General features: G+C 39.6%; 2 protein-coding genes across 4 annotated transcripts; both read left to right on the top strand.

Annotated features, from left to right (window-relative positions):
• The first annotated feature begins 17,398 nt into the window (after positions 1 to 17,398).
• Positions 17,399 to 46,462, top strand: Eif3e (eukaryotic translation initiation factor 3 subunit E). The gene is made up of 13 exons (XM_051159540.1): positions 17,399 to 17,551; positions 21,556 to 21,670; positions 23,817 to 23,934; positions 26,164 to 26,206; positions 26,978 to 27,082; positions 31,913 to 32,038; positions 32,593 to 32,717; positions 35,920 to 36,046; positions 36,665 to 36,766; positions 38,081 to 38,190; positions 44,557 to 44,659; positions 45,250 to 45,384; positions 46,276 to 46,462. Exons 1-13 carry the CDS (start codon positions 17,462 to 17,464, stop codon positions 46,312 to 46,314), a joined length of 1,338 nt encoding a protein of 445 aa, XP_051015497.1. The 5' UTR covers positions 17,399 to 17,461; the 3' UTR covers positions 46,315 to 46,462.
• A 93,270-nt stretch (positions 46,463 to 139,732) lies between these two features.
• On the top strand, positions 139,733 to 285,596 carry Rspo2 (R-spondin 2). Of its 3 annotated transcripts, none has more exons than XM_051159538.1 (6): positions 139,733 to 140,074; positions 140,450 to 140,714; positions 213,555 to 213,743; positions 228,143 to 228,286; positions 230,198 to 230,386; positions 285,129 to 285,596. In XM_051159538.1, exons 2-6 carry the CDS (start codon positions 140,621 to 140,623, stop codon positions 285,242 to 285,244), a joined length of 732 nt encoding a protein of 243 aa, XP_051015495.1. In that variant the 5' UTR covers positions 139,733 to 140,074; positions 140,450 to 140,620; the 3' UTR covers positions 285,245 to 285,596. The 3 variants fall into 3 exon arrangements, with proteins under 3 accessions (XP_051015495.1, XP_051015493.1, XP_051015494.1); XM_051159536.1 differs by having other exon boundaries at positions 140,450 to 140,735; XM_051159537.1 differs by lacking the exon at positions 139,733 to 140,074 and adding an exon at positions 140,144 to 140,332 and having other exon boundaries at positions 140,450 to 140,735.
• Positions 285,597 to 288,358: the final 2,762 nt, after the last annotated feature.

Here is a 288,358-nt window from a genome sequence, read left to right as displayed (position 1 = left end):
AAACACATGAGTCTATGGCAGCCATTCCTATTCAAACCACCACAGGATATGGGCCAGTGAAGTTCAGCTGCATTTGCAGGCCTAGACAGACAGTGTACACAAGAAGAAATTGAAGACAGTAAGGGTTAATTTTGGTTCGTCGTCTCATGGTTTGAGGGTACAGCCCAATATGGCAAGGAAGGCATGACAGCAAGAATATGAGGCAGCTGGCCATATGGTACCCACTATCAGAAACTGGATAGGCATGCATGCTTATCTCACTTGCCTTTTTCTTCTTTTAAATTTTTATTTCTTTTATGTAAATGGGTGTTTTACTTTCATGTGTGTCTGTGTACTACATGCATGCCTAGTGCTCACCAAGGCCAGAAGGCACTGGGTTCCCTGGGACTGGAGTTACAGAGAGCTGTGGGCCACGATGTGGGTATTAGGTCCTCTGGAAGAGCAGCCACTACTCTTAACCACTGTGCTATCTCTCTAGCATTCCTTTCTATTCAGTCTGAAATCCACACCCATGCGGTGGTACTATATCTTCTCTCACTCAGTTAGACATCTCTGAAAATGCCTTCACTAGTACTCACAGAGGTGTGTCTCCCAGGGAACCCTAAATCTAGTCAGATTATCATCATAGGTCCCTACTAATCTTGTCCTCATTTCTTCTTAATCCATTTTTTTCCTTTGTTGTTTTCTGTTTTGATTTTTTTCCCTTTTTACTTTATAGAGTACACAGTATTATTACATGGAAAATATGTATATGCACATAAGACATGTTTAAGAATACCACAAATTTACTTTTAAATATTAATACAAAAATGTTTAAATTTTACATACCCTAACTTAATAACTTTAATTTTAGTAATTCATGGAAGGAGAAGAAGAAGAAGAAGAAGAAGAAGAAGAAGAAGAAGAAGAAGAAGAAGAAGAAGAAGAAGAAGAAGAAGAAGAAGAAGAAGAAGGAGAAGAAGGAGAAGAAGAAGAAGAGTTATAGTGGGCCAAACCATGCCCTCCTATCCCTCATAAAAATGTGTTCATATCTTAATCTCTGGAACTTGTGCTGTATTATAAGGTACAAAAGTATTTAAGATGTAAAGTTAAGGATCTTGAGGTGGGACAATCAGAGTAGATTGTCTAAGACAGTCTATTGGGCCTTAAATTCAATGGCAAATGTCCTTAGCTGTCTGAGGCTGTGGGACAGACTGTAATAAGAGGTGGAGAAAGCAATGTAAAAAAAGATGTAGAGACTACAGCAACATGGCCACCAGTTAGGGTGTCATCATCCACCACACTTAAAAATACAAGATACTTTGTATCCCCTTGAGGTCTCAGATTAGTGTGGCCCTCCCAAAATTTCATATTTCAGTCTCCAAACCTATGAAAGAACATATTTCTTTTGTTTATACCCATAACATTTACAGTATTTTTTAACAGAAGTCACAGGAAAGTAATGTGGTTTTTGTCCTAAAATCATTAAACATAACGAATCTAGTTTCACTTATAGCAAAAAAAAAAAAAAAAAAAAAAATCAAAACACATTTGTAAGAGAAAGATCATTATCAATTATAACACTATAAAGGATATAGGTCTTATAGCAATGTGAATATTCCAAACATATTAAATGAAAAGGCATTTTTAATATATATCTTGAAGGGTAGCACCCAGTAAAATGTAGCTGTCATGAAAATAGGTCAAAGATACTTCCTCAAAAAACAATTAGAAAGTAGGTATAGTGATGCACACCTACAATCCCATCACAAGGACAGCTGTATGTGTGGAGTACAGCTGGATCAAGGCAAAAGAGCTATGTGTGCTGCAGCCCCAGGAGCTGGAAATGCAGGGTTACCTAAGCCCTCTGAGTGCTGAATGATCCCATCATCAATCTGTAATATCTGACAGGGACCTGCAATATTAGGAGTTTCCCATCATGCTCTGGTGCAAAGATGCGTTCCTACGCCCCCATTCCTTTAAGTAATGGGAATGTGTACTATGAGCTATTACTTGTAGAGTTCTACAATTCGTTTTTATTTTATAGATGCTCATTGCAAAGAGAATGCTTTGAGTCTCAGATGAGATTATGGATTTTGAACAGTGTGGATACTGTTTGAATGAGAAAAAAAGAAAAGAAAAGAAAAGACACGAAAGTTCCTGGGTATGGTGGAGGAAAGGTTTAGTATAAATCTAAGGGAAAAAGCAGCCAGAGGCATCTGGAAGGGTCCAAACTGAACTATGCCATGAGATGGGGGAGTAGGGGGTTAGTGAGAAAGAAAAAAAGAAGATCGAGGAGGAGCCAAGATGCCAGGAGGGAGCCAGGAGACCAGCGCATTAAGACAGCCAGGCATCTAAATGGCTGATTTATATAGGGATTGGAAAATTGGGGAAGAGGAGCACAGGCTCTCACAGGGAGACGTTTAGGGTAGAGGGCAGGGTGAGAAAGGCTCTGAGAAGCCACAGGTACTGAGTGAGCCTTGTCCTGGGTTTCTTTGAGATCTAACATTGTAGCCTTTTTGTTGATGATAAGGGGCGACCAAATTACTTCCTGCTGAGATTGGGGCATCTTTATTGTGGTCCAGGAAGGCAGGAATGATGATAAAAGAAAAGGATGGGTGGATCACAGGCTGGAAGACATCTGTTTCGATCACTGCTCAGGTTCTGTGGGACCACTGGGGGCTAGGGAACTACAGGCCACTTTGGAGCCATCTGACACTTTTCAGGCAGTTTTGGGGTAGTCTGCAGTTGATTGAAACCTAACACTGTTAATGTCTATGGGGACTTTGGAAATTGGAATAAATACCTCTGTCAACATGAGATGGCCGCTAAGCTTGGCAGGAGGCAGGCAGAGGTATAAATGGTATGATTTGAATGTGAACCCTCAGCCCCAGGCTCACTGTTCAAAAATCCAGACTCTCCTCTGAGACTCAAAGCAGTCTCTTTGCAGTGAGCATCTGTAAAACACAAAACCACATCGCATAACTCCACAAGTAATAGCACATAGTGCACGTTCTCATTACTTAAAGGAATCGGGGCATAGGACGGCATGATTGCACCAGAGCACGACACAAACTCCGCATCTTGCAGGTCCCTGTCTGGCATTAGAAATTGGTGATGGAATCAATGTTTTACATTCAGATTATATGCTGTTGCTAGTTTGTGTATTTCCTTGATATTAATCTCTAAGATATATAGGCTCATGGGTTTGAACACTTGGTCCCCGGGGTGGTTGGAATGAAAATGGCACCATAGGTTCACAGATGACTGGCAATATTGGGACATGTGGCACTGTTGGAAGAAGTGTGTCACCAAATGATGGTCTGTGAGGTCTCAGAAGCTCAAACCAGGCCTCATGGGTCACAGTCTTTTCCTGCAGCCTGCCAGTCCAGATGTAGAACACTCTGCTCCTTCTCCAGCACCATGTCCACCTGCACATCGCCATGCTTCCTGCCATGATGATGATGGAAAGAACCTCTGAAACTATAAGCCAATTCCCAATTAAACGTTTTCCTTTATAAGAGTTGCTGTGATGAGCATAACCTCCATATGGAGATGGCCTCAAGTGTCACAAAACAGCCACTGGGAAAAATGTCCTTGTTTCTACCGCAGACAGAATTCTGCCTAAAAATGGGCAAGCTTGGATGCAGGCAGAGTCAACAGCCAAACTCTGCCAAGACAGGGTAACCAAGTCCTCAATACTTCCTGCCTCACAAATATGTCTGTCAGATATATAGGGCCAGAAGGCTGAAGATGGTGCTCCAACATTATAGAGAATTTTGGGTGACCGTTCAGGCAACAAATGGTCTCTGTCATCTTCTTATTTGGGAAGCTGCTAACCTGCACTCCCTGTACATATTCACATAATTAATTTTATTCCTTCTCACGTCTCTGATGGGGTTGAAGACCAGATAGTTTAGTTTGAAAATTAGGGGTTAAGAGGATTAAAGGTCTAGATAGATGTTTTAAGTTGATAATGACAAGATATGATAGATATTGATTTACATTCAGAATTTTAGATGCAACAAGACAGGAAAGATGTTTTCTTCAAGGCTGCCAAATACAAATGTCCAAAACACTATGAATGTAACATTTATATAATTCCTGATAGTTTTGTGGTTCTTCTTGCTGCAGCTAGTTTGTTGTTTATATGTATAATAATATAAATGTCTATGTAAAAAATAATAAATAAAAAGAGTTGCCATGGTCATAGTGTCTCTTCACAGCAATAGAAACCTTAAGAAAGTCACCAATGGTGGTGGTTGTTGGGAAGGTTGTAGAAGCCTTAAGAGATGGAAGTTCATCATTGATGGTGGGCCTTGAGTTTAAAGCTTGGCTCTGACCCCCCTCCCCACTTCTTGTTCATACTTGATTTCCTGACTATATATGGAGTGTGACCAGCCAACCTCCAGCTACTGCCACCATGCCCTGTCTACCATGAAGGAATGTGTGACCTAGAACTGTAAGCTAAGACAAATCTCTCCTTCCATAAATTGATTTCTTTCAAGTATTTTATCACAACAAGAAGAAAAGGAAACAGTGGAATTGTGAGTTTGAGAGTAGCTTAGGCTACATATGAAGTCTTGTCTCAATTTCTTTTATTCAAGTAAATTAAAAATAGAACTACCATATGGGCTAACATTCCCATTTTGGTCACAGGCCTCCAAGACTTGTAAGCTGGACCTTCAAGAGCTATTTGCACATACTTGTTCACTGCAGCATTGTTAAGAAGAGTGGAAGGTGGAAGTATGCTTAACAGGTATAATGCCTTGGGGTTGATCTCAAGCACAGGGGAAAACAAAATGGGGTAGAAACAATCCATTGGTCATTGACAGATGAAATGATAACAACATGCAGTATATACATACAACTTAATATTATTAAAGCCTCAAAGAGAAATTCTGGCTCACGTTATAATAGGATGAAATATTGAGGACAGTATTCTAATTTGAAACAATCCAGATAGAAAAAGCAAAGACAATTGGTAAATGATTCTGTTCACATGAAATGTCTAAAGTAGTCAGATTCCTATAATCACAGAGAAGAAAGATGACTGCCAGAGGCTGGAGGAAGAGAATGGGACATGCTGTCCAGTAGGGCTACAGTTTCAGTTCTGTAAGGTGTGCAAAGCTCTGGAAGTCTGCTACATGATAGTTTGAATATACGATACCCTACTGAACTTCACACTTAAAGTGGCTTTTAAAAACTTGTTAAATATTCTAATCACACACAGAGAGGGGGGGGGGGATGGGGATCACAGTAAAGCTATTTTGTTATCTATGGTTTTAAGCATGTGATTTAAAAATTTCCAAGCCAGACTTTCTCGCTGTGCTGCCTTCTTGTTTTGTGACTTTGGGCAGGTTGTATACTCTATTTACCAGTCTTTTCTTCTGTAAAATAGAATTTCTAATGGTATCATCTGGGTGGGCTAATATTCATCCAGCAAGTTTTAGTCAAGTGCTACGTGAAATGGCCTCTCAATCTTGCTACCGATGAACCTGTTCACATGTATGGTTGCAGAGATAGCCTGTAGGTGGCTGTTCCACCCAAGATGTTAATTGTTTTCTTCCCAGTCTATCTTTATTATGCATACTTAGGGTTTTGATGATAAAATCATGACTTTTAAATGTATATGAGGCAAGTCAGATACACTGTCTTTGCAATGCTAAAGTAGTCATTTTGAATAGATGTGAACCATTCATTATATTTCAGAAGCCCTAATGTTATTAATCTTAGTGTTGAAAGAGAAAATACTATTATGTGTATATAAGGAGAAGAGTTTAATAAGCAGGGCTCACAGAAGCTCACAGAGACTGAGGCTACAAACACAAACCCTGCAAGCTTCTGAACTAAGTCCTCTGCAATGAATTAGGGTTGTGTAGCTTGGTGTTCTTGTGGGGCTCCCAATGGTGGCAGGGAGGCCTTTGGATCTGTTGCCTGCATTTGGGACCCTTTGCCTCCTACTGGGTTCACTCATCCAGCTTTGATATGAGGGGACTTGCCCAGTCTTATGGTAATTGCTTAAGCCAAGTTCAGTGGATATCCTTGGGGGGCCTAGGCTTTTATTTGAAAGGAAATGGAGGGATGGATCTGGTGAAGAGGGGAGGTGGGGTGAGAGTGGAAGGAAGGAGGAGAAACTACAGTCAGGGTGGCATATATGAGAGAAGAATAAAAGGAATAGTAGTTTATAATAATTTGTAACTGTTTATGAAAATTATAGCTTGGAAGCCTCTTAAATTATAACAATTTAACTCAGTATTGGAAACATTTCATATATATATATATATATATATATATATATATATATATTATGTGGTTATGAAATAGGCTAGGTGACAACAGCACATTAGATGCAATGCTCCAGAAGTATTTCGGTTAGCTACATGATTGGCTCATTACTTCTGCAACATTGCAAAAAGCTACAGTAGATTTGGTGCTGGTCCTGTTACTTCCCCTGGAAAGAATCAGTGCTGGCCTGCTCTATCTCTCATTACTGTGATGACGGCTGGTTCCAGATGCTAAACACTCAAGGGGCACCCTGATGCAGTGTGAAAGAATGAACACTTCATCCCCCAAGAATGTAACATTCCACGAGAAAACAGCTCTCCTTCTGACACCAGGAAAATCATGAAGGTGTGTGATAAATCAGAGGCCAAAATGAAAGGCCTGAAGTTGTTAAAGGTATATTGCCCCACAGGGAGTCTCTGCTTTTCTCCTTCCAATACATAAAGTCACACATTATAACTGTAATAACAAAGCTTATAGACACATGCACAGAAACAACGATAGTGTTTAAACATAAACCACAAACTGCTGTAATGCGCTCTCTCTGTCTCTCTCTGTGTCTCTGTCTCTCTCTCTCTCTCTCTCTCTCTCTGTGTCTCTCTCTCTTTCTCTCCCTCCCTCCCTCTCTCTGTCTCTCTCTCTCTCTGTCTTTCTCTCTCTCCCTCCCTCCCTCTCTCTCTCTCTCCCTCTTTCTCTCTGTCTCTCTCTCTCTCTTTCTCCCTCCCCCCGCCTCCTTCCTTTCTTTTGGTGGTGTTTAGGAACAAACCTAGGGTCTAACACAGACTTTACCATTAATCTATGTTCCCAGCTCCAACAAAGCTACTCTACCTGAGCGCCCAGAAGTAGATACTATATCTACCTAAGGATCACTTATGGAATGCCTTATTCTGAGATGAGCAGGAACATTTTTCCCTTGTACAATGGTTTCTTCTGTTTTCTTTCTCTACAGTTTCTTCTTCCTTCTCACCCATTTTATATGATTTTTCATTTCTTCCTATTCACAAAAAGGTAGGCTATAGAATTTGATAGTCCCATTTGCCCAAATCGACTTTCTAAAGAAATAAGAAAATCTAAAGAAAACAAACCCAAACTTTATTTATGCAAAAGAAAATAGCCACCAAATAAATTGGTCTATAATCTAATTTGTTTTCCACTGAATCATCAGACTAATTTGATCCAAAAGCATGCCAAATATTGCTTTCCAAAAAGTCTTCTAACAAAAATATGAATAATTATACATCATTATAATCAATAATTTAAATGATGTTTGTCAGTATAAATTAAAATGCACTAAATAAAGGTACTTGTTTTGCTAAAACATGTTATCCCTAACATTTTTCTTTTGGCTTAAAAAAAGTGTGTGTGTGTGTGTGTGTGTGTGTGTGTGTGTGTGTACATATCTGTGTTGAGTATATGTTACGTGTGTGCAGGTGCTCATGTAGGCCAGGAGAGAGCTTTAGATCCCCTGCAAGGTCAGTTGCAAGAGATGGAAAGCAGCGGCCTGCCATGTGGAGGCCCCTCCCCTGAAGCCCTCCAACAGACAGGCTCCACCCACAGAACACTCTAACCGCCCCAAGGGCCAGATCCAGCTCCCACCCCACAGAGTAAAAAGCCCAAGTTCTGGACTTGAGGCCCCACCTATACCCGCCCTACAGAGCTCTGGCCCACAAGAAACACTACATAATCCCTGCCTTCTGCTGGCTTCTCTGCTGCTTCTCTCCTGTCTATTGTCACCCTCTTGTGTCTCTCTCAATAAATCTCTTATATAAGGTTTGTTGTGCAGTGTGTCACTTTGTCGGTTTTTTGTTTTTTTTTTGTTTTTTTGGCTCCCAACTGCCAGGACACCTTTTCTTTCAGAGCTGTTACACTTGCATGGGGGAAACTTTTCCCCTCAGAGTTGTAAGGCTTAGGGAAAACCTTTCCCATCAGAGCCGGAACGCTTTTAGAGTTGTAATGCTTACAGCGTGTATGTGGGACTTTAACCTGAATCCTATGCAAGAGCAACAAGTTCTCTTAATTGCCGAGCTAAGAGCATTTCTCCAGCCCCTTCTCTTTACTTATCCATAGTGTACAGCTGTTATAAATTAAACAAGTGTCTAGCTTTCTTTGCTTCTTCTTTGAGATTGGGTCTTCCTACTTACCACAGACTGTCCTTGAACTTGCTGTCCCCCTACCTCAGCCTCTTGAGTCCTGGGACCACAGGCAATCACTACCGTGTCTAGCTCTAAGTATTATATATCTTGGTGTGTGTGTGTGTGTGTGTGTGTGTGTGTGTGTTTACAGAGTTGTAAACACAAAACATTGCAATTCAAAAAAAACATCATGACTCCCTTGACTTGCTAAGAATGAGGACTCCTAGCTGACAGTGAGGAGAGATCTCTGTTTCAGAAAACAAATGTCAGGAGTCAAGACCTTTGTTGTTTTTGCTGCCCGCCCCTCCCCCATAGTTTCCATTGTTTTCTAGTCAGTGTCTCCAGGAATGTCACTATTCTTTATCTCATCTAAGGGATCTTCAGAAGAAAAATATGCTTATTCAGACTAAATTCCTTTATAATTAGTCTGACAGTAACAAATAGTGTAGTGATGAACAAGGCTACAGAATAATTACCTATCTTTTCAGAATTAATGTATTACTTGAGGTTCTCCAAAAGAAGATACATGCACATATAAAGGGGATTTATTAACGTGTCTTGCAGGCTGTGGTCCAGGTACTCCATGTACTGTGACTATGGCTGTCTCCAGACTGAATGTCTCATCAGCCTCAGTCTGGTGCTGGAATCTCAGGGGATTCCCTGGGACTGCTGCCTGAGAGCTGCCTCAGCAACAGGGTGGATGAACTTGCCAACAAAAGTGAGGGCAACCAGGCAAAAAGCAAACTCTTCTTTCTTCAGTGTCCTTTCACGTCGGCTGCTATAAGAGAGTGGGTCCTGGATTTAGGGTGTTTCTTCAGACCTCAAATGACCCAAGGAAAAAAAATCCCTCAGGTGTGCCCAGCTGCTTGGGTTTTTAGTTGATTCCAGATGTGGTCAAGTTGACAGACAGCCAAGATTAGCCATACCAAACCCAGTAACCAAATAATTAAAGCTGTTAAAGATCTTGACAAGCACGTGGAAAAAAATAAACAAGTGGATAAGAAGCTGAGAGGCGCCATCCTAAGTAGGGGAGTCAAGGAAGAGTGCTCTAGTCGTGTATAGAGCCTCATGCTGGTCAGCTCATTTTAGTGTGATAGGAAGAAGCTCAAAAACTGCCCTATGGAAGTACAATGCTGTTCATCTTCAGAAACACCTACAGGCCTCTCTGTGCTCTATATCTTCCTCGGGTATATGGGATGTAGACAGAAAAATTCACCTTCATTTCTAACCTAGTAGAACTAAATATACTGGCTTTGATAGCACCATATTCTGCCTGTATATGTTAACCTATCACAGTGGTCATGCATGTAGTATTTATTTATGCTGATAGAAGTTTTCAAGACATGAACTATCTTATAAAACACACCGAGTAATAGAAATACTTAACAGATACAGATAAGGAGGTATTCTAAATTTACTAGCGGCTTACTTAGATTACCAAGTCTTACAGACTCTCACAATTCTCAGGTTCCTCTGGGATACTTCCGAGTACTGTGGATTGCTACCTTCCTCCCAAAGAACAAGAGTAGTTACATTCCAGGTCCTAGTGTTGGGGACAGATGAGGAAGAACAGTGACAGCTCCACTTGTTTACATCTGTCTAGTCGCATACTGGAAGGCCACAGAACTTGGGGGGAATTAGCCGTCCATCCTAGCTTTATATGAGGTGAGAAGTGAGGAGAATAGGTTCAAGTCCTCCAAAGGCATCTGTGTGATTGTTTAGTGAGGTTGACAGCGGGGCGGAGTGAGGCTTCTGGAGATTCTCACACAGGCATTAGGCGTAATCAGTGCATGGGGAGTTCCAGAAAGGTCCCTTCAGAGCAAGAGACTGAGGTCAAGAAAGAGTCATCTTCCAAGGATAATACAAGAAATAGTAATTGTTTTGCCATAAGAATCAACCAAATAAAATCGACATATTAGCTGTGTCATACTTTTAATCTAATCTGAGCACTGTGCATTCTCATGGACAGCATTGCTTATATTACTGCAGTGTAATTCTTGCCTTATGTATCTGCCCTTCTACATGCTGTGACTTCTTTTTCAGAGAAACGGTACTTCAGCAGGTTTTAGTCTATGACACTGTATCTGGCACTGATTAAGAACTAAAAACACATTGAAAAATGAAATGGAAATATAACTAAAAAAGACAGATTACTGAAATGCAATAGGTACCTTTAGGTAGCACATAAAATGGCAATCAGATTGAGGTGGTATCATTGCTATTTAGAAATTTATACAAGAGACATTGAACTGTCTGATTGTTAAAGTTGTGTCCACCACAGTGTTAGCGGAGATCCATCCGAGAATGTCAAATCCTTCTTTAAGACCACATAGTTCTGAATATTGGTTTCTATGCACATTCATTCCTTTCTTTAAGAACATTTATGGGGTATTTGTTATGCACAAGGTACTGAGACAGAAATTAGATATCAGACATTCATAGTCATGATTGTCAAGGTTTATAGTCTGTCTTATTTTGCTTCCTGTTACTGTGATAAAGTCATGACCAAAGCAAATTAGGGAACTTCCTCTTAACAGCACATAGTCCACAATAAAGAGAAGTCAGGGCAGAAACTGAAGGAAGGAATCTGGAGTCAGAAACCGGAGCAGAGACCATAAAGGAATGATGATTACTGGCTTGCTGCTTGTTTTCTTGCACATTTCAGAACCACTTGACCAGGATTAGCATGGCCCACAGTAGACTGTGCTCTCCCACATTAATCATCACTCAAGAAAATACCCTGCAGACATGCCAACGAACAGTCTAATGATGGCGATTTCTTAGCTCTCTCTTCCAAGATGAAACCAGCATGTGTTAAGTTAACAAATAAACTAAGTAGCACAATTTATTTCTTGTCAACTTGACATGCAAGCACATCATAGTAAACTATTATCTTTCCTTTCTTATTCATCCCCAAGACCTATGTTAACATCACAATATAAAGCATAGTATAACTTTAAAAGTTCTGTAGATTTTAAATTTTTCTTCATATTACAAGTCCACATTCTCTTTAAAATCCCAGTGTCTCTTTACCAGTCTAAAGTCTTTCAACTGTGAGCTCCTATAAATTAAAAAAACAAAAAAACATGTTAAGTACTTCTTATGCCAAGAGGAAAGATTAAGGTCACAGTTACAACCAAACCAAAGCAAACCAACATCCAGTATTATAAATCAAATCCTTCAGTTCAGTGTATAACATCTGGAATTTCCAATCTTCTTAGCTTCAAAGGGCCTGGGTAACTCCACTTATCCAGCTCTGCCATCTCCAATACAAACAGTATTGTGAGCTTAGGTAGGTTCTACTCCACAGCTGCTGTTGTCCTTAATGGTCATCCCATGGCACTGGCATCTCTAATATGCTAGTGTTTCCCCAAACTATACTTTCAGCAATGGCCTCCTGACCTCTCTTTAGGGACTTCAACCTAGCCACATAGTGCCAAGCCTGAGATTTTTCTCATGACCCTTCCATCATGTGGTCTCCGTTGCATGTGAGCCTTTACCTTAACCAATGGCCTTTCCTGACTTTTCACAGTACCAAACCTGAGCTGTTCTCCATGACCCTTTCAGTCTTGCAGCTTTCATGGTACCAACACCAGAACCATATAGGCCACTGTTACATGAAGAAAGCTGCCGTCAGAAGATGTAGCTTGCCCCCCCCACACCCCATGATGCTGAGGAAACACTGCCAGAAAATTTAACCTCAGTGATGCTAGTCTCTTAATCAAAGGTTATTTCTTACATTGAGCTAACCATCATCAATTGTCCCACTAAAACAAAGTTTTCACTTCAGTAGTGCTGGGTTCTTGTTAATCACAGCTAACTCTTCATCCCCATATAATTAGAAACCACGGATTCTTAATTTAAAGTGTCACATGAATGATGCCCGGAGAGAGTCTTTGAAGGACGCTCAGACACCGATCATCCCACACTACTCATGGCACTGTCTTCCATGTTCCCATAATAGCCCAATATGCTCCGGACACACAGGGACTTTTCAGCCCAAGGTTCCCAGATCCTTCACAATCTTCCAATAACACGGTCAGGTCTATCACCGCAGCAGCCCACTCTCTTGTGCCAATATTTGTCTCAGTTTGCTTATGATTGCTGTGACGAACAGCATGAACAAAACGACTTCAGGCAAAAAGGGCTCATATCCTCTTGACAACTAGCAGTCTACCAGGAAGAGTAGTCAGGACAGGAATTCAAAGAAGGAACCTAGAGGCAGGAATTGAGTTGGAGGCCTTGGAGAAATGCTGCTTATTGGCTCAGCCTACTTTCTTGGGTAACTGACCAGGAGTGGGCTATCTCATGGTAGGCTGAGCCCTCCTACACTAATTATCAACCATGAAAAGAGCACACAGACTTGCCTAAAGGCTAATCTGATGGAGGCATTTTCTCAGTTGAGGTTCCCCTTTCTCAGATGTGCCTGGCTTGTGTCAAATTGAAAATAAATGAACTAGTATGTAGTTTAATAGCAGCACACAATGCCTATGTGTTAACATCACATTCCAGGCTCTAAAATAAACCTTTGTTTTCAAAAGAGAGTGGCAGCAAGGATTACTTCATGTATGTTTTGCACATGTAAAAACATAGAATGAGGGAGGTCATATTTCATCTCAGACTTCAAAAAATTACATTTAGTAATTTAGTCTGGGGAATTTTACTGAAGAAACAGTAATGTTGGAAGTTTGAGCAGAGATTATTGTTGGAGAGATATAAGATTCTGGGGAGGAGAATCTTTCTTTATGCAGTGTGATAAGAGTGTTAAAGTGTAAGTAAAATAGGACGTGACTAGGTACATTAGTTTGGTAGGCTGCCATGTCAAATCATCACAGATTTCATGGTTTAAACAACAGATATTAATTCTGTCAACAATCCTGAAGGCTAAATGTCCAATGTCATGGTGTTTTAGATTCTTTCTTATGAAGCTTCTCTCTTACAGATATATGTTTATACATCTTTCCACTCTACATATCTGTGCCCCAATCTTTGGATTTTATATGAAATCTACTTATAGTAAATCAGAACCCACACCAATAACACGGTTTTAACTTAATTATTTCTTTTTATCTCCAAATACACTCACATCCTGAGGTAATGGTTGTATGGTATCAGCTTGTCTACCTGGAGAGTGCACAACTGAGCTCATAAACAGGGTTGTACTTGATTCAAATAATTGGCCTGGTCTGTTTTTTGCTACTATAACACAATATCATAGACTGGGTAATTTATATAAACAGAAATTTGTAGGGATCAGGAACCGATGAAAGGGAAATGAGTGGAGACACAGAATCCCAGGGATCATACTCTGGAGGCCAGACTCAAGGTCCAGACCTAATGTTATTGTGCAGTGTGTAAGTCTTAATATGAGTGAAAGGCCAATCAGACAATCCCATGCTAGCCTGAAGCATCAATAGCAATCAATCAGATAAGTGTGACTATAAGGAAATATGGTGCTGGGTGGTAAGGTCATCTCAAGAGACAGGAAGGGGGAAGCAGCCTAGCCTTGGATCCATTTTGAGACTTCACTAGTGTGTTATGAGTGCCTAGTAGAACATGTTGTGTGCAGTGGATCGGGATCTTTCAAGGAGCCTTGGGAGCTGCTGAGGCCTCACGGGCCATTTTCCATGGGCCTCCAAAAGGCTTATCTCAACACTCCCCACAGAAATTGATTTGTTTCTGGTTTTGAAGGCTGAGAGACCAAGATCATTGTGCTGTACCAGGCCATGTAGAAAGACAAAAAGGGTAAACTTGGGCTGGAGGGAGTTCAACTTAATGGTTTTATAAGGGATACACTCTTGTACCAGTTGCATTAATTACCTAACCACCAGGGCAGGACATTTGATCTCTTTGTGAACCCCAAGAGTGTGAACTGTAAAACCTTGTTTTTTGTTTGGTGTGGTTCAGCCCTTACTCACACCTTTAATCTAAGAACTTTTTGTTTATTGTAAACAGTTGATAATGGTGTGGCTCATGGTTAAGCACACACCTTTAATGGAAGAACTTTCTGTACTTAGGACTTAATAAAGTTAACCCTAGGTCAAGAGGTAGTGCAAGAAACCTGGTTGACAGGAAACAAGTAGATAGGAGGGGCTTTGAGAGAAGGGCATTTAAGACAGTGTGGAGAGGAAGAAGGGGCTTTTTAGCTCTTTGGCTTTTAGCTTCTGACTTTTTCTACCCTGGGTTGTCAACTGAGCTATCAAGCTTTTTAGCTTTTGGGTTTTGGGTTTTTCCTTTAGGATGTGAGCTGAGTAGGTAGGTCAGCTGGCTGCTTTCTTTGCTTCTCTGAGCTGGTAGGTTTTCACCCCAATATCTGGCTCCTGAGTCTTTATTGGTAAAATTGAATGTCTGGGATTTTTCTTCATTTAACAACAGGTAGTGTCCCTATGACCCAATACCTCACATTAGACTCCCATCTCTGAATGATGCCATGTTAGGTTCAGTGTCTGAAAATTGCCCAATCAGATCAAGTTTCCAATACAGGGATTTGGCAACTATCCAGACATTGTGGTAGACAGGCCCAAGTAAGAGAGACATTTGGAAGAACGTTACAGTGGTATATGTAAACAGGACCAGAGTCTCACAGGAGACAAAAAGAGGACATAGCAAAGAAAGACATCAAGAGAATCACCAGCTAAACAATGCTGGCAATCACCAGCTTGACCCAGCATGGTGACACACATCTGCCACCTCAGCACTGGGGAGACTGAGGCACAAGGATTTGAAATCGGAGGTTAGCCTATATCTCACAGCAAAACCGTTGTCTCAAAAATTCACAGATTGGGGAAGTAGTTCAGCGGTAAAGGACAGGCCTTCCATGTGCCAGGCCCTGAGTTCTATCCTCAGATGTACAATAAGTAATTATTCTGCGTCATAGAACTCAAATCATCAGCATAGTCCATGGACTTAGGACAATTTAGCCATAATGCCCTGATGTAGATGAATGTCTTACCAGTGGATATAAGGTACATGCTCCTCCTGCCATTAAAAATTTCTTAAAGTCTCCATTTACAGTACGCTTCCTCTTAAACTTGTGTGCCTCCCGAACATCTATCTATTCAGGTAGAGGTAGTCAAGTGTTAACTTCCCCAGAAAGCCCTGACTTTTTCTGGCAGGGAGTTACTTCCCTCTGCTAGACCCCAGGAACACTGTGCACAAGAGTATCCTCACAGGATGCTGTGACTGGCTTATGCCTTGCGTCATTGCCACTCCTTTGACACTATTCTTTGTGGACTAGAATTAGCTTTTATTCTTTGCTTCTCAAGAGCTCAATATAATGATCATTCAATATTCATTAGTAATTTATTAAACATTTATTAAATATTCATTAAGCATCCAATAAACTTTTAAGAATCAAACTTCATGCCTGACACTACCAGAGTGGACCAGGTGAAGCTATAACTATACTTTTCCTGTAATATCTTTTTTTATGAAAACACTAGGAAGAGACCACATCAATAAAGTTAGATTTTCCATATTTAGAAATAAACTTCCTCTATTTTTAAAAATGGTATCTGACTAACCAGCAAGTAACATTCCAGCGGAAAAAGGCCAGGCAAATCAACAGTTTCCAATCTGTCACCACTTTAATACATCTTGTAAATCACCTCCAGTCTAATTTTAAGGGACAAAAATATCACCTTCTTCCCGTCTTTTTCATTTTAAGGATGTAGTAAGTGGCTCTTGTTGCCTATGCGGTCAAATCAAGGTTTCTCAGGCTAGCTTTGGAGGCCTCCATAGCAACATATCCACCCATTCAACCCACGAGCCACATAACTGTCAGAATTGACCTTCCTGAACTATAGGACTATTATTCTCTTTCATACTAAAAAATGTTTTAAGGCTCCTTGACACTTAACATAAATTTCTAATTGTTCACCACTAAATTTGGCCCTTGTCCTTCCCTGTACCCCCTCCCCTCCTGCACAGCCTCTCCTAGAAACACTAGTCTTCAGCTAAGTTTCCAAGCTCTTTTTTTTTTTCAGGTTACTCTTTCATTTTCCTGTCTCTGTGTTACTAGGGTACAAGGTTTTCCTGAACCACCTTTAGTGCTCTCCTCTGTGTCTGTTACAAGGTCCGGCACACACATCAGCCAAGGTTTTTCCATTGGTTGTATTTCTTTTCTTTTTTGGGTTTTTGGAGACAGGGTTTCTCTGTGTAGCCTTGGCTGTCCTGGACTTGCTTTGTAGACCAGGCTGGCCTTGAACTCACAGAGATCCACCTGCATCTGGGATTAAAGGCATGTGTCACCACGCCCAGTGCATTGGTCGAATTTCATTGATAATTTCTACCGGGCATCAGCCTATTGGTACTCTCTGCTCCTCTCATATTCCAATTAGCTTCTTACAATATTCTCCCATTAGTTATTTAGCTCAGTATTGTACCTAGTACTATCAACATCCAAAATGCATTGTTCACACACTCCTTGTATCCCCTATCTACCACTCATTTATTTTTTAGTACAGTTCTTCAAAATATATAAATACATTTTGTTGCAGGTGTTCTCCTTTCATCCTTTGCTCACTATGTGTGGATTCCTTTTTATCCATAATTGCTCCCACTTCCGTAAGGTGAAGTACTTAGATTTAACCTCCCTCATCTCTCTTTCAAACACGCCTACAGCTCAGTTATACGCAGTTTCATGTTTTGTTTTTTTTTTCAATTCCATCAATAAGGTAGCAAGAGTTGATATTAGCTCTCATTTCAAATATGTACCATGACCTAATAATAAGTCTCTCCACTTAGATGTCAAGTGAGCAGGCCAAACTACATCAACTCTAAATGTTAAACAAACTCTTGGTGGTTTCCCTCCTCCCTGAAACTTGCATTTATTTATTGGTACAACAAGAAGGGAACACTGAAGAATTTGCAAGCAGAAGCGATTGTGCGCAAGGGTTGAGCCCCACCCAGAAGCGTGGAGAGGGAGGGCCCCCAACGCGCACGCGCGGTCGTCGTCAGCGCGCTTCCGCGGGACCACGAGTGCACATGCGCAGTGCGGTGCCTGTCCCCGCCTGGGTGCTGTCAATAAAGTTTTAGCGTACAGACTCTCCTTTCCTCCGGGCAACATGGCGGAGTACGACCTGACTACTCGCATCGCGCACTTTCTGGATCGGCACCTGGTCTTTCCGCTTCTTGAGTTTCTCTCTGTGAAAGAGGTGAGGGGGCTTTGAGAGGGAGGAAGGTGTAGGGACGAGAGAGGAGCCCGGAGAGGCAGGGAGGCGGCGGCCGGGCCTACACACGTGCAAGCCGGAAGCCGGCTCGGGCCTCCCTGGCATCCGCTGGGCCCTGGGACGGCAGCAACCCTCGTCGTGCAGCGCTCTTGGGGTGCTCGGGGCGGTGGGATTCGCTAGTGCGGAGGGGTGAGGTGACAGCGGGGCTCTGGCGACGCCGAGGCCTTTGCTTCCTGGCCTGGCGTGCTGGATCCTGCGAGCGACCAGGTCCCGTACTTGGGGGAGGCTGCCCTGGCTGTGCAGAGGGAGCCCGGGCGCTTTGGGCCCGCTCGTTCTTGGAAGTTTCATTGTTTTTTTCTTTTTTAGAAACCGAGTCAGTCCATGGGCTTGGATTTGTGTTGTGTGCGGAATCCCATGACGCGATTCTCGTACACTTAAAAAGTAGTATAGGGCATTTTAATTTCCATCAAGTTGTGGATGCTTTACTGTGAATTTCCTGGTCTTTGATAAGTTTTTACGTCGTAGAAACGTAACATATGTTGTCAGCTGTGGGTAAAGACCAAGAATAACGCACAGCCCTACGAGCTGCAATGTAAACTTTGTTTTCTAGTGTTGATGTTCAGACTTAATGTATGATTTCGTCGTTAATGTTCTATGATATATCCTTACTAAGTATGTAGTTCTGGGACTTCATGTTAATACATGCTTCAGGGGTACAGAAAAGAAAGGTTGGATTAGAAATATTAGCCTTAGCTGTATGTTGACTTTATGGAGAAATTGGTGCATTTTACTAATTACAGTAAATAAAATGTAAGGCTTGCATTTTCTCCAGAAAAGTTAATGAATTCAGTGTTCTGGACACATAATCTAGGTAGCGAACTGTAGATTCAAGGGGCAGATTTTTTTGTGTGTTCAACAGCAATTTAAAAAAATTTTTTTTAGGCCTGGTAAAACTTTTTTTGATGACATATGTAAGATTTCAGATAGCTATGGTTTACATGACAGGTATGATCTTTAGGTCTATTGGAAACTTTCAGAAGGCATGTAGACTACAGTAGTTACTAGGGAACCCTTAGTAAGTGCCTAAGAATGTCATGATACGTGAGACTTAAGCTTCATACATAGTATTCTTTTTGTGTCCAATTTTTGTAGTCTGTAGACTAGAGATTAAATAAAAACGTTTTTTGTGTCTTCTGTTTCATTCTCTGGATAAATGAGGGTTCTTTAGCGAAAGTACATGAGAGATACATATATTGAAATCCCTCACTTGCTTTGTGTAGTAGAGATATTTTTGAAGCGGCCTGAACTTTTTATATTTTTGTTCTTTATGCATTCATGTTTTTAAAGCAAAAAGGAAGAATGTGTAAGTGTAAAATTGTTTATTCACAAGGCAATAACAGACTCAGCGGGAACGTCTTGGAGGGCAGCGTTAAAGTTTCTTCAGTACCTTAAGAGGAAGGCGGCTCCTAGGTTTTGAGATGTAGAGTTCTGAAAAGTCCAAGATAAAACTTAGACATCTCATCACTGTAACAGTGTGAATGTCTGTAAGGTCAAAGTGGTACATATCAGACTAGTATTGGCCAACTGCTGTTACTGTTGTAGATAGACAAAAAGGACTTTGAGAAGGGTGTTGAGTCCTGCCAGCTAGATAATTAGGATGGAGTCTGGGATCCCGATGTGTGTCAACTCTGATACATTTGCAGTATATTGGAGAATACACGCTTTAGAAGAGAAACGTGTTCTCCACGTTCTCTCCGCACTTGAAATAGTTCAGCATAAAGGCTTATGATAATCGTGAAGTAGTTAGTTAAGTGAATTGCATTTCTGTTTATTCTTATGTGAAGTGTCAGGGTAAATGGTGCAAAAGGAAGGACCCTGGGTTTTGAGTATGGACATGGGGCAGGTAGAATTCTTGCCTGCCTTAAGCTTTTGTTTTTTGTTTTTTAAACCAGCTTCCCAGTGTAAGCTCTTTTCACATGATAGATTTGTTTGATCCTTTTTTGTTTTGGGTTTTTTTTTTTTTTTTTTTTTTTTTTTTGCTTTTTTGTTTTTCCCTTTAAGATAAGATCTTGCCTCTGCCTGATCCAGAATGGCCTTGAACTCCTTACCTGCCTGTCAGTTTTCCAAGGGCTGGATTTACATATCACTGTGCCCAACTTTTTTCTTTCTTTTTTTTTCATATAAATGAAATTCACCACCAGGAATGTATATTTGTTTAGTGCTAGGGATTGAAGCCAGTGTTTGGTCTGACAGGCAAGCTGTTAACCACAGTGATCTATATTCCAAGCCTGTTTTAGAAGCAAGTTTCCCTGTGTATCTCTTACTGGCCTAGAACTCCCAACTCCCAGAGGTTCTACTGTTTCTTCCTCTGAGTGCTGGATTACAAGTGGATGCCAGCATCCATGGCTTCATGAACTAATTTAATTCCTAGATAAAACTTTTTTTTTTTTTAAGTGGTTGTTGTTGTTGTTTTCTGTGTACCCCTGGCTGCCCTGGACTTTGTAGGCCAGGCCGATCTGGAATTTACAGAGATCTGCCTGCTTCTGTCTGCTTGAGTTCTGGGATTACAGGCCTGCGCCTGTGATTCTGGTCAGTAGGGTGTGAATATTCCATCTAGTCTCCATTCACACAACACTGCTACTATCGGGGTTTTTTACCTTTTTTAATCATATTTGTTTGTTTTTCGAGACAGGCTGGCCTCAAACTCAAAGAGATCTACCTGCCTCTGCCTTCCCAGTGCTGGGATTAAAGGCATATGCCACCACCACCTGGCTTAATCATAGTTTTTATATGCACTTCCTTTTTTATTAAGGGAGTTGAGATCCTCTCATGCCTTTTGTCCATTTGATTATCTTGTTAAGTACTATTAGATGTTCTAGCCAATTCAGTTGGATTACTTGTCTTTTCTTACTATTTTGCTGGAGTATTGTATACAATTTGGAACATTCGCTTTTGGTTCTGTGATACATATTTTGTTGTGGATTCTCTCTAGATTTTTCTTTCCTTGGCAAGATTAAACTCAGAACATAAGTCTTACTTGGCTAAATACCTCTGAAATTCCTTATATATTTTCAGTGGCCTTTCTGTTTATGTGACTATATGTATCTTTATTTATTGTGAGCTAATATGTTTCCAGAACACTCTGCAAAGCAAAAACCTGGCATGAGTTTGTTGACGTACAAAATTGGTGCTAGTTTTAGTTGAGAGGTACAGATGGAGAAGCACATAAATGATTGCATTATTACATGAGAAAAGTGTAAATGCAAGGGCGTGGCCACATCAAGGGAGGTGGATAGGCATCCTGTTGATTCGGAGGACAGGAAGGAGGTCAAATACGTTCCTAATTACCTGGGCGTGGGAAGGAACGGGGACGCTTGCTTTGCAGTGCAGAAGGGGTGGGTACTTGTGTATATTGCAGAACTTTTCTAGAAAGAATAAAAGATTGCTGGAGAAAACAACAGTTAAGACCAGAATATTTGTGGAAATTGAGTGCTTGCTCTGTTGGTTGCTTTCCTTCTTACAAAAAGTTTAATGTGTGTGTCTGTGTGTCTGGACACACACAGGTGATACTGAGAGGTGAACCTATAGCTTACATACACTAAACCAGTGCTCTACTAGTGATGTGTGGTGCTTTTTAAATAAAAATTGTGTGTTGGGGTGGGGGGGAAGGGGGCAAGGTGGAAGCTTGAGAGTGCACTGGGTACCACAAACACCTGTCGAGGTTAGAGAAGAAAGGATAACTTTATGAAGTCAGTTCTATTCATCTTTATTTTCTCAGCAAGTGCATCTCTCTCTCTCTCTCTCTCTCTCTCTCTCTCTCTCTCTCTCTCTCTCTTTTGCGCAAGCGCGCGCACGCACACACACACACACACTGGACCAACCAGTCCATACACACACAGAGACATTTTAAAAATAGTGTTTCATGAAGTATGTTTCTAAGTAAACTGAAGAACTTAAATGTAGTTGTTAAAGTAATTTTTCTCTTGCAGATATATAATGAAAAGGAATTATTACAAGGAAAATTGGATCTTCTTAGTGATACCAATATGGTAGACTTTGCTATGGATGTCTACAAAAACCTTTATTCTGATGACATCCCTCATGGTAAGTTTTATTGTTAGAACTAAAGCTTGCCTAGAGCTGAAAATGTATGCTTTGTGATATATGAAAGATCTGTAGCCAAAGGCTTAATGATTGTTGAAATGTTCTTAAAATCATTGGGTGGAAAGACATAGGAAGGTTAAGGATTCTAAGATTAGTTTTAGTTTTCTCCTGGTGGAAGATGTGAATCTACTTTAAACATAATTGCCACATACCTTCAGGTTGGAGTGTGTGTCCGCAAAGTTGTGCTACAGCCTGTAGGCTTACAAATGTCTGAGAGTGCTGCAGGTTTTCTGTCTTCTATAAGTCATTTCTCTAGGTGTGGTTTCTTAAGTGTTGTATCACCAGTTCACTCTGGAGAAGTCTATAGAAATGCATATTTTGGCCCACAACCCAGATATATTTGACTAGAAACTCCTGAGGTTAGAGAGCTACTTGAAGAGTGGTTTCCAAACTGGCTCAGTGTTGTAGACATTTCTTTTTTTTTTTTTCGAGACAGGGTTTCTCTGTGTAGCCTTGGCCATCCTGGACTCACTTTGTAGACCAGACTGGCCTCGAACTCACAGCGATCCACCTGCCTCTGCCTCCCGAGTGCTGGGATTAAAGGCGTGCGCCACCACGCCCGGCTCGATATTTCTTGAAAAGAACAGAAAGATGGTCTCTGAAGTATTATGAGCTGGGTGTGGTGGTACACGGCTCTAATCCCAAAACCTTAAAGGCATAGGCAATGAGTCTGAGTTTAAAGACAGACTGGTGTGCATAGCAAGTTCCAAGCCTACTAGAGCTGCATAGTGCCATGCTTCCAAGAAAAAGCATAACAATTACAATATCCCCCTCCCCCACATATAACAAATTCTAGCTATAGTAAAGTGCTCTTGACTTTGCTTAAAATTGCTGTTTTTCAGAGTTTGATAACAGGTTCCCTCTTTTCTTTTGGACATGAACTCAGAAGTTTTTGGTTTTTTTTTTTTATTATAAACATATGCCTTAAGCACAGAGATTTGTAGAGAAATGCTTAGGGAAAGGAAAGGGCAGCCTGTGTTGTACCAGAAGGCTCAAAGTAAAGCACTTGCTACAGGTGCCTTGTGACCTGAATTTGTTCCTTGGAACCCACAGTGGGAGAGAAAACCAACCCCTGTACTCACACAGATAATCCTCATCATTCACACAGATAATAATTATAAAGAAAATAAAATTTATAGTAAAAACCATATCTACTTGTGGAGAAGGAAGCTCTCACTGTGGTACAAATGTAGACATTGTTAAAGTCAATGTCGCCTTTTTAAATTTATAGGCAGCAAGTGAAAGGTTTTGATTTTTGTGTTTGTTTTTTAAGAGTTATTTAATGTGTTGGAATGTTCGCCTGCCTGTATGTTTGTACACCATGTATGTGTGTGGTATCCTAGAAGGTCAGAGAAGGCATCACATCCTGGATGGTTCTGAGCACTCTGTGGGCTAGGAATTAAAGTGAGCTCCTCTGTAAGAGTAGCAAGTCCTTTTAACCCCTGAGCTACCTCTCCAGTTTCACTCTTGCCTGTTTTTATCTCAGCGTCCTACTTGGCTGGAATATAAGTTCATACCACCACAAGTCCAGTGCCTATACGTCACTGACTAATCCGAGATAATTTGCAGCATAGAGTATGTGTGAGGTTCTTTTGGGGGTGGTGAAGATCTATGGAATTTACTCTGTGGGTTTACAGTTATAGTAAAAAAAAATCCTTGGCTAGATTAAATTCCAATCTACATAGTAATAATATACAAACCCATTAGTGTAGTGACTCTGTTAAAAAACTCTAGGGTAATAGTCAATCAGTGATTAAGTAGGAACAAATAGAAGGATACTTGGTACAAAATCATGGAAAGCCAGCTCACAAGTGACCATTTCCTTCCTACTTTCTTTTACCACCACCCACCCCTGTTGTTTTCCCTTCTACAGTAGGTGGGTGAATCCCTCTTCCTTTATATGCCTTTGTGGCTCTTGCAAAAGGAAATTGTGAATTTGGGGAAGTTGTTGAGTTGGTGCTTCCTGGCATGTGACTGGAACTATGAGGAATAAGTGTGTGTGGATAGTTTAAATTAAGGAAACTGCTCTAGACAGTCTCAGAGAGCAGTGTGGCTTAACTTTCTAGTACTCAATGTTTTTCATTAGCTTTGAGAGAAAAAAGAACCACAGTTGTTGCCCAGCTGAAACAGCTCCAGGCAGAAACAGAACCAATTGTGAAGATGTTTGAAGATCCAGAAACTACAAGGCAGATGCAGTCGACCAGGTAACCTGCTAATTTGGAGTCTAGAAGTCCTCTTTCCTAGACTAACAGCAAGAGTTAAACTCGAACCCTGTGGTGAAAGTTCATGACTTATGTGATTGCTTCCTTTGTTTATTTTTCCTTACCTTTATTTTTAAGGGATAGACTTCCATAACAACAAATGTTAATATGTATGAGTGTTTTGCCTGCGTATGTTTATGTATATACATGCCTACCATGTTTGGAGGTCAGAAGAGGGGTGTCAGATTCCTTGGAACTGGAGTTATAGATAGTTGTGAGCCACCAAATGGAGACTTGGGATTGAGCACGGGTCCTCTGCAAGAGCAGTGCCTGTTCTTAACAGCTGAGCCACCTCTCCAGTCCCCAATCTAATTTGTTTTTAAGGAAACTTTAAAGCCAGTTATTCATACCTTATCATGCCATGGCAGTTCCATGTTGTCTTCCCCTCTAAGGAGACATTTGGCAATAGCTCACGATGCTGAGTGTCAGAATTAGAGGGGCGCTGCTTGTACCAAGGAAGTATAGAGGTCAGAATACTGCTTAGCATCTCGTGCCTTTGCCTGTACTCCTCCCCAGGAGTCAGCCAGTTCAAAGTATTCCCGGTGAATGCCTAAATTGCTTGGGTTGCTTTCTGAAGGAGAAACCTGAACTCACTTATCACTTACGTTCTCCTAAGCCTTTCAGTGTATGTAGTCATCCCAGCTAAGATTATTTTATTTCTAATTTCTTTTTGCTGGAAACACTTTCTTGTTTGGTTTCCAAATAAGACATGTTGCCTTAACCTTACTTAACACATTGGAGCCTTTGGAGTTAGTAGAAATGTTTAAAAGTAAATGTACTAAAACTGAATATTACTGTTGTAATATGTCTTCTTAGGTACCAGTGCGTTCACTTCAGAAATTCTTAGTGATTTTCTTCCATGCTGTTAGTTTCTAGAATACATGTTCAACGTAAATTTTTAAGAGATTGGCTCTAAGTTTTTACTCGTGATTTAGGAAAGTGTTACCTGATAGTTTTAGAAAAGCTGCAAGCGTTACCTGGTTACTCTGCCATGCTACCATACGCCATGCACCTACTGTGCTGTGCTGGCTTAAGTAGGAATGGCCACCATAGTCTCATGTGTTTGAATGCTAGCCCCATAGAGAGTGAGTGGCACAACTTGGCTGTGTTGTGGTAGGTGTGGCCTTGTTGGAGGGAGTACGTCACTGGGCATGGGCTATGAAGTCTCATATGCTCAAGCCAGACCTAGTATGACATTCCCTTCTCCTGCCTGTGGATCAAGATGTAGAACTCTCAGCTCCTTCTCCAGCACCACCTCTGCCTGTACACTGCCATGCTTCCTGCCATGATGATAATAGACTAAACCTCTGAAACTAATACAGCCCCAGTTAAATGTTATCCTTTATAAGAGTTGCCGTGGTCATCGTGTTTCTTCCCAGCAATAAAACCCTAACTCAGACATGTGTCCTATTACATTATATGCATATGCAGGCACTCAGATACAAAGCTGTGTTCAAAGGTGGAAGTGCCATCTTTCTGTGTGAATTGCATATGTCTCCTAGACTGTTGGTTTACCTGTAAGAATACAGAGGGCCCCATATCAGTATCCAGAAAGTGAAAGTCGAAATAATCTAGGTGTTAGACAACAACTAGTCGGTCAGGATCCTGAGTTAATGTAAAACTAACGTAAGAAAATTACGTTGGAGCTGGGTGTGGTGGCCAACATCTTTAATCCCAGCAGTCACTGAGGCAGAAGCAGTCAGATCTCAGTGAGTTCAAGGCCAGCTTGGTCTACAAAGCAAGTCCAGAACAGCCAAGGTTACACAGGAAAACCGTGCCTCAAAAAAAAACCAAAAACCAAAACAAAACCAAAAAAGCCCCCCAAAACTCCCCGCAAAACCAAAAAAAAACCCCCAAAACCCACAAAAAGAAAGTTAAGTTGGACTATTTCACAGCTGGATATAGGTACTGATTGGGTGTAGTTTGTCACTTGTGACATAGGTATCATCTGAGTTTGGTCTTCAGTCAGAATTTAAGAAATATGAAAGTAAAATTTCATGTTTGTATTTATTTCTTATGTCACATTTGACATGTGCTGTTTGTCTTATTCTAGAGTTCTATTTCTATTTAAGTATTAAGAGACTTAAGGCGACTTTTTGGATGATCACTTAGAGCTGCACATAGTGCTCTGTAGCCCATAACACATAATAATGCTCACTTTTCCATATTAAGGGATGGTCGGATGCTGTTTGACTACCTTGCAGACAAGCATGGGGTAAGTAAGAAATGGTCATGTTCTGAAAGAGCTCCTTAGAGACTAATGCTGTGCACAAGCAGTGTGCTGTAAGAATGTGATTCTTAGATTAACTTACTAAATACTGCAACTGGGGTGGCTTTTAGTGTGTAGTTTTTTAATAATTCAGTGTTGATAGTTTATAATCCTCTTTTGATAATAAATCTTCACAGTGTTTGTCTTTTTGTGAGTCGCTGTATAATAGTAACTCGTGTTAGTGCCAACAGAAAACTAAAACTAAAACTTAGAGGGTATGGGATCTTCCCCTTCCTGAGCCCCTAGGGCCCTGTTAGATTTTTGAGGTAGGATCTTGCTATGAAGGTCAAACTGTCTGCAAATTTGTGGTGATCCTCCTGCCTCTCTTCCGGGTCTAGAATTATATGCATGTGCTACGTGTCTAACTCAGGATTTTTTTTTTTCCCTCATGGCTTTTGCTTATAAATAAGTGAAGGCAGTACTAGTGGTGAATTAAAAATGCTTTCTTTGCTCAATAGAGAACATTTCACTTGGAGTCAAAGTTTCTTTTGCAATCAAATGGCTATCAGCACAATTCAAAACTCTATGAGAACAAAGCTGAACATTAAATTGACACACGCATGCACACATACATACATACATACATACATACATATTTTTCTGATCGTAGTAATATTGGTGGCAATTTTAGGGAAACTTTTTAGACTTAATGGTTCATCTAAAAGTTAAATGAGTGGAATTTCACAACTTAACCATAAAAGCTTTTTCTCCTCCCAGTTTAGGCAAGAGTATTTAGATACACTCTACAGATATGCAAAATTTCAATATGAGTGTGGAAATTACTCAGGAGCGGCAGAGTATCTTTACTTCTTTAGAGTCTTGGTAAGTACCTGTTTATTTGTTTTTCTTTTCCCTTTACTCTCTCCTTTCAGAACTTTGAGTTAGTCTGTTAAATTCTAGAACAACCATTGGCAAAGGAGAAAGGTAATTTAGGTTAAAAAAGGGGGATGGGGATAAAAAGGCCCTTCACAACAAAAACCAAATAGAAAATTGTGTTAGTGCCTCAAAATCTGTAGAGAGGGCTGGTGAGCTGGAGCAGAAGGCAAATGCTCCGCTAGTACAAACCTGGCAGCCGGAGTTTGGTCCCTAGACCCCATGGCAGAGTGTGTAGAAAGAGCCAGTTCTACCAAAGTGCCCTCTGACTTCCACAGTTACCTTATGGCAGCCTGCACCCATGCACAGACATATATACATGCACTAATAATGAATGTGGTCTAAAAACAAATTTAGAGGGGCTTTAATTTGACCTTGAAATCCAAAAGTAGGAGACTATTAAGTTATAATTGTATGAATTTTAATATTAGCAAAATTCTGTCCTATAATGGATTAATTTGGTACTATAAGCAAGGTGAATGACACATTACAGCTTAATACATGTTACCTAACCTGTTCCTTGTTCTGAACAATGGTAATCCTGTATTTTTTAAGGTGTTAAGTTTTAATACTGACCCAAATGATTTGTCCATTACATGGAGATGTAGGGAGCTTAAACAGTGTCACTCACGGGTGCTGTGTGGTCCGCTTAGTCACACCGTGCTTCTCTTATCTAGCCTTTTATCTGGGAAGTTATTAATGAGCAAATTACCAAAGCCCCTGCTTTCTGTAGTTTATTCTAGAAGCTAGAGAAAATCTGCTTAAGTCAGGGACCTTTTGTCTTTCCATCTTTCTTTCTTTCTTTTTTATTATTATCTTTAAAAATTTATTTATATTACAACCCAATCTAGCCCCCTCCCTCCATCTCCCCATCTCCACCACCATTTCCCTCCCTAGTCTTCAGAGAGGGGGAAGCCTTCTCCCCTGTCAGCTGACCCCAGCCCATCAAGTCTCCTCAGGACTGCCTGCATCCTCTTCCTCTGGGGCCTGGCAAGGCACCCCACCAAGGGGAAGTGATCAAAGTGCAGGCAACAGAGTCCATGGCAGGGACAGCCCCTGCTCCCCTTACTAGGGGACCTATATGGAGACAGCTGCCTGTTGGCTATATCTGAGTGGGGGGTCTAGGTCCTCTCCATGCTTGGTCCTGGTCCATGTTTGGTGCAGTGTTCTCTGCCAGCCCCTTCACCCTGCTGCCCAGATTTGTTGGCTCTGTTGGTCTTCTTTGTCTTTCAATCTTAAGAGTTCTTTATTTTCTGGTGTCACAAAGACAACTCTTGGACCATGCTGTCTTTGGTGCCTTCAGTGAAATTCAAGTTTCCTGTTTGGAGTAGTTCAAGGGGCAGATCAATGTTACTTATTCAGGTATTTCCTACACTACAGTTGTGTAGGCAACTTTAGTTTTTAATGCTACCCACCATCCTTCAAGAAAACAATATTTTCTGTTTATTTCTGAGCTTGATTTAAAACATTATATTCCTCTCTCTCTAATTTGTAAATGAGTTCTTCATTTACGGATAAGCTGTTATTAGCTTGCAAGTACACTGAAGGTAATCATTGATGTTAAACTTGAAGTGACTTATCAGAAAATTCCATCGGTTTTACCTTGAATGTTACCAGGGATTTGGGAGAGCAAAAGTTGATTACTTTCAGAATATAAACAGCTTAAGCTAGGAGTGTAAAGCCAGAAGCCTGGTATGATTACAGGTACATGAAAAGAGCCGGTTATTCATATCATTTGTTACTGCTGGGAGTGAATTTTGAGAATGAAGATTTAGTGTCATGTTAGAGTTCCAGCACAGTAAATTTATTGTTGCTGGTCAGTGAGTGAACGTGCCATTTTCCTAAGACATGGAAACTTAAGGTAACTGCTGGAAATCCAGATATTGAAACTCTTCTAGTATATCCACGCTTGAAAGCAGGGTGCTATGAGAGCCAACTGTAATGACATGGAGTTGAGCCAGGGTAGTGCACATGAACCTTCTGGGGGTTACAAAACTTGCTGAGCTTGTACAAAAAGCTTTTATCCCACCGCATAGAACACATTTTAGTTTTACAAGTGTCGTGGTTATGTAGTATGGCTTTATAATTAGCCTAAGAATTTCTATAATTAATAGGTTCATACTTTATAACTGGGAGTTTTAATATTTAAAAAGTTATGGCATGTGTTGCTGTGTCTTAAAAAACATTCAACTCTATGCCTTTGCATTATTCCTAAGAGTCTTATATTGGAATTCAAATAATAAAGAGCCTCAAACGGAAATTGAATTTCTTAAAACTTATGTAGTATTCACTTAAAAATTAATATTATTGTCTCATTTTATACTATAAAAGATTGGACTAGGTAGAAGCTAAGCTATTTTCTTTTGGCATATTGTTACTTAGTTCAAAGAAAGGAAGATTAGATGTTAATTATTTTTTCATGATTTAGAAACTACCATTAAAAGTCTTGGGTGTTTGTTTCAAAGTTTTGTAGCAAAAATGAAAATCTTGCTTTGGATTTAGGTGAAAACAACATGCTTTTTTAGTTTGATTTTTGTGAGTCTGTGTGTGTTCTTTTTCATTTCTAATTTTTTTTTTCCTGGTGGTTGGTTACTTTTAAATCTATGGTTAGGGAAACATAAGCTATGAAAGAGCCATTGTAACTATGGGCTGAGATTAGAATTTGACTCTCCAAATGACCTATTGTAGGTCAGTGTTTATAAATTAAAGCTGTGTGACCCTCGATTTATTTTTAAAAGACTTGGTGGCTTTTCAGATATGTTGAGGAATGTACCATTTGGATGTGAGACTTATTTGCATTATGGTCCAAAAGTGTGTTAATTAGATAGAATGAAATCAGGAGAATTGGTAGAGACGTTTGAATGTTTTTGTTTTATAAGTTTTACTGTTTTTATTAAAGATCTGTCCTCACTAGAGAGCCTTTGGTTTACCTCCAAAATAGGACCATTAAGCAACTATTGAATGTAAAAGTGATTTAAAAATACTAGAACCATTTCTTTCTTTCTTTCTTTCTTTCTTTCTTTCTTTCTTTCTTTCTTTCTTTCTTTTTTTCTTCCCTCTCTTTCCCCCAGTTAATGGTATAGCAGTTCATTTGAAAGTACTTTCTGTGGTGCCTGGGCAGCCTGGGCAGCCTGGGGAGTAGTGACTTGAGCATCTTGGCCACAGTTTTGGGTCTGATGTCCCTGTTAGTTTAAAAGGTATCTAGTTCATACCGATTGCCAGGCACAGCTTCTATTTCATTATCTCTAATTAGAATATATATTGGTTGGTTTTAGTTTTAGGTAGGCAAAGTAAGTATATTAAATTTAATAGCGTGTTATACCTGATGAAATTGCATGGGTTTGGATGGGGTGGTGTCTGCACTCGGGATTGGTGCATGCATGTGAAGTCCGAAGTAATGTTGGATATCCTCCACTACTCTGCATTGTCCTTTGAGACAGTCTCTAAGTGTACTTGGAGCTAGACCAACATTCGCATCCTCACTCCCAGCACTGCAGTTACAGGCAGTTGTGCATATTTATGTATGGATCATACTGTGGGTATACTTCATGATAAAAATTGGAATAAGTGGCTTTTTTCTCATTTCAAATTTTAATTTACAGATGCTATTCTATTACTTGATTGCTCTGAGAACTTGCTAATGTTTTCCAAATCATTTGAGAAAATTACTGCAAATGATAATAAAAACTATGCCAAAGTGCTATAAACGATCCATTTTGATAACCTCTTACTTACTGAGTTCTTAGTGTGTGTTGGGTAATATGCTTCCTGTCGTGTTAAAGCTGCATAGCAACTGCAAAGCTTTCTCTTTCATCCCTGTGTTGCAGGTGAGGGGGCTAACACACAGGTGGCTTTGCTGCTTACAGTAGCAGTGGCAGAGCAGAATACTTGGCTGGTTTTCTAGTCACACGATGTAATTGCATTTTAATTTATGATATACGGTTACAGGTACTCTGTGCTGTGTAAGTGCTTTGGTGGGAAGTGAGTTCAGAATTTTATCGTGGAGTGCAGGAATATATTTTGTCTTTGCACACGCCTTCCCTGTTCTGCTCTAACACGTGATTAGTTCTGATTCACTCTACACGTCCCGTTGCCGTGCTGTAAGAGAACATTGCTGCAGTGACTTTAGTCATTAGTTTGATAGTTGTCCACAACTTTGTCATCCTTTAGTGACTTCCCGTATAAGCGAGTAGGCCTGCATTTTTCACTTTGATTCCTGTCATATTTTTTATTACTTGTTATCATGGGTCTGTTATGCAGTCCAGGCTGGCCTCAAACTTGTGGTCCTCCTGCCTCAGTGTTCCTAGTACTGAGATAGCTATGTGCTACTGTGCCCTCTTTTGAAATATTTTTAGTATTTGTTTTATCTTTTAATATATTGTGAATGAGACTCGGAAGTTTTGGATTCCTTTGTCCTAATCCGTTAGCATTAGGTTCCTTTGAATCTAACATGCTCTGTAACATAGTCTTAGGTATATGAAATTTGATTGCATATATATTATCTGAAAGAGATTATGCTAAACTGATGTTGCTGTTGGCTAGCTTTAAAATCACCTTTTATTTTACAATAAAGATCTGATATTAAAGCTAAATGTTTTTAAATAAGTTATTTGAAATAGTTTACTATTGTGCTTTAATAAGACCTTGAAAATAAGGAGTTTGTGGTAGAGGTATACTTTGGATGTATGTCTTTAGGTAGGCTAGATGGATGTGTTGGGTATAAAATGTACGTTTGTTATTGCTGAATAATATTGAGTCTGTAACTAATTATTCATACAGGTTCCAGCAACAGATAGAAATGCTTTAAGTTCACTCTGGGGAAAACTGGCCTCTGAAATCTTAATGCAGAATTGGGATGCAGCCATGGAAGACCTTACTCGATTGAAAGAGACCATAGACAATAATGTGAGTTCTGGCTTGATTCTCTGAGATTTCCATGTGCTTGTCATGTTTTCTGGTATGGAACAACACTGCACATTTTAAGAGGGGGAAAAAAAGAAGTAAAAACCTTCATATTTTGTTGTGGTTTTGTTGTTGCTGCTGTGGTTTTGTTTTGACTGAAACTTGTTGCACTTGGTGTGGCTGTTGGAAGAAAAGAATTAGCCCTTCCCTTCTGCAGCTGCCGTGCCAGTGAAGATGACATGGCCTTGTCAGTGGCCCCCTCTAGAAAGTTGTTGCGGAAGATGACAGTTTCACCCACACTTAATGGTATCTTCCCACCCAGTAATTAAGGATTATTTTCTTCTGTCCTTGTTTTTAAAATGTCTTCTGAAGTGATTATAACAGCGGAATAGCTTGAAACATCAAAGATCATGGAAAAAAGATGGGGTCAAGCCTTCATTGTAGTACAGCCTTAGAGTAGGGCCGACTTCTAGTTACACGCCTGAGATCGGTGTGCTTGTTTGCACGTCTGTTTTTCACAGACTAATATTTCCTCTGTACATTTCTTAATCCTTCAGTCTGTGAGTTCTCCACTCCAGTCTCTTCAGCAGCGAACGTGGCTCATCCATTGGTCTCTGTTTGTTTTTTTCAACCATCCAAAAGGCCGAGATAATATTATTGATCTCTTCCTTTACCAACCACAGTAAGTTATATCACTTTAAATTTTAGTTTTTGGTTATTTAAAATGTCCTCCTTTAGTGTTTCAATTTGTTACCTGCCATTTTTTGGGGGGGCTTGGTGTGTGTGTGTGTGTGTGTGTGTGTGCACGCATGCGTGCATGTGTATCTTAGTTAATTGGAAAGCTCATATGTAACTATTAAGTAAATTATTTGATAACTGTATTCTAGGCCCTTTAGAATTCTTCTTGAAGAATGATTTCTGAATCAAAAATATAGATATCATGTAGACTCCGGGCTCACTCTAAAGGATTACGTCAGTTTGCACTGTCACCCGGGTCCGTGGGTCTCTAGCATGTAGCTGGTCCTCCATTGTCACCGGGTCCGTGGGTCTCTAGCATGTAGCTGGTCCTCCGTTTCTTGGGTTACACATTTGTAACCAAGTGAGAGAAAAATTCTGTTTTTACTGAATATGTAGAGACATTGTGTTTTTGTAGCTATTATAAATAATACAGCAGTAACTTCAACATATATTATTAGGTTACATTAATTAGAGATTATTTAAATTATACGGGAGTGTATGCAAACAGTACTTTATAACTTTATAAGGGATGTTGGCATATATAGAACTTGACACATAATGACATTTCGGAGTCAATACCTTGTTAGTATTGATGAGTGACTATCAATTTAAGTGCTAGGAATACAGATCTTCGCTAAGGCATTGGAAAGGAAAGGAGGGAGGAGTAAGGTGGCTATATCGTGGAAGAGTCCTTTTTGTACAGCTGGCCCTGGTCAGCTTGACTGATAAGAAATGCACACATTGCTTTGTAGATTTGTGAACTACACCATTCTGTTGTTGACCAGAAGTAACTGTATTTTTTATTGACTTAAAAAATTGTCACTGTTACTGAGGTTTCCTGTATACCTCAGTTATGCCTAAAACTTGACACTCTTCTTCAATCACAGATCCATCCTACCACACTAAACAGATTTTTACCTTTGACTCTTACAGATATTAGGGTGTGTGTGTGTGTGTGTGTGTGTGTGTGTGTGTGTGTGTGTGCGCGCGTGCGCATGCGCGCGCATGAACATCACATGTATACATATTTGTGTCTCAACAAATAGAGAAATGAACCCTATTGTGCTTTTAATGCCCAGTAGGAAGTTTTGTTTTGTTTTGTTTTGTTTTGTTTTTATTCAATTGATTAAAATGTGTGGCACTGAATTGACAGTATGGGTTTGTTAATGTACATGTCCCCATTACCAGACTGTAAGCACTGAAACAGTGTTCTCAACTGCCTGGAACGCAGCTGGGAGAAAGTTAGGAAATTTAAAATATTACACCACAGAATTTTCTCACAAAGACTAATTAAAATGAGGTTTCAACAAAGTTTCTGTTTGATTATTTTGTTAGCCAAGTAAAGGCCATTTCCCAGCAGGGATTCACTTGATTTTTATTTCGGCCGTCAAAGACACACAACTAGAACAAATGAACTTGTTTGAAACTATAGAATAGTTGCTCAGGTGAGGGCACTAGGGACCTGCTCAGGGCAAGGTTCATGTTTTCTGAGTTACAGCTGCCCTTGGGCTAATGTCATCACACACTGCAGGACCTGAAGAGTCACTTCTGTAGTCTAATATTCAAAGTAAAACAGTGCTTTCATGTAAAATTTATGCTTCAGCAAAGTCATTTAAATGACAACGTGGTATGAATCACAACTTGTAGCTTTGTACATTTTCCATCTGCCAAAAGCTAAAACAAGAAGCAGACCTTCCTTGCTGCATGAATTTGTGACAGTGCAGTTTAACTCAGCTCAGTTCTTGAGTGTTACAGACCTCATCGCAAGTCCCAGTTTTCTAAAAGTTCATTTAAGTTACATTAGAAGTGATGGTGTAATGTAGGCGCATGCTAAGAAGTAATATCAAGACAATTTAACTAAATTATGCAAGCAATAAAGTACTCCCATATGCTCGCCAATGGATGACAGTATTTAATTAAGAGTATCTGCATGAAAAAATGTTCCTTAGAAACTGGATATAAGAATTGGGGATCTAGCTGGGCGAGGCCAGCCTGGTCTGCAAAGCGAGTCCAGGACAGCCAAGGCTATGCAGAGAAACCCTGTCTCGAAAAACCAAATAAATAAATAAGTAAGTAGCTGGAGATGTAGCTTAGTGGTAGAGCTACATCCTCGCATAGCTTTTGTGAGTCCCCTGGATTTGAACCCTGGCATTACCAAAAAAGAAAAAAAAAAAAGTTTCTGCCTCCCCTGGTAGCTGCCTGCCCAGCTACTTTTTGTTTTGTTTTGAGACAATGTTTCTCTTTGTGTAGCCCTGGCCATCCTAGAACTTGCTCTGTAGACCAAGCTAGCCTAGAACTCAGAGATAGATCTGCCTCTGTCTCCCTTAGCGTGCAGGCGCCACCTCTGCCTGTGAGTCAGTTTTATTGATGGGAACTGGGATAGTAGTTTAGAACTTGGTAAAGAAAAGAAAGAAAAAAAGAAAAAAAAAAGAAAGAAAAGAAAAAAACTATATATGTACACAAAACACACATACCATTTCTCAAAAGTGTGTACATACATACATACAGACACACACACACACACACACACACACACACACACACACACACACACACACTGCCTGCTGGGGAGGGGTCAGTTATTACATGTTAGAGTAATATAAGGGGAAGTAATTAGGAGAAATGTGATGAGGATTGTCCACTGTCAAAATAGTAGCATGACTTGGTGAATAATTTTAAGACCTTCTAATCCCATTTTTCATGATTGCCAGTGCCACTGATTTAATCCAGGGCACATAATACTGTAATAGTGTCCTCACTGTTTCCATGTTTACATCAGCAAAATTATTTGATTCATGTAAATGTCCAGTTTTCTGACTATGAAAAGTAGTTTGCGCATTGCAACGTTTCATTCCATTGTTCCAGTGGGAGAATGAAAGTCATAGCTGTTTCAAGTCCTGAACAAACTAATAAGTGCATCTAAAGAGCTTCCAGCCCACTCTTAATTGGCAATAGTAATGCTATCCCCGTTTAGAGTCTTGTCATTGATTCTGCTGATTTTACAGGTTATTTAAATAAAGTTCCTAAATGCTTGCAGTCTTAGGCTAAACAATGTCAGTTACATATTTTCTTTAATTCACACTGAATTATATATATGGGAAATTGTGGGAGTTTAGTGAATGTTAAGTGTTGTATTTTTACCTTAGGTACCTTAATGCAATCCAGACAATGTGTCCACATATTCTCCGCTATTTGACCACTGCTGTCATAACAAACAAAGATGTGCGGAAACGCCGGCAGGTGCTGAAAGATCTAGTGAAAGTCATCCAACAGGTAAAACTAAACTTCAAGCACCAAAATCTCAGGTGCAATCTTTTCTAAAATAAGACTGCAGGCTTGGTTGAAAATTGGAGGGAGCTATACATGAAGTTAGAGAGACGAGCCCTGAGCGTTTATTCTGTAAATTCTTAGGTATCTTTATGATGGAAGTGGTATGAGTGATTATGCTTTCTGCTGCAGCTGCTTGATGATTGTGGAGTTGTCACCCGATGATGGTGACCTTTTAAAATGGAACCTCGTAGTAACAGCCCTTTAGGTGGGCCAGAGCTAATGCTGTGTCATTTATATTGAGCTTCTGATAGGGGTAGTGCTAAAGAAATCGGATTTAATCTAAGAATGTGAGTACAAGAAAGTGAGTGTTATAGCGAGGTGTGTCTTCCTAGCAGGAAAAGTTCATTGAAAAATGTAATCGAAAACTTCTGGAGTAATTCAAAGGCGAGAGTTTAGACTCTAATTTGGACATTGGCAAGCTTGATGCATTATTTGAGGAAAGGGTCAGAGAAGATGCTTGGAGAAGATGACCTTGGATTACTCACTATGAGTTGGGATACTTATAGACACTGCTAACCAGTGCTCAGCAAGATCTGATTGGCATGTGACTTCATTTTGCAGGAGTCTTACACATACAAAGACCCAATCACAGAATTTGTTGAGTGCTTATATGTTAACTTTGATTTTGATGGTGCTCAGAAAAAGCTGAGGGAATGTGAATCAGTAAGTATGAATTTTTACTAAGCAATTTACGCTCTTAAATTTTGAGGTGTGATAAAGTATTGAAGTAATTGAATAAGAAAAAATAACCTAAGTGGCAGATTATTAGTAGAATGAAGTCATTTAATTGGCGTTTGTTTCCTTTTGGTTAGGAAAATTAAAACATGAGCTGTTTTTAATGCATCTGAGTCTCCTTAATTCTATACTTTTCTAATGTGGTTCATATATACATGGAAATCTCAACTGTGATTCTTTTAGAGCAAGTCTGGAATTGGACATGCAGGCTAAACTGTCAGTGGACTCACAGATCCACCCCCACACCGCCCACCCCTGCTCCCAGTGCTGCTGTTAAAGGCCTGCACAGCCACACTCTGCTGCTGTTTTCTCTCTTGTGTGTTTAGTTTGTGTTTTAAAGAAGGTTCTTTTTTCGTGCATGTTGCATGCGCGAGGAAGTCACAGGACAGCTTTGTGGAGTCTATTTTGTTGTTTCCCTGTTAAATTGGTTCCAGAACTCTAACTCAGGTGTCAGGCTTGCATGCCATGTGCATTACCCCCTGAGCCATCTTGAGGGCTCTGCCACATCTATTTGCTTATTTATTTGCTCATATTCACAGCTTGTTTTGGGGTTGGGTGAGGGCTAAGTACACAGTTTGCTGTTTATCTTATGCTGACCTTAGGCATCCTGGTGCCTTATGCTGGAATTGTGGATGTGCTGCACCAGCCTCAGCTGGGTTCATCTTTCAAAACAAGATTTTGGAACAAAATAGTCAATTTAATTAAGATCTTGTTACTCTAAGGGAAAAATGTAAACATTGTGATATTTTTTGAATATTAGTCAAAATAGAAAACAAATCTAGGATGGTAGCTTGTGTTTTTACAACCTTGTGCACATTACACATTACTTATATGCTGCCATTGAAATAAGCTTTTTATTACTATTGTCTTTGAAATAGGAGCTGTTCCTTGCATTGTTGTCTATTTGTCTTATGTTGCAAAATGTTCATGTATTCGGCCCATTCTTTAAGTAAGCTACTTACTAGCAGAGCATGTTGTAAAAAACAAAATGTGTCAGGAAGTTGCTCTGCTGTTTCAAATCATCAGTAAAACAAGGAGAGGCTGAGGCTTTTTGAGGTTTTCTTCCTTCATTAACTACTTGTTTAAATTCTTAAGGGTTTGAACATGATCAATATTCTAGAAATGCCTATGCTGTAGGATGTTTTAGATAGTGAAATTATAGTGAGTAAAGCAATCAAGTATACAAAAATGAGTCGTTTTTTTAAAAACAGTTGTCAGCATGATTAATTTTTGTGTATCTAGGTGCTTGTGAATGACTTCTTCTTGGTGGCATGTCTTGAGGACTTCATTGAGAATGCCCGTCTCTTCATATTTGAGACTTTCTGTCGCATCCACCAGTGTATCAGCATTAAGTAAGAGCACTCAGATTGGAGATGTGTTTTCTACTTTAGTCTCTGGAAACTGCCATTTATTATAATGTTATGTATAATGGGATTTTGGTTAATTCCGTTTTTATTTCTCTTTGCTTTTAGAAAAAAAAGAAATAATTTGCTGATTTGTAAAAAGTTTTTGAGTGGCAGAATATAGTTTCTCTAAGTCACAAGTTGAAGATGTTAAACTTACTTTTAGTTACTGTTTTAAAGAATAAAAAGTTGAACTGTTATGAAGGGTTAGGCAGTATGTTTTTAACAGGAGGCCAAATGAGTTAGCCCTTAACAAAGTAGAAATTGTGTTGAAAGGCCACTACATTTGGTAATAATTTTTGTTAATTAAATTTCTTTAATTATATATTTCAATTCTCATAGTAAACTCCTGTGACATACTAAAATGTTGAAACATGGAAATACTGTGGTAAATTTTAGTTGGAAGTTTGTCTGTTGTGTGAGAAAATATTGGGAAAATTGTGAAATGTACATGATCTATTAGAAACTAATTTGATCCATTAGGATTTCAAAAATTATTAGTGTCCTTTAAGTCAAATATAAGACATAAAACTTGGTACTTTTAATCTTTGCCTCTGAGGAATTGTGTATAGACCAAGTTATCTTCCATAATGCCGTTTGGTTTTAGTAGGAGACCCATCCATGCTTGCCTAATTTTAGTGAGTTGTCCTTGAATTGCTTGTCCAGGGTTAGCAGTGTAGTGTGATCACTGGACTTTCCTTAGGGGAATTAGTTGTAGTTTGCAGGCATGGTTTTCAAAATTGATTTTTTTTCCCTATTCTTTATATGCAACTGATTGTGTGGTATAAAAGCAGACACATCACATGTGAGACTCATTGACAGTTCTACCTGGTCTTGACTCTTTGTAATTAGGGCTTTTCTGTGAGAAAGGACTCTTTAGTGTTTGGTTTTCTTTTTGTAGTTTTCTCAATTTCCTCCTAGGTTATGGTTGCTTGTGTGTTTGAGATTGATGTGTTTTGTTTGCCTGTGTGTTTGACCTGAACTTCATTAGTTGCTCCTGTGTTTTATTGACAGCGCAAATCTGTGTTAGTAAATAAATGTATTCTGAACATTTTAAGTCATAAGGCTTCTTTGCATTTCACTTGTACAGTACCGTGGGTAAGACGTCTGTGCTAATTCTAGCTCTTCACCTCTATACGCTGGTACTTAGGTTCATTATTAAATTTTTAGAATTGAGTTTACTGTGTTTGTTAGTAAAATAACCTAAACATTTATCATGTCTACTCTGGTAAAATGTGTAGTTTGGTGCAGGTAATAGACCAGAAGTACCTCGGTGAATGTTTATGCTGTTGTCAGTGTTGGTTAGCTTGCTTTTTTCTGCTACCTGGGATCCAAACCTAGGCCTTGTAATTGCTAGGCAAGCACCTGACTGTTGACTTATGTAGAAAGCTCTCTAATTTATATTATGTAATTTTACTTTTTCTTGGGTCTCTTCTGTTTTCCGCTAGGCTGTCTGTAAAGCATCTTAAACTAAATTTCTAGAGGTGTTCCAAAGCCCTGGGCTCTCCTATTCTTGCATTGTACTTACTTGAGACTGTTCAGACTTTTCTTTGCCTGCTTTAGAAGATTAAAAAAATACAAGCGCCCCCCCCCCCCCCTTTAAGGAATACACTGATAATAGTAGATGAGATCAGACATATTCAGGTTGTTAATGGCCATAAATGTTTTCAGATGTTAGAAGTTTTGAGCTTCAAGAATTCTTAGAAAAAACTTCTAATCCAGTACTGTACTCTGTAGAAAAACGTATTTTAAGTCTTTTCAGTAGAATAAGTCTAGAAAAAACATAGAGCATTCTGTGGTGATAATGGACTTGTTTTGTATCATTATTTAGCCTGGGACACTTGAAACATGACATTTTAAGTTCTAGAACCAGTGTTTTCAAATGTTTTAGTGTACATATGTGTGCTGACCTACATGCGAACGATTTGGCCCACTGTCACATGCAGTCTTATTTATATGTATAGTTGTGTATGCACTCAAATAGATTAAATCAGGCCCTTTTCATGCTATTGATCTTACATTTTTTATTACATTTTTTTGGAACCCTGACACTAGTAGAAATACTGACGTAGTCCACTGTCTTGTTACTCAGATGGAAAGCTTGAGGTTTGGTGTCACCCAGCGGCGGCGTAGGTAGCTCTGGGTTACCAGGCTTAGGATGGTAAGCCTCTTTGCATTGAACTGGTCCTCACTGGTAACTGTTTTGTTGTGAACAGTTTATATTCTTAGATATAAACTTCATCTAAATTGGTTGTTTATAATATCACATGAGCTGAAGAGTAAACATGAAATCTTTGTCAGCTTTTAACTCTGAATCCCAAAATCTCTAGTTTTGTTTGACACACACAGTTGTGATGTGTAGCAGGGCTTCTATGCTGTACCTTGAGGGTTGGTTATCCCAGAGCGCAGCCAGAATTGAAACAGTCACGCCCCATCACTTAATTTTTTATCCATTTTATCTCTTTAGCATAATGAAGTGATAGACCAGTAACATTTTTTTAGTGTATTGAATATAGTAAGCCTTTTTATGTTTTAAGAGCTGTTTTACTGGATTAGAATTACAGCAGCTGAAAGTAATGTGAGATATTTATATTGAGATTTTACAAAGGCAACAGATTTCCTTCAGACTCTAATGATTTAGAATCCATTCAAGTGATCAACAGAACAAAGTTCATCTTTAAACAATACACAGGGAGAAAAGAGATGATCTGGTCTAGTTTTCAAACTCTGCTGTATAGTGAAGTCACTGTGAGAAGTTATACAGCAGCTTACATAGAATTGGTTTTTCTGGCTTTACCCAAACCTTTTGAATCAAAATATAACCAACAATATAGCTTTTCAAAGAAAGAAGTATTGCCAATGCTAGCCGGACACCAAGGACCAAGGAGTGACTGTCCTCACTGAGCCTAAAGTGGGGAGGAAGAAGCAGGTACTAAGTGCACAGATACATTCAGATTTAAAAAGTATGACTAGTGTCTTAGTTTTACTTTCCTTTGCTGTGAAGAGACACCATGGCCAGGACAGTTTATAAAAGAAAGCATTTAGTTGGGGCTTTCAGAGAATGAGTACATGGCCATCGTGATAGGGAGGGAGCAGGGCAACGGGCAGACATCTTTTCTACAGGCATGAGGCAGAGGCAGAGAGCCCTAGATTGACTGGCCCTGCTGGGGTGCTTTTGAAACCTCAAAGCCCACCCTTAGTAACACCCCTTCTCCAACAAGGCCACACCTCCTAATCCTTCCTGAAGAGTCAATGCACTAAAAACCCAGGATTCAAGCATATGCACCTATGGTGGCCATTCTCATTAAACTACCTCGTTAGGTATTTGCAAATACAATATGGAGTGAACATATGCTTTATATTGGGAAGGCCAGAGAAGTAATTCAGAGGGAAGTGTCAGACAGTCCTAAACTCACTGTGCCTGAACTTAGACTGTCTTTAAGTATTTATTGTGCCACACAGTCTCATTCCTTTCCCTTGTCCGTGCTGGCCTTTGTGACCTCTAATTAGTAGATGTTCATTCTCTTTCTTTTGTGGGTGGCGGGGAGATGTCTCTGGCTTCTTTTTCCTTCTAAAAGATAAATATTTCAGTTCCTGAATACAATAACTTGATGAGTCTCATTGCTTCTTAAATAAGTTGATACTTGTCACTAAGCACATATGATGGTTAGGTCTTTATATAATGCATATTGAGATTGTATGTGGATTTGTATGATACTACAAAATCCTACAAGAAAAAATAAGTATGGAAAGATGGTATGCTGGGGTTTAATTTAGTATAGCTTACTATTTACTAGATATCTGTGTCTGAAATGTAAATGTAGTATAATTCTTAGACTAGCTTTTAACAGGAGATAAATCAAAGATTGGAGTAATAATTTGAATGCAAATGACACACAGGTTGGATCACACTACTGTGATATCCTTGGGGAATTAATTTGCTTATTTCCCACTATTCTTATATTTTTAATACTCTGAAGTTGGTCTACTTCATTTATTAAGTAAAATTAGATCTTAACATTTTCCAAAAAAAGAAAAAAAAGAAAAAAAAAAAAAAGCTTGGCGGTGGTGCCGCACACCTTTAATCCTAGCACTTGGGAGGCAGAGGCTAGTGGATCGCTGTGAGTTCAAGGCCAGCCTGGACTACAAAGTGAGTGTAGGTCAGCTAAGGCTACACAGAGAAACCCAGTCTTGAAAAACAAAAAAAAAAAACAAAAAAAAAAAAACATTTTCCTTTAAGTTCTTATCACCACATAAACATTTATATTTAAAATCATATGTTGGGGAGTAGAGAGAAATAGTTTTTAACAGATAGTAGTTGCAAAGACCATTATCACATTTCTGTGTTAGTTTTAATATAAGGTTATGTATTTCAGTTGTCATGTTTAGCATTTAGTGTTTTTGAGCTTTCTCTGTCCACCTACTGCCACAGTTAACCACAGTTTCTCCTTAGCAGGCTTCTTTAGTTGTTTCTCATAGCATCCTGTTACAGCTAGACAAGCCTTTTCTTTGGCTGCATTGGCTGCAGTCTTCAGTGAAAACCACAACACAGGTTCCCATATTGTAACCCTTTAGTCAACAACTCCAAAATAAGTTGTATTTTTCAAGTAAAATTTGGTAGCTATTAATATCACATGTGAAATGCTGGGCTGCAAATCTGTGCGAAGATGGCAGAATGATGGCTAGGGTTTACAGAAGAGGGAAGAGAGACCATTCTCAAGGCCTGCCATTGGTGATTTGATAGATAATCAGTGTGCAATCATTAAAAACCCAATTAAGTCCCTAGTGCAAGATACATATCTAATGTTTGTAAGTGGGGCCACCGGCATTGATGGCGTCACAGAAACACAAAGAAGGATCTGCTGTGCTCTGGAAGCATGAACAAGCTTAGTTAGAGCAACGAGACTGTGGATGGAGTGCCTGCTTCTGTTTGAGGTTGAGGCCTCTGCTCATCTTAACACACTTGGTACCTTTTTGTGTAACAGGTAAAATAGCCAACTTCAAGATACATGAAGAAAACATTCAAGTCTACTTTGAAATGCTTCCAGACAGTTAGGATTTTTAGTATTAGAATTTGTTTCTTTTAGATTGGGACTGACTTGGATCTTTTTTCCTCAGAAATTCTGCACTTTGATTTCATTTTATAGCATTTTCTAGGGTGGCCTAAGCCAAGCTTATCTTTTAAGCTTTGACTAGTCTGTATGTTTTTCATTTTGTTTCTTTCTTTGTATCTTTAGTATTTTGCATGTATTAGTATAGACATTCTTTTAAAATATTTTTACATTTATCATCTAGAGAGAGGAGAGAGAGAGAGAATGTGTGTGTGTGTGTGTGTGTGTGTGTGTGTGTGTGTGTGTGTGTGTGTATGTTTTCTAGGCTGGAATCATTCTAGCATTGGTAAGCCCTGCTGGATTTCTCATAGATCTTCTACTTGTTGATATTGTAGTTGATGTGTTTGGAGATTAGGTGATCACCTACCCCTAACTTCTCAGCTTAGTTACTCTGCGAGTTGGTCTTTGTCATCAGCATCAAAGCCAGTCCATATTTCAATGAAAGAGTCAGGCTGTCATAGAGAACTCACGAGAGAGAGTAATGGGAAGCTGAAAACTTAGATTGTAGCTAAGCTAGAAGAAGCCGTGACTAGGTAATTAAGTTTGAATGTTTATGCTTTTTTTTTTTTTTTTAAGATTTGAAAAGAGCTGGGAAATAAACTGATTATAGGGTTTTAGGGCTAAACAACTATGTAAAAAAGATTAAGGGCTCAAATACAGATTATTTGGATAATAACTGGAAAGTAGTAATGGAGTCTGCGTCAGCTTTATGGCTAGAGTAGGAATCAGACAAGTAAGTATTGGTTTCCTCCATTGTGGTCTGCATGACACTCCTTTCTGGACATGTTGTACATAGTATACACCTCAAAGGTGCATGTTCTTTGCTTTACCATGTACAGTTGCCCTGGAGCCCTGAGGTCAACAAAGCAAAGCAACTAAGAATAGGTTGGTTATAAAAACACATATCATCATTGAAAGATTTATTGGGTTCCTTTAACATTTGAGAACCATGTAAGAGACAGGTAGCTAAGTAAGGCAAAGGGCTGGTAGAGGGACACCCTGTGCAAAGAGCCCAGAGTTGGGAGTGTTTGTAGAACATTTAGTATGGCTGCTGGGGAAGAGTGTCTTGATGGAGAGAAGAGGATGGTGGCTGTAGCTAAGGGGCACGCATGGAAGAGAACACAATCCGGAAGTGTTTGAAGTGTATGCAAAGTATGAGTCAGTCACCACGCACAAAGCACTCAGCTTCTATGTCTCTCATTAGTATGTTAGCAGATAAGCTGAATATGACTCCAGAAGAAGCTGAAAGATGGATTGTGAACTTAATTAGAAATGCGAGGCTGGATGCCAAGATTGACTCTAAACTAGTGAGTATTCTATTAGGCGTGGTACGTGCTGTATAGCAGTTGCTGACTGCTCTTATAATTCTGGCAATTTTTAATTAGACATTTTATTCTATAAACGTTTTTGAGACAGTGTCTCACTGTGAGACTCTGGCTGCCTTGGAACTCACTGTATAGACCAGGCTGGCTAATTGCCTTGTGTGCTGGCTTATGGGCGTGTACAACACACTTCTTGTATATGAAACTTCGTTGGGCTGAGCCCAGTGGCGTAGGCCTGTAATCTCCCCTACTTTGGGCTCTGAGGCAGAATCCTAGGCCAATTAACAGAATACTGTCTCAAAATGGAAAAGCAAGACCCAGACTAGGGCTGTAAGTTTAACAAGATTCTTATTTTGTGTCAGGCCCCATTCCTGGCACTCTATACCCACCAAAAAAATAGTTGGGTAGCACTTGTTTGACGGCAGCAGCGACATCCTGTGCTTTCTTGATGGATAAATATTATCATCTCAATACAGTGATAGGTGTGCAACAGGCGTGTGGTTTGCGTTGTGCTCATGATTTACTAAGACACTCCAATCACTGACTTTACTGGAATAATTTCTCTTTCATTTTAGGGTCACGTGGTAATGGGTAACAATGCAGTCTCACCCTATCAACAAGTGATTGAAAAGACAAAAAGTCTTTCGTTTAGAAGCCAAATGCTGGCCATGAATATCGAAAAGAAACTTAATCAGAACAGTAGATCAGAGGTAAAAACCAAACATTTTCCATTCTGTCTGGGATTTAGTAGTAATGCAACAACTGTTACATGAACTTTGAGAGCAGAGTCAGTATGGGTAGCTCTAATTTTGTGTTTCTGTTTAAGTTTGCAAACATAGTGTTCAAGAAACTGCTAAGCTGAAACTAATTTTGTCTTACATGTCTTATGCTTGTTAGTCAAGTGAACAGACTAAAAATTATGTTCCCAATTATAACTGTTTATTCTTTTATTCTTCTTTTGTGACTTCATTATTTTACTTCCCCAGGGCGCTCAGCACATCATTTTGATTCTGATAGATGATAAATTACATGTGCTTGAAATGTGTGTTTTCTTTCTAAACCTAAAGAAATTGTTCTGTTAAAAAACTACTGCTTTTTGTGCTGATCTTACATAAATTTTAATTTTATCTTTTATTTGATGTTCATAATTAGCTGCCCCAAAATATCCCCTCCCCCTTTTAGTAGAGGTCCCTCATTTTTGATGTGCAAAGAACTTGAGTGACTTTGTAACTTCCAAGCCATCTTTAATTCCCCTTAAACCCTGGCTGCTATGACTGAGGGTGGGGCGTTGTTAGTACCTGCATTGAGCTGAGACTCGAAGAATAGGTGAAATTAGATTGAATTACACTGCATATTCCAAGCAAGTCTAGTAGAGCTGAGCCTGGAAAGTGTTTTATGTGATGGTTTTCTTCCTGTCTGCTTTTTTCCTCTGCGTTCAGAGTGACTTTGTTGATTGTTGTCCCCAGGTTGGTGACTGGGTATTGTTACACTTTATCACCATCCGAAAGTCACGAGTGAGAAGATGCTTCTACCACTCCCTTTTCTGTTAGCGCTTTCAGATTTCATTGCATCTTGATGATTTCTCTCTGCATGTATTTTAGGCTCCCAACTGGGCAACCCAAGATTCTGGCTTCTATTAAAGGAACATAAAGAGAAGAAGAAAAAAGAATCAATGAAAGGCACAATAACCATTATGTATAAAGAGTGACAAACATTTTTAGAAGCATTTAACATGTTTATTATAAATTTTGGAGAATTTGAATAAAATTGGCTGTGATTCATTTTTTATCTTGCTTGAATTTTCTTGTGTATGCAAGTGTGTTTTATTAATTTTATTTTTAAACAGTTATATATTCCCAGGAAGTTGCTAATGCAGTACAGAGAGGTCCATGTGTAAACCCAGTATCCTTGGTACTGTAGGGCAACACAAACCAGGGTATTGACATGGGCACAATATTTAAAATGATTCTTCTTTAAATATATGTAGGTTTGTGTAACTTGTGGTTGTGGTACAGAACTATCAACATCACACTCTGTGGACATACATAATCTCAGTAGTTCTAGCACCTGGCAACCACTAACATAGTCTCTATCTCGGAGAATTTTACAAAAATGGAATTTGAATTAACTTGTCCTGTTGATTAGGTTTATACCTGTAAGTGTATAGATTAAAAATACTCAAACCAAAAAATGAATATAACATATAATGAACAAATTGTCATATAGGTCAGTAGTGTATTCTTTTATTACTAACTAGTATTCCTTGTTTATTTACCACATTATATAGTGATTTGGGTATTTTCCAGTTTGGTAGTATTACAAGTAAAGCTTTTTAAAAGTTTTGCTCAGTCTCTCTAGTTACAGAGATTAAGTAGGAGTATAGGTAGAATCTTATAAAATTTTAGTTCTGAAAATAAACAAGTGACAGAATTGAGGTTTCTGGCTCTTGTCTTGGGATATTGGTATTCCTAAATTGTTGTCCAGAGGTGCTGAAATAAAGAGCAAGCCAAGTGCTGATTCTTCTAATTCATTACTATGAAAATGCTGACTGTATACAGACATGTATAAGGATATTTGTAGCACAGAATTGTTAATGTTTATGGAGAACTTTCTAGAAAAGTGATCCTTATATAATAGCCAATCCCTTTATCAAAAGTTCTGATCAGTAATAAACCCATAGTTCATTTGAAAGTTAAGGAGAATTGCATATACTACTAAGGTGTCAAGTTTTGATCTATAGCTCAAGCAAGACACATTAATAACAAATATCTCTCTATAATTACTCAGCCTAGCAAGTAAAGCACTTATCAGATGTGTCCTAAGTGGGTTAGCAAAAGTTCAAGGAACAGATAGAGTTACCATTAAATATCTGCTGGGCTCAAAACAACCCTCAGGAAAAGGAATCTAACATTGGAACACTTTAGGCGAGCCTAGAAATGTGGAAGTGCCCTTAGTATTCATATGTTGGTGACAAAGCAGTAGTCTTGTGTATGCTATGATGTAGAGCAGAGAACAGTTGCATCAGTTGTGTCTTTTCTATCAGTGGTTCTCATCCTGTGGGTCCTGACTCTTGTGAGGCCAAACAGTCTTTCTCACAGAGGTTGCATTTTGTATTTACAAATCACAACTGTCAAAATTACAGTTATGAAGTAGCAACGAAATCATTTTGTGGTAAGGGGTTGCATTAAAGGATCACAGCATTAGGAAAATGGAGAATCCCTCTCTTATAACCCATTTGTTTAGACCCTGGTCAGGGACAGCTCTTTCAAGCCAGCACGAAAAATATTCCATGTTCAGTTTCACCAGTGTGATATCTGGCTACTAGTTTGTGTTTGCTGTTTTTTCTTGAAACATGCCATTATTAATATCACTTTAAAAATATATGTATATGTATGTATATGTATGTGTATACATATATATGTATATATGGTAATTTTTACACGTTTATAATGTCTTCATTATTAACATATTATCGGCATGCATTTGTATAAAATTTTTTTGGCTGTGGATATAACCTTAAACCTAAACAAAAGGTAAAGTAAGATACCTAGTCAAAATAAAATTTGACTTTAATGTTTGTGCTTTGTTCTTTATATTCATCATTCCTTGCGTTAGCAGCTTTTCTGCAGACACATCAAGGATCCACGTATTCACAGACTTTGGATATTTTCTTGTGTGTCTTACATTGTTTGTGCTCTTTATAAGAGGTACAATGTATATCCCTGTGTGTGTGTAGCCACACTCACACATAGGTTACCTGTTCAGAGAAATCAGCATCCACCCAGTAACTGCTTTGATGTAAGTTCAACTGCTTAAGATATAAAAATCTTAGTATCTGGAGAGTTAGGTTTTTTTTCTTCACGCCTAAAAGTAAGTACTGCCCTGACTTTTACACGAATAATTAATTTGTTTATACCTATGGTTTTATCTTGTGTGTCAGTAATAAAAGTTTGGCTTTCAGTGCTTCCAGTTATGCTTGGTATTCTGTAGCTTGCTTCACTCAGCAGATTAAGCTGTATTCAGCTTTAGTTCATGGCTTCTCACTGCCTTTGTTATTAACTGTATGTATGTGTCATAGATAACTGATGCATATGTTGTGTAACAGTTTCCTCAGAGATTCCATCCTTTAGGAAGCTCTGTAAGCAGGAAAGTAAACAGTTCAAAACAGCTTCAGGAAGTCCCTGAAACTGAGCAGATTCACTAGGCCTCTCCCCGCCAGAATAAGCAATAAGCCGAGAGCCCTCTTCATATGGAAGGAGGGAAGCGGAACAGAACTACAAAGAAGTCTCAGAGCCCAGACCAGCTAGCCAATGGGCAGAACATTCTCCACAATTGAGTGGAGAGTGGGGTATGACTTTCACACGAACTCTGGTGCCTCACATTTGACCATGTTTTCTGGAGGGAGAGACCTGGCGGCATTCAGAGGAAGGACAGCAGGTTGCCAAGAAGAGACTTGATACCCTATGAGCATATACAGGGAGAGGTAATCCCCCTCAGGAACAGTCATAGGGGAGGGGAATAAGGGGAAAATGGGAGGGAGGGAAGAATGGGAGGATACAGGGGATGGGATAACCATTGAGATGTAACAAGAATAAATTAATAAAAAATTAAAGAATAAGCGAGCCACCTGGAAAGGACATTACAACCTGTTGGGCTGCCTTCCTGTAGGCTGTGCAATATATTTCAGGTTTCCAGCTTTGTGAGCTGTCATCCATGCTGGCTGGGGTGGGCTTTGGTGATGGAGCTGTCCTTGAGTCATTTCTGCCCCTGTAAGTAACCCCTCACCCATATTCCTCTAATTTACTGTAAAACTCACTGGTTTAACACAGTTGAACTTTGATGCTATCCATAATTTTGTCTGTCTTGAGATCCCTATTGGGGTGAGTAAAAGTGTGTTGTGTCAGAAAAAGTTTTGTCACCCAAGTGTTGATAATCAAGCTTCCAACTTCTTGGTTATGTGGAGTTTTCTGAACAAGTTAGAATATTGTGTGTTTAAGGCCAGTGAAAGGTGTGTGTATTGTGAGTGTTCATATAGAAAAAGTGGTTCCCACTTAATGTCCTTTGTCTTTTTTCCTTTTGCTCCTTGCCTTTTAGCTTGTTGTGTGGTTCCATTATTTTCCCTGCACTAGTTGAGCAGCCCAGTGCTGCATTTCTGTTCTTAGAATGTTTATCCTAGGAGATTTGACAAGTATGTATTTACTTGTAACTTGAAATTATCTCTTGCACCGTTCAAATACATGGAACGTTTGTTTGGTTATCTATCTATCTATCTATATAGTTATTTATCTTTTTGTTTTTTTAGGACAGAGTTTCTCTTTGTAACAGCTGTGGCTGTCCTAGAACTCGCTCTGTAGTCCAGGTTGGCCTTGAACTCACGGAGGACCACCTGCTTCTGCCTCCCGAGTGCTGGGATTAAAGACGTGCACCACCACCATCACCTGGTGGAATATTTTATTGAATGAACCTTCCATCTTATTTTGACACACATTCTGTCCATATTGTAACCCCAAAATGACATTGCTTTGCCACTCTTTAGGACTTCTTTTTTTAATTGGTGTTTTTTGGGTTCACTGTAGTGTCTCTCTATGCAAATACACTGACTGATTCACTGGGACCATCAGTTGGAAAAGAGCATTCGTACTGTTCTCTTGATAGAAGATGGTCTTTGGATATTCTGTGCCCAAATTTCTGAAGCTTGTTTCCTCATACTCTCTGGTAATGGTAGGAGAGTATCTTTGTGTGTGTGTGTGTGTGTGTGTGTGTGTGTGTGTGTGTGCGCGCATGCGCGCGTGGGCGCCATTCTCTTTTAATCTTTTCACCTGATTTGCTGGTAAAGAGACATTGAAAATATCACTTTGAAGCCCATTGTAGTGGCGCACACCTTTAACCCCAGCACTTGGGAGGCAGAGGCAGGCGGATCAGTATGAGTTTGAGGCCGGCCTTGTATGCAAAGCGAGTCTGTCAGCCAAGGCTACACAGAGAAACCCTGTCTCAAAAAACCAAAAAGAAAAAGAAAAAGAAAATTTCACTTTGGTGACCTTTCCCCCATTTTTCATGGTCTGTTCTTAAAGGCTTACTTTTACAGTGAGGTGAAGGCAGTTGCAGAGTTGCTGTCACTGCACACCTTAACTGCAGTTATAGTGAGCTTTCTCAAATGTGGAGCTTTACCTGGGCTTTGTACTTTCACTGTCAGTGACATGGATGTACACTCACCACCCAAGACAGACACGTGCATGTGTGCAAAATTTATTAAAAGTAGAGAAAGATAAAAGTGTGCACTGTGTTGTTTAAACCTTACATTGTGAGGTGCTGAGTGTACTCTGCTGTTTCTTCCATGAATGTTTGTAACTTTGGTAACTCCCCATTTTATTTTTCTAGACTAAAGACTGGGTTCCTAAAAACACTGCTTTATGCCAGCCATAAATAAGCCTTGCTGCTTCAGACTGTTGATGGCTACAGATTAAGAAACGCATTTTAGATCCTCCTGTTCTCCGTGTGTTTATCCTGTCTGTATACTAGGAATTGTGTCCCTAAATTGATTTTATAACCATTATTTGATATTAATTGCTCTGTTGTTTCTGAGTTAGGTTCCACTCTCTAGGAATCAGCCTTTTCCCTTTACAGCTTCACTGCTCATACATATACTTATGGTCTGTATTTTCCTTTTTCTCTGTGGCTTAACACGAATCTGTTAAAGGCCGTCTCGTGTATTATCATACTTGAAATTATACTATTTTTGTAACTAATTGTTCCAGAATAACACTTTGGTTTGCTTGAGCGGTACTGGTCTTTTTTATTGCTAATCCCTAATGTCTGGTTTATATTGCTTTAGTAAATTGTGGAAGAAAGAATACTGTTCAGACGGATCTGAGAGATAAAAAGAGAAGAAAAAAGGGGTGAGGTTAATTTGAAGGTCTAAAGCTGAAAGCAAAGTCTACTTACCAGAAAACTTGGTTTACTGTTGTGTAGTCTTGTGATGTGGATGTTATTCCTCTGTGTGCCTGCGGTAAGTAAATAGCTGAGCCCTGAGGCACAAACCTTCCGGCTCAGGTTCCCGGGAGGCTGAGGCAGGGCGAAAGCGGTTAAGGCCTATCTAGGCTTCAGATGGAGGAGCTCAAGGCCAGCCCTGAGCTGTGCCGAAGGAGCAAGCCTCAAAGTTTTCAAAAGGGTTAGGGATCTAGGCAACTGATAAAGTACTTGCTGAGCACATGCAAGGCCCCAAACTCAAACCCAAGACTGGAAAGTTGGGGGGGGGAAAAAAAAAAGCCTTTTTAGAGCCTGTGTTCTGCACCATAAAAATTGAAAGCATGATTTAGACTCATGAAGTATTGCTGTTGGGCAGTTTCCTTTTGTTTTCCGGTGAGTAGGGGAGGACGGGGCTGTTACATGGAGACTTGTTTCATGCCATTGTAGATTATGAAAAGTTCTTAAACATCTTTATTTTGATCTTTTCTCTTGGTAATGGTGGAAATAAGAGTGGAAAGGTCTTCAAAGTTCTCCTTCCTCTTAGCCTCCTAGTGTCAGTGGAATAGCTAGGCAGCGCACCCAACTACTGAGCTGCCCAGTGCACGGCCATTAGTGCTATCCTGGCTTCCCACCTATGCGCAGGCATGGTCACTGTTGTGCTCCCCAGCTGGTAGGTGTGTGAACAGAGGCAAAGGGCACTATCTTCCCTGTGTGCTTTGAAGAGGCAGGCCACTGGAAAGTAAACCTCCATGCTGCCCGTGCTGCTAACACCAGAGCCATTGAAAGCACCATCAAGTCAGCTGTAAAGCCCCATAGTAAGACTGAACTGTAAAGAACAAGTCAAGGCCAGGCTGAACTGTCAGAGTGAGATGTTTAGAACTTCCAGTGAGACTTTAATCACTCTTAAAAACAGCTCACTGTTAAACTGTATCTGTGTTTCTAATGCATAATTAATTCCGATGCATTTTAAATTCTGAGATCAAGGATTCTCTGGAAAAAAGCTTTAACTTCCTGGAGAAGGAGCACAAACACAGTTCTGTTCTGTACATTTTTTATTTTCATTATTTAATAAACTGTTTGGCATAGAATCTGCACAAAAGAACATTAATCCCACTCCTATGTTGGTTCTGAAACTTGTACTGCCTTCCATTTAATCTGGTGAGGTTGGGGGCAGGGGCAGATTGATTCATTTTGTTCTCAAGTGTGATGAAGATGATTAAGATGAAGATAATAGTCTTTGAAGATGACATTTGAACAGGTAATAGCTTGTCCACTTAGGCATCATTCCATGTAAATCAGCTAGCCGTCTGTCTGTCCGTTTGTCTGTCAAAAGATAGATACTAAGATAGGTGGATCAGAGCTAGAAGGGACTGAGGCCAGAGGTGTGGCAAATGGGCTAAACGATACAAAGCATAATAGGATCAGAGCAACTCAAACCTTATTTCATCAGGATTTACAATGTGGAAGTTCAGAAATAAAATGCGGAGGTTCATTTTCTTAGGGTCGTTCTTTAATATGACTTCTACATAGCCCTTTTGCTAAGACTATAATCCACTCATGGATACTTGGTAGGTGTTTACTTGTTTGCCATAAACAGGTATTGTTTGAGAACATTAAAGCAGCAGCCTAACAAAATATGCTGCCTCCTCTGGTTTTGTCTACTGAAAGTTCGCGTTCCTCATCTTTCTTTAATGCCAGGTGATCCACAGAAAAGAAACACCTGCTTAACGGTGCCTTTGTTCTAACCAGGTCAGGGCTCTTGGCTCCTCTCTGCCTAAGCCATTCAGTGATTTTTTTTTTTTTTTTTTCATCTTCCACCACAGGCTTGCGCACAGTTGAGTGGAGAGCGGAGACTGACTTTCACATGAACTCTGGTGCCCCATATTTGACCAGTCCCCTGGATGGGGAGGCCTGGTGGCACTCAGAGGAAGATAGGCTACCAAGAAGAGACTTGATACCCTATAAGCATATACAGGGGGAGGAGGTCCCCCTCAGTCATAGTCATAGGGAAGAGGAGTAGAGGGAAAGCAAGAGAGAGGGAGGAATGGGAGGATACAAGGGGATGGGATAACAATTGAGATGTAATATGAATGAATTAATAAAATATATATCAAAATAATTATTATTAATTAAAATAAGGGAAGAATAGGACAAAATTATGTGTCTGTGAGAGGGGGCTTCACTGCTAGAAATAAAATCCATTTTATTCAGAAACATAAAAAAAAAAAATCTTTGAAGTGCTTGCTGTTGGAGACCAAGGAGATTTGGAAAGGGTCCAAATAGATTAGCTCTAAGTTACTACTTCTTAAAAACAAGAAAGTACAAAGGACAGACCACTTAATGACCAGTCATCATCTGTGTATTCAGAGTTCAACACATTGGTATGACCTGGTTTGTCTGTCTGGATGGATAGGTATGTGTTATGGGAGTATGGTGGGGTTGAGAAGCTCTGGATTGAACCAGGGCCTGATGCTTGTTACTAGTTTGCCCATGTGCCTCTGTAGCCCAGGTTCTAGTCCCAGACTCCCTAGTAACTCGGATGGCAAGTGTGCCCATGCCCTGCTAATTAGAGCACTGTATTAGAGGCTCTGACAGACCTCAAAATTGGAAATTCAGTGGGGAGTGGGGAGGGGGCAGTGTGTTAATACAAAACCCATGCTACCCTGGAACTCCATACTCAGATCTTGAACTTGAATTCTTGGTAGTCCTTTTGGCCTTGTGTGCTAGGATCACAAATATTAGTCACCATGTGTGGCCATATTGGAATTAATTTACATTGTGTGTGTGCATGTGTGTAACTGTACAAGATTTTAGTCATAGAACAATTTGTGGGAGTGAATTCTTTCTTTACTCCATACAGTTCTGAGATCAAATTCAGATTATTATACTTGGTGATAAATGTCTTTGATCCACTGGGTCATCTGGTATCAGAACTTTGTTATGTTTTTCTCCCCTGCAATTTCTACATGAGGAAATCAAGTTCATTTCTGCTAGTAAGTCAGTTAATACATCCTAGTGTGAATAATTCTGTTGGATGAGAAATCTCTCTATAGCTCTGTTTTAGTAGATGGCATTATTAGAAAGTGTTAGTGTCCAACCACAGCTTTGTCACTCTGGGATTCATGCCTGATTCTTTGGTAATTTGTAGGTCTCATGAATTTCACTAATTCATATCAATAATATAATAATCAATAATGTTCATTTGGTTTATTTTTACTTATTTAACATTTAGCTATTATCATTTGTATTACTTCATATCACTTTTAAATAACCTTGTGATGCTTATTGGCTATTTCCTTCAGACTTACGTAGGCAATCATTGGCTCTTTCTTTGTTGGGCCACTAAAGAGTTAAGGAACCCTGGGAAAAACAGTTGACTGTGAAGGGGGAAAATTAAAGTCTCTAATACTTTTTTCACTGATGAGAGAGAAAGCAATGACATTTTAGATTCAGCATTATTCCTCAAGATAGCAGAAAAAAGCAAATAAATTGTTTCTTTCTAGAGCAGTTGAGGGAACACACTAAATCACCAACTGACACTAAGACCTTTCCACCAGTGAATATTTGAGTAGACATCAAAGAAGAACATAATTGTTGTTTTCAACTAACTTATTTTAAGAACAGTCTACTCCAACATAGGAATGCCAATAGAAAAGTGATGGTAACGCAAGATGTACCAGGAAACTTGGGGGCATTAGTGTTTTAAACATACATTCTGCTATAATGACAATTGTGGAGAAGCAAAGCTAATGTGTGTATTATTTTAAAATACCTCATGTTTGTTTTGGTTAGTGGTTTAGGAGTGAACAAATTCCCTCTGTTCTGAAGCATTTAGTCTTAAACATTTATAAAACAATATGCTTGTTAAAATTATTCATAATTATAGTATTTCTTCAAAGTAAATTTTCCAAATACATAAAGGTATAAAGCAGTATGTAATTTATTCCCTGCATTATATATTTATATTGATAGAGATTTTAGTCTGTAAGCTTTCAGTTTCATAAGAAATTTCAACCAAAATCATAAACAATTAAGTAACTAGGTGATGGCTCTATAAGTACAGATAAATTGTCTTGCTTTTGAGTTTAATAATAATTATTGGAATGGTTATTCTGAGTTCTTGCATATGAATAGATAAGAGACATGGGCAATATGTTTGAGTGTGTGTTCTTCCAAATCTTTCAGAGATACTGATGATACCAAGAAGAAATGATCTCACCCAGAAGGTCTTTTCCTGTGCTAGATTCTGATTATCCCCAAAGAAAACATTCATCACTTATTGGTTGCTTTTGTTTGAAGGCGGCTGTTGTTGGTGGCTCATGATTGTCAGTAGTGAGTAATAGAGACTTGGAATTCAGACGAGTAAGCTCTTTTTATTTCCTTTTATTGAAAATAGATTTTTTTTTTCTCACATCGTATGTCCTGATACAGTCTCCCTTTCCACTACTCCTCCCATTTCCTTTCTACTTCTCCTCCCATCTGAATCCACTCACTTTCTCTCATTTAGAAAGCAAACAGGCTCCTTTTTAAATTATTTTATTTTATTAATTTATTCAGATTACAACGCAATTGTTATCCCATCACTTGTATTCTCCCGCTCCTCCCTGCCTCCCGCTTTCACCCTATTCCCCTCTCCTAGGTCTATGACCGAGGGGGACCTCCTCCCCCACTATATGGTCATAGGCTATCAAGTCTCATCTTGGTATCCTGTTTATTCTTTCTTTGAGTGCCATCAGGCCTCCCCACCAAGAGGAGATGATCAAATATGGGGCACCAGAGTTCATGTCAGACAGGCTCCTAAGGAATAATAATAAAAGAAAAGAAGATAAAATAAAGGCTAATGCATTGAAATTAGACAAATAAACAGAAGGAAAAGAGCCCAAGGGAAGGCACAGTAAACCGAGACCTACTCATTTTCACACTCACAAATCTCATAAAAAACACTGCACTAGAAGCCGAAATACAAATGCAGAGGACATGATGCAGCCCATGCAGCCCCTGTGCATGATGCTTCAGTCTCTCTGAGTTCATTTGAGCATTGATTATGTTGAGTTAGAAGGGCTTTACTTATTTTCTTTGTGTGCTCTGACCTCTGATGCTCTTAAACTTTTTCTACCTCATCCATGGGATGCCTGAGCCTTGAGGGGAGGAATTTATTGGCTACACCTCAGTGATGAGTGTCCCAAGGTCTCTCACTGTCTGCATGTTGTCTGGCTACGGGTCTCTGTATGTTTCCATCTCCTACGGGGGAAGCTTCTCCGATAATGGCTGAGCAAGGCACGGATCCATGAGTATAGGAGAATGTCAGTCATTTTATGGTTACATTCCTTTAGCAGAACAGTAGTATGTACACAGTTTTACCGTATGGGCCTGGCCTACCCTTAGTTTCATGGTCACCAATGCAGGTTGGGTATGAGTTCCTAAGGGATAAACAAGGAAAAGATAAAGAAAAGACTACCACACTGAAATTGGACAAAATAAGAAAAAGCCCGCATCTCATGGTGTGGACATTAAGTCAAAGTAGATATTGGTTGGACACTCCCACCAACTTTTTGCCACCATTGCTCTAGCCTATTGTTGATCCAAGGGATTGTGTATATATTTCTTGGTAGCATGTAGAGTACCCTCCCATACTAAAGACAATGTATAGTGTAAAGACTCTATGGAAGTACCAGATCAACTCCACATTCAATAATTGTATAGGTGTCCTCACCAGGGGTCTTGCTGTTATTTTGTGGAGAGCAACTATAGTCTTGGCAACAGCCTGGGTTGCTTGGGGATTCCCATGGGACCCCTTTGGTCAACAACTCAATTAGACATAACCTATCCTGGGTTAAAAGAAATAGTCAATTCTGTTTCCCTATTATTTGGTGGTTTCAGTTAGATTGCCTTAACATATGTGTGTGTGTGTGTGTGTGTGTGTGTGTGTGTGTGTGTGTGTGTGTGTGTGTGTGTGTGTGTATTTAGGATGCTACTTCTGTAATGTTTCCATACTATATCCCTCATATCGACCTTAATTTTAGCTGTCTCTCCCCATATTCTCTCCCTTTCCCCCTCTGCTCCCCTCTCCCCACTTGAGACTCTGATTCGAACCTCCTCACCTATCCATGACCATCTCTCTTTCCTTGGGAGGTCTGTCTGAACTTAGTGTACTTAGGCTACTTTTCTGCCTAACCTCTGTAGTTCTACACATTGTGGCTTGGTCACCACGAACTCGACAGCCAATATCCACATATAAATGAATACATATTGTCAGAACACAGTCCAAGAATGGAGAGTTATGGGGGCGGGGGGAATTCTAATTGCTTGTGAGAAATTTTCAAGAAAACAAGTGTCTTGTCACTTCAGTTTCTTCAAAATACAAAATTGTTCTTGGAATGTGTTCTCATATCCTCCCGGGTGTGGCAGGTATTAGTGAATTTACTTCAGATTATTCATTACATCTGGCTATTGTTATTTGCTTATGCGCCTCTATGGAAAAACATGTTTTTGTTGCATGTGGCTTGCCTGTCACTTGTGACTTGCCTTTGTGATTGTACACTTTACTTATCTAACACCTCTAAACCTTCATAGTATAAATTTTCTGAAGTGTTGTGGATAAAGTTGACTGTTCCATGATATTTTATTCCATCTCATTTGTCAGCTCCATTCTCCCACTTCTAGTAAACACATCATATTTGTCTTTCTGAGTCTAGAATACCTTACTCCGAATAACTTTTTATTATTTATTTATTTATTTAGTCTAGTTCCACCCAGTTACCAGTTAAACAACTGAGTAATACTCTATTGTATAAATGTGTCACTTAAAAAAAATCCATGGTATATACTCACTTATATCTGCATACTAGCCCAAGGGGCATGTCACACGAAAGCCTTCACTTACCAGGAAACTGGGACAGAGGGGAGGACATCCTATTGGGACTCTAGATGAGAGAAGCATGGGAGAATAGCAAAGTAGAAGGATCCAGAGGGTCCTAGAAACCTACAAGTAGAACATTATGATAGGCAGATTTAGGCCCGGGGTCCCACTCAAACTAAGGCACCAGCCAAGGACAATACAGGAGGTAAACTTTAAACCCCTTTCCAGATCTAGCCAATGGTCAGAACAATCTCCACAGTTGAGTGGAGAGTGGGATATGACTTTCTCACGTACTCTGGTGCCTCACATTTGACCATGTCCCCTGGAGGGGGAGACAGCAGGTTACCAAGAAGAGACTTGATAACCCTATGAGCATATACAGGGGGAGGTAATCCCCCTCAGGAACAGTCATAGGGGAGGGGAGTAAGGGGAAAATGGGAGGGAGGGAAGGATGGGAGGATACAAGAGATGGGATAACCACTGAGATGTAACAAGAATAAATTAATAAAAACTCAAAAAATAAAAAATAAAAAAACATCCATTTGTCCATTGAGAGACATAAGCTCTTTCCGGTTTCTGGCTGTTGAGCAGCAATGAGCAGCATGTGTCCCTGTGATAGGACGCAGTGCCCTTTGGATATATGCCAAGTGTGGCATAGCTGGATCTAGAGGTGGATCCATTCTCCTGTTCCCACCTGTCACACTGATTTCCATACTAGCTGTACAACGTTATGCTCCCACCAGCAGTGTCTGGGCCTCCCGCTCTATCTACATCCTCACCAGCATGAGCTTGTTTACTCATCTTAGCCATTCCTGTGACTTCAAGATAAAACCTCAAAGTAGTTCTGATTTGTACGTCCCCAGTGGCTAAGGATTTTGAACATTTCATTAAGTGTTTCTTAGCCAAAAAATAATTTTTTAATTAAAAAAATACAATTCAATTAAAAAACTGTTTCTTAGCCACTCAAGTTTCCCCTTTTGAGAGTTCTTTGTTTAGATCTGTACCTATTTTTTTTAATTGGGTTATTTGTTTTCTTAGCATGTAGTTTATTGAATTCTTTATATAGTTTGGATATTAGTTAGCCCTCTACCAGATGTGGAGTTGGAAAAAACAACAACAGCACCTCCTATTCTACAGATTGTCACTTTGTCTGAATGACAGTGTCCTTTGTCATACAAATCCTTTTCAGTTTCATGAAGTCCCATTTATTAACTGTTGTTCTTCATGCCTGTGCTAATGGTGTTTTGTTTAGGAAGTCTTTTCCTCTAACAGTGAGTTCAAGGCTTTTTCTCACTTTCTCTTATGTCAGGTTCAGTGTATCTGCTTTTATGTTGAGATCTTTGATTCATATGAAGTTCAATTTTGTGCAGGGTGGTAACTTTGGATCTATTTGGATTCTCTTACAGGCTACCAGCCAGTTTGACAAACACAATTTTTGAAGATGCTGTCTTTTTTTTTTCCAAGTGTGTATTTTGGGCTTCTTTGTTAAAAAAAAAAAAAAATAACGACAACAAAATGTTTATAGGTGTGTGGATTTATGTCTGGATTTTCATTTCAATTCCATTAATCAACATGTCTGTTTTTATGTTAATGTGATTCTATACAAACAATGTACTATAGCTTTGTAGTACAACTTAAAATTGGGGATAGTGAGTGATACTTCTTACAGTTCTTTTACTGTTTAGAATTATTTTAGTTTGTGTGTGTGTGTGTATGTGTGTGTGTGTGTGTGTGTGTGTGTGTGTTTCTGTATACAGCTTAGAATCATTTTTTCCAGATGAGTGAAGACTTGTTTTGCAATTTTGATGGGGAGTGCACTACAGTCATAGACTGCTTTTGGTAGGATGACCATTTTTACTGGTTTAAAAAAAAAATTTTTTTTATTAATTTATTCTTGTTACATCTCAATGGTTATCCCATCCCTTGTATTCTCCCATTCTTCCCTCCCTCCCATTTTCCCATTATTCCCCTCCCCTATGACTGTTCCTGAGGGGGATTACCTCCCCTTGTATATGCTCATAGGGTATCAAGTCTCTTCTTGGTAACCTGCTGTCCTTCCTCTGAGTGCCACCAGGTCTCCCCCTCCAGGGGACATGGTCAAATGTGAGGCACCAGAGTACATGAGAAAGTCATATCCCACTCTTCACTCAACTGTGGAGAATGTTCTGACCATTGGCTAGATCTGGGTAGGGGTTTAAAGTTTACCACCTGTATTGTCCTTGGCTGGTGCCTTAGTTTGAGCGGGACCCCTGGGCCCAAATCTGCCTATCATACTGTTCTACTTGTAGGTTTCTAGGACCCTCTGGATCCTTCTACTTTGCTATTCTCCCATGCTTCTCTCATCTAGAGTCCCAATAGGATGTCTTCCCCTCTGTCCCAGTTTCCTGGTAAGTGAAGGCTTTCATGGGACGACCATTTTTACTGTTAATCCTACCTATCCATGAGCATGGAAGATCTTTCTATTTTCTGATATCTTCCGTTTCTTTCTTCAAAGACTTGAAGTGTTTATGATGATAACTCTTTGAGTTGATTGGTTCAAGTTAGCTCATGATATTATTGTGAAGAACATTGTTTGTCTGATTTCTTTCTGAGTCCATTTGCCATTTGTATATAAGAGGATTACTGATTTTTGTGAGTTAGTTTGTATCTGGCCTCCTAGATGAAAGTGTTAACCAACTGTAAGCATTTCCCAGTGGGATTTTTAGAGTCACTTATGTATACTATCATATCGTATACAAATAAAGATACTTTGACTAAGAAGAATAAGCTTTTGGTGTGTGAATATAATAGTAGTCATTCCCTGATATTAAACTGTTTTGTTAATTTGAAGCAACTGTGGGTTTTTCTTTTTTTTTTTTTTACTAACTTATTCATATTACATCTCACTTGTTATCCCATCACTTGTATCCTTCCGTTCTTCCCTCCCTCCCTCCCTCTTTCACCTTATTCCCCTCCCCTAGGTCTGTGACACAAGGGGACCTCCTCCCAACTGGGTTTTTCTAATTCATTAAATTTAAATTTTTGCTTTGGTTATAAAAAAAAGGGCTGTTGTTGTTTTTTTTTTTTTTTTTTTTAACTCTCGCTTTTACTTTTCCTAGAAATAAGAATTAGGTAAAAGCAATGATTGTGTGTGTGTGTATGTGTGTGTGTGTGTGTGAAATCCCCTGGACCTAGAATCACAGGCTAGTAGGACTTAATGGGATAGTGCAGGTAAAGCTCCATGCCTGGTATATGGTAAAGTCTTATAATACTTATAAGTAAAAGAGATTATATACATTCACAGAATCACTTAAAAATCTGTTTCAAAGTGTTTAATAATTAAGACTAACAGAAAATTATTACAAAGATAAAGTAACAGTTATTGACAGTAATCTTTTGTAATATTCTATTTTCCAATTCTAGATCAATGAATTTATTCTTAAACTATGATTTTGTAAACTTTACTGGGTAGAAAAACAGAGTAGTTGTGTCAATTAGAAGATGGGCAAGGTTTGGTAAGTGGAAGAAGGGAGTTTTATAAAGATGGAAACTGCCAACTCATTGAGGGCTTTCCCCCAGGAAAAGTATGAACTGCTAAAGGAGGGACAAAAGGAGTGTCTGGGCATATAGGGAGCCTGAGTGCTGGCAAGCAGGCATTGTGCGTGGGTACTGTGATAATCTGTAGTTGTTGATACATTTACAGACTGAGACCACCTAAATCCTATTAGTCATAATCATGTCCATATCATCATTCCTTATTAAACAAATATAGCAGTTAATGAGTCTTAAGTTAAATTTTTCCTTTATTCGTTGGCCAAAGGGGTTCCACACCTGACCCCCAAACATTATAGGGTATTGCAAGTGTTGTTGGTGACCTTTCACAACCTGACAATTAGGTCATTTTGCTGAAGACACCATTAACTTGTGTCTTTGCACATGGAAATCAAGCTGGTATCCAACTAGAAGCTTCTAACAAGCATTCATGATGCTAGAAAATAGTGACACAAATGATACAGGAGTTCCCAACCTCTTTTTGTTGCTGTTTTGTTGTTGTTGTTGTTGTGGTGGTGGTGGTGGTGGTGGTGGTGGTGGTGGTGGTGGTGGTGGTACTTAAAGCCCAGTCCAAAAGATGGAACCCATACCTGGCACTGCTAAGTTGCCATGAACCTGAGACTAGATAGTCATGGGCCCTAGGGGAAAAACCTACTACTGTTATTTTTCTATTAAATGAACATAGCAATAAGATGACTTCTACTGACATATTGTTCCCATAGATCAGTGTATCACTCAAGCCTTATTGGGATTCTTGCAGTAGATAATAATTAACACAGAGATCCACCACTGGATAGTGTGCTGAGAGATTTTGGAGCATTCAGCCATTAGTGGGATGGCTTTATCAAACCCTTTCCCTCAAGGCTCAGGAACATATGCCAAAGAAGAGGCTAAAAGATTGTAAAAGCCAAGGGTGGTAGATGACTCCAAGGAAATAGCATCTTATAGATATAACAGGTGATATACATATGAACTCACATAGACCATACCATCACACACAAGTTCAAGCCAGATAAAATGCCAATAGGGAAGGGGAAGTGGGCACAGAGTTCCACCCCTAACCAAGAGGCTCCTTGTGATCCATGCTCCTGGGAGAGGGAAAATCAGCTCTCTGCAATGGACCAACACTGAGCATGTCAACCATACTACAGGGCAAGCCCCACTCCAACACAAAATTGAACAATTTTTAGGGTTTTTTTCAATCTTTAAGTTTTTCGTTGTTGATCAAGAACATGACATTGGGTGGGTACGGAGAGGGGGAGGATCTAAGGGAGAAAATAGGATCAGAATTTAGTGTATGGAATCTTAAATTTTCCTTAATTATATCTTATTTGTCTCTAATAATTATTACATTGTTACTCTGTATGTTTTGATGCCGTGTATTGGTAGCAGAAAAGTCTAGAGCTGTTACCTTCTTTTGTATTACTACATAGTGAAAGTTATATTAATAACTTTACCATAAAATCCATTATATCTATTAACAGTGACCCCTGATTTCTTTTAGTTGGCTTTTAAAAAAAAAAAAAATTTTTTTTTTTCACTTACTTTGTAGACCAGAATGGCCTCAAACTCACAAAGATCCATCTGCATCTGCCTCCCTGAGCGCTGGGATTAAAGGCATGTATGAGCGGACATACCTCCAAATATAATTTTTAATTTTTATTTTAGGTTAATGTTTCATGATCTCCCATTTGGGGTTCTTTTTTAGAAAGTCCTTGCATATACCAATATTATGAAGTATTTCATCTGCTTTTTCTTCTTCTGGTTCCTGAGTTTCAGGGCACATAGTGTGGTCTTCGGCTTATTTGGAGTTGATTTCCTGTGTAGGGTAAGAGCAGTCTAGTTTTACTCTTAGGTGGACATTCATTGTCTGGGAACCATCTGTTGCAGAGGCTATCATCACTCAACCAATGTATATTTTTGGCATATTTGTTAAAAATGTAGTAGCTATGATTATTACATAATATTTGTTTTCAATAAATTTTAGGCAATAGATTTCTAGCTGTAGAACTTTGGCTGATACTTCTTTTCTCTAAGCAAAATGCAGCATGTTTTGTAGACTTCTGGCTTCCATTGTGGAAGTAAAAATTGCAGTCAGCATGACTGTCAATTCTGGGGAAGAACATTTGTCTTTGTTTCTCTGAGTGTCTCCTTTCAGTCTTTGATGCTTTGCACTTTTGTTATGATGCCGTGCTCTGACGTACTTTCTTTTAGCTTTACTTAGGACCCATTGAGCTATATTTGAACCAGTAGAAAATTATTGTTCCGTGTCCTGTTGCTGTGTTTCAAAGACTGTCTCATCAAACAGCAAAAATCCCTGTCCGTTGGTTCTCAATGCAGGCAAGGGCCTTTTCGCAGGCTTCTCCACCGAGCTGCTTCACGTCCTCCCATCATGAGAGAGAGCTGCAGAAGGCCTTCCATGTTTCTGCGGAATAAAACACCTTTTCCTTACAGTAGGCATGCCCAGTGAAACTTCTGGTCTGGTACTACTCACTTTCTTAAGCCTTTGTGAACTTCTGAATTTATGCCATGTTTCCCCTTACTTCATTACCTTTCCAGTCTATGTTTTTCCAAGAGACCAAGGTAAACCCTGTTATGACCTAGCTTCCAGCACACATAATCCCTAATCTTGTTCAAATTCCCTTCTTTCTTTCCATCATCTCCTTCCCTTCTCTTCTCTCCTCTTTCCCTTCCTTTCCCATCCCTCCCTCTCCTCTTTCTCTCTGCTCTTTGTCTTCCTTCCCCCTTTCCTTTTTCCTTCCATTCTCTTCCTTTCTCTCCCCTCCCTTTCCGTGCACCCTTGCCTTTCTTCCATTCTCTCTTTCCTTTCTCTTCCCTCTTATCACTTTCCTTCCATCTCCTTTCCTCTCCCCTTCTTCCCCAACCCCTCCTTCTCCTCCTTTCCCATGCCTCTTAGATGATTATTTACTTTCCCTACAAAAGAACTTCCTGTTTTATTCATAAAGCAAGTTTGTATGAGGCAAACTTGCTGGTCCTTTTATATAAGAACATAATCAGTTTCTCTAATTTGCGGTTTCAAAAAATGTTTTCATCGTTATACTTCACTTGCTAGAGAAATGATGAATAAAGCTATGGGTGTAGAGAATTACCTATTGATCAATACATTAAAAGGGGTCTTTTCCTGACACTCCAATAGTTTATTGTTTCATAGAGAAGAAGATTATTTTGGGAGCTTTATGAATTGAATGTTAGTCCATTCTTTTTTTTTTTTTTTCATTAATGAAAGTTACGGCTCTGTGTTTTTTTATCTGAATTTTGCTAAACTTGACTCTATCTTACACTGTAACAAAACAGATGAACTTTAATTGGAAGCAGTTTATAAGTTAACTTTTTATTATTAATGTGTGTTTATTGCTTTAAAATTAAGAAATTATCCTCATAAATTATTTTTGCAGAATATATTTATATTTTATTTTCTCCTTAGGGAGGCTAGAAAATTAAATGATTAGGATAAATTTTAAATGGTCTGGAGTGTTTTCATAGACAACTTAGTAGAATTGCATATATTTACAGTGTGCAACATGTTTTTGACAATGGGTCTCATGTATCCCAGGTTGGCGCAGAGGACTCACCTTGGTGGCCACGGATGACCTCGAACTTGTGCTCCTCTAGTCTATACCTCTCTACCGGAACCGTGGATTCAGACCACTACACGTGCAGTGTTGGAGATCAAACTCGGAGCTTCATGCATGGGAGGTAAGCATTGTACCAATGAATCCACTACCCCGTCCCCAACGTCATGTTTTGATGTATATATTAACAAATGATAGTTACAGACCAGCTAATAAATGTGTCTACCTCCTTATGTATTTTAGGGATAGTGGTGAGTACACTTAAGATTGTTCTTGGTGCCTTGGTGGTGCACGCCTTTAATCCCAGCACTCAAGAGGCAGAGTCAGGCGGATCGCTGCAAATTTGAGGTCAGCCTGGTCTACAAAGTGAGTCCAGGACAGTCAAGGCTACACAGAGAAACCCTGTCTTGGGGGGAAAGAAAGATTGCTCGTGGTAATTGTCAAGTGCCTGTATAATATATTAAATATCTATCGCCACTGTGCTGAGTGTACTGTAATTCTACAGAACTTCATCCTGTCTCATGGAAAACTTGTGCATTTTGCGACATTACTCATTTCTCCTCAGCCCCTGGCAATCACTATCCTGCTTTTTCTATGATTCTGACTGTTTTAAAGCACACCTACAAGTGTTTGTTCAAACTCCTATGTTCTTTTTTCTGTCTGATATGTAGAACTTGTTAAAATTGTCTGTCTATGTTACATTTTTATACATTTCTCATACACCTTGACAGGTCACATTTGGGTGCTGTATACTTTGAGACAGGCAGAACTGTTGTTACTTTTTTTATCATGATGCATGATGCAAAATGCATGACATTTTTCTTATTAAATTAATACATTCTGCTTTTTTTTTTTTTTTTTTTTTAAGGGAAGAAAAGGATTGTTTGGGACTTACAGTTCCAGGGCAATAAGATCCCATAACTATCATGATGGCAGCAGCAGGGAGGCAGGTATGGCACTGTAGCAGCATCTGAGAGCTCACATCCTAGCCACAAACAGGAAGCAAAGAGCACATTGGGATAGCAGCCTTTTGAAACTTCAAAGCTTGCTCCTCCCTCAAAGACATATTCCTTACAGCATGGCCACAACTCCAAGTCTTCCCCAAAGGGCCACCAACTTCAAAAGAAGTATTTAAATGCCAGGACATATTGGGGACATCTCATTCAAACCACCACCTTCCACTTTCTCGTCCCCGTTGCCTCAAGCCATACCATACTGCAATGTTCATTTAATCCAGCTACAAAAGTCTCCATAGTCTTTCAGTGTTGACACCATTTCAAGTCCAAACTCCAAGTCTTTTCTGAAACTCAATGCAATCTCTTAATCTTTACCCACTATAAAATCAAAGGGAAAAATTACATACTTCCCACATACAGTGGCACAGAATAGCCACTACCATACCAAAAGGGAGGAGTTAGAACCCAGCACCACCAATCATGGGTGCCCCACCCATAATAGATTGGGCCCTCCCTAATCAATGCTTATTAAGAACATTCCCTACAGCCAGATTTTTAAAATTTTTTCTGCTATACAATACATCTGACCACAGCTTCCCTTCTCTCCACTCCTCCCAGCCTTCCCCCAGTGAGTTTACTGTTACTTTGACTTGAACTCATTTTACATAGGGTAACATAGTTTATCTTCTAAGCTGAAACCTATCATTTCTTTAATTCTAGGCAGTACATTAGAAAAGGGATTTTAGAGAGCAGTGTATAGTTTCTCTAAGGATACTCAAAAGACAAGAAGATAAAGCAATGAATCTGACTTTAGATGAGTTTGTGGTAATTTTCTGTTTGTGAAAAACATTGAAACAAAAATGTAGTTTAACAAATATGTCTGAACATTTTATATCCCACTGTCTTTATTAAGTCAGAGTTAGATAACTATAAATGTAGGTTAAAACACAAATTAATTTTTTAGAATCCAATACAATGATGGCATAACATTCAATATTACGGAAAGAGCTGAAATCTATCCTAGACTTACAGAAATAACTTTGTCATAAATCTTGGAACCTCTGTAAAGAAGATAAACATTGGCCACTTTCCAGTTCATTTATCTTGGCATTTAGCACACTTAGGTCAATTTGAAAATATTAAAATGAATATTGTGGATACTTGAATCATTTATTGAGCCCTATTTTGTTATTGCCAAAACAATGTGAGTATATGAATCCATCATCAATATTAAGGGAGATTTGGAAAAATGTTGATATCTTTGGTACTTCCCAGAGGTTTATGAACTACAATAACTTTATTCAGTTAGAGAATTAATAAGCTACTTAGTGTGTGACTGAGAAGTGTGTGTCAACTATTTCAGTGTATAAAAATGTGCTCTATAAATTTCATTTTATAAAGATGTGCTTGAACTATGTGAAAAATACACCATTTACTCATTTGAAATAGCTAGTGAGTTTCCCAAACAGCCAAAGTTTGAATAAAATACTTTTATTAACATAGACATATGGTATTATAGATGAAGAGATGCATTTGAGTTAAACAATTCATAAGAGACTTATTCTAACCTAAATCTTATTTTAAATGTACCACCTCCGACTAACACTGCATACTCTCTGTGCTGCTTTAAGTGGTATCTTCTGGAAAACCTATATAAAGGTGATCTGTCTATAAAATGTGTCATCTCATTGGTCCCCAGAGTTAACTAGACATATCTGATTGGCTAGGCAGATGCCCACTTCCTCTCCCAGCACCACGTGTGTCTGTTTGCTTGTTTTTTAGAGACAGGGTTTCTCTGTGTAGCCTTGGCCGTCTTGGACTCACTTTGTAGACCAGGCTGGCCTTGAACTCACAGAGATCCACCTGTCTCTGCCACTCTAAGTGCTAGAATTACAGGTGTGGGCCACCACCCTGGCTCCATGTGTATCTTCTTGAAACAGTGTGTCTAGGTGAGGAGATAAAAAAAGGCTTCTTCAATAGGGGAGAAGTTTTTGTTTTGTTTTGGTTTGTTTTTTTTGTCAAGGGTATATAAGAAGCTGTGCTCCTCTGTTCAAATTACCAAGCAGGATTTAAGGGTCTATCTAAAGAGCCACTTAGTCAGTAATGCTCTGTCATCCCCGGAGATTCCCGATTGAAATGCATCCAGTTTGCAAGCATTCTGAGAGAGAGAAATAGGATAAAATTGTAAAAGTATTATCATTATTTATTCCTGAATAAAAGGGAGCTGTATCTATAACCCTGAAGACTAATATGCAGCCAGCCTCTTCTTAGAAAGATCTTATTTATTTATGTGCTTGCATGTGTAGTCTGAGTGTAGATGGCTGAGGGTGTAGGTGTCCTTGGAGGCCAGAAGAGGGAATTTCATTCCATGGACCCAAAGTTACAGGCGGCTGGGAGCTGCTGGACATGGATGCTGGGAACACAATCTGAGCCCTTTAGAAGAGGAGCAGACATTCTTGTTTTTTGTTTGCTTGTTTGCTTGTTTGGTTTTTGTGGGTTTTTTTTTTTTTCTGAGACAGGGTCTCTCTGTGTAGCCCTACCTACCCTAAAACTCACTCTATACACCAGGCTGGCCACGAACTCACAGAGAGCCTCTGCCTTGAATGCAACACCATAGCCCGGCAAATGTCACCACCCTTCCAGTGGAGTCTGTGTGACAAATGATACTGCGCAACCCGAGGCGACAACCCCCACGCAGGGAGAGTCTCCTGGAATGGGTCTGATGTTCCTGCTAGGAGTAACTGATTGCAGTCTTTTTCTTACTCATTTGTTTTGGAACATTCTGCCTTTGTTTTTACTTTTTTTCAGCACTTTTCAAATGTAACTGTGTTGTTAGGAGACGCCCTAACTTGGGACTGCAGCCAAGGGTTATTCAGGTGATTTTACCACCAAGTTCCATTCCACTTGTTAATAAAAACATGGCTAAGAATTAATCACCAGTTAATAGTTTATATTATGACTTACAAATAAAGTGTTTAAAAAACTCCAGATAGTGACAGAAGAGCTAAGAAAAACCTGTCCTGACTCACAGATGTTTGGCATAATGAGAGAACACTGACCTTTGATAAGGAGGGCACATGCACTGATATCAAGCTTATGACTTAAGAATGATGATTCAAGATTGATGACAACATTATTACTCTGCATCCTGTATTTTGAATTGTATGAAAAAAATGTAACCACGAAAAACACTTGCCCTGCCCCTGTTTCAAAAATGTGTATAAAAATCTAGCTTGCTTGTCTGCAAAAAACACTCAGATTCAAACATTACCCCTGGTTTGTCTCTGTTGCCACTCGCCTATCTTTGTCCACCGACACTTCGAGAACCCCCATTCCCAAGGACCTATACCTGACTGAGAGGTCAGTGACAGGCAAAGGATTACTTTTTGTTTGTTTGTTTGCTTGGTTTTTTGTTTTTCAAGAACAGGGTTTCTCTGTGTCACCTTGGTTGTCCTGGACTTGCTTTGTAGACCAGGCTGGCCTCGAATTCACAGTAATTTGCCTGCCTCTGCCTCCCAAGTGCTGGAATTAAAGGCGTGTGCCACCACGCCCAGCTAGCAAAGGATTCTTAACCATTGAGTCATTTATTCAGCCCCTACATCAACATATTTAAACTTATAAATTATATGACTTAGGTTAAATCTACAAATTCTCTGAAAACCACAAATCACCAAAACGCATTTTGGAAAATGTATATAGTATTAATATTGATTGCCTTGTATAAGTTAATAAATTGCTTCTAATTGTTAAAAACGTGTGAACAAATAAAAACTATAGTTCTACTAAAAAATTACAAGATAAATTAAAGGCAGAATTAACATGAATTCATTAGAAACCACTCCAGAAAATATAAGTAGAAAATATACTTCCAAACTTTTCCGATGCTGTCAGAATCATCCTAATATCAAGGCAAAACAATGATTTTAAAAGGGAAAAAACCCATCTTTTTCAAACATGACTATAAAAATTTTCAACAGTATATTAATGAATCAAGTACAGCAACACATACGAGGACAAGGTAAGCCAGGTGTGGTAGTGTGCACCTGCAGTTTTTCAAGACTTAGTAGGCCAGGAGAGGAGGGTCACATTTGAGACTAGACAGCACTATTTATTAAGACAAAATGAAAATACATTATAACCACGTATGGTATTTTCCAGGAATATATTGGTGAAGTAATCAGTATGTTCACAATAGGGTGAAGGAGAGAAATCTCCTGACTCCCAGAAAATGTATGTATAAAGAAGCATTCAAGAAAATATTCAACAGCTTTATAATATCATTTCACAGTAAGTAAGATGGAGGAGCCCTCCTTACATTACAAAGAACATATGCAAGAAAATTACAGCTAGTATCGTGCCATCAGGCTGAACACTTTCCTTCTCAGACTTGAACAAATAAGGATATCTGCTCTCATCAACCCTATTCGGTGTTATTCTGGAAGCCTCTGACAGTACAATGAGCTAAGTAATAAGATTGTGAAAGATTATGGGGACTTTTGATCTTTGATTAAATACATTTACATGATGATATGGCTACAAGCCTGTGGGTGGCAGGGAAGGGGATGCGGTAGTTTGAATGAAAATGGACACTACAGGCTCATATACTTGGTCTACAGTTGATGGAAGAGTTTGGGAAGAATTGAGAGGTGAGGGCCTTGTTGGGGGTGTGACAGAGTGCAGTCTTTGAGGTTTCAAAAGCCTCTTCTCATGCCTTACTCTCTCTCTCTCTCTCTCTCTCTCTCTCTCTCTCTCTCTCTCTCTCTCTCTCTCTCACACACACACACACACACACACACACACACACTTTCCCCCCTCCATCTCTCCCTTTCTCCCCACCTTTGCCTTATGCTATGGGTAGAGCTAAGCCCTCCCTTATTGTCCAGCACCGTGCCTATTTGTCTGCTACCATGGTCTTCACTGTGATAGCCATGAACTCTAACCTCTGCAACTGCCAACCCCAAATTAAATGTTTTCTTTTATAGCTGCCTTGTTCGTGGTGTTTCATCATGGCAATAGAGAGATACAGAGGACAAAAGAGAACTGTATCAAGTCTTTGCAGATTGACTTAAGAGATTCAATACTATTCCAGTGTAAATCCTAACAATATTTTGTGATGATGGCAAATGATTCTAATATGTGTATGTGAAGCAAAGATACTAATAGATACTTTTCTAAAGAAAAGCAGTGTGGGCAGTCTAAAAATTATCTGATTTTAAGGCTTGCTTTAAGGATGCAGAGTTTGAGAAAGTGAGGTATTGATGAAGGTCATTTCTCTGTGGCCCAGTGAATCAGAATACCATAGGTCTCTGAGCATATATAGTGAATAAGGTATTTCTGCCAGGGGTATGAAGGCAGAAAATATAATCTTCTTCCTTCTCTTCTGGCTAGATATCAAACCTAGGGCTTTACACATGTCTTTACCGCTGAGCTACATCCCTAAGAATCCTGACGCCCTTTTGGAGTCAAGGTTTCACTAGATAGCCTATGTTTTCCTTGAACTTGCTATGTAGCCCAGATTGGTCTCAAGTTCACCATTCTGCCTCAGCTCCTCAAGTGTTGGCATTATAGTCACGCACCATTGTTAGGGTTCTCTGGATGAAAAAAAGTAATAGAATGAATATGTATGAATATGTAAAATTCATATTATTACAAATGCATATATATTTGTTTGATTTATTACAGTCTTACAGGCTATGGTCCAGCTAGGGCAACAATGGCTGTCTCCTGACGGAAGGCCCAAGAATCCAGTCATTGTTAGTCCACAAAAGCTAGATGTCTCAGCTCTTTTTCAGTGTATGTAGGAATCCTGAAGAAGTGGGTGCAATGCTAGTGAAGGAATTGCCTTAGCAGAAGAACATATGGACTTACCAGTGAGAGTGAGGACATCAGGAGGCAAAAAGCAAAAGCTTCTTTTTCTACTCTCTTTATAAGGGCTGCCACGAGAAGGTGTGGCTCAGATTAGGGTGCACATTCTGATCTCAAAGGATCTAGATTTCAGGTGAGTCTTCCTCCCTGAAATGATCCAGTTAACTAAAAGTCCCTCTTGGGTGCGTCCAGCTCCGTGGAGTTTTAGTTAATTCCAGATGTGGTCAAGTTGACAACCAAGAATATCCATCGAAGCCACCCTGTGTGGTTAATAGCTATTCTTGGCTAATGATGATCTCAACATAGTGTGTTGTAACAGCTATGTGCAGAAACAGTGTTCCCATTTACCTGTACACCAGGCTGGTGTCAGTTTTACCTGGAAGCGTATGAAAGATATGTAATGTAAGTGTTTTAGAACATGAGAAAAACCTTGTGAACAAAAGCTTGCACAGAATTTCTTGGACTCAAAACAAAGAATAATCTGGAAACCAAACATATTTACATGTCTCAATTCATCAATGCTATGTTTTCACTGTGCAAATGATACTGTGAGTAAACAAAATAGAACAGAAGCCGTAGACTTCAAGGAAATCTCTGAGGACTCATTTCTGACAAAGACCGTAAATTCAGAACATAATGAGAGCAAATGTCAAGAATAAGACATAGATTCTCCCCTCAAATTTACTGTTGTTGTTGTTACTTGTGCGGTGCACATGTTGAGGTCAGTGGGCAAGTTTGTGGTGTTGGCTCCTGTCTTAGCATTCTATTGCTGTGAAGAGACATCATGACCAAGACAACTCTTATACAGTAACACATTTAATTAGGGATTGCTTACAGTTTCAGGCCTATCCCATTATCACCATGGCAGAGGGCTTGGTGGTACACAGGAAGGCGCAGTGCTGGAAATGTAGCTGAGAGCTACATCCCGACCCACTGGCAGCAGGCAGAGAGAAAGACTGGACCTGGTGTGGGCTTTTTTAAAAATTTAAATAATTTATTCAGATTACATCTGGTTGTTGTCCCCTCATTTGTATCTTCCCTTTCCCCCCCTCCCTCCCTCTGGGCTTTTAAAACCTCCATTCCCACTCACTAGTGCACACCTCTTCCAACAAGGCCATGCCTCCTAGTCTATCCCAAATCATTTACCAACTGGGAAACAAGCATTCAAATATACGAGCCTATGGGGTCCATTCTCATTCAAGTCTCCTCTTCCTCTTCCTCCTCCCCCTCCTCCTCCTCCCCCTCCTCCCCCTCCTCCTCCTCTTCCTGCTCCTCCTCCTCCTTCTTCTTTACGTGGGTTATCTTCTTCTACCTTTAAGTGGGTTCTAGAGCTTGAACTCAGGTCACCAGGCTTGAGAAGCCACTGTCTCTACTCACTGGGCCATCTGCCCACCCCCAATTAAAAATAAGGAAAGGAAGGGGCTGGAGACATGGCTCAATGGTTAAGAGCATTTGTTGGTCTTGCAGAGGACCTGCGTTTGGTTTCCAGCATTCATACAGTGGCTCACAAACATCTATTAAGTTTAGTTCCAGGGCATCCTGTGCCCTCCTCAGACCTTGGCAAGCACCATAAATGCACATTGGTGCACCCACATGCAGGCAAGAGAGATGTTGAACATCGTCAGTCCTTAGGAATGTGCAAATTCAAACTACTGTGCGGAGTCAGTACAGTGGCTAAAGTAAAAGGCTGCCCATTCTTTGTGCTCAGAAAACAATGGTGCAGCTGGAAGTCTTGTGGCTGGTGAGAGAGTTCAGTAGTGGTTGTAAAACAATTCAGTGGTTATCTATAAAGTTAGGCTTACAGTTGTATAGCAACCCTACATCCCATACCATGTGTAGGCATTTACCTAAGAAGTAAGAACCTATATTGGAGCTGGACACCTGTAACACCAGCACTTTCAGAGGCAGAGGAAGAGGCAGAGGCAGACAGATCTCTGTGAGTTCGAGGCCAGCCTGGTCTATAAAGAGAGTTCAGGGCAGCTAAGGCTACACAAAGAAACCTTGTCTCAAAACAACAGAACAAAATAAAATAAAAATGTTTGTTTTATGACTTTCTGAGACTGGATCTTATGTAGCCACAGTTGGCCTTGAACTTGCTCTGTATCTGAAGCTAGCCTTGAGGTTGGGTCTTCTCTGCCTACATACACCCACAACCCCAAGAAATGAGGCTTACAGTGGTCTACACCATGGCCAGTTTAGACATTTCTGCCAAAGCCAGGCGTGGTGGTGCATGCCTTTAATACTAGCATCCGAGAGTCAGAGGCAGGCGAATCACTGTGAGTTCCAGGCCAGCCTGGTCTACAAAGTAAGTCCAGGATAGCCAAGGCTACACAGAGAAACCGTGTCTTGAAAAAACAATAAATAAATAATTAGTACAAAAGAATAGACATTTCTGCCTACAAAAGGAACAAACAAAAAACTTGTATTCTCTCTTGTCCTCCCTCCCTTCTTCCTCCCTCTCTCTTTCCTTCATGACTACTGTGATTTGAACTTTTTGAACTGCATTCCATCATTTCCCCTGAAACCATGATCTGAAAGGAACGTCGTGACTTAAGTTGCTTCTTTTAGTATTTAGACAGACCAGAAAGACTCAATTACTACACTTCTGAAAAATGCTAGGGGTGCTGACCAACTCAGCTACCATCTGGGCCAAGATCCAGTGCTTTGAGCTGGCCCACCCCACAATCTACCCCATCTATGAGCTTCTGGAGCACATGACGGAGCCAGTGCTGCAGAAGCAGAGCTGCAGGATCACCAGGACTCTGGCAATAGCAGGTTATCTGAAATAAGTCTTGGTGATGGTCCAGTATTTATGGTGCTTCAGAAACCCTGAACCAGTCCAACTCCTTGCAATGAGTATTTGCATGCAAAGTGGCGTGTGTGTGTGTGTGTGTGTGTGTGTTTATTGCTGCTGGAAGTCATACTGTGGCCTGAGCTTCCACCTAAGCCCATGGATTTTAGTGCCATTATGATGAATGAATATTCGATGGACAGGTGGGAAAGATAGAGGAACAGAGCAGTGAGAGAGGGTGGAAAGAGTAGAACTGGAGACACAACAGTGGTGAGCGGTGTGAGAGAAGCCTGTGGTAGAGGTGGGACCATGTCATTGCTGAACAGGGCTAACAGGGTGGTGTACCGCAGCCTGGAGCTTGCACTCTGACTCAGCCCCCTCCACCACCACCCACACACACACACACAATCACCCTGGTCCCGAGCAATGACAGGATGTCCAAGATGAAGAACTGATCTTTTTCTGCATTGGACTTCCTTAAATGACCTCTATGGTCCCTCTTGCCCCTGGAGGCCACTTTGTCATCTGTGGTCTACTGCCCTTGGCCATGTTGAAGGCCGGGGTTCATGTGGACACCTATGGTGCTACAGCAGCTGGGAGCCTTCTTGATGTTCCTGGCCCGAGGTATCACTGAAGGCCATATAGGGGCCCTTTGTCTGGGCCCACCAGAAGCCACACTAATATCTGGGTCCATGCTGCTGCAGCTGGGGTCCATACTGTGGCCTGAGCTGCCATGAGGCCATGGTGATATGCCAGTGTGTACTGCTTCTGTGGATCATATCTGGATCTGTGTTTCAACTGCTGCAGAGGGCTCTGTTGATGTCTGTTGTCTCTACTGTCACCCGAGACCATGCTGAGGTCCATGGCATATGCTGATGTTGGAGACCATGTCTGTGATATTTTCTGTCTCCAAAAACCATGCTTTGTGCACCCGATGACTGTAAAGGGCAAGAAAGCTACTTTTTGCTGTGGTATTGATGACTGTGGACTCACAGTTGAGAAAGAGGGACATAGAAGGCTTCTGTGACAACCTCTGCTGCCTGCACCCCCGATAAAAGTAATAGCCTAGACAGAAAGCCACTGAGGAGAACTGGTAAAATTTATGGTAAGGATGCTGAAGTACAGCTTTCCACAAGTGATGGCTTCTGGTTGGGGTACTGGTGGGGAAGGAGTTTGTCTTCTTTAAGGGACTGTCCACCTTTGACCATGTTCCAGTGAGTATTTGGTCAACACAATTTGAACTTGGTTGGTGGTGAAGGGGTGCAATCCACAAGGGTGAGGGTCAGACCTAGAAAGACTGGGATGACAACATGCTTGGTTATCGTGACATGAGATTCCCAAATAATCAATAAAAATATTATGAAGAAAATTAAGAACCCCCCAAAACAAATCTGCATGAGACAATGTCCTAACTTTAATTTTAGTAGTAGACAACTGCAAATAATCCAAGTGCCCCACAACAGGAATAAACAAGCCAGAATAGCCACAATGGAATATTATTCATTAATAAAAATTAGTGAACTATTGATATATATTGTAAAGTAAATTAGCCCTCATTATCTTTAGTAAATAAAAGAATTCAGATTCAAAAATACAATTGATTCCAGAATACATAATGTATTCTGGAAAAACAAAACAAGGAGGGCTCAAGAGAGGATGCCTGCATCCCACTCAGAAGGGGAAATAGAACAGACATTGGATGTGGATGAAGAGAGGGAACTGGGTGAGAGAAGGTGTGGGGAGGAGAACCGGGTGTGGATCAGATATGGGGGAGATCAGGAGTGGGAGACAAGAGGCTGGGAGAGTGAAGGGAAACAGAGAGGGAGCATCTGGCACAAGCTGGGGACCTGCCACAGGGTAGGCTCTAGGAGGATATGGGGGTGACTCTAGCTGAGAGTCCTAGCAGCAGGAGACATGGAGACTGAAGTGGCCAACTCCCAACTAAGCAGGACTTCCAGTGGAGGGAGGGGGAACACCAATCCACCTACAAAACCTTCAACCCAAAATTTACCCTGCTCACAAGATGTGCAGGGATAAAGATTGAACAGAGATCGAGAGAATGGCTAACCAATGACTGGCCAAGCTGAGACCTACCCCATGGAAGAGGGCCAACCCCTGATGCTATTAATAATACTCTGCTATGCTTGCAGACAGGAGCCTAGCATATCTGTTCTGTGAGAGGCTCCACCCAGCAGTGGATTGAAACAGATGCTGAGACCCATTGCCAAACATTAGGCAGAGCTGGGGGAGTCTTGAGGAAGAGTAGGGGGAAAGATAGAAGGACCTAGAGAGGATAAAAATTCCACAATAAAACCAACAGAGTCAACTAACCTAGGCCTATAGAGACCGAAGCACCAACCAAAAAGAGTGCATGGACTGGACATAGGTCCCTAACACATATATAACTGATGTACAGCTTTGTCTTCATGTGGGTCCCCTAGCAAGTGGAGTGGGGGGGGGGGGGCGGTCTCTGACATCAACTCTGTTGCTTGCATTTAGATCACTTTCCCCTAGCTGGCTGCTTTGTATGGCCTCAGTGGAGGAGGATATACTTAGCCCTGATGCAACTTGATGTGCTGGGATGGGTTGGTGATTGGGGCTCCCCTTTTCTAAGGAGAAGGGGAAGGGGGAAAGGAAGGAGGAGGATATGATTGGGATGTAAAGTGAATAAATAAATAAAATTTTAAAATCTGTAAGGAAAGAAAAAAGATCTGAGAACAGGATAATTCACATCTCTAATCCCAACCCTTGGGGAGGCAGAAGGAGGCAGATTGCTGTGAGTTCAAGACCAGCCTGGTCTACAAATTGAGTCCAGGACAGCCAAGGCTACACAGAGAATTCCTATCTAAAAACACCACACACACACACACACACACACACACACACACAAAGAAGGGGGGCTTGGGGCAGGGGAGGGAGAGAGAGAGAGAGACAGAGACAGAGACAGAGACAGAGAAAGTTTTGAAGACTTGATAGGACCATTTCCCACTTTGTTTATACTGGCATTAAAACAACTCTTCTCACTGGTTAATTTCTAAAGGCAGTGAGATATCATGTTTGTAAATTAAAGTTAAGGGATTTTTTCCTTTGTAGAAATAGAACTAGGTATTAAACTTAGAGTCTCATGCATGTTATCTCAGAGCTCTACTGAGTTATCTCTGCAACCCAGCTTTCCTTTGCCCTTAGTGACTTTAAAGTTCCTTCCTGGCTGATTCCCAGGGGAGCTTTGCTAGAGGCCCTTCCACACTTTTCAGTTTACAAATGGCTTTGCAGTGATGTAACCAGAAAGGATAGCCTAATGCCTCCTTGAATCATGAGGGTGACCATATTTAAGTTTCGTTCATCTATTCTACTTTAACCTACGCAGGTATATGAGTTTGGGCACATTCCCTAATTCCACTGGCCTCGGTTGTCTGATCTGTAAAATTAAGGTAAAAACAGAATTATCTATTTCATGGTGTTGCTGTGAGAGTAAGTGCATTTGTGCTTCTGGAGCCCTAAAGCTGTGCCTGACGGGAAGCATGTAATGTCAGGTGTTACTACTGTTATTGCCAACATTATTGATCCAAGAAAATATTTGTGAGTTATACTTAATATTATACTAGGTAGTATTGAGTTTAAATTCCTATCTCTAAATATTCAAAGCATCTTATTGATAAATGATTAATATTTGGGAAGAAGTGAATACATGTGAAGAAAAAAGAGTACTGTAGTGGGCCAGGATAAGTGGAGCAAGATGGATATGGATGAACAAATGTCTACTAACAATAGAATAGCACTTGCAATATAGTGAAGAGGTGTGATGGATTACTAGAGAGGAGCACATTCACTTAATTTTTTCCTTATTAATTAATGTTGGTGAACATTACAAACAGAATGTGGAGAGAAATAAGCAGTTCCAACAAGAATAACTTATATTATTTTATTCATAGAAATTCATGCATAACTAAATTAGATTGTTAATGGATAACATATATGTATAAAATGATAAACTTATGATTATCACAGAACCAGTGAATGATAAATTACAGAGTCATTATTAACCATGATAAATTATTTTGCAATGTGAAGGCAGAGAAAAGAGATGTTGACTTGGATATCTACCTTATAACTGATATTTAAAAATAATAAAAATGACTAAAAGTGTGAAATGTATCTTGGAGGCCATCTAGCCCTAGCAAAGGTCCCCTATGTTGTGAATAACAGGAATTAAAACTAATAAGATTCACAGTCTACTTTCTAAACTCTGAATGGCAGCAGATTGGCTTTTGGCCCCTTCTATAAGCTTAAAAATCTCACCTTCCTCAGTATACAAAGATAAATAGTGGAAGCCATGAGTACAGACAAAAGGTCACCAGGGAAGGTATTGAATCCTCCAAGAGGAATGTTACCTCTGACACCTAGCTACCTGGGCCACAGGATCAGGCACAAGGGAAAAATGAGGTGTTGATATCCAGGAGTTGTCTATCAATATTAAAGGCTTTCTTCTCACAATTGAAGCCCTTATTTCAGTTGACAAATGACACCCCACTGAAAAGGAGGAAGGAATTCATTCTATGACCCAGGATACGGCTGGGGTAGAGTTTGGTCGGTCATCAGCAGGGAAATAGAAGCGATGGAGTGAGGGTAAACCAAAGGAATGTACTTTATGAAGATCAGAATGAGATACCAGCTGATATATTGCAAGTTTAGACACTTGGAGTTTATCTCCCGTGTCTGAAATCTGCCCCAGACATTCCATTGCTTGTTGCTTTCTTTTAAAACTGCTGTCAAGGAAATAAGATGCCAGCTGACTAAAGGGGAAGTGAGAATCAAAAAGTTTAGTATCCTATTTGAATAGAATGTCTACAGCAAGGAGAAGGATCAGTCCAAGTTCCTTATTTTTAATAAAAAAATATTCTAACCACCCAAGGACACTAGGTGAGGTAAAGATCCAAGTCTAAATCAGAGTAGTACTAGAATACTATAGCAGATAAATCTTAACCTTCAACAGCCTTGTGAGACTGATCTTTAAAAATAGAACATTTGAAATAATTTGGCCAAGAACATACAGTGAAGTTCAGATGCCAACTGAATTCTGTCTGAATACAAACCAAAAGTGACAGATAAGGAATATGTTTGGGAAAAGATGAGGTGTCTTTAAAAGCTCTTACCAGAGCTAGTTAGAAAAAGATAACTATTAGCTTGTGAAGCACTTTCTAGGCTACTGAGAGACACGGAGGGGAGGCTGTTCACTAGCAAGGACAAGGCTATTGCGGCTTCCCAAGAGGATGTGGAAGTAGAGCCTTAAGGGAAAAAAAAAAAGCAAAGGAAGGGGCAGTACTTTTGCAAACCGAAAAGACTCAATTTGTGTATTAATTAAGGTCCCAGTTTTGTCCCTAAATCATCACTGAACTGTGGCTATCACTTCATAAACTTGACTAGTATAGAACACAACAGTGTACCACTGTAAGCTGTAGAAACAGGTGAAGATGCTCAGGCTCTTAACAGCTTGGCATCAGGGACCATAGATAGGATGCTATGTGTTACACATGTGTAAATCCGAATTTCTTTCTGAGACATTAATATAACGATAAGCAGGTCTATCATTTCTTCATGCATTTATTGATTTGTCTTATTACTTTGTGTCTTGCATTTAGTGTTCCCTGTCTGGCACATGCTCCCCAAAGCCTCACAGAGTGTTTTGGGGGCTTGTTGTAGGGACAGGATAAGCCTGGGAGCGGACAGGTCCAGCTTAGAGGCATCTACTCCTGTGAAAGGTCAGCCAGGTTAAATACATTAAGAAAGGAATTTACAAGTACTGCGGGGTGGAGAGACGCCATGCAGGTGGTGAACTAGAGCTCTCCTGTAAGACTGTCCTTGAATGTAGAGACCATGCTTTGCCTGAAAATGACTTAATGGTGGACATTAGGACTCAAATGCCTCCAGTGGTCTCAATGAGTGAGGTGGGGAAATAGAAATGGTATTCGCCCTTTCGTTTTCTTGTTGTGATAGATAATGCATCTTTATGTAAGCAACAGCAGGCAAGCCTGAAGACAAATGGCTTGAAACAGAACTCAGTCTCAGTGGTGGTGATGGAGGGAGGGAGGGAGGGAGATGTTGGGAGTGATAGGGCTACGCTGTGAATTGGCGATGATCTGCATTATCTAAAGAGGCCATGAGTAATCTTTTTGCTGATGATAATAATTTGGGGTTCAGAATCTTTTCATTTTTCCCAAGGCCTGAAATCCTTCTTTGAAACAAAGATTCCTTCTTTTAAACAAAGTTATCTTGGGCCACATTTATATAAAACAATATATGGGTCAGACGAAGCATATACTCAACATGAATCTGCCCTGGAGGCAGCTGTTTGAACCCTGTGTCTGAGTCTAATATCAGAAACCTGGTCTTGCAGGTGATTCCGATTTTATCCTCCAAGGAGTTGACTAGCTGCCACCCCCTGGCCAGATTACCTTTCCTGGCTGAACTCCCTCTAGCCCTCTGTAGCCCCTGCTCTTTCTCCACACACTTTCGTAATTACATTTGAAGTATTTCATTCCCACTAGACTATAAATCCATTGGAGGAGGGAACTATTTCTGCATTAGTCGCTGCTACTCAGCGCCCTGCAACTCGACTCCAACTGGCTGGGAGTTCTATAGAGGAGGATTACTGGGCAGTGTTCTCGGGAGAAGGGGAGTGAACAGATTTGTGGAGGTTCAGCGTGGGATGCAGACCATGTAACAAGACATTCACATATATTATTACTTCAATAGAAAAATATTAAAATGGGTAGATGTCTGAAATTATAATCCACATGACCAACTTTCCTATAACAAAAATGCTATCATTTAATCCTAAAACAGACCTGGCTGACAGAGGCAACTATTACTGGGTCTAAACAAATAATACACGTGAAGAATACTTGATGATATTTTGTAATATTTTTCTTTGATACAGTGGTGCACTTATCACTTTATTGGATATTAAATACCTTTTAGTTTTATTAATACACATTTTAAGATTTGTGCTGAATAGATGATACTGTGTCTAATAAAAAAAAATAGCAGCTGGGTGAGAGAGATGACGCTGGGTAAATGTGCTTGCTGCACAAAGTTGAGTACCTGAGTCAAGATACCAGCACCCATGCTAAAAGCTGAGCATGAGGTGTGCACAGCTGTAACACAACGCTGTGGGAGGAAGGACGGTGGCCACAGAAGGATTTCTGGGGCTTTCTGGCCACCAGCCTTGTTCCGGGTTAGGGAAACCTTGTTTCAAAGGGCCATGGCAGAAATTAACAGAATACATCTTAATTACTTTCAAGGTGATTTGAGGGATGTAATAACTGTTGCTGTCATGAAATATCCTGACCTGGAGCTTAATGGAGAAGGGTTTGTTTTGATCTGCTGTCCCAGAGTATTGTCCATCCTAGTGAGGAAGGCCTGTCATCAGCAGCTTGAGGGAGCTGGTCACCTGGCATCTGCATCAGGAAGGAGACGATGCTGAACGCTGTGATGAGCTCGTTTCTTTTTCTGCAGTCCACAACCCAAGCCCAAAGAATGATGCTATCCCTATTAGAGTGGCCTTCTCACCTCAGCTGACCTAATCAAGACAATGCCCTCACGGGCATACCTAGAAACCAAACGATTGTCAATAAGTTCCACAGCTATGCCTAGGAGCCTGCCTCAGAGGCAATTTCAGATGCTATGAAGTTGACAGGCAGCAGCAATCTTCATGTAGCAGTACACCCGATGTTCTTCTTTGGCCTCCACACACATGTGCATGGGCATGTATACCTCAACACACATGTTCATGCGTGTGTGCACGCATGCGCACACGTGCACACACACACACACACAGCTATCTTTTGATGATAAGATATTTTTATATTTCACTTTTGCAATAACACTTCTCTAGCTGGCCTACCCCCTTTTTATCTGACGACATCCTTTTTCTTTTATGTCAAGATATAAGTGGGTGTGGTGGAGTACCAAACTAGCTTTCTTCTTCTCAGGCCCACATTTCATAGATTCCCACTTTCAAACCAACGGGAGGACATTAATCCACATATTTATCTTCTCAGCAAAGACACCGTTATGTTTATATCTTAGAAGTTTACTCACCACTAGCAATAGTTGTTGTTTTAATTTAAATTACGGAATCACTTCCCTTTGCTTCCGAATCCTAAAGAGAAAGTAGTAAACCTCTCGTAGATCAGCAGCTGTAGAAGGCAGTGCTCTTGGTCGTGCATAAGGGTGCAAGGAAGGAGATGACATACACGGATCTTGAAGACTAAAGCTTTGTGGAAATCCTAGGCATAACCTGTGGGGGTTCCTTGAGACTTCTCTGTCTTAGTTAAGGCTCCATTGCTGTGAAGAGGCACCATGACCTTGGCAACTCTTATAAAGGAAAACATTTAATTGGGACTGGCTTATGGTTTCAGAAGTTTCATCCATTACCGTCATGGTGGGAAACATGGCAGTGTGTAGGCTGGAGGAGCTGAGAGTTCTGCATCCTGATCCACAGGCAGCATCAGGAAACTGTGTGCCACAGTGGGCGTAGCCTCAAAGCCCACCCTGACAGGGACATCCTCCCTTCAACAAGGCCACACCTCCTAACAGTGCCACGCTCTATGGGTCAAGCATCCAAACACATGAGTCTGTGGGGGGCCATACCTAGTCAAATCATCACACTCTAATTGTTGGAATTCAACCAAACAGGTACAATTCCGTGGAGTGGACCTGAGGCTGACGGGTACTTCTGACAACATTTCCCAATAGCAGGCCGGTGGCCTTGTCAGAGCTACCTTTAAGATCTCTAACCCTGTCTATCATTTTGTGCTGGCAGATGTGTTTTAGTAGACCAGCTGGTTACCAACCAGTTTCTTTCCATGTAGAAATTAAATGGCCACACTGTTCATTCGTACACTCTTTTTAGCACATTGGATATAATAGTAAGTTAAGGCTTTTTGTATAAACCCCCAGTGTTTATACAGTGTTACCAATGTTCTGAATAATTGGTAAGAATTCAATTTTAGTTCTTTAAACCACTAGAGCAATTATTTTTGTAAGCTGACAGTGGCAGAATTGTGTTTTTACATTGAACTTTTGTTAATGTAATTAGTAATGTGCTTTGAGTATATGACTATAAATCTTTGATTTATACAATTGGCAAAAAATAAAGCTCTTTTCCTAAAAGAAAAGAATTTAAAACTATATACTGTTCCTTTGTGTGTGTGCGTTTGTGGGTTTGGTTTTGACTTGCTGAGACAAGGTCTCAGGTAGCTCGGACTGGCTTTAAGCTTGCTCTGTAGGTGATGCTGGCCTTGAGTTCCCAATCCTCTGGGACCCATCTCCTAAGTGTTAGTTTTACAAGTGTGAGCCACGGTTGGCCCTACTGCTTGGATGGGAAGATGCCCAGGAAACCCACAACTCTAAAGCCTGAGAACTACATGGCCCTGAGTTGGGGCCGTGTCCCTGAGGGAAGGGTACCTAAGACTTGGGAGCCTGGGAACCAGCTCTGAGAGAAAGCCTCCTCAGCAGAAGCATTGCAACTCCTGAGGGAGGGTTTCCCCAAGCCCAGCTAAGCTGAGGAGCTCAGGAGCCTCAGACCTCCCCTTTCTTCCCTTCTTGTCTTCTGGGCTCCTTTTGATGAGAGTCACACCAGACAGCAAATCTCTTAAAAGAGATTTATTGGAGGGGCAAATCTAGAAGAGGAGGGATGAATCCAGGAATAGTTGCTTCTGCTCCCAGAGAACTGAGCAAAAACACAGCTTTTATAGGAGTTTTAGGTCGGGGATCAGGCAGAGCTTTCTAGGCCAGAGATTTCCAGAGTGAGGATTGGTGGAATTTCTAGTCCTGAGCTTCAGGGAGCTTAGGAATTGGTGGGGTTTTGTTCAGACTTTTTAACCTAAAATTAACGTAATCTGGTGGATCCTAATGAGGGGTGGAGATGGCTTTTGGGATTGTTGGAAACTGGAACTGCCATTATGACAGAGAGGTGTGGGGGAGGGGGCAGATAAACTCATGCCTCAAGGGAGTTTTACACAGACTTGAACTCTAAGCTAAACAAAACAATTTTCCTTAACTAAACTATGAACTTACACTACTAAGCGGTCAGATTCTTGGTCCTGGTCCTTGCTGACAGTGCCGGACCATGTAAAGCTCCCTGATTGATGTGTATGTGTTGGGGGGGGGGGGGAGCGAGGTAGTTTATACATTGTTGCACCTAGATGACTAGAGATCACAGGAGAGTTCCAGTTGGTCATGCCTCCCTTCCTGTGACTTCCCTGTCAGCAGCAGCTGCTGTAACAGGCCTCAGGTGCTGCAGCTTTCTCTGTGCCTTCAGCTTTTCTCAGTTTCTCCAGGCCTGATCTCAGATCCCAGGGCTGAGGAGATTTAACCTCAGCTGCTCTGGCGTCCTGAGGTGTTGGTTTCCAGAAATGTAGAGGCCAGCCTCTCAGCCTGATGATCTGAGCACCCCTTTCAGGGACCACAGGGTGTGGCACCCAGGGGCACTGAAGAGCTCAAGTGGGAGCACAGAGGGAAAGATGTACGGGGAGCCCAGGGGCAAAACTTGAAGCTGCCCCACCTGGCTGCTGGAGCTCACCAGTCAAGGGCCTGGACAATTTCCTGAAAAGGATACAACTTTTACAAAGGGAGTCCACAGCAGGCAAGGCTTTCCCTATCTGGAGTAGGTGTGAATAGCGAACAGCCACCGCTCCCAGAATAGAGATGTTATACCTTGTGACATCAGAGGAGGATTACAAATGAGGACCAGTTTTGTAAATGAATGGTTATGACCTGCTTAACTTGGCTGGTTTTTTCTGAGTTTCAGGACAGACTATTTTCTAAGCACAAAACAAAACGAGTCTTTCCTTTCTCTTATGTCAGTTTTGTTTTGATGCAACCCATGTAGGACATCCAACTATTGCAGCATGGATGGTTTACCCTTCTTCAAACTTTTTACTAAATTTGTAGGTTATAAGAGTGTATGTTACTGTCATCATCCATTGTTCTCATCCTCAGCACATTGTCAAATCAAAGAGAAATTCTTAGCTGGGCGTGGTGGTGTACAACTGTAATCCCAGCACTCGGGAGGCAGAGGCAGGTGGATCTCTGTAAGTTTCAGGCCAGCTTGGTCTACGAAGTGAGTCCAGGACAGCCAAGGCTACACAGAGAAACCCTGTCATGAGATAGATAGATAGATAGATAGATAGATAGATAGATAGAGGGATTTTCTTTTGTCCTGAGTTTCAAAAGTATGATTTTATGGAAGCTTAATATTAATATCTTTTCCATGCCCAGCAACAATAATGGTATGCATATGTCTAAAGAAGTAAACTCCTTTATTTCCTGAGAAATCAGTAATTGCATTAAATGCTTCTGTATTCTCCATGAACACTGAAAAATCACCAGGGTTTTCATCATGATAGTCCCAATGTTGTACATAAGTACATGACACACCAACTTTTTAAAACTAATGATGTGTACAGTATGTGTAACATTTTCAAATTTAACATTTTTATTTTTCTGCTAGTATGTTTATAGACTGAGTGGAAAATTCTAAAAATCATATGTGTACAATTATGAGTGCATAGACAAATGAGAAAAGTCTGGTACTTTTGAATATGATACCAGCCTTGCTTGATATTTTCTGAAATCTTATTAGAATGTGGAAGTTAAGAAGATGTTTTGAAGTTCCGTTTTTTTCGAAGCAAAATTCCTAAGAACCAAAAAGCAGATACTATTGTTTTGCTAAAGGAATGTGGCAATAAAATGACTCCTAATGACATTATGTTATGCCCATAGATCCGTGTCCTGCTGATTATCAGAGGAGCTTCCTCTTGGCAGTGGATGGGAACAAATAAAGAGACCCACAGATGGACAATGTGCAGAGAGTGAGAGACCTTGGAACACTTAGTCCTAGGTGGGATGTCACCATCAAACCTCCTCCCTTAGGGAATTCGGTGGAAAAGGGAGCAGAAGGATTTTAAGAGCCAGAGGGGATAGGAGATACCAAGGAAACAGTGCTTTCCAGAAACAACAGGACTGATGCACCTATGAACTCACAGAGACAGTGGCAGCATGCACAGAGCCTTCCCAGATGGGGTCTCAGCTCTGAGAGGGGAACTGGATATTGCCCCTCCCCCCAGCCTAGGAGCTATCTCCAACTGACAATGCTTACAAAGGAAAAGTTAATTTTCTCTAATGAAGTCTCACTGGGTATACAATCCACACTTAAGAGAAGCCTGTGCCCAGGAGAGTTTGAGTTCGCAAAATGAGCTCAACCCTGTTTGGTATTTTGGTAGATGCTTTGTCTCATGTTTGTTTGGGCTTTTCTTTTCTTCTGGTTTTGTGTATGGATCTTGGTGTGTGTGTGTGTGTGTGTGTGTGTGTGATGCTTTTTCTTTTTCATTGTCTTTTCCCCACCTGTTCATCTGTTTCCTTTATTATATTCCTTGCTTTTTTTTTTTTTTTTTTTTTTTTCTAAAAAGAAAGAGAAAGAAGGTACAGGATAGGGTGGGAAATTTGTCATCAGAATATACTGTATAAAAACATTTTCAATGAACAATTCCCAATAGGTATGAAGGACATTCCTTGCCTTGACTGAGTTTATCAATTTGCTATGGAAATCCAATGGTCCTGAGCAAGATCCGACAGGCTCAGCACTAGCCAAGGGTCAACATATCTATTATCTAAACTCCCTCTCTTGTTTGCGCCTGGAACATTTTGATGAAACCTGTGAACTGAGACATGAACCAGACCTCATGACATGATAGTGTGGCTGTGTAAAAATGTGCACACACTAAGTGGCTGCTATGTTCAACTAAGCATTGATGTTTTTTGGAGGATTAAAAACTTAGAATGACTTGAAAAATTCTCCCTGTTTCATCCTTGCATTATGCAATTGCATATCTTATGTGTTTCATGTTACTTCCTCTCTCATGACAAACCCCAAATTATTTTTATATTAATTTTATCCCAAAGGTCTACCTTATCTTTGTTATTGAAATCTCCAAACCAATTGTATGCACATAAGTCAGAACAGCATGGTCGTTTAGCCTTACTAATTTATTTTTGATGATGCTTGAATTATAATGGAAGTGACATTATAGTCATTAAGTCACCAGTGTTCAAAGTTTTACAAATTATAGCCAAGGCATTTATATTAAAAAAATCAAATTAGCAATATTTTGATAAAAATCACAACAGCTAATTCAAACATCACAGGTGATTATTGTCACCAACCCCATTTCTGTGGACCTCAAGTCATAGCTCCCAACAACAGTGGTCGTGGGAGAGAAACGCCCCAGTGACTGTTGCTGAAAACAGTGGTGCTTCCAGACCATACTTTGGTATGAGATTCACACTTTGCCCCAACCTTCTAAGTATTTTTCATCGGTATCTTCTAAGAGACTATTTCATGAGGTTTGAAGACGTGAACCCTGTCACTGTAACCATGTTTGCCACTGCCCGCCTTCCAAGGACTCTTCTCACTTTGAGAGTCTTAGTCAGAGCCACTCAGGTCCAGTATCTTTGGATGCTACTATGTTGGCCTTCCTTCCTAGAAAGCTCTAGTCTCCTTATCAGTCCTGTCCTTTGGTTAGTAAGGGCTCTGCTTCTCAACGGACAATGCCAAGATCGTCTCTCCGAGGTTTCAATTCTAGCCCTTATGTCAGGCTAACAATGTTTTCTCAGATCTACAGTTTCAAGGGTAAGATTTTTGCACAGTGAATGTGTGTTTCCTACCTTTATGTCTTTTCATTTGCCAGTTTTTCTCTTTAAAACAAACTTAATTTGTATCTATTATGTTAGGTCCCTTAAGGAAAAAATTATTATCCTATTATCTATAAACATAATATTCAGAAACATCTGCTTGATAAGTGATATTCTAGTAGTCTACAGATGCCTTTGTGGGGCTATTAAAATAATAAAAAGATGGTTGAAATGTCAGAAAAGAGAAAGATATTTTTTATTAATTTGTTTCTTATCGGAAAATTTAAATTTTATTCTACTCTTAGTATTTCCAGAAGTGTTTAAGTAAAAAACAATACTGATAACACTAGGGCTGTATAGAATAAAAGGAAGGTTAATCTTAGGGTTGGCATTTGCCAAACTGTAACTCTGGATAATATGTCATGCATATGCTAAGAGATGTAAGACAATTTATCACCTATGAGAAAATGCCCTAAATAGTAATGAAATTCTGATGTGTTCTAGAAAAAAAAACACACATAAAAAGACACATAGACTGTAATGGTGAGAGAAGCAAAGATACCAAGGTACCTGGTTCATTTGGGCAATGGTGCAAGTAATGCAGTCAGACAGGATAGGAAGCACACTTCTTGCCATTTGCCCTGCCTGTTTCTATGTTGAAGACTTATTGCAAATTCTGGCAAACTCAGAGACACTCACGGTACTTACATCACTGATGGCATGTAGAAAGTATACCGGTGTAAAGTCGTGGCATGCAGAAGGCTGCTGAGCACCAACTAGACCGTAACTTCATGTTTATGGGCCCATGTAGAAGAGAAATGTGCCTTTCTCCCTCGCGAGAAGCTCTTCTTGGAACCTTTTCTCTTGCTCTGAGGTGTTGTTCCCTAAGAACTAAGTGGCACACATCAGTACCCAGTGTGTCCAGCATTGCCTAAAGTGCTTCCACTGGTATAAAATCCCAGGCTTGAGCTGCAGCCCGTAACCACACCAAGAGATTCTGACTCAACGTTTTATCATCAGCTGTTTAATGGAGTCATTCTAATTTTTGGAAAATGTCCATTTCCCTCCATGCTGCGTGATGAATTGGAAGCAGTAGTGACGGGGGAGTCGGGTGGGGCGAGGCTAATGGGAAACTGCAGTGAGTCCCAGAGTCACTTAGGGAAACACAATGGAAATAGCAGCCATCCCCCTTCTGTGCCTCCTCTCCCCCTTTTGGATAAACAAATGAGAATCATCTTTTAGGGCATTATTCATTCATGGAGGGGCTGTGACCTTAATCCATAAAGCCCTATACAGTTTATGCTTTGATTACCTTAAAGCCTGCCTCCTCCTCCTCCTATACAGTGTCCCAGACAATCAAAATCACCCCCACAGTATGGCCTCTAACACCTCACAGTTACACTAGACCCAACTCTGGGCCATCTGGTCACAGAGTTTGGTCCAGGGATTCCCTTTAAGGTAATCAGACCACAACACACAGTTTGCCTGTGAATCTCCTTCCTCCCCATTTGCCAGTTCTTAGAAGACTCCATGTATTATTTGGACAGTGCAACAGTTAGCAAAACTAAGCCATTAACTTCTTGATCTACAGGGGTGATGGGGGCAGTGAAATGTTTCCATGAAGGAGTTACACTTGTTTTTAAATAATGGAATTTAGACATTTCTTACTACCAAAAGTTTAAGTGGGTAAGTAATACTTAAGTTCACTTAAGGGACACAGGACAATAAAAGCTATCATGGAAGAACCTGCATTGTGTTGGTAACCTGGTATGCTTCCCTACTTGAATCTTACACTATCATATAAACATTATTTCTGTTTTGTGAATGAGGAAACTGCCTTAGGAAGGGGGAAACATTGACACGAGCAATCAGAGAGAGCATGGGAGACTTGAGACTCACATTTTACTGTTTGGGCTCCGACTCTATACCTCACTCTCCCAACCTTTGCCTCAACTTCCTAGTTTTCATCTGGATCTTTTCATTTCATTATCTTCCTTACCATCCTGTATCATATACTATCTCACATTCATCATTTCCCTTCATGAGAAAACTACCCCCCATATGTAAATTTACCTTTCTGAACTTTAGCATCTCAAGCCATCACCACCTTTCCTCAAATAATGCACTAATTTTCTAGTTGGTCTCATAGTTTTTCTTTTGTTTGGCCTCAGTCCCTTGCCTGTGTGTGGCCATTGCAAAGGGGAGTGATTTGAGCACTTTTGCTCAAGATGGTGCAATAGGCTGATGACACAACCTAGAGGGGAGCATCTCTTTGGATGGCCAAAGTCTGGTGCCACCTACCCAAAGTTCCATCTCCTGCGCACTTCCCGCACTCGCCTCTCAGTCTCACGGGGCTCTTGTGCTGTGTTCTCCAGATCTCAAAGGCCAAGTTCACAACCCTCCTACATCTGCTGCTTCTGAGTCTTACCGCTGTTCTCCAACTGGGTTGAACCTTCACTTTTGAATAAGGGCTTTCTTGGCTCTCAATTTTTTTAAAAATAACTGTCTCTTTAATTCTTACCCTGACTGACTTTTCTCCATTGGACTTATCCATATAACTATCTGAGGTTATGTGGTTTGAACACAACTCTATTCTGTTTCCACTGCCAGAAAAGCATCGGTTCCCTGCTCTTTTCTGCCTTGTTTATGGCTATATACAAATCCCCACATGGATGGTCATGGTTGACTCAACGTCTGTGAATGAACAAAGTTAGCCTCTCTCAAGGATCTCAGTAATATGCAGTGGGATCCTAGCAAGTTGTTCTTCTGGTCTGTGCATTAATACTTCCTTTGTCTTCTTGCATTTCTTAATAACACCTAGCCTCTAGTGTTCCATACTGACTCATGGTGCAATTTTCAACATATACATAATAGGACTGCAGTTTGTTTCAGTTTTCGTCTTGTTGAGAAGCATTATATAGAGCAGCATGAACATGATCTATAATTCTCTCTTAGAATTTCTTATGCCAGCTAGTTCATTTATATTACGTAGTAGAATTCAATAAATGCCTTTTCACAGTTAGACTAACGACATATTATTAACTAGTATGTACAATGAAAGGGGTTCTGTTTTTGAGACAGGTTTATTTTGTTTTGTTTTGTTTTTACCCTGTCTGTCCTAGAATTCAAAGATCTACCTGCCCCTGTCTCTCAAGTGCTGGGATGAAAGCCATGTGCCATGAGGCCCAGATCAAGTTATTTTAAAAAGAAAAAATACATAATTTTTAATAGACACATGTAACAATTTTCATTCTAATTCTGTAGATAAGGGAACTGGTTATGTAAAGAGAAATGGTTTCTTTGATTGATTAAGGTCATTTCCCAAAGAAAGGGTGAAATGAGTCTAAACCTAGATTCTAGCTTGACAACAAGCGCTCTTCTCTCTAGAGATGATACTTTGCAGGAGAAGGGCTCTTACTGCGTAGTGTGAGTCATAAAGTATGCTGATTCCCAAATCAGACTGAGCTCTCTTGCCTGCCTTGGATGAAGAAGAACAGGTGAGTGGAGTATGAGGCTTTTGTGCATTGCCACTGTGCCAGATGCTCAGTGAAAAGAGGAACTGGAAAGGCAGAGAGCTCTACTTCAAAGGAAGGAAGAATTTAGAAGTGCAGGGACCATGTATACCAAGAGTACAATGTGACTTTGATTCATTCTCATTGTTTGGTTCTATGGTATTTGCGCCTGAGAAAAACTAGGGACCTAGTTTTCCCAATCAATCCCTGGGCCTAGGAAAGTGTTGCTTAAGTTAGAATTGGCAAACTCAGTGTAGAAGCTAAGAAGAATGAGAACCAATCACTAGTTAACCACATTTCAACTCTCTGCACTTGTCCAAACCATGCCCCCTGCCCTTGATTTCTTTGCAAGCCTAGCCCTGTACAGGATACCAGCACAACCAGACATAAACCCCTGCTTAAAAGGCACGTGGGGGACAGCACACAGTAGGCACCTGGTAACTTGATGAAACCTGTCATTTTGTGAAATCTTTGAGTTTGCTGTTCTTTGTGATTAAAGCTGAAGTTGGTGATTGCTAAGGTAAATCAGTGGCTTGACGGTCAGGGAGAAATTCTGTGAAATGGTAGATTGGCTCCCAGTTGCCTGAGATTTTAAGTTAGGAGGCCTTGGGTGGTGCCTAAGAAACTTAGTCTTAAATAAGTGCCTGTAGATGACTCTGACAATACATTATCTGTGGAGAAATCAGCCTAAATAACCTTTTCCTTTCATATGATTAAACTCCAGAGTTGTTTTACATCTCTGAGTAATATATTTCCCCCATGAACACTGAGGACAACTGAATATACAGTTATGTTGATATTAGAGACTCAAATCCAAAACAATAATAATCCAAGATATTTCTCCTGTAATGGTTTATTCAAGTCTCTTTAAAAAAGTCTTCTAGGGCTTTTAATGCACAGTCAATCTTTTAAATTAGACACTGGCCAAGCATTAGCTCACAATCTATACCGCTAAGTACTAAAAGCTGGCCCAGCTTTCTGCCAAGAAGGATGAGCTGCGAACAGTGGGGCTTGACAACCAAGATGGTGTGAAGTGCTTAGATCACCTTGGGGGCAGCCTTGGCAAGAATGCTAATCTTCATTTCCCAGAAGGCTCCTCTCAGTGTCACACAGTGGGGAAACCATTAGCAGATTCATTGCAAGAGGATTCTGGCTGCTGCCTGAGTCTGGCTGCTGCTGCTGTGTGCATGTTAAATCTTTCTCTTTTTTTTCTTTTCTTTCTTTCTTTCTTTCTTCTTCTTCTTCTTCTTCTTTTTTTTTTTTTAAATCACACTAAATTCTCTATTAGTGCAAAACTGGATGAAATCCTAGCAAAAGATGTATATGACAATCCTTTGTCCAGACACCCCAATAGGAGATGGCTAGAAGCAGAATGCTATATTTTTAATTATGATGGAATATGAAAAGCACTACACAAAGGTATAAACAAAATGCTCAGAGCTTGAAGGGTGATATGTGAGTTCAGCTTTATAGTCTAAATGGGCTGTAGCCAGGCGGGAAAAGGGCCATTTTCTTTTTTTAATTTTTGGTAGAGAGGAAGTACCTTCTGATAAAAGAACAACAGCAACTGACAATCTGCTGAGAGTTCTTTGTTAGCATCGTCACAAGAACTTACATGTTTTGTCCTATGTGACTCTCAGAAAACAATGCTGCTCCAATCTGCACCATAGGTTTGTGTGTGTGTGTGTGTGTGTGTGTGTGTGTGTGTGTGTGTGTGTGAATCACTTTTATAACCATATGTCAGCCAATGGCACCTAGTCAAATAAGAGAAATGACATCAAGAGAAAATTGGGACAAGGAGATATATGCTTTCATTACATAGTGATAATTGCTTTCATTACATGAGTATTTTTGTGTGATTCTAATCAGTGTTTCTTACTCTAAAAGTAATATTAGCATATGGTTTTAAAAATCTATAAAGATCATATAATACAGAAGCTATGTCAAGTCTTCAGTACCCATATCTTCTCTCCTCAGAAGCAATCACAACTCCTAACTTCCTGGGCCAAGGCACAGATATTCTTTAAGTCCGCATCTCCCTTCTTCGTCTTGTGTTGCCACACAGGGGCAAGCACACTGTATAAATCCTGCTTCCTGGCTGAGGTTGTTTCATATCGGCACATTGCACTCATTTCTTTCTATCTCATTCTTTCCCACAGTTCCATGTTTTCCAATTATGTGGTCGAACCAGGTTTTATTTAACATGTCCCCTGATAATAGACATTCGCTGTATTACCAGTCAACAAGCAGTGCTCATTTGAGTACTCCTGCTTTTGAAAACCTGTGTGGCAATAATTAGAAAAGACACTCCTGAAAGTGGAGTTTCTGTAGCTTCAGAAGGAATTTGAGCAGAGGAATGGCATGAAGGGCGTGGCCTTTTAGAACTGTCAATCTGGCAGCTGTGTGAAGGATGGAGGAGCAGGAGGAACAATCAAGAAGTGAGTCTGGACAGGAGTCTCTTGATTTCTTCAAGAGTATGGCAGTGAGAGCTGCTAAAAGCACCAACAAAGACTCGGAGAAGACAGATGGGCAGAATCATTAGTGGGAAGACTTAGACAAGAAAGGGCTTCTGTGACCTCAGAGGCCGCCATGCTACTCTCAAGCCCTTTTGTTCCTTTCTAAGTCTACATTTGCAGCTACCTACCTGTGAGCAGATTGTAGGTACACAAACATCACCAACTCGGCTTTGAGGGAAAGTGTGTTTTTATTGTCTTGAAATTAGTAGCCTCCAAGAATTTAGGGAACCAAGGAGCAGTTGATTAAACTTTAAAACAGAACAAAACAAACAAACAAACAAACAAACAAACAACAACAACAAAACAATTTCCCAAGTGAGGGTAAAGTTATATTAGACTTGTTTCTGGTGCTTTTTCATTTCTACCAAGCATTAGTGGATGAAGCTGTGAGTCTATGCATTTATGATTGCCATCATTTTTTTCCCCGTTTCTTCATACCAATAAAGGAAACTTATTATCTTTCTATTTGAGGGTATCTACATTACCCTCATTAAGCCCATAATTTCTTTCATTCACTGTCTGGTCATTATCTTAATCACTCCCGCTTAAAAAGCTTAACCTACTTAAAGGAGCCATAACAAACTAATCCGGGTTTGACAACACATATGCATGGCGTCTGGCATCAGGAGCATCTATCAGTGCCCAGCCACTGAGGGGGAAAAGGCAGCCAGAGAATGAAAAGGCTTCTTCCCTCTGTACGAAGGGAGCTCCAGGGATAGCCTTCCATGCCCACGAACTGGAATGCACTGCAGCCCAGGTGCCTTGGGACTGCCCACCCATAAATAAAGCATGAACGAAGGAGTGCTATTCCTAGTGTGGTTGCTAGGCAGAAGTAGAGAAACAAACAAAACAAAACAAAACAAAGAAATCTAAGAAAAACTGGCTGCCGGTCTCACAGTGTGCCCTTCTGGCAGGGTACACCTGACCTTGATAGATGATCTAGCAAAAAACAAAAACAGCCCCAAATGGCCCAGCTCATAGCATTTTGCCTAGGAGAGAAGCACCCAGGACCAGCAGCACCCTGTGATACGCATCAGGGAGATGCAGGGCAGGGTTTGATGTTCATTTGGGGAGGAAAAGTGGATTCTGCTCTCCTTTAGGCAGAAAGGGCCACCTGGGTGCCCTGGGCCTCTGCAGGCTTCCACTTTAACGGCTATTGTTCTGCTTACATGGAAGAAGAGTGAATGGTAAAACTGGAATCTCACAGGTGGCATCATCTGTGGTGTTTGTCTTCAGGGCTGAACCTGACTTTATTTGTCACATTTCTGCTTCCTCTCGAGGACCCTGCAATGCGCACTGCGAGAGTGAGCACAGGGATAAGAGGGAGGCAGAGAGGAGCTGGTGGGGCGGGGGTCTCAACTCGCTTCTCACTTACGTGCCTGGAACATTCTTCTCAGGCAGAACTTTCCAAACAGGATTGATTTCAGGTGAGCCAAAATATTGACCTTTCCGCTCTCGGGCAGGGGGTCAAAGGGCCTGGAGCTGCCTTTTGCATGTGACCCGAGTCACCATCAAATGCTTTTCTGCTTATACCAACCAAGATAAGAAATGCTCCATTAGCCTCTGTATTGTAAATTCTTAGAAACTTCCAGTTTTCTAGGGTACGTGTGTGGGGCGTGGGGTGAGGTGGGGTGAGATGGGGGTGAGGTGGAGTGAGTTGGGGTGAGTTGGGGTGAGGTGGGGTGAGGGTGGGGGTAAGGTAGGGTGAGGTGGGGCTGAGGTGGCTTCCATCGTAGGTGCTGATCAGCTATGGTTTGAAGGTGGTTTGAAACTCTTTCCCTTGCTCCTCACTGTGTGGTCTTGAGTAGGCTAGTTAGCCCCTATGAAGCTTAGTTTTGCTAGGAATATCTATCCATTCTTTAAGGTCATACTTTGGCCAAACAGTTTACCTTCCTTGTTCTTCAGGTTATTTTTGACTGCAAAATTAAGTAATCACATCTGCCTTATAGCTCTGTGGTAAAGACTGATGAACTAATGCACATATTAATGAAAGCCCATATCATCTGTTGATATGCTTTTGCCTTACGCATGTGTGTGTATCAATTATAAATTACTCTCGGTCATCATCATCTAATGCATAGAGTCCTGAATATGCATAAGGCTGATCACTATCACTGTATTTTAAAGAGGTTTTGTGTGTGTGTGTGTCTGTGTGTCTGTGTGTGTCTCTGTGTTTGCATCTGAATGTACATAACAGCAGAGTTGGATGCCTCTGGAGCTGAACTTACAGGCAGTTTTGAACCACCTGACATGGGTGCTGGGAAGCAAGTTCTCCACGAGAACAATACATGCTATTTTACTGATCAAGTTCTCCAGGTCCCATCATCATTATTTTTATACTTAGCATTGAAGGCGGTGTATTTTTTGATACCAAAAGAAATAGTCTGAACAGAGCTCTGAGAATGTGGCGATGACTGTTGAGAGATAAGACTGTTGCTTGGGTAAGTATAAAAATGTCCAACATAAACCCGGCTAACAGTAGAGGATGGGCTCTTTGTGGGGTAGTTATCTATTCTGAAGTCTTAGTCACCCTTTTCTTTGAAGACACTCCTCACCAGACCCCTGTTCTTGGTAAAGTACTTATCCAGCAATTTTGCCAAAAAGAAAAATTAGATTATTTGTGTTTTGGGAGCCCTTTCATATCCATTACCCAATTGAAGAAACAGTGCCAAGGAAGCTCTGGCTCTGTAGCCTTCTGGTCCCTTCCCCTCACTAAGCCTGCCCATTCTTGTCTGCATGGCGGCAAGAAAGTGGTGCAAGGTTTAAGAGAGAATGTGTAAGAAAACTTAAGTTGGATAAAGTATTAGAAACAAGAATTATTGACCAAAAAAGCTATGGCCTTTGAGACAGGAAAACAAAAACAATCAAGACTGAGCTCAGTAAACCTCCTTTGGGCCCAGAAATCTTGGGGCAGATGTGTAGTCAGCATTACCAAATGACTCTCTTTGGGTGTTTTGTTGTTTGTTTTCTTTTGTTTTTACTATATCTCAGCTTTAGTTATTGGGCAAATTTGTACTCCTAGAGAAGCAGAAAGCACACATGGCTTCAGTTTACACACCTTTCCTCCTGTACACTGGCCTAAAGGCAAATGGTGGTGGGGAAACAGAAGTAGCTGTAAATTCTTCTTCATCCACAAGGCAAGGTTAAACTCCCAACATGGCAGTCAGATAGGCACGCGTTACAGTTCCGGCTCTTTTTCTTTGCCACTAAATGACCAAGTCTGGGCTATTAATGCCTTGCTTTTCAGGGCCCTTACCGGATAGGTGAAATGACAGTTGCTGCACATATGGCTGCCGAGTTGGTGGACGGTAAGACATTTCCTCCACCACAGGGCAAAGCAGGTGCTCGGAACTGTCTTTCTCATCGCCACAGTCAGAAAGGGCTGCCCAGTGAGATCTGAAAGACCCAATCCTGCTTCTTTCCCTCTCCCATTTCCCAGCAGCATCCTCTTGGCTTTTCTTGTCAGCTGCTGATGGTTTGAGTTTCGGCTGAATTTTAAGTGTATGCAAGTGCTTCTTCTGATCTTCCCCGGGCCTCACAGCTCTCCGGGAGCTACCCTCTGGGGAAAGAGTCAGGCTGGGAGAGAATTCACAGACTCCCACCCTTGCCTCCTGTTCTGATCCCTCCAAAGTCTTTTCCTGCCACATCCAATCTGACCAAGGAATCTTATAAACTACAGATGCTCTCAAAGGGCACTTTTGTGGGGCAGGGCAGAGGAACTGATCCTTCCCCATGGAACGATCTCTGGGAGGGAAGGTGGAAGGGGGGTTGGGTACACAACAAGGAAGAGTGCAGTGGAATCTTGCATTGAGAGGTTTCCATTGGCAGTTTATTTTGGTTTCTGGTTTTGAAACTGCTGGGCAAAGTCAGCTACTGACAGTTTGGGTTGCTGTTTGTTGACATAAGAGGATTATAAACTCAACTAAGTTTTCCCCAAACCTCCTTTCCGGGATCGGGTCAAAGAAAAATAAAAAGAGAGAGAGAGAGAGAGAGAGAGAGAGAGAGAGAGAGAGAGAGAGAGAGAGAGAGAGAGAAGCCCCCAGCTGGTCTCATCTCCCCCTTAAGATGAACTAGTTTCCCCAGGATTATTACCCTGGAATAGAACTCTGACTTGGTACTCATGGGAAGATGCCTGGAAGCATGCTTGCAAAGGTGATAGATGGCAGGAGATACCACAGGCAAGAGTGCTCACTGGGGCCTCCGTGAGTTCAAGCCCTGCTTTCCTGGTGGCTGGGGACCACTAGGTCAGAGGAGGGTAAATGTGATTTATGCTTGTAGTGAACACATCAAGCAGGCATCAGGGTCCAGAAAGTGACTCTGTAAGCTCCGGACCGTATTCCTTTCACAGATAGCAAATATCTTTGGTCGATCATTCCAGTCACCTTTAAAAATAAAGAGATGAAGCATTTGTCTCAGCTGATGACCCAGTTCTTAGAGGCTAATGAAATGAATGCCTGGTCACCATCCAAGTCTGTGCATTTCAGACACAGTGTGTGTGTGTGTGTGTGTGTGTGTGTGTGTGTGTGTGTGTAATTTTAAATGATATCATCTAATAATGTATCAAAATGGCCTCAAATATAATTATACCTCTCTTTTGGGCCCTGTTCTCTCTATTTTATCTAATGACTTCTTGCCGTTAATTTAAATTCCTTAAACCAGATGGCTGTCAAAATGTCTAAGAAGTTCTATTGAACTTGAACGAGACCCAGGGGCCCTGGTCTTGTCTCTGTCTCCTTTTTGCTTTCTGGTGGCCATTGGCTGAGGATGTCCCTGCCACACACCCTCACCTCCTACTCAGAGGCGATGGCTGATGCTTCTGAAACTGTGAGCAAAACAACCTTTTTTTTCTCATTTTAACTTGATTCGCTTGGGCACATTGTTACAGTGATGCTCAGAAGCTGACTCAAACAGTGCTCAAACAATTTCTTTTGGAACTTGATACAAGAAGAATTGAATTTGGTGATGTTGGAGACATTTTTTTTTCTAGAGATAGAGAGGTTTATATTGACTTCTGGTGACTCGGTGCACAGCTCAAATGAACAAACGATGCTTATCTAAAGAGATCGACAGCAAGAACAGGGTACTCTCCAAATAAAGTAAGATGCATGCATGGCTTTGCACACCAGCTATGCAGACAACTGTACTCCATACTTGATGTTTGAGTGCCTGTGTGATTTTATTCTTCTCTAACAAGGTACAAATGAGGAGACAGAGTTCATAGAGGATAAATATATTATCCAAAACCATATAACCTAGCATAACTCTTTTGCTGGACCTCCAAGACCAACTTTGTAAAGTTGAAAGGGACGATGATGATGAAGTCAAGCTTTTGTACTTTTGAAAAACCCCAAGGGTGAAATTGTCTGAGCAGAAGTGTGGCCTGAGACGGATGACATTGGCCCAGCGACTGATAAACCTGAAGAAACTACACAGCAGAAAAAAGAAAGGTTGAGAAAGGGGGCAGAGTGGCAAGATCTTTCTTTGCAGAGAAGAAAGCCAGGCCTCCTCCTCCCTCTGCCTGGCGGGTGCAGCACAGTGGTGGCCAGTGTTTCTTTGCTTTTCAGCAGCGGCTGTTCTCCCAGTTCTAAGGTTGCAGCGCGAGCCTCTGTTCACCTGACACTATTGAAAAGCAGAGCGGGTGTAACAGTGGCTTATCACGAGGCACCGGAGGTCTCTGTTTCTGGCTGGGTTCAGCAGTGGACTTGGCATTCAGAAAGTACTTGTAGACAAACTGCCAAAATACCAGCTTTATAAAAAAAAAATTCCAAGGTAGGGTCGGGTTTTCTCTCCATCTTCCCTCCTCTCCCTCCCCCCAAGGTAGTACTTACATCGCAGGGAAACCCGAGCTCCCTTTTTCGCTGCCTGCTCCTATTTGCCTGGAAAAGATGACATTTACTGGAGCAGACTCGGAGAGGAATTGCTGCGCTCTGATTGATTGCTCTTCGCTGGACAAGTTTTTGCTTCTGAGAATTCTATTGTGTCAGAGCTGGGGTGGGATTTGAGTCTTGCTCTGAAGGGGTTCAATCTTGGTAATGAGATTAATAAAAGGCATGTTCTGGCCTCGCAAAGAACTATGATGTGGCAACTCACTAAGGAGAATAGAGAAGGGGCGGTTCGTTACATTGCTGCTCTGCTCAGGAGATCGTCTTTATGCACACGATGGGTCCAGCTCCAAGGTCCCAGGCTGGCTCGTCTGTCCTCCCCTGAACTCAGTGTGTGTCTTGCCTTTACGGGCAGTCCTTTCAGTGGACAACAGCAACGTGCTGCGGACAAGGGGAACAGAAGAGAATGGGTTCTTTCTCTTCAGTGACAAACACCTTTTTGGATGAAGTACCCCAGTGGATGTGTGTTAAGTGGATGAACTGGGGTTTGCGGGATTACTGGGTGATAGTGGGGATGGACCTGAGGCATGGGGGAGGAAGGCAGCCTGGGACATTATCTGCTAACCTGCTCTCTCCTGTCCATAATCTATTGCCAGGCTTGTTGCAGAGACCAGAATGCACGTGGAATGTTTACATTGAGGGGATCTTTCTCTATAGGAAAACAAGAAGTGTCTTCAGTGGAACTTAAAACCTGTTTTAAGTTGTGTTCCAAAAAGGGCTCAAACCCAGTGTCATTTTCTCTTTTATGACAGATAGGTAGTTCAGTCCTTGTCAGTTACATTCTAGAATGAATTTCTTTCATTGGTGTTCCAGGGTCTGAGGAAAGGGACTTTATCTTATTTAGGTTCAAAAACTAGATTTCAGTAGTCAAGAAAGAAAGTGTATTTTTTCACACATATGTGGAAAGATGAAACAAATGTTACTTTTAGTTTTATTATTAAAGCAATACAGTTTCTTGTGTATGCACGTGTATGTGGGTGTGTGCATATGTGTGTGTGTGTGTGTGTGTGTGTGTGTGTGTGTGTGTGTGTGTGTGTGAGAGAGAGTTTGGGGAGGCCAGAGGTTGATGTCAGATGCCTTTCTTGATTGTCCCCCCCCCCATTTGAAAGTGTTTAAAGCATTTGGTTGTGTGTTGTGTGTGTGTGTCTGTGTGTGTACACGTGTGTGTGTCTACCAGCATGCCATGGTGCACTTGTAGATGCCTGATGGCAACCTGTGGAAGTCACTTCTCTCCATCCATTCTGTGGGTTCTGAGGGTGTAACTCAAGCTGTCACACTTGACAGCAAGGGGCCATCTTATTGGCCCCTCAACATTTTTGGATATAGTTTTTTTATTGAATACGGAGCTCATGACAGTGAGCTTTTATGTAGGTGCTGGGGATCTGAACTCAGACCCTCATACTTGTGTAGCAAGCCCTTTACTGATTGAGCCATCTCTCCTGGCCCAGACAATTTCCTTTAAATGATGAAATGCAATGCCACAATCATGATTCTAAATGTGTGTGGAAAATACGTAAGCTTTCAGTGTGGCCAGATTCAACACCTGAATAATGACTTAGCTACTGAAAAAATGAAATAATTGTCTAAGATTGTCCTGTCCAGGGATCAGAATAATTTGATACACCATTTCTAATGCTTCAAGAGTGGGAAACATGGTGAAAATACTTTCAGGTTAATTAAAAAAGAAGAGGGTAAGGAAAAAGAACAGCAACTAATCAACCCTGAAACCTCGCTTTGTATTCCAAGTCCTAGTGCTGGAGCTGGGAAAGATGCTTCAAGCTGAACATGCTGAAATGTGGAGGAACAGGAAGTGGCCTTAGTATCCTAGTGCACATCTTTAGACAGCAAAGCACGACCAGAAGGTCCCCTGCTGAGTCCTGAAACCTTGTAAGGTCTCAGAGGTCAAGAGACATTTCATGATAGTGTTGATATCCCTGGATACAACTCCCAATAAAGACTCGTCTCTCAGGGAGAATTCTGTAACTGCTGAATCGACCACGAGAAGTGAAGTGGGAAGTCCACCAGACACTTGCTAGGTTAACTGTGTCTGGTTAGTTGTTCCAGGCTAGGAATGCTGTAGGAAAAAAAGCAAAACCAACCAAGCATAAACAGCACACTCCGGTTGCATTGCTGTTTCTTCTGAGTTGAGAGAGGTGCCTAAGACTTGGGAAGTTGAAACAAAGTTAAAAGGAACAAAAGCACAGGAAACTTAGAAGACCACAGAAGTTCAAGGTTGTATAACCAGTAACTAGTTGCTGGATATGTAGAAAGTCTTCAGTGGAGCTGCCTGTAATTTGCGATGGAAGCTCCAGAAACACAGCCTTTAGGAGTTATCATCCAGGCTTGGGTGCGTTTTTTTCCAATGATGCAACTGCCCTTGAGTCACATGTGCGCCTGTAAGCCCTTTCACCCTTGCTCCTATAAGTAGCCCAGGACACTCACTACTCACCGAGGTAGGCTAGGTGGAGACATTTCTTTGCTCTGACTTCACTGTCCTGCCTGAGGTACCCTCACACCATCACCTCTACAGTACTGTGATATTCTTTTTTTAAAATTTTTTTATTAATTTATTCTTGTTACATTTCAATGTTTATCCCATCCCTTATATCCTCCCATTCTTCCCTCCCTCCCATTTTCCCATAATTCCCCTCCCCTATGACTGTTCCTGAGGGGGATTACCTCCCCCTGTATATGCTCATAGGGTATCAAGTCTCCTCTTGGTAACCTGCTGTTCTTCCTCTGAGTGCCACCAGGTCTCCCCCTCCAGGGGACATGGTCAAATGTGAGGCACCAGAGTATGTGAGAAAGTCATATCCCACTCTCCACTCAACTGTGGAGGATGTTCTGACCATTGGCTAGATCTGGGTAGGGGTTTAAAGTTTACCGCCTGTATTGTCCTTGGCTGGTGCCTTAGTTTGAGCGGGACCCCTGGGTCCAAATCTGCCTATCATAATGTTCTACTTGTAGGTTTCTAGGACCATCTGGATCCTTCTACTTTGCTATTCTCCCATGCTTCTCTCATTTAGAGTCCCAGTAGGATGTCCTCCCCTCTGTCCCAGTTTCCTGGTAAGTGAAGGCTTTCGTGGGACATGCCCCTTGGGCTAGTATGCAGATATAAGTGAGTATATACCATTTGAGTCTTTCTGCTTCTGGGTTAACTCACTCATTATGACCATTTCTAGCTCAATCCACAAATTTTGGGAATTCCTTGTTTTTAATAGCTGAGTAGTATTCCATAGTGTATATGTACCACAGTTTCTTTATCCACTCTTCTACTGAGGGACACTTAGGCTGTTTCCATGTTCTGGCTATTATGAATAAGGCTGCTATGAACATGGTTGAGCAAATGTTCTTGTTGTGTGCTGGAGCATCTTCTGGGTATATTCCAAGGAGTGGAATAGCTGGGTCTTGAAGAAGCCCTATTCTCATTTTTCTGAGATAGCACCAAATAGATTTCCAACGTGGCTGTACTAGTTTGCATTCCCACCAGCAATGCAGGAATGTTCCTCTCTCCCCACATCCTCGCCAGCATGTGGTATCACTTGAATTTTTGATCTTAGCCATTCTGATGGGGGTAAGATGGAATCTCAGAGTTGTTTTGATTTGCATTTCCCTGATGACTAAGGAGGTTGAGCATTTCTTTAAGTGTTTCTTAGCCATTTGATATTCCTCTGTTGAAAATTCTCTGTTTAGTTCCAAGCCCTATTTCTCAATTGGGTTATTTGGTTTGGTGGTGTTTAATTTCTTGAGTTCTTTATATATTTTGTATATTAGACCTTTGTCAGATGTAGGGTTGGTGAAGATCTTTTCCCAGTCTGTAGGCTGTTGCTTTGTTCTCTTGACAGTGTCTCCTGCCTTACAGAAGCTTCTCAGCCTCATGAGGTCCCATTTATTAATGGTTGACATTAAGGCCTGGGCCATTGGTGTTCTGTTCAGGAAGTTGTCTCCTGTGCCAATATGTTCCAGGCTCTTCCCCATTTTTTCCTCTAAGTCTCTGGTTTTATGTTGAGGTCTTTAATCCACTTGGATTTGAGTTTTGTGCAAGGTGACAAATATGGGTCCAGTTGCATTTTTTTTACACATAGACCTCCAGTTAGACCAGCACCATTGGTTGAAGATGCTATCCTTTTTCCATTGAATGGATTTGGCTTCTTTGTCAAAAATCAAGTGACCATATGTATGTGGATTCATATCTGGGTCTTCAATTCCACTGATCAACCAGCCTGTTGCTGTGCCAGTACCATGCTGTTTTAATTACTATTGCTTTATAGTACAGTTTGAGATCAGGTATGGAGATTCCTCTGGAGCACCTTTTATTGTACAAGATTGTTTTAGCTATTCTGGGTTTTTTGTTTTTCCATATGATATCAGAATTGAACTTTCAATGTCTTTAAAAAATTGTGAAGGTATTTTGATAGGGATTGCATTGAATCTATAGATTGATTTTGGCAGGATGGCCATTTTTACTATGTTAATTCTCCTGATCCATGAGCAAGGAAGATCATTCCATCTTCTCAGGTCATCTTCAATCTCTTTCTTCAGAGTTTTGAATTTTTTTTCATACAAGTCCTTCACTTGCTTAGTTAGAGTAACTCCTAGATATTTTATATTGCTTGTGGCTAAGATGAAGGGTGTGGTTTTCCTAATTTTTTCCTCTGCAAGCTTGTCATTTGTGTATAGGAAGGCTACAGACTTTTTTGAGTTAATTTTGTATCCAGCCAATTTGCTGAAGGTGTTTATCAGCTGTAGGAGTTCTCTGGTGGAATTTTGAGGGTCACTTATGTACACTATCATATCATCTGCAAATAGGGGTAATTTGACTTCCTTCTTTCCCATTTAGATACCCTTGATCTCCTTTTGTTGTCTTATTGCTCTGGCTAGAACTTCGAGTACTATATTGAAGAGATATGGAGAGAGTGGGCAGCCTTGCCTTGTTCCCGATTTTAGAGGAATTTCCTTGAGTATCTCACCATTTACTTTGATTTTGGCCATTGGCTTGCTGTATATAGCCTGTATTATGTTGAGGAAAGTGCCTTGTATCCCCGATCTCTCTAAAACTTTAAACATGTATGGGTGTTGGATTTTATCAAATGCTTTCTCTGCATCTAAAGAGATGATCATGTGGTATTTTATTTTCAGTTTGTTTATGTGGTGGATTACATTGATGGATTTCCATATATTAAATCATCCCTGCATGCCTGGAATGAAGCCTACTTGGTCATGATGAATGATATCTTTGATGTGTTTTTGTATTCATTTTGCCAGTATTTTATTTAGTATTTTTGCATCGATGTTCATAAGAGAAATTGGTCTGAAATTCTCTTTCTTTGTTGAGTCTTTGTGAGGTTTAGGTATCAATGAGACTATGGCCTCATAGAATGAATTTGGTAATATTCCATCCATTTCTATCTTTTGGAGTAGCTTGAATAGTATCGGTATTAGCTCGCCCTTGAAGGTCTGGTAGAATTCTGCACTGAAACCATCTGGCCCTGGGATTTTTTTGGTTGGGAGACTATCGATGATTGCTTCTATTTCTGTAGGGGAAATGGGACTATTTAGCTTGTTTATCTGTTCTTCACTCAACTTTGGCAAGTGAACTTGATCAAGAAAATCGTCCATTTCCCTTAGATTTTCAAATTTTGTGGCACATATGCCTTCAATGTAGGGTCTTATGATTCTTTGTATTTCTTCAGTGTCTGTTGTTATGTCTCCCTTTTCATTTCTAATTTTGTTGATTTCAATACTGTCTCTCTGCCTTTTAGTTAGTTTGGCTAACGGTCTGTCTATTTTGTTGATTTTCTCAAAGAACCAGCTCTTGGTTTTGTTGATACTTTGGACTGTTTTCTTAGTTTCTAATTTGTTAATTTCAGCCCTGAGTTTGATTATTTCTAGACGTCTACTCCTCTTGGGTGTTTCTGCTTCTTTTTTTCCTAGGGCTTCCAGTTGTGTCATTAAGATGCTTATGTGCGATGTTTCCAATTTCTTTTTAAAGCACTTAGTGCTATGAATTTTCCTCTTAGCACTGCTTTCAATGTATCCCACAAATTTGGGTATGTTGTTCCTTTATTTCCATTGAATTTCAGAAACTCCTTGACTTCTTTCTTTATTTCTTCCCTGATCCAGGTGTCATTTAGCAGAGAGTTGTTTAGTTTCCACGTACGTATAGGCTTTTTGTTATTTCTGTTGTTGTTGAATTGCAGCCTAAGAGCATGGTGATCTGATAGGATACAAGGTATTATTTCATTCTTCTTGTATCTATTGAGGCTTGCTTTGTGACCTACGATGTGATCAGTTTTGGAGAAGGTTCCATGGGGTGCAGAGAAGAAGGTATATTCTTTCTTGTTTGGGTGAAAGGTTCTATAGATAGCTGTTAGATCCATTTGACCCATGGCATTGGTTAATGATGTTATTTCTTGGCTTAGTTTCTGTTTTAATGACTTATCCTTCAGTGACAGTGGGGTGTTGAAGTCTTCCACTATTATTGTGTGGGGATCGATGTGTGGTTTAAGCTTTTTTAGCAGATCTTTTACAAATGTGGGTGCCCTTGTATTGGGAGCATAGATGTTCAGAATTGTGATGTCATCTTGGTTGACTTTACCTTTGATGAGTATGAAGTGTCCTTCCTCATCCCTTTTGATTAATTTTGGTTGAAAGTCTATTTTGTTCGATACTAAAATGGCTATGCCTGCTTGCTTCTTGTGACCATTTGCTTGGAATATTTTTTCCAACCTTTGCCCCTGAGGTAATGCCTATCGTTATGGGTGAGATGTGTTTCTTGAATGCAGAAGAATGTTGGATCTTGTTTATTCACCCATTCAGTTAGTCTGTGTCTTTTTATTGGAGAATTGAGACCATTGATGTTGAGAGATATTAATGACCAGTGACTGTTCAGAGTCTTAATTTTGATGTTGTTTCCAGTCGAGCATTTGTGTAGTTGTGTTTTTGCCATGGGATAGTTACCTATTTCCTGAGTAGTTTTGGTTGTAGCTTGACCCTTTGGGATGGAGTTTTCCTTCTAGTACCTTCTGTAAAGCTGGATTTGTGGATAGGTACTGTTTGAATTTGTTTTTGTCATGGAATATTTTGTTTTCTCTATCAATGGTTATTGATAGTTTTGCTGGGTAAAGTAGTCTGGCTTGGCATCTGTGTTCTCTTACGGTTTTCAGTATCTCTGTCCAGGCCCTTCTGGCTTTTATGGTCTCTGCTGAGAAGTCGGGTGTAATTCTGATAGGTTTTCCATTAAATGTTATTTGTCCCTTTTCCCTTGCAGCTTTTAATATTTTTTCTTTGTTCTGTATGTTTTGTGTTTTGATTATTATGTGACGGGCAGTTTTTCTTTTCTGGTCAATTCTATTTGGTGTTCTGTAGACATCTTGTATGTTTATAGGCATTTCTTTCTTTAGATTGGGGAAATTTTCTTCTATGATTTTGTTGAGAATAGTTTCTGGGCCTTGGAGTCTGATATCTTCTCTTTCTTCAATGCCTATTATCCTCAGATTTCTTCTTTTCATGGTGTCCTTAATGTCTTGGATGTTTTGAGTCAGGAGTTTTCCAGATTTGGCATTTTCTTTAATGGTTGCTTCAAGATCTGTGATTGTATCTTCTAGACCTGAGATTTGTTCTTCCATCTCTTGGATTCTGTTGGAAAAGCTCACTTCTGTGTTGCTCGCCTTCTTCTCTGAGGTCTCACATTCTCGTTTTTCTTCTGTCTGTGTGTTTATCATTGAATCCATTTCCATTTTCAGATCTTGAACTGATATTTTTATTTCTTTCATCTGATTGTTTGTATATTCCTGAGTTTCTTCCATTGCCTCTTTATAGGTCTTCAGAGCTTGAACCGTTTTATTTCTTTCATCTGGTTGTTTGCATTTTCCTGCAATTTTTCCAGTTCCACTCTATGTGCTTCTTTTATGTCTCTCACCTGTTTGGCTGCGTCTTCCTGCATTTGATTATGAATTTTATTTGTTTCCTTCATTACCATCCTCATTACTAAGGATTTGAGGTCATTTTCTTGTATTTCCATTGTATTTGAGTTCTCTGGGTTGTTTTCTTTGGGATAGCTGGAAACTGGAGATGCCATGTTGTTTTGGGGTTTTTTGTGTATGCTTTTCTGCTGTCCTTTAGACATCTTGCCGTCTTTGTTTTTGTTGGGTAGCTTCCAGAGTTGGATGGAGGGAGTCTGATGATGGATTCACTTATTTTCTCACGATTTCCCTAGGCTGGAAGCTCTAATGCTTTACTGGTGTGGATGTCAGGAGGTTAGCCCTGTTGTTTTGGACTCTCACAGCCAGTGATCGTCAGCTCCCCTGTGCTGTGGGTCCTGCAATTGTTCTGGGTCTCTGAATGAGTGTTGGGTCAGGCCAAGGTATAAAAACTGTGTAGCTCAGGCTGGGCTCGAACTTGTGATCCTCCTGCCTCTGCCTCCTCCAGCAAATCCTACCGGCATGTGCCCCTACTGTGATATTCTTACTTGATAGTACTGGCCTGGAAAATTTCATCAAAATTGTTCCAAAAAATTTCCCCTTTTGATGAATTGTATCAAATCAATTTCGTTCCTGACCAACATTCTAGAGAAGACACTGAAACCACTGCCAACTTTTCACTTTCCATTCTTACTACCCTGTTTTTGTTGAGATCTCTTTTTCTGGTGAAAACAATAGGATAAAATTTGGTTTGTCATTTTTATTTGGTCTATATAAAGCATTTCCAAATATGTTTTGTTTTTGTTTTTACATTTTTAAGTTTGGTCTCTCTTTGATCCATCTTTTTTTTAAAGTCTACTTCATGGACTCTCATATTTAATTGGTTGCTAATATAATGGTGGCTAGAGTGATTCTGTTACACATCAATAATGTACTGCAAGGTTCTCTGTGTTTGTGCCTTTGTGACTCGGGGCTCTGCTGTGAGGTACCAGTCTCCTATCACTGTTAGCATGGCTCTGCTCATTACCTTCCATGCCTCTTGTATGTGTGGGGAGAGCAATGCCTGTAAGTCCCGTTTCATTCCCATCACCTTCCAGGAGACCTGGGTGTTGGATGTCAAGTGGACTACCCAAGGAATGTTGTTGCTTCAGTATTTTCATTCTCTCCTGCTTAAAGTATTTTGCTTATGTAAAGCTCACCAATCATCAGGTTTTATTTTCTACTTGACAAATTCTGAGGCAAGATCATCACTATGCAGTTCAGGATGCCTTAGACCTTAGTCTATAGCCCAGGCTGCCCTTAGCCTTGTAGTCCTGCTGTACTTTACAGTTGAACGATCCCACACCTAGAGAATTTTACTAATCCTATTAGTTATCTATGGAAATGTTACTGGTGCTGTATATAAGAATTAATTAATTTTAGTCCTCACAGTCACAGCTATATCATGTTAAGGTTTGTTATACTATGGTATGCCGTATGAGAGATTGTTGTATATTATATTAGTAACTTCTTCTGTGTTGGTATTAAAATTCTTTGAAAACAGTTCATATTTTATTTATATGTATGCTCTCTAGAATTATTGTCATTTTGCGTGTGAATGCTGTTTGTGTGCTATATGAACAAGAGCATGTAAGCACACATGCTTAAGCACACACATGAAGAAGCCAAGGAAGACATCTTCTGTCTGCCTCAATTACTTTCTACCTTATTTCCTCGGGGCAGTTTCTTAATGAGCTGAAAGTCTGCTGTTTGGGCTAAGGTGGCTTCCAAGGAAATCTGTGATCTACTGGTCTCTGCCTTCCAACACTCAGGTTGCCAGCCTGTGTAGCCATGAGTGGGTTTTTATGTGGGTTCATGAGAATTCAAACTCAGGTCCTGATCCTTACACAGAAAGGGCTTTAACCCACTGAGCTATCTCCCTAGACCATCCCCCTGGAATTATTTTTAAAAATCAAATTAAAGCCCTCTTGCACTACTATCACTGTGGTCTGCGGGGATGATATGCCTTTTGTGATTGTTCCCATCCTGTGATTGGCCTTTGCCCTCATGGGACCTCTGTCTCCGCTGCTCTGGTCCTACTGGTTTCTGTGGCTGGTTCCATCTGCTCTTCTCTTGGGGTAAGGGAAGCTCAGACGCTGGTGGCTTCTTGACTTAAGTCTCCTGGTACCCAGATAGCTTCCTCTCTGTTGTCTTGGTCACTCTGATGAATGCTTCCTTGACATGGTTTTGGTCCTACATCCTTTGCTTCCTGTAGGCTACTTACTGAAGATACTGGATATAAAATCTGTTTTCTTTATTTTTTTTTAACAAACCATAAAAGCTATCCTTTTCAAGAAACATCCACCTTTTCAGCAATATTCTCTACGTCCAGGAGACACTATGGCCTTAGCTATCTACTTGAACTACTGAGAGAGAGTGGGAAATGAATAAAAATAAAGAATGAAGATGTATGTGTGTTGTGTGTGTTTGGGAAACTTCCACATATAAAAGACTGATGAGCATACTCCGAGATGTCAACATTTCCAAAGATAAAGGGTAAGTCTGGATAGAGTTCTAGTCAGCTGCCCCGCAGGCTTGACTTGAGAGACTAGGCAGCTCTAAAAAGTATGAAATAGGAAGTAAATACTGGCTGGCGAAGCCCTGGGAATTTAGTAAAGAGGAATAGTGAAAAAATGTCAACAGGAAGTACAAAGCATCAAGAAGGTTTGTCAGAGAATGGATAGGTTGGGGACATAGATCATTGGTTTTCAGGAGGACAGATGGCACCTAGGTCAACCTCAGTACTACAGGAATTGGACATTTGAGAAAGCATCAAAATAGGTCATTCAATGAGGAAAAATTCCATGAGAAGTTAATATCCAGGAAAGGACTTTAAGAGTTACCCTAGGCAGAAACCAGCCTGCCTTCTTGACTGAGTTACTGAGTCATTGAGCTACCAGGTATGGTTTCAGCATCTCTCCTGTAATAACAAAAGGAAGGAAGATTTGTTCTCAAAGTTGGAAGTGGGGATAAACTCCAGCCTGGAGCAGAAATCTGAGTTGCCCCAGGGATAGGGAGTGGAGGGATAGGAGAAGGTGTAGACAGTGAGTCAGACAGGCCGTTAAGCCTGAGTCTGGATGCACAGCTTTTGAAATGGACACTGGCGAAGATATTAGTCTCCACACACTCGTCCACACATGGATACTGTCAATACTTAACTTTAACCATGTTGGCCAAAAATGGTCTGCTTTTAGAAAGTCATCATTTATATTTCTCTTTCAAAAGTTCAGTTGCCACAATGCAATGAAGAAAATACTCCATATTTCATTCCTATGAAACATATAGGAATTATATTGCCCTGTTGACTTAGCGAAGCCTCAAGAACAGATAGCACATTGTGGGGAAGGGTCAGAGCCACAGCATAGATGATTGCCAGTGTGTGAACCATTAATCTGAAAATGCTGTTGCATATGTGTCAGACCTTCAGTGAGGCAACAAGGCGCTGTGATCAGTACAGTGCAAACGTTGGAGGCTATTTAGAGGCTTCAGGGGCAAGTAGAGCCAATCTCTTTCCGTTAAGATGTAGGCCACAACCAGCGCAGTCTCTCTGGTACTACTAACTCTACATTTAGCCCTCATTTCAAACCCTGGACTGGGTCCCTGATGTCCCCCAGGGCAAGTCCGAAGTCTTCCTGTCTGTGTTTCTTTCTCCTTTAACTGACTCCACTAGCAAAGTCACAGCCTACACTTTAATTTGTTTCTGAACATGTCAAACAAATATGTCCTCTACTTATGTCCATCCTACTGGAAACAACTGCCCTTGTTTTCTCCAGGGTATTTAATCGGTGCTGTATTTTCAAGTTCATTTCTTTTTCCCTTTGCAGCATAAAACCTCTGCCAATAACACATGCTGTAAAGTCTCACCCTTCTTTCATATCTCAATATTTCGGAAACAAATGATCACCTACCTAATGTGACTCTTTCTCCTTAGGGAGTCAAGATTTTATTCTGGGAAAACTTGTTGGGGCAACACTTGTTCATAATCAACCAGTGAGATAAGTGAAATTCTAGAAATTGATTTCCTGGGGGCCAGAGAGATGGTGTAGAGGACACTGGCTGCTCTTCCAGCAGCACCCCATGGCAGCTAACAATGCCTAGAACGCCAGTCCTATGAGGTGTGACGGCCACTCCTGGCCTTTGTGGGTAGTAGGCATATATATTATTCATTGGTCTACATGCAAGCAAAACATCCATACATATAAAAATAATAAAATAAATATCTTTTTTTTTTTTAAAGAAAGAAAATGTATTCCTGATATTGTCATAGCACTGCATTTTATCTTGGGTGTCTTTTTTTTCCCCATAAAACTTGGGCCAGAAGTGCCAGGGGACATAGTCATCACTTGTTCATGAACAAGTAAACAAATGAATGAAAACTAAATGCTAAGGATGGCAGTGAGAGGGCTGCTGCCACGGACCTACTCTACCATCTTATGTTGCCTCAAAGTAGCCAACATTTTTATATAAGAAAGTAAATGCCCAATTGACTAACTCATAATAGGTTAGTAGGTTATACACGCATCTTTGTAAATCAAAGTAAAAAAAAAAAAATGTACCACGCATGAATTAATTGTTCTCTTGTCCTTTTGTGTTTATTAATTTTCTCTTGCCAGCTAGACGCTCCCTTATCTAGCAGTACATGGGCAAACATATCTTTACCAGCGTCTCATTACTGTTCCTCTTACAGTGAGGTTTCTAGCCAGTGAGTGTTAGTGCAAATACTGTTAGTATTAACCGCTCAATATGCTAACCGTATATAATAAAATGACCTAAGCAACCCAAATGCCTGATGTGGTATAGAAAACTGAGCTCTTGGAGTAATTTCAGTGTGACACTAGAAATCAGATCCTTTCATGTAGATTTTAAATTATTTGTTTAAAAAATTATAGCAAAGTCAGTTATAATTCAGTATTCACTATCCTTACATTTTACTGTTGAAGAAATACTATGCCCTCCCTAGCTAATAGAAAATAGAATAATTAGATATATGATGGTGCTAGACAAACTTACAGGACCCATTTAAAATTTATCACAATAGTCAAGTGAGGGGGTAGATTATAAAATACCATGGGAATACTGAGAAATTAAGTTTCATCACAAATTTAAAAGCATGTTCTTTCTTTATCTGTGACAAAGCCCCCTCACAACTGAGGAAGTCAAGTGATTCCCAGGCAGCATATATATAAAGTTAAGATCATGAAGAATGATAAGAACACGAGACAGAAAAAATGGTACCCTAGTATTATGGAAGTATGAATAGAGACTAATAGCAATATGGAAATGTCATTGATTTTACATTGATATCTAATATTAATATTAAAGAATTGCTTAGTTATACTTTTGATTTTTCTGACCCAGTAATTATTTGGAAAATATAGTTTAAATTTTCTAGATAATTTATTTATCACAAATCTAGAATTTTGATATAGTTTGGTTACCCTAATAGCCCATTTAATTCTGCTTTGTAGAATATATCAACGTCTTTTTTTTTAATGCTCTAATATGTGGTTATATTTTTTTCAGTGTCTTGTTGCTTTAAGAGGGTGTACATCTAGACAGTCACGGCCGCATATTTCTTTAATCCCAACACTTGGGAGGCAGAGGCAGACAGATGCAGAAAGTAAGTTGTGGACTATACAGGGCTACGTAGGGAGAACATATCTCAAACAAAACCCAAATCCAAACCAACCAACCAACTCAGCAAACAACTACCAAGAAAGACCAACATTACATTCAAAATATTTTGGGGGCTGGACTGACTGCTCGAGAGTTAATTGCACTTACTTCCATAGTTAGTCACACTTACTGCTTTTATAGAGGACCTGGATTCAGTTCCCAGGACCCACATAGAAACTCGTAACTCTCTTTAACACCAGTTTCAGGAGGGTGCAAGCTCTCTTGTAGCTTCCCAGGGCACTCAAGTGGTGTGCATACAGAGACTTCTGCAACATACTCATGCCTATAAAATAAAAATAAACGTTAAAAATAAGAAATCATCATTAAAATATTTTACAAATGTATATTCTCAGTTTTGGGAGAATGACATTTAATATGTGCCTTTCGGATTCATTGTGTACTCAGACGATGAAATTAATCCCATATTTTAAATTACTCTGTGCTATAATAAGTATAATATGTGTTTATATTATAAATAGTTTGTAATGATGAAAATTTGAGACTTTAGAGCATGTGTAACCTTGTGATTAACCTGGAGATTTTATTTTTTTTTTAAAGGTAATTGATACTAGGTTGGTAATTTAAAGGGAAAAGTTAATGGAGTTTGCCTAATTTTAAAGGAAAATTAGAAAATGTAAGAGCTTGAAAATCACACACACACATACAACACACACACACACACACACACACACACACACACACACACACACACACACACACCAGACTCCTTACACACTCATACGATTTCTCAGGTAAAAGAAGTGTAGTGTACTGTATACTTGTCTGACCAAATGTTTAAAGCTCTTTAAAAGAAAAGAAAATGTACTCAGCTAAAATGCTTAGGGAAATTATCTCATCAACTGAAGCACTTCAATGGAACTTATCCCATCTTTCTTAGTTGACTAATCACTAGTTAAAGCTTCTCTTGAAACTCATTGTTCTTGCTGCGCATGAAATTTGCTATCATTATAGGTGAAACAGCTTTTTTCCTATTTGACAAATGGGGATGAAACCCAGTGTCAATGCCACACGCATGCCAGGGAAGCAGCGAGCGTGAGCTGTATCTCAGCCTTTGTTTATATGTAATTTCTTGCAAGACAGTGTCTTGCTAAAATGTGCAGCCTTGCTTCAACTTGGTGATCCTCAACACTTCCGTTCCCAAGCGCCTGGTGTTATACCTGTGTGCTCACATGCCCAGCTTTAAAAAACAAAGCAAAATGAAACTAAGCAACATTGAAAGGCTTAAAGAAGAATTAAGCTTTTACTAGAGAGATTTATTATGTTGAGCAATTAAATCCTACTTAAATATAATTAGTCTTAACTCCTTCGTCAGCCGAAAATTCTACTTGATGAAAACTAGTACTTCAATAAAAACTTCCAGAATAGGGGAAGACAGGAGAAGTCTCTGTGAGTAGCTTGGGGGATAATAGTAGCAATAGCATGAACTTTGTCGGACCTTCTAACCACCACAGAAGTCATCGAAGTGGCACAAGAGGGCGAGGTGTGTGTACGTACAGTACGGAGGCTGGGCACCCATATCCCACACCTACTGAAGACAAGAATAAGCTTCGTGTCTTTCCTTAATTTTGTCTTATCTCCAGCAGATCTGGAAATTTTCAGTAGATTGACGAGGTGTTCTGTCTGACATTCCTTCTCCCATCTTCATCAGTGCTAACGCAGTAGAGAGTAGACATCTTACTGCAACCACAGACTGAAGGACAGTCATAAATATTGTATGTGAATTTTTCTAGGATGCAGAGGCTATGCAGGAAAGGATTCATAGCAAAAGTAGAACTCTACATGACTCTCTGCCTCTGAGCTTTCTTTTTTTTTTTTTGAGAGAATGACACAGTGCATGGTGTCCCCTTAATTTTGAGGGGACAGGATTAGAATCAGGACAGGGAATCTGCATGTTGGGCTGACACAGTTCTAGGCTGAGAATTGGTAGAGGAAGGAGCCAGGCGTGGGGGTGCTAACTCTCTCTCTAGTCTCTGTTGAGTATATATAGATTTTTTTTTCCAGTATGGATTTGAGTACCTGAGAAGGTAGCATGTTATTGGTTTCTTTGCTGCAAAGTGATGGAACTTGCTGCATGGAGGCAGCAGACATACCTAAGTATGTCCGTGTATGCGTTAAGCAATGTATGTGATGTGTGTGGTTCATGTGGGTTAAAAAGGCAGCTGGGCTAAGGGTGACTTCAGGAGATGGAATAGCTCTGTCGTGGTAATAACTGATGTCAACAGTAGCCAACAGCAGTTCATCTCTTGCATTATATAATTAATTTATTCATATTACATCTCAATTGTTATCCCATCCTTTGTATCCTCCCATTCCTCCCTCCCTCCCATTTTCCCCTTACTCCCCTTCCCTATGACTGTGACTGAGGGGGACTTCCTCCCCCTGTATATGCTCATAAGGTATCAAGTCTCTTCTTAGTAGCCTGCTATCCTTCCTCTGAATGCCACCAGGTCTCCTCATCCAGGGGACGTGGTCAAATATGGAGCACCAGAGCTGGACTTGGCATTATATAATAAAAACAAATCTGATCTGTCCTCTGTGTTTCACTGAAGACGATCTATTCGTGAGGTAAGTTACAAGAGAATTACAACAATATTTTACATTTGTACTTGCCATCAGCAGCACATAAGCATTTTGCCCTTTGTCTTTGCCATAACTGTGGCTGAAATAAGATTGAAATTTTGTTAAGAAAAATTGGCCAGACACAACTATATTTGAAGTTGACCGAGATCCTGGATTTATTCATTAGCTTAAGATTTGGGCGGCAGTGAAAGCATCTGGAAATGCAAATTGTGACAAGTCGATAAGTGTGCCCTCACCGTCTGCATTAAAGGGGCATTGTGGAGACAGCAAGATGGCACAGCAGAAAAGGCACTAGCCCATAGCATACCAACCTGAGTGTCGTCCTGAGCATCCACATGGCACAAGGAGAGTACCAACTCCTGCAAGTTGTTCTCTGACCTGTAAGTGCATGCAGCATACCCATGTGCACACTTCCCCACACCCAGTAGATAAATAAGGTGGTAGTGTGGTCTAGTGAGGAGAGGAGGCGGAGCTCAGGTCTCAGTAGTCTTGTGTTTACACTGTAGTCACTATCCGGTATGGGATTCTGTAAGGGCCATTCCACTCCCTAAGTCTGTTTATTGGGGAGAGATTAAGCTAGTAGCTTCAGACAATGTGACTCACCTGCCATGATACCTGAAGTATAGAAACAGGCAATAAATGCCATCTGTCGTCTTACGTAGCTTATGATGTATTCCAGTTTCTAGTCTGCAAGTCAATACAATAAGAAAACCACTGGATCTATTGATAAAAACAAACAAATAAAAAACTATGCAGGTCTGCGGGATGTGAGTCAGTAGTAGAGTGCTTGCCTACAATGTGCGAGGCCTTGAGTTCACTAGCTAGCACTACAGGAAAAAATACAAACTATACAGATGTACCCAAACCTCAGCTTTAAGTTACACAGGAAGAATGATTAGGACATATCAGAGAACTTTTCTGTTCTAATTCCCTTTCTCTGTCTAGTATACTTGGATTTAGATTTACACTTTAGGGTGTAAGATAAGATCTCCTCAGTACAAAAGACAGCACCTGGGAAGCTGACTGAAGAGGATCACAAGAGCCTCATCTCAAAAGCAAAACAATACGAAACAAACCACCTCCTCCCAGAAAACAAGTGACACAATTCCTTCAGTTTAGAGGTGAGCTTCATTTTATTCATTCCTAGTGACTTTTCTATGCATTTTTCTATTCATTTCTAGGCATTTTCTATGTTCAAGTTATATATAGGAGATAGGGTTAGGCCATAAAGATTGCAGATGAAAGGAAATAAGTCATTAAGAAAAGTGAAATCAATTAGAAACAGTGTTTCTTAAGGTATGAATGTCCCCAGGCTCCTGAATCTGTGCAGTTCAGTAACATAGTGGACCTAAGCGAACAGGGAAACAGCCACCAGGCACACCTAGCTTTCTGGGTATGTGGGGAAATCAGCAGCTATGACATGACCTGAGAGTTTGTGTGGGTGGAGTACATTCTGGAAGATTGGGAAAAGGCTAAGCTGCACTGTAGCTGTGAGAACTGATTAAAAAAAAAAAAAAAAAAAAAAACAAAAAACACTCAATGACATTGACTAGACATGCAACAAATCTCCAGAGTAGACTTTCAGATTACTTCAATGTTACCAATTTAGTGTGTCAGACTCATTGGGTAGGTTGTAAATTCCCCAAAGGCAGGTGCTGAGTGCCTTTTCTCTGTGCATACCCATCCCCTGGCATAACCACTCAATGTGTATTGAAGGGATGTGTAAGTAAGCATGAGATGAAGTAGCCAGTCAGAAGTTAGCAAACTGAATGGCTTTGCTGATCTGAAGAGATGGAGACTCGATTCTCTTTATTCTTCTCATGTCTAGAGACAAATGGCCACTTCCTACCATCGGTTGGAGGCCCACAGGCTTACTGCGTGTGTGTTTAAAAATGCTAAGTTTAGTGGCTACATATAGAAATTAGGATATAGTATATAAATGGATTTGTCCAACTTTCTTGGTAGGATTTTTCTTGAAAGATGGAAAGGTTTGGCTTTAATTCATTTGCAAATGCGTAGTCAAATGCTTATGCAGAACCATTTGGTCATAGTTGAGCAGCGGCTGCTTTCTTGGAAGTGGATGAACAAATTCCAGCTCACCATGGTCCCTTCCTGTTCACTTCACCAGTTTATGTTGCCTATGAGAGCCCTTCTAGCTGGGGCAGTATGTAACCCCTGTACCTGAGGAGGACAGAGAGGAATAAAAAGCCACCCATCCTCTTCCAAAACCACTGAGAATCTCAGTGGGCTGGGTGGGGTGCTGTGGTGGGTGACACTGGGGGAAATGCATACCTGCAGTGGGGCTGAATTGGGGGGGGGGGAACAGCAAATGGGACTGTGCACTGGGAGCTGGGGGCAGATTCAAATTCCATTTGGCGGGATAATAGTCCCTCTTGGTAAATAGAGCTTCTCTGAAGCCAGGCGCTTGCAATTACAGAGCTCTCTTACTAAAGGGAAAGAACACAGCATGGGAGTACTGAGACTGTGCTTGGCTCAAACCACCCCATGCAGCTCTCTGGTTCTTAGAAGCCAGCCAATTCAATTTACTTACACTTGGCTTTCACTTTTCAAAATGCATACATCAGATGACACAATCTGTTATATTAGGTTTACTCATATTTTATAGTGATATGGCAAAGTGTAAGCCAAATGTTGTAGACACATGAGATTTATGGCCAGTAATTAATCTTGTAAAATAATGAATTACCACCAAAAAGGGGGAAAGAGCAGATTCTTTCCCCAACAGGAATGGAAATCAGATCTACCTTTTTGGTGGGTGAATATTTTATCTCAAATACAACACACACACACACACACACACACACACACACACACACACACACACTAAAAAATAGAGTCTAAAATATCTCCTAGCACCCAACAGACACTCTCTTCCCAAACCACCTTGGGGGATATGGCTGGCAGACTGTGTCCTCTCATCTTACAAATCTTAGCAAGTTGCAATTGGTTCTCTGCTGAAGAAATTTGATAGTGTTACGCTGGGCTGTTCCAGCAGGAGTTCAGCCCCTGCCCTACAGTTGGTGGACTCTGACTGACATTCATGAACAGGTCCAGTCTGAAAGATGAGGATCTGGGATGCAGAGCACCACATTTTTCTTATTATTTTTATGCATATTTAGCCTTTTGGAAAAAAAGTGAGAAAAATGTTCCTGGACTTAAAACTAAAAGAGAAGCACAATTACTACATGTTTTCACTGTTTGCCACTCTGTTTTATTTTCTGATTTGAAAGAGAGAAAGCAAAAATACTCTATTTTAAATTTAAACAGGAGCGTTGTTTGCTTGTTTATTATTTATTTATTTATTTATTTATAGGAAAAAAGTTGTGTGTAGGAGCCTGGTTATCCCATTTGCTTTAGGGGGATGGGGTGAGGGCCAGATCTGTAGCATAGACTGGCCCTGAACACATGACCACCTTATTATGCCAGGTTATAAGGCAAGAGCTATCATGCATGAATGTGTCTAGCCAAGTCTTCATGGCTCTGCATATGCACTCAGACTCCTGGAGGTGCTATGGGTCTGATTGTTACCATTTTAAAATGAAGTTCCCCCTTCTCTGAATTCATATTTTCTCATATTCTAATGTTTCTTTTGTTATTTTTCTTTCTTTCTCTCTTTATTTTTTGAGTTTTACATAAAAATATAGGGGGAGCCTTTTATCACTGTTTTTTTTCCATGAAAGAAAAAAAAAATTCCTTTGCAGCTCAGAATTTTTAAAAAATGTGACCATTGGCTTGTTTTCACTTTCCTCCTTCTAAACCAAGAAACATATTTTTCCTTTATGTACTGAGACTATCATTGTACTATCAGATAACCAGCTGGGTCCCCAAAACAAGATATTTATAGTCTGTAAATATTTTTATGGTGACAATGGTGAAAAGGGGGGCAATCTCTCCTATACACGCAGATTACTCTATGATTTTTATTTTTAATATTTAAGAGCAAAGTCCATTTTTTTTCTACAGTAACATAAAAACAATTTAAATCTCTGCTGGGAGGAGTTATGTCAATTTTCTTTTCACCAAATTTTAGGATGATTGTAGATTTGCAAATCATGCAGATGATGGGTTTCTATGATCTCTTTAAGGTACCACAGAGGAATTGAGAAATAAATGGCTTTTTGAAGAAAGACATTATTGTATTTCAAAATTACACTTTTTTTTTTTGTCATTTTGTATCTTAGGACATTTGGTCTTGAAAACAAAGTAATTCTAAAGCAAAAGATATACACAATGCTTCTGTTTGGATGTGGTCTGGGTCACTCAGGTGTCAGCCAAAGCAGGTCACGTGGCAAGGCTGATGTCACTGTGGCAGGGACATGTGTTTCTCCCAAATGAAGTTACTTCAGGTCCCATGATAATGGATAAGTGCCTTACACGCAGGAGGAGACAAATCAATTAGTCTACTGTAACTCCACCAGGACGATCAAGCGGAACTTCCGTCATCCCCTCTAGCGTGCTCTGGTCTCCATCCTACTTTCATGATTTAAGTGGCTTCCTCCTGTTTTATAGTGCGAGCTTGCAATATAGTTTTAATATTTATTATTTGTATGAGCATACAAATAAAAGTAACAACAGTCTAAAAGGAAAACCATGGTAACACAGCCTATGAATGAAAACACGCACAATTCTTCAAGCATCACTCACTTTTCTTTAACATTTCTTGCCTTTTTTTTTAGCCCTTGTGTGAATCCCAAATTTTTTTCTAAAAACATTTTTTTATTAACTTCCCCTTTTCTTATTATTTTGCTAAAACATTTTCCAATGTCTTTAATCTCTTGCTCCATTCAAGTGACATCACCTGCTTGACACATCTGGCATCCTCAGCTAAAACATGGCTTTCAATTTACAAAACAAGAAAATTCTATGACATTTTCTAAGGCCCTTTCAGGTCTGAAATCTTACAGTGATTTGTTTCTAAAACAATGCCGGCTTGTAAAAGACACAAGAGTAGACAGTATGCACTGCAACACAAAGTGAAATGCCTTTTTACTTATTTATTTCGTTTTAGTTTGTTGTTGTTGTTGTTGTTTGTTTGTTTGTTGGTTTTGTTTTGTTTTTTGAGACAATATCTCTCTTTACAGAGCTCTGGCTATCTTGGACCCACTATTTAGACCAGGCTGCCCTTAAACTTACAGAGATCTGCCTGCCTTTGCCTCTCAGATGCTAGGATGATAGGCAACACCTGACTAGCTGCAAAGTGAACTGTTTGTCACATTTGGAATGATAATAGGCAAAGTATTACGGAAAAGCAGTAGACCACTATCTTAGGAAAACTAGAAATAAATCAGACCTATTATCTCAATTTTCTCTTATTTTCTGATTTAAAAATTTCATTTCCCTCTTTCAGTAGACTCTGCTGTTTTATCCTTGGTGCCTAGCTCAGGGTTGTTTTGTTTGCAAACTACATACAGAAAAGCCAGTTCAAGGCAACCTAAGGAGGAAGGAGAAAGGAGGAAGGTACTGTCTTATAATACAATCTATACACATTTGTCTTTATCATACCCACAGGTAAGTGTAGTCCTCACCCCTCATTAAGGAAGCGTCCCTTTGCAAGAGAGGGAGACCACTACAGAAAACCACAACCAATCAACACTCAGAGCTGTGACGTCCAGTCCCAGTGGGATATTGGGAAAGGCTGTGGAAAGATTGTAAGAGCATTATACGCACAGCGTCCTAGTAACATTAGAAGCTAAACCCATAAACCCTGACCAACATGACTGCCCAGCCAAATGGAAGCTGAACAAGGATGCTACCAGTGGGAAATTTGACAAGGCCTCAACCCTACACAAAGGCAACTGAGAAAAGCAGGGAGCTGGAGAGGTGACGCTCCTCAGGGAAGATCTCATCAATTGGTCCCCAGTGCCTAACGGTCAGTCCTTCCCCTCAAATTCACAAAAGTAACATTATATAGACTCAACGATTAGTGTTTTGGAATATATATGTATACACAAATACATGCGGGCAATAACAATTGAGAAAAGAGGGCAGGAATTTGAAAGAGAGTGACGATGGGTATATAGGAAGTTTAGAGGGAGAAAGGGGAAGGGAGAAATGTTGTAATTAACAACAGCCTCCAAAGTAAACTAACAACCAAAATCATGTTGGGCATTATGTATATGTCCTAATTGACTTTCTACTGTTCAAATAGAATGCCATGGCCTGAGTAAAAGTTAAGTTTACTTCATAGCTCTGAAGGCTTCACTATCCAAGAGTATGGTGCTGGCTTCCGATAGGGAACTTTAAGACGTGTTATCCACAGCATGCTGGAGAGGCAAATGAGCCCAAGGGAGATTTTTAAAAAAACAGGCAAACCCCATTTCCACCCAGGAGCATTCTGGTTAAATAATAGCATTGATTCCTTCACCAGGATGCCCCCCCCCCCCATGACTTAGTCTAGTGCATGGATTCCAGTTTTCACTGCCATCACTGTATATTTCAGCAGGTGCTCTGAAGAGGCTAGTCAAGCCACAGCTGCAGAGCATCTAGGCACCGTTGTTTCCCATTACCTGTGCTTTGACTTTTTGAAGTTTCAGTTACCTGTAGCCAATCACAGTAGAAAAATCCCCCAAACAAACAATTTATAAGTTCATGTAGTTTTTGAACTGTGTGCAGCTCTGAGTTGAAAGATACAAATTCAACCATCCTACCCCATCCTCTGCCAGGATAAGACCCATCTTTTTCCCTCCCAGTGTGTGTCTATGCTACTGAATATGTTACCCATGACTTAGCCACTTACCAATTGTCTTACTTACTCATATTCACTGTCTATACAACACTAGTTATATTTGAAGCAATACCTGCTTTAATTAATAACAGCTTTGTACCCGAGAGCAGTGATGCTGTCCATCTGAAAGTGTCAAACAGAGGCCTTTCCTCACAGGTATTATATGCACAGGTGTGGCCTTTGTCTATGTAGGTTTTGGTTCTATCCATGGTGTCAGGTATTTCCTGTGAGATTTGGAACACAGCCTCAAAAGGTTAGAAGAGACTATTAACCTTTAAAAGGGTTTTTTAACTTAAAAAATTAAAAGTAATCACGCACCACAAATCTGTTTGTATCCATTGGTTGTTATCCCTGGGAATCTATGACTCCAATATATTCACCTGATTTGCAACCTATTGGCACAGCAACTTCAACATCTCCATCTCTACTGTGGTTCTAGAAAGTTCTACTTCCATGATTCATCTTGGGAAATAACCTTGCTTCAGAATCAGTCACAGTGAGAGAGGGACAGTGATGCTTCTATTAGTTGGGCTGGGATCAGGTCACCACCCAGGAGTCTGAGGGAAGAGAGTCCTTATTTATAAATGGTCTAGGAGTCTGACAGTGGTGGTGGTAGGGAGATGATTGCTGGTTAAGACAACTGCCTGCTCTTCCCGAGGCCACAGGTTTGACTCCTGGTATCCAAGTGGCCACTTACAATCCAATGTAACTCCAGTCCTAGGGGATCGGATGCCCTCTTCTGGTCTTCATGGGTACTGCGTGCACATGGTGTACAGCCATACATGCAGGCAAACTATCCATACACATAATATAAATGTTGTAACTTACTACAGCTTCAACTGTATTATTCGCACACTTGATAGCTAAGTTTTATATCACTAATGATGTTGTCTTTAAGATATTCCAGCTCCATTATTATCACCCAAGATTTTTGGCAATCCTCACCAGATTGTTGTCCAAATTCAAACGTTTCCTGATTCCAAAGCATGTTCTTCTAGGACAGTAATTTCTGGTAGCATCTTGACAGCTACTCAAATTTCTCAGTTAGAGTTTATTGCTGTGAAGAGACACCACGGACATGGTGTTTTCCTTCTTAGAAAGGAAAGCGTTTAATGGAGGCTGGCTTATAGTTTTAGAGGTTTAGCCCATTATCATCATGGTGGGAAGGAAGCATGGCAGCATGCAAGCAGACATGGTGCCAGAGAAGGAACTGAGAGCTCTATATCTTGATCTATAGGCAGAAGAAATGAACACCACCCCACTAGACCCAGCATATACACATATATTGTAAGGGATATGTTATAGCCTGTATAAGATACAAATAATTATATGGCATCATAAATAAATATTTTATAATTATTCCTTCCAAGAGAGCCAGAGTTTTGCTAGTATAACTATCTTTCAATTGCAGAATAGAATATGTTATGCTTCCTGCTTTAAAAAAAAATATTCTAGGCATTAAAGAAAATGTTCACAGTTATTAGCATGGAAGCACAGTTCACCTGCAGTCTGGCTGTTGCCTACTTGATCAATGTAAAGCAGTAGTTTTCAACTTTCCTAATGCTGTGTCCATTTGCTGCAGTGCCACATATTATGGTGATGCCAACTGTAACATTATTTTCATTGCTCTTTCATAACTGTAATTTTGCTATCATTGTAATGTAAATATCTGTGTTTTCCAATGGTCTTAGGTGACCCCTGTGAAAAGGTCATTTAAGCCCTAAAGGGGTCGCAACTCACAGGCTGAGTAACACTGGTCTCAACCTGCTTTCTTCATTCCATGCTCCGCCCCATCAGGACCAAGTTTGCTACACAACTATTTGGCTTCATTCCTTCCTGTTTTCCCCCAAGTCTATCATTGTGATTTAAATTTCTTACTTCTCTGATCTTTTTTTTTTTTTTTTTTTTTTTGCTGAGCTCTGAAGACTACACTCATAGTTCTCTCTCTGCTTCCACAACAGCAGTGGTTTATTCTTTCACCATTTCCAAGGGACAGTTATCCCCACTGCAAGGAGACAGCTACAGATATGGAAATGGAAAATGCTAGAATAGATTTAGTATTGGGTTGGAAAAGGGAGGGTGAGAACTCAAGGTCTTAGCTCTGATGCTGAGAAGGACTAGACGCTGTGTTTTCAGGGAGGAATGTGTACACCCAAAACTCAGGTCCTCAGACTAAGTATATGAAGAAAAACCTCAGTCTAGGACTGCAAAAAAGAAAATACAACATGAGTCTGGAGGCTAAGCTGGTGCCAAACACTAAGAGGGAACACATATATATATATAAGAATATGGTACTTTATCTCCTGGCTTATAGTCCAGCATGGAGGAAAGCCAAGACAGACATTCAAGGCAGAAGCTTCCAGCTAAAACCAATGGAGGAATTCTGCTCACTGGCTTGCTGAATCTGAGCCGAGGAGCATGCTCTTTCCTCTCCAAGTTGCCTTCTGTCTTGGTATTCATCACAGCAACAGAAATCAAACTAGGACACAAACAAAATTTAAGAACACAATAAGAAGTTTGTACACGATAAACAAATTGAACTCATTACTACATGTAAATCAATAAGTGCAATACAGAACATAAGCCTAAATACAAAATTCACAGGAATACCTCCACAGATTCAGAGAAGGCCCTCAACAAAATTCAACACTCCTTCATGACATTCAGTACTAAAGAACTAGGAATAGGAGAAACTTACCTCAAAGTGGTAAAGGCTATACATGAGAAACCTATGGCCAATATTATACTAGATGTGGGGAAACAGAGAAAGGAATTCTTTTAAATTTTGATACAAGACAAATTGTCCCATTCTCTTCACTCTTAAGGTACTCACATGAAAAGACAGTATTCAAGATGGGAGAGTCCCTTTACCTACTACACATAAGACAGAGTTAATATCTAGGATATGTAAGTAACAAAAATAAAACAACCAAACCAACCAATCAATATAATAGGGCGATGAATTGAATAGCTTGACTCCCAAAGAAGAAATTCAGATGTCTAGGAGCCATTGAGAAAATGCAAATTAAAGCTGCTTTGAGATATCATCATATCCCAGCCAAAATGCCTATTATCAAAAAACCAAAACCAAAACCAAAAACCAAAACCAATCCCCCCTCAAAAACTAAAAAACAAATATCAAATCCTGGGAATATCTTAGGGAGCTCTGTTTACTGTTGGGAGATAAACTACTGCAGATACTACTGAAATCAATATTGATATTAAAAAGAGTGCAAATGAAGTGTATATGACCCAGATATACATACACTAATGAATACATACCTGAAAGACTTTAAGCCACACAAGCACAGAGATGATTAGACATCCACTATTCCCTGCAGTATTCACCAAGAAAGGGAACCAGCCTAGTGTCCATCAACAGGTGATTGCGTAAGGAAAATGATGTACATGTACACCATGGGATTTTATGTAGTCATGAAGAACAGTGAAATTATGCTGCTTTCGTTGACCAGAAATCGCTCTAGTAAGTGAAAGGAGCCACACTTAGAAGGGAAAATTCTACATTTTCTATTTATATGTTGGAACTCAGGCTTAAAACGATGTATTTGTGTATTTATATATGCATGTGCACAGGTCTTGAAACCAGAAAGAGGATTATGGGAAAGGAAGGAGAGGGCAGAAGGAAGCAGAGAGTGATGGAATCAGGACAAGAAAACAGGAGAAGGACACAACCAAGAGGGCACCAGAGCAGGGAAGAGTGCCGAACATAGCCCAGTAGTATAAATGTATTAAAGTGCCATAGCAAACTGAATGGTATGGATATGCTTATCCTAAATGTGTTTTAAGGTTTACACATTAGAAACAAAGTAGAAAGTACTAAAATAAAGTAAAAACTTCAGGAAACAAAGATAACATCTTTTTTTTTTATTTGTTTGCAGTTTGAATCTATTGTCTTCCCTTTTTAACTCTCACTACCCATAGCACTACCAATACAAAGGTTCCAATATGTGTTTGTTGAGTGACTAAAGGAAAGCACATAAACAGAAATAGCAATCGAATGGATTTTTCAGGCCTAGGATACTATTCTCTCCTGAAATGAAAATGAGTATAAAGTAAAGTAATTATCTTCCAAAAGAAAAATTATGTAACAAAGAATGAGAGAAAAGATGCACCATGGTATCAACTGTGCAGCCCTGTGCTCCTTGTCTCTCTAGATATCCCTTGTTGGCCAAATATGAACAGTTATTTCTGTAGAAAATATGACTTTCCCTTTGAAAATAATTAATAAATTATATTTGGTTCCCAAGCTGATGACTCTATTAGTTTACTTACGTTCAGATTTTGTTGCACAGTAAAATGCAAATTGAAAATCATGTTTCAAGTCTTAACAGTTTTGCCTCATCTTCAAATACAATACATTTCCCAGTAATTATCAGCTATCAAGGAAATCCTTATAGATGAAACATGAAGAAAAAACACAGAATAAATGTGGTTAAAAGAAAAAGAGTGCATTGTTATACATATTTTAAGGAACAAGTAAGATCTTGAAAGAAAGAGAGGGAGAAAGAGAGAGAGAAGCAATGGAAAACACATTAGATGAGTTAGAAGATAAAACTGAGGGAAGAGATTAGAGACGGAAAATGACAAAGAGATGAGAAATAGAGCAAATATAGTAAAATTAGAGGTTACTCTGGAATGTTCAGTATTTCAATACTAGCTTGGAGGGTGAAACAAGAAGGAGAGAAGGGGGAAATCATGCATAAAATTAGGATATTTTCAGGTGTGAGATAAATGAATTTGCTAGTTTAAAAGGCCAGCTAGTTCCCCCCAAACCCAACAAAACAAATAGCCACCACAGTATCTATTCAGTAAAGCTGCATATCCATAAACTTTCTGGAGTGAATTCAGCATGGGAGCCAGATCCAAATCATCCTCGTCATCATCATCATCATCATCATCATCAATAACAACCACAACCACAACCACAACAACCACCACCACCACAACAACAACAACAACGACACTTTGGCCTCCTAAAAGAAGTAACGGAAAGTTAAAAGGTGATACTTTAAAACTTCAAATTGTCTTACCTTGTCTTGGCAGAGTTTGGTATCGACTCTGCCTGTGTACAAGCTTGCCCATTTTTTGGCAGAATTCTTTCTGTGGCAGAAATGAGGACATTTTGCCCAGTTGTTTGTTTGCCACATTTGAAGCCATCTCCATAAGGAGAATCTTTGATGCTCATCATCTTCATGAGGTCAGCTGAGTGTTGCCAGGAGTTAGCCTGTCTTGTTGTCCGAGTGGAGAGTGGGATATGACTTTCTCACATACTCTGGTGCCTCACATTTGACCATGTCCCCTGGAGGGGGAGACCTGGTGGCACTCAGAGGAAGGATTGCAGGCTACCAAGAAGAGACTTGATACCCTATGAGCATATACAGGGGGAGGAAGTCCCCCTCAGGAACAGTCATAGGGGAGGGGAATAATGGGAAAATGGGAGGGAGGGAAGAATGGGAGGATACAAGGGATGGGATAACCATTGAGATGTAACAAGAATAAATTAATTAAAAAAATTTAAAAAAAGAATCTTTTAAGATATTAAAAGCCTCTTAAATGCCATACTCTGTAGGTCTCTGAAGCTTTGAAGAATTTATCTATTTTACCTTATCTATCTATAGGATCATATCTATCTGTTAAACCTAGAATGTATGTTCTTGTGATTAAATATAGGCTGGTATTTGACATGACTATAATTTGACCAACTAACAAAATGGCTTGTGTTATTTAATTATCCTAATCAGCCTGCAATAGAACTTTCCAGGTATTGGAAGTAAGTTTTATATTATACTTGAGTTGTATGGGTTCAGTGCCTCATTTAGAGAGAGAGAGAGAGAGAGAGAGAGAGAGAGAGAGAGAGAGAGAGAGAGAGAGAGAGAGAGAGAGAGAATAGTGTGTGTAGAGAATAGTATGTATCAAAGTTAATTTTATTTTGTATCAATATACAAAATTCTATACCAATGAATTAAAGATAACTTTTTTTTTTTTTTTTTAGTAACAAGTAAGGCCTTAGGTTGAGGAGTAGGTTCAATAATCTGCTTTTTATTCTATAGTCCCGATATATTTCTATACCCCCTTTCTTTCTTTTCAACCCCTATCTCTATATCTACAAAAGAAAGATAGAGCAAGAGAGACATCCCTGAGTCCAACTTTGTTTTCTTTCTGAATAAGACCAATCGTAACTTATAAGCAACTCCCAAGAGAGCAAACATAAACCTACCCAACCTGTCTTAGGGGAAATGGGGTGTCATTCTCTTAGGGTTTCTTCCAGCTGATTTGGAGAAAATAGTACCTTTGTAGGGGCCCAAATAAAATTTGGGAAAATGGCTAATCAAACCAGTAATAGCATTTGTGGTCGGGAGCTGTCCTGTTCTGATGAGTAACAGTGAGTGAAACACTTGGGGCTGGAACATGAAGGATGCAGGATGTCCAAGTCCTGCATGCTGAGAGGAATGAATCCTGTCAGGTCTGATCCAGCTTCAGTGTCCAGTTCTTTTGTTCTGAAAACATATAAATTCTCACAAGTGCTATGCAGTCTTAAAATTATAAATATATGAACTGTATGTGATCCACAGAACAATTAAGGCTTGTTCTCTGCTCTTAGTATGAGCAGAAAAGAGACATCTGCTAGTTTTCATTCATGCCATATGAAGAATGGCATCTAATAATAAGTCACAGGGTATCTGTGACCATTAAGAAATCTGTCTATGCATGTACATTCATGTCTCAGCCCATCTCAGAGCCATTCCCATGTAGTGGGCTTAGCACTACAAGTTACCTGCTTGTTTTGCAGTTTGAGTTCTTTTCATCCCAATGTAGTCCCCTCCCTCATCACCTCCCTATCACACCCTTCCTCCCTCCCTCATTCTCTTTCTCTTCATCCCCTAGTCCTCCCATAAGGGAGCCCTCCTCCCTTAACCCCTTACCTCTGCCAAGACAAGTCCTCAATAGTTTCTGTCTCACAAATATGTCTGTCAGCTATTTTGGGCCAGAAGGCTAAAGATGAATTTCCGTTTTAGAAAGTTTTGGGTGACTGTTCAGGCAGTAAACTGTCTCTGTCATTTTTTTTTTTCCTTTTTTTCTTTCTCATTCTAGAAGTTGCTAACCTGTACTTCCGGTTCACTCAAATAATTAACTTTCATCCCTTGTCAAGTCTCTGATGGGGTTGAAGTCCTGATAGCTTAGTCTTATAATTAACCTAAGCTGTTCAGGGGTTAAGATGGTTTTAGGTCTAGGTAGAGGTTTTAAGTTGGCAGAGATGAGAGAGGATAGAGATTGATTCTTATTCAGGATTTTAGACTCACCAAGATAGGAAAGACGTTTTCTACAAGGTTGCCAAACGCAATTAACCAAAATAACTTGAATGTAACATTCATATGATCCCTGATTGTTTCATGGTTCTTTTTGTTGTATGTAATTTTTCTACTTATATGTAATAATATAAATGTATATGCCAAATAAATAAATAAATAAGTAAATAAATAAATAAATAAAATTAAAAAAAATTTCAAATTGTCAAATGCAAATAAATTTAGCATTGAAGTTTATACTGAGCTAAACAAACAGTTGTAAGGGGTAGATTAGGTCCTTTTTTGTGTACAAAGAATTTCAGAGAATTCATTCCAACATTAAGAAAATATTCAGTAAGTCCTTACAGAATGTGGTAAAAGCTAAAGCAGGAAAGAGGAAGTGGTGAGGATGGTGAAGGGACATCCCAGAATAGTCACCAAAGACAACTCCTTGGAGCCTTTAAAGGGGACTTTTTGGGGTGGGGATCAGGGAGAGATGTTAATAGCATCAAAAAAGGGACTACTTGGGGAAGGCAGGGAACCAGCCAAAATCTGGAGGGAGTACAGGGAAGGACCGTAAAGGAGGAAGCTGGGTTAGGGCATAGCATGATGAGATGTATATTAGAAATGATATATATGGTAACGATACTTGTTACTTTGTATGTTAATTATTTGTAAAATTAAAAGATGAAACCAACGTCCTTCTTGTCCAAGAGAAACATAGCAAAAGGTGATTTGGGTTGGCCAGAAAAGCATCAAAATTGAACTCAGGTCTGCAAAGGCGATGATAATTCCAGAGGAAACCAGACAAACCACAGGAAAGCGACTGCAGTCCTAGATTGCTACACGACTTTGCCCAGTTATAATAATAATAGTACAGTTAGTAATAATAATAAAGCCACCTAATATTGATCTAAGTGTATCTGAAGATTGTGCAGACGATGCTGACACACAGAAGTGGAAAGGAAACACATTTTCATTTTGTGTAGTGCAGGATCAATGGATAAAAACGTGCATCAGTCATGGCGCAGTGTTCCTGAGTGCGGTGGGTAGGAATTTCACTGTCCAAATTATATCCCACACAGCTGCGAAAGGAACCGAGAACATGAAGTTCCAGAATGAAGGGGAAAGCCAAAGGCCTAAGAGGTACGTATAAGCACCCACAGGTGCTAAGAGCAGCAGAATTTGTGGACACAACTGAGGAAAGCTGCAGTCTTCCCAGCTGGTCTCTGGCAGAACCAAAAGACCACGAGTAAGAGGAGGGCTTGGATGAAGAGCCAAAGAGAGTGAGTTTAAGCTACTCTGTCTGTGGGTAGTTAGCATTTCTTCCGCACTGTCTCGTACTTAAAATGAGTTTCAAATAGCATTAACTATTTTATTTCTGCTCCTTGGACCCTAATTTCATGTCAATTACTCTTTTTTTTTTTTTTAATTCAACTCTGTCTCAAAAATGCAGGTGGAGATTTGGGGAAAACTGTCCCCAGCTTAATCTAAATGACACAGTACATGCCATATCCGTTTAGCTCTTAACATTCTGGTATGCAAAGCATACCTCTTAATTTTCAAATCAAAGGTGAATGTATGCTTCCATATACGATAAGTACATATTCTCACACACACACACACACACACACACACACACACACACACACACACCACCGACTGTTGCGAAAGAGGCCACATCACGTTCACATGGCACTTTACTTATCTTGGGGTACCATTCTTGTTTCACTGAGCTATACTCACTCATAAGTTTATTTTGCTTACTGAGACAAGGTCTCCTTCTTTAGCCTGGCTGGTGTGACACTGACTATGTAGACCAGGCTGACTTCAAACTAGTGACAGTTGCCCTGTGTACTTGGAATACAGGCATGCACCATAACACCTGGCTTATCCTTTTCAATCTAAACAACTGGATACAAAGTTAAGTACAACCCACACATCTGTGTGATCTGGCAGAGGAATAAGAGCAAATAAATATTGACACTCAATGTTTGAATCAAGTCAAAGAACTATTTCTGATTAATCTATTTTTGTAACTAATACAATGCTTGAATCTATTAAATTGGACAGTCAATGCCTTATCTGATTCGTCTAACAGAAACACACTCTGTGTGGTTTACAAGTGTAACTTGACTCACCACGACTGAGTCACAACCAGGCTTGAGTCACTCCATAGCCCCAGACTTCCTTAATGGATGATGTCAAGTCGAGAACTGGAAATCTTTCTCCTTGCCATCCTCAGAAAGACCTAGGGTTGTTTACCTAGATGACCATGTTCTAGAATGGGAAATAATTAGACTTTGGGGGTACCCTCAGCTACTCCTTTAAATGTCCATTACTTTTTGGTGATCCCAAATAACACTGTGGAGGAGGGTTAATGAAGATTTGGATTTGGTAAGGTCTCATATTCTCTCTCTCTCTCTCTCTCTCTCTCTCTCTCTCTCTCTCTCTTTCTCCTGTCTCTGTCTCAGGTTACCTATTTCTTCAGTTCTATCCTGAATAGAGGAGTTGTCTTTAGGAAGTCAAACAGCCCTATATTAGTTTTCTGACTAATATATATATATATATACATATATATATGTATATATATATATAATTGGATCTATTAAATCTAATATATATAAAATCTATTATATATAATAGATTATATATATATAATGTTTAAAAACATTTCCCATATTGGTCCAATGTAGTGGCTTCTAGAAATATATTTAACATTGCAAGGTAAAAATGCATCTAAAAAATAAGAAAACCACGACAAAAGCAAAATAAAAGCGGAACTAAAATAGAGCAAGCAACAAGAGTAGCACAGGTAATGTCTGCCATAAGCTCCCATTCACTCTGTGTGAACCACAGATCTGCTCTTGACTCTAGCCAACTTAGTTATAATCATAAGATACAAGACAGTGTTTGGAAAAGATGTATCCGCTTTGGATGCTAAGACTGAGAAGTCCCAGGGGAGATGCTACCTGCTCAGTTGTTTATCTCAGCCACACCAAAAACAGATTAGCTATTGCCCAAACACAGTGAAAGAGATACCCCATTCATAGCAGTGAAAACTGAACCCATCTTAGATAACTGAGAATCTTCGTGTATCTCTTGTTGTCACAATAACATTAGATTCCAGAAGCTACACTTACACACGAGAAAACTGAAGCAATGCGGGTGATTTTAGTCCTAAAGTGTTGAGGGCACCGAAGATTGCGGAAGGGAAATAACCTTGAAACTGCAGGTCAGAGCTTGAATTTTCCCTATCGAACTGGTCTGATCTGGATCTCCCCTGGAATCAACAATACAACCTTCTGGATTATCTCCAGGAGATGGAGAACAAAATCGAGAAGAGGCATTACCAGATCAGTATAGAGGCAAGCTCAGGGTTAGCCTTTGGAGAATCAAATATTTACACTTTTTTCTTATAAAAACATTAAATGTGTGATTGTGATGTGACTTTTAAAAACAACAAATTGAGCTGGATAAGGACTGATCTGTGACCTTGGTGAATATTTTTCTTATTAATTTAATTTATCTACATAAATATAATAAACAGACACGGACTACCTCATGCAGCTAACAAAATGGACATTTGAGGTATTTAAAAGGAAAATTTTGCATAATGAATATTGACACAATGGCACAAAATACTGAAATTGTTTCAGCCTGTAATACTACATGTACCGCTAACAAATATCAACAACGAATAAAAACATTGTGGGAAACTTCAGTCTGAGAATGTGAATATCTGATAACATAAAAGATAAGCAGCTCTAAATCAGTGAGCTAATGAAAACAAGAGTCAGTGCCAAATTCAACCAAATCTGTGAATGTAAACACACAGGATTCAGAAAAAGCTAAGTCTATTCTCTTCTGGCTTCTATTGTCCAGACCTGAGATCCATCATGAGCGTTCTCTCTCCACCGTGGAAACTATGTATCTGCCACCTCCTGAATGAAAATGTGAAGAAATTCTATGGGCAACGGTTCTGTCAGTTGTAACTGATGTAGTGATAAGATCTACAAATTCCACTCCAGCACATTATTTAAAATTTCTGTATATTAACATACATAAAACAGTCAAAGACAATTGATAAAATTGAAAAGGAACATTTTCAACCCACATCACAAGACATAATACATATTAGCAGGCTATACTCTGCAAAGCAAACAAAACAAAACAAAACAAAAAACAGTATGAAGGAATATATTGTATCTTTAGAGAGTTTATGGAAAAGGAAATATAATGATTTAAACATGCTAGGGGAACACAATATTGTCTAAAAGCAAAGAATTACTAATTAAAACTTTACTGTGGAGCCACTTTTGCTTATTGATATTTAAGAAATATATTGTTTGGTTTTAACTGAGAAAGACTTTTTATACAATGTAATATCATTAAACCTTTATGGAAGGCAGTTTGAAGGAAACACACATATGCACACCCTCCCACACTAACACACACAGAACCTAAAGGTATGTAAAACTGATTCAACTTTCCTCATCTTAGAAATTTATCATCTAAAATCAAGTGAAACGGTGTTTTATGAAAAAGAGAAAATAATGACAATGTAGCAGTAGAGAGCTGACTAAATAAAAGAAAAATATATGTGATTACCCGAAAAGAAGAAAAACAAACACTGTGAACTTATGTGGAAAGGTCTCTAAAACAGACAAAATACTGAGGTATGAATTAGTAACTGTAGTATCCAAGTAGCTCCATAAAGAGAGAATAGGATATAAAAGAGATAAGCAAGAACACATATGTAAATACACGTATATTCACATATGTGAGTATATATATATTGACTAACAAGCACAAAAACGGCTAAAGTATTCACCTCTGGAAGCCTACTCAAAACTTGGAAAGGTATGCAAAAATGACTCTAAGAAAGAGAACAGGCTGCCTGAGAGAGGGAGCTGTGAGAGCCTTTGGCATAATACTCTTTTGCAAGAACTGAGCATTTAAGCTATCTGAATGAAAGACTCATAAAAGTAAGATAGAAAAAGCCGCCTGTCATCTTGGACATCTCACACTCTTGTTCTCGTAACCTTCTAGCTGAAAAAGAGAGACAGATAAAAAGAATATCTGTTAAAGGGCTGGAGAGATGGCTAAGCAGTTAAGAACACTGGCTGCTCTTCCACAGGATGTGGGTTCAATTCCCAGCCCCCCCAGACAGCAGCTTACAACTGTCTGCAACTCCAAGATCCAACATTCTCACATAGACAAAACACCAATAAAAATGAAAATAAAAATATAAAAAATAAAAAGTTACAAAAAAGAATACCTGTTACAGATAAGAACACAACACGCATAAATACACACACATCTGATTGATAAGCACAGGTATTTTATTAAGAACCTATTTATCTGAAGAAGTTAGTCAAGAACAAACTGTTTCCAAGGAAGAGAGCCTTTCTGACACCCAGGAACGGTACGGAGTCAGCTTCTCCAGCGTGCTTCACCGTAAACAAGCACTGGGCACACACCTGTTCACAAAGCTCCTGAATAAAACCAATGAACTTGGTTAGAAGAAAAAGTCTACTGAGTCTCCGGATTGGAGTGACAGTGAATGATGTGCCCTGACAACAGCATCTTCTGAGTTTAGAAATGAGAGGAGGCAAAGGGATGGGACTAAGGTCCTGAGCAGTTTAGGATCCACCGAGGTTCTATTTTTTTAAATGGGAGATCAGTCTTATATTCTTGAAGTACATACCCAGTGGGGGAGGGGGAGGAAAAATTTTATATCGATAAGTTTGCATCCGAAACGAAGCATGAGATTCTAAGCACCTCCTGCATGACAGACTTTAAGGTTCTGCTTTGTCCTTTACAAAGAAGAAAGGGACCAGAGTGCCATCAAAAAGTGCTCAGGCGTCTTTTCTTCCAGAGTCTATTTTCGGATTGTTAAACACAGTTCTTTTCTCATGCATTGATCCTTGAAGCTCACCACCTTAAAATATTTTCGGGTTAAAACAGGGCAACCCAGAGGAGTAAAATTCTGAGATATTACCAGGGACGGGGAAGGGGGGAGGGGATAGGATGGATTTTAGGTAGCAGAGGTGAAAAGAAAACTTGATCTAATTTCTTGAAAATACTGCCAAAGAAACATATCCAGATAATTGGGTAAAGTAACCCAAGGATAGTATCGTAGCACTACATACCCTTGGGTTTGTGCTGATTTGAATAGACACAGATATACTCATTAACCTTGAGCTATGCTGGAAACCAGGGGGCTTACTTAGGAAAGCATCTTTTTCTCCCTTGAATCTCATGCTTGTTAGTACAGCACACTCGGTGTGTGCACGTGAGTATGCTGAGTGGGACAGCGGCAACTATCAAGCTGGAGAGGGAAATGCCTCCTCTGAGCTGTTTCCAGTCCTTTCCAAATTTTGTGATAAAATGTCAAAGACTGGGGCTGGAGAAATGGTCAGCAGTTAAGAACATGAAGTGCTTTCTTCCAGAGGATCAAGGGTTCAATTCCCAGCATCCACAGGTTGGCCGACAACTGTGTACCTCCACTCTCTGGTGATCTAACACCCTCTTGTGGCCTTAAAAGGTACCAGGAGCAAAGGCAGGCAAAAAACAAAACAGCCAACATACACACACACAGAGACAGACAGACACACACAGACACACACACACACACACACACACACACACAGAGAGAGAGAGAGAGAGAGAGAGAGAGAGAGAGAGAGAGAGAGAGAGAGAGAGAGAGAGAGAGAGAGATATGCACAAAACAAACAAACACATATATTTACATCCTGATGCCAGCTTCCTCTCCCTCCTCTCCTCCAAGTCCCTGTCTCCCCTTACCACTCCCCCTCCCCTATTCTCCTTTCCTTTCCTACTCAGAGAAGGGGAGGCCTCCCTTAGATATCAACCCACGTTGGCACATCAAGTTGCAGTTGGACTAGGCTCATCTTTGGAGGCTAGGCAATGCAGCCCAGCTAGGGGAAAGGGACCCAGTGGTAGGCAAGAGTCAGAGACAGCCCCTGTTCTGGTTGTTAGGGGATGCACATGAAGACTAAGCTGCATATCAAGGATTTGGGAAGCTAGATAACTGCTGTTAGGTTGTCCAGTCAGAAGTTTGCCCTCTGTGGTCAAGTTTCCTGGCCCAGTTTTCTTATCAATGAAATGGCACCAGGAACTCCCTCAGGTTCACTTAGGTGTCCTCAGGCACAGTAAATAACTCCTAGAACAGGAACGTTACTGTGTAACAGTAATGGCAGTAACATTGTTATGAACAGCCAACAGTGGAATAATTAATAAACATGGCTGTTAGTTCCCCTATCATTTGTATGTGATTCTTCATTTCAAATTTCTGAACATATTCAGAAACAAAAGGAATAGAAAAAGGAATTGAAATGGTATAAAAAGTTATTATAGAGCCCGAACTGGTGGCATGTGTTTGTAATCCTAGCTCCTAGCCACTTAGGAGGCAGAAGGGTCAGGAGTTTTAGGTCAGCCTTATCAGTATGAGTTTCAGGTTGTCCCGAGCTACAACTCAGTTCTCAGAAACAAACCAATCAATAGCCACCATAATGCTGCTACAACAACGTGCCTAGGAGCACATCAAAAGAGACACCTGCACTGCCATGTTAGCATTATAAATGCTTATCTTTGGCTTAAAGGGGAAATACATTATTTCCAACAGCGTGAGTGTTAAGACAGAAGAATTCAGTAGAATGAAATAGAATAGATCTAGTGTATTTAATGAATGTTGTACTATAATATTTTTCTGAACCCAAGACATCTAAACGTTTAATTTAGACGTCAGAAGACCGAGGAGGGATAAGGATTAAGAACAAAACTTATTTCAGTGGGAAACACTGAAGAAGAAAGTTTCCATTTTTTGAGTATTGCAAAATAGCACATAACTTTGTGAAATTTGCTGGGAGAAAGTAAGTCAAGGGAAAAAAAAAGTTGTGAGAAAAGGTAAAGACAATGGGAAACCAATCTCACTCCTTGAACTGCGTGTTTTAATTTGATCTCAGACCTGGGAAGTCTGCCTTCAGAGCAGCAACCCCCCCCCCCTTTTTTTTTTGGCAGAGGCCTGCCTTCTTGTTAAAAAAAAAAAAAGCCCGAAGTCTGAAGTTTAAACTCTGTTTTTCAGAAGCAGCAGTCTCCGGCGGGAGCTCAGGAAGTGAAGTAGAAGGTGTCTTTAGTTTCTCAGCAGATTCTCCTGGAGAAAGGCTAGTGGGGAGGTGGGAACCGACCCCATTGTTCCGCAGAGGGCGCTTTGGGTATGAGTAGCAAGGCCAGGTCGTAACTGTCACCCTAGGTACTCTCCAGTTTAGATAATCCCTCTGCGAAAGCCTAGTGAGCATTTCTTCCTACGTGAAGCTCTTTGCATGCTGTCAGTGCTCTTTAGGACCTCAGGGAAACCCGAGCGTTTCTGGCTTTAGGACCCAGGAACTCTGAGGCAGATTGGCTTTTAGATGCCTTGGACCACAGCACCACCTACTTATAGAAGCATCCCTCCCGAGCCTTAGCTTGTCTGCATCTCCGTCGGAAAGTGCGCTAGCCACATCCCTTCGGTTCTCGAGGCAGTGTTCGGTCCCCCCCGCCCCCCAGCTCAGGCAGGGAGAAACCTCAGCTGTGAAGTGGTGACGAAGAGAGCTCTGGGAGCAGCGACTGGACACCAAGAGGAGAACGGACGCGCCCCTCGCCCAGGAATCGCTCTCGCGGGCGGAGACCCAGCATCCCAGTGCTCGCAGTTGCGCTTGCCCGGCGGCGCGCTCCTGCTAGGCGCCGCCAGCCCCTAGGACCCTCGGGGTCTGCGGATCCTGCTGCTGCCTGCGGAATCTCAGAGCTGGCAAGAACTCCCTGCGGGTGTCGGCAAACTTTTTCCGAGCCCACGTGCTGACCGAACAGCCGGCTCGCTCCCGGAGCCTAGGATGGAGCGCCGCGCCTAGGCACGCCGTGCAGCCTGAGACTCGAGCGCATGGTAGGCGATCCACACCTGGTGCAGCGGCGCTGGGATAGCCCAAGCCGGGAGCGAAGGGCTCCAGAGCACCCCTTTAAAGCCCTGAGCTCCGGTGCTTCTAGAGCGCCTTTCCTTTCTCAGAGCTCGCACAACGCCCTTTCCCCAGGGTCAGAAGCAACTGCGCGGCAGAGGTTGTTAATTCACTGATTGTAATCACCTTCCTCTCCAAGTCGCCCGCAGCTGTGCCATCTGCGTTAAACTGCTGCGTGGCTCGTGCCAGTGAGTTCGCGTCCTCCCTCGCTCCTTTCTTTAAACCAAGAGGCGCGAAGGTGCAGGTACCTCCTCCGGGTTCTCTCGGTCCCCCACCCACCCTGCTTCTCTCTCCTCATCTTCCAGGTTCACGGCAGAGGGAGCGATGCTCAACGAACCAAACTGACCATTGCAGCCCCAGAGCCAGTGGCATCTGTCTCTGAGTCATCCCTAGGAGTGTGACCCGAACTGTCTCCTTGCAGGAGTCCGGCGTTTCCTCGACTTTGAGAGGTGTCTCTCCCCAGCCCGACCGTCCAGATGCGTTTTCGCCTCTTCTCTTTTGCCCTCATCATTCTGAACTGTATGGATTACAGCCAGTGCCAAGGCAACCGATGGAGACGCAATAAGCGAGGTGGGTCGCGCTTGGCTGAAGGTGCGTGGGGTTCCTGAGTGGGTGGGAGTGTTGGGAGAGTTCATTCATGCTTAGACTTGCTTTGGGGACTGGGGGACAGGACTGTGTTCCACAACTGCCCACTCTCAAGGTCTCAGAACTCCGCAGGGGCTTTCTTCTGCCCCTAGTAGGCGCGGTAAGGCTTAGAAAAGCGCTGGAAGCCTGGTGAGCTGGACTTCCCTCCAGCAAGCGCCCAGGGATTCATCATGTGGTCCAGTCAGTGCCGCCTTGCCTTTCCTGAACTCTCCTTTGGATCATATTTCTTACGTAGCATCCATTTTTCTAGTTTTCTCCTTTTTTTTCTTCTTCTTAATCATCTTCCTCGAAGTCCAAGTGTCTTTAATTTCCTGACCCACGTGCTCCCTAAATCCTGCCCCAGATAGTTTTAGACATGGTCTGGCATGGTTGTGTGTGTGTGGGGGGCGCGGGGGGGGGGTGGCAGAGGAGGTGGTGGTGGTGGTGATGGTGGTGGCAAGAAATGTCAAATTGCCTGGGAGAACAAGATTTGCCAAGGGGGGAAAAAAGCAACACTGTTGCCCTTTTTTTCTGGAACCTGAGAAGAGATGGGTACTTAATGAATTAAGTAGGGACTCCTGCTCTGGCTTTCTCAGGAAGTTCTCCCCTGCAGCGTGAATGTTTTTAAAAATAGGCCCACATTGCCCTGTTGGTTTGTTTTCTCAAAACCAGTCGTTATGGAGAAGTTTTGTTTTTGTCTTTTGCCCTTAATGAAATTAACTTGGGCTTTTTAAATGCTCACTTCATCATTTATGTCAAGGGAGAAGGCAGAGGGGCACCTCTAGGAAGATTTCAGAGAATGAGACATTAGCGTCCACGTATTTCTGGATTCCTGTCTTCCACTCTTGCTGGGGGTGGTGGCTAGGCCAAGTGTGTTTGGAGCTTGTGAGGCCAGACACAATGATGTTTTCTGGAGGGACGTAAACATAAACCCCACACCACACAGGCATAGCGTAGAAGCACCAGCGCTGGCCTCTTGCACAACAGCTCTTTGTTAAGCACCTGATGAGAATCAGTTGTCTGACCACCAGCTTGGTCTTTTATGCTGTGAGCATTTGTCATAAGGCTTGTAGAGCTCTGGTTTTTTCCATGCGCTAAACCGTCTCTTGTCTGTGGTGGCATAAGGACTCTGGCCTTGCAGCTAGTTTTGGAGACATTTATAGTATTATCAACATTGTGGTTGCTATTATCACTAATAATAATAATAATAATAATGATAATAATAATAATAAGCATTTTGAGGGGCATCAAGCTATTCTCATGAGCTGAAGAGCTTGGCCTATTCCAGAGTAAAGCTCGGGGTCACTGATGATATATAACTTTTGAAGAACAGAATTTTTTTATTGTTGCTATGTATCTCTGGCTTATTATATATTATAATTATTAAGTATTATTAAGAACACATATCCTTTCTCTGAATCATTTCTGACATTTGGAAAATATTTTTTATTTTCAGAGATTACTACATATAAGGCAAGGGAGAAAGTCCTCCCCAAAAGTTGAGTTTCATGTTGATATCTGTGTTTGAAAAATGATTCTCCGTCTCTCTCCTCACCCTTTCCAATTGAGTCCTCTCTCCATGCCATTATTGTATTCCCAGGTATTGCTTGGCAGAGGTGGCAACTTTTTTATTATACTGTGGTCCAAAGTGTTTGGAGACACTATGCCCACTTAAAAAAAAAAACGAATTGTAATAAATTTTTCTGGAAAACACCAAAAACACATAAAGTTTGCAAAACACAGAAGTACCTAAAGCTCCTTGGTACATTCTTGATGATTACATGGCTTACTGATTGAGGGATAGATTTCTGATTCGCCCCTGGCCCCTGTGGCTGAGTGGGAAAAGAATTAAGCACACTAAGAACTTAAATTCAGAGGTGCTGCTTGGCGGAGAAGGGCATTACAGCACTCCTACGGCCAGGAGCGATACTGCATGAATTTCTTTCTACCATAGGGTCATCTCCCAGGCTCTCTGCCTGTGCTTTTCTTCTTGTGTATCTGAATCAGATTCTGTTTTGTTTCAGAGCTTGCTTTAGCAAAATCTCTTGTAGCGGCTGCCATCTACAGCCCCAAGCTCTGCCATTTAAAAACCCAACCAGAAAGTATGCAACAGTGGCTTGTGCCAAATCAGCCTTGTTGTTTCATCCAGTTTGAAGGCTTTCAAGTACATGTCGATTGGTATGACTGTTTTAAAAATTCCTATCAACGTGTGTTTCTGGCCTTCTCTCCTTCAACAGATGTCTCTTCCTGAATCCAACGTTTATGCCTAAAATAACTACAGTTTAAAAAAAAAAAAATGACCATACTATCTGTGCCAACAAAGGGAGCACTGTTTTTAATTAAAAGTGGAACTACTTAAAGGGCTGGCCAGACAGTGCAGGGTCATAGTAGCCTTTCTGCCCTGCAAGGAAGCTCAAGAAGTATATTGTGAGAATATTGGAATGAATAGAGATCTAACTCAAGTTGTGGGAATTGTCCCTCTTCAAAAACTTAAGCTGGTTTTAATTGATCTCATGTCCACTGATTGATCCTGCACCAATTGTTGTGCATACCCAACAATTGGCTTTTCCAAAGGAGATTGATTTAAATTAGTTTTCTTCTTGGTGAATGCCTGCCCACCAGCCATACCATGTCAGGAGTGACAGTTGACATGCTGGCTGGCTATTGTGGTACCAACATTTCCCCCTGGCCCCTTTGTTTTGCATAGTGGCAGTTAAATATTACCTTCTAGGAAAAAAAAAAGTGATTACCACTTAAAAAAAAAAAAAAAAAAGGTGTTGTAGCATAAAAGATGAGTTATTTCCTTGGCTTTGTGCTCTGATCCAGGCAGCAGCAATGGCACCAGGATTGGCTAGGCTTGCCCCTGGGACCTGCTGGTTTTCTTTCTTTCTTTCTTTTTTGTATTCCATCTGCAAATAATCAAACCTTCACTGTGGCACATTCTCCGGACTCCTTTGGCATCATGTTTAGTCTGCTCCATGATCTCAGATGCTCCTTAATATCATTTTCTTAATGAAATAAAATCTTTGGCAGAGATCAGATCATTTAGTCAGTTAAAATCAATTGCATCCAGTCTGAAATAGAGAGCAAATGTACCACTTAGCCCTATGTTTTATTTCAAAGTTAGCCAGAGGATTGAGAAAATAAAATATCAATCTTGTCAACTTTGGGGCAAAACTTTGTCCCGTGAAGACCATCATAGACTCCCACCGGATTTTCTTCCCTTTATTTCATAAAAGTGCATTTAATGGTCACTAATAGGGCCCAGCTGAAACAATTTTATTAATTAGGCGCAAACACAGTGCTGAGAATGCATATCTTTGTAGAAGGGACACACATGCTGATATTTTGGCAGGCTGATTGACAACTTATGTTTTGTCTGCGTAATAACTGTTCACATTTGTCAGCCTCTTCATCCCTCATCACTCAGTATGCAGTCCCTACTAGCTACTGTTAACAACCACTGCTCTCTGTCTTGGGTTTTTGTGATTTAATCGTATTCTTAAATGGGGTTCTTTAGTTTTATCCATTTACTTTATAGGGTGATTGTAAACCAGATTTTAGAGCTGAATTACTGAAAATATAAAATATTTTTTAATAAAAATACTTCATTATGGCTTTTCAGAATTTCTTGAGCTTGAAATATGGTGGCTTGATCTTCTACCATGTCCACTCTTCGGACCTGCTTGGTTATAGCAGAGTCAGGGATACACACAGAAAAGAGGCTTCCTGAGGAAGCCCTTGGAAGCAGCCAGGCTTAAGGAGCTATGACTTGAGTTGCTGGTGGGTGTGGCACTCCAAGGGCTGTGGCTGATTGCATTTTCTCTCAGAAGCTTACAGCACTCTTCCATCCATAACATCTTGTGTTCACAAAATTACGTTTGGCTCCTTCTACAAAGATGAAGTGTTTATCACAAATAGTGTGCTGTGTGTCTGGCAGCTGAGGTTAAAGAAAAAGACAAACAGTTTCTCTTTAACTGTATAGAGCTAAATTAATTTGTTTGTCATTTATAATTCAATGAACAGTTTGAAGGTACTTGTTTTCCACAAGTACTTTTTAATAATGGCTTATTTCTTCCAGTATCCTTTCAAAAAAAAAAAATACAAACTACCACATGGAACATATTAACCTACACTTAAAAGCTTCAAAATACATTTCGTATGCATGCTTACTTTCTTAAGTTCCAAAGTAGTTCAGAAAAGTTGATGTGATGTTTAACTTTCAACATAAACATGCTCTTTTCTTTTCTTCACTCTTTCCCCTGCATTGGCTGCATTTGCTTGCAGCATAATTGCATCAGTTTTTTTTTCTGGCCAGTGTTTTAACCAGTACAAGGAGGTCAGGAAATTGCTGAACTCAGACCAACATCTTATTTGCCACTGACATTTGGAAAGGATTCAGAATAGGTGATGTTCTCTGAGCCGTCCATTTAATTCTGGCTTACTTTATCTGCTCTTTAAACCAAGCCTGGGTAGAATCCAATATTGCAGCAATCACAAGTTGGAAATGACACTTCTAATTTCTTAATGCAAAACTACCTTTTGATTTATTCAGGAACTGTCCAGTTCCTAGATTATCCAGGCTGCTTATTCTTTTATTTCTTTTATTCCAACTGACTCCCTTTAAATCTCTTTCCCTGTTTTTTGGATATAGTCACTCTTATCTCCCCCTCCATCCCCACAAATCTAGGAAATAGATGACAGACAAATCTTCTGCTCTAAGGCTTGGTCTGTTGATCCTTGCTGAAAAGAGGTGCTAGGCTTTGGGGTTACGATAAAGTTAATTTTTTTGGGTACTTTTCAAGATGTCCTTAGGGTGATGATCCTGCCCTCTCATATGCATAGCAAATCAAAGATTAATCCCTAGGGAGCGCCACAATATAGTTTCATATGAAACAAAAGTACCAGATGATAATCATGGTACTAATATGAATAGGTAATATATGTACATGCAGGTCTTATAGTGAAGGTGTATACATGTGCATATTTTTGTGTGTGAAGAGAGCATAGTAGAAAAAGATAATGGAGATTTAGCTTTTTAGAACTAAAATGATATTTTACTAATTTTTTCTTGTCTTTCATTTCCTTTTCATTTTCTCTCAGGATGTAAAGATCAGGACCATGGTAGGGTGATGGGATGAGAGTGTTGGTTTTCTCCAAGGCCTCTCTCACCTCAGTCTCTCCTCTGGGACTTTTCTTTCTATTGGACTCTTCAGGCATTCTGCCGAATGGTTTGTTTTAAATTATGTTTTTAGTTCACAAACACAATAATAGGCTCTACTATGGCTTTTCCACACGTATGTGCCATCACAGTTTGTTCGTCTTGAGTCCCTCCCACTGACCTTTCCCATCATTTCCTGTCTTGCTGGGCACCTGCTTCTTCTCAGATAGTGACGCCTCTGTCTTCACATCCCATGCGTTCTTTAGCCTTCTCTTGTCCCTTCACTACCCTTGTCACACCACTGTCCAGTCTTCTCTCCGTCTCTTCACCGCCCTTTTCTTCTTTGCTGTGCTTGGCTGATCTTGTGGGTGTCATTTACTTGGCAGTTGCTTACAATCTGGGTTCTATTTCCATGTTTTCTGAAAGGATTTTCCTATTCAAGATTATTGGCCTTTGCTCTCACAGCCATTTTCTTTAACAGCAAAACAGAGGTTGATGAGGAAGTTATCTTTTTAGAATAACTTAATAATAGGTCAGGCAGTGGTAAGGCTGGCCCTTAATCATAGCACTCAGAAGGCAGATGCACTTAGATCTCTGTGAGTTCAAGGACAGCCTGGTATGCAGAGCTAGAACTAGGAGAACCAGGGCTACACAAAGAAACCCTGTCTTAAAAAAAACAAAACAAAACAAAACAAAACAAAAAACCAAAACCAAAAACTGAATAATGTTTTTTTTTCCCTCTACCCAGTGACACCACAGTGTGGGTTTGGTTCTAGTTTTCTCTCCATTCCTACTTGTTGCTCTTATTCAGAATAGGTGGGAGCTGTTATTTCTTTACCTTCATTCTCTTTTATTTCCCTCCATCCCTGTTTTCTCGGCTCTTACTTCCAAAAACAGTCTTCAACTCTAGTTCTCAACTTTTCGTTTTAGGCTTCAGATTACATCACACTCTGATTTCCCAACAACTAGTGATAACTTGGATAGATGTTTTATGTAAACTCGGGCTTGACAACTCGCTTCCTCCTCATGGCTCTCCCCTGGATGTGTGCCTGTTCTTGTGTTCCTGGCTTCCACTCCGGCGTTCCTATGTGTTAAGGCCACGAGCTTTGCTTTTGCTTTGACATTTCTTTTGCCTTCTAAAAAATTTTTTTATCAGTTCATCACAGTTGAAGCTATTCTTTATTGTAGAATATGCCTTAGATATATTTATGTTTAATGAACGTGCCTTTTCCATTTGCAAACATGTTTCTGACCTTGGACCTTATAGCCTTTTAATTTAACAGTATCTCTGGTTTCCACACCCCAACCACTTTTCATACTGCCATGTGCATCGTTTTCAAGCACAGATCTACTCATATTATTTGCTTACAAACCTCAAACGCTCCAGCCTCTATTTTACCTACAGAGTCAGTGTCAGCCTCTCTTACATGGGAGCCACTGTCCTCACCTTCCCAACTTCCTCCCACTTCCCAAAGCACCACATAGTTAAACTGCCTCAAGTGACTTCGCTTGCATTGGTGAACGGGTTAAGGAACCCAGTCACAATGCTGTTGCTTCTGAGCAGCCTTCCCAGAATTACCTGCTGGCCTTTTCTGAGACCCAATGACATTATACCTATTTAATTTATTTTCATGCTACGCCTAAATGATTCTTAGTTTCTTTCTCATTCTGGTTATTTTGCTATCTTTCCAGTGTTGAACTTCTGTAGATCAGCATATGCTATGGTATTGACATCTTGACAAGCCTTGCTGTACCCAACAGAGTACACAAACTGCAGTGTAAACAAATAGATATTGAATAGATTTCATTGTCTGTCCTTAGGGCGTGTTGGTTACTTAGGATTTACAGTGTTTTGCACATAATTGAAGTTTTAATGCCAGCTGCAATTCCATGGCCATGTAAGAGCATCCCTAGCCAGCACCCAGTGTAGTCTTTGAAATTCACCGTATGCCAACACATGCATGTGGACCCAAGCACCTGCTCGCCATTTAAAGGATATTCGGTAGTTTCCTAAGTGGCTTTTGACTAGGGGACAGGGTAGGGACATTCCTGGGACAGGCATACCTATATTTCTAAAAACACTTCTTTCAGAGAAAGGGGCAACAATGGATTTGTATACCCTGGATACTTTATTCATATGAGTGAATAAGTCATCAAGGAGAAATTAAATGAAAGGGTGCACTTTCTGAAAAGGCATTAATAATAATACTATATATTCATGAAGAAACATTTCATCTTTATTTTGATATGTGCAGCTTCAATATAATACATCCAAGAAATCATAGCTCTGAGAGACACAGGTATGCTCACGTGTCTATGAAGACAAGTCCCATTGTAGATGTGAAGAGGCTATGTTGAGTTAAGTTATGTAATTCCTCTCAGAATCCTGGCATTTCATTGTTACATGTAGGTGGGGCTTGCTTGATAAGGAAGATAACCTGCTTAGTAAGATTATGTGAATTTTCTAGCTTATAATTAAAAAAAGATGGGTAGAACAGACCCAAACCCTTCTGAATTAATCAGCATTTTGCTATATAAACATTTACAAAAAATATAAATAATTTTACATTTTGATGCAAAAGGTTTGGAGGCTACATACTTTTATTAGTCTCAAAATATTTTGTATCTCATAATTATACTAACAAAGTACTGACATTAAATAATTGGAAGTTATGGTTGAGAAATTAAGGGACCATAAGTATGTTATAGTAAAAAAAAATTACATAATTGGTATGTTTTCACAGATTTAATATATGAGTTATAGTCACTCCTTATTTCTGATACTCTAAGATCCAGAACATGTGACTATGAACATATTTGTGTTTGCATTTGTCCTTATGCATGCATTTGTAGTGGCATGTATTTTATAGATATACGTTTACTTCTTTACCATAAAATGTAGTGGAACCAATTAGAGGTAGCTGTTGTCACCTTGTCATTTGAAGAAAAAATTTATAATTTGCCTGAGGCCATTCCATTTTAATGATATATTGATAAAAGAAATACTTATCCATTTGCCTGCTCATGACATTTCCATTAAGCAGAGGTGATAATTTGGGATTCACAAGATGGAGGTGGGTGGGAGGGCAACAGCTTTTGTATGCTTCCTGAAATTAAAAGCAAACCTTGTTTCCTTTGGGGACAGGGAGGACAATCTGGATCTAGACCTTTCCCTAAGGTATCCAGGTGGTCCAAGCTTCATCTCTTTCCTTTTATAGTTTTGGTATATACTCACTTATATCTGCATACTAGCCCAAGGGGCATGTCCCACGAAAGCCTTCACTTACCAGGAAACTGGGACAGAGGGGAAGGCATCCTATTGGGACTCTAAATGAGAGACGCATGGGAGAACAGCAAAATAAAAGGATCCAGAGGGTCCTAGAAATCTACAAGTAGAACAATATGATAGGCAGATTTGGGCCCAGGGGTCCCGCTCAAACTAAGGCACCAGCCAAGGACAATACAGGAGGTAAACTTTAAACCCCTTCCCAGATCTAGCCAATGGTCAGAATATTCTCCACAGTTGAGTGGAGAGTGTGATACGACTTTCTCACGTACTCTGGTGCCTCACATTTGACCATGTCCCCTGGAGGGGGAGACCTGGTGGCACTCAGAGGAAGGACAGCAAGTAGCCAAGAAGAGACTTGATACCCTATGAGAATATATAGGGGGACGTAATCCCCCTCAGGAACAGTCATAGGGGAGGGGAATAATGGGAAAATGTTGGATAATTGAATAATGGAGGAAACCTTAATGAACACGGTGTCCAATGGCTGTGTGAGGTTTCAACCATTCTCTAGGGGCACAGGAATCATAAGGGCCACATCAGAGCTTCATCAGATAATTTCTTTGTCATAGTTCCCTTCTTCAAAGATAATGGCTCACTGTTCTAGTGTCTAAGCCCTTCCTAAGAGAACACACATCTTCCAAAGCACCATCTTTCAGCCACAGAGAGACAAGAAACAGTGCCACATGTAAAGACACAGTCTCCATTTCACAAATATGAATTTCTCATGATGCTGTCAAAGTTCCATGGTCTTTACTATGCACAGATGTTAATTTGTGTGTTGGTTGCCCCCACTGTCTTGTGTCAGCTTCTGGTATGTAAAAAAAACCAAGGCTTAAAGAAGGCTGTTCCTTCCTGAGAAAGCAATATCAAAACCATCACAGTTTATGCATTTGGATTAAAAATGATAATTGATAATTCTACATCTATCCAGAGAGCTTATAAAAGATAGTAAATAAATATAAAGGAATTTGTTAAAAGCTCAAATGATCTAATTTCATCTCAATAACAAGGATTGTATCTAGCTACCTATCCATTTCTGTCTTCAGGGAGATAGTTACAGTGATTTAAATCTCTGTTCTAATTTTCAGCCAATGATACATACACAGCACCAGTTACAACCTGACCTGATGCATTGGCCCCTCAGTCCACAGAACGCTTAGAGCAAGGGTTTGCTATTCTTGCATCCTGGAGTGGTGTGCTTATACTGGATCCTAGCTTCTATGTCAGCCCATTCAGTGAGTCTTGCACTGCAATGCCTTTTGTTCCTTACGTTTTGCTGAGGAAATACAACTTGTGAACCAACCACCTCAGCAATTAAAATGTATAGACCAATAGAGGGCACACTTTGCATTCTTTTCCTGTACTGTTCTAAACGGTCTGTAGGGCTTATACCTATTTGCTTCCTTGGCAGCTCTGCTCTCCTTTCTCCACTGATAATGTGATTATCTTGATGTCATTAGATAGAGGAATAAAAGCAACAAGTATCCAAAGCTTTAACTCCTTCCAAGCACTTTTGGCATGGGTGCCTTATCTTCTCTCCAGAAGCCACCCTCGCAGTTTTAGTGCTTTTGACATGGATATGAAAGTTAGAATTTGTCTTAGTTTACAGTTAAACACCAGCTTCTATACTCTCTTATAAAAAAAAAATGTCAATTTAAAATTATTATTGAGCTGTTTTCCATTAAAGTGCACGCTTAAAAGTTTGCACTGTTGATAAAGTTTGGAGTTGCCTAAAGGGGACTCCAAATTAACATTTCTCTTTAATCTTTACAGGTGGATTCATCATCACACATGCAAATGTACCCTTCCCATTTTAGTGCTTGGAAATGGTCATCTAATCTTATATTAAAAATATAAAATTTACCCTTTTCAAAAAGTTTACTTTCCCCATCTTGTATAATAAAATGTAACTCAGGGTTTAAAACTCTGTTACTTCATTCTTCTTCTCTTCACATGTGTTCCTGGTACTCAGGAACTGACTTTCTGGTACTCAGAGCTGACTTTTAATGTACAGGGATTTATGCTATGCCATTGTTAACCTTCACAGTTACCTAACACCCTCCCCGCCCTGTTCTCCTCCAAGACTTTGACGCCCAGCTTTGCTTTATCCCATTGGGATGTCTCATCTGTTTCTCTCTCTCCATGAGGATTAATTGAATCATAGTGCAGTATGCATCCTATGATCAAATGACACATCCTGTACACACTCCAAAAACAGATTCCCTTGGAGATAAGTGTTGGTTGTTCATGGCTGGTGTATGGCCCTTGATGGTCTTTGAATGCCCTGTTCTATCTGAGAGATGCTTGCTGAAGGTCCAGTTACCTGGAGAGAATCTCTGTCAGGGCTCCCACTCCCCATACCTAAGTAGGAACTAAAACGAAGCAGTCTTGGTCTTTAATTGTGTGTGTGTGTGTGTGTGTGTGTGTGTCTGTGTGTGTATGCATGTGCATGTGTGTGCGTGTGTTATTGATAAAAATAATTTTTGAAAAATAAACCAAATTTTGGCATATTTTGATGTTGTAAATATGCTTTCTCTCATAAGTATGCATCCATTCTCTTGGTATGTGCATATATTCTTAAGGGTCAGGTTTTTAGGGTACTGTGAAGGGCCCTGGGGTGCTAGTTCTGGGCTATGGTATGAAAAGGTAGTAGAAAACAGCCTACGTTAGACGAATGGAATGAACAAACTTGCCAAAATTTGTATTTTTTCAAGGATTCGATACCTACCTAATGGTGTAGAGGAGGTAGGATTGTTCTTCTTGTAACCTTTCTTTTATGTGGCCTACCTACCTTTTCCAGCATAGCATGGTGGAGAAACTTTTCTGGGGTCAGGAGACTGACTAACTAGGAAAACCAAAAATGAAAACAACAGCAACAACAAAAACCAGCAAAACCACAGTGATGTCTGTGAAGTGGGCACTTGGCAGTTTCTCTAACTACTTTTAGGAGTTAGTTTGAGGTGAGTGTATTGTGAAGATGGGGAAGGATGTTTGACCACCCCTGATGTTAAGTCATGCCATAGACAATGTGACTCCTGGCTGAATCCTGCCAATTATGAAAGATCTTTTCCTCTTCCTTTAAGACGTGTTATCTGAAAAGTGAGGGAAAGCTTGAAAACTCCTCCTTGTAGATTCAATACCTGAACTGGGACTTCAGTGTGATTGACTTGCCCTTTTTTGCAGAAATCCTCTATGCATTAGTCCTTTGTACCTTCCAAGGGTGAGCTCAACATGCTGCTGACTTGAAAAGAATCTCGCTGCTGCTTTAAAGGCTTTTGCACATCACTTGCTCAAACTTGGTTAAATTCAGAAAGGTTTGAAGGAATTAGGGGTGGTAGGGGGTGGTTAGTCCTGGGGGTGGGGGGAAGAAAGAGCAGAGACAAGATCATCTCCAGTGCATCAGGCTCATCAAGTGAGAAGAGAATGTGTATTATTCTACCCTTGAATTATTGTAAAATCAAAGTAATTCATAAGGAGGAATATGAGTGTTGATAATTAGAAATTATTCATCTATTAAACAAAATAAAAAACATACTTATTAATTAAAGAGGCACTTAAACACCCTGACTTTGGAATTTGCTTTTTCCAAGCAACAGGAACACTTAAGGGCGTGTGTTGAGTAGGTAATTGCCAAAAGCAAGATGTTTGAGGACCAGTCACATAGGAAAATTTGAATGTGGACAACTGAATTCACATGGTACCTCATAGATACTTACATATTCATTCCGGCTCACAACTGTTTGAAAAAAGATGCTGAGACTCTCGCCATTCTAAGCAGAGGACTTGTCACAAAATTGCTTCTTGGAGAATTCACCAAATGCCTGCACCATCAGTGTGGCCTTCAGTAATAAGTAATGCGCTTTGATGATTGGTCACATGTTTATCACTTCTTACATGTCATTGCTGTCACTTTGAAGAATTACAGCTATAACCACCATGAGTTGGTACCACATAAATATTGTATTCCACAATAAGGGAGCTAGAGTAGAAGCCAAGCCCTTGACAAATACTGATTAACAACTACAATTTGAAATAGCACAATGGGTTTAAAAAGCTATTTGGATAAAGAGGTATAGGAACTTCCCCTTAAGCTACCGACTACAGTTATATATTGTATTTGATAAAGAAGGAATTGGCATTCGCTGGAGAGAATTCTCTGGCTTAGTGGAGGCCTCTGTCTCTAGTCTTATTTGAAGCAATATTTTATTAGAGATTCAATTAAAGATGAATTGTATGCAAACTACTTTTTTTTTTTGGTAGAATGTGAAATAAAACAGAACATTTAATATGTTGGGTGGCTGTACAAACAGAGAGCAGTGACTGGGCAATGATGGGATGAATTTACTAATGAAATCTTAGCCACAATGAATAGCGTGGAAAAGTGAGGGAGGGTGGGAGCGGAAAGGTGCCAACAAGGGGAAAACACTTGTGATGTAATCTGAATAAATTATAATAAATTCTTAAAAAAGAGAAAAAAGAAAAATCAACCACCCAACCCCCCCCCCAAAAAAAAACCAAAAAAACCAAAAAACAAACAAACAAAAGAAAACCACATAGAACTAATTGAGTTGCTTAGAGAACTAATGGGAGACCATGGATATGAGTTGTAGTTGTTGTTTTAGATGGAGTCTTCCTATGTAGAGCCATCTGATCTCAAATTCCTGATTCCCCTGTCTCAGCTTTGCTACTGCTAATATAATAGGTGTATGATACCACATTGAACTTTATTGATTTTTGTCTTCTTTTATGGTTATGATGTGACAAAATGAGAATGGGCTGTATTAAGAGATGTGTTTATCCTGATTGAAGAGTAGAGGAATGGAGTCCCCAGCCCATGGCAGTCTTCTGTACTATTCTGAGCACTGCTCCTTTCAGAGCTGTATTGGAAGCGCACATTTTGTTGTTGTGTTATTTCCTAGTGCTGCTATAACCCAGTGACACATTCTGGTTGGACGAAAACACCAGAGACTTACATTCCCACAGGCTTGGAGCTGCATGTCCCAATATTAAGACAATAATAAGTCAGCAATGTTAAGCCTCTGCTGAGACTTGAGAGGATAATTTCTCCTTGTCTTTTTCTGCTTCTGGTAGACTAGGATTCCCACGATGGCTGGTAGGACGACTCTAGCCCTGTCCCCTCCATATGCTCACTTTCTTCTGAGTTTCACTCTCGTTTCTAATGAGAACCAGATTCGCTATGTGTGGTGGCACAGCGCTGTGAGTCCAACCATTTGTGAAGCGTAGGAAGGGAGGATTGGGGATTCAAGGCCAGCCTGGGATGCATGGTGAAACTTTGTTTTAAAACAAAATAATGGCAGGTAAAGAATACCAGTTATATTGTATTGATGTTTAACTTACTGGTATCTTGTTTACAATTATAAAATCCTTGTTTCTCTGAATAGGTACTGGGAATAAGGTTTTTAAAAAAATTTTTTTATTAATTTATTTTTGTTACATCTCAGTGTTTATCCCAACCCTTGTATCCTCCCATTCTTCCCTCCCTCCCATTTTCCCTCTATTCCCCTCCCCTATGACTGTGACTGAGGGGGATTACCTCCTCCTGTATATGCTCATAGGGTATCAAGTCTCTTCTTGGTAACCTGCTGTCCTTCCTCTGAGTGCCACCAGGTCTCCCCCTCCAGGGGACATGGTCAAATGTGAGGCACCAGAGTACGTGTGAAAGTCATATTCCACTCTCCACTCAACTGCGGAGAATGTTCTGACTATTGGCTAGATCTGGGAAGGGGTTTAAAGTTTACCGCCTATATTGTCCTTGGCTGGTGCCTTAGTTTGAGCGGGACCCCTGGGCCCAGATCTGCCTATCATAATGTTCTTAAATTATACAGTAATGCATATAACATATTGGTTGCATCAAAGCCTGTAGTCTTTAAACCCTATTTTATTTTTCACAACATCCCCATAGAACAGATACCATTATGTGATGATAACAGTAATGCATAGCATAGCTGATGTGGCAGTAGAAGTAAGGGAAGCCAAGTGTATTTCACATGAATCGAGTCATCATAATGGCAATCCATGGACATGGGATACAGTGGACTTGGAGTTGGGATGTTGTAGAGGCACTCCATGCGTGTTAATGCTTGGAGTACACGCTTTCCAGTTTCTGTTTGCTTGTGGAGTTCTAATTAACTTCATGGATCTACAGATTCACTCATTCTTTCCTTTATAGACTCAATCCACACTTTGCTTTTGCTTCTTATTTCTTAGCCCTTTTCCCTGAAGCTGAACATGGGGTTCAGCTGTCTCCCCCTAAAGCTCATTGTCCTCTATGAGCTGTTAGCACCCTTTAGGGGCACATGATAGCAATGTCATGGCCTGTGGGGTTAGTCATCTTGTCCCTGTGATGCTGAGCATCTGAGTAGTGGCATGGGGAAGCACATGGGCTGTTCCTATTTGTACACTATATACAAAGTTCTTGTGAGACTATCGAAGTGCTTTAGAATTTTATATGTGAGCACTCTATTTACGTTTTTCCACCCCTCCACCCTTCCCTTTCTCCCTGCAACTTCTGTGCCCTCTTTATTCTTGCTTCAATTCCTAACCTCTTCTTCTTCTTCAGTTGTTACATATGTGTGTATGCATGTATGCACATAAACACAGCCTGCTGAGTTTATTTAATGTTGTTTGTGTGTGTATTTGTCTAGGGCAGACAGATCACTTGTGGATTCCATAGTCAGTCAGGAGGCTTCACTCTGAAGATGGTGACTAAGTCTCCCTTTCTCCTCATCTCATCCGTCAGTTGCCTTGTGGCTTCTCATGTAGGAGAGTTCTCACATCCATATTAGCGAGTCAACTGGTGTTTTTGTGTAGGTCTTGTCCATTTTAAGCCTCTGTGATGTTTTAAAAGTGTACAGCAAGGCAGAGGGATAGAATAACATATCAATTTTTGTGCCTATCATGAAAATTAAATAGTAAAGAATTTTCTATACTCAATGTTGTATCATTTTACTTTTGTTGAAATTCTATAAAGCAAATACCAGGTTTATGCTATCTTATGCTATATATTTCTGAATGCATTTCTTATAAGCATGGACGTGGTTTCCAACCCCCCCCCCCCCAAGATTGTAATGTCATTCAGGTACCTAACGAAATTAGTTCTTCCCTTGGCAATATACAAATTATTGAGCACATATAGTATATCTCCTCAATTATTTCAGTTCTCTTTGCATAGCTGGCATGCAGAACCAACATTAAAGAAAACTTACTACCCGCTTATTCATTTGGTTGAATGTACCTGAAGATTCTCTTAAATAGTTTGTTATAATTTAAATGCCTATCAATTGTTATGGGTAATCTTGATTGCCAAAATGCCAACATTTGAGAAGAGGGACCATCAGTTGAATTATCTCCATTAGACTGGCCCACAGGTGCACAGAATCATCTTTTTGGTTGCCTGTTGATGTTGGAGGCTGTAGCTCACTCTCGGCAGTACAGCCCTAGGCAGGCAAGTTGGCCTGAACTATGTAAAAATGCTATTTGAGTAAGCCAGAAGGATCATGCCAATAAGCCTTGCTCTTTGGTAGTCTCTGCTACAGTTGCTTCTGGAAGGTTCCCTCACTGGTGGAATTGTGACATGGCAGGTATAAGAGAAAATACATTGCTTTCTCACTCAACCTGCATCTAGTCTTGATGTTTATCACAGCAACAGAAAGCAAATTCGACCATTATTATTCATGTTAATCCATTTTCCTGTGACATTTCCACATGTGTATCACACTTCTTCAAAGTTTTGTGATTCTTGGAATAATATTTCTTTGCCACTCGCGCGCGTGCGTGTGTGTGTGTGTGTATGCATGTAAAATTCTAAAGGTCAGTTTTCTACTGAAGTTTAACCTTTGGCATTTGGCCACTTGTTCCTTTGTGTGGTTCACTAACTTCTTCCTTTATTGTCCACAATTTTGTGCAAGTAAACGATTTTTCTGGGAGCTTTGATTGGATTCAGGTTCACTCTTCTGGCTAGGATACTTCACAACAGTTGCTGTGAGCTTCACGGTACTTTACACCAGAGGGCACAGCACACATGGCTTGTGATGCTAAGAGTAGGACATGGGTTATTGTGGTACCAGCTGGGCTGGCTTGATCCTTTCATTGTCGGGTTCCCATTAGTCTTTCATCTAATGCTTTCTTCTACTGATGATCTGTGAGTCATCAATTTCATTAGAGGTTGCAAAATAGTGTGGCTTAAAAAAATTCTTTCTACCTTTATTAGCTGAAACTCTTGTTAAAAACTGTTCCCTTTCAACCATAGATAGTTTGCTGTGAAAGAGAGGTCTCAGAAAAACTAAGAAAAACAGACACACAAGTGAAACCGAAACCCAAGAAAGACAAGGCAAAGCAAACATACAACCCCCCAGTTTTCTGTTAGTTACTATATTTTCACAGAAAAGAGTTGACCTGCATGAAGCAAGATCACCGTTGATTTTCATGACAGGAGAATGAAATGCTTTCCTTTGTCAGACCACTGCTTGTCAGATGGGGGAGGTCAGATCTGCAGCAGCTCTGTCACTCTGTCACCTGAGTTCCGTTAGCCATCTTCTCCTGGCACTTCCTGTTAATGGCTTTCAGCGAAGCCTCCTCTGAGTGGGCAAGCAGCTGCTTCAGCCTGGTGTACTGTGAGGTTCATTGAGTTAAAAAAACAAGCAAACAAATAGAAAACAAAAAAATGCTTGGTGCAACTTAAACTCCCCATGGAAGGTTTAGAAAGAAGGGTAAGGGATGTCTTTGAGACCAACTGTGTGTTTAGAATACAAACAGTGCCACCTGAGAGGATTTGGTTTCCTCAAAGCTTGACCCCACATGCCAGCTAGCCACTTAAACACTGTGCCAATAGCCCAGTCATGGCTGATTTTCTGCTAGATACTTTCATCTTGTAGACCTATAGGAAAAAGTGGTTGATAAGCTTTTTTTTTTTTTAAAAAGCTTTCCTATTCCATGATTGCAGCTAATTTTTCCTGATTATAGAAATCTTTATCTGGCTAAAAATGGACTCACCATAAATTAATGATGGCATGGAATTTATAAAAGTTTTAAAAATCTAAAGTTATATTTACAGTTTTAAAAATTATTGAGATTAAGTAGCCTTTTATTAGTTATGAATATGTATTTGTGAAATTTAAACTCTATGTAGGTCGTAAGAACTCCGTTTTCAGAAAAATACTATACTGTTGGTGTGCCTTCCTTGTTCATAAAATACATTTTGAAAAATGTTGCTGGGCACTGAACCCAAAGACTTAGAGAGGCTCTCGACTACTCAGCCACATTCTAGGCTATGTAAAAAGGCAAAAAGAGAAGGAAGCATTGCAACTAAAGAGACTGGCTAGATTGTGGACCAGAAAATAAAATGAGGAATGCATACAGATCATTTTATTAATAAAAGAAAGGATGGATTCTTTTCTTTAACCTGTACAGTATTTGCACAGAAAGCAAACAAACGTATGACATTTAATAATTGAGTATAAAGACATGATTTATTACTCTTACCACCCTTTAAAAATTTTTAGCTTCTGAAAGTTGTTTTTGTAATAACCTACTACTATGTCAAGATGTTTAGGTGTTTGGTCTTGGGACCAAATAGTAAGTTTTTCATACTTGCATTCATGTAAGAAGTTATTTTTAAAAAAAAAAGTTAGTTTTTAAGAAGCATAGTTTCTAAAATGAATGTGAATTCGAAATTTATTAATTATTAAGAGGCAGCAGATATTAAGCAATGATCATTGTTAAAATTTTGGTTTTTAAAAATTCCAGTTGTGTTTTTCTTCTCTGACATAAGCAAATAATTCAGGGAACCCCCCCCCCCACAAGTATATGCTTTTAACTATTGTAACAATTTGAAATGTCTGCCCCATAGAATAATTGTCATGAAATTTAAAAATTATTTTCTGATAGACAGCTTATGCTGAAGATTATATTTTAAGGTTTTATTTTTGGCTTTGTGGCGTGTGCATGTGTGTGTGTGTGTGTGTGTGTGTGTGTGTGTGTGCATGTGTGTGCATGTGTGTGTGTGTGTGTGTGTGTGTGTGTGTGTGTGTGTGTGTGTGTGCATGCGTGCCGTTGCCCGCAGAGGCCAGAAGAGGGCATCATATTCTCTGGACCTGGAGTTACAGGGAAGTATGCGTATGATTTTATGGCCTGATGTGCTAGGAACCCAAGTCTTGTTCTGTAGAGGAACAAGAAGCAGTCTTAAACATTGAGCCATCTTTGTAGCTCTAATATGGATAACTTTAAAACACTGAAGTGTTTATTTACAAAAGCTATGAATGATTGAATATCCTATGCATTTCTTCACAGTTTTTTTTTTATGTATCATTGATAGAATAGATACTATAATGTATTATAGTCATTACAGTTATTGACCACTTACTGTGTGCCAGGTGTATTTTCTTGTTCACTCTGTTTTGGCTTGTGATGCTGGGGATTGATTCCAGAGGCTCAGGTACACTAGGCCAGTTCTCCACCACTGACCTATTCTTCAGCCCCTTGAAACATAGTTCTTCAGGCTGAGTATTGTTTAGTCCTCCCAAAGCCTCTTGCCAGGCCATATTTTCTCCTGGTTTTCAGAGGAAGCATCGGGGGCACAAGTTGGAAGTGGCCGACTGGAGTTTCAGAGTCGGCATCCTGGCTCAGCTATGCCTTTTACCTTCAAGCTGGAGATGTGAGGCTCTTGATTTTTCTGCCAGGAGTTTTCTAGAACATTGTACAGTTTGTTGTTCTTTAGATGGGATGGGCCTCTGATAATGTTTTATTTTAAAATAAACTTATTGCTTAAATCTGTTTCCATTGAGGATAAGGGCATCTACCTCCCTAAACCCCAAGTAGAACATATTTAAGTAGGAAGAGAAGACTTTGCCTCCAAATAAGAGAATATGTTGATTTTTATGGCTTAAACCACATTCCTTATTATTTTCAGGAACACATATACCCTTCTCTAGTATAAACCATGTTTTTTCTTCTAAATCTGTTGCCATTTTTGGTCATCTAAGGGCCATCTTCTTCCCTCCCCACACCTAGCCCTACAATTCATCTTGTGCCCTCTTCTCCACTGGGCAACAAGTTAGGAAACGAGTCAGAGTATTTAGTTCCCCAGCTTAAGTGATTTCATGGAATATGCCCATCATATCCCATATAACTCTCAAGCTCCTTGCCCAGTCTGGAAGACATTGCTTCTGATCCGTGTCTGCATTCTAACCTCTCCCCTGTTACCTCAACTCCACCCCTTGTTTCTGTTTCTCAAACACTCACATTGTGGTTCTGGGTCAACACTGCTGTTGAGACAAGTTTCTCTATCAGGGACTCACTTATCTTCCTCTAGTTCCAGCTCCAGTATGTTAGAACAGCTATTTGTTTCTCAGCAATAATAGAGCTTTCTCTATGTTCCTGTGGCAGACAACACCATGCATTTGTTGGTTTCCTTTTTCTTTTCTGTTTTACTAGATAGTGCTTTCCAGTATCCTTTTCAAGTGGGAGGGGGCCGTGGCCTGAATTTTGATTTGTGAAATGATACAGTCTACCCCCGTGCTTGTCCCTAGTAAGCCCTCTGTGGGAGTCACTCATGATGCTGTGTCCCTCTTCACTTTACTTATCAAAGCAGGAGCTTTGTGCATCATGGTGTCGTTTAAATCTTAATTAAGAAAGGAAATTTAATGGAAACAGAGTCAATACTTAAGATTAGTTAAATGTGAGTCGCAACATCAATTAACAAAATAATACCAGTATTGGCATGTTCACCTAGCCAGCTTGCCTTGGTCTATGCTTCCCACATGCTAGGATCACATGTGGGACCACACCTGCCCCTGCCTGGCTCTTTATGTGGATGCTAGGGATTAGAACTCTGGTGCTCATGCTTCTGTGGCATATGATTTATCCACTCTGCCATCTCTCCAGTACTCCTCCCTACACTGGCCCATCACAATGTCTTAAGATACAGCTTTAACAAGGCCTTTGTGATCCCAAGTCTTGTACCAAGTTTTTCACTGTGACCTCAAACCATTTGTTCACTTTCTCCATGCATTTCTATTTTTATTGATGAGGCCTTTGGAAAAGAACCAGTTTAAAATATTTTTTTTCTAAATCATTTAACATCTGTTAGGACCCACTGTAAGAAGTAGCCAACTTTAATGAAAAACAAACAAACAAACAAACAAACCAAAAAACCCGTCGTCTTTGTGCCACGCCCCCTCCTGCTGATGGAGCCACACCCCCTTTTTAATTCTGCTAAATTTGTAGTCTTCACTTAGGACCCCATCTGTTCCTTCCAATTCCCTTCACCATTTTTCATCCTCGACTTGGTGACCTTCAATGACACGCTGCTTAGATTATTTTATAGTGATGGAATCCCATTTTAACATTCACAGAGCTTTCATTTGCCTGTTTTAATTTTCAGTTTTGGTTTTTTTGTTTTGTTTTGTTTTCTGTTTCTTCATCAAATGTGGTGGGTGATGGAAGGAGAAGCCGGGGACTGGGGAAGACGCTGCTTATGGCCTCAGCTCTGTGCAGCTCTTGTGTGCATCCTTACCAGAGAGTTTGTTCTTAGAGGATTAATTTTTTTTTTTAATTCTCATGCATTTGAGGTATGTTGCTATTGCCATCACTATAACTACTACTTTCCCAGGAAGAAATCTGAAGGTTTAATCTGGTCTTAGTGAATCCAGGACTCTTGCTCTGGGTGGCCATAGCTGGCTTTCTCTTCCTTGTCTTACAGTAAATGATGCTTTGTTCTCTGCTCAGTCCTGAGATGGGTGCTGAGAGGCAGACAGCTTGTCAGGCAGGCACTGCCAGATTTCAGGCCCTGTTCAACTTTGACTTGGTAGGGGCAGTAGTTTTCTCTAGAGACTTTGTTATTTGTGTTTACAGTTCAGTTACTCTGTTTTATTCACCTCCATGGCAAATGGAGTTTTCAATTAATGCTGCCTTGTCTCCAGATACTAAAAATGAAATCCCCTTGACTGTCAATTTTGGTTGAACTAGAAATAACCATCAACATAGGTTGGAAAACAAGATAAATACCTACACACGTGTAGCCTAGAATAAATGATTAGCATCTCGCCACATTTGCTCCATTAACGTATGCCTCCATAGTGTAAAAAGCATTTCATTTCTGCCAGAAGGCCCTGCTGGGGCCGTGGAAAGAGGATTTGAAAATGTAACAGATACAAAACAAGGGATCTGGAGGGTGCTAAATATGTCACGGTACTGACTAACTGTAGTGGAAACAGAACAGTGATTTTCCCAGTGTCTTTTCTCTACCCAGAGACTTTAGTATAGAGTAGCAAAAAAGCTTTTAAGTAATTCTGAGCTTGGGATGGGAGGATGGAAAGAAGTCTTTGTGTTCTTCCTAAATGTGAGTGTTTTAAACGGGGACAGCAGCGCCTAAATAACTTGTCATGAAAGCATTTCATTTTTGAAGGTCAAGATTCCAGGTGACTGAAAATGAATATTTTAACTGTTGGACGTTTAAGAAACAGACACACAGTCTTTAACACATTCATTTCTCTGGCGTAGGCTTTTCTGTCACTTGGCTGGGTCTGACCCCCTTGCCAATGTTGCTGGGATTTGCTTTCCTAAAGCTTCTTGTGATCCTCCTCACAAATTAGTATGAAGTACGTCATGAGAGGCGAGGACCTGCATGGAGAACATTCTAGGCTGTAGCAGCCAATCTTTAGGAAGTTGCCCAGTTCCCTGGGTCTTAGTTTTCTCTGTTAATCCAATGGATGTCACTAGAACCTACCTACTTAGGATAACCATATAGACTAGATCGTAATGTTTCAAGAGTGCTTAACATGGTACTTGGTAATAGACACAGAGTAAGTTTTGTTTCACATTTTCTGCAAAATTAAGAATCTGACAAAAGCAGATCCCTTGTCTTTAGAAAATAAAGAATAATCTTATTGTGTTAATCTGTTACTTGCCCCATGACCTTGAGTGGATCCTGTAGTCACTGAGTGAAAACAAGAACTACCTCAAAGCTGTCTTTTATTCTCCCATTGAAATTTGATAAGAAAAATATGTCGTGTTGTGAAGAGCATGTGTGTGGGATGCATACCTTCTTCATTATTAGAAGAGAGACCTTTTGTTGGTAAAACAAGTAATTACAAATTTCTCAGAGTTCCTTTCAATATGTTTGACCTAGACTCTGACCTGAGAGCAATTTGGAGTTGTAATTAAATATTTGTAATAAGACTCCATGCATAGACTGGACCAATGCCCCTCCCCCCCAACACAGGTGTAGCTGATGGGCAGCTCTGGCTTTGTGTGCGGCCCGTAGTAAGGGGAGGGGAGGCTGTCTCTGATATGGACTCTGTTGGGTGCTTTTTGATCACTCTTCCCTGGCAGGGATGCCTCACCACGCCACAGAGGAAGAGGATGAGCTCAGTCTTGATGTTAGTTGATGAGCTGGGGTGGGTGGATAGGGGGAGGGGAAAGGGGAGGGGGAGGGGCAGCAGGGAGGGAGGATGGAACTGGAAGGAGAGGAGGGAGGGGCCTATGATCGAGATTTGTAGTAAAATTGAAAGTCTTGAATGGTATTTCTGGTCACATCCATCTTCAGTATTTCATAGCCATGGGTTTCCATGAAGTAAAATGGAAGAGAAGGAAGATGATGACGACAAATACTGCAATACTTCTATGGGGCATCTGTTGATAAGGAAGTGACTGTGGTTGCTAAGACCTACTGGACCACTCATTCCTATTTCATACTGCTCCTGTCAGCTTGTAAAGCACAGTAGCCATTCCTTCTGTCTTTGCTCCACTATTCTACTCTGTTTGAACCTGCCTTAACTATATTTTCTACTTAACTATATAGGTAAAGGCTTAGTATTTCATGCAATTTGAACAGTGTATATATATTATTTTTCCTAGAACTATACTGTGGATTGCCCTTAACCATAGATGGGAGAAAATTGTCAAAGAGTAAATATTTAATTTTTATACATTTTATGTTTATTTTGGCTGGATTATATCAGTATAGTGGGTGTGACTTGAATTATAGTCTTGACATGTGCTTTGCACAGACTCAAGGGTGCAAGAGCAGTTACTGGAGCTGTGTTCTGCAAACAATGCTCAAGGCTTCTGGTACCCAATTTTAATCTAAACATTAATCTGGTCAGATAGGATATGGTTGTTCCTTTCCAAAATGTTTGTTTATAAACTGGTCACTTTACTATTTTGCCTGGGAGTCTTAGCTCTTCATTTCCCCCTTTGCCTCATACCACGGTCACAACTTAACGGTTTCGTCTGTCACTGACTAGCCCATGTTCTTCTTCTCCAATCTTCTGTATAGTGTTAAAGAAGTACTTATTAATGTCTCATGGTGTGTGTGTGTGTGTGTGTGTGTGTGTGTGTGTGTGTGTGGCAAGAGGAAAATCTATAATTGTCCTTGATTTGAATGTTCCGCAAAACAGTCACATCCCAGATATTATAATCCAAGATAAATGATAGCACATTTTATCTTTGCATTTGTGAAATCTTATTATGCCATTCTACAAATGTGTTAACGTTTTCTTCTCATACAGCCACAGGCCTAAATTATGGCTGCTCATTAACAAATGGCTTCCATGCTTTGACACATGTGTGTGCGAGCCTTATTTGGTCAGAAACTGCCTTGATTTGCATTGTCTGGAATAGTGCTGTGACTTTTTGTAATGAACTATACCTGTTCTTTTCTTTGGCCCCTTGGAGATAAAAGAGGTATATAGTGTTATGTAACATATTTACTTATGTTGATCTGACACAAGGATTCTTCATTCCCTTGAATATAGATGGCAAAGTAAAGGGGAGAGAAGATTATGTGGCTGTGTTTTGTATTACACAGTTTAATTCCAAACATATATGTGGATATATATATATATCCTGGAGTTTGACTCTGTGGCTGTCTGGATACAGTCAGCAGTAAGCAAATTGTTCATATTTTCCCTGCAACTTACTTATGACAATGGAAGAAAAAATTTTAGTGTTTAAGACCTATATGTCTGGATAACATATACAAACAAATGACTATTTTTTGGTGTCTAGAATAAATAAATGAACAATACAACTCAGATAACTTTGCATTACAGTTATATATGGGTCAGACTATTCTGCCCCAGCTCCTGAAATTGTAGTACCTGTAAGTCTTGGTATTTAGAGAGGGAATAAAGTATCTTTATGATCTTGAATATATCATGCTATGTAATCAGTGGAGAAAGGAATTCATATTTGTTTGGAGTTTGAACCCATGTCTAATGCATGGACTTTGCAACCAAAATATTAGTGTTATGTCGTCTAGGATCAGACTCTTTCCCTGTGTGATCACTTTGTAAATACATCCCGCTTTCTCTTTGCGCTGAGTGATGAGTGGCTTTTTATGAGCACTCACTCACCCAATGAGAGTTTCTGTGGAATAGGATTTGGGACCTGTCAGCTTCCTGTGGGACTCCTACTCACAGAGCAGGGGGTACTTACGTGCTCACTGGGTATTGGGCATTATGTTGGAAATATATATTCTTTGTAAGTCAGTAAACACATTGATTTTTTTTTATTTTTCAAGTGGAAAACTGAGGTGTTTTTCTTTTTTCTTTTTTCCTTTAAAGTTGATTCAAATACAGCCAAAGCTATACACGTCCTTTAAAATCCCCGGCCACCACTAATGAAATGTTTTGCACAAATGGCTCCTTCATTTCACTTTCCCTTGAGTATTCTGCTCTGCAGGGACATCTTTCCTTCCTGTCCCTGGCTGGAATGGCTGTCACCAGGCTGCAGAGCACCCCCATTCCATTGCTTCTTGCCTGCCTATCACAGTTACAAAGTTCAGCCAAGCTGTCACGGGTTTCTCTTAAATTTTCTTTCAAATTAAATGTGGAATGAGAGAACGCTGGCTTGCTTTAGAAGCAGAGGTGCTAAGACTATGCTTTGGGCTTTCTCCAAGATGTGTAATTTTCCTCAACATTAGTAAAAACTCTAGCTAAAGACAGCCATTCCCCTGTAGCAGTTTGCCAAGAGAGTGCTCTAAAATATTAGATGCAGCTTCACAAACAAATTTTTGCTTGTTCTTCAGTATAAAGCAAATAGTCTGCTATCCTTCCTCTGAGTGCCACCAAGTCTCCCCATTCAGGGTTAGGGTTAGGGTTAGGTGGCACTCAGAGGAAGGATAGCAAGCTACCAAGAAGAGACTTGATACCCTATGAGCATAGACAGGGGAGGAGGTCCCCCTCAGTCACAGTCATAGGGGAGGGGAGTAAGGGGAAAATGGGAGGGAGGGAGGAATGGGAGGATACAAGGGATGGGATAACAATTGAGATGTAATATGAATAAATTAATAAAAAAAAAAGCAAAAGTCCTTGTTCAGCAGTATTCCACAGATGAAGCAGTTGAAAGGCACCCTGCCCTGGTAAGGCTGCAGAGCCTGCAACAGATATCTATTCCTTGGCATCCTGCTGTTTGACACTAGGCCTTTATCTTTCTAAAGCTTTTACCAAAAAGAACGTGGACTTCTAAGTGGCAAAACATTAACCTTACATGTAAACAGAGGGAGCAATTTAATTGAAACAAACTTACCCCTACAAGTTGAGTATACTTATCCATAAGGTTAAAAGCGCCATTTGTCAAGGCCCTTGCTGCTGTATAACTGCTCTGATATCCCTCTCTTCCTCACTGACTGGCTGCCCCAGGCTGTTTTCACTTTCTTTTTTTTTTCTTTTTTAATTTTTTTATTAATTTATTCTTGTTACATCTCAATGGTTTTCCCATCCCTTGTATCCTCCCATTCTTCCCTCCCTCCCATTTTCCCCTTACTCCCCTCCCCTATGACTGTTTCTGAGGGGGATTACCTCCCCCTGTATATGCTCATAGGGTATCAAGTCTCTTCTTGGCTACTTGCTGTCCTTCCTCTGAGTGCCACCAGGTCTCCCCCTCCAGGGGACATGGTCAAATGTGAGGCACCAGAGTACGTGAGAAAGTCATATCCCACTCTCCACTCAACTGTGGAGAATGTTCTGACCATTGGCTAGATCTGGGTAGGGGTTTAAAATTTACCTCCTGTACTGTCCTTGGCTGGTGCCTTAGTTTGAGTGGGACCCCTGGGCCCAAATCTGTTTTCACTTTCATCAGCCTCAATTTAAGATCATTCCTATTCATTCCTATTCAATGTCTCTACCTGGTGGTCAATAATAGCTACTGCTCATCATATATATGTATATGTTTCTTTATGCTTAGTGTGTTCCAGCTATGCGCTTTACCAGTGCTGGTTGCATTTAAACTTAGTAGCAGCTGGATGTAGTTGGTGTGGATGGTGAAGCTTATGGGCAAGGGGTTGAAGAGGCCAGTGATGTGAGGCCCCAGGATCCTCCAGCTATCCCGCAATTCCCCAGTTTTGTGAACCTGCCACTCTGCCTGCTTCCTCCTGCCTTCACCAGCCTCTTACCGCTGGAGTCCGGTCATGAAGCTCGTCCTCACCTGCTCTCTGACCAGCCCTTGCACTCAGAGTATCCTTCCTCAGGCTTCTCCCTGCCTTTGGGCGTTTGGAGAAAGCCATGTGAGCAACAAATTGGTTCAGTTTCTGGACTGGCTTCACTCGTCATCTTGTTGTCAGTGTTTTAACGAGTGCACATGCAAGACAAATGCTCGGCCGCTGAGCTATTTTCCCAGTCTGTGATTTTCGAAACTTCTATTGCAACTGCTAGATGAATGATGATTTACATTCTTTCCCTCCCTCCCTCCCTCCTTCCTTTCCTCCCTCCCTCCTTCTCTCCCTCACTTAAGCATTTCTCTTCTATTTCCCATCTTCACTTTCAAATAAGCAAATGTCAAAACATAAGAGACAGGTGATGCTGGAGACAATTTTTAATTTGATTTAAATATTTGTATGATGATTTGAGGCATGAATACATAAAACAACACTTGAGGGAAAATTGGTAATTTCAGTCAAAACATGAAGAAAATAAAACTTATCTTCTGTGACGGTGTTGGTCCTAGGAGACTATTCTATGACTTATTGTCCTGTGCACATCTGTATGTCTTCATTACAGTTGATAGTGTGTTTTTTTCCGCTTCAGCTTGGTGTGTGTATGGGGCAGTGTACTTGCCTGTGCATATAAAAGCTGGAGGCTGAGGCTAAGTATCTTTGTTTCTTCCTCTTTTTATCTGAGTCAGCGTTTCTGTTGAACTGATTCGCTGGCCAGTGAGTGAGCCTCAGTAATCTCGATCTGACCACAATTTGCACAGCAATAATCAGTTTTGTTATTGCCACTGTGGCTCCAGCCTGTGGCTGGGCCTATTTAATCATTATTCTGAGTCTCAAAAGAGAGAAAACAGGTACTACAGTCTTTCACTTAAGAAACTTATTCTAGAAATTTGTGGGCAAATGGATTGAGCTAGAAATGATCGTAATGAGTGAGCTAACCCAGAAGCAGAAAGAGTCAAATGGTATATACTCACTTATATCTGGACACTAGCCCAACGGGCCTGTCCCATGAAAGTCTTCACTTACCAGGAAAGTGGGACAGAGGGGAAGACTTCCTATTGGGACTCTAGGTGAGAGAAGCATGGAAGATTGGGGAAGCAGAAGGATCCAGACGGTCCTAGAAACCTACAAGTAGAACATTATCATGGGTGGATCTGGGTCCAGGGGTCCTGTTCAAACTATGGCATCCGCTAAGGACAATACATGCAGTAAACTTTGAACCCCTACCCAGATCTACCCAATGGACAGGACATTCTCCACAGATGAGTGGAGAGTGGGGACTGACATTCACAAGAACCCTGGTGCCCCATATTTGACCACGTCCCCTGGATGGGGAGGCCTGGTGGCACTCAGAGGAAGGATAGCAGGCTACCAAGAAGAGACTTGATACCCTATGAGCATATACAGGGGGAGGAGGTCCCCCTCAGTCACAGTCATAAGGGAGGGGAGTAAGAGGAAAATGGGAGGGAGGGAGGTATGGGAGGATACAAGGGATGAGATAACCATTGAGATGTAATATGAATTAATTAATAAAATATATTAAAAAAGAAATTTATAATCAAAGTAAAAATAAAGAATAACCCCTGTATGCATCACAAAGATTTAACATTCTAAGATTAGTCTGCATAGGCTTCCTCTGTCTTTGCTCTTGTCTCTGCCACAAGTGTTTGTTTCATTTTTATTCATCTGTATCAATTATACATAAATCTTACTATAACATTTCATGAGTGTACACAATGTATTTTTATCACATTCACCCCATGTATCCTCTCCTGTTACCCATCCCCCACCATTCCTGCAGATCCTTTTTCTTTCCCAGCTAATTAACTTTCCAGTAGTGTGTGTGTGTGTGTGTGTGTGTGTGTGTGTGTGTGTGTGTGTGTATCCGTCCTGTTGTAGGTTTTTTTTTAAGGGTTTCTTATGATATTTGGGTAAAGGATTATTTATAAGGGTGCGATCTTTAGACTAATGGCTATACCACTGAAAAAATGTCTTTTTCTCCCAGCAACCACTATGAATATTTTAGAGCAAATCTGAGAAGTATTTTATCCCAACATTCTGAATTATTCATTTATAAAGTGTTCATTTTTAGCAATACATTGTCACATTTATCAAAAGCAATAACTGCTCAGTATCACTGAATGTTTTATCCCCCAATCCCTAAGAGTATCTAAAAAATGCTATATCCAATATTTTGTTTAATCAAATCAGCTTCCAGTTAGGAAAAGGGTGCCTTAGAGACACAATTAGAGAACACTTTAGTGTTGATGTTCTCAGAGAAAGTGAGGAGGCAATCAAAAAGAAACAAAGAAAGAAGAAAGAAAAACAAAACAAAACTCACAACCTCATGGGATTTTTAAGTATTTTGTGAAAGGAACTAATAGTTTCTCTCCATTTTCCTGCCCTTGACGGGCACTATGATCTATCCCGCGAGAATGAGCGATCTGAGGCACTTTTTAAGCAATGTAAACCACAGCTTCGGGTATAATGAGGGGGCCGCTTTTCACATTGCATCTCATGTCAGCGCAGATGCAGTGATTTCATCCTCTAAAGTTAGCACTGCAATTACTGTTTTGATTGCTCCTAGAAAAATGCACACAAAGAATACAATGACTCAGCAAAAGGTGTTGCCAGTAGGGAGGAATTTTTAGCTCTCCAGATATTATGGGCTGGCATAGAGAATGCACACTAGATGTTGCCTTTTCAGCAAGTGATGGATTCCTGTCCATGCCTTTCACATATTCCCACCACAGCATGGAAACACAGACTTCTGTCTTTTCTTCGTTTGTTGTTTATGTTTTTCTTCCTAAAACAATGACAGGTGAGTTGCAAAGGGTTATAGCTGCCTCACCCTTTTCTTGACAAGGTTTCATGTAACTGAGACGGACCTTGAACTCAATGTAGCCAGTGATTGACCTTGGACTTCTGATCCCGTTGCTTCCGCCTATTGAGTTTTAGAGTTAGAGGTGTAAGCTACCACAGCAGGTTTTATACAGTGCCGGGAATGCAACCGAGAGCCATAGCTGTCATCGTCATATACTCTAGCAGCTCAGCTGCATCCTCACTCCATGAGCTACTTAAAAAAGTTATTTATTATAATTTATTCACATTACATCCCAATTGTTATCCCCTCGCTCATATCTTCCCATCCATGAGCCACTTTTAATAAGCAGTAAGTTATTTTTACACCTGTGCTCACAAAGACTTACAAGGATATATATATATTTTCATTTCTAAAGACTTAGTTTGTGCAGGTGTGTGTGTGTGTGTGTGTGTGTGTGTGTGTGTGTGTGTGTGTAGATGTCAGAAGGCAACTTTTGATTTTCTCTCCCTACTTTGTTTTTGAGGCGGTCTTCTTGTTTCTGTGGCTGGAGTGCATAGGGAAGCTTCCAGCTAATTCTTCTGTCTTCATTGCCCACCTCACCACTGGCGTGCTGAGATTCCAGGCTCTAGGCGTTGCAGCAGGCTGTTTTATGGTGGGTCCCTGGGGATTTATGGTATCTGGACGGCAAGCACCTTTATCTGTTGCTCCATCTCACGGGTTCCAGGATTTAGTTATTTATTTTTTTGTAAAGAGAAAAATCTGACTCTAAGACGATTAATTTAGAAGATTAATTGGTGCACATGTGGCACCTTGAATATTCTCATGGTGACTATATGAAGAGAGACTCTGAGTGACATGTGACATGGTACCTGCCTTAGGGAAGAACCTTAGATTCCTGTCTTCTGAAGAATGAAAAGGATGAGTGATGTGGAGGGAACTAGGACCATGCAGAATTCCTTAAACAATCCAGCACAAAGAGCATGGCTGACAAGAGATCCTAGAGAAGTTAAGATACACACTATAACTTGGGTACATAATATATCCTTGAGACAGAAGAACACAGTCTTCAACAATTTGTGTTGAGGTACTTAATAAGAAATAGCTGTTCTTCCAAAAAATGGCCGGGGTGACAGGTAGAAGTTAATCTTACTTCCTTATTGTAATCATGAAATCAAGGGGGGAAAACCTGGTTAAAAAAAATAGTGGATCAGAAATGTTTACTCATTTGCATAAACTTCATTATCCTCAAAAGCCAGAAACACTCTTCCGGATGGTGATAACACTGGTGTGTGTCTGCTCTCCCAAGCTTGTCATTTTCAGGAATGAATCTGAAAGAGTGGGCCCTCAGAGGCTGTGCAGCACATATGTTTTTAAACTCCTGTGAATATGTTTGGTAAAGCCAAAAGTTGGTAGACATCATAGGTGGTTTTCTATAACCTTCTTGTTTTTCTGCCCTATTTTTTTTCATTCATTTGTTTTTATTTATTTTTATTTTTTAAAATTTTATTAATTTATTCAGATTACAACTCACTTGTTTCCTCCCAGTCCTCCATCCCTCCTGCTTTCACCCTATTCCCCTCCCCTAGGTCTATGACTGAGGGGGACCTCCTCCTGCACCCACTATGTGGTCATAGGCTATCAAGTCTCATCTTGGTAGCCTGCTTATTCTTTTAATTTGTTGACTTTATATCCTGATTGTAGTCCCCTCCCTTGTCACCTCCTGGTCCTACCCTCCCTTCCCCATCCCCCCTCCCCTAGTCCTCAGAGAGGGAGAGCCCTCCTCCCCTATCATCTCACACCAGCCTATCAAGTCTCATCTGGACTGCCTGTCTCTTCTTCTGTGGCCTGGCAAGGCTTCCCACTAGGGAGAAGTGATCCATGAGTGGGTACCAGAGTCCATGTGAGAGGTAGCCCCAACTCTCCTTATTATGGGACCCACTAGGGGACTGTGCTGCCCACCTACTACATCTGAGAAGAGGGTCTAGATCCTCTCCATGCATGGTCCTTGGTTGGTGCATCAGTCTCTGCAGCATCTCTCCCCTGCCACCACTCGCCCAGACTTGTTGCCTCTATTGTTCTCCTTGTGGAGCTCCTGTCTCCCAGGTTCTTTTATCCCCTAACTCTTCCCTAAGTAATCTTTCCCTCTACTCTCTCTCTTAGCATCTTCTTCTATACCCCGCTGGGGAGAGTCTTTTAGAGGATCTCTATGATAGGCTCCCTGTCTTCTTCTTCTCTTCAACTGCTTCTGGTGTCTGTTCTATCTGTCTTTCTGAATGAGAATTAAGCATCCTCCCTAGGGTCCGCCTTGTTATTTAGTTTCTTTGGATCTATGTATTGTAGTGTGGTTATCCTGTATTATGTTGCTAACATTCGTTTATAAGTGAGTATATACCATGCATCTCTTTCTGGGTCTGGGTTACCTTGCTCAGGATGATCATTTCTACTTCCATCCATTTGCCTGCAACATTTCAAGATTTCCTTGTTTTTATTTATTTATTTATTTATTTATTTATTTTTTATTTTTGTTTTTTTTTAAATTTTTAAAATTAATTTATTCTTGTTACATCTCAATGTTTATCCCATCCCTTGTATCCTCCCATTCCTCCCCCCCCACTATTTTCCGATTATTCCCCTCCCCTATGACTGTTCCTGAGGGGGATCACCTCCCCCTATATATTCTCATAGGGTATCAAGTCTCTTCTTGGCTACCTGTTGTCCTTCCTCTGAGTGCCACCAGGTCTCCCCCTCCAGGGGACATGGTCAAATGTGAGGCACCATAGTACATGAGAAAGTCATATCACACTCTCCACTCAACTGTGGAGAGTATTCTGACCATTGGCTAGATCTGGGAAGGGGTTTAAAGTTTACTTCCTGTATTGTCCTTGGCTGGTGCCTTAGTTTGAGCGGGACCCCTGGGCCCAAATCTGCCTATCGTATTGTTCTAATTGTAGGTTTCTAGGACCCTCTGTATCCTTTTATTTTGCTATTCTCCCATGCATCTCTCATTTAGAGTCCCAATAGGATGCCTTCCCCTCTGTCCCAGTTTCCTGGTAAGTGAAGGCTTTCGTGGGACATGCCCCTTGGGCTAGTATGCAGATATAAGTGAGTATATACCATTTGATTCTTTCTGCTTCTGGGTTAACTCACTCATTATGATCATTTCTAGCTCAATCCATTTATCCACAAATTTCGGGAATCATTTTTATTGAAAAATAAAATAATTCATATTACATCTCATTTTCTATCCCATCCCATGCATCCTCCCATTCCTCCCTCCCTCCCACTTTCACCCCAATCCCCCTTCCCTATGACTGTGACCGAGGGGGACCTCCTCCCCCTGAATATGGTGCTAGGGTATCAAGTCTCTTCTTGGTAGTCCACTATCCTTCTTCCGAGTGCCATTGGGCCTCCCCAACAAAGGGACATGGCCAAATATGGGGCACCAGAGATCCTGGGAAAGTCAGTCCCCAGTCTCCACTTAACTTTGGAGAATGTTCTGTCCCTTGGCTAGATCTGGGTAGGGGTTTGATGATGACTGCACGTTTTGTCCTTGGTTGGTGCCTTTGATTAGGCAGAACCCCTGGGCTCAGATCCACCCGTAATAATGTTCCTCTTGTAGGTTTCTAGGACCCTCTGGATCCACCTGCTTTCCTATCCCCTATATTTTTCTCACCTAGCGTCTCAATAGGATGTGCTCACTTTTATCCCACTTTCTTGGTAGGTGCAGACTTTCATGGACCTGCCCCTTGGGCTAGTGTCCAGTTATAAGTGAGTATATACCATTTGAGTCTCTCTGCTTCTGGGTTAGCTCACTCATTATGATCATTTCTAGTTCAGTACATTTGTCCACAAATTTCGGGAATTCCTTCCTTGTTTTTAATAGCTGAGGAGTGTCCCATTTTGAGACAAGGTTTCTCTATGTAACTGGAACTCACTCTGTAGACTAGGCTGGCCTCAAACTTAGTGATATGCGTGCCTCTGCCTCCCAAGTGCTGTGATTAAAGGCGTGTGCCATCACTGCCCAGCTTTTTCTGTCCTATTTTTGTTCTTAGAATAAACTTTTAAATTGGACAAGAGATTTCAGTTTTTGAGGTTCAGAGGCAAGATCATACCTGTCCTTGCTTTTGCTCTAACATCTGTGGTCTTGACAAGGTTATGGGATTAAAGTTTTCACCTGAAGGCATGGATTAGAGCTGGCAGGCTGTGTGTGCTGCACAGAGTAGCAGGGGAGAGCAGCTGCTTAAGCCTTTTGGAGCTCAGCTGATTTCATCATGAGCCCCAGATGCCAGACATGGAGTTGCAGGAGTTGATGCTTGCCTTGCCTGATGGAGTCTGATTTCTCCTGCTCTCTGCTGTTAGATGCTATAGGTTTGCAATTTGCTTTTGACTTTATAGTATTCAATGTTAAGAGACTTTGGCCCTTTAAAGTGTTGGAATTTTAAGAGTTTAGGCATGTTTTAAAAATTAAAGTTGAACTATAATTTTACTTTATGAGATAAAACATGAGATGCTGGGGACAGGGGATAGAAAGTTATGCTCCAGTGATTGTGTTTGTGTGTCAAGTTGGTGAAGGGTGCAGTTGCCATGGTTAGTTTTGTCAGTTTTGCACCACCTAGAATCACAAGGAAGAGTCTCAGGGTGTCAAGCTCAGGTTGGCCTATGGTCCTGTCAAGCTCAGGTTGGCCTGTGGTCGTGTCTTAGGAGGGGTCTTGATTATGTTAATCGAAGTGCAAGGATCCAGCCTAAGACTGGATCCTTTCTTACACCATTCTTTCGGTGTAAGAAAGTGGAGAAAGTGAGTGAAGCATAGGCATGCCTATAGATATCCCTTCCTTCTCTGCTTTGACCATGGCTGTGACTGGATGTTTCAAGTTCTGCCCAGACTTCCCTGTCATGGTTGAGTGTGCCCTGCAATTGTAAACTGAGTAAATCTCATCTTCCTTAAGTTACTTTTGTCAGAGCATGTTTTTCATAATAGCAGGGAATGAAATTAGTACACCAGCTGTCTTTTCTTTACTGTCCTAAGCACGTACCATACAGAAGTCATCCCTCCAACCCATTTCCAAAGTAACATGGAGCTGAGGAAAAAGGAAGGTGCTCCTTTTTACAAAGAGTTGTGAAGAGCCACTAGTAAGATTCAGAGCCTTGTTAAATGCGTGCTTGCATTCTATACTAGTTACGTACTAGTCTTTATTGCAAGGACAAGGACTTACTATACTTAACACAGGGTAACATAGAAGATGAAACTATTGCAGTGTCAGATGTAGCAACAGTGTCAGATGTAGCAACAGTGTCGAGAATCTCAACCCTTTTCAAGTGAGAGCAACCCTCACTGTTATCCTCTTCTTCCCATCTATTCCAGAATATTCAATCAGTAAATATCCTTCGTTTTCAAGTTCTAGTTTGATATTTATTTCAGTGGAAAAAAATGTTTGGCTTCTCTTCTGTTTCCCGTGAGTCATCCTGGCTCTTTGGAACAGTGTGATGAATGTTGCCTTGCAGAAGCTGCCCCATGTAAGGGTCTGTGAGTAATGCTTCCTGAGCCTTCAGGTTTCCGGAAAATTGAAAATGATGTTTATGGGTTATCTTTTCTTAATATTTTAATGTGTGGAATATTTGAGTGTAGGATTCTGCATGAACATGAGAATTTGCTTTGTGTTTATTGTTTAAATAATTTTTAATTTAGAGATTATAATATAATTACATAATTTCTTCTTCCTTTTTCTCCCTCAAAATCCTCTCATGTAATTTCCCTTGCTCTCTTTCAATTTCATTGTTTTTTAAATGTAAATTGTTGTTACATGTGTGTTCTACGTATATACATACAACTTGCTCAGTCCATTTAATGTTACTTGGTAAAATATACTTAATGTTTTCAGGAAAGTTTTCTTTTAAAAATATTGCTTTGAATATTTCCATGATAATTGATAATAGCCACTAAAATGTTGGGTGCTAGAAATTGATAGCATTTTATCCACTTACAACAATTCTTACATAATTTTTAATAGAGGTCTACAATATAAACAAATACGGCCTCATGGGTCAGGTTTCATAACGATTCCCTAGTTCTCCCTTCAGAATCAAAGGTAGTAGTAGATGGTATGTAAAAGAACAAACATAGTTCTATTCTAAAAACTAAAAACTCGTGGTGGACTAGATTTGGCTACTGGGCCATAGTTTCTGACCTCTGATACATGAGATACCTTTTCAAACAGTGATGTAGAAACAGCTAAAATGAACTCTGATATTAAGAGACATACCTATAATCCAGTACTGTAATAATTGGGATCAGGATTTTAACTGACTCTAAGATGTAATGATTTAAATAGTCTTTCATCTATCTATTTATATCATCTGTCTATCTATCATCTATCTATCTATCTATCTATCTATCTATCATCTATTATCTATCTATCTAATCTATCATCTATTATCTATCATCTATCTATCTACTATCTATCTATCATGTCTGTTTTTATCATCATCTTCATCTTCATCCTCATCATCCGTCTTCCATCTAACATATATCAAAGGTATATGTGTGTATGTATGTGCTAGATGTCATTACAATATTCTACAGTTTAGTTGATGAGATAACCAATACTTAGAATTTGTTTTTAACTGTTTTAGCTTTGAAAGTTACAAATATTTTCAGAGGACAAGCTAAATATATTTGTTCTTTGTAAAAGATGGTAATAGATGTAGCTTTTGGATACTAGAAAATCATTTTTCTAGTTTATTTTGCATTCATACAATCTGGAATACCCAGTGCTAGGTAGTATGCATGGCTGCAAGGTTCCACGTAGTGATGAGATTTTCTAACAATTCCAGAATGGCAGGCTTGTTCCAAAGAAGAAATGATGCTGGAGGTAGTTGGTCTGCAGGACATAGCTCACTGCTTAAAAATCTCTAACAAGAGAACTCTCTTACTCTTCTTGTGGAAAGTTAACATGGAGAAGAGGCTAGGGATGACACTGTTTGAACAGGAATTCCAAATCCGGCACATCTGATCAAATGTCTATTTACCTGTGACTCTCTAAGTCATTGAAATCCTTGTATCCTGGCAAATAAATCCTTGGCGAAGGGCTGGGGAATTGTTGGTTTCTTTCAGTGTCAGATGAGGGTCTCAAAATACCATTTATTGAACAATATATAGAATGGCCAGTCAAAGTTGCCATATGTGGAACTTTTTGGTATACACAGTTATCTCCTAGGAGAACAACTAGGATGGAAAGAAATGAAAGGGAGAACCAAAGACTATCAATAAACTTGGGAATGACCTAAGATAGTTTTGAAGGATATGAAGGGTGCATTAAATTTTAGACCTTGCCTAAACATGGATCGCATGGTTTAATTTTTTGATATCTCAGTATTTTAAAAACACATAATATTCTTGCATGCATAAAATTTAATTGGATTCAATCCATCCCCCATTTTCTCTTTTCTAATTCCCCCTGTATCCTTTATCCTAACTTTCTCTTTGCAAGTTTATATGACCCCCTGCCTTATTTAAGATTTCTATTGCTGCAACAAAGTGCTATGGCCAAAAAGCAAGGTGGGAGGAAAGGTCTTATTTAGCTTACAACTTACACAGCACTGTTCATCATCGAAGGAAATCAGGACAGGAACTCAAACAGGAAGACAGGAGCTGATACAGAGGACATGGAAGTGTGCTGCTTACTGGCTTGATCAGCCTGATCTTTTTTACAGAACCCAGGACCACCAGCTGAGGGATGGCATCACCCACCATGGGCGGGGCCCTCCCTCAATCACTGATTTTAAAAATGCCCTATAGCTGGATAATTTGGAGGCACTTTCTCAACTGAGGTTCTCTCTTTTCATATAACTCTAGTTAGTGTCAGGTTGACAAGAAACTATCGAGCACAAGTGACCTTTGTCAACCTGACACACAAACACTTCACTGTCAAGCCACAACTTTTCCTTTCTTATTCATACCCAAGATCACACATTAATAAAGATATCACAATATAAGCCATTTTATAAACTTTAAAAGTCCCACATCCTTACAAATTCAAACACTGTAAGAGTTCTAGCCAACATCAAATTAAATGAGGAGGAACTTAAACCAATTCCACTGAAATCAGGGACAAGACAAGGCCATCCACTCTCTCTATTTTTATTCAGTAAACAGCATGAAGTCTCAGATAGAGCACTAGGACAGCTAAAGGAGATCAAGGGGATACAAATTGGAAAGGAAGAAGTCAAAGTAGCACTATTTGCGGGTGATATGATAGTATATATAAGTGACCCCAAAAATTCTACCAAGGCATTTCTACAGCTGATAAACACCTTCAGCAAAGTAGATGGATACAAAATCATCTCAAAAAAAGTCAGTAGCCCTCCTGTACACAAATGACAAATGGGCTGAGAAAGAAATAAGGGAAACTGCACCCTTCACAATTGCCACAAAAATAAGCATCTTGATGTAACTCTAACTAAGCAAGTGACTTACATTTAAAAAAAAAACTTCAAGTCTCTGAAGAAAGAAAATATCAGAAGATGGAAAGATCTCCCATGTATGTGGATTGGGAGAGTCAACATAGGAAAAATGGCCATCCTACCAAAAATAAAACCAACAAACAACAAAAAAAACCCAAAAACAAACAAACAAACAAAAAAAAAACAGCAATCTACAGATTTAATACAATCCCAATCAAAAGACCTACACAATTTTTTTATAGACCTAGAAAGATGAATTCTCAACTTTATATGGAAAAATGGAAAAATTCCAAATACCTAAAACAGTAAAAGATCATCCAGAGGTATATCCATCTCTGATCTCAAGTTGTACTGTAGAGCAGCAGTAATAAAAACTGTGTAGTACTGTCATAGAAATAGGCTGGTCAATCAATGGAATTGAATTGAAGATCCAGAAATAAATCTACACACCTATGGACACTTGATTTTTGACAAAGAAGCCAAAACTATACAATGTAAAAAAGATAGCATCTTAAACAAATGCTGCTGGTCTAACTGGAGATCTACATGTAGAAAAAGGTAAATAGATCCATACTTATCATCCTACACAAAACTAAAATTCAAGTGGATTAAAGGCCTCAACATAAAATCAGACACACTAAGTCTGTTAGGAGAAAAGTTGGGAAAGAGCCTAGAACTCACTGGCACTATAGACAACTTCCTGAACAGATCACTAATAGCTCAGGCTCTAAGATCAACAATTAATAAATGGGACCTCATGAAACTGAAAAGCTTCTGTAAGGTGAAGGACACTGTCAACAGAACAAAGTGACAGCCTACAGACTGGGAAAAGATCTTCACCAACCCTACATCTGACAAAGGGCTAATATCTAAAATACATAAAGAACTCAAGAAATTAAACACCATCGAACCAAATAATCCAATTAAAAATGGGGTACAGAGCTAAACAGAGAATTCTCAACATAGGAATACTGAATGGCTGTAAAACACTTAGAGAAATGCTCAGCATCCCTAGTCATCAGAGAGATGCTATAGATTTGTAATTTGTTTTTTATTTTATAGCATTCAATGTTAAGATACTTTGGTCCTTTAAAGTGTTAGAATTTTAAGAGTGTAGGAGAGAACAGGAGCTCCACTGAAAGACCATCAAAGACCATCTGGACACAGGGAGGTCTGCACAAAGTGATGCACCAACCAAGGACAATCCATGCAGAGAACCAAGACCCCTGTTCAGATGTAACTGATGGAATGCCGATTCTCCACGTGGGGGGAGGGAAAAGGGACGATTTCTACTGAGCTTCTGACATGGACTCTGGTGCCCAATATTTGGTCATTGCCTCTTGGCAAGATGGCTTTGTGGGCACATAGAGGAAGGGGATGTACACTATCCTGATGAGACCTAATAGGCTGTGGCCAGACGATGGGGTAGGATGTGCTCCCCCTCATCCAAGGTCTAGGGGAGGAGAATAGGGCATACGAAGATCTCTGCTTTTTTACTGAGACTTGACTTTGTTCATATGGTGTAGTCTAATTGTGGTTTCCCCTCCCCGGAGTCCTCTGAGATCCTGCCCCACTTCCCCTCCCATTAGAATCCACACTTACTCTGTTTCTAGAAAGCAAACAGGAATTTAAATTATAATAGTAAAATAAATAAAACAGAAGTAAACAAACACAAATAGGACAAACAAACAAACAAAAACAGAAGAGAAAGAACCTAAGAAAAAGCACAAGAAACACAGAAATGACACACATGTGTGTACTCACAGGAACCCATAAAAGTAGAAGCCATGCGAAGGACTTCTATTGTTACACACACACACACACACACACACACACACACACACACACACACACACACACACACACACCCTGACAAAACACTATGAGACAAATATTTCCCCAAAATGCTGTTGAGTTTGTTTTGTGCTTGCCAACTACTGCTGGCTGTGGAGACTGCTCTTAAGGGTGGTTTGTATCCTCAGTGAGACTCTATTGAAAAAAACTCTTTTTTTTTTTTTCTCATTTGCTATTGGCTATCCATTGGAGAGGGCTTCTAGGTTAGGGATGGGAGCTTGTGTTCACTTTTCCTCTCAGGTCTGGGACCCATCTGGCCTAGACCTGTGCAGGCTGCCACAGTCTCTCTGAATTCATATGGATCTGTTGTGTTAGGAAGGCCTTGTTTCCTTGGTGTCCTCCAATTTCTCTGGCTCTTATTTCTGCCTCCTCTTTCACAAGGTTCTCTGAGCCATTAGGGGAGGTTTTTTGACAGGAGACACCCCATTTAATGTTGTAAGGTCTTTCATTATTTGTACATTTTCCAGGTGTGGGTCTCTGTATTTTTTTCTCATCTTATGCAGGAAGAAGCCTCTCTAATATTGGGTGAGCAAGGCACTGTTCTTTGAGGATAGCAGAATGTCATCAGGAGTCATTTTAAGGCTACCTTCCTTTAGCATAACAGTAGGTCCCCTAGGTCCCTGGCCTGTCTAGTCTCAGTTTCATGTTTACCCAAGCAGTGTTGTGAATGGGGACCTTAAATCCAGTCAGATATTGATTGGTTACCTCCACAAGCTTTGTGTCACTATTGCACTAGCAGGCATATTTTGAAGGCAGGTCATCATGGTAGACGGAAGGGTTTGTAGCTAGGCTAATGTTTACATTTCTCCTTTGAGAGTAGGCAGACTACCTTCCAGTACCTTCTACAGTAGTCTGTAGCTGTGAAGGTTCTTTGTAGGCACAAGCTTGACCTTTCCATGTTCGGTGAATTGTGTAGGCATGTCTTCAGTGATAGGCTCTTACTGTTGATTTGTTGGGAGCCATCAACAGACGTGGCAATAGCCTGGGTGGTTTTCAGGTTCCTATGGAGCTCCTTTGTCAACAACTCGATTAGATGTAACCATTCCCATTACTGTAAGATTCCTTTGATGATGAGAGATGTCTCATTTGGGCTCCATCTCCCCTGTTAGTTGGCAATTTTATTAATGCCTTTATGCGTGTGTGTGTGTGTGTGTGTGTGTGTGTGAATATATATATATATATATTCAGGAAGCTTCTACTGTATTAATTTTCCAATGACCTCGTAAATGACCCTTAATTTTAGCTCTATTTCCCGTATTCCCCACCTTTCTTCCTTCTTCCCTCCAGCTCCTGATTTGATCCTCCTCTTCTTGCCCCACTGTGCTGGATAGTTGTTTTCTTTTGTTTTTTGTTTTGTTTTTTTTTTTTTTTTTGTGTGTATGAACTTGACATGAGCTAGGGTTATTTGAAAGGGTGGAATGTGAGTTGAGAAAATGACCACATAAGACCGTACTGTAGGCAAGGCAGTAAGCAGCACTCTTTCATGGCCTCTTCATTAGCTACTGCTTCCAGGTTCCTGCCATGTTTGAATTCCTTCCTGACTTCCTTTGATGATGAACTGTGATAGGAAATGTAAACCAAATAAAAGTTTTCCTCCCCAAGTTTCTTTAGCGATGACATTTCATCACAGCAACAGTAACCCTAACACGCCCAACCTACCTCCAACTCTCTATTCTAGAGGAATGTTAGTCTGTTACATCAATGTTCTGTTTGCTCTTTTCTCATGCTTCACCACGATTAGACTAAAGCATTTCACCTCTGTGTGGGAAATGTCAGGAATGTTTTCCCTTAGTGCATTGTATCAGGAGGCACCTGATGCCACCCTGATCCAATTATGGTGACATTTGTTTTCATCACTATATGAAAGTTTATTAGTTGTACAGTTTCTAGTATAATTTTAATATTACCAAGTATCTTGTATAAGACACTTTGACACTATATGAAATCTTGTTTCTTTATAAGGGAGTGGATACATAGGAGGGTTTAGAGCAGTGGTTCTCAACCTATGGGTCATGACGCCTTGGGAATGTTGAATGATCCTTTCACAGGGTTCACCTAAGAACATCGGAAAACACGTATATCAACATTACAATTCATAATGGTAGAAGAACTCCAGTTATGAAGTAGCAATGAAAATAGTTTTATATAGTTGGGGTCAGCACAGCATGAGGAACTATATTAAATGGTCACAGCATTAGGAACGTTGAGAACCACTGGTTCAGAGGCCAGAAAGGAAAAGAAGAAATGTAACTATATTATAATTTCAAAAAATAAAAATTATTATGTTTTACATTCTAAAAATTATCCTTTTGTCCAGATATAAGGATGACTTTTAGAATGTAAATCATAATAATTTTTATTTTTTTTAATTATAATATAGTTACAAGGGATATGCCCCATGAAAGTCTTCACTTACCAGGAAAGTGGGACAGAGGGGAGGACATCCTATTGGGACTCGCAGTGAGAGAAGCATGGGAGAATGGGGAAATACAAAGATCCAGAGGGTCCTAGAAACCTACAAGAAGAACATTATGATGGGCAGATCTGGGCCCAGGGTCCTGCTCAAACTATGGCACCAGCCAAGGACATTACGTGCAGTATTCTTCGAACCCCTACCCAGATCTAGCCAAGAGATAGGACATTCTCCACAGTTGAGTGGAGAGTGGGGTCTGACTTTTACACGAACCCTGGTGCCCCATATTTGACCATGTCCCCTTGATGGGGAGGCCTGGTGGCACGCAGAGAAAGGATAGCAGGCTACCAAGAAGAGACTTGATGCCCTATGAGCATATACAGGGGGAGGAGGTTCCCCTCAGTCACAGTCATAAGGGAGGGGAGTAAGGGGAAAATGAGGGTGAAGGAGGAATGGGAGGGTACAAGGGATGGGATAACAATTGAGATGTAGTATGAATAAATTAATAAATATTTAAAATTTTTCCTTTTGTGTGTGTAGTTGAGGACATTTGCATACAATGGCACATATGTGAAGGTCAGAGGACAACTTGCTGGAGTTGGCTTCTGTTCTTCTACCATGTTGATCCAGGGGCCCAAATTCAGGTCATCCTGCTTTTGCTGGCAAGTGCTTTATCTGCTGAGCCATCTTGCTGGCCTGAAATTTTGTCTCTTATCACACATTCATTAAATGCTTTTAGCTAGAGGGAGAAACTAAGATGGTGGAGATTTCCAGCAGATAGTCTTCTTGTTGTTCATTGGTTTTGTGTCCATTGAATGGAATTTCATAGTAAGGAAGAACTTTTTCTTTTTCCTGATTTGCTTACTCATCTATTTACTTAGGCACTGTTGACTCATGTTTGTTATTTTCTGCTATGGATTGGTTATAATCTGCTGCCATTTATCTTGTTGTTCAAATAGTCTCTGATTGCACATGAGTCTCTCTGGTCTTTATGGCACATTCTTAGCATTCTGGGAACGCTGTGCTGCTCCCTGGAACCAGATGTCTCCAGCCGATTTTGTACTTTCTCTGACCCAGCATTGGAGTCAGCATTTCTCCAAAAGAGTCCTTTGGTTGAGAAGGGTAGCTTACTTAGAAAATAAAATCTGTACACTCGGTAAATTGATTGCTTCTGGCCCTTTTCAGCAAACAGAAGAGGCAGTGTCTGTGTTTACACTTCTATATAGATCCAGATAGGTTGTCTTCTGTTTTTTTTTTTTTTTTTTTTTTTTTTTTTTTTTCCTTTTCCCAACCCTTGTGATTTTTCTTTATTTCAATATGGCACACGTAAACATAATTCTGAAAGGTGAGACAACACAGAAAGAGGTGTTTATATTTCTAGCAGCCCACTACTTTTCTTCCATTCACATTCTCCTTTCTATCCGTTCCACTTTCTCCTGCTTGCAGAAGGCAACTTGTCTCTCTCATTTCTGGTTTAATTCGTATTTTGGTTCTTATTGCACAAAGGAACCTATATGTGTATTTTTAAATATATTTTTTGTTTTGTAGTCAGAAGAGAGCATGTAAATTTATAATATTCTTTAGCATTAAACCTTTTCCTTTGTCTACCAGTACATCCTGAATATAAGTTTGTATAAGCTTATGAATTTTACTAATTTTTTTTTCCTGAGACCAGGTCTCACTATGTAGCTCTGGCTGTGTCTTGGAACTCTCTGTGTTGACCAGGCTGGCCTTGAATTCCAGAGATCTGCCTGCCTCTGCCTCCCAAGTGCAAGAATTATTTATTTTTAATGGTGAGTGTATTATATTCCACTACATAGATGTACCATAATCTATTCAACTACTCTCTTATATATGGGTATCTGCAGGTCAATAATATCCAGTATTTTGAAATCATAAGTTATATAAACTTTTGCTGTAAAAGTTATCTTCTGAAAATACATTTTATGGCTAATATGTTTACTTCATTTAAGTATTCCTGCTTTTTAAACAGCTGTCTTTGGTGAAGAGGTTCTTTGCATTACATTTGTTAAAATGTTTTCTTTCCCTTAAAAGTACCCTCAATGTATCCAGTTGTTAACTTCTACTTTTAAACATAGAAACAGACTATATTAGGACTATACACCATGAAATTTCAGTAATTTAATTCATGCTTAATGTGTGTTAAAAGAACCCTTATGCTTCCTGCCTTTTTATTATCTTGGGTAATCTGAGTAGCTTCTAGCAAGAGGTTCTAAGAGAATGTGGGTAACTGGTTTTATAGCGGTAATTGAGACGCAACTCTGCATTACTCCTTCCTTCTATCACTTCCGCCTCTAGGACAGGACAGAGGCCTTAAAGACCACGTGCTTGGCCATGTGAGTTGCCACATTAATAGTTGTTCTTATTATCAATAGTTTTTGAGGCATAGTTTCTAAACGTGGTTCTCAAATATCTATTACCTATAACCATAACAAAACTGTTCTGTTAAGCACAGCCACTGCTATTGCAGCTTTAAACTAAAGATGTGACAGGGCCACTCTGCAACACTTTCAGTGGTCCCATTTTCTGTTTGGCTGCCCACCTACGAGGAAGCCAGTCTTAATTTGTATATCCTTTTCTCTTGCGTGTTCAAATGCTGCTGGTTGCTTAACGTTTAATCTGAAAAATCAAAGCATATCATTTGAGTGCAGATGCCATGTGTTGCATTTTATCTGATCCTCATGCACTTCAACTCGAGTTTCCTCCACAAAGGCCCTGTTGTTTCTGGTCTCACTTATTTTAACCAGAAGCTGGTGGTTTCTAAGCTTTGCTCTCACATGGGCTTTGGGGCCAGAGAGGTGTGCTCCTCCAGGGCGGTGAAAAACCATTCATGTTTCCTCAACTCCAAAGTCAGAGCATTTGATAAAAGCAATACAAGGTTATTGTCTCCAAGTAATAATAAAGAGGGGTCGTTTTTACTGATTCTAAAGAGTAAATTAAGGAGTGTGTATGAATGTGAATGAATTAAGGGAGTTAATTTAAAACTGATTAAGTAATTTATTATAAGGAATCACTCTCCCCCTCTTACTGTCCTTTTCTCTCTTCCTTTCCTCACATTCTCCTTTTGCTATATCCATAGTATACAAATATATCTTTAGTACATAGAGGGGGAGGGTAAAAGGATGTTTCCCATGCTACTTGTTTTTCCCTTAATACATCTGTAGCCTAGACTTATGTTTTGTTGTATGTATTGGAGATATCCAGCATGGATGATTCCAATAGTCCAGAGAGTCTCAACATTCCTAATGCTGGAACCCGCTGTTGTGATGACCACCATCCATACATTTATTTTTGCTGCTACTTAATAACTGGGATTTTGCTACTGTTATGAATCATAATGTCATATCATCTGAAAAGTACTAAGAATGAGATAAGACTTTTTTAAAAAGTTTTTTTAATTTAAATTTAATTTTATTAATTTATTCAGATTACAACTAAATTGTTATCCCATCACTTGTATCCTCCCATTCTTCCCTCCCTCCTACTTTAACCCTCTTCCCCGCCCTAGGTCTATAATTGAGCGGGACCTCCTCCCTTGCTATATGGTCATAGGCTATCAAGTCTCATCTTGGTAGCCTGCTTATTCTTTCTTTGAGTGCTCTCAGGCCTCCCTACCAAGCGGAGGTGGTCAAATATGGAGTTCATGTCAAAGTCAGTCCTCGCTCTCTACATAACTGTGGAGCATGTCCTGTCCATTGGGTAGATCAGAGTAGGGGTTCGATGTTTACTGTTGTATTGTCCTCCTTGGTTAGTGCAATAGTTTGAGCAGACCCCCCTTGGGCCCAGATCTATGCATCATAATGTTGTTCTTTTAGGATTATAGGACCCTCTGGGTCTGTCTATTTCCCCATCTCCTATATTTCTCTTACGTAGAGTCTCAGTAGTATGTCCTCACATCTATCCCAATCTCCTGGTAAGTGAAGACTTTGTGGGACGTGCCTTTTGGACTAGTGCCCAATTATAAGTGAGTATATACCATATGATTCTTTCTGTTTCTGGGTTAGCTCACTCAGTATGATCATTTCTAGTCCCATTCATTTGTCCACAAATTTCAGATTTCCTTGTTTTTAATAGCTGAGCAGTACTCCATAGTGTAAATGTACCACAATTTCTTTATCCATTCTTCAACTGAGGGATGTTTAGGCTGTTTCCAGGTTCTGGCTATTATGAATAAGGCTGCTATGAACATGGTTGAGCAAATGTTCTTGTTGTGTGCTGGAGCATCTTCTGGGTATATTCTAAGGAGTGGAATAGCTGGGTCTTGAGGAAGCCCTATTCCCATTTTTCTGAGAAAGCACCAGATAGATTTCCAAAGTGGTTGTTCCAGTTTGCATTCCCACCAGCAGTGAAGGAGTGTTCCTCTCTCTCCACATTCTCACCAGCATGTGGTATCACTTGAATTTTTGATCTTAGCTATTCTGATGGGTGTAAGATGGAATCTCAGAGTCGTTTTGATGTCCATTTCTCTGGTGACTAAAGACGTTGAACATTTCTTTAAGTGTTTCTCAGCCATTCAGTATTCCTCTGTTGAGACTTCTCTGTTTAGTTCTGAGCCCCATTTCTCAATTGGGTTATTTGGTTTGGTAGTGTTTAATTGCTTGAGTTCTTTATATATTTTGGATATTAGACCTTTGTCAGATATGGGATTGGTGACAATCTTTTCCCAGTCCGTAGGTTGTCGCTTTGTTCTGTTGGCAGTGTCTCCTGCCTGAGATAAGACCTTGTTTAATGGGCTGCTAAGGTTTAGAAAACTAGGGGTGCGTATGGCACTTGCCAGACAGAGTTCCTTTAGATAATGAAGATGGGTGAAGCCATCTTTATTGTTGTCTGAGTCCATTGACCCTGAGACCCTTAAGGCCAACCAAAGAGAAGGCTAACTCCCTATCCTTTAAGAGGTGGACAACACTGGTAGCATGCTGGGGGCACTTGTCATGTTCCCCCAACACCCAGGTTCTTGAGAACAAGACAGCATTACTTGTGTTGTGGGATAGAGACTGTGGGGGAAGTTCTTATGTGTAAATACACCTTAAACTGGGTAGACATGTTTTTTTCATATGTAAGAACTATATTATCTTTTCATTTGCTTTCACATATGGAATCTGTGTCCTGAGCCTATGGAAGTGATATCCAACTAGAAAAGAGGCCCAGGATAGCCGAGGAAAGGAAATCTTTTGTTGTTGTTGTGGCTTCTTTTTTGTTTGTTTGTTTTCTTTTTTAAAATTTAATTAATTTATTCAGATTACATCTCAATTGTTATTCCCTCACTTGTATCCTCCCGTTCTTCCCTCCCTCCCGCTTTGACCCTATTCCCCTCCCCTAGGTGTGTGACAGAAGGGGACCTCCTCCTCCACCATATGGTCATAGGCTATCAAGTCTCATCCTGGTAGCCTGCTTATTCCTCCTCTGAGTGCCACCAGGCCTCCTCACCAAGTGGGAAGTGGTCAAATAAGGGACACAAGAGTTCATGTCAGAGTCAGTCTCTGATCTCCACACAACTGTGGAGAAGGTCCTAAAAATAAGAAGAAGTAATTTATTGCTATTTCCCACTGAGTCAATGCCTTTCACTAAGTTAGTGAATTATTTGGCAAGGAGACAATTGATTAGACTTTTAACATATGATCTATACAGCATGTTTAGGATGTTTAAAATGGTTGTGAGAAAACCTTAGGGTTATTTATCCCTTTGGCACTCAGGGTTCTACTAGATTTGGCATACTATACAAGCATGTGTTGTTAGACTGTAAGCTTATGATGACAAGTAGCCTTATTTTAGCTTCTAAGGAGCCAAGTAAAAATGGTATGTGCTAGGGAGGAACTGGGAGGGGTAGAGGGAGGGGAAATTGTAATCAAGATATATTGTATGAGAAAATAATCAATTTTCAATAAATGAAAAAAAAAAAACCCAAACAAAACTAATGGAAACTCCTATTGTGCAATAGCTGATGTCAATATTAGATGCAATGAGTTGCACTCTGGGTGTGTCAGGGTGTACGTGCAATGCTGTTCCTATAGGAAGTTTACTCTCTCTTGGGAAGACACATAGCACAGTTGTATGATTTCATCAGAATGTAAGAAATGCAGTAGAAATGTCTCTGGGGCGGTGTTTCTGGATTTATATAAGATCTTTAGCTCTAAAAGCGAGAGTATCAGTGAACTGTCCCTACAGGGGTATTCAAAATTCTTTACATGCTTCATCTCTCTTAAGTAAAGTAATTGTTTAGTGCTTTGATTCATTGTTAGTTCATTCCAGGATAGAGTGAATAGCCTAAAATGTATGTTAGTGGGCAAATAAATAAACTGGAGACTATATGAAGCATAAATCTGAATAGTAATTATGAATAAGGGCGCGAGGGTTGGCTTATTCTTGGAGTGGGTAAGAAGCAGAATCATGGCATCTGGGTTTGGGTTTTGTGCTTTGTAGACAGGCCAGGTCTACATCAGGATGCTGCTCCACTGTGTTTGAGGGTGGTAGGAAAGCCATAATGGATGTGAAAGTGAGATAAAGAGATTTTATTTCAAAACAAACCCTTTTGATATTTTTGTGAAAAATACATTAGACAGATATGAGGGTTTTGAGAGTGAAAATAGGAAAATCAATGTATGATGGGGGAGAGATGAGGCGGTCTAGTTTTCAGGTTTTCCTTTTTGTTTTTAGAAGCCTGCCATCTACATATAAGGATTTCTTGACTTTCTGCTTTCAAATTTGAATGCTCTTTTCGCTTGCTAAGTTGGATTTGCAATAATCTACTATGTACACACTAGAAGAGAATTTATCATGTTAAAGAGATAGCTGCACTACCACCGTTATTCACAGAAGCCATAATATGTGTTCAACCAGAGTGATCACTCACCAATTGTGTGTGTGTGTGTGTGTGTGTGTGTGTGTGTGTGTGTATGTGAATATCTGTACGAGTGTGTAGAATATTATTTAATTATAAAAACAACAAAATGTTGCCACTTACAAGATTTACAATAACAAATAAATTACAAATTATAATTATAAATAGATTACAAATAAACACAGAGACAAATGTCATATTTTGTCATATGGGGAAAAATGCAAACACAAATCTGCCCTGCAGGAAGAGGGGGAATGTAAAGAGAGGGAGGATGGAGAGAGGCCGGATTTGGGAAGTAAAATACAGCTAGCTAGGAAGAAACACTGTTGGCGTTCAGTAGCCTAGAAGTGTAACTATGCTGTCATTTATGATATTCTTCAAAATGTCTAAAAGAATAAAACTGGTTACTTGGTAGAAATAATAAATGCTTGAAGAAAGGGAATGCAAATTATCCAGATTTTATCATTATCAGCTGCATATGCACCACATTATTTTTCTTCATTCTGTAAATACGCACTGATGTTTTGTGTCAATTTAAACCAAGGTAACTGGAGGATGTGCAAAGGGAAGGAACCATGCTCTGGAGAATGCAGCCTGGTGAGAGATGGCAGTTGGCTATGCTGAGTGGATGACTCTAGGATGGAAGGATGGCTTTTGATTAGTAGATATAAGCATTAAGTTTCCCAGCCAGGTCTGGGATGTTGATTTCTCATCAGATACAAGAAACTAAACTTGGTATCAATCTTATCTCGGCTTAGAGTGCTAAACAGCAAATCTTGCCTAACCACCCAGGACCTGGGCAAAGAGAGTTTTAGTCATTGATTTTGTTGAGATTTGCGATCCTGGATGGATAGTCAGGTGGTAATATGTGATGCTGGTCTTATTGATACAGTTCTCAAACAGCATGAGGTATGTTATTTATAAGAACATGTTGTGAATAGCATCATGTGCCAATTAAAGACCACAATATTTATAGAAAAAATGTGTACAATAATAGCCTTAATATACGGTCAGTCTTCAAGTCTTTTGGGTCTTTCCAAGACTATTTATTGCTTGAGGGGGAAAAAAACTAGGTTGAGAGAAATGAATAAAAGAACACACACACACACACACACAAAGAAAAACAAACAAACAAACAAACCAAACAGCTACAAAACCAGAAACCATCAAAGGAAAGTTTAAAAGTAGTGTGTGAATATGTGGTTGACGGTTGCCTTTGGCTGAACGTCTCTGGAAAACTGACAAAACTGAGAGAGTGTCATGGAGTATGGGTCAGCTTTGCAAAAGATGAGATAAAGGTATAAATAGGAAATGGCTAAGCTAAATGGATCGCACTGCTTTTACTGTTAAAAGAATTAGAGCTGTGGCGTGGAGAGATGGCTCAACTCTGACTGTTCTAGAGGACTTGGGTTTGGTCCTCTGCACCCACATGACAGTCAACAACTGTCTGTTACTTTAGTTCCAGGGAGTCTGGCACTACCTTCTGGCCTTTGAGGGCGTCAGTTGTACAGTTATACATGCAGGAAAACACCTATGTGCATATATATATATATATATATACACATACATATTTAAACATTTAAAAAGGAGTTAGTGTTGGATAATATACTGAGTTTTAATTGAATTCATTTTTCGGACTTGAATATATCAAAGATTGTGAGGTTCACAGACCAGAAATAATAAAAAAGTAACTCTACCAAGTTTGTTTCTCTGTTTGTAAATCTTTATAGAGTAATCTATATTTGCAACATTTAACTATACCATAAACCGAGTTTTAGAACTATTGTAAACATGCATGCAGTAACAGACAATTCTTGAGTTGGCATGAAATCCATTTTAATATATGAATCATTCAGTATCAGAGCCAAAATTACTAAAAGATGAGGGCATGGAATTTAGCGTTTGGCACTTTCAGATTTGGGGTATTTTACAGACAAAATTTTAGCACTTGGTGATATATGCATTTAGCTTTAATGCTTTGTCTGGGTTTTCAATCACATCCATAACTCCTTTCTGTCCTATTAAACACAGACATTTGGCAAAGAACAACAGAGGGATTTAATTCTAACTAAATATGAAATTCTTTAGGTTTGAATGATGTCTTTATTTTTTTCTATGTCTGGAAAGATGTAAGTGTTAACCAATACTGGAACAGCTTGAACCTTCAAAATCACACATGTATGGCCTTGCCTTGTATGTAGAAACATATTTCTATGTGGCCTAGTTTTGTTTGGTGTGGCTCTGATTAAATTGGTTTGCTGTTTGAGGTCTCCCTAACAGAGGTTTGGAAACTTTCAGTTAAATACCACAGTGTGAAAGGATTTATTATAAATGTCATATATCATTAATATAGGCAATTCTTCCATAGTACGTCCATTTTTTAAATTTAAGAAAATGTGAAAAGCACTTGGACCCTGTAGGTAAAGAGACCACTCTTTCCCGGTGGCTCACCTTAAAATGAATTTATTTGTGTCTTCTCCCCTCCCCCGATTTGTTCCCTCCTTCCCAGGGTCTCATATATCACAGTGTGGCTTTGAACTAACTGTAGCTGAAAGTGACCTTGAATTTCTGATTATCCTGTATCACCCCTGAACACCGAGTTACAGCCCGCATCACTGTGCTTGGTTATGCACTGCTGGGATAAATGTCAGGGCTTTGTGCCTGCTAGGCAGGCACTCTACCAACTGAGCTATGCTACACCCCCGTCCCCTTGTGTGTGTTTCTTACATATTTTACTTTATGAGTCATTTTCTCTGGAATGGCATTTCCTCTCTAAATGTATCCCCAATTAAACTGAAAACTCTTCAGTTTGTCTGAATTTGTTCATAGTATGTTAGAATATTTTAAGTATTTTATCCTTCTGAGTAAAAGAGTCCTTATTACGTCTCTAAGCTGCAAGCGACGTCACTGCTCTCAGTCATCCTGGGATTTCTCTGAAGAATCACCTTCTCCCAACTTCTGACACATGTTAAGTATCCTCTTCTGTAGATTCTCTTACCATTATGACCCTGCTTTTATGGGACATACCATTGAGAAAACACATATGCACCATATAGTCTCAAGACCATGCATGACTATGTTGGGTGGTAATAATATTTACTAGACCTCCTCAGTCTTAGGTAGCAACCTCAGGAAGGACCCTACTACTGCATGATGTTCACTGACCCCCGTTTTTGTTTTTTACTCAGTGCTGGTGATTGAGACCAGAGCCAGAGTCTTGTGTTTGCTAGGCAAGTGCTTTACACAGAGCTAAATCAAAACCTCTCTCACTTTCCCTCCCAACTCTTTTTATTATTTATTTATTTATTTATTTATTTATTTATTTATTTCCAACTCTTTTTAAGAGTTCAATACAGTGTGTAATTTTTAGAAGCAGGTGCTTCTCTTGAGATATATTGTACCTTCTATGCACGTTCTTACTTTTATCTTCAAAAGTGGTCAGAGGTGTTAATAATTGGTGTCTTGGAGAACTAAGGCTAGATAGTGAAGTTTCAAAAGCAATTATTTTTTTTTTCCAGAAAGTTTAACAGTGGGAATTAAGAGGCCTAACTGTAGCTGGGCTAACTCCTGGGTGCAAGAAGTAAACGTTGGGACATATTAGCAAGGAGCATGAAGGTAGGCAACCAGGAATGGCATTATATATGAAATCACTCAGAAGAGACATGTTCCGAACAGACTGAACCATCTTGCTGACTTTACCAGGGAGATCAGATGTCCAGGAATGGGGGATTTGATCAGACATCCAGAGTGACTATTCCCTCTGAGATCATTTAGTCGGTTTTAGCATTCATTAATTGTGCTCAGCAAGGGACCAAGTTTAAGAACTCTGGAAGAGGAGGGCTCAGAGGAGTTTGATGAAAGTTGGTCAAGGAGAAAATGTTTGTCGTGTTTCATATCCTTGGAACTATAGTACATGGAATCAAATATTAGCAAAAATTCTCAAGATATAATATTTATCAAGAATATAACATATGCTGAGAATTTTAAAATAAAGAATAGAGCTAATCAAGTAAATATCACAGATATTGCATAGCTTAATTGTATTTTGCTGTGGTTAATTTAAAAGTATGGTCTAATAAATGTCTATTATTAGGGTAACTATTATTAAGGCAATATTTTCTAATATGTCTAACACAGACACCTGATAATTTTAGAATAAGCTTTTTCCTGGGACAAGGAAGCTATTAATCTTCTAAAGTAACTTTACTTCCTAGCTCCATCATAGGCTACCTCCCATCTACAATCCCATCTCTTTCCATGAGAAACTTGAGAGTTCCTCTTCTGGGCCTACATGGCTTTTTGCCTACCCCGTGGCAATTCTCCTCCTCCTTCCTCTGCTCTCAAAGGACCACAAATCTAGGCCATGTCTATCCCATTTGCCTGCCCAGGTGTGTTGGCTTTTTATTGGTCAAATAGGAATAAGTTTTTAGGCAAGGTTACATAGCAATACTTGGGGCACATTAAAAGACAGCAATCAGTAATTAACACTAAAGTACATCAGACCAACCTCCAACAGTATTTACAAGTCCTAGAATTCTTTCTAGATGTGTAAACAAACACACACACGCGCGCGCACGCGTGCACACACACACACACACACACACACACACACACACGAGATGATAACACAAAGGGTAGGAGAAGAGAAGAATGGAGAGAGGATGAAGTGAGACTAAATGGAGAGGGTGGGAAAAGATGTACTTGAAAGAAATTGGCCACATGAAATGTAATATTATTTAAAATTAACAGTAGTAAAATTATGTAAACATTGCTAGGTAGAGTGAGAATATAGATTTGCTTCATGAGCTTAATTATGCCTACGTGTTATAAACATGTGAACCATTAAATTTAGTTCTGTACTCGTAGCTCAAAAGTGAGAGAATTTTATATTTAAAACAAAGTTGTTACTATGGAATTGCAAGATGCATTATGCTGTTTCAATGTGGCTCACAAACTGTTTCAAGACTTACAGGTTGCATATTTTTCTTCAGAGGAAACATGGAGGAATCTGGCCGTGTTGAAAAGGATCAGTCTTGAGTTAATTTACTATGATTAGACTATGTACAGGTTTCACTGTTAGCTGTAAATACCAGTAAGCTCTGCCAAGGCTAGCCCAGTGGGGGGAAATGGCTGGACCTTCCTTTAGTGTGAGAGGAAGACACATTTATGTTCAACATATGTATAAAAGCAAAAGCTAAGCCAGTGAAAGGAGAAAGCAAAGAAGCAAATTATAAGTTTAGTTAGATTTCTTAGGTTTCTACTATGTCGATATCAGGTTTCTGACTCTCAGGATTATGAATTGTTTTTGAAAAATTTAGTACAGAGTATTTCTATTACCTTTGAGCAAATAAAATAATGCATAGTGGACTGCTAATGCCCCAGAAAGATGCAGAACTCAAGTTAGAAAGTTAGAAGAAGGATTTTGAAATGGTGAGGATAGAAGGAGTCCATGGAGTAGAGAGAGAGTCAAGAGAGACTTGTATAGAGGCATGGGTGCTATGGGGAGATGTCTTCACTTCATTCTGAGAGTTTGATGCTATGGCTGATGTGCACAGTGCCGTATTCCGAGATGTAGTCAGCCCTCGACTAAAACTTATCACCTTCCCCGAGGTTGGTCATAAACTTACAGAACTTGCTGATTAAGAGGAATTAGGTGTGAAAATATAAATAACCTAAAAATATGAGGTTATGAGGTTATGAGAAGACTCATATTGGTACGTTATAAGGAAGAATATTTGGACATTACCTTAAACTCTGAGGTTGACAGCAAAGAATAGCCCCATTGCCCACAGCATGTGCCTCAGAGACATCTGCAGAATCCAGTATGGGAAAGCTTGTGATATCTGACCCATTGTAGATGGAACAGATCTGGGCCAGATATTGATAGACTGTAAATTTAGAGTAAATCCCAATATTAGAGTTATAAGTTTCAATGAATAAAAACCTGAGAAACCTAGTGGCACTCAGAGGAAGGATAGCAGGCTACCAAGAAGAGACTTGATATCCTATGAGCATATACAGGGGGAGGAGGTCTCCCTCAGTCACAGTCATAGAGGAGGGGAGTAAGGGGAAAATGGGAGGGAGGGAGGAATGGGAGGATACAAGGGAGGGGATAACTATTGAGATGTAACATGAATAAATTAATAAAAAATAAAATAAAACCTGAGAAACTTACCTTTTATATTTCCTAGTCTTAGTTAGTTCTCCTTTAGGTAGGGTGCCCTCAAAGCTCATTTTTCAGCTTTTTGGGAGAAAGATTTATTTACACAGACCATACTTGACTACAATAGTAATTAGTCATTTGCATATATCTTATGTTGGAGGTTGAATAGGGTCTTCTGATTATCTCAAGGAACAGAGCTTTCAATTTCTCTTGTACATAACTCCAGATTTCAATTTCTGTTTTCAATGTATGTAGTAGAAAACCTTTTGTTTTTTTGTAATCTATGTTTAATGTACAGGAGAGCACAAAGGAAACTTTAGGCTTCTCAGGCATCCTGCCTTGTCTCACCTGTTCTCTGTTCGGAACGTGAGGCAGTGATTACATTTCAAACTTTTAGTACGCATCCCTGAAAGCAGCATGCTGGAATCTGGTCAGGATCTTCTTTAATCCTATGGAAGATGCTGATGCTGCGTGGCGAGGACCACACTTTGCATAGCAAGACTTTAAAGCATCCCTTGCTAATTTAGCACCGCAGTTTATGCAATCAATCGTGGTTTCATATTTCGTACTCAACGTGCCATTGGAAGTGCAGAGGAAAAATGAAAACAAATTATATAAATAAGAGCTAAACATTGTTTATTTGAATATTGAATTAGTTTATACATTTATTTCTATCTATTCCGAATCTCAGTCTTTTCTTTTCTCTTCTTCATTGCCCATCTTTTTTTTCTCCATAAATATTTTCACTGTGTTGGAAAAAAAATTGAGCAAATGAAGGCGTAAATGACACAATTGTTTCTTGATACTGTCAAACTCAAACACACGGGGTTTCAGCTATGTGTACTTTGTCTAATTGCTGGCAGTAAAAATGAGCAAGGGGATTTAAGGCTTATGAATGTTCTACTCGGAAGGAGTTGTAATTAAGGTTATTAAGGTCCTTGGGTTCCTGTGTATTTGAAGCAAATTAGGATTTTATGTCTTCTTTAAAGAGACAGCAACTGTTCCCTTCACAGCTATTTCCTTACCATGTTAAGTAAGTGCAGTCAGTGTGTGTGGGTTCAGTCATACATGCCCTGCTTTGTTCTTTTAGGAAAAATCACAAGATTAGGTGAAGAATTTTTTTTCTGATTGTATTAAATTAGTTCTGTATTTGAAACTTGGGACAACTTAAAGCAAGGACTGAGAAATGGAGAGAAATGATCTGTGTGCTTTGTTATCAAAGTTACTTTTGAAATTTAATTATTCCTCAATTTCTTTAAAGCATTTTGACAAAATAATTAGACTTAAAAAAAAAACATGATATTTTTAGTTTTGTTAACCAAAAGTAATATGGGTCCAAGCAAGATGTTACCATGAAACCAACAACAAAAACCAGTCCATTTCATGGCCTTGCAGTAGCATCATTGATATTATTGCTTGGTATTTCCACTCATATATGTAAAAGACAGATCTTTTCTATGAAATGTCCTTGCTCAGTGGTGCAAACAGTCATTTTATTTTCCATATTTGGATTTGGTTTCTATCTCGAGGGTTAGGGAAAATTTCTTAGTGGAAAATTAATTCTAGTAAATTGTGCCAATTAAATGTTCTCCCATTTCATTCCTGGGTGAGCCCTGTCCTTGTTCTCTCTCTCCCACTTCTACACCAAGGATTACATCATTTTGGGGGAAGGAATCCCATAGAGGCCAGTGTCTTGTGATGCTACTCTTTCCTTCCGGGGACTGTCATTGCTCATCTGTCCTAGTGTTTACCTAGTGCATGTCATTGCATGGCATGACATGGGTTAGTGAGAGCTTGCTTGCTCACCTGTGCAGACTCTGCATTTCTGTCCTGGCTCTTGGTAGTCTCTGGTCTTTGCTCTCTCTGGCCATTATAGACATGTTTTTTGGATGGTCTCCTGTACTACTGCAGGCTAGAGAGGCCACCTCAAGTCCTCTTGGCCCTGAGGTTTCCCTACCTTCTCTCCCAAGCTGTCAGCTTGAATCTCAGGAGAAGAGCACTTCTGGTGGGTGCAACTATTGTGAGTCTTGTTTTCAGGACAGGGATTGCATTTTTACCATTTCTACAAAGTGAGAACCTATGTCCCTTGGTGGGACCTATTCAATCCCATTTCCAGGTCTTTTCCTCAACATCTTTATCCTGTTAACATAGGTAATTTGTTCTGATAGTCAGCCTTCTATGTTTACCTATGAAAACATTTATTGTTCTGAACCTTGAGTTTCTGGTTTAATGCTCAAAACCAAGTGTCTTACAAAGCAATAAAATTAAAGGAAAGAACAGAGTTTTCTCTGTTCCAAGATTTTAAAATTCTGTTTGGATACCCAGAATTTGAGCATCTGTGTTACTTTCTTTGAGCAATCTTCCACAAGCCAGAAAATTCCACTTGTGTATTTGAATGTAGAAAAGACTAAGGGCTGAAAGTGAAGTAAAAGAAAAAAGAAACCATCTCAGTTAATATCACAAAATGTCATGTCATACGTGATGTAGACACCTTTTTAAATAAAGAAAAATAGGAATACTTCACTATTTTATAATCTGTTCTCTGAATATTTTACATCAAAAGCCTTCTGCATATATGAGCACTTCTATGTATAATCAATCAGTGCTATTTGCAGTCAATATCAATAGTTATTTTGTTGATGTTTGTTAGGTTGCTAACTACTCTGACTAGTTAAATTCTATAATCTAAGCTGAAGTTATTTGTGTATTTACCCAATTAATTTTTTTCAGCCAGATTCTTAGAAGTGATATTATTGGGTTAGGCAGAAAGTGCAATATTGCCAAGTTCTGTTCTAGAAGATTTAAACCAGTTTATATTACCAGAATAGATATTTGAGATGCCTATTTCTTAAGTTAACATTCCTCCTATTAAAAATATTTTTATTATTTTCTTTTGAAAATTTCATAAGTAACTTGTAAGCATACTCATCCCCACACTACTTACGGATTTAACACTTCACTCTTACCTATGTACCCAATCTCAGATGGGCTTTTTTTCTTTTTCTTTTTTCAGTTTAGTCCAGTTTGTGTGGCTCAGATACTCTTGGCAGAGGGGCCTTCTCTGTAGTGTGGTCATCCTAGCAGAGTCACATAACTAAAGAAAACTGACTCCTCCTCAGAAGCCATCAGGTGCCAGTAGCTCCTCAGCCAGTGTTAGGATTTCATGCCCATCAGCACCCCCTCCCACCACTTCCTGTGCTGGGATTTTGCCTGGCTTGATCTTGTACAGGCTTTGTGCATTTTGTTAAAACTGCTATGAGTTCATATCTGCCAGTTTCCTGTTATGCTTCGAAACTGTGTTGTCTGAAAGTTATTCATTTCTGGCTCTTAGAATCTTTTTACACTTTCTTCCTTGAAGATCCTAGAGCCTTTGGTGAGACATGCAATTTGGCTGTCCCATTTAGGACCAAACATTCCATAGTCTCCTAGCTCTCCTTACACTGGCCAGTTGATGGCTTCTGTGTTAATAAATGTCTACTGTAAGCTGATGCCTTTCTGATGAGGGTTGAGAGATAAATTAATCAGGAGGTCTAGCAAGAAATCATTAATAGTGATTTTGATTTTATATTCCTTTAGCAGAATAATAGTACTAGGTCCTCTCCCAAGGCTTATCACCTATCTATCCTACAGGTTTTTGGCCCCATTAACAGTGCTAGCTGTTATGTTCCATCTCACATAAGGAGTGAGCCGTCCATCCAATCAGTAAGTGGTTGGTTACTCCCATAACATTTATGTTACTATTGCACCAGTGGGAATGTCTTGCCAGGCAGATTTTTGAGATTGTCACATGATTGTAAGGTAGTTACATTAAAATTAACATTTTAAATATTTATATGTATATGTTTTAGGAAATGTCTACAGTAATAGGTTTCTATATGGCTTGTTGAGAAGGCGTGTAATCTTAGTTATCCCTCCCCATATTTCCTCTTCTATCCTGCCCTTCTGTCCATGGTTAAAGTGGAATAACAGAGAGAGAAAGGTTAAATGTTGACTTTAAATCCAAGACAGGGTCTCATTATGTTATCCAGTGTGGCCTATAACTTGTTATTCTCTGGCCTTAGTGCCCAAACCAATATTTCCTAAAGAATCGTTGTTCTAAACTCAATGCAGGATGGGGATAGCTCTATTTTGATTCAACAGCTTTTTTATTTTTATCTTTAAACTTTTCTAGGAGTTTTTGCTAGAATGTGTTCAAGTATCCTCAATACAAAAATTGTTGTTTGTTGCATGATGCAACATTTCCAATTTATTGCTTTTCTTTTTATGGATCTACCTTTCTTTCATATTTATGACTTTGTGGCATAGCCTGTTGGGAAACTTTTACTCTTTGAACATAGACTTGAAAACTGCGAATATTGTATGTCGTATATTTGTTTGACACAACTATGAAATTAAGAAACATTTACATGTGTTTATAATAGTTTCATATGTGACTCCAATTTGCTTTTTTAAATATTATTTATATGATAACATCTGTTCTTTTTATGCCAGTTTTAGTAGTTGCCAATAAAAAGCCATCAAGTTATGGATTAACAATTCACACTGAGGACATTTGCAGTGGTTTATAAGATGATTCAAACTTCCTCGTGAGTGACTGAGTTGGATGTCGGTGAAAGGTTGTTGATGACAGCATGAATTCTGGTGTCTTGTCCAAATATGGATGGTGCTCCCCAGAGGCCAGACAGCTGTTTAGTTCTGTGAGTGAGGTTGGCTACAACCATTACATGCAGAGGTGGACTCCCTGTTAAATAGATGAATTTGAATACAAAGTCACCGCTACTCTACTCTGGGGGATAACTTACGTAGGACTATGAACATGTCATTTGAATCTTTGAGAATGAGCAAGGAAATGAAAATGTCTGTTGAATATATTTGTATATGCTACAAGTAAAACAAAAATGACACTTTGTGTTATCTCAACTCCGCACATAAAATGATAATGAACCAATTTCTCCAGAAAGCAGCTAATTCCACTTATTGCTGTGTGTGTGTGTGTGTGTGTGTGTGTGTGTGTGTGTGTGTGTGTGTATGCGCGCATACACATTTACCTGTGTGGATCAGTGTAATGATTTTGTCTTTGTCTTGTAGTGGACAAAACCCAAATTCCTTATAATTTGTGTTCACTCGGTTTTCCTTTTCTCCCTTTGCTACACTCCTTTGGCAGATCTGTATGAAAAGAATACAGAGTAAAAAGGTTTCTATGAGGCCAAATTCTGTGTCCCTGAAAATGCAGTTGGAGTCAGTGATTACAAAATATTTGCAAGTGTCTGTTGACAAGACTTCTTTGCAGAGGTGGACACTTAGTCATATCATACTGGTATGGGAGTTCACAGTACTATTTGTTCCATTTTTGGTGATGCTAAGTTTGCTTACTTACTTAATATGGGTTTGGCCAAATTGCTCCACTGTAAAGGCAGCTTACTTCATTAGAATTATTAGATTATCTCTTAGGTAGCTTCAATAGACACACACACATACACACACATATATACACACACACACCATACACACACACACACACCATACACATACACCATACACAAACACACACACTGTACACTATACACACCACACACATACATAAGCACACACCACACACACACACACGCCATACATACACACCACACCTACACACCATACACCACGCACACCATACATACACACACACACCATACACAACACACAACACACACACACACACACACACACACACACACACACACACACACACACACCCCACTCCTACATCTATTGGCATTACAGTAGTAAGATATTTTGGTTAATGACCACAGAATAATAATCACTATATCAGTATTAGCTTTTGCGGCATTCTATAAGGCAACTGGCCTAGACTATAAAAATGTCAACAGCAGAGACAATAGATAATGGATAATTTATTTTATTTTTTTAAATATATTTTATTAATTTATTCATATTACATCTCAATTGTTATCCCATCCCTTGTATCCTCCTATTCCTCCCTCCCTCCCATTTTCCCCTTATTCCCCTCCCCTGTGACTGTGACTGAGGGGGACCTCCTCCTAAATTAAGTAAAAATAAATGAGTCGAAGCAATACATGCCCCTCAATTAGCTTCCGAATAGATGGAACACAAAATTTCCTCAGAGATAACTGAGGATATGTGAAAACAGACAGTATATTAGCATTTTATCCATGTTACATGTTTGAGGTCCAACAACAATATTATGGCTGTGGAAGACTGTATCCTTAGTACGGGAAGTTCTCTGATTTTTCATTTGCATTACACTTTGAAGCGCGTTGTTTTTAGGAAATTGATAAACTACATTTTTTTGTCTTATTCCAGTAGCACATACTAGGCTGGCTTAACTTTTTGTTTTTGATAAATTTACCGTAGAATTTCTCATAACCTTCAGGAAGCTTCATTGGCCTGCTTCATTGTTTTAGGATTAGGCTGTTACTTTGCGCTTCTTCTGAATATATCTTTTTGCATATGTTTCATCAAATGTTTGTGTCTCTCAGTGAGCCTCCTACCCGCTATGTTGAATTCTCTAGAATATCATTAATTTCTCCCCTTACATTGTTTCTTATTTGTAAATATTCCAAATCCTACTCTAATTTAGAAACTTTAGCTTTAAATAAAAACCTGGCTTTCTGAGCATGACAGTTATTGTTTGTAAATTCAGTTTTCTTCAGTGAAGTTATACTGGATATGTCAACTACTGCAGGACAGGCTTCATGCTCATGAGTAGTTGACCAACGTATATATATCTGACTCCACACACGTGTGTGTGTGTCTGTGTGTATACAAGCATGTGCACGTATGCACATGCACACACATTTATTTGGTTAGAGTTCAGTGGGATTTTTTCTTCTTGAGAAAGAATTTAAAGTTGGATTAATAGAGAGGGAAACAGGATCTGGAAGGACTTGGTGGAGGGGAAGAAAATGGTCAAAATATATTTAAATTTCAAAAATGTTTTAAATAATAAAAAAAATTAATTAAAAAGTGTGATACTTCTGAAAAGGCTGCTTCACATTAGAGATGTAAAGAGACAGAAAAACCTGATGCAATGCATGATGTGGGGTGATATTCTAACTAGAAACCGGATATCAAGGGCTATAAAAGCCATTATTAGGATAATTGATATGGACAATAGGTTAGAAAATAATAAATAAGTTTGAAACACAAATTTTTAAAACATACATATCGAATCCTGAAAACCTGAGAGATAAAGGGCCTAATATTTGCATATATACAAGTAATTCAGAAAAACAGTATATAAATATTTGAATACACATTTGTGCTATTTTGTGTGTTTGTGTTATTATATATGATTATTCAAATTCATGTGTGGGAATGCTTTTTGAGAATCATCAAATACTATTAACAGTTTTCCATTAATGTATGTATATGCTACTTTGGCTTCCAAGATTGGGGGGAGTGGAGGAGCGTGGGGTTGGTGAGCAAATTACTCCTAAATCTGTTCTGTCCACACTTCCCTTTTTGGTGCATCCTTAAAGTCCAGTTTGGGTCATTTTAATGGGGTTCTACGGCTTTTTAATTACATAGGTATGCTTTCTGTGTAACTTCAAAGGCCCCTTAACCAGGATGGGCTCTCTCTTCAAAGACAGTGTAGAAGTGGCCCATTTGCAGGAAATTGCATGGTTTCAGGGTGATTTTTGTTTTCTTTGAACTTGTCAAGTTGCGCTCCATGCTTAAAAAGTGCCCGCCTTTTGCTCTCTGACCAAACAATTAAAGACTTTTCATTTACAGTTTTGGAGATTTCTCTTTAGCTTTTGCTAGAAGAAACCTGTAGCTCAGTTTCCCCTCTTATCCCCTTTGCTGTATCAGCAGTTTTGTTTGCAAGTGTTGATGGCAGACGTTTTAGCAATTTTCACAATGTTTTAATGCATTTTTGTTCTAGGTGCTGTGTATGTTTTGCTTAGTGGGGAAAGAAAAAACATGGCTTTTGAAGTAAGAGGTGAGGGCTAGAGTCAGCCTCAGAAAGATTTCTTCATCGCTCTTTCCTCACCCATAACCCTGGAAATTCTGAATAATAAGTATGTCTTCAAAAAGTACAAGGGTATGTGGCCTGTTTGTCATATAATATGCTTTCCAGGGGTAACTTTCTTTTTTTTTGCCTCTCTGCTTTGGATTTCTTCATTTTCTCGATCTGAATTTACAAAATCATCTTAAAATAGTTAGACTTCATTTTGGGCACCAGCGCTGGATTAATGCGACGCTAGCATAGACACCACTTACAGAATATTAAAATGTTCTCATAAATAGCAAATGTAGGCCATTGGTGTAAGAATCCCTGCAAGGCTTTGTAAATCTTTGTAAGGCTTAGTGGGGAGTCAGCCTGAGGCCTGTGTGCCCAGGCGCTTATCCCTGATGGTGTCCCACACTGTCGATGTGCAGGAGTGCACTGCGACATAACGGTGAAGTCACAACTATCATTACAGGTCCGTAATAATCTTTGGCAAACGTGGGTGAGTGTTCTCCACTAAAGTTAAAAATTGTACTGTCCTCAAGCACAATAGAGCTAACAAGCGTTTATTTTTATTTTTAAAACCCAGCGGTGGAGAGCTGTGGAAGTTTCCACCTTTAGATCACAAGGAGTCAACAGTTAATTTCTTTTTGTGGGTTTTATGTTTGACATAAAATAGGCCATATAGTTTGCTTTCCATTTATTCCTCCAAGAGTTAAGATGGTGTGCAAGAAAGTAGGTGGCATAGATGTAGCGCTGTTGAGTGGCAACCCCTTCCTTCCTTTTTAAATTAATTTAATCTTGGCTTAGATGGAAAGGAAGCTTTTGCACACAGGGAATTATATGGGCCAGACACTGACACGTATGTTGCAGTACTTAGGAAGAATTTAAGAACTATGTAAACATTTTATGGAACACAAGTTTGTGAGCATTTATTTTCTATTTAAATAAATAGATTATCTCCTTGTATAAACATGGAACCATGTGAAAGTGGTGGTTTCACGATCTTCATGCATGTATATATTTAGATCTTTTCGTGTTGGGGTTACCATGAGCACGGCATCGTGTCTATATTTTGTCATGGGTCTTTTAAGTACATTGTTTAAGCCAAGTTCAGGCTTGAGTAATTTGTACAGCACAGCAGTTTCTAACCATGGCTTAGAGGGTCTCATGCACTCTAATGTTAAGATTTTTCTTTTGGAATTAGTACAGTTTTATGGCATATATTACTTTTTTTCATGTACATCCCAGCAGGTGGCTTATTTTATAGAGCATATGATATGATTCTTCCTTTGTTTTGAAAAGAAGGACCATTTTTCTTTGAAAAAATAAAAAGAACTACCAACCCAGCCATTAATGTCAAATTTTTCTACAGTGGCATATATTTTGTTAGAAACAAATTGGTACAGTTAAAGACCTTTAATTCTGCCATAATTAAGAATATTGACTTCTGAGCAGGGTGTGGTAGCAAGTGTCCATAATTTAGAACTTAGTGGGTAAGCATCAGGTGTTCAGGCTGAGCTGCAGAGTGAGGTGACCTCAAAAAGCTAAAATAAAAAAAAAAATTCAAAAATGAAAGCATTTACTTTTTATAAAAGGTTTCTCTATTTGGGGAATGTATACATTTTAGAAATATTATTTTTCTAATGAATACTTCTAGAGGTAATCAGACATCCAGGCTTTAATTACTAACTGATATTTTAGGTGAATAAAAGAGTATTATTAAATAACAACATTTCTAGCTAAGCAATGGATATTAACTTTTCAAAGGTGTGTGTGCGTGAAGTTACAGCATTGTAAACCTTATTTTGTCTGATTTTTGTTGTTGTTTGTTTTTCCATTATTTATTCATTTTATTGAAGATAGATTTTTTTTCCCATGCAGTTTATTCTGGTTATGGTTTCCCTCCCCCAACTCCTCCCAGATCTTCACCATCTCCTCACCCACCCACATACACAACCTTTCTTTTTCTCTCTCATTAGAAATCAAGCAGGCATCTAAATAATAATAATAATAATAATAATAATAATAATAATAATAATAATAATATAATAACATAAAGCAAAACCAAACAAACCAGGACAAAGCAAAAAAAAAAAAAAAAAAAAAAAAAAAAGAGCCAAAGAAAAGCATAAGTAAACACATAAATTCAAGCATTTGCAGATACAGGAATCTCATAAATGTACAAAAATGGAAACCATAACATAGAAACAAAAGACTTGTAAGGTTAAAACAGAACAGACTCAGCTTTTATGTTCACCATATATTCCTTGGCAAGGGCTTGGCCCTTAAGTGTGGTATTTATACCTAATGAGACTCTGTTGGAGAAAGTTAATTGTTCTCTGCTAGTGGTTATCAGCTAGAGGAAGCTTCTGGCTAGAGATGATGGGGGCTTCTGTCCATTTGCTCTCTCAGTACTTTGACCTCATCTGTGTGAGACTTATTTTAAAAAATATTGTTGAAGAACTCGTGGTGAGGAAAAGAAAACAGAAATCTGAGAAAATATTGTTTATTTCTAGAAGTTCAAAAATCTTGGATTTTTTTTGCCAAAGTTTTGCCTTAATTATATGTTCATTTTTTTTATATTAAACCCATATTTATTTTCTCTCCTAAAACTATAATGGATGATATTTAGTAGTATATATCTAAATTTCAATAGCATTTAAGATTTTAACTATTTTAAAACTTTGGCTATAATGACTCTGGTGAACATCTAGTATTAGAATTTGTGTTCATATTAATTTCATTCCGTGTTTTATGGTGATAGCTTATGTAAATACTTAGTTTCCTGCAAAATAGCAAAGTATCCCAATAAGAGATACAAATTTTAGTCAACTCTCATGGCCTTAGTTGCTTCGTTGAGCTGCTATGTGGTGCTATACAGAATTGTTGGATTTTCATAGCAGTGTTGTCAAGCTGTTATGGAAAGCATCTGGGAACGTGTTAAGTTGTATTGGATTTCATGAAAATTGTTGGTGCCACAAATTTACTTTTTACTACACACCTTGTACTTGTGGCTGAGCATGTACATTGGCAATTTTATGATTAGCTTCATTAATAAAGACATGCTGACTGTTTAGTTTAAAAATCTGTGTGCCTTGTAGTATGTTTAATGGGCAAATAAAGAATGTTAAGGTGCCAAATGCCCATTGTTGAGTCTCCATATTTTCAGAAATAGGCAGACATTCCTTCGTCAAGAGTGGATGACTGTACCTAGAAGGAATTTAGAGTGCATCTCCTTTGGCAAGGACTAACTACAGAAATCAGGGAGTACTTTTAAAAGAGTGTCAGGAATATACTGGAAACAGATGGATGTTCGACGTCCACCTATGAGATAAAAGTGCGAATAACCGGATACATTTAACACATGATCAAACTGCAAAAACATATAAAGATTAATAAAAGGTCAGACTTAGTGTGCAATTTCAAAGGAACATAATTGGAAAGACAGAACTAACTATGCTGCCTTTCCTCATGATACAAGTACTAGGAATGTGGTACTGCTGCTTGGTCCAAACATATCCAGGAGATGCTCTTGACCTCATGCAGAATCATCATTGCCTTTTTCAGTATTCTCTGTGCTTAACGTGCCTCTTTCCAGTCTTGGGTGGGTCTAGATTTGGAAACGTGTTTTGGTTGGAAGTAGGAGGCTCTGGATCTCAGCATGCTTTGAGGTTGGAGAAGCTGAGGCTTACAAAAAAAAAAAAAAAAAAAAAAAAAAAAGCAAATAAACATAGTCATCAAAGCAGAGAATTAAGAGCTGTTTACCCACCTGCACATTTGAATTAAATCTCACAGAAATAGACAGAGCCATTTGCCTTATGACCTTGATAAAACAGTCATGACTACGTATCTGTTTTGCCTGTGTTTGAATACGGAGTTTGAGTAGTTAGTTTATATAATAGATGGATATGTTCTGGCTGAATTACTGAACTACTCCTGGGGTACTGAGCAATTAAACCAAAAAGTCTATCTGAGGACTGGGACAAGAGGTTCAACTTGCAAAACTCCCCTTTGCTCTTGTCCTTTGGTACTGAATGCTATTACTAACCAAGGACCTGGAGAAGTCTTAAGAAATCACCTATATTTGGGTGTGTGACATTACTCCTGCTCTACAAGGATTCCTTATGGGTCAGGTTCTAAAGATTGTGAGGGCATAGACTATGGTATGGATTCCCTAATTAATTTTTATTATTTAAGCCTGTCAAGGTTCATGTAACTGAAGCAGTGTTTTGTAGCAGTTTTAAGAGTAGCTTTTAAAGAATAAGTGTAGGGCAAAATTTGTTGACTTTGAAATATTTGTGGTCAAGATGAAAGTAGGCTTCTGATACATAAATATAAAACAAAAAGCCTTTAATTTGTGTTGATTCCCTTGGTTCTGTAATTCCCTTTCCTCTGTACTTCTTACTATGGAGCGTGATTTATGATGGTAAAGTGCGCTTGGTCTGACCTTTGAACTCAAAGCAACTATAGCTTCACTTGAGTTTGTGATCACTGTGGGGTAGAAAACCTCTTTGGACATTCCTCCCTGAGTATAAACCTTTCAAATTCCCCTCTCTCTTCAAAGCTAGCATTGAGATTTGAATAGCCTTTTTCAAATCTGTAATTAAGTCCAAGAGCAGAAGATAGGCAGGCAGCACATTGCTTGCACTGGCTGCCGAGGGCTCCGTGCTGGGCTCTGGGTACAGCATCTGCCAGCAACTCCCATTCCTACTCTGGTCTCCTAGCTGTTCACACAGTTCTAAATGCTAACCCATAGGATGGATGGGGGCTTTAAGTGGACACTGCTCTCGGACAACTCTGGAAATGAGAGGGTTGAACTTTCCCCAGCCAGTTTGTCTATTCTTTCACTGATTCTACATACCACTTTTGGCCCTCTTTCCTAGCTATCCAGACTCTACGACGTCTTCCCCCCAAATTGCCCAGTTTTCTCTTTCTTACAAGAGATGTTCAACTGGTTCTAAGTTTGCTGAAACTTACTCTTTCCCAGGACATCAAGAGCAATATTGGAGTAACACCTTTTCCAAAGGTAACTTGGAATATAGAGAAACTATACGGAACCGCTTTATTAAAAAAAAATCATAATTTCTAGTTGGGTTCAGATGTTACAGAAATACTATAGAGAGATATAAGTGGGGAAATTCACTTAACAATATAATACAGAGTGAAGGAGGAAAACATCAGTTCAGAATTGAGCTCTATAAGTGTTAAAAAGAAATAACAGGGGCTGGAGAGATGGCTCCGTAGTTAAGAGCACTGCCTGCTCTTCCAAAGGACCTGGGTTCAATTCCCAGCATCCATGTGGCAGCTCACAACTGTCTGTAACTCCAAGATCTGACACTCTCACACCGATGCACATAAATTAAAATTAAATAAAATATTAAAAAAGAGTTTTAAAATAATAAAAAAAGAAATAACAAAGGTCTGAGTGAAGAGACTAGTGACACCCTTAAGAGTGAAGACAGTTATGTTAGGCTGCCATCTACAAACATAGGAGAATATTATTAATAGTGTCAGAGGTTCTCTCCCATGGGATGGGTATCAAGATGGCCAGTCATTGGTTGGTCATTCCCTCAATCTCTGCTCCATCTTTATCCCTACACATCCTGTAGGCAGGACAGAGTTTAGGTCAAAGGTTTTATGGGCGGGCTGGTGTCCCTCCATTGGAAGTTCCACCTGGCTATAGCAGGTGGCAACTTTAGGCATCATATCCCTTTAATCCCCACCCCCACTGCAGGAGCATCCCTTGTCCCAGAGATGCCCCTAGTCCATCTGCCCCTACCCCATCATACCTCATCTCTACCCTGTTCCCCTCCTTACGCTATCTCCCACCTAATCTCCTCCCTCCATCTATTTCAGATGTCTATTTAATTTCCCCTTCTGAGTGAGATTCAAGTATCCTCCCTTAGGCCCTCCTTGTTATGTAGCTTCTTTGGGGCTGTGGATTGTAGCATGGCTCACCTGTACTTTATGGCTAATACCCACTTAAAGTGAGTACGTACCATGCATGTCTTTCTGGGTCTGGATTACCTCACTCAAGATGCACTTTTCTAGTTCCATCCATTTGCCTGCACATTGCATGCCTTTGTTTTCAATAGCTGAGCAGTATTCCATTGGGTACATGTATCACATTCTGTTTTTGCATTCTCCACTTGAGGGACATCTAAGATGTTTCCAGTTTCTGGTTATTACGAATAAAGCTGCTATGAACATAGTTGAGCAAGCATCTTTGTGGTATGGTGGAGCATCTTTTAGTTAGTATGTAGTCTTTTAACTTGTTTTATAATTTATATGTGAGTCATATACACTAATTATAAACAGGCAAAAATATATGCTATACTTACATAAATAGCCTTATGAGTTTTATAAACACTGCTGTATAATAAATCCTCAGAAGATGGAGAATAACAATATAACCTCTTATAGTGGACCACTGTTCCTACTAAATTCATGTCCACCTGGGGCTTCAGAACATAGCCTTATCTGAAAACAAGGTAATGGCATATGTGAGGGACGTAAAAGTAAGCCTATAATACGAGATTAGCAGGTGTTCTAAATGCATAAGAAGATTTACAGAAGACAGAAAAAAAGGACATGCAGGCATTGGAGCAGCCAGCCCGGAGAACACTAAGTCAGGGACCATAGTTACTAAACCAGGAAATGCCTGGGGCCACCATCAGCAGGAAGAAGGGAGAAAGAATTCACAAGTGCCTTGTGCTCAGAATTAACGTTAGGGCCCTGAGTTCCTGTCACCTAAGCCACATTGTGATATTTGTTACAGTACCCCATAGAAACTGACTCTAGAATCAGAACACTTATGTCAGCTTTCAACCTTCAAAAGCCCGTGGTATTCTTATTTCTATCCCGTAGAGCATGCTTGCTCATTTTCCAGAACAATCCCTCTTCCTGTGTGTTTTGATTCTTTCGTCAACATACAGTGTATTAATTTCGTTACTGTTGTGACTGTGCTTTGAGAATTTTTGTGCCTGAAAATCCTTTCTTTATTATAGTTTATATTTAATATGTTCTTTGACAGTTTCATACATGTGTATAATGCCTTCTGATTACTCTTACCCCACTGTTTCTATCTCCTTCCTAGCTGTCTTTCCTGTAAATCTCTAAGGTTCTTTTGTTGTTGAGTTAAATTCATAGTGTGAACATTCCATAGTGTGTCCATTTCATTCATGGACATTCCTGCTAATGTTTTATACATTTATTTGTCTATTGATTGGCTATGCCCTATACTGTTTTGGTCAGTACCTTAAAGTTATAGCAAGTGCATTTTTTTTTTACTTAAATTTTTTTTATTATTGGTATTTCTAATTGATAGTGAAGAAACGTTGAAGATTTAATTTTGAATTCCCTTCAAGTCTTGTGTTAGCATTAAATTCTAATATTTATTTTTAAGCACTGAGAATGAAAAAAATTGTATTTTTCTCATACTTTTAAAATTTAAATGCTTCCTTCTCCAGACGGTATCTGCTTATAGTATGTGAGTAAAGTGGGGACTACTTATTTATTATAATTTATTGATCTTACAGTCTGATTGTTATCCCGCACTTGTATCTTACTATTCCTACCTTCCCTCCCTCTTCTGCCCTATTCCCCTCCCCTAGACCTCTGGTTCGGGGTGAGGGGGAGCTCTTCCCTGCCATATGACCACAGCCTATCAGGACTCATCTGGATAGCTTGCATCCTCTTCCTCTGTGTGCTCAAAGGGTCTCCCCGCCAAGGGCAAGTGATCAAATCTTATGCAACAGTGTTCATGTCCATGGCAGTCCTGCTCTTCCCTATCTCTGTACAGGGGTCTAGAGTCCCTGTATTCATTGTCCTTGGTTGGTGCATCAGTGTGTTCAGGTACCCCTGGCTCTAGATTCACCAGCCTTGATGGTCTCCCTGTGGGGCTCCTGAACCCTTTGGGACCTTCCATCCCCCCATTTGTCAATACCACTCTCAGTGCTCCACCCAAGTCCATCTGTGAGTCCCAGCATCTATCCCCATCCCCTGCTGGGTGGAGACTCTCAGACAACATCTATGTTGGGCTAATATTCACTTATAAGTGAGTATATACAAGCATGTCTCTCTGGGTCTGGGTTACCTTACTCAGGATGATTGTTTTAGTTCTATTCATTTGCCTGAAAATTTCATGATTTCCTTGTTTTTAATAGTTGAGTAGTATCGCATTATGTAAATGCACCACAATTTCTTTATCCATTATTCAATTGAGGGACATTTAGGTTGTTTTCAGATTCTGGCTTATGAATAAAGCTGCTATGAACATAGTTCAGCAAATGTCCTTGTTATATGGCGGAACATCTTTCTGGTATATGCTCACGAGTGGTATAGCTGGATCTTGAGGTAGCCCTATTCCCAATTTTCTAAGAAGGCTCCAGATTGATTTCCAAAGTTTGCACTCCCACCAGCAGTGGAGGAGTGTTCCCCTTTCTCTACGTCCTCGCCAGCATGTGCTGTCACTTGAGTTTTTGATCTTAGCAATTCAGAGACTTCTTCTTTTGTATATGATTTTGAGAGCTTCATACATGACCACTGCATCTGTGTCGCTCTTGCCCTCCATCTCTACACTCCTACTCTACCACAGTCTGTCTTCCAACTTCATGATCTCCTCGTTAGTTGTTATTGTTACATGTATATGCACATGTGTATATGCACCCATGTGTATATTAGCTAGAGCATCCATTTAGCTTTGTTCATGTGTATGTGTGTCTAGGGTTGACCTCTTGGAATTGGGCAATCTTTATGGGTATTTTTCCCTGAAGGCAGCTGATTCTTTCTCTTTCAGAGCCACTGACTACCTGCACCTCTTCTCTAGGGTGGGACCATGTGGAATTTCCTCGGTCTGCACTGGTATGCCAACTGGTGTAATTATGCTGGTCTTATTCAGGCAACTATATTGTTGAAAGTCCATCCGTGCATTTTCTCTGTCATTCCCAGAGGGCATGAGCCATCAGTAGGCATGCTTGGTCTCTGACTCTCAGAATATTTCTCGTCCTTCTTTAGCAATTTTCCCTGAGCCTTATGTGTAGGGTTCCATTGCAGACGTGTTTGGGTTTCTCACCAACAGTCCCTTTTGCTCTCTGTAATAGTCTCCAGTTGTTGCAAAGAGAAGCTTCTTTGATGATGGGTGAGAGTCACATGCATCTGTGGGAATAAAAATGAGTATTTAGAATACAGCAATTATAGTAGTCTTGAAACCTGGCAGTAAGCGGGTTCTGCTCCAGGGTCTGCAACCTGAGACTTCTTTCTTTGCACAATGGTGTATAGAGCAAAAGTCTAATCATATTCATATTTAAATGCTTTTGCTTTTGTCTCTCTGTTACAGCTAGCTATGTATCAAATCCCATTTGCAAGGGCTGCTTATCTTGTTCAAAGGACAACGGGTGCAGCCGATGTCAACAGAAACTGTTCTTCTTCCTTCGAAGAGAAGGGATGCGCCAGTATGGAGAGTGCCTACATTCCTGCCCGTCAGGGTACTATGGACACCGAGCCCCAGATATGAACAGATGTGCAAGTGAGTATGTGATTTTTTTTCATCCATCCTATTTTACTGGATATGCAATATAGGTAATGTCCTAAGCTTTTTATAGAAATAGATATTTACAATAGTCTAGATATAGTCTAAACTAAAATTTTAAAAAATGAATAGGGTGGGATAAAAGAATTTGTACTTTGTATTTTGTGTAGGTGTGTGTCATAAGTCAGACACATTCTTTCAGTTATTTAGATTAGTTATTTTCATTATGTTGGTAGATAGAAATTTGTAAGGAGAAATTACTGCTTGCAAACCAAACCACTCAACCAACCAACCAATGCCCCACTCCCCCCAAAATCACAAGAGTTTACTATGCATGGAAAATCTTCTTTAACTAACCTTATTTTGTAAGCTTAATTTATATTTATTTAAAGCACCATTACTGATAAAGATGCAAATAAGGTGTTTAGGTGTTTTTTGTTTTTTATTTTTTTTTCCCTGAAAGCATTCTAGTTAAGTATCTGGATGGATAGTTTGTACCAATAGTCAAGATAGAAACATTTAGGCCCACCTTTATTTCATGGAATTGTTTGAGATGTTAGAGGACATAACTCATAAAAAGTATCAATAGTGTGGTTGAATTTCTAAGAATATCTTATGTCTTTAAAGTATGTGACTTGATCATCCATAGGACAGTGGGTCCTAGAATTATTTGTTCTAGATGCCCCAGATTACCTCTGATGGGATTTGAATACTTATTCTCCTGTGAATTTTTTAAACATTTGTGTAGACTTTCAGTGTGCAAGGTGATACAGCTTGGAGTGGATATATTGAAGCATTAATTCTAAATTCTAGAGCTATCATGATACGAGTTGTGTGTATGGGCAACAGTCTAGCCATACAGTGTCTTACCCAACGTGGAACATTAGTGAGTGAAAAAATCATACTATTAGTAATTGTTTGATGGTATGCACCATAATTCAGGATATTCTTGGACAAATTGGTATAAACAGTTATCTCTGTAGGAGTTCCTGTTGCATCATCAGTTTGCTTCAGAACTACAGGCAAAGGTTAACAGGCACAGTTGACCATGTTGATCCTTTTCTAAGAAATGGGGAGTAATGATTGTAAATCAGGTTTCAGAAAGAGAGCTTACACATGAGAATAGACTTGTTATGGTATTCACTTACTTTAAGTGAATACAGCCAATGCTGGAGACTACTGAACTGGAAGGAATCAGCACTTAGATGTTATAACTGAGAAGTGCTTATTAGCAAAACTCTACAGTACAGAGTGAAAGTAGAAAAATAATTTGTCATGCACAATATTATATTATGGTTTTCCATGCTATTGTCAGCATGCTTGTAGTATACTAATTTTTGTATAGCATCCAGAGGAGGGCCATTATTTAAATTACAATACTGGAGACAGAATTTGTGATTATAGCCCGTCTTGCTGAGATTATTGCTTGTCCATAGATAATTAAACTTGAAGCAACAGTAGCTTGGAAAATCTTGTAAATGATATTTGCCTTTTCATAATGCTGTTTTTAAAACACTTTATTTTTTTCCATATACATTTATATTATTACACACATTTATATACAATAAACTACCTGTAGCAAGAAGAACCATGACACAATCAGGAATTATGTTGCTTTGTGATACAGTAAGGGTCTAAGTGTAAAGTGGTTATCTTCTAGAACATTTTGCTTTACAAGTTGCCTGTAGTTAGATTCTTGGGATGTACAGTATAAAGTTTGTAAAATTCATAAATGCTCATGAAAAATCACTTGAGTAGCTTGCTGAAGTATACTGTGCACATACTAACAGATAACATAAGCTTCTGTTTTGCCTGACATGTTAGGCGATGGTTCTGCCATAGTTTCTCTTTCTCATTTATTAGCAAATTTTTTCTTTTAAACCTATCGGATACAGTTAATGTCACTCATATATTTGATGTGTGGCCTTCCACTGCAGCATGGTCAACACATCAGGGTCCCACTCTTCAGGAACACTGACTACCCCTTTCCCGGTAGCTATCAAGTACCGTTAGCTCCATAGGTAGTGGACACACTTTATATCCATCTCCCTTCTAAATATGTGGTATATGGACATATTTGTGTGGGTCCATACACATGTGCATGCATGTGGGTGTGTGTATACCAGAGGTTAATGTTTTTCTCAGTCACTATCTACTATATTTTTTTGAGGCAGGATCTTTCCAAAGTCTAGAATTAGCCAAGTGTCTAGACTTACCGGCTGGGGGAATGCAGGGATCTGATCTTCTTGTTTCTACCATGGGTTCTGGGATTACACATATGCATAGCCAGGCCTGAGTTTTCTATGGGTGCTGGAAATATAAACTCAAGTCCTTATGATTGTGCAGCAGGCATTTTACCTTCTGAGCCATTCTCCTAGTTCCTACTAAATTATTTACTTTTGTGAAAATATTTGTTTTCTTGCAATATATTCTAATCATAATTTCCCAACATGATCTGTTAAACATGTCATGTAGAAAGGTGATATCATGAAAGCATCATGGTAAACACAATTTATCACGCAGCAGCCCCAATGATTATTTTTATTTATTTATGTATTTTTTTATTAAATATTTTTTTTTAGTTTTTACACACACATTTATATTATTACACATATATAAATAAACTACCTAAAGCAAGAAGAACCATGAAATAGTCATGAATTAGCGACAGCCCTCTTTCAATATCTTTTTCATTTTTCCCTGAGCTAGCATGGATAATGATAATCAGTTTCTTTTCTTAATCACTTAATATGAAGTTGTTTACAACAGCCCAAAACTATTCATTTTATAGATTGAGTTTATATAAAAGTTAGCCATTTTTTTTGCATCATACCAGAAAAAAAAACAGTAACTACAACCTATATAAAATTGTCCTAAGGATGGTGTCTTATAAAAATAAAAATACTTTAACTGAACAATCCTTCCCCTCATGTGTGTATGTGTGTGTGTGTGTTGTGTTTACAGACATTAATAAACTGTTCAAGGAAGGAAGAAGTATATGCAGACTGATTAAAAGATAGAAATATATAGTCATACATATATATGCTAGATGTATTAATGGACGGGTCTGGAAGAGTTTGTGTTATGTTCTCCCTCTCTTTCTTTGTCTTTCCCTGTCCTTTTCCATTTCCGCCTTCTGCTTTTGTTTCTCTTTTTCTTCCTGCCAACATGTATAGATGTTGAGGCCTGTAAAGAAACTATGGCCCCCAAGTCCCTTGTAGTCAGCATCGAGATACCCGTCTTGTTTGAAAACCCTGACTCATTGTAGAGTATTCTTGCTTTTTGTTGTTTCTTTAAATATGAACAATATACTCCATGCAAAATTATTGTTCCCAATTATAAATCAGAGTAGTAGGAAAACTTAAATGATCTTCATAAATAAATGCCCAATGTGTTTCAAATTCCATCAGCATTTCTTATTTTCTAGTGGTAGATATCATTTTGTGGTAAGTCACATTTAAAAGAACACTGTACTAGAAGGAATCCTGGGTTTTCAAGCGTGTTCTGCCAGTAAATAGCTTTGTAAGCTAGGACAGTTTACATAACACATTCTGGTATGAGAGCTGGCTCATACTCTCCCAAGTCTATAAAACCATCTCAATAAAAGAATGAAATCTTTGGTAGTTCTTCTTAAAGATATTGCTTTCATTGTGACTTTATTATTCTTTAAGCCTAGTTGCTTCAGCGTTCAATGTCTTTTTGTAACCCTCATATCTACATGGCTAATAGTTAAGGAACATGTATGGATAAAAAGTGGGACGTGGGTATATAATAAACCGATGTCTAAGTTGGAAATTCTTTATGATCAAAAGTATACTATTTATAACAAAAGCATGTGGTTGCATTAAGACACACAGAGGATCCTGTTTCAGTATGCATTCTAAAGTGGTAGAAATTTACTACATGTGTGTGCTTCTGCAGATACATTTGTCATCATCTGTTTTGTCAACTGCCAGTGTCATTTTAGACAGAGTACACCGCTCTGTTTTCTTTACTTAATGAGGGCTGTAGAGATGAGAGGTGTGAGGTATATGAGCCTAGAGATAGATAGGCAAGTCTAAATAGAAAGATGTGGAACTTGAAAATCAAAGGTTTGATCTTCACTTTGGATATGAAGTGGAGCTGTTAAAGAATTTAAAATATTCAGAGCCTGGAGAGATGGCTTAGCAGTTTAGGAGAGCTTGCTGTGCTTCCAGAGGACCCAAGTTATGTTGCCATATTGGTTGGCTAACAACTGACTGTAACTCCAGCTTCAGGGAATGTGACACCCTTGGCCTCTGCAGACACCCATGCACATGTGGGAGTCCCCACTCTCTCCACACACACACAAACACACAAAAATCTTTAAAAAATTAAAATACGTTAAGTTGGCACGTAAAATTTTTACATACTTGCAGTATATTATGTGATACATTAATAAATGTATGAATTATCTAATATTTATCTCAGTTTGAGCATATTTATCTCCTAGGTGACCTATCATGTTGTTGAAGTTAAAAAAAACAAACAAACAACCGAAGTCCTTTGTGTTCTGTTACTTCTAAATGTCAACTCACCACAACTAGAATTATCTGTGGAGTGTCGATTGAAGAATTATTCATATGAGGCTCACCTTTGGGCATGTCTGTGAAGGACTGTCTGAATTGTTAATTAATCTGGGAAGACTCAGCCCACAGTGGGTAGAGCCATTCCCTGAATTAGGAAGACACAAGCTATGTGGGAGAAGAAACAGCCTAGCAGAGAGCAGTGCCTTCATTTCTCTCTGTTCTTGACCGTGGATGGCAGGTGACTTTCTGCTTGACTTCTACACTACCTTCCCCACAGGATGGAAAGTAACCTTGATTTATAAGCCAAATTGTCCGTTTCCTCATCTTAGCTCTTTTGTTAGACTATTTTATCATGGCAACAAAAATGGAACTAGATAGAACTCTCTCTCCTAGCTCTTCTGGATGATCATTATATGATCATTGCTTAAAGTTAAATGATATGAATAATGTTTGGCCTTCAAAGATCAAACTGATTCTACTGCTTCCTATAGATGCCCAATATTAGTTTTCTCATTGTGACGGACAGTGTTATGGCTAAGCCATCCATAATGTAATAGGCTGGGTTTGTAGTTACTTGCTCATTTTGAGACATCATCTCTCTGCATAGCCCAGATTGGTCTCAATCTTTGTAAGTCTCTAACCCTAGCCTTCTGATTGCTAGTAAGTAGTAAAAGCATTTGCCACTATGTGTGGCATCATCAGAGTTCTTATTAGCAATTTCCTTCAAGCATCTTCACGTTTACACTTACACTTGCACTGTGGGTGCTGGGAACTGAACTTGGGTCCACTTGAAGAGCATTCTCTCTGGCCTCAGCATCATTCCTCGTGAAAGACTCATACCACCTTGTACTCTATGCGTCTTTGGAAACTAAAGCATTGGCCTCATATGTTTTAGGGTTTTCTTTTGTTTGGTTTGTTTTCCCAGACTGTATTTCTCTGTGTGTAGCGCTTGGCTGTCTTGGAACTCACTTTGTCTACCAGGCTGGCCTGCCTCGAACTCAGAGATCTGCTTGCTTCCACCTCCCAAGTGCTGGGATTAAAGGTGTGTACCACCAAGCCCAGCACCATGTTTTAGATTTAAGGTACTTGTAGAACTTCTCACTTGCTGCTGAGGTTCTTGGAAAGATGGTCACGGTATTTTCATGGGCAGTGGAAGCAGCAGATGTTCTGAGAATTTTGCTGGCCAGCCTGAAGGTTGGCTGCTACTGCATGGCCTGATTAGAGGTCCTGTCTGCTACTACCACTGAGCTGGATGGCTATACATAGCCAAGCCATTTAAACAGAGCCAGTTAAGACAGCAGATGTAAATGCTATATAGGTTTCACTCAAAACATTGTTTTATAATTGGATTTCCTCCTCCTTTTATATCCTTTTGGTATCCTTTTTCATTTACTTGCCAATGGCACAGCAAGCAGGGCGATGAGAAACTTACCATAGCAGGATGACATATCACCTGTCAGTCACTGATCAGAAGTCATTTTTCCATGTAGAGATCATTAAATCCTTGTGTGTTTTTCACCATTTGTCTGTGCATAGAGCCAGATGGTAGATGTCAGCCTCATTCTGAGTCCCCCAAGCTAAGATGCTCCTACCTGGTGTTTACAGATGAAAACTGTTCTCTGGGTCAGTATTCAGCCAATTGCAACCAGTGGCAAAATCTTCCTGCTATCTTGTGTGTCAGGGACCTTGGTCTAGGGATAACGTTTAGAATTTTAAATTGCCAGAGAAAAACAATCAAATGGACATGAAGATGGTATACAGGAGATAGATTCAACTTGTATTCAAGTGTTTATAAATAAAGTTTTATTGGGAAACAGCTGTGTTTTTTGATGGATGAGTTGTGGCTACTTTCATGGTCTAATAGAGTTGAGTAGTTTCAACAGAGACTTTATGGTCTATTTGCTAAAATATTTAGTCTCAAGCTCTGTGTCATAGCTCTAAGCCTGTTTGGAGTGTCAAGGCATAGAGATATTTCTCTTCTTTGCTTTGGGCAGAGGTTGAGTGGAGAGGTAAGATGTACACTAGCATACCCGTGGATTTTTCTTTCAGCTGGGCAGAGAAAATTGCCTTTTCCAACATTCCAATGGTGATCCATGTCTGAAGTTTATTACGCTGTTCTGGTTTCACCTTAATATGACAGGGTGACAATTTACCAAACTAGGAAAAGCACAGGGAGAACCTGAGATGAGGAACCTGCTGCTGGCAAGAACTGAAAATCTGATATGAAATATTAATTTATTTTATTAATTTAAACTTTTCTTCTCATCAATTTTACTTTGAAGTTATTGTCTTTCTCCTGTCTTCCTTAAATGGAAACACAAATGTCTTTAAAACATAGCATTGCATCCCCCCTAAAATATGTTCTTCTTCATTTCATTTGTTTGCAATATAATTTCAAATATGCAACACTTGAAATATGAGGGAAAAAAAGCCAAAATCTTTATTTGACTACTTAGTTTTGTATCAGACTCAATGTTTATTTTTATTATGTGCAAAAGTTATAATATTTAAAATATTATAGAGAAGGTACTGACAACTTAATTCACAGATTTGAAGTTGATGCTTATACACACTAAATTTGAAAGATGTAAGCTAAAAAATGAGTTTGTGAAGAAAACTGTTTTCACAGCACATGTATTTCTGGGAGTAAAAATAAAGTATGTCCCCATGGGAATGTATGCCTTTAACTGTACACCAGAGGCAGAGGTAGGGTGATGCTGAGTCCTAGATCAGTCCTGGCTACATAGTACAACACTGTTCAAAAAGAGTAGCAAGACATGTGATATAAAATAGAATTCTATACCTATATAAAAAGTAACCTGTTTCTGGATGGAGTTCATTCATCTGAACTGATTATACCATGAGGATTCAAGTCTCTACCTAAGCTAGAATTTTACTGTATAATAGAGATGAGATGGGTGTTTTTTATACTCTCTACGTGTACGGGTGTGTGTGTGTGTGTGTGTGTGTGTGTGTGTGTAAAACAAATGACTGAAACAAGAGTAAAACTGTTTCTTACAGATCATGGACTTTAAATATGCTCTTGAGTTGAGTAGTGTACATACTCATGGAAATTTTCATTACACTGATCATTAACTATATATTGATGAAGTATTTTTCCATATGAAGTATTTTGGAGCTTCTGATCATCTTTCCATTCATTGTCTTGTCCCAGTTGGTATATTCTCTCTTCCCTCCCTCTCTCCTTCCTCTCTCCTTCCCTCCCTCCCTTATTTCCTCCCTCCCTCCTCCCTCCTTTCCTCCTCCTCTCCTGCTCCCTTTCCCTCCCCATTCCCCTACCAGATACCCCTGTCCCTGACATACAATCTTCCTGTGAAGCCCAGGCTGGTCTTGAACTCATGATACTCCTTCTGTCTCAGCCTTTTCAATACTGGAATGACAAGCATGCTCCTTAGCAAGCTTTTCTATTCATGAAAGCCCATATTCTTGGATCACTCATTGCCTGGCAGATACTGTGCTGAGGTCATTGTACTTGGTAAGCTTCAGAATCATCTTGACAGATCCACGAAACGAAGACTGACATTACTTTTATTTGGAGTCATTAAGGCAAAGATAATCTTAATCATACTAAGCTGCCCACAGTCCCACAAGAGCGATGAAAGCATTTGTCTTCGGGTCTTCTGAGCACAGTACTGCTGGAAGAGATGGTTTTCTCATCACAGCCAGAGAGCTGCCTCTGATCCTTGCTGCTCTATTCTGCACTCAGGATAATTGAATCGCATCTGTGCTAATTGTACCCACTACTAAAGTCAGTCTTGGTTTGGACTCATTCAACCAGATTTCCTCTCACTTCAGCAGGGATGCCTGTTAACTTAGTAATGCTGCTTTTCTGCATTGTGCTGTGAGGAGTTTAGCTGCAAGTATAAAAACCCAAGTGCTGCCCTTTATTTTCTTTAGTCTGAAATGCACTGAAACTCCTGATCAGCTGCATGTTGCTAAACTCTATAGTAAAATGTGTGATTTTAGCTTTTACATTGTAGTTTTTTTTATCAATTCGTATTGTGATGAAATTATTGTACTAACACACGTTAGAAGTATATAATTTTGGTAACAACATTTTGTACTGAGGGATACATATAAACTGTTACTGGTTTTGGAGAAGGAGTGTTGCACAGTAGCATTTAAAGTTATTAGGGATGTCTAAAAATAGGCAGTTTTAAGGCCTTGGTGTCAGTTATTCCTAAGTGAAAAATTCCTGTAAGTCTAATTTTTGCTGTTTTTGGAATAAGTTTCCCAGTTAACTTCTATACAATTTTACCTCATAATGAGCAGAGAAATCTCTAGGGATTCCCAGGGGGAGTGTTCTTTGATTGGTGCAAGTGTGACTTGAACGAGATGCCTTCTGAAGTTGGCCGTGCCTCTGTAGTCGGGAACGAGGTACTGATGTAAATTAAACAACCACTTATGATCAAGCATAGTAGAAAACTGCATCATCCTAGCACGCAGTAGAGGAATGAGGACCTTACTAGGAGGACAACCTGGAAGAGAAGAAGAGAGAGAACAGGAGACAGATCGGAGAACGGGCAGTGAGGTTTTGTGGCTGCTCAGTCTTGATCAGTGCCAAGCAATAAGAGAGATCCCGTGTCTCTCTGAGGGCCAATGTAGTACTTGATTTCTTCCTCCTCTTGTAAGAGATTGCAATATATAGAATTACATTTTCACAGATTTGACAAGGCTTGGTATTTCTTTGTATTTAAATGAAGATTTTGGTTTTCTTATGCTTTTGGTTGGGCATAATGAGATACTCTGGGCATGGGGAGTCTATTGTAGACTGAGAAGAGAAACAAAACCTCTGGGCACTAAGTGACCCCAGACTACCGAGGACTGAAGGAAGCAAGGACTCACAGTGTGATTGTTTTTCTCTTCTACAGTTTCTCTCTTCTCTAATCCATATGTTCTTACCCCTCTTAGGATGCTGAGGGTCCTAATGGTTTTCCTCTAAACTGCTCTCTCAGGAAGGCTAACTTTCTAAACACACACACACACACACACACACACACACACACACACACACACACACACACACACACACCACTTTCTATAGCCTTCTTGTATTAAGTAGCCATGTAATTCCTCAATTGATTGTCAAAGTGCCTTTCCTTATAGCAGACTGAAGATCTTGAACTCACTCATGTAGATCTCCTAGCCTTCCTGGGGTTCTGCCTCTCTAAATAAAAAAGTAAACCCCACCCTATTTTGGTCACTTTGCTTTGTGCTCAGGTATCTATGGAAACCAATCATTAAAGCACATCAAGTCTCTAATCTTGGACCAAATTTTATTCTTAATAACTTTGTCACTTAAGTATTTTAAAAGCACACAGACTGTGGATAACTTATACTCCTAAAATCACAACTTCTGAATTCAAGGAGGCATTGCCTTCTCTCCCTCCCTGCGACCAGTGTCCCCCTTAGACCACTCGTCACTGGGCTCTTAATGGGCCATGTGCATTTTCTCCATCACTTCCACAATCTCACTTTGTCAGGGCTTTACTTCTCTCTCTTTAAAATATACTTAGCTAAACCAACACAGCACTGTTTTGCTGTGATATTCAGCGTCTCCTTTCCTATTGTTTTCAGGTATTGACTGGTTGCTTATGTATGATTCAGTTCTCTACAGCTAGTGAGGGTAGTCTGTTTTGTTTCATATCAAACATATATACAATGCATATACTAGCGATCCCATACTTAGCCTTCAGATAGTCAAGAAATGGAACTTTATGGCATCCATGACTGTTTACTTGCAAGTGATAAACTTCTACCCTGTGTTCAGCACTGTACTTGAAATGAAGAACTCATAAATTGGAATGAAGAAGAGTTTAATGGGAGAACAGAAATGGGTCCTTGATCTCTGCTGTATGGTAGCTATTATGTACCTCTACTATGTGTTCTGTTATCTTTCAAAACTGTGTAGTGCCACGTGGCTGTGGCCCATCACTTTGGCATTGGCATCGCTGGGATGGGGGATGAGTGTTAAGGAACCATGTTCTTAGGGTCTGGCAAGCATCGTCGGCACATACTAGGTTCTTGGAGAATGCTCGGTATGAACTACACTACAGTATAATTTGAAAAATGTTAGTTTAGAGCCTGTATGGGGTGGTGTTGGAGGACAGAAGGGAGGTGGGATGCCCAGCATGCTTTTCTAATTTTTGGCTAGGATAAGTCCTTGTGGCTAAATGACAGTGCTGTCAGGCTGTGCTTGGCCACAGTTTCACTTGGACAGTAATTTTACTTAAACCAATGTTGGCAGTCCTCACTTGGTGGATTGCATTTTTGAGGAGGCACTGTAATTAAGAAGCATGTAAGTTGGCTAGAGTAGGTTCTTACATTTCTGAACAAGGACTTAAAACACATACTTTTACAGCAAAGGCCTGTGCTTAGTAAATTTTGATATACCTATTAGCAGTACAGAATTCTCAAAGGTTAAACCAACTACTGCATGTTCCCATTGGCACTTAAATGGTGTTTAACCCTTTACATTTATGTGTTACAAAGAAGTTTCCTGAAACATGCACAAGAAACAGTTAAGACAGGGCCAGAGGCCCATCTGAGAGAGTAATATTGATAAGCCTTTAGAAGAGAAAGAAAATTTTAGGATGTCCCTAAAAGCTTTTTGTAATGTTGGAAATGTTTATTTAGAATGATTTTTGTATGTGGAAAAAAAATAGAATGCACTGAAATAAAACAGTACAATGAGAGTAACAAGCTTATATTGTTCTGGGGAAATGGTTCCTGGCTGAGTCTATGATTGTGAGGCCCTCAAAGAGATCATTCTCCTACAGAGAAGCGTTGCCTCTGGGAGACAGACATGGCCGATGGGGATGGTGGACCTGGGGCTGCTGAGAAAGGTTTTCAGATGCTAAAGCATGTCAAAGTGGCCATTCTGAGGAAAGGTTCTGGATTGCACATGGCTAGTTTAGAAGGCATTTGGTCTAGAGCTGTGAGATAAGTCTGTGGTGTAAACTGTGAAGCCATAGAATCCAGGAAGGCCAACAGAGCTCTAGACACATGCTTTAGGTGCCAATAATAGCTTTTAAAGAATACTTTATTATACATACAATATTTTAGAGTGTTATTTTCTTATCATGGAAAGGAAAGTGTTACTCACAGAATATTGGAAAACAGAGGACCTGACGAGAAATGATTTAAACAAGCGTGTAGTTAGTTTGAAGATTAAAGCAGGTTCAGTAATATTAAAGCTCTGGTTTTGTGTTCCCTAATCTGGAAAGGTTTGAGACATGATCTACAGTGCTATTTGTTTTTCCCTTTTGAAATTAAGGGTTATTTTATAGTGATAATATGAAGGCTTTTTGTAAACCTGTATGTTTTAAATAATTGTTTCTGTTATTTTCATCATATAAGTAAATTGCAATGATAAAATTTTTATTTGATTTGGGAACATGTAACACTTTTTACATTCTACAATTCTATTATCCTTTCCTCAAATTAACTTTTGTACACTTTATATACCTATATGTATACATATTGTATATATCTTTGTTGTATCATATTACATCTAACTTGTCACCTGCCTTTTATTTTTTTATTTCACAATAGGCCTTTAGCACTTACTCTAAGTCATTGCTTATAATTCCCAGTGTGCTTTTAAATGCTTATATTATTCTACTATCAATGTTTCAAATGTATCAAATTTGAGAGTGCATAATTAAGCTTTTCTCCAGGAGAACTTATGCCTGAAATATCCCTTTGGGACTGTACAAAGAATGATAGGCATTTGAGAAATTCTGCCGTTGTGAAGTGGTATCAGAAGGAAAGAATGAGATGTGGAAAGGGTAGCTTTATGTAACAATAAAGATAAGTGAAAGACCCTGTGAAATTAATTCCAAATGCTGGTTGCTATAACGTTTTGGCCAAAAGACTTAACAGTGCAGATCATGTTTAAAAGCAAAATCAGACCTTGTAAATAATGGCTGATTGATGAAGTACAGAGCCCTCACTTAAAAAAATTATATATATTTTTTATTCATCCTGGTCTATTTCATCCTTTGGAATACTTTGAAAATAATTCTGTAACAGAGAAAGCTGCTTGTTTATTAAAAAATACAGCAAGATACCCAATGATTTGTGGACATACTGGCCATATAGTTTGACCATGATTGAAAGGCTCCTGACAGCCATAGTCCTTTATTTCTTAAAGTGTACATTGCAGCATTTAAGACTACAAATGACTCTTTTATGGGACAACAGGGTCTATTTCTACACCCAGAATTTTCTTCCCCCAGCAAAGAGGTAATACCATAATTTAATGGGAGACCCATAGATACTTGGTGTTCTGGTTCCATCTTTGCTGGTGTTCATTTAGGCCCTCCATGGCCGGCTAGTGCACAAAAGACCTGTGTAGAGTCAAGTGGAAAGGTAGAGAGCTGCCATTTTCTGCTTCTGGTCTAGAAGTAGAAATTGCCATTATGTAATCTATTGTATGCAACTTTTTAGCCTTTTGCTAATTTCTGGAATTATTTTCTCAATGTTGAAAAACTTAAGCACAAAGTGACTTTTTATTTTGGCTACATTTTCTACTTCAACTATCTCTTAGTTTGCAGGATATGTATGACTTAGGTCTTCTCAGAATGTTTATGGCAATAAATATAGCAGTGGGGACTAGATTATGAGGGAATGGATATTTGCATATCACTTTGGATATTGATGATCACCACCAGTTAAATCCATTACAAGTAACAATTGAAACCTCAGTCTTTCAGTTAGCCAACCTGCCACCTCCTCTGCTGTCCTCTCCAGAAAGCATATTGATTGCTACCTGTGCCCGCCATCAGTGTCTGGTCCAGATGTCACTGCTTTTCCAGAGCATCTGATCTAGAACTCAAATCTATTAACTACTTTCTTTAAATGCATGTTTCCAATTACCCATTGCTTCTATCTTTAGACTTCATTTTATGTATCAATAGGTTTCTGTATGTTATTTCAAATCTTTACCATAGTCTTGAAGGGTCAGTGGCATCTCTTTTACATGATGATGTCGAAGTCTAGGGAGGTGAGTTGTTGTCTAAAGTTGCAGAGCTGATGAGATCAACCCAGTGATCTGAACCTTCTCTGCTGGGTCTACACATGCTGTTTCAGAAGCTGTTGCTAGCAACCTAGTTACCCAGTTAGCAAGAAAAGACACAGGGTTTAAGGAAAGACTAGTCAGAACCAAGGCAGCCATTACTTCCTGTTGACTTACTGTCTTAGTGCCTGTCTTCCCCATTTACAACCTGCTGGTTCCCCTAACCAGGGAGAGTAAATGGAATGTATATAAAGGCCTTTGTGCAGTGAGGTTTCCACAAAATGGCCTTACCTCCATTTTTCCTACCCCTGTCACATCATTCTTTGAATAAGAAAGATAGCATGGAATCTTGCTTTAGGTAGCATACAATGTATTTAAATATAGTTTGGAATTTGAAATCTTATGTCCCTGATGATCTGAAAACAAAAGGTACTGCCTAGAGTTCCCTTTCTGTTTCTCATTGTGGGACTTAGGCAAAGCAGACTTCAGTCTTGGAAATGATCTAATTTGTAGTAGGAAAGTATTCTCCATAATCATCTGCTTTAATCCCATTTGGACTTCCAAACATTTGTGGAGTCTCCTGCTGCCTCAGGCCCTTTGCTGGCCCTCTGACTTAGCTTTTTAATGTGGCAGGCTGTTGGAAGAGTTAGAGGTGAATTAGAATGCCATGGCATAAGTAAATAAAGGCATGAGCATATATTTCTCCAACAGTTGGTATTTTGCTTAAGGTAACCAATGCATTTGTATAACTGTGATCTGTAAAATATACAGCACCCTTTAACTTTTTTTCTCTTTAAAATTGTTTGTAGGATGCAGAATAGAAAACTGTGACTCTTGCTTTAGCAAAGACTTTTGTACTAAGTGCAAATCAGGCTTTTATTTGCACAGAGGCCGCTGCTTTGATGAATGCCCAGATGGTTTTGCACCATTAGATGAGACCATGGAGTGTGTAGGTGAGTAATTCTTAATTAAACTCTCCTTTTGCAAATTTTCATGTCTGTTTGTTGTAAATGTTTGTGTTGGATATAGGCAACCTAAAAGGAAATGACTTCTGTTATCATCAGAACTGAAAGGGTTTGTTTGTTTGCTTACTTGATGATTCTAAATATTTTAGGCATCATGATGATGAGTAACTTTGTTGCAAAAATTTCTAGTTATGTATTTGCCAAGTTAGGTTACATATTACCTAATAAAGTTTATCATTTGTAGTATATCCATTTTATACTATCTTAGGAGTTATTACTACTGCTAGGGAAAAGCATTTTATTTAGTAGAAAATGGCTTCCAAATGGTACCGTGGCAGCCATTCTATATTGTCTTAGCCATGGGAATAAGTAAACCATGGCACTCCTTGCTGAACGATCTGTGTAAAAAAAAAAAAAAAGTAAGTTGAAAGGATATTTTGTGCCCAAATATATTTTCTTGATGACTTCCTGCATGTTGCAAAATTATTAAAGTAGATGATCTGTTAACTGAATTTTATATCTATAGAATGCATACTTTACATAGCATGAAAAATAATCACACATCAATGAGACTCATATGAAGTTTATACTTTGGTGCTTATAAAATCCTGCAGGACTTTTTTGTGCCACTAATTAACAGGTAAATTGGCTGCATTTGACAAACACACAGACTTATTCTTAACTGTGATTTTATGTCCATCTTCCTGAAATTTTACTAGATGCATTGTATATCTTATTTGATATACAACAGAGCTATGAATCGTCATTCCCTTAAAAGGGCAGATTTGAAAGTAGAGCTTGGCAGTTTTTTTTTTTCTGTAGAAATATTGCTGGGATACTTTATAAGCATTTATGGAGGAGAATTCACTTGAAGGTGAAGTTTGGAAAGAAATTGTCATAGTTATGTGTGACTTGGTACATGCAGATTATCACTCAATTACAACTGAGAAAGCCACTAAAACCATATGTTCTGAGCGCTGCCTTAGCTTTTGATAAGGAAGAACCACACCCATTACACATTTTAAAACAGAAACTACAGAATATTCCGCGACAGAATCCTAAGCCTGTGCTTTGTCCTTTGTGACTGTTGTAAATGGGTTTGAAAAAGTCTGGAATGAGCTGTGCTGCCTACTGAGTGTGGACTCGAGGCTGGAGTCCTCATGCACTCATGTGAGGAGCTTCTCAGTGACAAAGTTGGTGAGGAGGGTCAGCTCTGCATAGCCTTTCTGTCCTCTTCGCATCTCCACCACTACTCTATAATTCTATAAAAAGGGGCACTAAACGTTGTCCATATCTAGGAAATCTCTGTTACTTTTCAAATTTGTATTACACATACAGCACAGATATAGAGACTGTGAAATACATGAGCATAGTTGTTGAAAGAAAATAGAATATGCAGAATCAGACACAGACACATACACACACACACACACACACACACACACACACACACACACACACACACACACACTTTGCCCGCCTCCCAGTTACGGATTTGGAGTTGGGCACACGAAGTTATCCTGTCAGATGCTTGCTTCCATCATGGCATGGAAAAAAAAACGTCTTCTGTTTTAGGTTTTGTCTGTTTGGAGATCATCTTCTAGAGATGATAGCTTGGCATTCAGGCCTGACCAGCAGTATCCCTTCAAACACACGGCAAATGGAAAGCAACAGCTCCTTAATTACTTACGAGGCGTTTGTTTGTCTTAGCTGTCAGTGGCCTATGATTTAAACAGCTGTAGTTCCAGGAAGATGAGTATGGACCTTGTAGACTGCATAACCTGCTTTTTGATATCTGTGGTGGAGGTGATGGGTAAACGTAGTTGTATAAGTTTTGTATCAGATGAGATGTGGATGTCCAACTGCTGTCTGTGTTTGTGTTTTTAAAATCTTTATCAGGAGGATGTGAAGTTGGTCATTGGAGTGAGTGGGGAACATGTAGCAGAAACAATCGCACATGTGGATTTAAATGGGGTCTGGAAACCAGGACACGGCAGATTGTTAAAAAGCCAGCGAAAGACACAATACCCTGTCCAACCATTGCGGAGTCCAGGAGATGCAAGATGGCCACGAGGCACTGTCCAGGAGGTGAGTCTAAAGGGACACTCTTGTGTGCGCTTTCTGAATGTGCCCTTCCTTCCTCCCACCCAATAAACACTATTTATTCGTGATGGAAACCCGATACTAACATTGGGAAGGAGATACAGTTCTAGTTTTTAAGAAACAAATGCTTACGTTGTGGTTCATACAGTGAATGTTTCATTTGCTTTCATAATAGTAAATTAAAATCACTTGAAGGAATATCAATGTGCTTTCTAGAATGAGATCTCTAAAAGTGTGGGTTGTTTTTTGTGTGCCTTTTTTTCAAATGTGCCATAAAAGAGGATTCTTGCGAAATCAGGCTTTCATAGACAGATGCTGCTGAGAAGGAAGGAGCCAACTTCCAGCTGAAGAGAGTTTAGATTAGAAAGGTTTATGGGATCTGTAAAGTCATCTGCATCGTTACTAGTTGAAGATGACAACTTAAAATAAACTTACCCAAACACTGGGAGGAAAAACCCTGTCCCAATGTTACCACAATTAGCCCTTTCTCTTTGTTTTGATAATAATTTGTAGAAAACAGCTACTGGTATGTGTGTGTTTAACTCTTTGTAATAATTATACTGATTTGCGGTCATTATTCGATAATAGCCAGACTAGATTCATTTGGAAATTAGGAGATGAGTACTTAGCAAGGTGTCAGACAGCACAGAACCAGGAGGTCAAAACGCAATTCGTGTTTGTATGGGTTTGTGTGATGGGTATACATGCGTCATTGTGCACATGTGTGTGCATGTGAAGGTCAGACTACAACATTAGGCATCTCCCTTTATTGTTTCCATGTTTAAGACATGGATTTTTTTTTTTTTTTTTTACTGACCCAGAACTCACTATTTTGTCTAGACTTGTTGGCCAGCAAGGCCTTAGGGACTGTCTGCCTCTGTGCGTTCTCCCCTGGACTGGAAGTACTGGCATGCCTGAGTTTTATGTGGATGTTGGGTGTATGAACTTAGTTCTTCATAGTAGTGCAGCAAGCACACTACCGGCTGAGCCATCTCACCAGCTTATCCAGGAGGCATTTCCACAATGCTAGTGTGTTTCTTAAAGTGGTAATCATGTGTTGACACTTATTGTATTGCTGGCCAAAGTCATGTTGCCACAGATAAAACCGAGATTATCTTTCCTTTCTTCTCTTTTCTTTCTTTCTTTCTTTCTTTCTTTCTTTCATACAACTAAAAGAGCAAAGCGAAAAGAAAGTTGTGTTTGGAAAAGTGCCTTTAAAATACTCCAGACTTTTGTTTGCTTTCTTCCCCCTCACTCGATGTTGGTGTAACTTTTCAACTCTTTAGCTCAAGCCTAGAAAGAGAACACGTAGCTGCCTAAAATGGGTTTGTGCCCACGTTCTGCTGCCTCATGGAAAGTGCCTATGATCCATGGAGAGAGACGAGACTCTGAAGACTGGAAGACTCCAGCCGGCCTCTGAGGACGATTAGATCCAGATTCAGAAGCTCCTCGGAGGAGGCAGCTTTTCCTCTTGAATTAGTCTTGCTTTTCCGTACTGGGCCTTTGAAACAAAGTTTTTTTTCTTCTTTTCAGTCTGCTTTTCACTAACAAGGATGGTTTTGTTCATTTAAAGTGGGTATTTTTTCATTCAAAATATAAGAAAATATTTTCTTACAAAACTAATAAGCCACTTCTTGGATAGCTGAGAGCATTTAACCTGCAACCTTTTGCCTAAAAGCAAACCCGATGTATTCAGGTACTGAAAAGAAAGACTTTCTTTGTCATATATTGTTTATATGACTGCCCCCCCATTTCTTTTCAAGCAACATGGTCCTGCAATTGTGGTTTACGTTAATAGCGAAAATTAAACTGAAAATATTCTCATAACAAACATGCTTATGTGTAACAAGAGCCCAAACATGCCTCTACCCCTTGCAGGCTTTTATTTTCTTCTGGCCTTAGTCATGATTGAGCATTTTCTAGAGAACCAGTAGGTTGTTAACCGTAATGTTTATTACATTTGTATTATTCGTGCCACCAACAGTTACCATCTTAATGGAATATGATTGATGCTACTGATAATTTAAATTATGCCACGAAAAATTGCTAAAGCCTGATTGCTAGGTTTCTTTCCCTTCAGATAAATGAGTCAGGTTAGGTCTAGCTTAAACTGTATTGAGGTTTTAACCATATTTTTTCCATTAAGCCTTACTTTAATCCCTGTAGCTATCTCATTTTCAGTTTACTAAAATTATTAAAATTTTTTTTTTTTTGCCTAAATGTCAAGTAGCCAACACTCGTGTTTGCTTACAACAGGATTTTAAAGACATGCTAGAACTTGTTTTACTGTTTGACTTAAAGGCAGATAAAATAATTAGTAGAAATTAATGTTTTTGTAATAAAATTATTTCTATTTACATATGTAGGCCCTAAGAACTAAGACATTAATTTTGGAACTTGAGCAGCAGTTGCTAAAAATTGGCATAATTTCCAGTGGAGAGTCCCACCTTGCCTCAGGTGAGAGAGGGAAAAGTCCCTTTCTTCAGCTGGTCACGCTGATTACTGAAAGAATGGAGAAGAAAACCACTTTATCCCCTTCGCCATCTTGATTTGATTTCAGTGATCTGCTTTGACAAACCATGCAAAAATGTACGTCGTAATCAGGTTGGGAATACAGGCATTTTTCAGATCTTTTCAACATATGTATGGATTTTTCTCCTCTTGGAGCCAGTCTTAACCTGATTGCACTCAAATGCACCATGAGCCGCCGCCTTCACACTGGGGCGCAGGCGCATTAAAATCAGCTGCTTTCGATTATGGAAAGGCGGGAGCTAGAGGTCAGCATCCTGGAATAGCTGCTGCGTGTGTAGGATGTGACCCTGAAAGCTATTAAATAGAAGAAAATGAACAACTATAAAAACAAAAATAACAACAAAAACATTTCTGCGTAATGACTTAGCTTATTTGTTTCTTTACCCATCGCGTGCTGATTTGCTTTGTGAGGGGGGGAAAAAAGGAGAAAACATGGAAACTTTCGTAGACTCATTTGTACTGAATTTCCCATTCTTCATTTCCAAATTTTTGTTTTTGATCAATTGCCTTTTCTTCTATTGATGATGACACCTTCTCTATCAGTCTTCAGAAGGTCTGTGATCTGGATGTCTGTCTACATCCTGTCAACGCATTACTTTTGCGATGCCTGACAAGTCACTTAACCCTCTTTGGCCTTTATTTCTTCATTTATAAACTGAAGCTACTGATGTGGGAGATTGCTAAGACTTCTAAACCCCAGTGACTGTAGGATTAATTGCTGAAAGGAACAGGTGAGGTCTGTGGTTACCATTTAGAAAACAAGGTAAAGAGCCTGGGTCCCAGGGCCCAGACTGCCCACGGAGTTGATGCCATTTCTGGTGGTAGCTGCCCCCAGAGCATGCCTGGAGCATTCTGCAGCTGGTGCTTTTCAGTCTCCCGCTGCAAAATGGCTTCTGTGTGCTCAACCTCTAAAGACTAGATAAGATTCATTTTAAATGTAGGTGTTAGCTGTGACTTAGCTCCTAACAAAGCAGAAATGTAAGGGAGGAAAAAAGGAAAAAGAAAAGTCGGCGAGCATAAGAAGCCACAGGAGGAAAAAGAGACAGTAAATTGAAAGTGTGTTTGGGGAGCTAGTAGGAAGAACAGTAGATCCCGGGAAGGTCAAAGCTGCTGCACTTGTTGCAGACACAGCCGTCCTTCCCCAGCAAGAGAGATTTCATCCTGGTGGGAATAACGTAGTTTAGTCATATGCCCAAAATTCTAAATGGAGGAGAGAGACAGAGACGTGGGGGAGGGAGCCTTTTGGAGTTAATTATCTTCTTTTACCTTTCTTTGTTCCAGGGAGGAAATTCAGGCTCTTAGGCTTGCATAGCAAGCATGGGTACTTAAGCTTCTCTCTGGCTCTGACAGCAACTTCTGTTAGATGTTCCTTGATTAGTGTTGCATACTGTTTACTGTTCTGTTGCTTAAAGAATTCTTGAGTTTTTCTTAGAAATAAGAACTGTAGTAAAGGAGCAAATGGACGACGTGCACACGTACTTTCACGCAGAGCCATGAGCTGTACAGAAAGGTGATGCAGGGCAGTTGAAGGAGAGCTTTGGATGATGTGTGCTGGCTTGTGTCTGATACTCAGAAAACCGTGAAAGTGATGTTTGGTCAGAGATCTGAGTGAAGTTGATCAAATGTGAAGCTCAAATATACATTTGTTGACTCGGTGACTACTTGAATAGTTTTGATTCTCCCACAATATTTTGAGGGGAAAGAGAGGGTCCCAGTGAGTGACTGGTCCTTGCCAAGTTGTTAGGAGCAGAATGGAGAGCAGGGCCGAGGTCTTGTTGCCAAGAAGCCTGAGTTCTTGTGCCTTTTTCTTGTTTTATAGTGAAAATTAAAGGTAAAGCTGTGGCTGTCTTGCATTGCGATGGACCCAAAGTTTAGTTCTCTGTATTCTTTCATTCAGATATAGCATTTGATTTCTTTCTTATTACTTTAATAAAATATAACTTCATGCCACCTCCATTCCTTCCTGACCCCTTCCTATGTAGAATAACTAGTGAGGTGGCCCACAGAGGTTATATGTCACATGTGCCAAAACACTGGACCACTAGCTGTGCTTTGACTTATAGCCATGGAAGCCCTACTCTAGTCTTCTTTAATTTTAGTGTTGTTGGTCTTCAGTTTGGGACAGTGTGTGCCTTCAAGACAATCCCTTTCATATTTAGTCCTTCAGGTTCAGCTTTCTGGATGAGAATGCATGGTGTGTTGAACCACTTTTAGCATCTGTTGCCCTACATATGATGGCTGTGCCCAACATTGCTTTGCTTGTTTGTTTCTGAGACATTACAGCAATGAGCCTCTTTGGTGATGCCTTTCTGTACTTGGTGCTGTGACTGCCTCAGCTCAGTGTTAACTCATTATAGTGTAATTCTTTCAGCCATCCTCATATTTCCTTAGTAATATGCAAACAAGTTAAATATAAAGCCTGCTACTATATATATGACTTCAACTTGAAAATAAGTAATCCCCATAGTAAAAATTACCTGATTGTTGTCTGCTATTTTTCCATTTCAAGAGTGATTTTTATTTAGTAGGAAATAAAAGAATTTCTTAGTATCTTAGAACCTTAATCTCTGTAAACGTTTACTCTTAAACGGCAACAGTGATAAGATGTCACTAATCTCTATTTTCTGTATGTAAACTAGCAGCATCCCGTGGACTAAGCTTTAGATACTAGAAATAAAGGCACTTATAGATTATGATGGATTAGGCTGAGAAGAGGAAATAAGCACATTTTCAGTAGAATGGGGTCAAGAAAATACTCTTTGGACATGTGTTCTCTATTTCTGTACATTTTGTTTACATTTGAGTTGCAGTTCCAGTGGTCTGCTTTCTACATGCCAGCCTCAAGGATAGTTTGGAAGAGAAACATACTTTTCTTCTGAAGCTTACCCACTGTCAACGTTGTCATTAATGCATTTTTCCCTCTGAAGCATCTTAAAGGAGATGCTTTTGCCTTTCTGTGTGTTCTGCTGAATACTCTGTTGTATTTCTTTGAGCAATCACTGCTTTGTCTTAGTAGTGATTTTCAATTAAGCGAATCATACTGTTTCCAGGTACGCTGGATGCATAGATGGTATTTGTAGTGATTATAAACTTGAACAGTTACCCATAGGTGCCGCTTTGTAAATGCTAATGTATCATTAGTATATATAGTTTTACAATTATTCACTTACAAAAATTTATTGCAACAGAGTGTGTACCACTTCTGTTTTAGGGGATTTAACAGTGTCTTGAGAAATGTCCTTTTCTGGGCCCTTTTCTCTATCAGGCTCTGCTTTAAATTTTTTATTTTTTCTTGTTCTTAGAAGAAAGAGACAGAGAAACCCTGTCTCAGAAAACAAAAACAAAAACAAACAAAAAAACAAAATAAGCAGAGGATTATTTGATTTGTTAGTGTCTAGTTTTCTCAGTTTTTTATATATTTTGGATATCAGTCCTCTGTGAGATGTAGGGTTGGTGAAGCTCTTTTCCCACTCTCTAAGCTGCTTTTTTGTCCTTGTGATGATGTCTTTTGCCTTACAGATGCTTTTCAGTTTTGTGAAGTCCAATTTATTAATTGTTGGTCATAGTGCCAGAGCTGTTGATGTGCTGTTAAGGAAGTTGTCTCCCGTGCTTATGTGTTCAAGGCACTTCTCCACTTTCTCCTCTATCAGATCTATTGTATCCAATTTTATGTTGAAGTCTTTGATCCACTTGGACTTGAGTTTTGGGCAGAGTGATAGATGGACCAGGGGCTATCTCTGACTACTTTGCCTGTTTTGGGACCCTTTTCCTCTAACTGGCTTATCTTGTCCAGCCTCAATAGAAGAAGCTGTACCTAGTCTTACTGCAACTGTACCAATATGCCAAGGATGGTTACTATCCACTGGAGCGCTCCCCTTTTCTGTGGAGAAGGGAAGGAAGGGTGGGTGGGGGGATGGACAGTGGGAGGGAGGACCTAGAAGGAGAGGAGGGAGGGAGAGCTTTGATCAGGATATAAAATAAATAAATAAATAAATAACGTATTTAATAAAAAATGAAAAAAGAAGAAACATTGGCTCTTGCTGTTGATAATAGTAGAATTTTCATTCTTATTGTTGTTGATAGTGGGGTGTGTGTGTGTGCGCGCGCGCGTGCGTGTGTGTGCATGTGTGAATGTGTGTGTTTTAAATTTATTCACTTTACATCCTGGTGTGGCCCCTTCCCTTCTCTCCTCCAAGTTCTACCCCCCCATTTCCCACTTCCTGTCTTCCTCAAAAAAAGGGGAGCATCCACATCCACCCGCCCCAGCTCATCAAGTCACATCAGGACTGAGCATGTCTTATTCCCTTATGGGCCTAGTGAGGCAGCCCTGCCAGGGGAGAGTGATCAAAAAACAGGTAACAGACTCCATGTCAGGGAACATCCTCTGCTTCCCTTACTAGAGGACTCATATGATGCCTTGGCTGCCCATAGGCTACATCTGTGTAGCGGACCTAGGTCCAGTCCATGCATGGTCCTTGATGCTTCAGTTTCCACAAGCCCCTCTGGGTCCTGGTTACCTGGCTCTGTTGGTCTTCTTGTGGAGCTCTTGTCACCTGTAGATGATTTTCTCCTTCCTCCACCCCAGTTGTCCACAAGATTCCCTATGCTTCGACCAATGCTTGGCGTGTGTGTCTATGCTTCGACCAATGCTTGGCGTGTGTGTGTGTGTGTGTGTGTGTGTGTGTGTGTGTGTGTGTATGTTTGAAACAGTGTCTTAGGAAGCCCAGGGTCTTTTGCTCCTTTGGAGTTGCACCTCCCAAGTGTTAGGCTCACTTGTTTGTGATGATTTGTGTGCCCAGTGGTAGTGTGCCTATTGATAATCTGTTTATTTTCAGGTTTATTGACTCTCACATTGCTGAGTGTAAGCTCTGCAGAAATGTGGAGTAGCAGAGCAGGTTCATGTAGAATATATGGAGATGCTAAAGTCTATAGATGGTAGAACTGACCAAAGCTCTGAGCATGGGACAGGCAGAGAAGTGAATGTTCTTGTAATATAAAAGGGAAGGATACTTGCCTGCCCAGAGAGGCCAGTCAATGAGTGAGCAAGTGAAAGAAGCTACACCTTTGTGCCATCCTCAGAGCTTCCCATCTGGAACCTCTACCAGGCCTATTTAATTACAGTCTGGGGCACCATGTCCTAGTCTCTTTTATGGGCACTTATAAAAAGTATTTCTCAACTACATATGCCACCAAAGGCCTAAAGTCCAAAGTATAACAAGGCAAAGAGGAAAATTCCAGAGAGCCTTTCTTTTATGAATTTTACTCAGCAGTTAGCTAGTTTGATCTTAATGTGAAAGATGTAAAACCATTTTTATGACTCTCCATAATAAAAACAAGTTTAATAGGACACAAATGGTGCCGGAGGTAGTGTCCCCTTTATAGGAGACATTGGCCTATCCCATGTAAGACAAGAAAGTCTTACCTAACATTTCCATAAAATCCCCTAATATTTCTTAGAAATCATTCTTGCACCTCTGATGCCAGTGATCTTCCCATGGTGTCCATGAAGAATAGGAGCAAGCTGGTGTACCCACTTGGGTTTCCTGTGTCACCTCTCTAACTCCTAGACTGAGCTCCAACTGTACTTGTGATTTTCTCCAGAGTTAGAGGCAGCAAGAGAACATTATTTTCTGGAAAGAATGACAGCCTAACTGAAATCCCAGGGTAACTCATGTTATCATAGCTAAGATGGCACAATTATTTCGCATAGCAGGTTTGACATTTTCACTACTAACCTGCAATTATGGAAATAATAGTTTTTGCCATACAAATCAATCTTTCTGTGATACATGGACATAATTCTTATAGATCTTATATTTTCTTCCATTTAAGGACTTTGGAGACTAGGATTAAAATATGTATATTTTTCTGGTTGAGAGACATTTAATAATTAAGTGCCAAGTACCCATAGTGTTTAGTAATCATGTAAAAAGTTTCATGACAGCATGGTAAAACAATGTTAAAATATAAAGACCAAGAAAAATCTGAACATGTTCGAGTGAGTTCATTTAATTTATGCTGGAGGACAAGGATTTACATGATAGAATAGTGTTGAGAAAACGTATACTTCTCACGAAATATTCTGGGTCCATAAGAAGAAAAACACTGAGGCAGGTAACTGACAGATAAACAAAAATCTCTCAAATGGAAGTCACGTGCAGAGCAAAGAACCCTGTTGTAGAAGGTATGCTGAAGACTGTCTATGTCACGTAAAGTTTCCAAGAAGGTATAAATAACTCTCCATGAAAAGTAGAAAGTGTGTGATCATGATGGGACAACTCCAGAGTCATGGGTGAGGTGGAGACAGCACTCTGTGAATTGTCATCAGTTTTATTTGACTGGGATCATCCAGAATTCATTTAGTGAATATTTTATGCTTTTTGGAAAAGTTTGGCATCTAGAATACCTAGATTTGCTACAGCTCTTTAGTCCTGGGGGTGGGCAGTAACCCTTGAGACCTGTCAGTAAATGTGGTATTCTTACTAGATGATAAAGAAGAATTCCCAAGGGACCTCCCTACACTAATATTTTAAGAAGCCTTTTGTGTTTTTTTTTGTCTCTTTTCCAAGGCTGTTCCTGGCTGATTTTAATCTGTATCAAAATGATTAGGGATGAGAAAACCACATGAAATTTGAGTAAATGCTTCCTGAGTTGAACTCACTTTATTAAAAATATGTTGTAGGACACCTCTCCATATCCATGTTGGACCCAGATGATGCTGTGTGAGACCTACTGTTGTAAAATATTTATGATTATACTATTTTCCTGTTTCTATATTCTTCCATACCCTGAAGAAATGAACAGATGGAGAGAAGGGAGTTATATTACCAAAAGTGACAATCAAGCAAGTGAAGAAGAAAATGTACATCACACAATAGCAAAAGAGCCAAGTCATAAACATCAACTGACTATTATAATAGGCTCTGATATTTTAGTGGGAGGAAAGAGATCATTAGGTCTCTTCACAGGTGTTTGTCTGCATGTATATATGTTTATGCACCATGTCCATGCCTGCTACTCAAGGAGGCCAGAGGACGGTGTCAGGTCCCTTGGAAATGGAGTTGTAGATGATTTGGAGCTGCCATGTGGCTGGGTGCTGGGTGTTGAACCTGTATCTTCTACAAAAGTAGTAAGTGCTCTTAACTACAGAATTATCTCTTAATCCCTCGAAGGCTTGTTTTATTTATTTTTCTTTTATTGGGTATAGATTGTTTTTATACAATATGTTATTACTATAGTTTCCCCTTCACCAACTCCTCCCAGTTGCTCCCTCCCGTCCTGACCTCCCGTCACGACTTGATCCAATCTTCTTCTGTCTCACAATAGAAAACCAACAGGCAGCTAAGGAATAATAACAAAATAGGATAGAACAAAAAAAAAAAAAAACACATTGAAATAGAAAAAAAAAAAACCAGAAAAAGAGCCAAAGAAGAAGTATGATAAGCACATATAGACACATACACATAGGTACACATAGGAGTCCTAGAAAAACACAAAACCAGAAGCCATCATGGACACACAAAGGAAGAGGGTTGAGGGATGGAATGGCAGGATCAAATGGGGAGAGGGAGAGCGGAAGGGGGTAAGGGAGAGAATATGGAGACAGCTATAATGATAACTTGAGGGCTCATATGGAAAACCTAACACAGTAGAAACTAACTAAAATACATGAAGTTGATCTGAATAAAATTGTCAAATAACAGGGGAGACAGTAGTTTCCTAACCTGACATATCTTGGCACCAAATGAAGCTTTCAGTAACAGGAATAGGTTACATCTAATTGAATTGTGGTCAAAAAGCCCCCTTGGTAACCCAAAACCAATTCAGGCTATTGCCAAGTTTATTGGTTATTCTCCACAAACTAATGGCAAGGTCGTATAGCTGAAGATAACACGTATACAACTCACTGAACACGAAGAAGTCAGACTGGTAGCTATCTAGAGCTTTCACCTCTGTTGACTAGTGTTCATGGTACTGGAAGGTCTCCTGCCCACTACCCAAGAAGAAATATAAGCACTGACCCAGCTACAAACCATTCTGTCTACAACGGTGGCCTGCCTGCAAGAAATGTTGGTGCAATAGTGGCACAATGCTTATAGGAGCAACCAACTAATTTCTTACTGGATTTAAGGTCTCCCTCATGAGATGGAACCCATCCCACTGCTTGGATGGCCAAGAACCTGAGACTTTATAGGCCAGGTACCTTAGGGAAAACAAAATACTACTGTTCTACTAAAGGAAGGTAGACATTAAATGTATCCTAATGATATTATTCTGCTGTATTCATGAGCAGTGTCTTGCTCATCCAGTCCCACTAACCTTGGAAATAGCCTGAGAAGCTTTCTCCTACAGCAGATGAGAACAGAGACCCATAGCCAGCAGGGAGTGAGGGACCTTAAAACACTCAGTCCTATATGGGATGTCTTCATTAGATCCCTCCCCTCAGCACTCAGAGAACCCGATAGTAGAGGAGGTGGAAAGGATGTAAGAGCCAGAGGGGATGGCGGACACCAAGGAAACACAGCTCCCTAAGCATAGCAGGATGGAAGTGTATATGACCTCACAGAGCGGAGACTCTGGCAGCATGCACAGGGCCTCGACAGGGCAGCAGCAGATAAGGTTCTAGAGCTGAGAACTGGACACCTGCCCCAAATGCTATCCCAGAAGTTAGCTCCACTTGAAAGCTACTTGCAAATGAAAAACTAGTTTTCTCTGAGGGAGCCTCAGTGGGTATTTCCAATCATGTAGGACTCGTGCCCAGCAGTAGGTATCTAACACGAAATGATATGTAACACAGCATCTTTGGAGCATCTTTTCTAATGGAGATGGTGGATGCTTAGCATGAGAGAGCCAAACCCTACAGTCCATGGCAGAAGGCACACGTTGCTGTCTGAGAAGTGTGTCTGTGGCAAGGAGGACTTTGGAGTTTATCTTGTACAGTGTGGAAAGGCCAGGAGACATTTGAAAAATGGAGGCATATTTGCAAAAAGCCATGTAAAAAAATCTAAGAGTCTGAATGTTTCATTGGGAAGGTATCAGTGAGAGGATAAACTGTCCATTCTGGCTTGGGGCCCAGCATTGAGCAGAGGGTAACTTTAATGGTAGAATTACCAGCAAATACTTAGGCGTCCTGATGTTTATGCATTTTTCTGTTTGCTTGCGTTTCTAATGAGTGTAGGATTTTGTTTTGGCTTCTGGTCTGCTGTGACCCCCTTTATCTCTGGCTGCCAACTTTCTAAGCCAGGCCACTTATTTGTGCAGTGTTTCCTCCTCCTCTTTTTCCTTTTTCTTTTTAAATCTAGGCACTTTTACCCCAAGTGAACTGTGCCTGTTTCTTACTCCTTCCATTTGTCATTTACCCAGATCCTTGAATGGATTATTCTCCACTTTTTAACATCACATTAACATCATAATGACTTTTCCCTTCCACTGTATTTTCTTAAAACACACACATATTATTTAAGTCAAGGATGACACTCTTTAATTGATTTCAACTGTATGATCTAAAATGATCTTATCTGACATGTGAGTGCCTAGACCATGGGTTTTGAAGGAATATTGAGTGAAGTGCTGGGTTCAGGAGAAGAGTATGTAGTCATCAATTTGTTGCATTTATGACATGTGGCAGCAGGAAATATATAGCATACTTATTCTTCAATAACTCTTATTCTTTAAAACGCTCTCGCTCAGGACTCTTCAGGTGTCATCCTCCAACTTTCCAGCACATGCTTGCATATTTTGATAACCCATCACCTTGCTTTAGTTTTATACCTTCAGTGATAGTAGACATAAGTATCTTGAAAAGAATAGTACATGAAATAGTTTTAAACTTGCTCTATGCTATCCGTGTTCGCCTTTTAGTTGAATAGCATCAAGTTTCTTAATTCTATAAAGTTGAGTCATGCATAAAATTGGGCTACCATGTCACAGCACGGCTGAGTAGAAAGTGAACAGGGATGCAAACAGGTGAGTTTTTGCCACATTTTATTCAGGTCTGTTATTTTGCAATTCTGCCTCCTATGAGCTAGCCTACCCTTGGTGCTCCCTGTTGGGCTTTCAGCCTGTCTCTCAGCTTCATCTGATAGGAACCAGTCTCTTTTGGAGCTCCAGTCTCATAGGTTCACTCACTGATGAGCATCTCTCCCTAGAAATGCTACCAGTGTGCCCACTTTACCATGGCTGATACACAGCTCACACCTCCTTTCACAAGCATCGTAGCTGTCTGGTGCTTTGAGCCCCGATACAGTCCTTATACCCAGACAGTCCAGGACTTACATCTTTGGTCAACATCTAAAAGCAAGCAAATTTGAAATGTATCTTTAGCGACAACATCTGTATAATGGGGAGAATAACGTGCCTGTGACATAAGGTTGTCATGAGGGTTACTTAGTACCATTCTTGTCATGTTTTGTATATAGGAAAGGATTAAAAATATGGTTTTTTTTTTTTTTTTTTTTTTTTTTTTTTCGTTTTTTGTTACAGTGTTAGGATCAAATCCAGGCTCTTCTATGTGATTGGCCAGTGCTTTACCACAGAGATACATTGCCCAGCCCACTGTCCTCCACCTTTTGAAAAACTAACTTATCTAATCTTTACCCTCAATTGCTCACTCATTTTGCTTTCTATTATATGTACCACCAATCTTTTTATATCACTGGGCAGGGGACTATATATGCATTCTATCTAACTGAGGTGTTAGTATATTCAAAGCGTAATTGGTTTCCCTTGACTTGCAGAGATGGGTAGTGAGTAAAACACCGAGTTTAACATTTAGCATAGGCAGCCAATGAACATCCTTATTATGGCATTGTACTGAGGAAGCATTACCTCTATTAGCCTTACCTCATTAACTTTAAATATAGACACAGAAGCAGTACATATTTAATGAATTGGTTATCATTTGTACCCACCAGGGATGGTGGTTGCAAGGTGAATAGTAGAGGCTAATGGTTGCTGAGACTAGACAGTGGAGTACAGTCTTGAGAGGTCTACAATCAGTGAAAATGAGCAGATCTGAGAAGGGAAGATAGTATAAAAAATGGGACATGTTTATAGTTTAGTTGACATAAAAGTGGATAATCTATCTGAACCCAATACATGTTGCAGAGAGTAAAAAGGTTGTCAGTTTGACGGAAAGGAGTAGAAGTAAGGAGAAGGAATGAAGTGTGGAAGACAGTCAAGAACACCAGCAGGAGTTGGTTATTAAATTGAGTCTCACAGATAGAATATTGTCTGACAAATTGGCTAGGCGTTGATTACATGGAAGCTGCAATCTCTGCCACTAGTGGCTGGTACACTGATGAACTCAAGCCTGAGTGTGTATGACACTGACTCAACAAGACTTGAAAGGATAGGTGTGATGGATACCATATAGCTGACAAGCAGCGAGCCTCACTGAATGCTGTACAGTGAACAGTGAGCATAAAGCTAGGAAAGTGGGTACAATATATAACTGATCCAGTAATCAGTATGTATGTACGTACGTACGTACGTACGTATGTATCCAGTGATCATATGCTGCATCATATTTGTGCACCTATCTAAAGGCACTTCCGCTCTGTGGAGTCAGTACTCCAACCATTATGTTAGTTATTAAACCCTGAGGACAGGGCGAGCCTTGGAGAAGGCAAGAATCTCTAGAGACCCATATTCAGGGCTCCTCAAATAAGGCTCTCTGCGCTTTACCATGGTGTGTGGGATTCCTCCCCAGACTTTGGGGGAAGGCCAAGCAGGCATGGCTCTGGTATCTCAGCCTTTTCTTCCCCTCTTTTACACTCTCGAGGTTCTGAATACATGGATTTTTGTTTCAGAGGGGATTTGCTTTCAGGTGTCTTAGAAAACTAAGGTGTCCTGAAGATGGGTGCATTGCTAATGGTTCAGGCCAAAGCCCGATTATTGCTTTGACCCCAAGCCTAGCACTCTTACACAGATACAGTTATTCTTCCACACAGCCCTTAGCATCCTAAACACGCTAGTTTCTGTTATGTACTCATAGGTAACACCGCTCGCACTTTTCACCTTATGTGTTGCCTCTATAAGAATAGGCCTTCCACTTTCCTAGTGCTTTGTCTCTGAGTAGCAGTACATAACTTAGTCTGAACTGTATTCAGTAACACGTTTCATATTTGTGGCAGACTCTGCAAGTTTATAGAGTGAACCAATGATTAAAAAACACTTTAAAGTTACAGTCTTTTATTGGAATACGCCAATTATGTAGTTAAATTGGATTGTGATGGTTAGTGCCATCAACTTTACAGAACCTAGGCTAACCTGGGAGACAGGCCTCTCTCGAAGTGCCTGTGGGGAAGTGCATGATGGCACAGAGGTGGAAGGACCTACTCACTGTGGGTGGCGCTGTTCCCTGGTCCCTGCCTTGATTCTAAACTGTAAGCTTGGGGAAAGGGAGGAGAGTAGAAGCATGTACTCCCCCTTTTCTGCCTCCTGTTCCCCAACCCCCGCTTGTGCATGTGCTGTAACTAGCTGTTATAAGCCCCTGCATCTGTGTTACTCTGCTATGGTAAATTATAGGCTGAAACAGTGGCCATAGTAAACTTTTTTTTTTTTTTTTTTGGGGTCAGTGCGTATCACAGCAACAGAAAAAAAAAATTAAGATGATCATAGAGGACACAATAGCACACACTAGGTCTCAGACAAAGCTTGATGTCCCTTTGTACTGCCTTTAAAAATATTCTTTTAAAAGTTTTCCTGGCCTTCTTACTAAGAGATATTTCTCACAGGACTTTTCTGTTCAGTTTTGATATACTCATAATTTAGTTATTAGAATTTCTTGATGTGATAATAACCCAAAGTAGAGACTTGAATTAGTGATATGTGTATATATGCACATATATATATCCATCCATAAATGTGTGTGTGTAAGGTATATCTCACAAAGGCTCCCATCACCCTCCCTTCTCTGCTTTTCATCTCATGTCAAATCCTATAGAAGGAAGCTGCATGCATCTGTCTCACATCTATACATGGATTTTACATGTTGAGAGAGGCATTGCTATCTTGAGTAATTTAAAGTAATTTCTATCTCAAATGTCAACTGTCTGCAGCATTTCAGCTCTTCCTCCACTTGGTATAATTGTCAACTCCATGTGCACAGATTGACTTAATACAGTCATCAAATGTGCTTTGAATTAGGATATCCTGGGCCGGCTTCTGTAGCGCTGTTTGAAGCGGTGTGTTCTGTGGTGCCATTTTGCCTCTACTTTATCAGAAACATAAGAGCTGTGTACTCCAAGAACCACTACATGAAATCTTTCCACCAGGTGGATGACACGTGCACATTTTGAGCTCAAAAACCTGAACAGTGGTGGTAGCCTAATTTGAACCGTCCCTGCTGCAATCGCTGACATTTATTAAGAATTTGCTTCAAGGAGTTCAAACAAGGGCAGTGACCTCTCAAGCACTTGCATTTTAAAAGAGACTTATTTTCAATCACACAGTGCTCGAGTTGTTAGCATCTTAGGCAACTTAAGTATTTACTAACAAACAGCTCTGTGGTCAGTGTAATACAGTGAACCCATACAGGAGATTTGAAAATTTGAAGCATAGTTCATTATACTTGCACATTTGTGCATACATGAGCTTATGTGTGGTAGGGAATTAGTGGCCCCAGCATTGCATTTAAGCAAATGTTCAGTGTCATGCTTGGCATTTTGTTTGACAGTTGTCACATTGTTTTCATTGTCGCTCCCCTTTTGTTTATTTCCCTGCTTTTTAAACAGCCTGATGAAATCTCATCAGCTGAGATTGAATTTTGATGAGTGCCAAGTTGCTTTGATGAAATCTGGTATAATTATCTTAAACTCAATTTTATTTGGCTTTAATGCTGGCATTTTCCATATTCAGGAAACTAGTGCATTCATCTGCTACTGGAGATAGGCATTCAGACAGAAGCAAAGGTAGCTAAAAAAAAAAAAAAAAGCACAAATTTTATTTCATCTTATACTTTTGTTTGGGAAATAGCTTGTATGTGCATTCAAACTTTTAAAAGATATTTAGCGTCTGTTCCTTCTAAGAATACCAAAATCAAAACAAATTATTAGCCCAAAATACTTTTCTCCCAAAAAGGAAATTACATAGTTCTCTTTGACCAAAAAATAACTTTGGAGTCCTGGTTTTTAAATTTTCCTAAGAGGAATGAAACTGTTATTATTTTAAGTAAGACAGTTTTTATTTTACCACTATGAAAAAACAAGTCAAAAAATCTGTACTTTGGTTTAGAAAGCATTATTACAAAGGAACCAAAGCATCTGACCATCCAGTTTTTATTTCTGATACTTATACTGTGAGAAAATTATGTTTATTGGAACTTAATGTGACAGCACTACTGTGTTTTCAGATCACTGCTATGTTATAATTCAAGGGGCTTTGACACTAGATTGTGGCCCTACAACTAAAGTTTTCAAAATGTTCACACCATCTAAAAAAAAGTCATTGACCTATTCGCCTCCCCCAGGCTCCTACATCTAGTTGAAAACTTGCAAGAGTTTTGCTTGAAGTTGGAATCTGGAATTGGAAGAGAGATTCTGGGTTTGGGACAACGGTCTTCAAGCAGCCAGCTTTGGGGGCCTTAGGAAGATCAGCCTTTTCCCTGTGCACGCAGAGACTAGATTGGGGTTTCTTATTTGAATTGACTCCATGAATTTATTACAGAATTTTGCCCTCTGCCACCAGCAACCTGGCACGTACCATCCCCTTTTTCAGACCCTTGCAGGTGATGGCAGTTTAACGAAAGGCAGACAATTGATGTCAGGTAATTGAAGACAGTTCTATGGGCCTGGGAGAAAGTGAGGTATGTTGTCTTTTGTCAAAACCACGTGCCTCTGTACAACCCCATTCAATTGCTTTTCCCTTTTCTTACATTCCTTTACTAGGTGTTTTTGGTAGCTGTAACGTGATTTATTAATCACTATAAGGAACTTGCTAGTTTTACTACTATGTTTATAGACTGTTCAGTCTAGTATTACTTAGAAATTAGACCATTAGTAAGTTCTCTTAACTATCCAACTCAGCAGATTTCTATGGGAACAGAAAGGGCCTGGGGAAATGCTGACTTTCTATCAGTTCTAATTATGATCTGAATGACGCAGAAGGCCAAGAGAATGAATATTCAGCAGAGAGATATGAATCTTAGGTCATATTCCTCACACTTTCTAGTAGGTTTTATGTGTGGCTAATGGAGTGTCTGTTGAAGGCTATTAAAGACAATACAGGAAAGTCCCAGCTGACAAAATTGAGACAAGAGCTACAATTATTATACAAGGCATGGGGCACATATATCATTTTCATAGATGTGACTTCAAAGTCTACTCATTAAGATTTTTGCACATGTTTATTAGGGAATTGTCATTGTAACCGTAACCTGGAACAAGGTTCAAAAGAGGCTGTTGAGATTTATATACTGCTCTTCTTTCCTAGTGCATTTAGAGTGAGCCTTCCACAAAAGATAACTACTCGATGAAGAGAGAAAAGGAGTAGCTGGACCTCCACTATTGGCCTTTAGAAATGATAGTCTCTGAAATTATAAAATAAAGGGAAATCTGACATTAAAAAAAAACAAAAACAAAAACAAAAAGAAGATTATAGAGTGACAGTCAACCTCTTGATGCTGGGCCTTGATTTTGAATTCCGACTGTAGTCTACATCAGAGTCCCAACTGAATCTCAAATAACTAGCCTAGGATCTGGAAATCATTGCTGTGGCTTTAGTGTGAGCATCTCCTGATCAACAGCCTAGAAGGAAATGAGTAAAATATGAACCTTTTCTAGGAAGATACTTGAATTTTCGCTAATAAGTATTATACAAAGCGCAGGCTTTGTTGATAAGATGACTCCAGCTTTCAAAAGGTATTAAAGCTGTTATAACTGGAGTGGAAGAAAGAACTGAACACTTACCAGCAGGGACACAGACATCTTAGGAAAACACTGACACCAGTTGCTTCTCAAATCTATAAAAGAGACCCATTAACCCTTTCTAAACCTTATCAGGGGAGACCAAGCTGTGACTGGAGTTTGTATCCATGGCTAAAGCACTTCAGTGTATTTGATTTTTTTCATATTCATCACTTGACCAACTGGTACCGCTGTTTGTATTCAATGTGTATCCTCTCAGAGTAATGTTGGGATGGGCACTTCAGATTTCCACGGTTTCTTTGACACCCCTCCCCCTGTATATATGGCTTGTTAATCTCAACTTCAGGAAGAAGCTTGTCACAGTAGATACTAAGTAGCTTTGGGCCAAGGAGCTGTGAGCAAAGCATCTTGGGAGCTCTACATTTCCTGAGACAAAAAGACCATCACCTGAGGTTTGGATTTAGAAAACTGCTCCTATCCACACCTCTCTGTCACCTCTCAGGACTCTGAAAGTAGAATTTAGGGTAGTGTTACTACTGGTTTCCGTTTTTTGTTTGTTTGTTTTTTTTCTTTAAGATTTATTTATTAATTATGTATACAGTGCTCTGCCTGCATGTATACCTGCAGGCCAGAAGAGGGCACCAGATCTCATTATAGATGGTTGTGAGCCATCATGTGGTTGGTGGGAATTGAACTGTGGACCTCAGGAAGAGCAGTCAGTGCCCTTAACCGCTGAGCCATGTCTCCAGCCCCTGATTTTCTTTTTTAAAACATGCAACAGAAACGTAGACCCATAGCAAAGAAAGCGGTGAAGGGTAAAGGGTCACGTCTCCAGGGATTGATAACAGGGTTAGAACTTCATATACATAATTTTTATTTCTGGTTAATGTGTGTTATAAAACACACATATTTAGCATAGCCCTAGGTAGAAATCTGGGTACTTTGTATTTCAAATTCCTTCTAGGCAACACCTAGCATTTTGCCTCCTAAGGAGCAATGGCCACCTTTGAAAACTAGCCTTCAGTACAAGAAGAGGAAGACCAATTTAAGACACAACCCACTCAAAACAGAGTTCCTTTGTTAGCCAGTTTAGTGGCAAAGGGCATAATTCTTTTTAAGTTGTTGGTATGCAAGATTAAAGCTACAGTGACAGCAAAGCCAGGTGGCTCTAAGGAGGCTAGACCTGTAACCTTCAGGAGGACAGCACAGTGCAGTGGAGGCTAGGCCTGTACCTCTGAGGACGACAGGTTCTCCTGTGTTGCCTCATGAGGCCCGAGCTGACAGCTGTGTCATTAGAGCCATCCTCCATTAAGAGGTCCAGTTAGAGATGATACTAAGCAATTATAAAGCTTACCAAAAAAAAACCAAAAAAAAAACCATTTTGGTTTTTAAACAACCCTCCAAATATTACGGACTTACTGTCACAGCAGTAGCACACACAACACTTTGTGATAGATTCTATAAAATGTTTTTTCCTCCTTAATGTGGTTAGAATGTGGACCACGTATTTTCAGGTAACTAACTTAGCATTGTTTGCCTTGTAGTTTAGGACAGTCTGCCAGGATGTTTTGTGAGGGTAGGTAGTGCAAAACAAACAAACAAACAAACAACCCATCTGGTCACATTTTTAACTGTCAGCACTGTCAGCAATATAGCTTATGCACTTGTGGATGTCCTATCGTTTGAGAGACCAAACTGTAAGACGAGAGGCAGCCTTACTGCTAAGGAAAAACAACGTCCTGTGTCACGGTCACACAGTAGCTTCTCCCATCACCGTGTCCTTTTGTTCAGTTACTTTTCCATCCTCCTTATCCCCACCAAGATGCATCAAGTGCATTTGGTTTGGGAAACAAACAAGTTGTGGTTGTTTAAAACTGTTGAGGACCCACACAGGGAAAGCAGGGGTAGTTTCGAGTTTCCAAAACATTCTGCACAAAATGAAGTGATAACAGTTCCTGCCATTGGCCATATGACTCAATAACTGGAAGAAAGGAATGTTTGTTTAGGGATTGACCTGAGTTAATAACAAGCAAGAATTATTACCCTTTTGTTGCTGTTGTTCACAAACTTGTTTTCTTTCTCCACAATTTCTATTCTGTGATTTTTTTTTTCCTTTTTTGATATCTGACTTTGTTCTTGGAGGAAATCTCAAACTGTCTTTTGTGCTGACTTAAGGCTTTGTTTGCACAGTTGACATTCATTAGAACCACAGTAGAAAAATCTCAGTTGTCCTGCAGCTGCTGTACCACCAGAGGCTGTATTGAGGCTGTGGCACCATGTTGGTCTCCTTAGCCTTAGAGAGAAGTTGAGAAGATTTCCATTTCAATTCTAGGACATTCTGCCTCAGTTTACCCACACTCTTGCCTTATTCAGCATACAGAATGTATATGGCACAATATGTGCTACCATGAGCTTTTGTTGTATTTAACTTTCTCCCTGCCTTGGCTGGCTAGATATTTACTCTGTTTTGATCCTTGGGTACATCTGTCGCCTGTCCCCTCTGAGGCTATATGCTTGAGGGTGATGAGGGGAAGGACTTCTTTTGACTAAATCTGGGTTTTGTGTTTAGCTTCCAGACACTTTCCACATTCCTATAGCCACCTCGGGCAAGACACACAATTTTTAACGCAGTTGGTTGCTGGGCTGGCGAAGTATATGATCTGTTTTGCAGAATTTATTTATTCTCACTAAATGAGTGCGATACCAAAGCTTTAATAAGTGACCTATTGTGCTGATAATGTTGACTGAGAAAATGTATATTTACAAAAGAAAACCTTTTGTTTTAAGTGCTAAATAATTCTTTAGGAATCACAAACAAGAGCTTTAAGATAATGCATTTTCATGAGAGGTACCTGAAGCATTGGTCTAGGAAATGGGTAGTGGGGACATTTAGAGGCAGAAATTACTTGAGCATTTCTGAATTATTTTAAATTCTTCAGAGTATTTTTATATACAGAAGTCCTGAAGACTTTATCATAAATAAAATAAATGTATTTGAATATATAAAAATATAGGACATTATAAATTTGTCATTTACTTTAGCATTATTTTTTGTATGACTTTTGTTAATTTTATTTTTATTAGTATGCATTAAGTATATAAAACAGGGGGTTTCATTGTGACATTTCATATAATATATATGCTCTTGATCATGTGCTTTTGTTAATGCTTCAGATATGCCTTTTAATATTACATATTTACTACAATTTAAAAAAACTTAATTTTTATCAATTTCATATATATGTATCTTATTTACAGATTTCCACCCACATACAGCCATTTCTATTTTTCTCAAATCCCTCTTAATTTTATGACCTCTTTTTCTTCCATTGTTTTTGTCCTGCGCGCACGCGCACACACACACACACACACACACACACACACACACACACACGTTGCTAGTGTGATACACTATACCAGTTCTCAGGACTCCACTGTAGGCCTGTTGCATTTGTTCTGATATTTCTTCTCTTAAATAATGGGAGTCAGAAGAGAAACTGGCAAGAAGAAAACAGACCTTGATGTGGTCTCCTTGGAGGCAATACTTGTTAGCTCTCACTTTAGACACTTCACTGATAAGTCTTTCTTTTCTGTGAAGTGGAGGCAAATGATGGAATCTACCTGCTAATCTAATGAGGTTTAATGAGAATACAGGGTCTGCACATTTACAGGGCTATTTATGGCTGCTTAGATGTGTGTGGATATGGCGGCTCCTTCAGCTGTGGGAGGCTCACAAAGACAACAGAGTTCTTTAAATTTTAGAAAGTTATCCTGTTCCCAAGCTCCGCTGCAAGCCAGACAAACCCCAGTCTTAAATTCCTTGAAGGGGGTTGTTTTGGCATTCAAGAGATTGCTGTTTGTGGCCCATGGTGGTCGTTCTCTGACTGTGTGCCTTCTCATTCTTCCTTCTTGCTTGGCTTTCTGACCCCACTAGGTTGCTCAGCACCCTCAGTTCTTGCATTTGGAGACCTGAAATGGTTTCCTAAAATTTGCACATTCATCCCACGAGGATTAGGATCTTTTACAAATCTGGGACCTAGCAGGGCACCGTGACATCGAAAAATTCTGAACTAAATATTTAGATGACATCAGGTTTGATCCTTACTTATGATGGACAGCATTGAAGTTATTAACACTTATTTCCTGGAGCAAGTTCTAAAATTATTAGCTTAAAAATTAGTGGTAGTGCATAATTTTTCAATATCTTTCCAAATATTTCTGTACTGAAGCCCAAGCACTGGGTAAAATATATACTAAAGATAATATATACAAGCATAATCCTTTTAGATATGACAAAATGCTTTGCTGTGAGAAACTAGGATTTTATTTTTTCAACCATGTCTTAAAATTACATTTGCTCTCTCAAGGTTCTTCTGTATTTTGGGTAAGTAATTTTTATTTGTCATGGTTTCTCAAGAAATGACCAGGATGTAAAATCTGAATCAAGCAGTTTAACAATACAATAAGACTATTTTTATTTCTTCTTTTACTGTTTTTAATTTCTGTACAATATATTTTGATTATATTCTTTCCCTTTCTCCAACTCCTGGCAGATCCTTCCCCATCCCTGCCCACCCAACTTCATGTTCCTGATCTTTCTCTACCTCTATCAAAGACGATTTAGAAAAAAATGATAAAAACTGCAAAATAAATAATAGTGATAGTACTCGTTTTTGGTTTTGGTGATTGAAATTTAATTTATGATGGAGAGGTTTGGCATACCTACTCTTCAACTGTCAGAGTTTGACATTTCTTGAGAGAAATATCACATCAGTAAATACTTGAATTAATGTACATAAAAGGGCCTTTTTGGCACCAGCCAAGGACAATACAGGAGGTAAACTTTAAACCCCTTCCCAGATCTAGCCAATGGTCAGAATATTCTCCACAGTTGAGTGGAGAGTGTGATACGACTTTCTCACATACTCTGGTGCCTCACATTTGACCATGTCCCCTGGAGGGGGAGACCTGGTGGCACTCAGAGGAAGGACAGCAAGTAGCCAAGAAGAGACTTGATACCCTATGAGAATATACAGGGGGACGTAATCCCCCTCAGGAACAGTCATAGGGGAGGGGAATAATGGGAAAATGGGGGGGGGGGAGGAATGGGAGGATACAAGGGATGGGATAAACATTGAGATGTAACAAGAATAAATTAATAAAAAAAAAGGGCCTTTTTAATTTAATTTAATTTAATTTTCATGTAAGCGTTTGTAGTTTCTTTTTTATTTCTTTTTTAAATTTAATTTTATTAATTCATTCATATTACATCTCAATGGTTATCGCATCCCTTGTATCCTCCCATTTCTCCCTCCCTCCCATTTTCCCCTTACTCCCCTCCCCTATGACTGTGACTGAGGGAGACCTCCTCCCCCTTTATATGCTCATAGGGAATCAAGTCTCTTGACAGGCTACCAGGAAGAGGGCCTTTTTTAAAAGAAATATTCTTAGCAATATAAAAATTTGGTACTATTGTTATTATCCAAGGATTGTAACCAGATAATAGCTAAAACAATGTTGTAAGCCAGAATTTTCATGATCAACTTATGAATATATCACCTCATACTCAATTACTGCAATAAATAGAATTATAATGCCAAAGGAACAGATAGTCTTTTGTGGAAAAACTCATATTTCCATGTGGCCTCTCAGTGAATTGTATTTGTCATTGATGTGCCAGCACATTATAAATACCAGACTTGTCACACATTCCCATAACTGCTTTATGTTTTAAAACAGAATCTTAACATGTTTTCTAAAGTATACCCATCATATTTTTTTCTGGTCTGTTTATTGGTGAAGAGATTTTTCTTTCATTGCTTCCTAGGAAGCTGCCTCTGTAATGTCAGCCTGTCTCTGACAAATAACATTTCTTAAAAAGCTTAGAAAAGAGAGAAAAAATAGAATTTTCACATGTTAATATGCAGGGTCAACACTTTTACATTGGCAGTGTTTTGAAATTTTCACAGTTCAATACTTATAAATAAATGTTCAAGTCCAAAGACAAGGTCTTTAATTTTCAGATGAATTGAAATGAGTCCAAAGTTGCACAGAAATGTTGGATTTATAACTTGTTGTATTGTACAATGATAGTTTTAGCTTCTGTTCTTGTCTCCTAGGCTTTCTACTAAGTCTTGAGTGGCGCCAGCTAAGGCAAATAGAATTAAGGACATGTCAGCTACTTTATGAAAATGAATTTTGAAATATTTCTCAAAACATGTATGTTCTTTCAGAAGTGAGTTCATGGATTTTGTCAGTTAATACAGCGATACTTAAAACATTTTTATGTAAATATGTGGACATATATTTTATTTTAATATATATTTAAATAGATAATAAATTTAAGACCAGAAGTTTTATGGTCATTGACAATAAAAGGAATGATAATTTGCTTATGTATATTTTCTATGGCATATATGTGATCCTCTTGGCCATTTTCTTTTCAAAAATTGAATATCTTATATGATCTTATACTTACTTTTGTAGTAGGCACAGCGTACAGGAACTATGTTGTAATAATAAACTACTGCCTTTGGGGTTTTTGTCATGAGTGACATTGTTGATGAAAATCCACCATCAGATTGGAGAGCCTTATGATGTACAAGTGAAGACTTCATTGGAAACACGTCACAGGTCTTCCTTTCTGTGACTGAGTATGATAGAAAAGACTAGGAAGATAGGTTGCAGCCCTGGTTTTCAGGAGGGGAAGACGCTGTGCTTTGAGGCACCCACAGGAACTAAAGAAGCCTGCACTAATTACTCTTTGCCACTCTTGTAGCCTCTACCTTTCTAGTTGCCTAACACACATCCTGTTAAAATTTGAAGAACTCAAAAGTTGGGTGGACATGTGTGCTTATAATCTCAGCTCATCCCTTAGATTTTCTCCAGGATCCGGTTACTTAGCTATCTCTTCCATGTCTTTCTCAGTCCATCTGCTTGTTACTTTAACCTTGACTTTTTTTTTCCTCAAAAGATGATTCTGTCTTCTCTTTATAGTAGATAACTGATGTCAATGTCAATTCACTCACTTTTCCTTTCTTTCTTTCTCTTTCTTTCTTTCTTTCTTTCTTTCTTTCTTTCTTTCTTCCTTTGTTCTTTCTTGGTTTTTTGGTTTTTTAAGACAGAGTTTCTCTGTGTAGTCCTTGCTGTCCTGGAACTTTCTTTGTAGACCAGGCTGGTCTTGAACTAACAGAGGTCTACCTACCTCTGCCTCCTGAATGCTAGGATTAAAGGCATGCGCCACCACACCCGGCTTCACTCAACTTTCCCTCTACGTATCTTCATACAGTTTTCCCACCTGTAATTTCTAGTAAGAGATAACCACCTCCTTTGGTCTCTCTTTTGCAATGCTGGCATTAAAACATAGGTCCAGTTAAGTAAATTCTCTACCATGAGTTCCAAACATAGTCTTGGGCACTCTTTTTAAAAATATATTTTATTGATTTATTCATATTACATCTCAGTTGGTATCCCATCCCTTGTATCCTCCCATTCCTCCCTCCCTCCCTCCCATTTTCCCCCTACTCCCCTCCCCTATGACTGTGACTGAGGGGGACCCAGATCTAGCCAATGGACAGGATATATTCTCCACAGTGGAGTGGAGAGTGGGGTCTGACTTTCACATGTACTCTGGTGCCTCATAGTTATCAGCATTTTAAATGACAGCCATTTGATTTGCATTTATTTCTCTGCTGGCTAAGGATGTTGAACTTTCAAAATTTTTCTTTTATGGAAATAGATTCTTATAAAATATAGTTATATATAACAATATATAATTTCATTTATTTATATATATTATATAACTACATATATAATATGTATTATATTGCACACTTAGTATATATATGTGTGCGTGTATATATATACAATATATATATATATATATATATTCCCTCCTTTCTATTCCTCCCAAGTTTCTCTCAACACCCCTCTCCTCTGGATTCACTCCTTTTCTGTCTTTTGCTAGAAAAGAACAGGCTTCCAAGAGATAATAACCAAACAGAACAAAGTAAAATATCACCAGATGAAGCAAAAACAATCATATCAAAGTTGGACATGGCAACACATCAGGAGGAAAAGAGTCCCAAGAGCAGAAACAAGAGTCAGAGACATGTTCATTCTTACAGTCAGGAGTCCTATAAAAATAATAAGCAGTATATAGAATATATACACAGGGGACCAAGTGCAGACCCATGTAGACCCTGGGCTTGCTGCTTCAGAAGTGACAGCCATTAAAAAACATATTTTATGTGGTCACTTTGTTTTAATGTTTAGCCAACACTTTATTATTTTGATAGTGAGGCACACCCATGTGGTGGCTAAATGTTGTTGATAAGGCGTTTTGTGGTTTTTTATTCTTTTCTCAGTCCAAGTTCCCATTCCTTTTAAACACCACCTTCCTCCCACATATACATGAAAGAAGTGTCTTGTGTTTGTATATGTTACTATCTCTCTTTAATGCTTAGGAATGTTAAAGTTGTACTTCAGGCATAATATCTGGCTATGTGGAGATTTCTCTGCTGGTGTGATAAAAGGAAACGAGTTTTCATGGGATATGTTCTTCTCTGAAGCATGCAACTGTCATGTGCGAAGAGGTGTGAACTCTTTCCCTCGCTTGTTTCATGTTTGTTGTTGGTTCCTAACAAGATCGCTGTGAATTTTATCAACTATATTTTATCCTTTCCCTCTTGTTTTTATAGTACTACACTTGCTCCAGTGTCACGACACAAATATATGATTCAGTTCGTTTTATGAGCACCAAGCATTCAAACAGCAAGTCATGTGGAGTGATAACATTCATGTACTTTGATGGCATGTAAAGGAAAATAAAAGAGGCTTGTGTTAAATGTACACTACAGATCTCAAATTTCCAAGGGCATTGCTAGACGCAGGCTGTCTTGGAGCCAGAAGGACTGAAATCTGTGACTTGGAGGATATGTAAATAATAGAGACACACTTTATACTAATCTTTTTTTTCTCTGAAGGAAACAGCATTAATTCAAAGGGAGCAAGTTTAAACAAAGTAACCCTTGTATATTGTTGATATAGTTTTTAGTGCAAGATTAATAAATTAAGCAGTTTAAATTTTAATTTTTTCTTGTAGTTAGCTCAAATTTTTTTTTGTCAGAAGATTTTATGGGAATAATCTAAATTTTTTATGCTGGCAAAATACTAGTATTTTTCCAGCCTGGGTATAGAAATGTTGGATTTTATGTATACTCTGAAACAAATTAGCACAGCTTGGTTAAAACAGCTGCCTAAATGATGAGAAACAAATTGGATGATAAAATCGAACTTGGTAGTATAGCATGTCAACTACTTAAGTAAGGATTTGAACCATATCATACAGTCATGAGATGAAAAATGACACATACGTAGTCAAGCCAAGTGCTTGGTAATGGGGCCAACCTCAGTGCCTGGGTCTGGCCTTGATATGTGTCGGGGAGGGGAGGGATGCTTTTGAAAATGATGGTGTTTCTTCAGTGTTGTATCATAGTTGTTTATTTAATTAGACTTTACTGAGTATCCATCATAAGTTAGATAACTTGTTTAGGGATGAAGCAATATAGTCTAAGATCGTTACAAAACCAAGACTTTATAATTTTAGTGCAGTGGTATTTGTTTTTCAATTTATGGTTCAGAATGCATTCCCATATCATGAGAAATGCCTGGTAGAGTTATGGTAAATGAAGAAGGTTTATTAACTTAGATCGAGAGTAGACCTATAATGTTTGAGTTACTTAGTAGTTGAAGCAGCGTTTTTCTTTATTGCAATTAGAGTAACAGTGCTTGGACAGTAGAGTCTGGGATGTTCAATTCCTCTTCCTTTACATATTCTTCTTGAACACTTTGTTACCCAGACCCCACTCCAGCATTACTTCTCACTCTCTAGGCAATTACAACAACAGGAGCTATTGCATATTGTTAAGATTAAAAGTTGTACAGTTTTATGTCCCAGATATTTGCTGAGTAGGCTAGTGATGACTGGAGTTAGATTATTTCAACCAATTCTTAGTCTCTGCATTTGTAAAAGAACTCCTCCCTCGCAGATTGGGTGACTCCTTAGTGGGTCAGTAATATGCGTACAACATTTTCCATGGTTCTTGTACATGTACATTAATGTTAGCTAGAACCTGTGCTGATAATGTGAGCACAATTAAAAAAAAAAAAAACAGTGATAACCCAATCTTAAAGACCTGAAGAAGTGGTTTTTCAAACCAACAAAGTCATTAGAATCACCAAGAGACTATAGATGTGTGTCTACAATCTTTTTGTGAATACCACAGCTGATTTGGACTCAAATAATTCTACCCAGCAACACTTTAGACATTATACCATCTAACTTACCTTAACGATACAGGATTAAAAATGCAGATAATTGCTTTCAGTGCCTTTCATAGAAGGACATTTGTTTTGGGAAAAGTAGAAAGAAATGTGTAAAGCAGCTTTTGAAGTTTATATCTGTTGTAAAGCCCTCAAAATTCTTACTGTGTAGATAGTTTGAAAATACAGTACAAGAAGAGAGCCTGGTGCTGATGTACAGGGACCTTTGGTTGGTTTGGAAGACTTAGTTGAATACTTGTACCTCAGCAGACACTGACGCTATTTATGTGTGTAATCTCTTCAAGCCTGCAGTTGTAGAAAAACTGCCCTCCCTTGCTGCTTAGCAGAGAGCAGCATGCACATTATTTGCTTTCTTGGGTGCTGTTCTGGGAGTGCGTGTGTTTAAGGCTTGTGAGGGAGCCAAGCCGCAGGATCTGGCTGGCTTTCAGCTGCTAAACAGGGGGCATGTAACTTGCCATTGGTCCCCTACTGAGAGAATTGTGGATGTAATTTCTTTTTGGTAAACATCCATCACGAAGTGAATTTATCTCCTCTACACATTTTGTTTTCCTTTGGGTGTTTTCCTTTGGCTGTGTGATCCTCACTTTGTTGGACACGAGTATTTCTGTAGCATTACTTAACCTCTCAAAACAATGAAAAGTTACTTTGGCAAACCTGGGTAATACAGAGGGTAGATACAGGGAATATACAGCAAATCTCATCCCTTCCAGAGGATACTGGCCAGCAGCAGTAGGAAGACGCCTTTCTGATGTCTGTGTAACAACCAAGTATCTGTAGTATGGCTGAGCAGAAGCATGACGTTGAACTTCATGATGTCATGGCGCTCGGTCAGATGTTTCCTGTGGTTTTGCTCTGATTTAGATTCTTTAATGTGGTTGGTTTGAGGAAAGTTAAGATCTGTTTGTGCTCTTTTGACCTCTTTGACATGCTTTATTGCTTTTATTAGCAGTGACATCCACCATCACTACTAATGTGCATTGAGTGTTCATGTTGTGCCATGAGCAGGGCTCAGCTTTCTTCTTAATCCACACAGCCACGTTACCTAGTAGGTCAGTGGTGCTTTTCATATGTTCCAGTGTTACAGAGGAAGAGCTGTGGGTTCCCACAGATACCAGTCAGGAGGCTTTGGGTCAACTTACAATGGGAGCTAAAACTAAGATTTTTCTCCAACATCAAGTTCTTAACCTTCCTGCTGTGCTGCTCTCTTGGACTAAGATGATGTGGGAAAGCATTCACTTTAAGACCTCACCACTTTTTAAATGTTTCACATGTAAAAATTTGGTATTTCATTGACCCCAGTTCTGTTACTTTCATTTCCTCTAAGTACCTTTGCTAAATGAACCCAACGATTATGGTAGAAGAACAACATTGCAGAAAGATTTGCATTCTAGTTTGGGAGACTTTGGCAAGAAAAAAAAACTTTGTGTCTCTAAAATAAATATGATGTTACCAAAGATGAATGAGCACGGTATCTGTTTATATAAGCTAATTATTTTTGCAAGCTTTGTCAGCTAAGCAGTCTATCTGTTAGCTATGTGCTTTCAGCAAGAGTAAAGTATGTGATCTAACAGAGGCTTAGAGAGCATGCAGATTGTATGGAACCTGGTGGCCAATTATATTTCTTGCTTTCAAAATTCACACTTGAGTAACCACAAAAGGAGGTTTGGAGTTCAAAGAGTCAACAGCTCCTTGGTACTTAAAGTTATTAAGAATACTTAAGTATTCTCTTGGGTCTTTAAAATAGTCTTTCTGGTGTAAATGGATGTAAATGCATTTTAATGCAGAGAGATGGAGGAGTTGGGCCTTGAGGTCTTGTCCCACAGACATTGTTCAGATAAGAATTATTAGGATTTTATCTTACATTCATGTAAAAAATAGCATTGGATTTGAGAGGTGTTCTCAGTCATATAAGCTTTAGCTGTATGTTTTCTTTGTAATAGATATTTGAATCATCTCAGTATTAGTGACCCCTGGCTTCTGATTAAAATTGTATTTGAATAGATTTATCCTGGCCAGCACTCCTCTAAATTTCTTCCTAAAATGCTTACAGCGATGGAATAGATAACACTGTAAGTGAAAACCTATTGGCAGAACCTAGGAGGGTGTTCCAGCAAATAAATGCTTGGAAGAGTTGAGGTGGGGGGGGGGGGGGGAAAGTGAAGTATTTTGTCTGTTCAGTGGCTGACTGTACCTCAGTGAAAGTCCACAGGCAACGTCTGACTCCACATCTGCCTTCACTTCATGGGGTGAAGCCCAAAGTGAGTAAGTTAGAAAACCAGCAGATGTTCTATAGCTCCCTGAGTTCTCTGCTTTGTCACAACAGAAGGACACTACCCTAAGTTTCAATGTGATTAGTTATTGCAATCATCTTATAGGATAGTGGCTACAACTGTTTTGTTTTGTTTTGGAGTTGAAGTGTCATTGTATAGTTAAGGTTGGCCTTGCATTCGTCCTCCTTCTGTCAGTCCTGTGGGACAGAGACACAACACTCTGTTAACCACCCTGAACAGTCTGAGGAGCTTCTGTAGAATTTAGGGACCTTGACTAAGTCAAATCAGGATTTGTGACATCGATGGTGAAGAAAATGTCAGAATTTCAGGAATGAGAAGTCTGAAGCAGAGTTGGATATTTTATTAAAGAAAGTAGCCCATGTGTTGGCTCTGTTTTTTAAACTATTAAACTTTATTATAGAACCCAACTATCTTACACAAGAGGGAAAAAAGGTTAAAGGGAAACAAGAGTGAACCTTCCAGTATCCGTTCCACGGGACAGGTCCCTTGTGTCTCTGGCCTGCACGCTGGTCCTTCCCACACCCATGTATTTGGAAGGAGAGTGGGGAGAGCTATATAGGAGAGGGTTGGAGGGAGAAAAGGGAAAAGAAAAAGTCTTAAGTATTTCATCATCTCAAAAAAAAAAAAAGGATTTTAAGTATGAGAGTTATTTAGGAGGAAGAGATGTTATCAAAAGAAATTAAGACATACCTAAGTAGAGGGTGAGAGAGTGGGCTTCTCAAAGAGGGTGAGTAGCCCACGTGTGTGCATGTGTTTATGAGTATGTGTGCATTTGTGTGTTGTACATGTGTGTGTGCATATGTTTTGTTTGTGGGTCTTTTGTTGTTCTTTCTTCCCCCTCAATTATCACCTACAAGGTTTTGCTATAGTTTGGTATTACTCTCTTCAAAGAGTTGAAGATCACTGGGAGGCTCTGGAGGAGCACCAACAACTGATACAGTAAATGTCTACTCTACAGGGAAAGAAGAAAGTGGAATATTTCTACTGTAAACAAAGCTAAGTTATGCTTCTATATTTTCAGGCTGTGTTGGGGGAATGGAAAGAGGCCCTGAGTCATGGCTGCCTTAACATAAAATGTAAACTGTTAGAAACATTCAACATCTTTCAGAAATTACATAAGAACTAGGAAGCACATTGCATCCTGGACAATATGGTTCCTCTGAGTGCTGTAAGTCAGGCATATAGTGAAAAGAGCCCAGAGAAGTGAGAGCTAAAGATTACAGATGAGCTTATTTCTGTCTGGCATACTGGAGATGGAGACCATAGCTAGGAGGCTTGCTTCTCTTTCACTCACATACAGAAAACCATTTGCATGGAGACCTAGGTTGGATAAAGGGTGAGTGAATCACCAGTTAGCTGTTGGGAAATGGAGTTGAATCCTAATCTGATGAGTTTGGGGCAATCTATTTAATAAGTTTGCTACATGAGCTGAGAGTTGAGGGAAAATCAACCATAAATCTGTGTAATATCATTTGAGGATAAGAGTGAAATCATAATGAGTGAGTTAGCCCTGAAGCAGAAAGACTCACATAGTATATACTCACTTACAATTGGGCACTAGCCCAAAAGGCACATCCCACGAAAGTCCTCACTTACCAGGAGATTGGCATAGATGTGAGGACATCCTACTGAGACTCTAGCTAAGAGAAATATAGGAGATGGGGAAATAGACAGACCCAGAGGGTCCTAGAAACCTACAAGAAGAACATCATGATGAGTGGATCAAGGCCTGGGGGAGGGGGGGTCTGCTCAAACTATTGCACTAACCAAGGACAATACAATAGTAAACATTGAATCCCTACTCTGATCTACCCAATGGACAGGACATTCTCCACAGTTATGTAGAGAGCAGGGACTGACTTTGACATGAGCTCTGGTGCCCTACATTTGACCACTTCTCCTTGGTGGGGAGGCCTGGTGACACTCAAAGATGAGACTTGATAGCCTATGACCATATAGTGGGGAAGGAGGTCCCCCCGGGACATAGACCTAGGGGAAGGGAATAGGGTAAAAGCAGGAGGTAGGGAGGAATGGGAGGATACAAGTGATGGGGTAACAATTGAGTTGTAATCTGAATAAGTTAATAAAATTAAAAAAAGAGTGAAATCAACCCAAAATTTAGGAAAACTCAGATTTCTGACATTCACCTTAAAAAATCTGGAAAAAATTGAGGAAGAAGTTTATCTCCAATATGATGCAGGGAAAACATTCATAAACTAGGTGAGAACATAAAAGTAACTAACTGGGCTGAGAGAAAAGGGCAGTGTGTTCAAAGTTTTAAAAAGGGAGGTAAAGGATTAGAAAGAGCCTAAGCCCAACAATTATTTTTTAACTACAGGGCTTGTCAGGTGCACAATGACCACTTGGGTATAGTATAATGATTAAAAAAGAGGAGAAGGTAGGGAAACTAATAGAATTTTAGAAGGCAAAGACAAAATCTAAAAGGTGATGATGGAATAAAGGATCGGTAATAATAAACATTTGAGTTGAGAAGTGTCTTGGGTTTATTAAGTGAAGACCTCATATGTGAAAAAAAAAATGGGACCAAAAAGCCTTGAACACAAAGGGTTGAGAATAGTTTCATAATTCTTAAGAAGAAACAAACAAAAAAGCTATCCTTAGATTTCTCAATATAGTCTAACCAGATCAATCAATCAATTACCAATCAGTAAGTCAATCAAAAGATAGTGCAGTTAGCATATAAGTGTTGAAGGTGAAATTTGTCACTCCATACTAATCTTTCATGTGGCTAGGTGGCTGTTACTAGTGTTCTATGTATCTGGATTATTTGCTTTAAAACTTGAAAAATTGTGTGTGGTGAAAGGCACACATACGCTTACCGACAAAAACTTAGAATATGAATCTGAGAAAAATTATTTTTTTTCTTTTTTAAAATATAGTTTATTGATTCATTCATATTACATCTCGATTGTTATCCCATCCCTTGTATCCTCCTATTCTTCCCTCCCTCCCTCCCATTTCCCCTTACTCCCCTCCCCTATGACTGTGACTGAATGGGTCCTTCTTCTCCTGTATATGCTCATAGGGTATCAAGTCTCTTCTTGGTAGCCTGCTCTCCTTCCTCTGAGTGCCATCAGACCTCCCCATCCAAGGGACGTAGTCAAATATGGGGCACCAGAGTTCATGTGAAAGTCAGTCCCCACTCTCCACTCAATTGTGAAGAATGTTCTGTCCATTGGGTAGATCTGGGTAGGGGTTTGAAGTTTATTGCACGTATTGTCCTTGGCTGGTGCCATAGTTTGAGCAGGATTTCTAATGCTCTCCAGTCTCACTTTAATAGTTACCTACCAATGTGGCACCGTTCTGGTTGTGCCTTGGTGCACAACCGTCCTCTCAAACATAATAGCTAAAGTTCAACAACTTTATCATCATTTTCCACATAACACTCAGCAGTCTGGTGGGCATTCTCCCCACTGTGCCAGGCGTCTGTCTGCACAAGGCTGCTTTACCTCATGTCTGCCTCCTGAGCAGGTATGTCTTGGACAGGTTTGGTGCGGCCCAGTGTTTCTCTGGCCTTTGTTTCGGCATCGGGGTTGCTTGCCTTTCCTTGTACATTGTTGAGACATTTAATGACTCTTTCCTGGGAAAGAGCTCTCCAGCTCCTAGCTTTCCTCAGTTGCCTATAATTCTCTGAAATGTTGAAGTCTCCCCATCCACTTCGGCATGTCTCTTGCTGTTATCTTTGCTCATTCCACATTCAGGCAGCCATGTTGGTGAGACTTTATACATGCCCTTGTGATGTTGCCAGGAGACACAATCTCACAGGATGCTCCCTCACCCTCTGGCTCATACCATTGTTCCGATTTTATAGTAAGAGATTTTTAAGGGAAATTTTCGCATTTCCATTTAAATTGTTGTTGTAAATGGGAATTAAGTTTTGTGTTATGTATGAAATGGGAAAACCTTTTATTTCAATCATTCTAGCATGACTTATCTAGAAATCCTCTGCATGTAAGTTAATGGCATGTAAGTTACGGCTTTTACCTTAGTGTGTTTGTGGATTCCTAACAGTAGGAGCAGCTGTGTCTCTGCCTCTTTTGCCTGCTCGTGGGATTCTTTTCCTCCTGTTGGGTGGCCTTCTGCAGCCTCTGTTTGCAGGCTTTTTCCTTGTATTATTGCATCTTGTTTGGTCATATTTGGTTGTTGTCTCTTGGAGGCCTATTGCTTTCTGAAGGGAAATGCATTAGGAGTGGATTTGGGGAAAAGAGAAAGTAGCAAGGTACTGAAAAGAGTGGAGGGTGGGAAAACTGTGGTCAGGATGAGAGAAGAATCTATATTCAATATAAAAGGCAATTCTTTGTTCATTGTTCTGCCGTGTCAGGCCTTGAATATACATGGTATACTCTCTATTCTGTTTATATTGATATGTTCAGCAATCCCTTAGGAGCATAATATCTTGATTACTACTGAAAGAAAGCTAAGGGTGATCCTCCGGTGTCTAAACAAAATAAATATTCACTGCTCATCTCCGTATGCACATACACACCTGTTTTCACTTTTTAGGTATGAACTTTTAAAAAATGTATTTCATTTGTTTATTTGGTTTTGTTCTGCATATGGGTTTGTAAGTGTTTTGTTTTGTATATACATTGTATGTAATACAAGATGATATCTGGATAATTAACATACATTTAGTCTCACACTTTTCTTGCCGCAATCATACATATAAATGTTTTTAACAGAACTGTGTTCAGCTTACTAATAAAAATTTGTCTGGCATGAACCAGGTCCTGGGCTTGACCCTCATCATCACAAGGAAATTTTGCCTTTTGAAATATATAATTATGTTTGATTATGATCGCTTGCCATGCAACTAATCATTAGTAGTATTCATTTTAGCTAAGCAAATCCTTTTTTTTTTTTTTTTAAAAAAAGCAAATCCTGTCTTCCTCCACCCTCCCCTTTCCCCTCTACCTTTGTATTCTAATTCCGTGGTGACAATTTTTATAGGTTTTATATATAAACAACATCATATGGTATTGTTTATGTTTTTGTAATGGCTTGTTTCACTTACTGTGATTCCATCCAGTTCTGTCTACACTGTGACTAATAACAGGATATTCTTTTGAAGGTTGTGTGGTTTTCCACCGAGCATCACTCTTACTTTATTCATGAATCTGTAGATGGACCCTCAGGTTGCTTCCCCCATCTTATCTATTGTAGATAATGCTGAAAGGCAGAAGGCACTCTTAAATAGCTCCTATATCAGTTCCTTTGGATAGATACCCAGAAGTGGGACTTCTGGGTAATGCAGTAGTTCTATGTGTTTAGAAGAAACTCCATGTTAATAGTTGCAGTTGGCTTATGTCCCCAACAACGTTGCACAATAGCTGCCCATCTCCGCCCCGTCTTCCGTATATGCTGTTGTTTAGATAATAGCCATTTTAATGGGTATGAGGTGATAGCGCATTGTGGTTTTCATTTACACTTCCCTGATGATTAGAATTGTTGAGCACCCTTTGGCTGTTCATCTCTCTTCATCTAAGAAATATCTCTTTCAATCCCTTACCCATTTTAAAATTCAGCTGTTTGTTTTCTTGCTGTACAATTGCTTCAGTTCCACAGGCTTAGCCTGGCTTTCATCACAGGCCCTTAAGACAGCATGCTAAGGCCCTGAAAAGTTTGGCGTTATGTAAAGCTCATTGTTAGTCTTTATACAGTTTTTCTCGACAGGTTATCTCTTTTATTGACATTATAGTAGATTCAAATTTGAATCTCTCCTTCTAAATTTCTGATTCAGTGGTGTTTTCACTGTAAATTGTTCATTCTATATTTTAAAATGTTAGTGTTAGTTGTTAATTTTTATGCTTGTGTGACTTCCCTTAATACCCAAGACAAAGTAAGGTGATAACATAAAAATAAAATATTGCAATAAGAAATGGTCAAAAAGTTAGTACACATCTTGTATATGCATGCGTATGAAATGCCATTGATTTTGGTTTATATATATGTTTGACACTATCTATACTTTTTCTGAAATAAATACAAAAGTAATGCTACTGTAAGTTGAGGAAATAAAAACCAATTTTATTAGTGTTAAGATGGTTGATAAACAATAAACCATGTTCTGCTGTTTTAACATATGGTAGTCACGTAAGAGGATATTGGGGTTGAAGACTGTAGATTTCTTTTAAGAGTCAGAAATGTGGTGTCTGTGATGAGCTATGCCAAACACATTAAAATATTTTTCATATTAAAATGGGCTGCAGAGATGACTCAGGTACTAAGGGCACTTGCTTCTTTTGCAGAAGACATGAGTTCAGTCCCCAGCCCCCATGTCAGGTGGCTCCCAACTGCTTGTAACTCTAATTACATGTGCAGGCACACATATTAAATACAAGTAAATACATATTAAGTACAAGTAAATATTTTTTTTTTTAAAAAGCACATTGTTGGTACTTGGGTATTGGACAAAGATTCTCTAATGACAAAACAATATTTTGATATTTATTTGTACTAAGAGTATTTTGAGAAATGCTTCTTTTCTTTGTCATATATGAATAAGAAGTATTCTTTTATCACACTATTGTATCAAACCAGTGATGGTCTCAGGCTTCTACATATGAAATTAATGGTCCGGCCATTTGCCTCAGTGATGACTAGTTCCTGGGCTTTTAAAAGTTTGATGGAAGGAATGAAAGTTACACCGACCTCCTCTGTGACCTCAGAAGACGAGGCTTATTATATTATAAAGTGATGAAAGGAAGTATTCATAAACATGCTTTGGGAACATACCGCTTAAATCCCAGCTTTGCCCCTTAACACTAGTGGCCTCTGGGCTAATGTAATCTTTCTGACCCCAAAGTTCTCTTTCTGAAAAAGTGGGTAGAGTTAGAGTCTATAGCATAGGTCAATTTTAATATTAAACAAGTTAACCTATGTCAAACACTTGGTGTCTGTTATAGAGCTTACCGAGACAATATGATGACACTGATGATGATGATGATGATGATGATGATGATGATGATGATGATGACGACAACGACGGTGCTGTCATATATGGAATTGACTTATAGAAACCACCTTGATGAATGAAGTTAAATATTTCTTTGTTTCTCCTTTCTGTAATCCAACTAGTTATAACTTGATATTAGTAGCATTTATGTTACATGAAGTATGAGGTACTTTTCTGTCTCACCTTCCCCACCCCCCGCCCCCGTGTGTGTGTGTGTGTGTGTGTGTGTGTGTGTGTGTGTGTGTGCGCGCGCATGTGCACATGCGCGTTCAGAACCAGGCCTAGAACCCCGATATGTGAGGCAAGTGCTGTACAACAAACTGTATCCCCAACACTCTCCTTCTCAACTTTCGAAATGCCAACCTTGCGTGCTTATTGAGAAAATACACATGTAATAGTATATTTTAACATTTTCAGCTGCAATTTCATTGTCGTGTATTCACAGTTTTAGATTCTTGTAAACCAACCAGGTTGCCTTTTGAAATAGAACTGTCCATTGAGTCAGTTGTTTTGGAGAGTAAGACAGATCTCTCACACAGAAGCACAGCGGCTATCTTGATTGTTGCACATAACCGGAGCTAGTTTTCCATGTGTGTATGCTCCTCCAGGCGTGGCAGCTTTGTGTCCACTTGTCTTTCCATCCATCACCCACAAAAAGAACTAGGGAAGGGAGTTGTGCCCAACTCACCTTTATATGGTGGGATTTCGTCCACCCTAAGCACATACAGATCTTGTGGATGCTGTTGCAACCTCTATCAGATGTCCTGTTTTGTTCAGAAGACACTGTTTCCTTAGTCATCCACTGCCTCTGACCTTCACATTCTTTCTGACCCCTCTTCCACAGTGTTCCCTGAGCTTTGGGAGAATGGATTAAAGTACAAATGTCCCATTTAGGGCTGAGCATTGCACAGGCTCATAACCTCTACCCTTGGTCAATTTCAGGTCTCTGTGTTAATCACTATCTGCTACAAATAGATATTTCTCTGATGAGGGTTGAGCAATGCATTAATCTATAGGTCTAATAATAAGTCTTTGGAAGTTGGTTTAATACTATTTCTGTTTGTTAGACTAATAGTAGGTTCTTCCCTAGGATCTATGGCCATTCAAGCCATAGGTTCTTGACCCCATAATGGTGGCAGGTATGATTTTCATATTGTGAAGTTAGGAGTAAAGGTTATCAGTTTCTAGAAAAATGTATTTCATATTTTTTTTCTCTCATTTGTGGATGTTAGCTTTGAGCCTCCAGCAATTTGTGTTTCATTTGGAACAGGAAAGGTTAAGTACCAAGACACTTAAACTCTATTGTTACTATCTGCTTAAAGGTTAGAAAGCTGAAAGTGTGATAGCGAACGCCAGCGGTCTAAGATCACTAGCTTCTAAGGAGCATAGTTCTGCTTTGAATCTAGGGCTACGTGATCCCCAAAGCTGTGATCTTCCAGTCCAGGTACCTTCCCACTCCAGCATCACACTGCTCTACGAGCCATCATCTGACTTCTTCGCTTTAGGCCAGGAGTGATTTATTCAAGGCAGACATGCCTAGTTCTGTGGTTTATCTTGTAGAGCGACTGAGATATGTTGAACTGCCCTGTGGGAATATGCATTTGAGGTAAAAGAGAATGAAATTGAGGCTGTTACAAAGAGATGAGGCCAAAAAGTCACAGTCATGGTGTCAGGATAGCCTACGTAGACTGTGTAACAAAGCTGAAATTGACTACCTTCATATGGTACCTGTAATTTAAGTGGTGAGCTTGAACTGATGATGTATGTTCACACACACACACACGCACACACACACACACACATATATATATACACACACACATATATACACACACACACATATACACACACACACACATACACACACACACAAATACACACACACACACATACACACACACACATATATACACACACACACATATACACACACACACATATACACACACACACACACACACACACACACACACACACACACACACACACACCATGTAGGAACCATTACTTTATTTTCACTTGTATGAGCGATCAACAAGTACCACCAAGACTGTGTTGAGCCTGAATTAAATTCACATTTGCTATATGGTAATAGTGTTAAACACCACTTCTTGGATATTTTCATCATTTGCTTAATGGTTATTGATTTAAGATCAAAGAGAAGACATTACATCCCCTGGTTTTAACAGAATTCACTTAGGATGGGCGTTCTATTATTAAGTCAGCCATGGAGAAACCTGAAACTATTTCCCGATGACATCCCAGCTCCGAATCTAATGAAAAAAGTTTATGTCATTTTTTTTTTCAGCACATTCTGATGCTCTTTCCAGACTTGCTATGAAATTGCAAACGAGTCTGATCATTTAATTGAGAACATGTCACTGACATGTTCCATAGATAAGAATATGCAGAAAGCACTTAAAATGCACGCGTGGTAATCATGTGATCCACAGTCTCACACTGTATTAAGGAAAGTTTGTAGACTGAATATTAATAATAGGTAAAGAGAAGCCAGGTGTGGGGGCACACGTTTTTATTTTTTTATTTTATTAATTTATTCATATTACATCTCAATGGTTATCCCATCCCTTATATCCTTCCATTCCTCCCTCCCTCCCATTTTCCCCTTACTCCCTTCCCCTATGACTGTGACTGAGGGGGATCTCCTCCCCCTATATATGCTCATAGGGTATCAAGTCTCTTCTTGGTAGCCTGCTATCCTTCCTCTGAGTGCCACCAGCTCTCCCCTCTTTTAATCCCAGCACTTAGAGAGGTAGAGGAAGGTGGATCACTGTGAGTTCAAGGCTAGCATGGTCTACAAAGCAGAGTCCAGGGCAGCCAAGGCTACACAGAGAAACACTGTCTCAAAAAGCAAAGAAACAAATAAACATTAAAAAGAATAAACAGTAATTCAGAGTGAATTTACCAAAACCCCAAGAAACAAAGTAACAATAAAGTGCTTTAATGGTTATGCTGTGGTCAGTGACAGTTGTCATAAAATTCACCAAGGGGAATATTAATAATCTGTCAATGCTTTTTGTCTTTATTGAAAAATGAGACAACAACTACATCTGTGCATGGTGACTTTTTAAGGTGGTAAGTCTATGGAAGAAACAGGGACGTTAATACCCTTGCCTACAGCTGGCTCTGCTACTAGTCAGGAGGAGGAGAGTGGATAGGTCTCTCTGGGCATGTGGTACCTCCCTTGCTCAGCCTCTGACCTACTGTGCAGAGCTGAACTTGAGCAGCACCATGTCTGAAAGGCCCCTCGATGCCTCTTGACTTGCCTCGCAGGGGCTAACTCACTGTGGCCGGGAGGCCAGCCTGGCCAGAGGCTTTTGTCAACATTTATCATAAATGGTCAGATTCATGCAGCCTTTACTCCCAGTATGAAATACAAACTGCTGGAGACCAGAGTTAGTTTTAACTGTCCTTGAAAACTAGAGTTAAAACAAAAAGAGTTATTCTTTGCTGTAGCATATATTCACTTCCCCATAAGAAAATGTCAGCTAAAATTCAGCATTGGTAGAGTTTTCTTCCTAAATGGCTGTATAGGAGAATCATGTTAACAGTTCTTTTCTGTTGTCTACAGATACCTTTTTGATAGGACAACAATTATATTTTTCCTTGTGTGCATTTGTATCTCATTACTGTTTAATCCTCTGCAGAACTGATCTCTGGAAAAAAGTAAGCCTTAAACTGAGGTTATAAAGAATTTAAGAAATAAGAACTGCAAAGTTCCTCTGCACAATTGAAACAAACCACGTCTTAGTGCAAAAGTGAATTACTGCCCCCTTGTGGTGGAAGTATATATTTCCCCCAACACAAACAGAACTAAACTATTTTAGAGTTCCCCCCCACCCAGAAACTTTGAAGTTTAGAGTCAACGTAAAGTATTTATGGAAAGAATTTTTAGTCATTTCTTCTTGTTTATTCTTTCCTATAATTAAATAAAGAGAACCATATCTTTGAACGTTTTCTCCCTTCTTTGTGAGGTTTATCTATGACTTAAGTTACCCGGAGTGATGAATCTGATAGGGAACCAAGCTAAATTTCATCCCCATCACTTTACTGTGGACCTCATTGCATCAGGTGTATTGGTATGGGCTTGAAACTATCTTACTGGTCCTATAAAAGTCATGTGACATACCTAACAGATGATTTTTACAGCTCTAAGCCCAGGAACATTTGAAATATGTACAGAAAACATTAGCAGTAGCATGATAGTTCACATAGGTGCAAGAGCTTTTTGGGTTTAATTGTTTTCTATTTCTACCATTTTGAATATAAAACAAGATTTTAAAACCAAGCCAAATAAGTAGTGAATCACACATCTAACATAAGCACCAAAGAGGCCATTTTATATTATCTTTATTGCAGCAAAAAAAAAAACCAAACCAAACCAAAACAAAACAAAAAACAAAAGCAACAACAACAAACTAGTAGCACAGACCACAAGCATCAGTACAGCCTTCAGGGGTAAAAGGACAGTATTATAGCCAGCAGCTTCCCCTTCAAGAATTCAGTTGGCACAGGCAGTAAGTTTTGTGGACTCTGATGTTCTGAATAGCTTGATGTTTGTATACTTAGAGGGGTCTGTTCCATCCATTGTGTTTGATTTTGGGTCACTGTTCTGCTCTGCCAGAAGAAAAACTCTTGGACAGTTATGTGTGGTTTGTGTACAGAATTTTAGTTAGTTTTTAATTTAAAATAGGATTTTTTTTCTATTTTTTTTTTTTTTACTCTCTGAAAGTTTCATGTACATATACAGTGAATTTTAGTCACTTTACCTCCACTTCCTTTTATTAACTTTTTATTTTGAGATTATAATATATTTATATTATTTTCCCCTCCATTTCTTTCCTCAACACTTCACCCATATACCTCTCCTTGCTCTCTCAAATTCGTTGTTTTTCTCCTTCTCATGTTAATTGTTGTTACACACACACACACCCCCTTAAGAATAATTTTCTCATTCTGTATGATGTTACCTGTATTTATTTTTTCGGGGTTGACCCATCGGTGGTATATAACCGATTGATGCGCTTTTTCCTGGGAAGACCATGTCTCCCACTATTGTGAGCACCCTGAGGGTTATGCCATGCTGGGCACTGGTGTGGTTCATGGGAGTCACAGCTGAGTAGCACTGTTGCTTGCTGCTGCTTTGGAAGCTTGTGTGGTGCTTTCTGGTGCCCTGAAAGCTAGCCCCCAGGGAGGAAGCTTTCAGATCAGTTCCAACTCAGTAGCCTCTGAACCGTATTTCTGAAGTGCATGGTGTCAGTAATAGGGGACTTATCTTCCATCCCTCATGGGACAACCGAGGGGAAGAGCAACAGTCTGTCATGTTTTGGGAGTCTCTCGGACAACTCTGACCAACTCTCATGTCTAGTGTTGGGATTTAGATGGCCTTTGGCTCTTGGAGGGAACATTGTCAGCCAGGATGGGTCATTTTCATGTAAACCGTATATGTTTTCATACACCAACTTACATGTCTTATGAGTATCTTGAGGTAGATAGTTGATATTATGATTCTTTATTGCTTTTTCAGACATCCTTACATTCATCCCCTTTCTTCTGTATTTATCTCTTACCACTCCCTGAGGGCCCCTCACCCATGTTTCTTATTTCCAAGATCAGAACTCTAACGCCCAGCTGTTCTCTCTATTTCTCCCCTGCTCTGGCAGGTCACCTTTGCTTCTTCCTTTTCTGCAGTTACTCCAGTGTATGTACTCTTTTGAATGTTTGGAGCTAAGAGTCTCAGGTGAGAGAGACCATGAAACATTTGTCTTTCTGAGTCTGGATGACTTCATCCAATATTATATTTTCTAGTTCCACCCATTAACCTGTAAGTTTCATGCCTTGGTTTTTCTTTACAGAAGAACAGCATTCCATGGTGTATATGCACTACATTTTCATTATCCATTCACTAGTTGTAGGACATTTAGTTGTTTCCTTTTCCCAGCTGTTGGGAGTGAGCAACCATGACCATGGCTGAGCAAGTATCTGTGGAGTAGAATTTTGAATCTTTTGGGTGCATGTATTCCACGCAGTGATATGACTGGTTCACATAGTAGATTTATTCTTAGCCTTTTGAAAACTCTCTACACCAATTTCCAGAATGGATAGACCCTTTGCAACCTGAACAACCAGATGAGGGTCTCCTTTCCCCCCTACGTCCCTCCCAGTGTTTGTTGTTGGATGTTTTGTTATCTTTGTCATTCTGACTGGAGTAAAATGAGATTCAATGTGATTTTGACATGCATTTCCCTAACTATAAAGGACTGTGAACATCTCTGTGCTATCGTTTAGCCACTGTTGTTTTTCTTCTTTAGAGGACACACTGTTGAGGTTCCATGCCCATTTTCTGAATGGGTCAGGATGATTTTTCTTAGATTTGCTTTGGTCTTGAAATTTTAAAATATTGATTGATTGATTGATTCACTTTACATCCTGGTCAGAGCTCTATTCTTCCCCTCCTCCTAGTCTGACTGTCTTTCCCTCTCACCCATTCTCCCTCCCATATTCCTCAAAAAAGGGGAGCCCCCTTCCTATCCACTCCAGCTCATCAAGTCACTTCAGTGTCCTCTTCCCTTGAGGCCTATCAAGGCAGTCCAGCCAAGGGGAAGTATTGAAAAGCAGGCAACAGAGTCCATGTCAAAGTCAGCCCCTGCTGCCCTTACTAGGGGACCCACACGAAGCCTGAGCTGCCCATCAGCTATATCTGTGTAGGGGGCTTAGGTCCAGTCTATACAAGGCCCTTGATTGGTGCTTTAGTCTCAGCAGGCCCCTCTGGACCCTGGTTAATTGGCTCTGTTGGGCTTCTTGTGAACTTCCTGTCACCTCCAAGTCCTTTTCTCTGCCCCCCTTTCTTTATTAATTCTGGATATTAGTCTTCTGTTCAATGTATATCTGGCAATGAATTTTCTCCCATTCTATGGGCTTCCTCTTCACATGGCTGATGATTTCTTTAACTGTACAGAAGCTTTCTAGTTTTATGAAGGTCATTTGACAATTTTGGCCCAATTCTTTGACAAATGGAGTCCTATTTAGAAAGTCCTTTCCTACACCTATGTCATATATAGGGTGTTACTTTTGCTCTCTAGAAGTTTCAGTATTTCATGTTTCACATTTAGGTCTTTGATCCACTTGAAGTTAGATTTTGTGGAAGGTAGTGGATATTCGTCTGCATGTGTACATCCTGTTTTCCCAGCACCATTTGTTGAAGATATTTTCTTTTGTTCAGAGCGTGTTTTACGGCTAAAGGTTATGTGTACTCATGTTTAGGTCTTTAATTTTGTCCCATCAGTCTACATAGTCAACACGTCTGTTCATGTGCCTATATCATATTATCATATTGTTTTTATGACTATACATCTGTAATATATCTTAAATTCTGGAACAGTAATCCTCCTAGCATTATTCTTTCTGCTAGGGATTATTTTAGCTATCCAGGGTGGTATTTGCTTCTATGTGAATTTTAGGATAGCTGTTTCTATTTCTGTGAAGAACGAGATGAGGATTTTAAAAACTGAGATGGCCTTGAAGCTGTGAAAAGCTTTTGATGAAGTGGTACACTTCATAATATTAATTCAACTAATCCATGAGCATGGGATATCTTTCTGTCCTGGAGTATGTTTTTCTTCTCTTTCTTCAGATGTTTGAAGTTTTCAATGTAAAGTCCCTTCACCTCCTTGGTTAGGTTTATTCCTAGATGTTTTATTCTCTTTGAGGCTTTTGTGTATAGAAATATATCCATGATTCCTTTCTCGGTATGTTTGTTGTTGGTTTGTGCTATTGATTCGTGCAAGTCAGTTCCATATATTGCTGAATTCCTGAGTTTGTTTATAGTGTCTAGAAGTTTTCTAGTAAAATTTCTGGCATCTCCAATATATAATATAGTGTAATCTGCAAAGAGGGATAATCTGCCTTTTTCTTTTCCTATTTGAGTCTCTGTCATTTTCTTCTCTTGTCTTATTGCTCCAGCTAGTGCTTCAAGCACAGTACTGAAAAGGAGTGGGCATAGTGGACTGCGTCTAGTGTTTTTGGCATTACAGTGTTGTTGGCTGTGGGTTTCTGAGATAAAACCATGTTTTATGTTGTGGTATGTTTCCTCTAATTCTACCTTCTCTCAGAGGTTTTTTATTTATTTTTTATCATGAAGGCTTTTTGGATTTTATCAAAGGCTTTTTCTTCAGCTGTGGATATAGTTTTTTGTATTTTGTGTATTAAATTCATGTATGTAGTTTATTACATTTATTGACTTGAGTATGTGGAACTTCATCTGAATTTCAAGAGTAGAGCCACCAACTTGGTTATAGTGGATATTCTTTTTGGTGTATGTATGTATTTTGTCATAATTATTTTCTTGAGCCCTTTTGAATCTATATTCATCAGTATAATTGGCCTGTAGCTGGACCATATGTGCTCCTTCTGATTTTTTTTGTTTGTTTTTTCAAGACAGAGTTTCTCTGTGTAGCCTTGGCTGTGCTGAACTCGCTTTGTAAACCAGGCTGAGATCCTCCTGCCTCTGCCTCCCCGAGTGCTGGGGTTACAGGTGTGCACCACTGAGCCTGGCTACTCCTTCTAATTTCTAAGATAGGCACTTAGTTTACCTCCTGTATTGTCCTTGGCTGGTGCCTTAGTTTGAGCGGGACCCCTGGGCCCAAATCTGCCTATCATATTGTTCTACTTGTAGATTTCTAGGACCCTCTGTATCCTTTTATTTTGCTGTTCTCCCATGTGTCTCTCATTTAGAGTCCCAATAGGATGCCTTCCCCTCTGTCCCAGTTTCCTGGTAAGTGAAGGCTTTTGTGGGACATGCCCCTTGGGCTAGTATGCAGATATAAGTGAGTATATACCATTTGATTCTTTCTGCTTCTGGGTTAACTCACTCATTATGATCATTTCTAGCTCAATCCATTTATCCACAAATTTCGGGAATTCCTTGTTTTTAATAGCTGAGTAGTATTCCATAGTGTATATGTACCACAGTTTCTTTATCCACTCTTCTACTGAGGGACACTTAGGAGGTAAACTTTAAAACCCCTTAGAACTATACATTTCTCTGGGACTGGTTTCAATATGACCCAGAGGTTTTTGTATGTTTTATTTAGTTCTAAGGTTTATTTTCTTACATTTATTCTTCTTAAGGCTGTTAAAATCATGGAAAGTTTGTCTTTCTCCAAGTCTGGCAGATAGTTTTGCTGGGTATTAGTTTAGGGTGGTCATCATGGTTCTTGTGGCTTCCAAAGTTTCCATCAAGAAAACAGCTGCAGTTCCAATAAGTTTTTCTTTATGTGTGACACATGACTTTTAAAAAAATTCTCTTGTTGCTCTCTGTACTTTTACTTTCTATACCTAGTGCTTTAACTATGCTATGCTGGGGGAAATTTATTTTCTAATTTTGTCTTTTTGGTCCTTGGTAATTAAGATATGATTGCATTGCTTTCCCACTTTTCTTTCTTTCCTCCAGTCTTCCTTAGTACCAATCCTATGACACCCTTAACCCTTTCACTTCCTTTCACACTAATGCCTGCTTTTTGTTACTGACATATAATATATATGTATGTGTATATACATATACATATGCATGTATGTATATACACATACATATATATATATACAGATTTTTAATCATCTGTTCTTTTGAAAAAGTGAAGTGAATAAGCGATTACTTGGAATTTTTTTATCTATCCTTTGAAATATGTTCACAAAACTCTTAATAGGTGGCTTGTTTAATTTGTAAAACTTTAATAATCTCCAAACAATCCAATTAATGTTACTATTCACATTAACTGTCAATTTCCTCTACTCCTGACTCCCAAGTTCATGTAAATAAGAATATGTAAATAAGATATATTACAAAGGAAGATTTTAAGTGTCCCCACTATAGATAAGTATGTGAAATAATAGATGTGTTATTTAACTTGATCTAGTCATTTCACAGGGTGAAAATAGGTTAGACCATCTTATGCGTACAAAAAACACGATCTTCATTTGCCACTAAGAACTCTAATACAGACTGGTAGGTCCAAGCTTGTTAATTTTATTTGACTATGTACATATCTTTCTAGACAAAACAATGACAAGACTAGCACCTTATTAAATAAGAGCCATTTTTAATGTCTGAAAGGTTTACGGTAGTTATTCCTAAGTATTTATACCTTATATCCTATTATGTGTGACATGAATGATGTTCCTTATGCTCACAGTAAGACTATTTTACATTAAAGGATTTTTCTTAAATGCATTAATGATAAATTTTATGGACATGCAATAGTAGTAATCTTAGAAATAAATTTAATTGTTTTAGCCTTAAAATAGAAAATGCATCAGTTCTCTTGCAAGGATATTTTATTGCTTCAATAACCATAAAAAGAAGAGGCCATGAAAAATTATACTATGACATTTAGGTAATCCAGTGTTTTGTCACTATCATAGTAAAGATCTCTATGCGTAAAGTTTTGCCCAAGTTTAGATGATTTTCCTAGGATAGATTCCTAGGACTGAGCCAAAAGCTATGAATATTGCCAGATGGCCTTGTAGACAGGCTCTATCGGTGTTACATTTCGGTGATGTATTCGACGCTTGCCGCTCCATATTCTTAACAGGCTGGGGGATTTTTACTTATAAGGATCCCTCACCAACACCTCATTTCATTGGCATTTTTAATTGTTAAATATATTTTTTAGCCATTTTGATTTTTTAATAAATTGTATTTAGATCCTTCTGTATATTTTTATATGAACTCTTAAAATATTTTAAGAACGAACTGGCAATTTTTCACAGAATCATTCATCACTCTTAAAAAAATAAATTTCTTTTGCTAATCATCCTCCTGTAAACTCAGCTTGCCCATATGAGAAAAAAAAAATCGCCAATTTGCCATTCAGCGTCTGCACTCAGGACTGCTCAGACTTCGGATGTGGAGGCAGCCTTTCTTGCCCTGCCTTCAGGCAGGATCCAATAGGACATCCTTCAATGTTAGTTTCTTGAAAGATTTCATGAATTCAGATTTCTGGAGTAACACAAACCTCAAAATGTGCATCCTGGACAAAGGTGATTTTTTTTATAGTTGTGGCTACAACAGTCGTTATACTTAATTATACAGTCACTTATACTTGCCACAATGTACCTCTTTCCCATTTTCATGTATATGTATAAGCATGCGCATGGGGAGAGAAGCTTTTCTATTTTGTAACCACAGCTACTGTTTTTATTTCTTCAGTTTACCTCTATTACATTTACTCTTAGAAAGTCTTTCTCAGGACAAACAATAGCAGAATGGAGACCCTAAACAGTCTCTGGGCCATACTGATCCAAGTATAAGAACCATTGCTGCAACAGTGCAAAGATTCTTTCTGAAGTCCAATAAGAAGAAAACTGTACGATTTGAGAGTTTGTGAAAGAGTGAAATAACGAAATCAGCAGATTCATTGTTTTCAGATCTTCTCGGAATCTGTGAGTCTTTCTGATATTTTGTTTCAAAATAACATACCCTATTATGAATGTAATAGCAGCAATCTACAGCTGAGAGTTAGGAATATTTCCACAAGCATTTCCCCTCTTTCACTGTAGAAAAATGGATAGGATATCTTTTTGGATCATTTCCATATGTGTGTAAGTCAACAAGATTATGTTGCTTTACCATGTGGCTTTGATAATACCTTTCTAGTTTTGTTCATTTTGATAACTCTGTTTTCCTTTCATCTTGGCAACATGACTTTCTCATGTAATATCTCATAGCTCTTTGGTGAACAGTGACCATAGATGTGAAAGTAAGGACTCACAATGTAGTGCCTTACCACAGATGTTGACTACAAGTATCCAGATCCTCTCTTCCTGGAGGTAGCTTTTCTCTGATAATCACGTTGGTTTCGTTAAAGACAGCAACATAGGCAAGTCATCATCCTGCATCCATAGAACGCCTCTCAGTGGATCTGCTCCGCAGGTCGGGCTATCCTACTCTGAGGAGATTTATGCTGTAGCAAAGGGTCAAGGATATTGTGTTTGCAAAGCACTCAGGATAACAATGTGTAGATTTGTCAGTAGAGTTTGCATATTTTGGAGGCTACTGAACTTAAAAACCCAAACCATCTTTTTCTTATTTTGTGAAGCAAAGGGTTTCCTTATGAACCAAAGAGTAAGAAAGTTAAGTCTGTTGGATTTCTCTTAGGGTAACAAGTATTATACGTGCCTTTATATGTGCATAAATATTGTTGAGAATGTGCAATGATACAAAGTCCAGAAGTCATTTTCCAACTTTTAATATTAAAACCTCATATATATATATATATATATATATATATATATATATATATATATATGAGAATATATCTAGGTAGTTATAAAGAAATTAAGTGGAAGCAAAAATTAGGATATTTATGGCCAATAAAATGATCAAATAAATAAGAGCAGGGTTAGATATATTTCTCAGTTTTAACCTAATTTCCCAGTGTCTCAAATTTAGAAGAAAATGTATGTGGAATCCTTTTCTATAACTTTTATTTTAATATTGTCTTATTATTTTAAGTTGAACATTAAGTTAGTACAGTCTACTGTGGACCACAAAATATTTTCAGTTAATTTACTCCTGTTTGTGGTCAGATATTGGCTTACTATCTTAATTCTTTGCTATTTTCAATATATTTAATATCAGAAATTGTACTGGCCCAAAACAAAACCAACCAAGCAATAAATCAAACAGTGGCAGAGAGTTTGCATTCAACAGTTTTCTTTCTTCTTCTTCTTTTTTCTTTTTTCATTCAACAGTTTTCAAAGGAAAATCATTAGGTCCCCAAATCATTGTTTGTTAGGACTAATCACCAAAGAAATAACCATATAGTTTGAAAGAATATTTTATAGTTTTGGAAGCATCACTGAATAGGCCACAAAAACCAAGTGTCTCAAGTAAATGTCAGTCACTGTCCCATAACAAAGCCAAAGGCTATCTGATACTCATGATGTCACTAGAATAGTAACAGACACAAAATTAGCCATCTTAAAAGTGTGAGTGTGAGGTACTATGCACAGATCAGGGTTTAGTGAAAGTAGTGCACGTTTCCCATGGTGGCTCACAAGCATCTATAACTCAAGCTCAGATCACTTAGCACTCAAGTCGTGGATGGGGGTGATCCACCATGGGCACTGATCCCAGGTCCTCTGCAAGAGCAGGAAGTTCTCCTAACCACTGGCCCATCTCTCCAGCCCCATCTACTTTATTTTATATTAGCGACCTTTTCCACATGAAGATTTTGAAATTGTGATTGCCAGGAGCTTTCTTTGACATTTTCAGTCCAGTAGAACAAGTTTAAGCAAGAAATATTAGCTTTGTTTTCCATTCATTTAATTTCAATTTACATTTCAGAGAAATGCCAAGCTTTAGATAAAGGAATAATAAGCCAAATAAATGAATATTTTATTTATTCTTTCTCATATAGTACATGCTAACCACAGGTTCCCCTCCCTCCTCTACTCCCAGTCCCTCCACACATCCACTCCTCCACTGTTTCTCTTCTGAAAAGGGCAGACCTCCCATGGATGTCAACCAATATGGCACATCAAGGATGGGACAACCTAGTGGGAGGAAAAAGGTCCCAAAAGTAGGCAAAAGAGTCAGAGTTAGAGCACTGCTCCCACTGTTAGGAGTCCTGTAAGAAGACCAAGCTATGCAACTGTAACATACATGCAGAGAGCCTAGGTTAGGTCCATGCAAGCTCCCTGGCTAGTGGTTCAGTCTGCGTGAACCAGATTAGTTGATTTTATGGATTTTCTTGTGGATGTACTTGACCTCTACAATCAATCCTTCTTTTCTGCGGGATTCCCTGAGCTCCACTAATGTTTGGCTGTAGGTCTTCGCAACTATTTCCATCGTCGCTGGATGAAGGCTCTTAGATGATGCTTATGCTAGGCTCCTGTCTGTGAGCATAACAGAATATCATTAGGAATCATTTTATTTACTTTTTATTGTATTTATATATTTATTTATTTTGCTAGTCATATTTGGTTCTATTCTAGGTCTCTAGGTCTCTGGGGTATTCAGACTCTCTGACTTCTTGCCCTTCAGGCAGCATCTGGGGTGGGCTCCCTCTCATGGCATAGGTGTCAAGCTATTGTCAAGTCATTGGTTGGGCACTCCAACAAGTTCTGTGCCACGTTTACTCCAGGACAAATTGTAGTTCAAACACTGGGTTTGTGTCCAAATTTCCCTTGTGGAAGCTATGCTTGGTTACAGGAGATGGCCAGTCCAGGCTTGTATCTTTCATTGCAGGGAGTCTTAGCTAGGGGCACCCTTAGAGATTCCAGGGAGTTTTCATTGTACTAGGTTTTTAGTTCACCCCCAAGGTGACCCCCCAGTTCCAGTTATCTATCCCAGTACTTTCTCCTTCCCACTTAATCTATCCTGTTTCCATCCCTCACATGCCCTGTCCACCCATGATGTCTATTCTCTTTCCCCTTCCCAGGGAGATTCACGCATGCTCCCCACCTTCCTCACACACACATAACCCCTGAAGCTCTCCTTGTAAACCAAATGCATTTTAAAAATATACTCAGTAATGATTGTTTTGAATTTAAGATACTTGTTTATTTAGGGAACACATAGAACTCAGAAATCTTTGTAAAACTTTGTAATTGACACTTCTATTTAAACATGCTGTTTTCCCTTAAGTACTTCTTTGTACTCATCAGGCGTGTCATCATTAAAGATAATGGACCTCTACATAGTTATAACTTCACAGCTGCTTGGATTAATGATGGCTTGGACTAGGGTTTCATTGGGTAGGATTAACTATGTTTAAAGATGGCAAAATGCCATTATAACATTAATGCCAAAATTTAATGAGAACCAGAAGTTAACTTCAAGGACCTTTATAATTTAATATGGGGGAATGATCATGTTCTCATTATTTTAATGTAGTGTCTAATAAAATAAGTTTATCATATTCCTTGTGATAATTTTTTTTTACTCTGGCACCATTTGTTGAATGCTAACTATATTCCTGTCACTTTGCTGGGGCATTGAGTCGTAACACCATTTCCCTTCCTCAACCCTAACAGTTACCATCTAATCAGAAAGTGAAGAAATGAGAAATGCTTCCTTTAACTTGGGAAACTCAAGTCTTCTTTTTTGTTGTTTCCTTAGGAAAAAAAGTCTCCTTCATCTCTTATTTTCATTTTTAAGGATTTATTTTATATGTGTGAGTGTTTTTCCCATTTGAATGCATACCATGTAGTTACATAGTGTCTGTAGAGGTCATTTTAGAAAGGCTCATACCATTTGGAACTTGAGTTATAGATGGTTTTGAGCCACCATAGGCGCTAGACCCAAGTCTTCTGCGAGAGCAGCAAGTCCTCTTTACCACTGAGCCACCTCTCCAGCCCCACCTAGTTAATTTTACATCAGCTACCTTCTCCGGTTCTAGGCTGTAATACAAAGGCCCAGGGAATTGAATTTCATATGTGTAGGAAGATTGAAGTGTATCGATTGGGTGCTGATTTCCATGTCCCATCCATGCTGATTGCTTTGGTATCTGATAGCTCCACTCTTTAAGAGTAGGACCTGTGTCTTGTAAAAATTGGAAGCACAGAAGGCAACAGAAGGATAGTTGATAACCGGATAACCAGATAACCAGATAACCAGAGTTTTTTTCTAGAGTAGTCTTTCTGTGCTGAAGGTGCGTAGTGATGATACAGGCCCTCCTTTTAAAAAATACATATTTCTGTATGCTTGTAATATAAAATAATGAACCAAAACCAAGTGCCTTTTCTTTATTGTTTCTTTATTTCATAATCCGATGCATACATGTATACAATGAAATATTAATTTCTTCTAAGGTGAAATGCAGATCACAATCAGAAGATGGAAGAAGTAAAAATGTCAGTGGCAGAGGAGATCTTGTTTCCAATAACCCCTGATGGAGGAAATCCTCAACTGTTTAGTTTGTGGTCCAGGCTTCCGAGTGGCTAAGGCAAAGGGGAGAAACAGAAGAGCTTGGTGTGATTTTCTGATAATAAAATACATATCACCCACTTGCCAGAACAACTGAGCCGTCTCAGTGTTAACAAGAACGACCTGTCCAGGCAATCTGCACAGGAACTGATGAAACACATAATGAATAGTCTCTTATGCACTTGTGTTTTGTATAGAAAATGAAAAAAAAATGTGCACAGTTAATTGTCTTATGCACTGTTCTGTAGAGAACCTGGTGTGCATGGTATTAAAGGCAAAACTCCATGCTCCTAAAGAAGGGAGTTTGAAACTTCTGGTATATTCACAATTGAGAGAAGTTTATTTTCTTTTGATCAACAGACATGTTGAGCCGCAGAAAGACACAAAGATGGCTGGTAAAAGGTAGCATTGTTAGAAACAGGAGTGTATAAATGGAATTTCTGTGGCAGAATGATATTTGAAAGACTGATTTAGCCTCTGGGAAGTTTTTTTTTTTTTTTTTTTTTTTTTTTTTTTTTTTTTTTTTTTTTTTTGCCAGTTCCTGTAACAAGAAGATCCGTCCCTGTTCTGGACAGCATATCCAATTTAGGAAATTATTATTATTTCATCAAAATTAATGTGAACAATTTTCCCTTTGAGGCTGCCGTTTCCATAGGTGATGTTTTCCAGATGGGCTTCGTACAAAATCTGTAATGGTTTGTGTTTTCTTTTCTTGAGAAAGAGAATTTTCTAACATCCTTTATTTTCACTATATTCTTATCCATCCTAGGGAAGAGAACACCAAAGGCAAAGGAGAAGAGAAACAAGAAGAAGAGAAGGAAGCTGATTGAAAGAGCCCAGGAGCAGCACAGTGTCTTCCTCTCTACAGACAGAGCAAACCAATAAAATACACGAAATAGCTGGGGCATTTTGAGTGGTTTTGTTTTGTTTTGTTTTTGTTATTTCCATTGCAAAAGTGCACAAAGCTACTCTCTGATCCACACTGGTGGCCAGCATTCCCACTGCTCTGACCAGTATTCATTTTTAGTAACATTGCAAAGGGAAGTGCCCAAGCATGGACTCTGGGTTATTTATGCTTTGATTTGAATCTGGAGCCTGTGGTAGCAGGAGCCTGTTGGGCTGAGTGGGAGCTGATGCATGTGTACTTCTGTGATGAGCACAGTGTGTCATTAGAACATGTCCCTGGCATGGTGGACTTGCAGGAGGCATGAGGCTATAGATCGTCACCGGAGAATGCACCCGTCCCTCCTTTCATGGGAGGAAATATTAAGCACTGCTCAGTTGTGACTTTTATTTCTCACATTGTACATTGTCAAAGACAAGTGTGTGTGGAAATAATGCTCAGTGTCACCTCATGGTGTTCTTGCATTGGTGACCTTCAAATGGTCCTGCGATGAGACTGCATTCTAGCTAGGGGTATGCTGTGGAAATTCCTGCTATCTTTCATCCTAGTGCTAACATGTACAGATTCTGCTGAGCTATATACAAAGTTCCTTACTGTATATTTATGCTTTCTGTGTGTAACAAGTCATACCTGATTGATAAGATGTCATTTTGTTTCTAGTGGTTCTTAGTCATGGTCTGGTACATGGCTGTTCTAGTTTTGAAAATTGACAAGTGTTTTGTTGCCTCTTGTTCTCTTCTGTTTGTATTATTTTTGGCGGGGGTGGGGTGGGTACTGTTTCTAACTGTAAGAATAGGATAAGCTAGTTTGTATATAGAATCAAATGACTGATGCCAGAGGTTCAATGCTAATAGAACTTCCCCAGTTTGTGTAACACACACATGCACGCACACACACACACACACACACACACACACACACACACACACACACTAAGCAGCATGCAGTATCTGGCCATCAGAAGCCAAACTCCTTGTGAGTCCAAAAATTGATGACTTATGAAACACAGCTAGAAACAAGAAGACTTGTGCGCAGTTACTTGTATTTATTACACAATTTCCAATTTTATTTTTTTTTCAACTTAAAATAAATTATGGCTTTCAATGATAGGTCACCTGGCAATATTCTTGGGTCACTGGGGAAGCTGCTATCATGAAACCACCCAGAAAATGAAGGAGAAAATAGGATGGCTTCCCCTAACTGAGTGTCACACCTCACATTTCTCTGTTGAGCCAGAATCTATCCCGTTAGAACAGAGAACCCAATGGGAGCTTCCCAGCTGACTTACAAAGCCGTGATTTCAAAATGTTATTGTCCCCTTGGGGCCAGTTGGTCCTTAGATTTATGAATTGGCGGGTTCTAAATGCATTGCCTTCCTGGCTGAGCCAGGAGAAAATTAGGACAAAATAAATTGTAGAGTTCTGAGGAAACCCCAAAGCAAGGTAAAGCCTTCTCCTCACCTTGCATTGGTAAAACTACCTCTTCAGCATTTTTGTTGAGTCAGAAACATCTTGCCGATATGTATAGATATCATAAGCTTCGTTATGAAAATATTGATGCAAGATAAGCCATATATGAATGTTGTATTCAACTTTAGGGTTTGAACTTAATCCTAAAGTGCTCACTTCCCTCCATGCCTACTTACACTATTTTCCTATTTACTATGTGGGACGGGGCCTCCGTGATATCATACTTCATTGTTAATGAGTCGATGCTTGTTATGTTTCTGGGCTGTTTTGTGCATTAAAAGCTCAAAAATCGTTTTTGGACTTTTTTTTTTTTTTTTTGCTTTAAGAGTACACTCAGGGGGAGTGCAATGGCTTACCAACACTTCTGCCTAGTATTGATCCATCAAGACCATGAGAGAACATGTCTAGGGTCTTGGGTATTCATTTCTGTGAAAACTATTGCACGGTAGCTGAAAGTAGGGTTTTCAGAACTAAACTTCTCAAGTTCCAGTGTAGCTTAAGAAACCTGAGACAAATTGCTTAATCGCCATGGGTTCTTATCTACCTGTAGGTCTATGTTTTAAGGGCTACATTAATTAAGACAAGCACTATAGTCCTCCACACCTGCAGGCTCTCATGCACTATATTCAACCATGCATCACAAATATTTGAAAAAACATTACATCCTTACTGAACATAATGTGGTGCTTGTCCTTCCCTAAACTTAATGTATTTAGCAACATTTACACAGCACACACACACACACGCACACGCACACACACACACGTATTAGGTATTTTTGATAATTTTAAGTGTATAGGGATGTGTGCATGCATAATAAATTATGTATAAATGTAACACCACTTACTATGTGAGCATCTTTGGGTTATGGCATCTGCAGGACCCATGGACTCAATGTCATGAGGAAAATAAGACATCCTTGTGCTTTGGGTTAAGAAGTTGGTGGTACATATGAAGTATAGTCTCTACAGAGGATAGGGGATTACCGAGTACCACACAAATTGTTATCTATTATTTCTTCCATTGGATAGTTATATTTCCCCAAAAACATTCTGCTAACAAAATAGAATGTAATTTGTTCAGTGGTAGGGAGTTTTGCAAGCATCCGTAATCCTAGTCCCACCTCCCATATTGCAAGTAAACAGATGAACAAACATGAGAGTATAAGACACCTTTGATCTAGTAACTCTTAGATATTGTTTAACTTTTATTCTTATCGGAATTTATTTACATCCACTTGTTTCTGAGTTTCCTTGTTTAAAACGTGAAATATACAAATCTAAAACTGAATTCAGGACTATTTCTCAGTTAGGGTGCATTAAGGGAAAGAAACCAAACTAGGCATTTCAAAGGGACTCTAGTACCAAGAATATATCAATTTCATAGGTAATAAATGAGCTACGAAGTCAATTGAGTTATCAAGACACGCCAGAGTGGAGCAATAGTAGCAAGCTGCTTTCATGCATAGCAGGAGGAGGACTGCAAGAAAAAGTGTAATTTTCAAAATCTAAATACCAAGTTTATTCCCCAAAACTTAAAGCTGTCATTGAGAATGTGGCTATAATCAGAGGAAACTGAGACCAAGGATGGAACACTTGACTAGGAGGAGGTGAAATCTCAGGCATA

This window comes from Acomys russatus, chromosome 17 (assembly GCF_903995435.1).
Source record: "Acomys russatus chromosome 17, mAcoRus1.1, whole genome shotgun sequence".
Taxonomy (NCBI): domain Eukaryota; kingdom Metazoa; phylum Chordata; class Mammalia; order Rodentia; family Muridae; genus Acomys; species Acomys russatus.
The sequence above is the reverse complement of the archived record's forward strand: the minus strand, read 5'-3'. Positions and strand labels throughout refer to the sequence as shown.

Excerpts from the sequence above, each read along its gene's own strand:
- Eif3e (XM_051159540.1), top strand. The coding sequence starts at position 17,462 with ATGGCGGAGTACGACCTGACTACTCGCATCGCGCACTTTCTGGATCGG. Across the intron at positions 32,039-32,592 it reads AAGAGACCATAGACAATAAT|TCTGTGAGTTCTCCACTCCA; the intron begins GTGAGTTCTGGC and ends TTAATCCTTCAG. Across the intron at positions 45,385-46,275 it reads ATCAGAACAGTAGATCAGAG|GCTCCCAACTGGGCAACCCA; the intron begins GTAAAAACCAAA and ends CATGTATTTTAG.
- Rspo2 (XM_051159536.1), top strand. The coding sequence starts at position 140,621 with ATGCGTTTTCGCCTCTTCTCTTTTGCCCTCATCATTCTGAACTGTATG. Across the intron at positions 228,287-230,197 it reads TGAGACCATGGAGTGTGTAG|GAGGATGTGAAGTTGGTCAT; the intron begins GTGAGTAATTCT and ends AATCTTTATCAG. Across the intron at positions 230,387-285,128 it reads CACGAGGCACTGTCCAGGAG|GGAAGAGAACACCAAAGGCA; the intron begins GTGAGTCTAAAG and ends TATCCATCCTAG.